Source organism: Equus przewalskii, chromosome 2, assembly GCF_037783145.1.
Source record: "Equus przewalskii isolate Varuska chromosome 2, EquPr2, whole genome shotgun sequence".
NCBI classification, from domain to species: Eukaryota; Metazoa; Chordata; class Mammalia; order Perissodactyla; family Equidae; genus Equus; species Equus przewalskii.
Genome location: NC_091832.1, coordinates 62,348,965 through 62,610,475, shown reverse-complemented (window position 1 = coordinate 62,610,475; position 261,511 = coordinate 62,348,965). Strand labels below are relative to the sequence as shown.

The window sequence follows — 261,511 nt, the reverse complement described above, 5'->3', positions numbered from 1 at the left end:
TTGTGCATGTACTAATGACACTATATTTAAAAATAAATTTTAAAAGTGCAATGTGTTAGTGATCTGTTTATTGCTGTTTGAATAATGTAGTATGATTTATTTTGTCAATTTGGATTTTTGCATGCTTTTATAGCACAATTGTAACTGACCTTATTTGAGAATAGGGTCATTGCAGATGTAATTAGTCAAAATGAGGTCATACTGGAGTTGAGTGCACCCCTAATCCAGTATAACTGGTATCCTTATAAAAAAAGGAAATTTGGACATAGGCATAGAGGTAAGATGATGAAAAGACAGGGAGAATCTGGCCATCTAGAAGCTAAGGAGAGAGGCCTGGAATAGCTCCTTCCCTTCCAGCCCTCAGAGGGAACCAAACCTGCCCACACCAATTTCCATTCTTTACTCCATTACAGCAGAGAACAGGAAAACATTTCTATATTTAATCTACTTTTACCGTGGATGCCAAGACTTCACTCTCATGCTGTACTTCCTGACCTAGAAGTAACATTGAGAAGCACAGTGAAGTGACAAATGAAATAAGGTTTAAGTGAGATCTAGACAATTACTGATTACAGAACCCTTTTTTTTTTTTTAAATAAAAACTATATATAGAATCTGGTTACACACACACACAAAATCTAGTCCCAAATGTAGTTCTGAAAAGATGGATTAAATACACAAGAGTCCTGGTTTACTATTATGAATTACTTGGCATACTATTATGACTTTATCAGAAAACTAAAATGTCCTAGAAAAAGGTAATACCAAAGGTCTTTTTCATTGTGTTTCTAATATTGTTATGGTTCTAAATGGGAAAATAAGATTGTATTTCTAAAACTCAACTTTAAAGCCATTTCTTTTCAGGAACACATCAATTTCATATTCTAAAAATAATTTCCCAAATTTATTTTTATTAGAATGAAGAGGAAGTGTTCATGTTTTTCATAAAAAATGTATAAATTAAAATCCAGCAAGGGCCAGTGACTTTGAACAGTACATTTTAACATTTCTAGGCTTTTGATTGACAAACTGTAAAATGAGGTTTGGGGGATAATCTCTAAGATACCATTCAGCTCTTAAATTGTATGATTCTGTAAGTCTGTGAATGTATGAAAATAATGTGGGAAAATAAATATTTTAACTTTTGCAGTCATCAGGTAGTCAAGAGATTATAATTAAAATTTTAAAAGATAAATACCTTGGGTTCTAGGAAATCCCTTGGTTAGAAGAGTACCAATTAGTTGTGAGCCCAGTTACTTCAGAACAGTATGTGATAAAGTTAAGAGTTTATAGCTGTCCAAATGTAATAAACTAGATAGACCAAACTTTCGATTACACAATATTGCTCAGTCGTCTTAGTCTTCTAGTAAAATGATTTACCAGGGTTTTTTCCCCCATAGATGATACCAATATATACTTTATTTACCCACCTTTACCTGAGTTTAGCATCTCACAAATTCTAACAACATAAATATTTAGCAATAAACTAATTATGAGTTAGGATTGAAACTGTTTCCAAAGCAGGTCCACTATCCTATATGTATAAATAGCTATTCTGTAGATAAATTAGAATTTCTCTACAGCAGTGTCAATCTGGCAGGATTGTGTAGAAATGATCTGGGTTGTGCTAGGTATTGAAATTCCTATCATTTATTCATCCAGTTTTCCTAAAAATTTGGACTTTTCATAATCTGATCATCAAACCAGACTGGAAAATCCTGATAAAAGATACTATTATATACATTTTTTTGTAAACCACCCTCACACACAAAGCAGTAAATAATAAATTCTCAATAATTATTTTTTATTATTTATTAATTGTGTAGTTAACCAAAATTAAGTATACTTCACATAAGGTTGGTTGCATATAAAATAATTCTTGTTCTCTCAAGTTGCATAGTTAATGAAGAAAACTAAAAACCGTTACTCTGCACACACATTTGTTTCTCAAAGATGAATCTTATATTGAAGTTTAATATTTTTAAGTTATTTTAAAGGCAGTGACGGGGGAAGGATAAGCATACTGAAGTACTGTCAACCAGGCATATCTACTTGTGGGGAGGTCACTGGTTCTGGGGCCTAACTGTATACTCACTCACTCCAGAGTCAATTTAGTGATGTAGTTTAACAACATATTTTTCGAAAAGTAAAAATGCAGGTCAAGAAAAAACAAAAATCTTTCATTCTATTCTACTGCTAGCATTTTCAATGAAAACTGATAAGAAAACAAAGTTATTTTTTCTTCAAAAAAAAAAAAAAACCATTGGCTATTTTTGTCAATCAGTATGAACTAAATGTCCACCAAAAAGTTATTTACTTCCTAAAAGCCTCCACTGCCACAATTAGGGGGAAGAAAAAAAGGACAAATTGAAAACATCATGTTTTTATTTTTTTTTAACTTTTTTTTTCGAGGTTTAAAAATTTTTTTTTTTTAATTTTTATTTTTTCGGATGTACATCATATTTCAAATTCTGGATACATTACATCATATTCACCACCCGAACACTAATTATAGTGCATCTCCTCACATGTGACCCTAATCACCCCTTTTGCCCTCCCCCCTCCCCCCTTCCCCAATGGTAACCACCAGTCCAATCTCCAATGCTGTGTTGTTGTTTTTTTTTTGTCGTTTTTATCTTCTACTTATGAGTGAGATCATATGGTATTTGACTTTCTCCCTCTGACTTATTTCACTCAGCATAATCCCCTCAAGGTCCATCCATGTTGTCACAAATGGCCAGATTTCAGCATTTCTTATGGCTGAGTAGTAGTCCATCATGTATAAATACCAGATCTTCTTTATCCATTCGTCCCTTGATGGGCACCTAGGTTGCTTCCAAGTCTTGGCTATTGTGTATAATGCCGCAATGAACATAGGGTGCAAGTATCTTTATGCCTTTGTGTTTTCAAGTTCTTTGGATAGAACCCAGCAGTGGAATAGCTGGATCATATGGTAGATCTATCCTTAATTTTCTGAGGATACTCCAAACTGCTTTCCATAGTGGCTGCACCATTTTGCACTGCCACCAGCAGTGAACAAGGGTTCCCTTCTCTCCACACCCTCTCCAACATTTGTTGTTTCCTGTCTTGTTAATTATAGCCATTCTGACCGGAGTGAGGTGATACCTCATTGTAGTTTTCATTTGCATTTCCCTGATAGCTAATGATGTTGAGCATCTTTTCATATGCCTGTTGGCCATCTGTATTTCTTCTTTGGAGAAATCTCTGTTCAGATCTTTTGCCCATTTTCTAATTGGATTGTTGGTTTTTTTGTTGTTGAGCTGTATGAGTTCTTTATATATTTTGGATATTAACCCCTTATCTGATATGTGGTTTGCAAATATCTTCTCCCAATTGTTAGGTTGTCTTTTCGTTTTGTTGATGGTTTCCTTTGCTGTGCAGAAACTTTTTAGTTTGATGTAGTCCCATTTGTTCATTTTTTCTTTTGTTTCCCTTGCCCGGTCAGACATGGGACTTGCAAACATCATGTTTTTAAATACACTGTAGATCTGTTGAAGCAATCGAAAAATAATTCAAACTAAAATTCTAGTCAGGGAAGAGTTCTTCCTAGGTGCGCTGATGATTTTTGAGAACAGTTTATAGATTTTAGGCATGGAACTGAGGATCAATCTGACTTGGTCCAGGTAGAAGGACTTTTACTATAGGAAAGAGAATAGAACAAGCTTTGGGCAGTTGTGTGGGGTTACCACAATTAGCTGGAAACTAGAGGGCCTGTAAATATATAATGATCTGTTTTCTACACACACAGGCTGAATTCTGGGTGGTATGGGTAAAGAATTGTGCCAGAAGCTTCTAAAAGACAACGTGAAACCTCCCAGAGTTTCATGGTACTTAGTGGACAAAAGTCTGGCTGGAGGGAGAGAGTTTGCCGCAAACACAAGACTGGTCTCTTCCTGAAGACATGTGCTGTATTTTGAAGCTGTACAGGCAGGAATGTAGAGAGACCAGCTCAAAACCCTCAAAGAGCAAAAATGAATCTTCCATAGTCTGTCAGGGCTAAGGAGACAGAGATCCCCAAGCCCTCAATCAAAAGCCATGTGACAGAAAGGAGCCAGAGGTGAACTGGGTCTTATTAAAACTTTTCAACCCAGCCTGGATACATACAGCTGAATCCCTCATTGGATTGAGACAACCACCCTTTCTCCTTCTAGCTATTAGAGGGGTTGATTCTGCCTAACAGAGGAAAGGTCAAACCTCTCCAGTAGAAGATACCATCTAGAGCACATCATAATAAAAAATTTGAAAACTAAAGACAGAGAAAACCTTAAAAGGAACCTGAGGAAAAAGACAGTAAATTTTAAAAGCCATTAAGTCTGAGTGCTGACTCTTCAACAGAACTATGAAATCCAGAAGACATAGAATGACATCTTTAAATTGCTAAAGAAAAAGAAAACAACTGTTAACCACAAGTTCTATATCCAGGGAAAAAGCTTTCAAGTGTTAAGGCAAAATAAAGATGTTTTCAGACAAACAAAAGCTGAGAGAATTCATTGACAGCAGTCCTGCTTAAGGAAAATAATCCAAAATCCTCAGGAGGAGAAAAAGAACACAGGCAAGGGTAGTTTATGTAAATTTTAAAAGCCTGTTACGTGTTTAAAACAGCAATAATAATAATGCCTTGTGGGTTTTTATAATGTGGAAGTAGAATATACAACAATAGCACAAATGGTTAAGAGAGATAAGTAGAGTTAAATTGTTGTAAGAGTCTTGCATTGCTCAGAAAGTGATAAAAGTAATAATTTGTATTAAATTGTAATATACCTAGCATGCTATACTTTGATTGGGGTGCTACTACATAGGTATGTGTGTATATACATATACATACATACATACATGTATGTAGATACATACATATATGTGTGCAAAAATTTATCCTCCTCTACATAGGCTACAAGGTCTTAAGTGAGTCTATGCTAAAAAAGCCAATGCCTAATGGCTACTAAGCATATGAAAATATATTTAACATTAATCATTAGGGAATTGCAAATTAAAATCACAATAAGATACCACTTTGCACCCACTAGGACGGCTGTAATCAAAAAGACACAAAATAAATGTTGGTGAAGATGTGGAAAAACTGGAACACTGGTGGGAAAGTAAAACAGTAGTCACTAAAGAAAACAATTTGGCAGTTTCTCAAAATTTACACATATATTTACCCAGCAAGTCTACTCTTAGGCATCTACTCAAGAGAAGTGAAAACCTATGTCCACAAAAGTCTTGTATGTGAATGTTCCCAGCAGCTTTACAGTCATGTGCCACATAAGGACGTTTCAGTCAACGATGAGTCACATATACCACAGCGGTCCCATAAGATTAGTACCCTATACCCAGGTGTATAGTAAGCTATACCATCTAGATTTGTGTAAGTACACTCTATGATGTTCACACAATGACAAAATCGCCTAACAAGGCATTTCTCAGAATGTATCCCTGCCATTAAGCAACAAGACTGTATTTGTAATTGTTAAAAACTAGAAATAACCAAATGTCCACTAACTGGTGAATGAATAAACAAAAACATGTTATATTCATACCCTGGAATACTATTCATCAATAAAAGGGAATGGAGGAGAAAAAACGAACCAACACTGATAGAAGCTAGAACATGGATGAACCCTTAAAAACATGCTAAGTGAAAGAAGCCAGACACGAAAGACAACATATTGTATGATTCCATCTATATGAAATTTCTAGAAAAGGCAAATACATGTATAGACACAGAGGAAGAGTGTTGCCCTATGGCTGGAGGTGGGAACAGGGACTGTTGGCACAGAGGTATGACAGAACTTTTTCAGGTGATGGAAATGTTCTAAAACAGTTATGGTGATGGTTGCACAACTGTATAAATTCACTAAAAATCACTGAACTGTACCCTTAGAATGGGTGAAATTTATGATCTGTAAATTATACCTCAATAAAGCTGTTTTTTTTTTTAAAGGCCAATGAGTTATTTTTCCACTTGCAGAGCATTGCATTCAAAATAGTCAAGAACAATTTAGACTTTAAGCAATGAGAACTTCAGAATACAGTATGAAAACATAGGGATCGTTTGAGAGGAAGTGAATACTACTCTTCTATTTTAGGAAATAGTAGTTAAGAGTGTCAACAGCTCTTCAATTGTAGTAACATTGTTAGTTTGGCCCATATTTAGCTGAATAGCTATTGCTTTCATGCAATAGGAAAGTAATTCTTCTGTCAAGTTTTTTGAAAATAATTTTTTATCTACTTTTTTGTAGGTGTTTCGAGTTAAAGTAAATTTGTGATATATTAATACTATGCTTATCTTATATCTACACAATGATAGTTTTGAATTTAGTAATGACTAAAAATTTCAAATAAAGGTGACAGATTTACAACTTTGTTCTCTAAATAATTTTGTTACTATTCTTAGTAGTTTGATTATATTTAAAAATATATTTACGAGCAATATGAGATTTTACAGTGTACTTTTAAAAATACCGATCTAAGGGGCTGGCCCCGTGGCTGAGAGGTTAAGTTCGCGCTCCGCTGCAGGCGGCCCAGTGTTTCGTCGGTTCGAATCCTGGGCGCGGACATGGCACTGCTCATCAAGCCATGCTGAGGCAGCGTCCCACATGCCACAACTGGAAGGACCCACAACTAAGAATATGCAACTATGTACCGGGGGGCTTTGGGGAGAAAAAGGAAAAAAAATAAAATCTTAAAAAAAAAAAAAAAATACCGATCTAAATTTAAAGCCTAGAATTCTAATTAGACTAAAAAATGCACTTATGTATAGCTGAAGATTGGACTAATAATAATGAAAAAAAGAAATATTTACTGTGTCTAATAGGACAAGCTGAAAGTTTAAAGGACAGTAAAAAATTGAAGTGATCTTACTTCAACAGTCATTCTAGGAATTTCTGTAACCAATTCTCTGGGCAATGATCCAACCCTTTCACAGTCACAGAAGTATTCTGTCTGTTCAGTAACCTCTAAGCCTATCTCATTCCCACATTTTTTTGGTTTTGGGGGTGGTCTGGTCTCAAGGATCTTGGGAACAGAGTAAATATAACGCTAGAATCTGAGTCTGCTCTCCCTGTTGAGTATGAAATCAAAAACAAGTCTATCTCAAAATCCCAAAACAGAAGTCAATGAAATAACTCCGAACAAATGTAAAATAAAATAGTCTTAATGTGGACAAGATTTAACCAAAAGAATCTGTATTTCTCAAGCCTTTCTCCTACACGAGGTCCCTGGTATCCCACTCAGAAGGTTCTGGATTCATCTTCAGGTTCTAACGCCAGTCTTCCACTGCCAGTGCTGCTTCCCACCCTGCACACCTGTCTCACTATGGGAACATCCTACAATACAATAACTTCATAAAAACGTTTAAACCTATGAGCCTCCAAAATATCTCTATTACGTCTAAAGCGAGTGAGAGAAAAAGACACTGAAAAACATACATGCTGATTTATGACAGGTGCGATGAGCAAAGGAGAAGTTAGAGGCAGAGGAGGACACAGGTAGGGAAGTGATAGTGATAAGCAGTAATGACAAAGGAGGATCATGGGGCAGGTTGCACAAAGTGACAGATGTATGGAAAGGGACATTTGATTTTATAAAGTGTATGGCTAATACTGCATGTTTTTAATAATAGAATATGATATACAGTACCATTTATTTAACAGACAGTGTCTGCTTTGTGTCGGGCACTGTTCTAAGTACTCTAAAAATATTAATTCATTTAATACTTCTAATAATGCCAATGAGATAGGTATACTCTTATTATCTTCATTTTATAGAGGAAGTCACAGAGGCAAAGAGAGTAAGTTACTTGCCCAAGGTCACAGTATCAATCAGTATCCAGTCAGGAAAAGAAAAACCACTTTGGATATTTCAAAAGGAATGTTATTACCTCCATTATTGAGAGAATCCTTACAGAAGGACTGGAGGAACAAAGGGGGGAAAGCATTGTCATCCAGTGGATACTGCATGAAGACCCAGCACCTTAGCACTGGGGGAACAAAAGAGAAAGTAATGTTATCCAAAACTCACAAATGCTGTGCTTCTGAGGTTTTTGGAACTTAACTGTTGCACTATTAGAACCATCTCTGCTAGCTGCTTTGCAGGAAGCCACCAGCCTTCAGGAGGCCTCTGACTCCTGGAGCTAGAGTAGAGGAATACAGTGCTGCTGAGGGCTGCTGGAACCCAAAGAAAGGAAAAAATGTCTTCCATCCTCCTCTTGCCTTTTAATCTCCCATTAGCAGAACCAAACTGGAGACCAACTGGCAAGGGAGTCTGGGAAATGTTTTTTAGGATTCCAGTACCGTTGCCATCCAGAAGAGAGTAAAAGAAGGAGAAAGGAGCTGAGAGACAACAGACGAATAACCAGCACAAACAACTGGCAAGTGGCAGAGCTTAAATCTCAAGCAGTATGGCTTCTCAGTCCATGCTCCTTACTATGACATGACACTGATATACTATAACGAGTATTTCATACATTTTTAAATAATGTCTGATCATAAATATGGGTTGGCAGCAAAGAAATTGTAAGAGTTTTATTCTTTAAATGTTCTACAAATATTTAGCAAGTTCCTACTTTGTGCCAGACACTGTTCTACTGGAAATACAATGATGGAGAGGAAAAAGAAAAACAAAAAAGAGGGGAGAGAGCTCCTTTCTCCCTATTTCAGATTGAACAAAATTCCCTGGGAAGGAGTCCAACTGGCTTAGCATGAATCATATGCCCACCCACTGAACCATGTACTTTAGCTGAGGGGTGGGTATAGGGGGAATAACCTACTGGAAATGCCCACTATAATCCTGAGACAAGGATTTGAGTGCAGGTCGTTTATCTAGAGGATTCAGGAAACACCAGTAGGAGGTGGGGAAGTGAGACAAAGAAGGGAAGGCCGTAAATAAAGGGTGCCTTATCAAGCCAGCTACCACTGGTAATGACTGGAGCATAATCCCACGGGAAAACTGGGAAAGGGTATGAAACACATGCCTTAGAGTTATCCCACCTGAGGGGCAAGAGAGCTGCGGTATCTCTGTGACAAATCCTGTCAGTCACTGGGCCAGAGCTGCTGAGATGGGTGGTGGATAATTGCCAGGTACATCCAAATTGCCAACTACACAGGGACAGGGCTGCCTTTCACCCTTGGGAGGCAGCCCTCAGGCAAAGAGATGCAGAGGCTGGCAGCTGGATATCAGCCTGAGAACACTGAAGTGGTAAAGGCCAGGGAGGGAAGGGCAGGGATCTACCGGGTCTACTACTCTGAATTCCTTCATCATATAAAAATTTCCTCTGCAGAGTTATTATGATTTCAAAAGAAATAATGCCTGTGAAAGACTTTTATAAAGTAGAAGGTAGAATACAAACAATTATTGTTTAGAAGTTTCTTGAAGGCAGGGAATATATATCATGTTTTGTGTCTCTCATAGGACCTAACACAGTACAATACATATGCCATGAGTTAAAATAGTTACCAAGTGATTTTGTCTTTTTAATTGATACCTGAACATATTATTTTCCAGGTTTACAAAAGATGCAATTTTTTTTCTTTTTTTTGGTGAGGAAGATTGGGCCTGAGCTAACATCTGTTGCCAATCTTCCTCTTTTTGCTTTAGGAAGATTGGCACTGAGCTAACATCTGTGCCAGTCTTCCTCTATTTTATGTGGGATACTGCCTCAGCGTGGCTTGACGAGCAGTGCTAATTCTGGACTTGGGACCTGAACCTGTGAACCCCAGGCCACCAAAGCAGAACACATGAACTTAACCACTATGCTACAGGGCTGGCCCTAGTGGAATTATTTTTGAAGTGTCATTAAGATCAATAACTCATTATTGTTAACTTCTGAAAGAATTTTTTATGTTTCAAGAATTTTAAGTAGCATGGTCTTGTTCTATTCCTTCTTCTATCATTCTTCTTCTTTTTTTTTTTTTGCAGGAGAAGATTTGTCCTAAGCTAACACCTGTTGCCAATCTTCCTCCTCTTCCCCCTCCTAAAGCCCCAGTACATAGTTGGACAGTTGTGAGTTCTTCTGGTTCTTCCATGTGAGCCGCCACCACAGCATGGCTAATGACAGACGAGTGGTGTAGTTTGTGCCCAGGAGCCGAACCTGGCCCACCAAAGTGGAGCGTGCTGAACTTTAACTGCTAGACCATCAGGACTGGCTCTATCATTATTCTTAAACCTAGGCCATTTAGATAAATCTATTAATTGCCTACCCAATAACGATTCTCTCTTTCCTTCTTACTTTAAAAAAATACCTTGATTAAAAATAGGGTATTGATAGATTATTGCTGGTTCAAATCAATCATGAGAATGCTACTCTGAGTAGCATGAAGGAAAGGCAAGAAAATCATAGGTGCCAACCCTGACATTGTTGAACTACTGAAGTAATACCAATAGCTTTCTTCCCTCAGCCTTCTTATGCCAGAAAAATAAACTTCTAATAATACTGTTAAATAGGTATTCTGTTATATGCAGTCAGTGATCCATAACTTTTTAAGTAGCATTTTTTTGCTCCTTTTGCATAGCAACCCATACAAGTCATTTTATTTCTAGAGTAAATTATTTAAGATAGTAACTCGTCAGAGAACAGATAAGCAGTGAGTGCTTAGCCACTTTAGTTTTAATCCTTTTGGATTCCCCTGTGACTGAGGAAGGATCACAGTATTCCCCACAGCTCTCTCCCTGTGCTCTCCCTTTCAATACTCAGTTTGATATTTTAAAACTTGCATTTAAAGATGCTCAGTAGGGCTCTATCACTGAGAAAGTTGTAATGAGATGGTGATCTTTTGGATGCAAGTTAATTTAGCATAACCAGTCACGCATCATTTCCGCCTACACAGCCACTTTGCTTGGCTCAGCCATATTCAAAAAACATTCTCTTTTCTCCCTTCAGAATATATTTTAATTCTCTCCACTTATTTCCATCTCTGCTATCATCACACAAGTTCAAGCCATAATAATTCTTACCCAGAATAGAGCAAGAGACTGAAGTGGTCTCCCTAATTCTAGGAAGTCTTGGCCTTAACAATCCATCCTTCACAGAATAGTGTAAATGATCTTCTCAAAACATAAATCAGATCAGTCACTTCCCAGCATAAAACCTATCAATGACCTACCATTTTACATGAAATAAAATCCAACACTTTATCATTGCATACAATGCCCTGCATAAGCTTCCCTCTTCCCATCTCCTTTAACTTCATCCCCTACCACTCTCCCTCTCACTCACTATGCTATAGCTATACAGACTATCTTTTCAGTTTCTCAAACACACCAAAATCTTTTTTTTGCCTCAAGGCCTTTGTACAAGCTATCCTTTCTGTCTAGAATGCTCTTACCTTCTTTCTCATCATGGCTGGCTCCTTCACTTCAGGTTTAAGCTTAAATATGAAGTCACTGCCCAACTTTATCTCATAACACTTATAACGTTTATCACTATCTATAATAATATATGTACTTGTTTGCTTATTAGTTTAGTATATATATCCTCAACTAGACCCTAGACCCTCAACTAGAAAAGAGACATGTTTCTTTTCTTCTCCTTTAACAGAATGTTTGGCACATAATTGCTTGTAAATTTGAATTAAATGACTAAATCGATTAATTAATAGCAGTGATTTTAGTTGAAAGCAATCCCCAGATTCCAAACTGGATTTTTTTTGTCCTTTCATGTAAAAGAGGGATGTGTGATTGCAGCTTTCAACATTATAATAAACTAGATGCTTGAGTATTTTTATGTTCCTCCAAAAATTCGTTCTTGAGTAAATTATTCTCTTTAATGCATTACCAGAATGGCAAAAAACAAAGGAAATACCTAAGGAAGTCCCTCCTGCCACCAAAATAAGGGCCAAGGGGAGACCATGACCATGAGCTAAACTCAGAAGTGGTAGCTTTGAGTGATAAGTAAACCTGAGGGCCAAATTAGCTGTGAGAACAAATGCCCAAAGCAGCAGTTTAATTTGTGATCTTACCTATAGGCCAACAACAAGGAAGGGAAAGTGAACTGGAGACAAAATTAAGTTAGGCACTTTAAAGAAACTAAAATGGCAGCACTTTGGTAGCACAACTTGTTTCTTGGCAGAAACATATGAAAATGCTCACTTGGGAAACCATCATAATTTAATGTTACAGAAAAATCACAGATTGATGAAATAAATATAAGTACAAAATCAAAGATGACCAAATACATAAAGAAGCAAGCCACCAGTGAACACCCACGAAATTCAGATATTGCAATCATTAGATTCAGAATATAAAAATCTTTAATAGGAAAAAGGGTGAAATTACAAAGATGAGGAAGTAACAGATGTCTATCAGGAATGACAAGAAAGATCTGAAAAATAACCAAATGGATCTCCCAGACATAAAAAACATAATTATTGAAATCTGAATGAATGAGCTAAACAGATTAGATCAGGCTGAAAACAAAATCAACAAACTGGAAGATATTACTGAAGAAATTACCTAGAATGAAGCATAGATGAGATAAAAGATATAAAAAGTGAAGCTGAGAAACACTGAAAATAGAACAATGTTTGTCAACATGCCAATATGTTTAATTAGTCCTAGAAAAAAAGAACAGAGAAAAGCAAGGAGTGGTACTATTTTAATATTGTGACTGAATTTTTTCATAAGAAATGATATGAATTCAAAGTTAGGAAGCATAAGATAGCCCAAATAGTTTAATAATAATAAGTCCACAAGAGATACTTCAAGTTGAACTTGCAGAATATCAAAGACAAATGATTTTAAAAGAAGCAAGAGAGAAAAGACAGTTCATCTACAAAGGAAAACAATTAGACTGACAGCAGACTACTCAATAGCAACCATGGAAGCCCAAAGACAGTGAAATACCTGTCAAGTGCTGAGAGAAAATGATTGTCAGCCTAGAACTGTGTGTACCCAGCTAAACTATCTTTCAAGATTAGGGCAAATAAAAATATTTTAAGATTAAGGAAAATTGCAAGACTCAATAGACTAGCCCTAAAGGGACTTTTAAAGTATATGCTATAAGTAGAAGGAAATAATCCTAGAAAGACAGTATGAATACAAAAAAGAATAGCATTTAGGAAAAAAAAGGTAAACAGAGTTGCCTGTATGAGAAAAGGAAGACAGGTAAGTAGAAAATAACCAGTCAGAACACAGAGAGAAACAAGGAAAAAATGTAAAATACAGAAAAGAGCATCAGAGATAAACGTGACGAAGTGAAAAGGCTAGCTTCATGTACCTCAAGTCCCAGAAGGTAAAGAGAGAAAATGGGGAACAGTATATTTGAAGACATAATAGCCAAGAATTTTCCACAACTGATAAAAGACACCACCGGTTTAAAAAAAAAACCTCAACCTAAGTCTCACACCTCACACAAAAATTAACTCAAAATGGATAATGGACTTTGATGTAAAACTATAAAACTTTTAGGAAAAAAGTAGGACAAAATCTTTGGGATCTAGGGCTAAGGAAAGAGTTCTTAGACTTAACACCAAAAGCACAATCCACAAAAGGAAAAACTGATAAATCAGACCTCAGCAAAACTAAAAGATTTTGCTCTGTGAAAAACCTTTAGAGAGGATGAAAGACACGTTACAGCCTGGGAGAAAATATTTGCAAACCACATACTTGATGAAGGACTAATATCTATATTATATAAAGAACTCTAAAAACTCAACAATAAAAAAAATCTAATTATAAAATGAACAAAAGAGATGAAGAGACATCAATACAGGTATATGGATGGTAAATAAGCAAATGAAGAGATGTTCAACATGATTAGCCATTAGGGAAATGCAAACTAAAACCACGATGACATATCACCACACACCTCAGAATAGCTAAAATAAAAATAGCAACAACACCAAATGCTGACGAGAATACAGAGAAGCTGGATCACTCATCCATTGCTGGTGACAATGCAAAATGGTACAGCCACTCTGGAAAACAGTCTGCAGTTCTTAAAAACCTAAACATGAAACTACATACAGCCCAGCAACTGCACACCTGGGAATTTATCCCAGAAACATGAAGACTTATGTTCACATAAAAACCTGAACACGAATGTTTATAGTAGTTTTATGCGTAATAGCCCCAAACTGGAAACAACCAACATATCCTTCATTGGGTAAATGGTTAAACAGACTGTTCTGCATCCATCCAATTGTACTCGGCCATAAAAAGGAACAAATTACTGATGCATGCAGCAACCTGGATGAATCTCCAGAGTCTTGTGTTGAGTAAAAAAACAATTCCAAAAGGTTACATACTGTATAATTCCATGTATTTTTGTACATTTTGTGTTGAAATGACAAAATTATAGAAATGGAGAACAGCTTAGTGGTTGCCAGGAGTTAAGGAGGGGTTGGGGACAGGAGGGAAGTGGGTGTGACTATAAAAAGGCAACATGAAGGATCTCTGTGGTGATGGAAATGTTCTGAATCTTGACTGTATCAATGTCAATTCTGGATTGTGATACTGTACTATAGTTTTGCAAGAGGAAACTGGGTAAAGGGTACACAAGATCTCTCTGTAATACATCTTACAACTGTATGACAACCTACAGTTACCTCAAAATTAAACATTTCATTTACAAAACTATAATAAGCTAATGGAGGGGGAAATGGAATGATAAAAAATATTTAATTGTTTACAAAAAGGCAAGAAAGAACATAAACATAGATGGGGCAAATGCAAAACAACTGGTAAGATGGTACTTTTAAATTCAAATATATTTAGTAAATATACTAAATAATACAGTTAAAAAACAAAGGGGCCGGCCCAGTGGTACAGCGGTTAAGTGCACACATTCCACTTTGGCAGCCCAGGGTTTGCTGGTTCGGATCCCAGGTACGGACATGGCACCACTTGGCAAGCAATGCTGTGGTGGGCATCCCACATAGAAAGTAGAGGAAGATGGGCATGGATGTTAGCTCAGAGCCAGTCTTCCTTAGCAAAAAGAGGAGGATTGGCAACAGATGTTAGCTCAGGGCTAATCTTCCTCAAAAAAAACAAAGATTGTCAGACTGATTACAAAAGCGAAACCCAATCATATGCTGCTTAACCAAGATAGGCCATAAATATGGCACAGAAAAAGTGAAAGTAAAAGGATGGAAAAAAAAATATCATAAAAACAGTAACCAAAAAAATCTAGTATAGGTACTCTAATATCAGACAAAGTCAAATTGGTGTCAACAATATTACTAGAGATAAAAAGACCATAAAAGAATCAACATATCAAGAGAATATAACTAAAGATTCTACACATTAAAAGATAAGAAATATCATGGTCAATCAACTTGAAAATTTGGATGAAATCGACAAATTCCTTGAAAACACATCTTAAATAAAACTGACAGGTGAAGAAATAGAGTATCTGAATGGTCCTTTATGTATTAACAAACAGTCTGTACTTAACCTTCCCATGAAGAAAACTCCAGGCATATATTGTTTTACCAGTAAAGTCCATCAAGCATTTAGGAAGTTCACAAACTCTTCCAGAGAATACAAAAAGAGGAAACATTTTTGAACTTGCGTTATGAAGTAAACAAAACCTTGGTACTAGGGTTGCCCACTTAAATTTGAACTTCAGATAAACAAAGAATGATTTTTTAGTACAAAATATTGCACCAGATACACTTATACTAAAAAGTTATTGTTTATTTGAAATTCAAATTTAACTGGGTGTCCCATACTTTTATTTGCTAAATCTGGCAACTTTATTGGACAATATCTGATAAGGACTTTACAAGACAAGTAAATTACAGGCCAGTGTCTTATGAACAGACAGACAGAAGTCCTGAACAAATATTGATAAATTAAATCCAGCAAAATTGGGGCCAGCCCGGTGGTGCAGCAGTTAAGTTTGCACGTTGTACTTCGGCGGCCTGGGGTTTGCCAGTTCAGATCCAGGTGTGGACGTGGCACTGCTTGTCAAGCCATGCTGTGGTAGGCATCCTGCATATAAAGTAGAGGAAGATGGGCACGGATGTTAGCTCAGGGCCAGTCTTCCTCAGCAAAAAGAGAAGGATTGGCGGCAGATGTTAGCTCAGGGCTAGTTTTCCTCAAAAAAAAGAAAAAAAAATCCAGCAAAATAGAAAAAGGATAAGATCATGGCCAATTTGACATTCTTCCAGAAATGCAAGATTAGTTTAACATTCAACATCAATCATTGTGATTGCTAAATTAATGGAATGAAAAGAAAAAAATCATACAATCATCTCCAGATGCAGAAAAAGCTTTTGATAAAATTCAACACCCATTTATGATTTTTAAAACTTTTAGCAAAGTAATAATACAAGAGAACATCCTTAATCTGATAAAAGATATATCCAAAGACCCTACAGAAAACATTACATTTAATGTTAAATGTTGAATTAAGTTTTCCCCTTAGATTGGGAATGAGACAAGGAGATCCACTATCACACTTCTAATCAACCTTGTATTGGAGGTCCCAGCCAGTGTAATAAAGCACTCCCCCTCCCCCGGAAAACTAAAAGAACTGGAAAGAAAGAAACAAATGTAATATGTAAAGTAATGTGTATATATAATATAAAGTAAAATAAAAAATATTGTTTAAAAGTCCAAATTGACTTGTAGATTCAATATAGTCACAATATAATTCCCAGCAGGTTTTTAAGGAATTTGAGAAGCTGATTCTAAAATTTATGTAGGAATGCATCAGGCCAAGAAAAGCTGATAAAGTTAAAGTAGAAAAAAGTTGGAAGATTTGCACTAACAGATATCAAGATTATTATAAAGTGGCAATAGTTAAGCAGTGTGGGGTTGGTGAAAAGACAAACATATAGTTCAATGGAACAGAAAAGACCTACGTATATAAAGTCACCTGATTTATGACAAAAGTATCGCTGCAGTGCAGTGGGGAGAGGATGACATTTTTTAATAAACTGTGCTAGATTAATTGAGTATCCACAGAGAAAAAATTAAATTGGACTACTATCTCACATTATACACAAATATCAAGTCTAGATGGACTGTAGTCCTAAATGTAAAAGGCAAAACACTGTCGCTTCTAGAAAATAACAGAGGAGAATATCTTCATGACCTTTCAGTAGGCAAATTTTTTTAAACAAGATACAAAAAGCACTAATCATATAGAAAACCACTGATAAATTAAGTTTTATTAAAGTTAAGAACTTCTGTTCATCAAAAGACACAATTATGAGTGTGAAACGGCAAGCCCCAGAGAGAGAGAAGATATTTGCAGTACTTATAATCCAACAAAGATCTCGTATCCAGAAAATATGAGGAACTTCTACAAATCAGTAAGAAAAAGACATCATTTTCTTTTAATAGTCAAAAAGACAAGCAAGTATTGCACAAAAATGGCCAATAAGCATATAAAAATATGCTCAACATCAATAATCAGAGAAATGTACATTAAAACCATAATGAGGGGCCAGCTCCGTGGCCGAGTGGTTAAGTTTGTGGGCTCAGCTTTGGTGGCCCAGAGTTTCGCTGGTTCACATCCTGGGCGCGGACATGGCACTGCTCATCAAGCCATGCTGAGGCGGCGTCCCACATGCTACAACCAGAGGGACCTACAACTATGTACTGGGGGGCTTCAGGGAGAAGAAGAAAAAAAGAAAAAAAGACTGGCAACAGATGTTAGCTCAGGTGCTGATCTTTAAAAAAAAAACCATAATGAAATATCTCTATATACCACCATGAGAGATAAAATGTTAAACACTGATCATATCACAGTGTTGACAAGGATGTTGAGCATCTAACTTTCATACACTTCTGGTGGGAGACTGGATTGTCGGAACCACTTTGGAAAATCATTTCACTGCATCCACGAAAGCTGATAGCAGGCATACTTCTGTCCCAGAAATTCTACTCCTAGGGCTATACCCTCGGAAATGCTTATGTATGTGTAAACATAGTCCCGTAAACATATGCTGGAATGCTCATAGCAGCATGTTTTGTAATAGCTAAAAAACTCACAAGGGAGATGGGGTGAATTATCTAAGTGGTGAGTTTAGAAAAAGAAATTGGGTATCGGTAGCCTAGCCATTTCTTTTCCCTTTTCTCTCAGGAGTAAACTGCTTTCAGGAATCATACATTCTGCTCTCTTCATCCATGCCTTATTTTCCAAAGTCCAGTGTGGGTATGGCTTTTGGTTGAAAGGTTAACTCTCTAATTCTGTGGTGAAATATTAGGAAATTCACTTGCCTGCTGTACAAATCAATTCCCTATATTTCACCAGAAATAGAGGAGATATTTAGTCTCCATATGTGATGTCTTTGGTCTTCTTTCCCAGTTGCTTCAGTTATTTAATGGACCCCTTTAAGGTTCCAAAATCTGGTGCATTGACCAAAATCATCAAGAAATAAGACAAGGTGGGTGGGAGATTACACATGCAGAGGGATTGAGACTTCTGGAGTGAGCTGGGTAAGTAGCTTTTAAGTTTTCATAGTGCTTTAGTAAGCACAAATCATATGAATTCTTGACCTTGGTGGCTTATACTCTGCAATGTGGTAGATTTTTACACTTATACAGCTTAACTGCTGTGATCTCTGAGGGTGTCTTTCAAGCTTAGGTCATGTAGGTCATTCACTTTGGTGGACTACTGAAATTTATAGTAATAGGCAAATAGCTGTTTTCGTAGGGCCCTAACAGATATAATTTGAGGTAGGAAATAGAATAGAGAGTGAATTTTCAGCCTTGGCCACAGAATTGACCTTGGAATTGATTCAATTAATGTCTCAGCAATGAGAACACCTCTAAAAAGCAAATAAGCTCCAGCAGCTACAAGTGAGCCTTGCTGGCTGGCCTAAGCAAGCAAAGCCCCAGCTTCACAAGTCAAGCTAGGCTCAGCAAACCTACAAGGCCTTCAGAGACCTCAGCGACGGAAAGGCCAGAAGTCTCAGAGAGCAGACAGCAGCACCTTGGTCCTCTTGTGGGTGTGTAGCCCCCACAAAACCAGCTGATTTCTACAGGTTGTGGAAGCCCTAATAAACAAAGATGATCATAGGGAAAAGAGAGTCTTTCCCTGTACAGACCCATCAGACATGAGAGACACAGCAATTATTCGCTGCTTATACTGTACCTTTCAGCTAGATCTGCAATGGAGGACTTACCCTGCACCCAAGTTTCCTGTGTGTTATAAAGCTCTGATGTTTGACCTTCCAGCTTTAAATTGTTATTGCCAAGCCTAGTAGATAGGCAAATCTAAATCTTATCCATTTGTATATTATTTTTGTCTACCTACAGGGCCAAAAGAGGAAACCATTAGGTATAGTACTAACCTCTTGGATTCACGTAGCTTGTCCACAGGCTCTTGAGATTCACTAACTATCAGGTCAATTTTGATTCATTAATTCCATATGTTCTGACCATGGCTTTATCTATCATGCTACAATCAAACCGTAGCTTCATTAACAGAAAGGGAGAGTATTTTTATTAATAAATAATGGGAGTGTTTATTATAAAGACTATGCCATCTTTTTGGGTTGGAGTAGAGAAACAACACAAAGTATTACAAACCCAAAGGCTAAGAAGACAAAAGACTGCGCTTGGAATATTGTTTTTAGGAATTGGGTGTGCTCAGGAAATCAAGGAGTAGCTAGGGCGGCTTGAAAATTACACTTCAGTCTTATTTTCAGAACAACAGTAATGGAATAAAAACAAAATAAAGGAGGATAGGCTGATGGTACTGGCGAAAGAAGTAGGTTTCCTTAGAAGAATATCTGACCTCTTGGAGAGAGAGCTTTTGGAGGAACTGACTAGAAAGATGTGAAATGGAAAAATGAGATTTTGAATTCCAGGATAAACAGGTATAAAAGAGAAATGGTGATGCACTTGGATCTAAATGTCCTTAAAGCTTTAGAAAATGGGAAAATGTTTTCCTTGTTATTAGATCAGAAAAATGATTGAGGCCCAAAGAAATCTAACAGAAGAAAGACGAGATGAGGGCAGACTAGAATGACTCCCCAAAAGGAATCAGGATCTAGGGAACTACTGAGATGTAGTCTCTAAGGACACAGACAGACTTTGTAAGGGCAATTAGGGAAGAACTTAAAGACTGAGGCTTAACTTGCAGGGAATTTAATTTTTCCTTGGGAATTTGATAATAGGAGGTGGTTTATATTCAAATGTGACATATCTGTGTATTGTTGGTATTTTATTAGTGAAATGATTGCATTTTATTATCAAAGTTTATCTTTATTTTTTGTTTGAAGTCAATAAAGAATCTCTGCTCGGTGCACAATTGTGGTACACAATGTGCCTAGATACAATTTGAGGTAGGAAATAGCGTAGAGTGTGAATTTTAAGTCTTAGGCACAGAATTGACCTTGGAATAGATTCAATTAATGTCCTGTTTTGATCCACTTCAGGGCCTTCTGAGGGAACAGATCTACATCACACACTTTGTGATCTAGGAGATTCACAAAGGAGTGGTGATTAGGATTGGGAGAGGGACAGACTTCTGAAAGTGGGCACAAAATTATCCTGATTGCTGATAAGCTCTTCCCAAAGAGGATAACCACATCTTGGGACGACTCTATGTTTAATGTCTAAGCTCAGTGGACTAATCAAAGAAAACTTACAGAATGGTGAGTAGGGGTGGGGACATGATTCTTCACCTCACTCAGTTCCCTCACTCACTCCTGCCCTGAGAAGGTGGGATGACTTATCTGGTGAATTTGGAAAAGAACTGGGCATTCCTCTTCCAGTCCCCTCCTCCCTCCTCCTTCTTGGGAGTCAGCCTGCCTCAGACAGGACACGTTCTGCTCTGTTCTCTGCCATGTGGCAAAAGAAAGGCAGCCTGTGGTTTTCCACCTCTCCCGTGATTAGATGGATAAGTCTACCTATTTCCAGAGTTTATTACTGCCTAAAGAGGGGAGCTGCATTCCCCAATATTAGCTTTATCTGTAATAAAGAGATCCTATGGTCCTCTACCAGCCCTACTTTTTGGTCTTATTTATAAATTGGTTCAAAACTCAGATGAGAAGTTCTAGTACCATTTACTTGACTCCTTCAAATTTCTAAGAAGATGGTTTCAGAGATAAGGTGATTCCAGATTAGGGCTTGAAGGATGAATAGAGTGGATAGTATAAGAGAAAGGGATGACAATTACCAAAGAAGGGAATAGCATGTGTAAAAGCACAGGCGCTTTAAACAGTATGGTGTGTTCTGGGTGGCTCAGTAATGCAGAAGTATAGAGTGCAAGGTGAGAAGTGGTGGCAAGGAGGCTACTGAGCTAGGCAGGGGTTAATTTATAAAGGGCTTAGATTTTATCCTGTGGGTGACGAGAAACCATGGGGGTGGGAGAGGATGAAAGAAGAGTTTTAAGCATAGGATGTAATGGGAGGTAAAGAACTGGAGATAATAAGTGTACACTACCCTTTCAAGGAGCTTGACTACTATGGGAATCAGAGAGGTTATATAAATATCTAGAGCCTCTTAGAGTTAAGGGAGGATACTGGCTTGTATAAGGTGTTTGTTTTAACATGTGAGAAACTTGAGCAACCTGTAGGCTGTAAGAAGAGACTGAGATATAGGAGGGAGGGGAAGATAATTAATGGAACGAAAAACTTAGGGAGATGAGAAGTAATGAAATCTAGAATACAAATAAAGGATTCTTCCCTCTTCCACCAAAGGGGCCAAGATTTGTGAGAATGCAGATCATTTTATTGGTAGGCAACAAGATGACAAGATTATTAGCATCAATTTTCTTTGTTAAATAGCATGTTAGTCTTTGGGTGAAAATGAGGAGATGGATGGTGCAGTGGGCGGTCAGAGAAGGTACTGACAATTCAATTCTAGCCAGGGATGGGCAGAAGGACTGCAGTGAAGCACTATGGAAGAAGAGGCCGTCAACTAAGATTGGATCAAACCAGAGTTGAGTTTTGCCAAGCAGATAAGAAGGAAGGTTTTCAAGGGAACAGAAAATATTGAAGTAGCGAAAGTGACAGAACATAGGATACAAATAGAAAAGTAATTGAAGAATGTTAATTCTCATTATATCCATACCCTAAAGGCACTGCTGCTGGGTACAGGAGTGACACTTTCTCTAGTTGGACTGAATTGTGACTCTCAGGTACCAATGGGAAAAAAACCCACATAATTAGTCTTTTTGCTTATCAGAATAGTGTCTTTTTTTCTAAAACAGGGCTTTTTATGAACCAAATATACCATCCACATTAAAGATAACACAACATTAAAATAAGTGTAGCAAGAATTATTGGTATTGCAAGCAAAAATTCTCAGAAACACATAATAGTCCACACATCCTCTCATAGGGGTCTGTTGTAAACAAACACAAAATATACCCTATCAGGAGGCATGACTTACAAAATTTGATTATATGCTTGGTGGCAAAATTTCAAAAAATTTCCTGCAAAGGGAAGCAGTCCTTTGCAGGGACTTCCTTAGGGAAGCAGTCCATAAGAGACCACTCTCACTTCTGACACCAACTTCAGAGTTCAGGGTTCCCAGGACCACTCTTAGGATTGACAATTTACTTGAAGGATGCAGAGAACTCACTGAAAGCTGTTATACTCATAATTATGGTTTATTACAGCAAAAAGATCACGATTAAAATCAGCCAAGGGAATTGGTGCACAAGGCAGAGTCCAGGAAAGTCCCCAATGTGGAGCTTTCAGTTGTCCTGTGCCAAGGGATTCAGGGAGTGGTACTTTTCCCGAAGTGACGTGCAACAATACGCACAGAATATTGCCATCTAGGGAAGCTTATCTGGGCCTTGGTTTCCAGAGCTTTTTGGGGGGCTCAATTATGTAAACTTGTGGCTGATTTTTAGTCTCCAGCCCCTCTGAAGGTAGAGAGGATACAAAGCAGCCCAAAGTCCCCAGGTAAACAAAGCCATTATTCCTAGAGATCCCCTCCCAGGACATGAGGACCAAGACCAGACCTCTCTGTGGCTAAGGTTAATTCTTTACTATGCATTCCCAAAACATCAAGTAATCCATTTTCTGATTAGATTCTTATAAATAGTAGACATTAATAACCTACTCTCTGGCTCCCTGCTTGCTGAGTCTTATACTTATTACTTCTTTGTGATTTTACTTCATAGTTGATTGTTTCATTAAGTTTTTCATATTCATGTTGGAATGCTGAGTCATACATTTCATGTGTATTACGGTAACAATTTTCTGGTAAATTTTCAGCTTCTGTGGGACAATTGTGGTACTCTATTTCACAATTTTCTTGTATTTTTGAGTAGATGTTGTGCATATGACTTTCATAATCCTCATATTTGAATAAGTTGAATTTTCCTGGACTATTATCAGGAGGTAGAAAGAAGGGCCAGGATAGCTTCCTGTGGGCTCTTTCCTCAGTTGCTGGAGCAAAAGAGTGTTTCTTTAAACTATGGCAACTCTGGGAAGCCACATTTCCTCTGCCTCTCAGTACTACCATGCCTCTGAAGGGCTTCTCTACACGGTTCTCCACTTCCTGATTTATTCACAGGACTCAGGGACCCCAGCTTTGCCTTCCAAGATGATATTACTACTTCTAGAAAGTTATTTTACTGACGCTTTCTAAGATCTGCTGTCTCTGATTAGGCGCTTCTGTACTCTCTCCCTCTTCACTGTTTGGGCCCTATTCAATCTCACTTCTTTCCCAAAATGTTCTCTTGATTTCCTGGTCTCAGCTGCCCACTGTAGCACTCATGTAATTTTGAAGGTTTAGGGTTTTTTCAGTCAGGTGTCTACCGAAAATTCAGTTTCTGTGAATTTATTTTCATTCTCCTTGTTGCTCTGGATAGGTTTCAGGAGAAGGAATGAAAAGTTTCAGAACTAAGCACACCCCATGTTCTTACAGACTGGTAATACAATTTTTCTCCCATGTCTTCAAAAGATATGAAGAAATTCTCTGAAAGTACTATGCTTATTGCCTTTAGATAATGAACAAGAATGTTATAATGATCAATAGTCTAATTAGAGATAATTATATAGCTGTTCACACCTGCTATGACATTAAGGCTATGTCTAAAGTAGTTTTAATGGAAAATCATTTGAGGCATATAGTGTAGATAAAAATTTTAAATGGAAGATGCTCAGAAGCAGCATTTTATGCTGATATGCTAAAAAGAGAATTGTTAGTAAAATGTTTCTTTTGAACCCAGGCAACTAGAATATTGTGCAGGAATGTTGGAGGAGATTTTATTGGATTGGATCTTATCATTATCCAGTTGGATTATGGATGAGGGATATCTTAAGAATTCTTGTTTTGATCCTGGGGATTTAAAGCTATGTTCAATTTCTTTTTGAAGATTAATACCATTCCATCGTGGTAGTTAGCCACAAATAGTTTCATATTTGTGGAGCAAGCTCCAGCATTACCTAGGAACTACATCTGCTTTTTGTATGCCTCACACTCTCATGAGAAGAAAATCACTGTGGAAGCAACAGAGATATGCTGAGCAAAATGTTAGACTCTAAACAGTATTAGAATGCCAATGTTGTTTTAACATAAACAGTACTAGTTATAACCAGGCAACTTAAGAAATGAGATGAGAGGAAAAGCTGAGCATTTGGCAGTCACTTGGGTCTAGGGTTGAAATCCAGTAAGCATTAAGGGTGGTAACCCTAGTGAAACATCCCCCTCTCTGTGATAGGACCCAAAAAGCATAACCCAAAAGTGGGAATATGGACTAGAATCATTTGTTTGGATCAGAAATCCTCAAGCATTGGTTCCGGACTATTGCACCCTTCAGGACCTGAGAGAAGGAAATGTAACTCCTCTCTGGAGGACATAATATCATCCAATCCTTTAAATTATTTCCGTAATTTTTCAAATAAAATGAATAGCAAACAATCAAAGATAATGGGATGCAAGAAGAGTCGAGCATGAGCTAGCACCAGCAGAAACAGCAGCCAAAAGAAACAGACGTAATAACAAACATAGTCTAAAAACCACTATGCTTGCTATGTTCATGGAAAAAAGTCAGGCTTACAAATTTTGTCAAGGAACTGGAAACCATAAAAAGTGACATTTAAGATTTGAAAAATAACCAAATAGGAATTATAAAACTAGAAAACAGAATAATTAAAAGTACAAAACTATGAATGAATGTTAGAGCAGATTAGGCACACCTAAAGAGAGAATGAGTGACTGGAAGATAGATTAAAAGAAACAACCCAGAGCCAGCCCTGATGGCCTAGTGGTTAAAGTTCTGCGCTCTCATCACTTTAACGGCCCAGTTTGTTTCCCGGTCATGGATCCACACCACTCGTCTGTCAGTTGCCATGCTGTGGCAGTAGCTCACACAGAAGAACTAGAAGGACTTACAATGAGGATATACAACCATGAACTGGAGCTTTGGGGAGGAAGATTGGCCACAGATATTAGCTCAGGGCAAATCTTTCCCTGCAAAAACAAAAGAAAAGAAAAGAACCAACCCAACCTGAGAGAAAGAGATGCAAAATAAAAAATATCGAAGATAGAGCAAGAAGCATGGAGGATAAAGTGGGATGGCCTAATATATATTGAATTGGAGTCCCAGAAATGGAAAAGAGAGGATAAGGGCAGAAAAAATATGTGAAGAGATAATGACTGAGAATTTCTGAGAAATGATTAAAAATATTAATCTCTAATTTAAGAAGCCCAATGAAGTACAAGCAGGATTTTAAAAAACAAAAGGCATATTACTTGAAGTAAAACCATAGAAAATCAAAGACAACAAGAAAAACTTAAAAGAAGCCAGGAAAAAAAAAAGATTACTTTCAGAGGAACCTTGCATTTTCTGGGAAAAGGGCAAAGTAAAGATTAATATTAGATTAAAAAAAAGTAAACAACACATGTTGTAAGTTTTATGGACAAAGAACAGAAAAAGAATGTATAATTTCCAAACTAATTGGGTAGGAAATGGAACTACAAAAAAAAAATCCAACATAAAGCACAAAAAGAGACTAAAAAGAACACAGAGTTGGCACAACAAATATAAAGCACAAAAGATGAAGGATTAATATATTTGGGCTTAAATATATTTTGGTATATTTAGTATATATAGTATATTTATAAGAAAATATATTTTAGTATATGTAAGCCCAAATATATTAGTAATTACATGACCATAGACTGTCTTAATTAAAACACAAAAGATTATCAGATGACATTTTAAAAAAAACATGGAAAACCATGTGCTCTAGAAACATATCTAAGACATCAGGACACAGAAAAGCCAAAAGTAAAAGGACAAAAAAATATATCATGTAAACACTAAGTAAAAGGCAAGTGGTCTAACTATATTGATACCAAGAGACAAAACAGAATTTAAGGCTAAAACCATTACAGAGATTAAAAAGGTCACTTCAGAATGTTAAAATGTTCAGTTCAGGTTCAAATAAATTCTAAATTTGTGTAAACTACATAATATAGTCTTAATATATGTAAAGCATATGTTGACAGAACTAAAATTGATAGAACTAAAAATAAACAAATCTACTAGCTAAGTGGGATATTTTAATTTAGTAATTAATAAAACAAGCAGACAAAAAAGTCTGTAAGGATACATAAGGGTGAATAACCCAAATAAGAGGACACAGTGGACATAAATAAAACACTGACCTATTAGTAGAATATAAATTGTTTTTAAGCACATATAGACTATTTTTAAAAATCAACCATATTCTTGGTTAAAAAGCAAATCTCAATAAATTTTAAAGCATTAAAATCATACAGAGTTCTATACTGATAATGCAAATGTATTAGAATCAATAAGAAAAGGATAACCAGACCTGCATGTTTTAGAAATTAAGAAATCTACATCTAAATAATCTATACATCAAAATAATCATGAGGGAATTTAGATAATATTTTGACTTGTGGGATGTAGGCTAAACAGTATTCATAGGGAAATGTATATAAGCATATATTTGTAAAGGAGTCAGTAAAAAAACAGCAAAATAGAAAGAAAGAAGAGGAAATAATAAAAGAGAAGAACTGAAATAGAAAAAAATACACTAGAAAATATGAACGAAACTAAAATTGGTATTTTGAAAGGTCTAATGAAATTGATAAAACACTGAGGAGACTAATGAAAAAAAGAAAGAAGGCACAAATAATTGATATCAAGAATGAAAAGAGAGATACCAATACAGATCTTGCATACATTAAATATATAAGAGGATATTATGAGCGAATAAATACATAAAAATTTGGATGAAAGATAAAAACTCTGTATCAAACATAATATACAGTGGTGAAACATTAAGTCTTTCTTTTGAGACTGGGAACAACACAAAGATGACCGCTAACCACTTCTTTTCAATATTGTTCGGAGTCCTAGCCATGTAGTAGAGCAAGAAGGAAAAGTATTTGACTTAAAAATGAAGGAAGAAAACTCAATATTTGCAAATGGTATGTTTGGACGCATACCACCGTGAAATTGTGAAAGACGACATGAGTAGAGTTGTATTAAAACAGAGCCAGAGCAGAAATTTCAGAGGAATTGCCTTGCACGGCTTATTTTCTTTATCTTCCAAACTGGACCAAACTGCCAACATTCCAAAAAGTCAATAAGGACAAGATAATCCTCTTTGTAAGAACTGGTAAAACTGGACTTTGCTGACGACCAAATCACTAACCAATCGATGACTGAATCTATGAATTACAGACCTAGCGTGACCTAGCCCAAACCTAGCCTCACCTACCCCCAATGAACTCTTCTTTAATACAACTCCCCCATCCTCTCTTTTTCTCATAAAAACTCTAAGGCCCTCTCCTGTAATCAGAACACGATTTGGGTTTCTACTTGAATTTGTGTCTCCTGAATTGCAATTCTGATTGCTCAAATAAATATCTGCTGTTTAAATTGTAGCGATTTTTCCTCAGCTGACACAATCCAAACAAATATACAGATAAATTATTATGAATAGGAAAGATTGCTGGATTTAAAAATTATTTTGGAAAAATCAGCTTAATTTCTATACACTGGCAACAAAGAAAAAAATGAAATATTAAAAAGACCACTTACAATACATCAGAAATAAAAAGTACATATAAATAAATCTAATAAAAGATATGCAAAATGACAAATAAAATTCTATTGAGAGACATTGTAGAAGATCTAAATGAACTGAAAACATGCCATGTTCATAGATTATAAGGCTCAATATTGTAAAGATATCTATTCTCTACCAGGTTAATGTGTGGATTCAATGAAATGTCAACCAAAAATGCCAAAAAGCTTTGTTGTTGTATTGTTTGTTTTGTTTTCTTTTTTCTGGAACTTAAGCTGACTCTAAAATTTATAAAGAAACGTAAAAGGGCCGAGAATAACCAACACTGTCTTAAAGAGACAAAAATAAGGTGGAAGATATATACTTCTAGGTTATCAAACTTTTATAACCTTTCTAAGTAAGACATCGGGGAATTGGCTCAAGGATAGACAAAAACAACAACGGAAAGAATGGAGATCAGAAACAGATCATATATAAAAACTTGATCTATGACAAGGTGTGATACTGTAGAATGGGATATGGACAGATTTCCCAGTGAATGGTGCTTGGTCAAACGGGTAGCATATAAAAAAAAATGAAATTGGACCTCTACCTCCCAAAATAATACAGAAGAATATCTTCATGATTTTGAAAATACTTATATAACTAAGGAAATATTACTTAAGTCACAAAGATCCCAGCCATAAAAGAAAACATTGCTATATTTTTTCCACATTAAAAGACTAACCGAAAGTCACCAACACAGTCAAATGGCAAGCTATAGAGTAGGAAAAGATATTTGCAAAACACAACATTGAGAAATGGTACTTATTCAGAATAAAGAACTACAAATCAATAGAAAAAGACAAAAACCCAAAAGAGAAACAGACAAAAGACCTAAATAGGAACTTCAAAAGAGGAAAGCCAAAAGACCAATTAACATGTAACCTTATTAGTAGTCAGGAATATTCAAAGTAAAACCACAATGAGATACTGTACATACCCACTGGATCATTAAAAAAAAAAAAGAGGCATAAAAATATCAAATGGCAGGCAAAGAAACGGAACTCTCACACACTGCATGTGGAAGTGTAAAAGCTTGGACTGTCTAGTAAAGTTGCAGCTATGCATACCCCATGACTCAGCAGTTCTGCTCATAAATACGTATCCTGCGGAACTGCAAGCACCTATGTATCACGGTACATGGACAAGAATGATCATGGCAACATTGCTTTTAAACTGAAAACAACCCATATGTCCATCAACAATAGAATGGTTAAATAAATTGTATTTTATTTAAACCATAATGTAAAGAACTAGTTAAGCGAGTACCAGTAGATCTTAAAAACAGAGTGAATGAAGCCAGAGAAAACAAAGCACGTGATTCCACATATATAAAGTTCAAACACAGGCAAAACTAAAAAGTATTTTTAGAGTTAATAATTATGTGGTAAAATTCTAATGAAAAGTGAGGTAGCGCGTACCGTAAGTCAGGATAGCTGCGGCCGCTAGCCAGAAGCGGGGGATTATGATGGAGGAGGAGCACGTGGGATGGCAAGTTGTCAGTCAGGGCCGGCTACTTAATTTGTGGGGCCCAATGCAAAAATCTTTTTCCTTTCTTCCGGGCTCTCTCTCCCTCTCGACCTGCCACGGGGTTTTCTAATTTGCTATTTAATGTCACCCTCCCTTGGGCACGCGATTCTTAATTGGTAGAAGGCAGACCCTCACAGGGACCCGGGCGACCCCGACTCAGCGTGGTGCCGGGGGGGAAGGGCCTGCGCACCGAAGCGGACAATCCCTGTGCCAGAGCTCAGACCCGGGCCAGAGGAGAGTGGGAAAGGGCGAGGGAGCTGCTGGAACGTATGCTGAGGAGGAAGGGGCTGACCAGAGGCCCACCATTGTCCCATCCATACTTACAAAACAAATTCAGGGACCAACCTCGTGGCCCAGTGGTTAAGTTTGCGCGTCCGGCTTCCGCTGCCCAGCGTTTCGTGGGTTCAGATCCTGGGCACGGACATGGCACCGCTCATCAAGCCATGCTGAGGTGGCATCCCACGTGCCACAGCTAGAAGGACCCACAACTAAAAATATACAACTATGTGTGTGTGGGGGGGGTGCTTTGGGGAGAAAAAGGAAAAATAAAATCTTTAGAACAAATTCAGAGATAAAGTCGTTAAGAATTTCATGATGGTGATCCAGGGCATTAAACTACAAGCAGGGTGAACAGCTTGTGGGTTGGAGGGGTTGGAGGAGGTGGGCTTCTGAGCCTGGGGCCCGGTGCCACTACACTCGTTGCACACCTATGAAGTTGGCCCTGTTGGCAATGTTCTATTTCTTGACCTGGGTAGCAGTTATATAGATGCGTATTTTACCAAAACTGCTTAAACTGGGCATTTACATTTTATGCACTTTTTTGGCATGGTATAATACACGGTGATCCTTAGCTGTGAAAAAATAGCGCTGTATATACTGGTATATGCATATAATTTTTTTCTAGAAGAAAACAAGAAATTAACATTGCTTGCTTGTAGGGACAGAGATTTGAGGAGAGGAAAGGAAATAGGCTTTTGTTTTTCATATTGAACCTTTTTGTATTATTTGAACCTATAATCGTGTTCCTATTAGGATTACGGGCCAATTTGTATATTTTGTAAATTAAATAAAATTTACAATTAATTATTTTAAAATAAAATCAGAAAAATTCAATCATGTTAAAAGCCTGTAGTTACAGAGAAGAAAGGTAGGGAAAAATACTTTTTAAAGAATCATATTTGAAACTTTTTCAGAAAGCAAAGAATATTTTCATGATATCAACAACCCTCCTATAACTTAGGTTTCATAAATCTATATTTCCATATTGTCTACTCTGAGGTAGATTTACCATGAAGCTAGTGGATGTAAGGTTCAGAGTGCCTCACTTGGACAGGACCTTTTAAAGGCCTGTACCTAATTTTGCATTCTTAATTTTATATACTTTTTCTTAAAGAAGACCCCTCAAATTATATAAGCCTGAAGCTCAACAAAACCTGATTCCAACCTTGACTGTGAATTATACTTAAAGGGATTCTTACCTGCCCTGTATATATGAAGAGTTGTAGAAATAAACAATGAACTGCGGTTGTTATGAAAATTTCTTTGAAGGATAATAGATTCACAGAAGAGATACTTTAAATCCAGCGTGGAGAATTTACATGTCATCTACTCCGGGAATGCTTTCTACTTGCCAGAAATGAATCATTTCCTCCTGTGTGCTAAAGTCTGTACTTTTCCTCTAATTTTATTGAGGAATGTGTCTTAGTCTGTTTGGGCTGCTATAAAAAAAATACCATAGACTGGGTGGCTTATAAATGAAAAAACTTTATTTCTCGAGGGTTCTCGAGGGTTCTCAAGGCTGGAAAGTCCAAGATCCAGGTGCTGACAGATTTGTGGCTGGTGAGAGTTGGCTTTCTGGTTCACAGACTGCCAGTTCACAGTCTTCTCACTGTGTCCTCATATGGTAGAAGGGGTGAGGTCCTCCTCCCTGGAGCCTCTTTTCTGAGGCCACTAATCCTCTTCATAAGGGTTCCACCCTCAGGGCCTATTCACCTCCCAAAGATCCTACCTCCGAATATCATCAGTTGAGGATTAGGTTTCAACATACGAATTGTGGGGAGACACAAACATTCAGTATATAGCAACATGTATCATGTGCTTGTTGAACTACCTGTCTCTCCTACTAGACAGTGAGCTCCAAAATGGCTAGGACCCTCTCCCACTTATTTTTGTATTCCCAAGGCCTAGAAAAGATCCTAGTATACAACAAATGAGTGTTTAATTGGATCTTTTAAAAAACACTGTATTGTATGTAAAGGAAGCATAACCACAATCCATCACTTCAGTAAAATTCATATGAAACGGATACATAAATAAACCATACATACTGTATATACGTGAACTGATTTGGTCACATTTTGCAGAAGGTAAGATTATAAACTTTTAAGGGCAAGAACCAAACAATAATTATGAATTATTTTTAAAATACATAAAAGTGCAAGGCCAAGTATGAAACTCCAACATCTCAATATCATGTTTGTTTCAGATTCTTTTTTATAAATAAAAACTTACAAATACTCTAGACACCACCTTTAAGCAACTCCCAGATACTATCCCTTGGCCTCTCTCCTCAGAGATGACCACACCCTGAAATTGAAGTGTATCCATCCCTTCCACATGTTCTCATTTTTACCACTTAAGAAAATATATTAATAAGCAATAAACAATATTATCCTGTGTTTTAATACTTTAAGCCAGCATTATGTATTACAAATATAATGTGAGCTACAAGTGTAATTTTCCATGGTCTAGTAGCCACATTTAAAAAAGTAGAAACAGGTAAACTTTATTTTAATGTTATATTTCATTCAACCCAGTATATCCAAAATATTACCATTTCAATATGAAATCAATATAAACATTATTAGGCTATTCAATATTTTTTTAAAAAAAAATCCAGTACTCAGTCTTTGAAATCCCCCTGGTAATTTACACTTACAGCACCTTTCAATTTGGAAGGTGAATTTAGATTTCATAAAATTTAAGTTGAAAAAATAGATTCATATATCCAGGTTGTTCCAAATATACTTAAAAGTTTTTCCAATAACTGAAATCAGTTTTTAAAATTTAAATTAATTAAAATCAACAATGCAGTTTTTCAGTCACAACTACATTTCAGCTGCTCAATATCCACAGATGGCTAGAGGACACCCTATTGGGCAGTGCACTTAAAAAGTTAACACAAACTACTTACCATTCAGCGTCTTTCTTTTGCTCACTCAATTTACATAATATTTTAATTTTTTTTCCTTTGCCATATCCTAGAACCGAAGTGCACAGATGGATTGGATGGCTTTGAATTTCAGGGCAGATGACATTTTACATTTTTTTAAAAAATCATTTATCACTAAATTTACTTAGTAAGTCTAAAAGAACTTTCCAAAAAAACTACTGGTTTGTATTTTTGTTTAAACAATGCGATTGTTAAACAGGATACATCTACTGATGAATAACGACGCCGTGTAACCAGCAAAGCTGCAGCATTCAGACTAGCCGCTCCCATCCCTCCACCCCGCCCTCCACCAGCACGCGTCCACATGCACGCACGCAGACACGCAAACGCGCACACATACACGTACATACACAGAGACGCGCGCACACATACACATGCACACACACGCACGCACGCGCGTGCAGACCACCCAGGAAATGCGGTTTCTTTCTCCCTTCTCGCTAGATAGAGCGAACGCTGGGAAGTTTCTGAGAAGTACTCAAGCTAACTCGATATTGGCGGGGTTCCACGTCCCCTTTCAAGTGATAATAGACTCCGCCTTCCTCCAGGTTCATTCGAGGAGAAAGGAAAAGGTTGGGGTGGAGGCGAAAAGAAGCCCTGTTATGGTCAACTAGCCATTAGCTCCGCCTCAGGAAACAGCAGACTTTGTGCGCCAGAGCATAAAACATATTTCTTGCAGGAACGTGCAAAGATTTAGAAATGGCCTTCAGTGGAGTCACTTGTGCGGGCGAGAGGTCGGGACGGGCGTTTTCCCCTAAGCAGGCGCCCAGCGCAATTGGGGGCGTTGGTGACTGGAGCTATTATCCAGCCGCGCTGTTAGCTGCCGGACCTCCAGGACTCGAAGAGCACCAGACCTGAGTTCTCTGGTTTGAGTTTCCCACAAAAATGCGGTCAGACCAAAAACTCTTGTTCTACAGATACGAAAACAGCCCCGAAACTTTTTTTCTCCCACACGCTCACTCTCCTCTCCTCCTCCCTCCGCATTTTGTGCTTTGCTTCACGAGTGACATATTCGATTAGAATGCCAACTCTGCAAAATCCCAGGACCTAAAGACAACTGAAGTCCTCAGGAGACAGAAGACGAAAACATCGCAACCTCTACTGCACGTCCCTATTTTCCCCAAGCTTTAAAAAAAAACAAAAAAAAAACCCTGCCGTCGCCGCGCGATGCATGCTAGGATGAGTAGTTCCCCCAACCAGCGAAGCGCACGGTCACAGCGGAGCTCCGCTTGAGTCCCCTGCAGAGAACTACAATCCCCGTGGTGCCCTGCGGCAGAGTGGACGGGACCGGACGGGAGAGGGCGCTTCGCGCTTGCGCAGGTCGAGGACTTGGAGAGAGGCGGAGGCGCAGTGGTCCAACTACTGAAGAGTCTCCATGTGACAGTGAGCGGGGTCCCAGCTGCAGGCGCCGCCCGGCTCTAGCTCCCGACCCCAAGCCCTGTCCACTGACCCGGCGCCTGCAGACACCAGCAGGCCGGGGACAGTTGGTGTTGGGCCGTGCCTTCGGAGGACTTGAGGTGCAGAGGGAACTGCCGCCGCCGGGCAGGTGCCTGAGGGACCCGCCGAGAGCCCGGCGTCTGCGGGGAGAGACGGAGCGGACTTTCTGTCGGCGCCGGCGCCCCTGAGCGCCCAGGCATGAACGGCTTCACGCCGGAGGAGATGAGCCGCGGTGGGGACGCGGCCGCCGCAGTAGCCGCCGTGGTCGCTGCTGCCGCCGCCGCCGCCGCCCGCCGCCGCTTCGGCGGCGGGGAACGGGGCCGGGGCGGGGGCCGGGGCTGAGGTACCCGGCGCCGGGGCGGTCTCCGCGGCCGGGGCCCCGGGAGCGGCCGGGCCGGGCCCGGGACAGCTGTGCTGTCTGCGGGAGGACGGTGAGCGGTGCGGCCGGGCAGCGGGCAACGCCAGCTTCAGCAAGAGGATCCAGAAGAGCATCTCCCAGAAGAAGGTGAAGATCGAGCTGGATAAGAGCGTAAGTGACGACGGCGCTGCCCTGCCCGCCCCCTTGGGTCTTCGGGAGCGGCGCAGACGGAGGTCGTTGGGCGGGGGTTTCAGGCGTCCGTCCCCCCGGACCTGGTGGCAGTGCGAACCCGTTGTGGGGTCTCTAGTAGGACGCAAACAACAAAGTCGCTGCAACTCCGACCGCCACCCCCGATACACAGTTGCACTCTGCGGTCCCGCTGGCCCCATCCCCCACCCGGCTCCCTGCTTCTCTCCCGCTCTCGGTCTTCCCCCTTCCTCCCCCGCCGAGGTCGGGAAACGAAACAAAGGGGACCGCCGCCCGGAGGGCCGGGAGTAGTGTTCTTGCAGCCCGGCAGCGCCTTCTGGAATGGAGGCGCCTTCTTTGTTTTGCTGCCCAAGCTTGCGTTTGGCCCCAGGGAGTAGCTCCCCTCGTCTAGGGAAAGTGGCGTCCTGCAAGGACCTGACCTCGCAGTTGCGAAGGATCCCGCTCCTCATTCCTCCGAGCGCGAAGGAAGCTGGAAGCCGAGCTCCCCCGCGCCTCGCGGGGGCCTGGGGCTGCGCTGTGCCGGCGGTGTCGGCATCCAGGCAGCTGCTCCGAACGTGGGCAGCTCGCAGCCTCTGCGGTCTTGCCGTCCGTTGGCAGCCATCAGGATTTCTTTTTCCGTCCTTTTGCACGTCTGTTCTTCTGACCATCCCAGGTTTTTAGAAACAACCATTGCCACTTTTCAGAGCTCTGGATGGCAGTAAATGAATAACAAGATGTCACAACCTAGCTCACGCCCGGCATGTTTTTAACTTGCACTTAGAAGTTAATTTAAAAGCCTATTAGCTCGGTCTTTAATTGTTTGGTTTTTTAAGGAGTAACTGTTAAGATGTAAAGCTCAATATTTGAGATGTTAGTATACAGCTCTCAAGACTGTATGTAATTAAAGTTTTTGAAAAGTTTATTTGTGATACTTTTTCGGTTGTGTTCATGAGAAACTTTTCAGGTAAATCTGAATGATTTCATAATGCTTTGGTTGGAAAAACGTATTACAGATTAACATTTAATACTCAGAAGGAAAAGTTTACAATTCAGATTTAAATGTAGTTGGGATATGAAACCAACAGCTCATTTGTAAAAATGGATAGTTTTGTATCTGGATTCTAATTGAAATATCAAAATAGAAGGATTAGGAAGCGTGCATTATGCTACTAAAATATACTCTTTAAGTAGAAAAAATACTATCAAATAGCAAAATTGTGGGCAACATCATCTTTCCCCTTGTTAAAAAAAACAGCATGACCTAACTAATGTAGTTCACCCTCACTGCAATTTGATGACAAAATCCAGAGGGTTGGAATCTCGTTCTCCTCTGCCTGCCCTTAACTCCACCCCCCAATCCTCTTAACACTGTCGTCAGACTTGGTATGTTTTAACTGGGCGCAGGATTTAAGAATAGAAAGAAACATGCCATTCTCTTAATGGCCTGTTTTGACTGTTGTTTTTATTTTTGATAATTCACTGTGGCCTATGTGTTTTACTAATACATAGACACATTTTACTGTAATCATAAGTAGTTTGTGAAACTTTTCTGTTTCAGGCAAGGCATCTTTACATTTGTGATTATCATAAAAACTTAATTCAGAGTGTTCGAAACAGAAGAAAGAGAAAAGGGAGTGATGATGATGGAGGAGATTCACCTGTTCAAGATATTGATACTCCAGAGGTAGAGGAAAGTTTTTGTATTTTAAATGTAAATCCTAACTAGTCCATTCTGAAACTTTTACAAAAAGATATGAACAAATTTCTGAATACTCAAAGCATTTGCAAAATCTGAAAATGAAAGCAAAATTAGATGTAGCCAGTTAATATGCAGTTGCACAACTTGACTTGTTATACTTGCAGTTGACAACTCTTATCGCTCTGTTTTATAACTTTTTTGCCCCTAGTTTTTAATATTTATCCTCAAAAAATTAAAGTATTTAATACATTTGTTGTTTTGATTATATAAAAGACTTCTTTAATAATGGAATTAGGTTTTTATTGTGCTGAAATTAAACTGTTATTATACCTATTAAAGAGAAGTTTTTAACAGATTCCATGAACTAATTCATATGTGTTAATTTTTTCTAGGTTGATTTATACCAATTACAAGTAAATACACTTAGGAGATACAAAAGACACTTCAAACTACCAACCAGACCAGGACTCAATAAAGCACAGCTTGTTGAGGTATATATGAGTTTTCAACTATTTGAACTTTGAGTGAGCCTGTTCGTACAAAAACAGTCATTAAATGCTAATGAAATTGTTAATGTAGTGTATATAGCAACGTGTTTTAGTTAGAAGGATCAAAGTTAATAAAAAATCTATTGTGGAGGAATCTAGTTGCCTAGAAATGTTGGCCACTTAGGAAATTCCTTTACATAGTGACTGTTCAATGGATTGTATGTAGTTTTCTAAGCACCTTCTAATGCTGGCTTTCAGAAATGTTGAGTGAGAGTTTTTTCATTCTCATTCTAGAAATTTGTTCATTTTAAAATTCCATTTTCTCAGTAAACTTTACTGAACACCTAATTGAGGCATAATAAAATAAATTAATAAGTTCTGATGTCTTTATTAGAATTTATTTTTTGAAGTTTCTGATGAAATAGGTCTACAGATAAGCCCCTAAACAATATTTCCATAATTTGCTGATTTAACCATTTCAGAATTTGTCCTTGTTGATGTTAGTTTATTTGAGGCATCCATGTCGTCTTCACATCTAGAAGACACAAAGACTTGTATCCAACATTTTACTTACAGTTTGCTTTGAGATAGGGCTTCTAGTCTTTAGTGAATTTTGAAAACTTGAGTGCGTATTCTCGGGAAATAATAGAACCAAGAAATCCGGCAACGTATTAAGGTATTTATAGATTTATGTACTTATACTTCAATCATATATAAAATAAAAATACTTAATCTACTAGACAGAATAGAAACATAAATATATAAATCAGTTTTCTCATAGTCTTCAGCTTGAATTTCATAATCTAACATTTTCTAAAATGTGCATATTAAATAAAAGATGAAATAGAAGGTACAGTTCTTTGGCAGAGTGCTTTTTAACACTGTTAAGATACAATATATTAACATTTTAGCCAGAATTTCTTTTTTCCTTCTTGCCTAGGCAACAAAAATCCAATTTTTGTTTAAATTTGATCTAAAAGATCTAGTCCTTTTTGGATTGTATACTACATTAATATAACATAAATGTGGATATTGCCTACCGTGATGAAACTATATTGATGTGTACAAATACTAATCACGTAAAGTTACCTTTGTTTTGGGACAAATGAGAACCAAAGAATTGATCATTTTAAATTTTACATTTAAATGTATGTATTTTTAAAATGCATACATCAAGTATGAAGTTTTTGATAATCTGATCTTCTTAAAAAAAGATATATTATTTTCAGAGCTCTTTTCTTTTTTAGAAATAGGAAATAGCGATAATCCATATATCCATGAGTATTATAGATAGTCAGAAATGCAGGTATTTATAAATGATTCCAGAGTTAGATGACTGTCCTCTTTAAGTCTCTTAATTATTGTGTGGATAACTTTTTCTTTAACAGTTTTATCTTCCAGAATCTAGATATGCGTATCAGCACCCCAGTTTAGTCTGTTATACTTCTATTGATAGTTGCAGTGCACATGTTAGATTAGCACGATGAAAAGGCAAAAAAGCAAATAAACATTCTTCAGTGTACGACCCTCTTTCCCCTCTCATTTTGTATCCATAATTTTTATTCAGAAAAATTTTCAAGGAACCTTAACAATAAATAGTGCTAATGAATGAGTGAATACAAGCTGTAGCAAACATATTTGTAAGATACTTCGTGGTTTGTTTCTATAGTACCAAAACTTTTTCAGCTTTGTATTTATCCTTTTTCTGTGAGTAGGTTCTGTTTTATTTCATTAATATTTAAAGTTTAAAAGTAAAAGTACCTCCTAATCTAGATTCTAGTTATAAAATTTAAAATAAAAGGAAATACACATTCTAATTAATGTATAATTAATTGAGTGGGCTAAAGGGTCTTTTGAAATCACACTGTCTCTTGTTCATAACATCTTATTTTTATATGCTTATGTCATCCTGTTGGTATTTTGTTAAATACAATTTATTTAAAAAATAAATAGCTCTATTACCATCACATGGCACTTTTTCTTTTGATGAAAGTGTTTTTACCTAGTTTATGAAATCTGTTCATATCTATAATTTAATTTCCTCAATTTTTTTTTCTTTATAGATAGTTGGTTGCCACTTTAGGTCTATTCCAGTGAATGAAAAAGACACCTTAACATATTTCATCTACTCAGTGAAGAATGACAAGAACAAATCAGATCTCAAGGTTGATAGTGGTGTTCACTAGGAGAGATGGAAGTGAGACTAAGACTTGAATGTTAGATGTTAAGACTGTTTACTGTTTTTTCACATGTAGAAATGTTCCTTGTGTATTTTTTCTACAGAGGATTTTCTTTGGTTTTATTTTCCTTGTTTCTGACTCTAATAATTAGTTGGAAACTCACGCAAAACGAGCTTTCCTAGATTAAAAAATATTTTAAATAAAGGTTGTTACTATTATAGTTGCTTCAGTGTATTTATTTTGTGAAACTTGATTTTTATTATAAACTGACTTTTAGGGACCAGTGTTAATTGAGATTTTAATGTAAAGATCATTTATTACCTTTTTTAAATTTATTTATTTTTAATTCCAAGAAACTAACAAGTTAAGGAAAAGTAACAAATGTAGCATATTTGCTTTCTGTGGGACAATCTGATTTCTAATTCAGGATATCATATTAAATAGCATTATTTTCAAAGTGCTTTTTAGTGCTAACAGATTTGAAAAATACACTTCCATTGAGGTGCAACTTTTTTGTTTCCTTTTATTGTTATTATTACTTGAAGAAGTACCAGGAAGAACAAATAGTTTAAGTTATATTCTTACGTCCTTCCAAAGAAGACTTAATGTGCCAGCAAAGGTAAACACATTGCTGAAAGTTGAAGTAAGAACATAGAATTCAAGTTTTAATTGTTTCTTTAAATTTTCTCTTAGAGAAAAGGTATTTATATAGCATGAATATAGAAAGAACCTCTGCAATACCCCTTAACTTTGAGTCATGTCCTATGCTATTTACATTGCAAATTAAAACTAATAAATTGGAGAGATCTAGAAATCTAACAAGATCTTTAAATTTTGGTCATACGTAGCTCTGATTTGTTTTATTTCCTTTTTATATTTCATTCTCTGTCAGTTTTAAATATTTTTAACCTCTGCTTTTCCTGAGAATTGTGTTGCTTCACCAAGTTCCTATGATTACAAATCAAATTCATAGCTTGTGACACCAAAACAAAACAGTTTCAGTGAAGTGTTAGGAGGTTGTGGGGCAGATTTTAGGCTGGAAACGGGTGAGATCATTAATGTAGCTCTGGGTTTCTCAAAGCTGACATTTGGGCCTGATGATTCTTCATTGTGGGAGGCCGTCCTTTGTCTTGTAGCTTTAGCAGCATCGCTGGAGTCTACACACTAGTGCCTGTAGCACTCCAAAGGTGACAACCAGAAATATCTCTAGACATTGTCAGACATTCCCCGGGGGGCAAAATCACCCCTGACTGAGAACCACTGATGTAGCTAAACCTAAAGTCCTGGGTCAGTAGAAGGTGAATCTGTATTTTTAAGTGTTCTGAATGTTGTATTGACAGCTAAAATATATGGTGAACAATAAAGCAACTGGTCTTTGTTTTTGCGATGACCATTTAAAGATTTACTTGCTACTTTATTGATGAGTAGAGGCTGTAATAACTGGTATGAAAACCTCTCATTCCTGGTATTCCAGAAATCTCTGTGAGAACTGAAATGATGTATGAAAATGAACCACAAAGCTACAAGATGTGGTGATTTATTTGAAGAAAATCTTACTTCTACATTTTATATTTTTCCTAAATCCCTAAAGACTTAATTTTATAATAAAAACTTGACTGTAGGCTTAGTTTTTCTGTAAAAATACTCCATTCTTGTGAAAAAAGCTTGAAATTATTTGCTTACATTAAAGTATCTGTTTATGAATAGATAACCTTTGACTAACAATGTTAGTTTCGTATAATTATTTGCATAAACTGTATAAAAAGTGAAAGAGCAAGAGTTCTGAGTGTTGATTATCCATTGAAATTAAGCCCTTGTTGGAGCAATTTAAAACATGAAAAGTTGAGAACTGAAGAACCTCAGCAAAGCTGAGGAACTCAAGAAACTGCAATGTAAAAGTCAGCTTTATATAAAGATTTTAATTCTTTGCTTTTGGGTTTTAAAAATGATGAATTCACTAGAAATGTTTTTACTTGTCTATGTCTGAGCAGAAAAAGTAAATGGGAACTCATATCTCTATGATGGTACAGCTTACCTTTAGGTTAGAGTATCAGGAGAAGAATCCAAATGTGACTGCCATTGGGGTAGAAGGAAGAAAATATACTAAATGTGTAGCATGAGCTCAAGAAATGTCAGTTGTTTGGTAATTACCTTTTACTGAATAATTTAGGAAAAGGCTAAAAAATTAATGTCGGAGATACATTTCTTTAAGAAGAAAAGCTGTATGTTATTTCTGCATAAGGCTTTTTTTTTAAATAGAGGTGAAATTTACTTAATATACAATTAACCACTGTAAAGTGTACAATTTGTTGGTATTTAGTGTATTCACAATGTTGTGCAACCACTAGCTCTAATTTAAAAACTTTTTCATCACCTCTTAAAAACACCCATAACTAATCACTCCCAATTCCTCCCTCCTATCCCTGGTATCTGCTTTCTGTCTCTGTAGATTTGCCTATTATATCATATAAAGGGAACCAGACAATATATAGCCTTTTGTGTCTGGGTTTTGTCCCTTAGTGTAATGTTTTCAAAGGTCATTCAGATTGTAGCATGTATCAGTACTCTGTTCCTTTTTAAGGCTGAATAATGTGTATACATATATAGGTATGTGTATGTATATATATATTTATATATTTTTTACATTTCCTTTAACGTATACGTAATGTAGATATCAAGTCAGTTTTGTACCCATAATACCCAACAGACTTATATTTTACTTCTAAACCTCTGGAAATATAGATCATTAGATCTTGTATATTATTTTTTGTTGAAAATTTTCTATAGGTTTTTATTTGTAAAATTCTTAGAATGTTTTGGCTACGTTTATGCCACACATTTCTCTTTAGATATGCTACTATACAAAGATGAGCACGTTATGGTGATAACCATTCTATAGAAGTAAATTGAATAGGCTAATTCTGTGTCAATTTACTATAATTTTATCAGTTTCTCTTCAGTTCTTTGAGAGAAAAGTTTAGTTTTAGGCTGTTAATGCAAGATGATTTAGAAATAATATGAATTTGATTATTTTTTCCTTTGGGGAAAATTATTTTAAAGCCTGTAGTACTTTATTGATAGGATTATTTACATTTTAAAGTCACCTGCCATAATATTTTGCAAAAACGATTTATTCTGGAAGAACTCATGTGTACCTGTTGGCACTTGTGAGGAAGTTAAAGTTACGAAATGATCTGTAAATGTTTTTATCTGTCCTTGCCTTCCTCCAATAGTTGTTGCTCGTTGTCTTGGTTCTCCATGTTGCTTCCAGTTCCCTAATAATCCTAGGATTAGTACCTAATTGCAGCAAACAAGATATTCAGGGAGACTCTATGGATTATGATGAGGAAAAGGAAATTTTTATCAAGAAGCGATGAGGTATTAGTAAGTATTACTGTTAACTTTGTGCTCAGTACCATGGAATTCATAGTAAGAACAAAGAGATAGAAAGTCAAAGATAAAAATACAGAAGTTGTTATTTGGTAAGCATTTAGCATATATAAGCCAACTGAAATATACAATTGCATGTCTCATACAAGCAAAGATTTGCTTTCCTAAAAAGGAATTGGATTAGATGATGTTATTAAATAACATAGCAGTTAAGAATTTAGATGCCAGAAGAAGACTGGCCATATCCAAAACCTGGCTCTACTGCTCTGATAATGTACAGTTAGGCAAGCTGCTTCTCTCTAAATTTGGCATCTTTGCCCATAGAACAGAGATCATGATAGTACTTATCTCACTCAGTTGTAAGACAGTATTTGGAACAATAATACATTTTTAATAAAAGCTTGGTTGTATTTTCTTGTAGCTAAAAACTATTGAAAAAATAAAGGATCTATTCATTAATATGATTGAATGAAATGTTTGCTTTTAAAAACATACTAACCAAGTTAGAAAAAGTTATATAAGGCAAGTTGTGTGAGCATTCATGCTTTTTACATTTATTTGGTAATATAAAGAAGAATATGTGCTTCTATAATGCATTCATTTCTAAAAGAATGTAATATAATTTCATATTACAAAGTTATTTCCAGAAAGGAGAGAATTTGATGAAAAATAATAATTATAAAATTTCATTTATTGTTTAGTTTTTTTCAAATACTATTTTCCTCATCAGATTTTTTTTTCCAACTGTTGCCAATCTTTTTTTATTTTTCTGCTTTTTCTCCCCAAATCCCCCCAGTACATAGTTGTATATTTTAGTTGTGGGTCCTTCTAGTTGTGGCACGTGGGATGCCTTCTCAGCATGGCTTGATGAGCGGTGCCATGCCGGTGCCCAGGATCCGAACTGGCGAAACCCTGGGCCACATGAACTTAACCACTCGGCCACGGGGCCGGCCCCTCAACAGATTTTGATTGTAGTAATAAGGGAACACTTAATTAAAAAGCCATTGTTGCCTCACATATGCCCTCATGCTGATCTGTTATTTATAAATAGAGATACTGAATCTTTAGTGCTTTTTTTTCTCCCTCAAAGAGAATCTATACCAAGTAGAAAATGAAACAGGTTCACTAATGATTTTCTTTATTTACCTATTCCATGCACTGTTCCAGAAAGGATAGAAGACTTCCATTATTGAGTTAGTTTGATTTTAATACCAGTCAATTCAGTGACGAAAAAAAGCCCAATCAGATCAAATGCTATGTGGATAAAACAACAAATTTGTTTTTGTTTTTTTTACAATTCCACTTCTTCATGAATTTTTGTAGAGGTCATACTATTTGAAAACATGTTCTGACGTGTTTGTGCAGATTTTAGGAGGAACTGAATTATGACTATCTCAAAATGGTTTGGTCCAGCCCTGTAACACTTACTGAACACTGAATAGATATCAGATACTGTTCTGGGTGTGGTCTTCAGAAGCAGATCAGGGACCTCCAAGGTTATATTTCAATGAAATAATGTCACTTTTATTCCAAAATGATGTCTCCTGGATTTGCTACATGGTGTGGTGCTTCTCAAACTTTTCTCCTCAGCAATACTTTGTATAGCATCCTACGCTTATCCTCTGTAGCAGGCTTCACATTTATAAATAATTATTTATTTGTAATTATTACCCCTTTGTTAGAATACAAGTTCCAAGAAGACAAGTCCATCTTATTCATTACTACATCCCTAAATCTTAGTAATAGCTGGCACTTCGAAAGCATTTAATAAATTTTTATAGCATAAGGACTTTCTGAAATTACCTCTGATGGCCTAGTCAATGCATACCTCCTAAGATATGAGGGCATAGTCCACAGCTGCCTCTAACAGTCAGAAAATGTCTCTGAAGGCATCTGTTTTGTTTACCCTTAAAATTCATGTGACTGTTTAATTCTCATCCATTACATGTTTGTTTTAATATGTGTTTTGTTATTCTCAGGAAAAATTGATATATCAGGAATATGTATCATAGTTTTAAGGATACAGCTATGTGTGTGAGTGTGTGTAGTGTATGGGGTTTGGAATTAGAACTTGTTCAAATTCTGCCTTTATTTTTAGTAAATATCTTAAACTTGAGTTGGTATCTGAAAAACAGGTTTAAGAATACTTATTTCACAAGTTTTTGTTGTTTTTTAAGAGAATAAATCACAAATGTACCTAAAGTACTTGACATACATAATGTACACTCAAATATTGGCTCCCTTTCCCCCTCTTTCTAGAAAACTTCTAATTTCCCTTCCAAGAACCTCAATTTTTATCTGGTTCTTTCCATTAAGTATACCTGGTCAATAACTGTCAACTAAGAACTGAAAGTATTCTCAATCTTTGAGCCAGGATTATAGCTATTCATCTGGAGACAGAATTCTTTTACTGGGCATAGTGAATACCTTGTAGATGAAAATTTTCTAGCAAAAATTTTTAAACTGGTACCAACAGTGACCACAGAGAAAAATTAAATTGAATTAATTTTTATTACTACTTATTTAACACAAGTTTACTTGTCCTAGACAAGTAAGAATTTATAGAATCTGCTTTATTGCACTGCATAGAAACTAGAAATGCAGTTACACTTATACAGTGCAGTTTTTGGGAAATGAGGGATGGTGTTCTCCGGAATACATGAAGATTCTCAGTGATTGTTGCAAGGAATCACAAAAGAGATCTTTGGTCCAAAGAAGACATCTCTGAAAGAAAATATAACATGAGTTAAGTTCAGCTGAAAGTTAAGATATATGTTAGTCTCTTCTGGCTTAAAAATGGACAGTGATTTCTAGGATTTCAGATATGGCTATTCTTTTTAGGTGAATAAAGTACAAAGAATGAGTGGGAGGACTTGCCCACAGGAGCAACAAAGACTAAGAAGGTAATCAGTTCTACTTTCCTCCCATTTGCCATTGATATTATGCTATCATTTATCTATAAAGAAAAGGAAAGACTGAGTGATTTCAAAACCTTATAGTCATGCAAAAAGATTAATTTCTCTGACATGGGTGAGGATAGATCATGAAGTTTAAATCTACAGGTAAGAAAAAGAAGGTTAAAAATTTCTTAAAAAGTCAATAAATAAATTTCTAGGTTTTGTAGGGAAAGGAGAAATGTTAAGCTATTCAGCTCTTCTTGTTTGAAAGATCATATAAGGTAATGTATAAAAATGCATGGAATAATATAAAATTGTGTATATGTGCAAGGTAGTATTATGATTATGGCTGATTAGCATCTAATGTACAACATGATGACTACAGTTAACACTGTTGTATGGTATATTCGAAAGTTTCTAAGAGTAGATCCTAACAGTTCTCATCACAGGAAAAAAAATTGTTTTGGTTAATATATGAGGTGATGGATGTTAACTAAACTTAGGGTAATCACTTCACAATATATGTATGTCAAATCATTATGCTGTATACCTTAAACTTATACAGTGCTATATGTCAATTAAATCTCAATAAAATAGAAAAAGATAGGATGGCAAATTAAGATTTATGTTTATAGACAGAAAAAAAAGGAATATGCTTAGCAAGTTAAGTCTGTTGCTACTGGGAAAATGATAACCCCAAATCAGATAGAAATTACTTTTTTTGAAAGTATACAAAAATCTTGTATACTTCTTCTATACAAGAAGTATAGAAGTCCATACTTCTATTCTCATCGATTAACACAGATAATCACAAAATTATGTCATAAAATAAATACAAGTACATCTCAGTAAATTGGTTCCAAGTCTTACAATTAAAAAACACAAACGTGGTATTTTAATAGTAGATGTCATTTCATTTATGTAGTCTGGGAAAAATTAAGTCATTTTATGCAATCAGTTAACTCAAGTTCTTGTTATCATGGTTTAACATAACGATTCTCAAACTACCATGCATCAGAATCACCTAGAGGGTTTAAGCCATAATTGTTATACCTCACCTCCATTGTTTCTGATTCAGCTGGTCTGGTCTGGGGCCCAAGAATGGATGTGCACTTTTAACAAGAACTCAGGTGATATTGAAGCTTTTGTTCTGGGAACCATACTTTAAGAACCAACTGGCTTGATAGAAAAAGTATCTAGTCCAAATCAGAAGACCTGGGTTCTAGTCTCAGTGCTGATATTAACTAGTTACGTGGGATGGTGCTAGTCATTTTACCTCTCTATACCTTTCCTTGATAAGATGGTTATATCTGCCCTTTCTACCTCACAGATTTCTTAGAAAAATGAAACTATGATGACATATGTTGAAAGTAATTTGAAAAAGTTATTTTCAGTATGAATAGCCAAGGTCATAGTATTCGAAAGATTCCTCAATAACCAAAGGAAAATAATTTTAAAATCAAGTGCTAAAAATATTTATTGATTTATCTACCATTGTTTTATACTTAAATACATCTACTTTCCAGGTCAGTGGATAATGTCTATTTAGTTAATTTCTGGTTAACTCAGACATAGAGCTAGAAAATTTTTCCTTGACCCTTATCAAAGTTTTTTGTGCAGCTAATTACTTGATCCTGTTACTGAAATCTTTTATCTAAAGCCTTTTATTAGTTTTCAAATTGGTTTAAGATGTCAACCTTGAAGGTGACTTCAGCTACCAACAGATTTTTTTGTGTGGTTAAAAATCAGATAGGAAATTTAGAATTTAATAGATTGGAGTGTTATTGATTTTCTGGATTTAATTTGTTTTACTAAAATCTGCCAAACTCTGTTTCTTAAATGAAAATATTCAGTTCTATACACAATGGTGATGATTCTAGAAAATAGCTGAGATTTGAACAGGATTTTACTAAAAATGGTGATTAATTTCAGCAAACTCATTATGAGGGTGTCCTTAAAAAAGAGTTGTTATGCATACATTTCATAGCAACGTATTTTGTGATTGCATTTCCTTACTTTGGACAGCAGAGCAATTCACTGAAGTTGCAGTAACAGATCATCTCACATCCCTTCCCATCCCAGAAATGATCCTGGACGTTTACATCCATCTTTGTCAGGTCAGCTACTCCTTCCGGAAGGTTGTGACAGTTGCGATCTTTCAGTATCTTTTTGTAGCAAGACAGGCGATTTGCAGGCATGGCTTGAACTCCTAGCAGCAAAGTTAGCGCAACGGTGACAGCAAGTACTGTAAATTTCATTTTGGCTTTTGGCCCTGGGATAGAAGAAAAACCAAAATGTGTCAGTGTTTTTGGTTTTTTTAAGATGGAATTCATCTGAACATAAAGTTCCGTGGCATTCTCATAAACTTTGGATAGACAGAATGGGAGGTGATCTTTCCTACTCTCCTCTTTGAATGTGTTTCTCAAAGTGTAGTTTTATGACCATCTACAATAAAAATCACTTAGAATATTTGTTAAAAATCAAATGCCTGGGCTCCACAAAGAAATAGTGAATGAGAAATGCTGGGAAGGGCGGAGGGGGACAGGTAGTGGTAAGAGCCACAATCTGCATTTTTAAGTACCAAAAGTCTTTTTGGGTTTTTTTTTTGTACATTCAGTAGAGAAAAACTGCTTTTTAAGGTGGTAAAACTCAGGTAAATTACTAGAACAAGTATCTTCATCGAGTACAGTGTTCTTGACTTTGCATATCTTAACAAGATTGTCAAAGAACCTGGCTCCCACCCTGACAAAATCAAAAAGCTCCTTTATCCTGATATTGACAGATGATATTGTATACATATGTTTATAGTTCAGTTAAGTTTTTAAAAACTTTGGAATTATTTTTGGGGTCCATTTTTGTTGCAAATTTTTAGTAATGTTGTGAACTTTTATCCCACATGGATTACTTCATCTTAGCCTCAGTTGAAAGCACAAGCTTGAATTCTCCCTAATAAATCTCTAGCCTGTTCTTAACTACCTACCATGATGAAGAACTCATTATTGGCTAAGTCAACATATTCCATGGACATAGTTCTAACGTCTCCCTTATTGTAAAATATTTTTCTGTAGCTTCCAACCACCAGTCCTAGTCTGAACTCTTGGGGTCGTACCAAACAAGTCTAATTCCTCTTCCAGGAGATAAGTCTTCAAGTACAGTATTTGCATACAACTATGGAATATTCACCATCTATTAAATCAGGCTTCTCTGGCTTCCATATTAAATGTGTAAACAATGGAGGCTATTGTAGTAAAGGAAAACTAGCAAAAGAGTGGAGGAACCAAAATCAGAATCCACGGCCATTCAGATTTCATCTTGTTGACAGGCACCAAAGTATCTGTACTACTATGGAATATTGTAAAGAGGGGAAGACAGATACGTATATTGTACTTCGAAAGTAAACAATATTGTTGAAATTTTAGTATGAAGTTTTCAGTGATTAGATACATCTCAAAAGTGAATTATTTTAGGTAAGATAAAGACTTTTTTAAAAAGACTTGGTTCTTTTAGAGCAGTTTTTGGTTTACAATAAAATTGAGAGGAAGGTACTGATTTCCCATATAACCTCTGCCCTCAGGGGTCAGCCTGGTGGCACAGAGGTGAAGTTTGCATGTTCTGCTTCAGCAGCCTGGGGTTCCCTGGTCTGGATCCCTGGTGCGGACCTACACACCACATATCAAGCCATGCTGTGGCAGGCATCCCACATATAAAATAGAGGAAGATGGGCACGGATTTTAGCTCAGGGCCAATCTTCCTCAGCAAAAAGAGGAGGATTGGCAGCAGATGTTAGCTCAGAGCTAATCTTCCTCAAAAAGAAACAATAACAAAAATAAATAAATAAATAAAACACCCCTGCTCTCACACATGCATAGCCTCTCCCATGATCAATGGTACACTTTTTACCAAGGATGTACCTACATTGACATATCATAATCACCCAAAGTCTATAGTTTACCTTAGGGTTCCCACTTTGTGTTGTACATTCTATGGGTTGGACAAATGTATAATGACATATATCCATCATTATAATATCAAACAGTATTTTCACTGCCTTAAAAATCCTCTGTGCCCTGCCTATATAACTTCCCCCCTGCTCCCTGCTCTGTAACCACTGATCCTTTTTATTGTCTTTATAGTTTGGCTTTTCCAGAATGTCCTATAGTTGGAATCATACAATATGTAGGCTTTTCAGATGGGCTTCTTTAACTTAGTAATATGCATTTAAGCTTCCTCCATGTCTTTTCATGTCTTGATAGAGCGATCTTTCTTTTTTAGCACTGAATAATATTGCATTGTCTGGATGTACTGCAGTTTATTTATCCATTCACCTACATCTTGGTTGCTTCCCAATTTTGGCAGTCATGCATAAAGCTACTATAAACATCCTTGTGCAGGTTTTTATGTGGACATGTTTTCAACTCCTGTGAGTAAATACCAAGGAGCATGATTGCTGGATTATATTGTAAGAGTATGCTTAGTTTTGTAAGAAACCACCACAGTCTTTCAAAGTAGCTGTACTACTTTGCATTCCCACCAGCAAGGTGTGCGTTCCTGTTGAGCCACATTCTCACTAGCATTTGTTGTTGTCAGTGTTCTGGATTTTGGTCATTTTGATTGATATATAGTAGTCTCTCATTTTAATTTACATTTTCCTGATGACTTATTATGTGGAGCATCTCTTCATATGCTTGTTCACCATCTGTCTATCTTCTTTGGTGACGTGCCTGTTAAGGTTGGCCCATTCTTTTAATCAGGTTCTTTGTTTTTTTATTGTTGAGTTTTAATAGTTCTTTGTATATTTTGGATAGCACTCCTTTAGCAGATAGGTCTTTTGCAAATGTTTTCTCCCAGTCTGTAGCTTGTCTTCTAATTCTCTTGATATTTTCTTTCACAGAACAAAAGGTTTTAATTTTAATGAAGTTTAACTTATCAATGATTTCTTTTATGGATCATGACTTTGGTGTTATATCTAAAAAGGCATCACCATACCCAAGGTCATCTAGGTTTTCTTCTATGTTGTATTCTAGGAGTTTTTGAGTTTTGCACTTTATTTTTAGGCCTATGATCCATTTTGACTTAATTTTTTGTAAAGGGTGTAAAGTCTTTGTTTAGATTCATTTTGCCGCATGTGGATGTCTAGCTGTTCCAGCACCATTTGTTGAAAAGACCGTCTTTGTCCATTGTGTTGCTTTTGCTCCCTTGTCAAAGATTAGTTGACTATATTTGTGGGATTCTATCTGAGCTCTCTATTCTGTCTCCATTGATCTTTTTGTCTCTTCTTTCACCAATACCACACTGTCTTGGTTGCTGTAGATTTATAGTAAATCTTAAAGTCAGGTAGCATCAGTCCTCCAGCTTTGTTCTTCTCTTTCAGTATTGTGTTGGCTATTCTGGGTCTTTTGCCTCTCCGTGTAAACTTTAGAATCAGTTTGTCAATCTCCACAAAATAATTTGCTGGGATTTTCATTGGGATTGCATTAATCTATAGATCAAGTTGGGAATAACTGACATCTTACAATATTGAGTCTTCCTATCCATGAGCATGGAATATCTCTCTATTTTTTTAGTTCTTCTTTGATTTCATTCAACAGAGTTTTGTAGTTTTTCTCATATAGATCTTCTCGTGTATATTTTATTAGATTTATACATAAATATTTCATTTTGGGGGTGCTAATGTAAATGGTATTTTATTTTTAATTTCAAATTCCACTTATTCATTGTTGGTATATAGGAAAGCAATTGACTTTTATCTATTAACCTTGTATCCTGCATCTTCACTATAATCACTTATTCGTTCCATGTGTTTTTTGTTGATTCTTTCAGATTTTCTACATAGATAATATGCCAACAAAGACAGTTTTATGTCTTCCTTCCCAATCTGCATACATTTTCTTTTCTTTTCTTTTCTTGCCTTACTGCATTAGCAAGGACTTCCAGTATGATACTGAAAAGGAGTCATGAGAGGGGACATCCTTACCTTGTACCTGATCTTAGTGGGAAAGCTTCAAGTTTCTCACTGTTAAGTAGGATGTTAGCTGCAGGATTTTTTAGATAGTCTTTATCAAATTGAGAAAGTTCTCCTCTATTTCTAGTTTACTGAGAGTTTTATCATGCGTAAGTGTTGGTTTTTTGTCAGATGCTTTTTCAGCATCTAATGATATGATCATGTGATTTTTTTTTTTAGTTTGTTGACGTGATGGATTACATTAATTGATTTTCAAATGTTGGACCAGCCTTGCATACCTGGGATAAATTCCCCTTGATCATGATGTATCATACTTTTTCTACTTGTTTGGATTCAATTTGCTAATATTTTGTTGAGGATTTTTGCATCTATGTTCATGAGAGGTATTGACCTGTAGTTTTCTTTTCTTGTTATGTCTTTGTCCGGTTTCGATATTAGGGTAATGCTAGCCTCATAGAATGAGTTAGAAAGTAGTCCTTATGTTTCTATCCTTTGAAAGAGATTGTAGAAATTGGTATACTTTCTTGCTTAAATGTTTGGGAGAATTCACTAGGGAACCCATCTGGGCCTGATGCTTTCTGTTTTGGAAGGTTATTAATTATTGATTCAATTTCTTTAGTAGATATAGACCTATTCAGATCATCTATTTCTTCTTGTGTGAATTGTGGCAGATTCTACCTTTCAAGGAATTGGTCCATTTCACCTAGGTTATCAAATTTGTAGGCATAGAGTTGTTCATAATATTTCTTTTTTTTTAATTTCCATGGCATCTATAGTGATGTGCCTCTTTCATTTCTGATATTAGTAATTTTGTATCCTCTCTTTTTTTTTCTTAATTAGCTTGGCTAGCGTTTTATCACTTTTATAGATCTTTTCAAGGAACCAGCTTTTGCTTTCTTTGATTTTCTCTATTGATTTCTTGTTTTCAGTTTCATTGATTTCTGCTCTAATTCTTATTATTTCTTTTCTTCTACTTACTTTGGAGCAAATTTGATTTGCTCTTCTTCTAGTTTCCCAAGGTGGAAACTTAGATGATTGATTTTAGATCTTTTTTCTTTTCTAATATATGCATTCAAAGCATCCATAAATTTCCATCTAAGCACTGCTTTCACTGGATCCCATAAATTTTGATGTTTTATTTTCATTTTCATTAAGTTCAAAATATTTTTAAATTTCTGTTGAGATTTCTTCTTTAACCCATGTGTTATTGAGAAGTGTGTTGTTTAGTCTCAATGTATTTGGGGATTTTCCAGTTATCTTTCTGTTATTAATTTCTACTTTAATTCCTTTGTGATCTGAGAACAGACATTTTATGATTTCTATTCTTTTAAAGCCATTAAGGTGTGGTTTATGCCCCAGAATGTGGTCCATCCTGGTGAATGTTGCATGTGAGTTGAGAAAAATGTGTATATTCTACTGTAGTTGGGTGAAGTAGTCTATAGATGTCAGTTATATCCAGCTGATTGATGATATTGTTGAGTTCAACCATGTCCTTTCTAATTTTCTGTCTGCTGGATCTGTCCGTCTCTGAGGGATGTTGAAGTCTCCAACCATGATAGTGGATTCATCTACTTTTCCTTGCAGTTCTGTCAGTTTTTTCCTTATGTAATTTGGCAGTCTGTTGTTAGGCAAGTACCCATTAAGAATTGTTATGTCTTCTTGAATAATTGACCCCTTTATCATTATGAAAAGCCCTTCTATATTCCTGATAACTTTTCTTACTTTAATGTCTGCTCTGTCTGAAATTAATATAGTGACTCCTGCTTTCTTTGGTTAGTGTGAACATGGTATATTTTTCTACATCCATTTACTTTTGATCTATATGTGTATTTATATTTAAAGTGGGTTTCTTGTAGACAACATATATTTGGGTCATATTTTTGAACACTCTAACAATCTCTGTCATTTAATTGGTGTATTTAGACCATGAGCATTCAAAGTGATTGATATAGTTGGATTAATATCTACTATATTCATTATTGTTTTCTATTTGTTACCCTTGTTCTTTGTTCCTGTTTTTCTCTTCCACTCTTTTCTTGGTTTTAATTTAGCATTTTTTATGATTCCATTTTCTCTCCTTTATTAACATATCTGTTATACTTTTTGTTTGTTTGTTTGCTTTTTTTTTTTTTAGTGAGGAAGACTGTCCCTGAGCTAACATCTGTTGCCAATCTTCCTCAGTTTTATATGTGGGATGCCACCACAGCATTGCTTGATGAGCAGCATGTAGGTCCCCACCCAGGTCTGAACCCCGGAACCCCAGGCTGCTGAAGTGGAGCGTGCAAACTTAAACACGACACCACTGGGCCAGCCCCTTGTTTGTTTTTTTCAGTAGTTGCCCTAGAGTTTGCAATATACATTATAACTGATCCAAGTCCACTTTCAAATAATATTTTACCATTTCACAGGTAATGTGAGTACCTTATAATAACAAAATAAACCTAATTCCATGCTCCCATTCTTTGTATCATTGCAGTCATTCATAAGCATATATATCTATACATCTATATCTGTCTGTATACATACATAAGCAGACAATTGAATACATTGTTGCTATTATTATTTTGAACTGTTGCCTGTTAGATCAATTAAGACTAAGAAAAGTTAAAGTCTTTATTTTACCTTCACTTATTCCTTCCTCAGTGCTCTTTATTTCTTTATGTAGATCCAGGTTTCTGACCTCTGTTATTTTCCTTCTCTTGAAAACACTTTTAACGTTTCTTGCAAAGCCAGTTTACTGAGAACAAATTCCTTCAATTTTTGTTTGTCTGAGAAAGTCTTTATTTCTCCTTTACTTTTGAAGAATAATTTTGCAGAGTACAGAATTCTAGGCTGGTAATTGTTTTTCTCTTAAGATTTTAAATATTTCACTCTGCTCACTTTTTGCTTGCATGGTTTCTGAGGGGAATTCAGATATAATTCTTATCTTTGTTCCTCTATAGGTGTTTTTTTTCCCCTTCTGTCTTCTTTCAGGACTTTATCTTTGATTTTCTGTAATTTAGAAATTATATGCCTATGTGTGCATTTTTTCAGCATATATTCTGCTTGATATTCTCTGAACTTGCTGGATCTGTGATCTGGTGTCTGACATTAGTTTGGGTAAGTTCTCAGTCATTATTGTTTCAAATATTTCTTTTCCTTTCTCTCTTTCTTCTCCTTCTGGTATTCCCGTAATGTGTGTGTTACACCTTTCGTAGTTGTCCCACAGTAGTTGGATATTCCGTTCTGTTTTTTTCAGTCTTTGTTCTCTTTGATTTTCCGTTTTCGAGGATTCTATTGATATATCCTGTAGCTCAAAGATTCTTTTCTCAGCTGTGTCCATTTACTAACAGGCCCATCAAAGGCATTCTTCATTTCTGTTACAGTGCTGTTTTTATCTCTAGCATTTCTTTTTGGTTCTTTCTTAGGATTTCCATCTCTCTGCTTACATTGCTCATCTGTTCTTGCCTGCTGACTACTTTATCTATTAGAGTCCTTAGGATATTAATCATAGTTGTTTTAAATTCCTGGCCTGATAATTCCAACATCCCTGCCATGTCTGGTTCTGATGCTTGCTTTATCTCTTTGTCTTTTGGTATGCCTTGTAAATCTTTCTTAATAGCCCATATGATGTACCAGGTAAAAGGAACTGCTGTAAATAGGCCTTTAGTCATGTGGTGGTGAGATGTGAGGGGAGGGGAAGCATTTTATAGTTCTATAATTAGGTCTTAGTCTTTTAGTGAGCCTGTGCTTCTGGGCCGTGACCTTCACAAGTGTTACTCAGTTTTTTTCTCTCCCTTTAGGTGGGATAGGATGGCTAGAGTGGGCTTGAGTATTTCCCTTCCCCCAGATCAGTTAGGCTCTGATAATACCCTAGCAGCTTCGGCTCTAGTTAACTAGTTTCTCCTGAGGGCAGACTTTGTTAAGAAGAACAGAGTGCTGGGGCCGGCCCCTGGCCGAGTGGTTAAGTTCGTAAGCTCTGCTTCAGCGGCCCAAGGTTTCCTGGGTTGGGATCCTGGGCACGGACATGGCACTGCTCCTCAGGCCATGCTGAGGCGGTATCCGGCATGCCACGACTAGAAGGACCCACAACTAAAAATATATGGCTATGTACTGGGGGGCTTTGGGGAGAAAAAGGAAAAATAAAATCTTTAAAAAAACAAAAAAAAACAAGAAAATAACAGAGTGCTCAGGCATATTTCAAAATGCTTCCTTTTTTCCTCCCTCTCCCAGAAACTTGAGGGGATTTTTCTCTGATATTCACTATGTCTTCCTTGTCAAACTACTGAGGTAGGTCTCACAAGATTTTGAGGGCCCTCCTGTAATTGGGTCCCCTTGAAGTTTTTAACTTTCAGAGTTGTCCACACTAAACCTACAACAATTGGTGAATTATAGTTCAGGTTTTTCTACCTGGATTCTGGTTCCTGTGGTGGTTTCTACTAGTGAGTCTCTGCTCTGGTAAGACTCAACTCCTTGTATTTGCCCATCTGTCTCTCAAATCTTGAGGGCAGTGGTTTGCTCTGTGTCCTTCGCTCTCTTACAGATCCAAGAAGAGTTGTCGATTTTTCAATCTGTTCAGCTTTTTTCTTGTTGTTAAAATGAGTTGTGACTTCCAAGCTCCTTACATGCAAAACCAGAAGTCCAATAATGGATTTTTGAATAAGCACACTCACTGCTTTCTGTCAGTTGAGAAATTAAACATATTCCTTTATACTCTGAAGGAGTTTCAGGTTTTCTTTATTTTATATTCTAATTTGAATGTCATTTTTGGCTTTGCTTATATATTTTCTTAAAATTACAAATACAGATCTTCCTTGACTTATAATGGGGTTAGGTCCTGATAAATCCACTGAAAGTTGAAAATATTGTAAGTCAAAAATGCGTTTAATACACCTAACCTACCAAGCATCAGAGCTTAGCCTAGCCTACCTTAAACATGCCGAGAACAATTATATTAGCCTACAGTTGGACAAAATCATCTAATACAAGGCCTATTTTATAATAAAGAACATCTCATGTAATTTGTTGGGTATTGTACTGAAAGTGAAAAACAGAGTGGTTGTCTGGGTACCAAATGGTTATAAGTGTATCAGTTGTTTACCCTCATGAACTTGTGGCTGACTGGGAGCTTCAGCTCGCTGCTGCTGCCCAGCATCATGAGAGAGTATTGTACCATATATTGCTAGCCCGGGAAAAGATCAAAATTCAAAGTACAGTCTCTACTGAATGCATATTGCTTTTACACCATTGTAAAGTCAATCATATGTTGAACCATAAATCAAGGACCATCTGTATTTCAGTTAATTTCTACCTCCAAATATCAGTGAAAGAAAAGACAAAAATGAGATCTATTTCACTTTATATTTTTTCAGATTTGATGGAGCAAGACATTACAGTGTTGTATTACATCACAATCTAGTATATATAGAATAATATCTTCCAAAAGGTATTTTGCCGATCACAGCTTAAGTTTTGTATTTTTAAAAATATAATTCTCTGAGGTGCTCTAGTTCTCAGTTACTTCTAATTAGGGCCTTGTTTATACCCATAAGATAAGTAATGTTAAAAAAAAAAAAGTGCTACATTTCCTGACATTTTTTTCAGGTTAATCTTCAAAGAAGGGTAATTAAAGCTCCTTTTCATTGACCATTTACTATATAGCAAGAATACCCACAACAATTAAGCTTTAAAAACATATTGAGGTATAGGAAAGAACTCCACTATACAGGCAAAATTCTTAAAAACTGCTTTATTGAGGTAAAAATTGCATTTAATAAAGTGCAAATATTTAAAGTATACAGTTTGACAAGCTTTGGCATATGTATATTCCCATGAAGCCATCACTGCAATCAAGATAGTGAACACATCTGTCATCCCTGAGTTTCCCCATTCCCTTTTATAATCCATCCCTCTTACTTCTCCCTGCCCCGCCGACTGCCATCCAGACAACCACTGATCTGCTTTCTGTCACTAGAGATTAATTTGCATTTTCTAGAGCTTCATATAAATGAAATCATAAAATATGTACTCTTTTTATCTGCCTTTTTTACTCAGCATACTTATTTTGAGATTTATCCATGTCTATTGCACGTATCAGTAGCTGATTTCTTTTTATTGCTCAGAAGTATTACATTATATATGCTATAAAATTGTTTATCCTTCCACCTGTTGATGATATTCGAGTAGTTTTTAGTTTCAGGCTATTGCAAATAAAGCTGTTATGAACACTTCTGTACAAGTCTTTGTAAGATCATAGCTTTTATTACTCTTGAGCAAATACCTAGATGTGGAATAGCTGGGTCTAACAATAGGTATATACCTTACTTTTTAAGAAATTGGCAAATTGTTTTTCCAAAGTGGTTGTACCATTTAAAATTCTGACCAGCAGTGCATGACAGTTCCGGTTTGTCCACATCCTCTCCAAAACTTGGTATGGTCAGTCTTTTTAATTTTTGGCCATTCTAATAGGTGTCTCATTGTGGTTTTATATTGCATTTCCTTAATGATTAATGGTTTTGAGCCTCTTTCATGTGCTTATTTGTCATCTGTGTATCTTCTTTGGTGAACTGTATGTTCAAATATTTTGCCCATTTAAAACAATTGGGCTTGTTTTCTTGAGTTTTGAAAATTCTTTATATATTCTGAATACAAGTTCTTTATCAGATATATGCTTCCCAAACATTTACTCTTCATCTATGGCTTTTTTTTTTACTTTCTCAACAGTGTTTTTAAAAGTGCAAAAGTTCTTGAAATTGATGAAGTGCAACATATCAATTTTTTTATGGAATGTGCTTTTGGTGTCATATCTAATAGATCATTGTCTTACCCAAGGTCACGAGGTTTTTCCTCCTATGTCTTCTTCTACAAGTTTTGTAGTTTTAGGTTCATGTTTGTCAAATATCAGTTTTCAATATAAGAGTGGGCCTATTTTGGACTCTGTTCTTTCCCATTGATCTAATTGTTTATCCAATACTACAGTTTTCATTCTCATTGCTTTGCAATAATTTTTGGAATCAGGTAGAATTAACCCTGAAATTTTGTTCTTGTTGTTTTTGCAATTCTAGGTCTTCTGCATTTCTGTATGAATTTTATTATAAGCTTGTCAATTTCTACGGAAAATTCTGCTGGAATTTTGATTGAGATCGCATTGAATCCATAGATAAATTTGGGAGTATTGGCACCTTAATATTGGATCTTCTGACCCCTGAACATATTTTTCCATACTTTTATTTTTACTTATTTGTGGCTTTATACTTCAAATGTGTTTCTTATAGGCAGTCTATAGGTTGGTTTTATTTTTTATTCAAACTGACAAATCTCTGCCTTTTAAGTGGACTGTTTGGACCATTTACATTTAATGTGATTATGGACATGGTTAGGTTTAAATCTATCATCTTGCAATTTGTTTGCTATTTGGTCCATCTGTTCTTGGTTCCTTTCTCCCTCTTTTTATGTGCTTTTTAGATTAACTGAAGCTGATAATTTTAGTTCACATTCTTTATTGGCTCATAAGCTGTAATTCTTCATTTTCTTATATTAGTGATTGCTTTAGGGTTTATGTTGTGTATCTTTAACTTATTTATTGTCTCCCTTAAAATGATATTATATCACTTTACAATAGTGTACTTCCATTTCCTTCCTCCCATTCTTTATGCTATTGTTGTTATCATTTTATTGATGTATATGCTATAAACCCCAAAATATATTATTTTTATTTAAATAGTAAATTATATTTCAAGGATTTAAGTAACAAGAAAAAACTTATACATTAAACCATGCAGTTTCCATTTCCAGTGCTCTTCATTCATCTGTGTAAATCCATATTTCAATCTGGTATCATTTTCCCTGTGCCTGAAGGATGTCCTTTAACAATGTTATAGTGTAAGTTTGTTGGTCATGAATCCTTTAAGCTTTTTTATGTCTGAAAATGTCTTTATATCACCTTTGTTTTTGAACAAAGGTTATAGTATAATAGGTTATAGTATGATAGATTATACTATGATAAGGTGGCAGTTTTTTCTTTCAGCACCTTATGGATGTATGCTTATGGATACACCTTATGGACTTAATGTCCTTTACTAATTCTAACATTTGTATCAGTTCTTGGTTGGTTTCAATTGATTGATTATTCTAGTTAAGAGTCATATTTTCTTGCTTCTTTGCGTGCCTGATAATCTTTGTTTGGATGACAGACATTTTAAATTTTGCCTTCTTGGGGGCTGGATATTTTTCTATTATAAATATTCCTGTGCTTTGTTCTGGGATGCAACTAAGTTATTTGGAAACAGTTTGACCCTTTCAGGTCTTACTTTTATTATTTGTTAGGTAGTTCTAGAGCAGTACTCAGTCTGGGGCTAATTATTCCTCACTACTGAGGCCGTTTCTTCCTGAGTATTCTACCCAGTGCCTTATGACTTATGAGTTTTTTCACATGTGTCTATGAGTATTCCTGGCCTTTTGTGAGTCCCAGGCACTCTGTTCTCTAATCCTTTCAGATATTTCCCCCCTGACCTTGGATAGTTTCCTCATTTGCATTCACTAATTGGTTTTCTGCTGAACACTTGAATGGGGCCCTCTTCAGACCTCCAGAGTTCTCTCTCCCTCTATCTCTCTTCTCTATAGTACTCTGTTCTGTGAACTCTAGCTGCCTTGGTATCTCCGACTCTCAGCTCCATTTCCTCACCTTGGGGAGTCTGGACTCCATCTGGGTTCCCTCTCCTTGTTTTGCAGCCAAGAAACTTTCTCAAGAAAGTAGACTGGGGGAAATTGTAGGGCTCACCTCACTTGTTTCCCATCTCTCAGGTATCAGTGTCCTTCTTTGCTTGAAATCCAGTGTTTTGACAAAGGTTGTTTCCTATATGTTGTCTGGTTTTTTGTTGTTGTTTCAAGAGAGTGGGTAAATCTGGTTCTTGTTACTCCATCTTGGACAGAAGCAAAACTTTCTATATTACTGTTACTACTTGTAGCTATTTTTGGAGGAATATGAAGGACAGAAACCCAAATCTTACAGATTCTAAAAATAAGCTGTGTGGTACTCTGGTAATTTTAATACTTAAGTCAAATTCTCAGAACTGTTTCTCCTGTTTTTCTATTCTTCCTTTCCCAAATTGAACTATGGTTCCTTTGACATGCATCTCTTGGATAGGGTGATAATTATTGGCCTCCAAAACACAAAAATGAGACCCATTATGGTTTGCCTAAGAAGCCATTTATTCAGGCTGCCTTTCCTACTTCTGAAATGATGATTTTGTTCTAGGTGAAACAGGCTGCTGAAATATAGCCTAGAATCATTCTTTTCTCTTCAGGCCAAAATCTTCGTATACTTCCTCGGGTGACTTAGAATCCCTCTGCCCATACCAAGACCAAACCAGCAAGGATATTCAGGAGAAGAGCAGCCAATACTGGGATAGTGAGGAAGTCAGAGAATAGCACTGATGTGGGACTCACTGATAAGGTAAAGTAACTATGTGAGAGAGAGGAAAACAGTAGCAAGCTAGTTTAATTTGGTTCAACTTATCAAACATTTATTAGTGTTTCCTTTATGCCAGGCACTGTCCCCAGTACGAGGAATACCAAAGGAATTAAGGAAAATATCAATAACTAAACCTATCCTCTCCCAATAGCTTCAATGTCTTTGAGTAAAAGCTAAAGTCACTGCAATGATGGCCTCATATGGCCTCCATATGCAATCTGGCTCCCCATTACCCCTCTGAAATCATCTACTCTTCCCCTTGTTCATTCTGTTCCAACTATTCCTCAAGAATACCAGATGCATTCTTGCCCTAGGGCCTTTTCACTGGTTATTTCCTCTGCTCTTCCACCAGATATCTATCTGTATGTCTAACTCCCTCACCCTCTGCAAGTTTTTGCTCACTTTGCTCCTCAATAAGACCTACCCCACTGTCCTATTTAAAATCATTATCTCTCCTCACATATGCTCAATCTGCCTTACTTGTTCTACTTCTCCATGGCATTTATAAACCTCTAAGTTATTATAAAATATTCTTATTATGTTTCCCTAAACTCAAATGTAAGCTCCAGGAAGGCAGGATTTTGTCTGATGTATATCTCAAGCACCTGAAATGGTGCCTGGCATGTTAGTGAAAGAATAAATGATATATCCTAATCTCCAGATACTCAGTTAGAGAAGGAGGCATTTCTCAGATTGCTAAACTCAGTATCTAGTTGCAGAGAACTACTGTATTTATTACTGGAAGAGGTTAGTAAGCTGTCAGATCGTTAAATTTGCAGGTCATCAGGTACTATTGTTTTAATTTAATTGTATTTAGTTTTTTCTAATTAGTGTGACTTTAAAACGTACTTCCTAATTTGTTTTGTTTTCCCTTTTTTGTCAAAAATAGCATTTTTTTCTGATCAACTAGCTCATACTTGACTTAAAAATATATATTTGTATGTGTGTGTACATTTACCAGAAGATTCAATAACAACAAACACCACCTGCCTTTTCTCTAACCTCTCTCACCAGATTCTTCTTTATTAAAAGATTGGGAGTAGGGGGAGGCATGGGGGGACAGTTTTAAACCCTTTTTAATTTTTTTTCCTAACGTGTTTGAAGAATTTTTTTTATTATTTTAGGTCTTTGGCATTTTTCATATCTTTTACAGCTTTGATCTTCCTAATTTTTTACTGTCCAATCATGTTGTTCTTATTTTTGGTAATCTAGCTTAATTTTGTCTAATGTTTGTGGCTGTTGGATAAAGTCATACATTCAGCCAACTTGGGTTCTTATTGCCCTTCTTATATTTCCTGCATATGGGTGTAGTTTGTTCCTGAGCTCATTTTATGACTATTAACTGTGTAAGCGTTCTTTCCATTAGATGGCTGTAATTAGGGCAGTAAACCTGACTGGATATTATTTTAAGAAAAATACGTTTTCTCAAAAAAAAGTAAAAATACTTAGCGAAAAACGTAAAATACAGAAAAGCATAGACAGAGTAAGATTCAACTAGAGTTTCAATGTAGAGAGAACCGTTGTTAACATTCAGGTGTGTTTGTTTTGGGGAGGCATAGGTGAGGCTGCTAAGAAGGGGAAATTAGCTGGCCAGTGACAGAACACTGGGAAACTTTAACATTTATGTACTGGGTGGAAGATAAGTCAGAGAAAGAGATTATAGACCAGTGACAGAGATTGAGAAGGAGTACAGGGTTGTAAAGTAATGAGCAAAGGGGGAAAGAATGAGTGAGTGGAAGGCTGAGGCATGTTTGACAAACTCATGTCAAAGACTGGTATTAACTAGATTTATTCTTTAGAGCGTCTCCACTACACTCTGCTACATAAAAGTAGATAAATTCAAAATCTGTACACCACTCCCTGGCCTCTTTTACACGCCTTGTGTCTCTGATTATATACATGATATCGTTGCTCAGACAATGATATTTAATATTGTTAAAGTATAAGGTTGCCAGATAAACATGAGATACGTAGTTAAATTTGAATTTCAGGTAAATAATGAATATTTTTTAGTATAAATATGTCGCAAATATTACATAGTTTCTACCTCTTGAGTTAATTTTGATAATTTATATTTTGTTAGAAAATAGCCCATATCACCCATTAAAAAATGCATTGCAATAAAGATGTATAGAATATTTCCTTATAATTAAAAAGAAATCTTTCTCCCTCCATTAGAGTCTTTCTCTATGCTGCCCTCTCTGCCAGAAATCCTCTTTATTTGGCTGGTTTCTTCTCAACTTTCAGGTCTCAGTTTCAATGTCATTTCTTCAAAGGCCTTCCCTGACCATCTAATCTAAAGTAGTTTCAACCTGACTCTTTGAAAGAGTCCTCTTCTTTGCCCTAGCAATATTTGTCACAATTTAAATTATATATTTGTGAGTTTACTCATTTTATGCCTATTGTTACCATTAGATGGAAAGCTCCATGAGGATAGTCTGTTTTCTTCACCACCACATACCCAGTGGCCAATAAAATACTTGGTCCTGATTTGTAGAATTAAATGAGTGATTCTCTGAAAAGACTTTTTTAAATCCTGAGTAAGAGCCTACAGAGGTGTCGTGTTATCTAAAAGAATGTGAACTTCTTAAGGGTAATCCTAAGGCCTTCCTTCTACTTCCCCTCTACACCTATCATTTACCATTGCTGAGCTAGCCAGGCAGTCAGACCAGTCATGTCTTCAATCCTAAATATGTGCTTTGCCTTGTTGTTCCCTCTCACCTTTACCCTTTGTATTATTTCTGACCACCCATTAAGGACAAACCTCAAACTCATCTCCTCTAAGAATCCTTCCCTGATCCAGCCATTCCACACTAACAATTCCCTTGCTCTATGTTCCTATAGCACTTATGTATATTCTGTACTACAAGAACTAGGAATTTAACTAAATAATGTCTTGTCATTGTGAGCATTTTTCATAAGCCAGTTGGCCACAGAGAATATGACTACAGTTGGAAGTGGAAAATTCACTGTAAGCCATGCAGCCATTTTGTGAACTGGTCATTCTGTGAATTTACGTAGAACCAGGAAGTAAGATATAGAAATATCATAAAAGGCTTTTAGGTCATGATAAGGAGTTTAGATTTTATTGGGTGTATTGGGAAACTACTGGAAGATTTTGATAGGATAGCAACGTGATCTAATTTATGTCTTTTTTTTTTTAATGGTTGAGTTTTTATTTATTTATTTTTTTGGTGAGGAAGATTAGCCCTGAACTAACATCCATTGCCAATCATCTTCTTGTTTGAAGAAGATTGTCCCTGAGCTAACATCTGTGCCAATCTTCCTCCATTTTGCACATGGGATGCCATCACAGTATGGCCTGAGGAGTGATGTATAGGTCTGCACCAGGGATCTGAACCCGCGAACCCCGGGCCACAGAAGCAGAGCACGCAAACTCAACCACTATGCCACCAGGCGACCCTACTTTATGTCTTACAAGAAAATCCTTGGCTGCTCTATGAAGATGTGTTGTGGTGAGTCAAGATTGGAAGTAGTTGAAAAGAGGCTATTGGTGAAAGCTGATGGAAGATATGAGGCAAGAGAGAAAGAATCAAGGGTGGCTCTTAGGTTTTTTTATCTGAATGGTATTGACATTTATTGAGCTGAAGAGGAATTGGAAGGAGTCAATTTTGGAGAAATTCTGGAGCACATTTTTGGACAAGTTAAGTTTGAGATGCCTATTAGCCATCCAAATGAAGACATTGAGTAGGTAGTTGAATATGAGTCTGGAGCTCAAGGCTGGAAATACAAATTTGAGAATCATCAGGATATTTATTGACTGTATTTATAGCTCTGGGACTGGCAAGGTAGTGAGTGTAGATTGAGAAGAGAAGAGGCAAAGAACTGAGGCCTGAGGCAAGCCAATATTCAGAGGACTGAAAGGAGAGATGCCAGCCATGAGGCCAAGGACTGTAACTTCTGCTTCTTTCGCATCTCTCAGAATGCCTGCTTCAATACTGGGCTCACAGTTAAGTATTCAAAAACATTCACTGAGGGAATGAACAAATAAATTGCTGGAAGAGTAAGTGGGTATGTTGCCATACCCTGCACCTCTTCTATGTCCATGCCAGAGCATAAAATAGTGTTTCTGTCACAGTCTCAGTCACATACTACGATGGAAAGTTCCACACCTGGCAAGCACTTACTGGTCATTTTTTTTTAACACTTTATAAATTACACGTTTGAACTGAAATCTTCTCTTCTTCCTTTACCTAAGTGCAGATAAATAACTTAACTATTATTTAGTAAGTGGAAAAATGTCTGAACAGTATGTTCCTGTGATACCTTGGTTTGTTTTTTCATTAAAAGACACCAATCTTAATCCTTGGCAATCCATCAAGGCCATATATTTTCAAGTGCCAAGAAGAGTGAAATGACTGGCCAATATTGAAGGAAATTGCTCTATTTCTGTTTCTCTTTCAGTTGAAGCACAGGCACTTAAAATTCTTCCTGAAGTACATCCAAATTACAAAAGAAAACAAAGCTAAAAGCTGAAGATCTGAAGGAATAAGTAAGGATCCTTAGAAAGTTATCCACTGGTTTTTTTGGGTTCAATTTTATGTAATTCACATTATACCTAATGTTGTCTGATACCATTCATATCCCAATAGTGGCACAATTTTTAACAGATCAATGTAGAGGATACAGAATTATGAGTAAGACGTTTCCAGTTAAGCAATAGATTATTGCTACTATCATATAGGTAGGGAATTGCAAATTTTGCTTGTGTGCGAGTATTTGGCACAAGCAAGATTTGAATGGTTGGAGTTAAGTAGAGACTTAAAAAGAAAAATTATCCCATTTAATGGCTAAAACTAACATGGCTATGTAGTTTAAATGTTCAGACGTTTATGGTGCAATGCTCATACAGGCAGCTGATGTCAGTTCTGGGAACTGGTATTAAGAGCAGAGGAATGAAATAGACTTGAGGAATTAGAAAGGGCGGTTCATTTTCAGATTTCTTTCATAACTCAGCAAGAGAGAAGCAAAGGCTATAAAAGCAAATGAAAATTCCAGCCCAGTTCTTGACATTTCAAATATCAAAATTATAGTTGAAAGAGATTAGAATTGCTGTCCAGCCTGTGATGTTGCCCATTCATCTTTCTTGGAGGGTGAAAATCACTGTTATTTTTTCAATTCTCTGTTCTTCTAACCGTGTTAGAATAGGTTTGTGTTAGAATGACTGAATCCTGAAGAGAAACTTCTCGAAGTGTATGTTTAAAGGAACAGAAGTGTATTAAAAAGTGGATAAGCCTTTTAAACATCATTAAAACAGACACGATCAGCCCAAATACCCAAGTGACCTTCCTTGGTAGAAAAACCAAGTCCACGTCCTCCCTCAAGTGATCTGCCTTCAGGCCTCTCAGAAATATAGAAGATGGTATTAACATTCAGTCTTGCATCATTCTAATTATTTTCCTGGCCACAATAAATCATCATAACTGGAGAAAAATACCAGCATTTGAGAGAGCTTTTCATAGCCTGTGTAACTAAGTTAAAGAATTTTAAAGGGAATTTTTATAAGCCCCAAAGGGAAAAAGTGTTCCCTTTATCTTAGCAGTACAGACACTGTGTTGTGTTCCATGGTGGGGACACCAAAGATGAATTCCCTCTTTGTATCACACATTTATACCAGTTCCTTTTTAGGAATCAGGATTTTTAAAAGCAAAAAACATTTTCTTTCTTAGACATTGCAGTTAACTTTATGTAGAGTAGGTAATATAGAGATAAAGCTACTGCATTTAAGAAAACTTATATACTTCATCATCATCATCTAGTTCTGAGAGGTGGAATAATAAGGTCCTGTTGTATGGAACCAGATTCAGAGTTGACGCGGGCATTAATAAGGAGTAACAGTGAGGAAGCTGCCTCTTTTTAAACCTACGATTGTGACTTTCCCAGTTAAGAAATGCACATTTTTCTGTTCTTTTTTAATCTGATTCTTTTTCTTTATCCTAGGAAACATCATCTTTTTCAAAGTACATCCATCATCTCTTTAGAGAATCCCTCTCTGCCTCTCTGTCTTTCTTTTCTAACTCAAAACATAAATACATTTCTGCTCTAATCTATAGCAGTCGTTTGGAGTAGCACAAATGACATAAAATTATTTTTAAGAAAAAAAAATACATACCCCTTTTCTTCTTTCCTTTTGGTCTTCTTGGCAGAGGAATCTTCTTAAATGCTCCAATTCACTGGGTGAGTTTGGGCAAAAGGAGAAGAGAGGAGGTGCTGGAAGGAGGTTCTTTACAAGTGGACCTTTGTCCACCTTGTCTCTCGCCTGAGATTGACAGACTAGCTGCTCCAGCCAGGACTCGGGGAGGAGGGGAGTGGAAGAGAGACAGGGCTGCAAGAACTGCCTCCCTTGGATCCTTCCAAACCAGGCAAGGACAAACTAAACAGTTTCCTTACAGAGGGAAATAACTGGTCTATGCAAGAAACTCAGAGAGGCAGACTCTTGGAGCAGTAAAATATAAAATCTGAGGGATTTAAAAAGAGCACAGAGAGAGTGATTTTTACCTTAAGAGAGATGTGTGTGTGAGAGAGAGACAGAGACAGACAGAGAGAGACTGAGACAGAGAGATAGGGACAGAGAGACAGAGGGTGTGGGAAAGAAGGAGGGAGGGAGAAACGGAGGAGGAGGAGGAGAAATGGCTAATATGATTTACAAAAATAGCTGAGCACCTCTTCCTCTTTTATAGTCTCTTTGTGTTTTTTCAGCAAGTTTTACTCACTGTCTAGATCTCTTCTTATAACATTTTGGTTGATGATATATTCCAGCTCTCCAACTCCTCACCAATCATTATCAGTCAATAGGAAGCAAAAAACAAAATGACTTTAAAGAAAAATCTATTCTGTGTCTCAGAAATAAAGGCACAGAGGGAATTTCACTCTGTTTTGAGCAAACTGTACTGGAATTGTAACATCTGTTAACTACCTCAGTTGTTAGTTTGTTCCTTTTTTAAAATTCAATTTGGAGTACTGTTGCAGGACTTGGAAATAGAATAGAATAGGGATTATCTAGACATAGAATGGAGGGAAGCACATTCTAGGCTGTATTAATAAAGGCATGAAGGTGAAGGAAAGGGTAGCAACTTTGGGGTTTATAGATAGTTTCATGTGGCTGGAACTAGGTATGGTAGGAGATAAAATCAGGGGGATAGAAAGAGACAAGTTGATGAAGTACCTCATATGCTATGCTGAAAATTTTGGATTTTATCCTCAAGGTAAATGGAAAGATGATGAAAAATATTAAAAAGGATGAACCTCCCTGACTGCAGTGTGAAAGAAGGATGATGTGGGAGGAAAGAGACTAGAAACAGGGAGAAGGAGAAGGACGCTTGCTGTAATCCAGAAGAGAAGATAGTTAGGAGGCAAAACTAAAAAGATTTGGTGACCAATTAGGTTTTTAGTTGAGGTAGTTGAGAGAAGGGGTGGAGAGTATTAACTTTCAAAGGCTTGGACCCTTGGACGGATGATGCTGTTATTCATTTCAGAAAAAGAATACCAAAAAAAGAGCAGTTTTGGCTGGAGCAGGGGTAGGGAGATAGAAATGAGTTAGTCTGTGAATGTTGAATTTAAGGAGCCCTAGATGTAATTGAAAATGTTTGTAGGCAGTTGGTTAAATGGCCTTAGAACTCAGAAAGAAGTATGGGCTAGAGAATTAGAGTTTATCAACTAACAACTAAATAACTAATTGAGTTATTTTACTAAATGATCAATGAACCCATGGCTATACCACATAAAAGTTACTGAGCACTTTCTGTGTGCTGGGCACTTCACATGTCTGAACTCATTTACTCCACCTTATGACTCTATGAAGTAGATACTATTATCAGCCCAATTTTATAAAAGAGGAAACATCAGAGATGTCAGGTAACCTGCCCAAGATGTCACACACAGACAGCCAGAAAGTGGCAAGACCCTGGCAGCGTGGTTGTAGAGTCTATGCTCTTATCATTGTGCCTCTCAGGATGGTTGTAGAAAAGAGAATAGGGCTAAGATCAGAATCTTAGGGACCACTGGCATTTAAGAGATTTGTGGAGAACAAGATGTAGTGGAAAAATTAGGAAAAGTCATGGAAGTCAAAGGAAGAGCATTTCAAGAAGAATGGAGGTAAGCGGAAGGGCCCTGGTGACAGCCATTTTAGGGAAGCCATACATGTGTACCCCAATATGGAGATATGTAGAGCAAAGTGAAGACTAACAAAATCAGAAGGCGTTTCTAGCCCCAAGAGAGGTGGAATCTCTGATCTCCATTTTATTGAAGTTGGAGCAAGTGGCATGGGATTCAAGAAAAGAAATGAGAGGCATGTATGCAATTGACTGCACACTTCCTTTACATATTTAAAAATAAGTTTCCTGTGATTCTTACTAAATAAAGATTATCCCACAGATAGGATAAATTTATTTATATGACTTAAATGTGTAGAAATATGTCAGCATAAAAAGGAAAAAGGGAACTCTTCAGCCTTCACTCCATCTCAAGATCTAACCATCTTATTTACCCCATGTCCATCTAGACCAGAAGTATGGTGCCAACACAAATTGGTTTTTCTGTAGATGAATTCTCTTTTCCTCTTTTTTCAACTCTTACTTCCCTGTATGTCTAATTCTTTTTTATTTCATTTATTGCATTCCTCATTTTGTTTCCTTGTATGGAAACCATAGGTGTTCAAAATAGTTGATTCATTTTTATACTCAGCAATATTCAAATCTATACAATATGCCTGGAATTATGTTTCTTGCATGCCTGCTTCAAGTGGTGCACGGCCACTCTTTGGTAACTGTCTAATGCCTCTGGATCGTGTTCCTAGTCACTCAGGAAAGATTTCCCTTAAAAAGCACATTAGAATCTTGGCTTCCTTGTCCTTATTTTATCTCAAATATTTACTTGTTACTAGCTGGAGTGCTCATCATTTCTAGGGAGAATTATTGAACATTGTTTAATTTAAAAATGTCTGCTGCTATTCACCCTGATGTCCATTACACAGAGTTGCCCATTTGAGAAGCAGTTGAATTGCAAACCAAAGCCTGCCACTGGAGAGGCTGCCCTTGTAATTTTTGATTTGGGGCTCAAATCTGAAACCGCTATTTGTTTTCTTGTATATGGAGACTTACGGCGTTTTGCTTTGCTTTGTTTTCTCTCCTGATGGCCTGATACTCAGACCTCTTGTCGAACCGTGGTTTATATTGCTCCAGAGACCATCTGTCTCTTTGAGGCGGCTTCTGGAGCCTCCCAAAGTAAAACTTTTATATGTGGTAAGTAAGGCCATTCAAATATACTGTCCAGATTTCTGGAAAATACGTCCTGCTATATTTATGTGATACTTACTATATATATGTGTGTATGTGTGTGTTATTTATATAGGTGTATGTTATCACTCTTATGTCTAATCAAGTTTGTTACAAATAGAAAATCCCCACGAATTAGGGACAGAGACAATTTATGAGTAGAGAAAATTTGATAAACAAGCAATTATGTTAAAAGTATTGGTATTAAATTTAAAAAGAGAGCTGATTAGTATTTCTTAACAAACAAATGAACAAACAATAACAACAACAAAATCCTTCTAGTCAGATGGTCTCATGAGATGTCTTAGATATAAATAATTTTAGACATTGGACATCTTAAGCCTGTGGAAAAAAAAATGGGAACACATGTAAGCTCCTCCTTTGATTTCCACCTGGGAGCTCAGGCGTATGCCCTGATTTAGAATCTGCTGCTCCTCTGTTCCATAATTGACCCCTTTCTCTCATTTCCCTCAGGCTTCAATCCTTCTGGAGTCACTGAGGGTGGTTGTGTGGGGAGAAGAGGAGCTGGTTTCAAACTTCACAGGTCCCTCCCAGGAGAGAGGTAGGACTGTTTTGTGTGAGTATCCTTGGCAAAAAGAGTTGCAAAATAATTATGCTAACTGAAAACTAAGTCACAGCATGTTTGCTGAAATCATAGTAATGAGCTACAGACAAAATTACCTTTTAAAATTCCTTTAAAATCTTTCATCAGTTAAAAAGAAACAATTAACCTGTTTTATTAACTTAATTATTTTTGAACTCAGTAAAAGAGTATTCTTTTTCATTAAAACTATTTAAAGTATCCCTTAAGATTTCCTCCGAACTTGGAACATTTGTGTTTAGAATAGTTTTTGCAATTGGGTTGAACAAGATAACTCTATTACTGAAACTTAGCTTTCTGCCACTGAAGTGAAACTTATGAAAGCAGACTCTACTGTGGAGTCTCCAGTGAGGCCCTTGAGGAGACAGCAGAATTATCAAGGAGCTATTGTGTAAGCTGTTGAGCAGATGCTGCTACAACTACAGGGAGAGAACTGCGTCTGAGAGGCATTCGTCCTGGAATGCAGTTCCAAAGGTATGGTGCACTTGGGAACTCCTAGGATTCCCAGACAGGCAGCCATGGCTATGATGGGGATCGTAGAGGCAGTCTTCTTGCTCAGAAACTTTTAGTCAGAATGGCAAATGCAAGACCTCTTTTGCCTCGGCATAGAGAGTAAGGCACCCATGGGCAGTGCTGGACTTTTTCACAGCATTTATACATAGAGGTTGTAAGTACCCTGAATAACATGATCTTTAAATATGACAGAAATAAAGTCAGAAAAATGAACATCAGGAGAGAAGCATGTCAAGGGAAATTATCTAGTTTTAGGAGCCCATGGAATATTTAGATTAAATGATAATGTTAACATGAAAATAAACTTTGTCAGAAAAAATTGGACAAGAAGGAACTTGAAACTAACCACATTAGTTTCCTGGCAGTCTAAAAGAGGCATTGGACTGACAGCAAATAGAATCGTGGCCCAGATCCCAACAATAATTTTGTGGTTTATTGGAAACAACCCACTTATCTAACCTAGAAAGATCAAGAGATTGATTAAGTGTGCCTGTGTGTGTTCTTTTGTAGATCCTGAGGTATTGCCCTTAGTTTCCCAAGGTTGTTTCACAGGAAAAAGCATCTGATTGGTTTGTAATGATAACAGTAATAGCAATGATACAAGTAATAATAATGACATTGCCAAGTGTGCTAAACACTTTAGAAATGTTGGCTCATTTAATCCAAGCAACACTCTTTTATGAGGTAATTTTTCAGATGGGGGAACTGAGGCTCAAAAAGATTAGGCAACTTGGCCAAGATCACACAGCTGGTAAGTAGTAGAGGGGAAACTGGAAAGCAAGACAAAACTGTGCTCTTAGCCGATTACCTGAATAAATAGTAAAAGGAGTAGAATGAAGGATTGGAGAATCCAAAATAACAATACTATTCAAAATGTTCGTAGCCCATAATTTGAGTGTAAATGAACCGTACATACTCTCTGTGACTCGGAGAGCAATCACTCTCTTAATGTGCCTCCTCAATCTATTTTAATTGTTAATACTCGGCTTGAAAAATTCTTCCTTGGGCATGTAAATTTAAATTAGCTAAATAGAGTCTCCTACAAAGTCAGATATGGAAAACTGCCAAAATGTCAGTCCTTTGGATAGAGTTTCTTTTTCTTTTATCTATCTATCTATCTATCTATCTATCTAACTATCTATCTATCTATCTATTTTTACTCTCCTTTTTGGCTGAGGAAGATTCCCCCTGAGCTAACATATGTTGCCAATCCTCCTCTTCTTTTGCTTGAGGAATATTGGCCCTGAGCTAACATCTGTGCCAGTCTTCCTCTATTTTGTATGTGGGTCACTGCCGCAGCATGGCTGACAAGTGGTGTAGGACTGTGCCCAGGATCTGAACCCACAAACCTGGGCAGCCAAGGCAGAGTGTGTCAAACTTAACCACTACACCACGGGCCTGGCCCCTGGATAGAGTTTCTAAATGATTCTAATTCTAGGAGTAAAATTGTAGTGCCAGACACTCAGTAAATATTTGTTAAATGAGTGAATGAGTTAATGAGTAAATGAGTGAATGGATGAAATACATGGGTAGAGAGTAGGTTCTTGGGAATTAATCACCATTCAATAATTATTTATCGAGTATCTACTGTGTACTATGATTGATGCTGTAGTGTCACTGAGGACGAAGTTCGGCAGTTGTTTTCTCAAGCCCCTCTCCAAAGTTCAGGCTACTTGCCAGGCTAGACTGCTAAATCTTACTATAATTCCTCAGTTTTATCCCTTGTAAAATAAGGGGTTTAATTGATGATTTTTATTGTCCCTTTCATTTCCCACTTTCTCTGAGTATATGATTCTCAATATCCCTTTTAAATAAATTTTTTATTTTAGAATAGTTTTAGATTTATAGAAAAAATTGCTAACTTAGTACAGAGACTTCCTATATACCCTACACCCAGTTTCCTCTATTATTCAACACCTTACATTAGTGTGGTACAATTAATAAATCAATATCGATACATTATTATCAAATAAAGTTCATACTTTATTCATTTTACCTTAGTTTTTTCCTAATGTTCTTTTTCTGTTCCAGGATCCCCTCCAGAACACCACATTACGTTTAGTTGTCGTGTCACCTTAGGCTTCTCTTGGCTGTGACAAGTTCTTAGACTTTCACTGTTTTTGATGACCTTGACAAGTTTTGAGGAGTACTGGTTAGGTATTTTGTAGAATGTCCCTCAACTGAGATTTGACTAATGTTTATGATTAAACTTGAGTTATGTGTTTTTGAGAAGACTACAGAGTTAAAGTACCATTTTCATCACATCATATCACGGGTACAGGCTGAGTGTGACTTATCACTGATAATATTAACCGTCGTCACCTGGCTGAGGTAGTGTTTGTCAGGTTTCTCCACTGTAAAGTTACTCTTCTTCTCCTCCTTTCCACTACTGTAACTCTCTGGAAGGAAGTCACTATGTGCAGCCCACATTTAAGGAGTGGGGAGTTATGCTCCACCTCCTAAAGGGCAGAGTATCTATGTACATTTTTTGGAATTCTGTGAGATTTGCCTATTCTCCCTCATTTATTTACTCATGTCAGTATGAACTCATGGATATTTATTTTATACTTTGGATTACAATCCAATATGACTTAGAACGTTTTTTGTTGCTCAAATTCTTCCAGCTTTGGCCATTGGGAGCTTTTCCAGTTGTCCCCTGTGTTGTTTTGATCTACCCTCATCAGGTGTTTGGAGTTTTTTCCCAACACTTCCTTACTGTCTGGCACTACAAGATGCTCCAGGCTCATCTTGTATATTTCCTGTCCCAGGCCTAGAATCAACCATTGCTCCAAGGAGCCCTGGTTTCTTTAACTGGAGAATAAACTAGAAACCAAGATCCAGGCACTAGGTGGGCTGATTGCTACTGATGTGTCATAGCTTCTAGGCCCTCTCAGCTGACAGAGCAAGGAAATGCATAAGTATATACTAATCTGTATATATAAATATATCTATAAATATTTCTATATGTAACCATTTGTATCTATATCGCACTAAACATGAGTTTGTACTAATGTCTCCAACTTTAATCCATTGCTACGTGATATGTTCGAGCCTCCGCCCCTTGCTTATCTGTAACCTCCCACTCCAACAGTGAGCAGCTTGTCCCCCTGAAGCTGCCATTTATTTACTTGTTCAATTCCATATATGTGTATAGCAGTATCAGAACTGTAAACCCATATCCTACAATAAGTAATTTTGTCAACTAGGGTACAGTGCTTATGTATAGTGTTTTTGCTTTCAGTTTTATAGACTCCATTTCCAAAGTTACTTAAGTCATGACTTTTCCCTCCACCACACCTTGAGTGAGGTTGTTTCATGTATTTATAATACAGTTAGATTGTTTTGTCACAATCTGTATTTCATCCTGCAACACCTCAACCTCTTAAGTATACATTTTTTTTTCGTGAGGAAGATTCACGCTGAGCTAACATCTGCACCAATCTTCCCCTACTTCCTATGTGGGATGCCTCCACAGCATGGCTGATGAGTGGAGTAGGTCTGTGCCAAGGACCCAAACTTGTGAACCCAGCCGCCAAAGTAGAGTGTATGGAACTTTAGCCACTTGGCCATGGGGCTGGCCTCTTAAGTATTTTTTTATTTTAATTTGCATGCATAGAGGTTCAGTCTTTGTGCTGTAAAGGTCTCTGGGTTTTGACAAACGCATAGTGTCATGTATCACCCCCATTACATTGTGATACAGAATAGTCTCACCACCCTAAAATATCTCCTGTTCTTCACCTATTCAGCCTTTTCTCCCGGGACTCCTGAGAACCATTGATCTTTTTACCATCTCTATAGTTTTACCTTTTCCAGACTATCGTATAATTAGAATCACATAGTATGTGTCCCTTACATCTCTGGCTTCTTTCACCTAGCAATATGCATTTAAGAGTCATCCACATATTTTCATGGCTTGATAGTTTATTTTTATCACTGAGTAATATTCCATTATATATATATATACTACATGTGTTTATCCTTTCACCTGTTAAAGGACATCTTGGTTGCTTATAATTTTTGCAATTATGAATAAAGGTGCTATAATCACTTGTGTGCAGTTTTGTGTGGACACAAGTTTTCAAATAAGTTGGTCAATATCTTTTTGACATTTATTTTTCAGGTTAATTGTAATTCTTGCTTTGTAATTATCTAGCCTTTGTATGGCTTCTCAGATATAGCTATTTAAAAAACAATAAACACTTTCACATAATAAATCTGTTCAGAATCAGGCACCATTTTTTTATACAAGTATAAATAATGAACCCATAAATATTTTATGAAATAAGAGAATTTTAAATATAGGGCTGTTTAGAAGTATTTGCATTTAATATTCTTTGAAATATGAACAGACCTGGTCTGCTGAGGCTATTTCTTTTAAATCACAAACAAGAAAGTTTATAGGTGTTAAATTAGCTGCAAAATTGTTCCTTTATTGCTCCCTCACTAATAAAATACATTAAAAATTATGTGTTTGGAAATCTAAATAAAAGCATATGCAAGTTGAAGTAATAAATACAATACAGTGTTAGATAACCAAATGTGTATACATATCAGATAGGACACATGAAATGACAAGAAATAGTAAGCAATGGAAATATTTTCCCTGGATATTTCATCTCTAAACACATGATATGTTTTACATACCATATAATCCTATTAAAACATAATTTTTATTATGTAGGATATGGGTATGCATTAGAGTGGGAGTCGAATATGTCCACTTAAAGTCTAAAACATAATAACAATTCTACAAAAATAAAAAAAAGAAGCCTTTCTAGGACACTGTCTTCTATCAAATGGCAAGTTTGTCTTTGCCTTTACTACTAGGATTCCAAAGAGGGCTCATTCTTTGGGGATGAATTAACAAAAATTGTCCCCAAGATTGTTACCACCTAACAGAATTTTCACTGTATTTTCCCACAAGTATTCAAATGACTTGTGTTGATTTGGTCCAGTAAGGCTTAAATATAAAATCCCCTAGCATCAGAAAGCTTTAACAGTGTATGCTATGTTTTAAGTTACTTGATATAAAATATTTGAGAAAATGGAGAAGGCCAAGTACCAGTGAGAATGAGGGGCATAGAGATAGCATACTAGTTCAATGTATTTCTCCTCTCCATAAAAATTATGACCTTTTTCGTGTCAGAAAATGAATGAGTCTAAAGCCGTGTTGGCAGATGCTGAGATCTTCTTCCCTGACCTAAATGGTTCTGAGATTTCTCCATAGGAGCCTGCCTCACTGAGAGGTGAGGACTGGTGTGTCAGGAGGCCTCGAGGGCTTTAGGGCTTTAGTTCAGTGGAAGAAATTCAGGAGAGAATTCTTGGGAGTTTGATTCTCTCTGAAGCAGAACAGATCTTAAAATGCGTTGGATGGGGACTTCTGTAGTTAGCCCATCCCCCCTTTTAAAATTGACATATAATTGACATATAACATTATATTAGTTTCAGGTGTACAATATAATGACTAAATGTTTGTATATATTGTGAAACAGTCATCACAGGGAGGTGTTAACATCCGTCACCATACATAATTACGAAATGTTTTTCTTGTGATGAGAACTCTTAAGATCTACTCTCCTGGCGACTTTCAAATATGCAATACAGTATTAATAACTATAGTCACCATACTGTACATTACAGCCCCATGACATTTTATTTTATAACTAGAAGTTTGTACCTTCTGATCCCCCCTTCACCCATTTCACCCACCCCCCACATCCCACCTCTGGCAACTACCAATGTGTTCTCTGTATCTATGAGCTCATTTAAAAAATTTTTTTGTTTGCATTTTTTTTGTTTTTAGATTCCACATATAAGTGAGATAATACAGTATTTGTCTTTCTCTGACTTATTTCACTTAGCATATCACCCTCAAGCTCCATCTATGTTGTTGCAAATGGCAAGATTTCCTTCTTTTTCATGGCTGAATAATATTCCATTGAATATATATACACCACATTTTCCTTACTCATTCATCCATTGATGGACACTTAGGCTGTTTCTATATCTTGGCTTTTTAAAATAATGCTGTAATAAACATGGAAGTGCATATCTCTTCTCAAGTTAGTGTTTTCATTTTCTTTAGGTAAATACTCAGAAGTGGAATTGCTGGATCAGACCATGCCCCTTTTAATATATGAAATTATGACAGGGAAAAATCTTCCTTCTATCTCTTTTTCACTGCCCCTTCCCCCATGTGACAGAGGGCCCTTCAGATGCTTAGTTGCCTCTAATACCCTGGAATCTCTTTCTGTCCTTTGATCCCATGAAACTTTATAAGTGCTATGCCCTATATCCTTCCAGATTTTAACTACCCATAAATTAGGAAGAAATCTGATAAACCACTTGGGCCAAACTATTTATAACCAGCATTTTTAAGTGTTCCAACTTCCCAGAAACATTTGTAGTGATTTGAAACTTTATATATATTTAGCTGGAGAAGCTGCAAGACGCAACAAGACATTGAGCCCAGATCCTCTTTGATAGTTCCCCGAATACTCTTAATTATGCCAATATAAAGTGAGTAGATATACATGTCTCTGGGGAAAGAGCGTTAGTGGCCTTACAAAGATTGTTCTTGCCAGTATCACCCCAGTATGCCAAATTAAACTTACCTAGGGCCAAGAAACCTTCAAGGGAAAGGGATAAAGACCCTATCCTTTTCTTTGTTGAGATTCAACTTAATTAGAACTTTCTGAAGGGCAGAGATAGCCCTGATATAGGTCCCCTGATAACAAAAAGCATTAATGTTCCCCCAAGAAAAATGAGGGAGTCTAACTAAGTGACTTAGGCTCAACACCAGGGTCTAGAGGTTTGTGGGGGACAGCGTGTTCTAGATACAGTGTGTAGCTGTGGTTAGAAACCCAATTATACCCAGCCACCTTGGCAAAGCTTTCATGTTTGGGGAACAGGGGCTGATTGTGTGAGTGTAAATCCAATAAACTGTGTGCTGCCTGCACAGGGTTCTGCAGCAGCAAGGGCGTTCTTACAGCAGCACCAGGCTCACTGGAGCTTGTTGGAACCACTTTTCAACAGTGACACTGTAGAAGTAATGATTAAAACCAGAACCTGTTGATGGACTGATCAGTTCTCTCCAGATATAAATTAGAAACAAGTCTGCTCCCTTTGGAGTGAGTGAGTTCCCAGGGTTCCTGGACATTTTAGGGTATGGGGAGTCCTTAAGAGAGAGAGACTGAATTACGTAAAATATGGAGGAATGAAGGCTTGAGCAAGTAACTGGAAAAATAAAGAAACATGCACCAGTTTTTAATCCTAAACTGATGGAGGTCATACAGATTATATTGAATATGCCAGTTCATTGTGAATCTCCAAGAGCTGAAGGATTTGCCAAACTTGTTTGACCACTGAATTTTTTTTTTTTTTAATTTAAACTAAGCATCTTGAAGGACTAGATTCCAAAGGATACTTTTTGGAAAATGCTTCTCAGATGATAGAATTATTAGATACAAGGTCAGGACTAAGGAGCAGTAAATTTGGGGCAGGCACCCTTTCCTGGCACCCGCATGTATGATTGCTTAATTATCTCCACAGTGCTGTGGTGTTAATCACAATGTTCTAGTAGCTCTGACCCAAGGAGGGCAGAGTATGCAGGGAGAGGGTGCTGAAATGAGATCACGACTTTCTCCTTGGCTGCATCTATCCCTTGCCTTTGAATGATGACCACCACCTGCAATCAGTTGTTGGCTCCAGGAGTAGGGATTTTCATCTGTTTTACTCTGTTATGTATCCTCAATGCCTAGAACTGTGCCCACCACAGTTTTTGTGCTCAGCAAACTATTTGTTGAATGAATGAGCTTCTGGCAATCACTGTCCTGGGAAAGTTACTAAAAGCCTAACATAGCCATTTCTTTTGCACAGTTTGTACCTTGTGGCTGCAGAGCAGGTCCTTCTGAAGATTGAGGAAGCATGAGAACAGTCATGACTGGCAAAACTTGACTAGGTTTGGTAGGCCAGCTCCTCAGCAACAGATAGTAAATAACATTTCATTTGTAAATCAAAGGAAACTCATATTTGCCCAAGTCAGACCAACCTGGGATGTGGGACAGGGGTACAATGAAGCCATTTCAAACCCCACCAACGGAATCACTGTCCCTTGTCCCTGCAGTTCCACTTTGCTCAATCTAAGGATGATGTGTAACATATTTAACAACCTATCTAGCAATGTAAGCCAGCCCTGGTGGTCTAGTGGTTAAGATTCGGCATTATCACCACTGTAGCCCAGGTTCGTACCCTGGTCAGGGAACCACACCACCCATCTGTTGTTTGTCATACTGTGGTGGCTGCATGTTGCTGTGTTGCTGAAAGCTATGTCACCAGTATTTCTAATACCAGCAGGGTCACCTATGGTGGACAGGTTTCAGCAGAGCTTCCAGACTAAGACAGACTAGGAAGAAGGACTTGGCCACCCACTTCCAAAAAATTGGCCATGAAAATCCCATGAATAGTCACAGAGCATTGTCTGATACAGTGCCAGAAGGTGAGAGGATGGCACAAAAAGACTGGGCAGGGCTCAGCTCAGCTGTACACAGAGTCGCTGGGAGTCGGAATTGACTTGATGATGGCACTAACAACTAGCAATGTAAATTTTAGAAATAAATATAATATATTTCTACAAATCAGTATACAAATAAAAATTTAAAATGTTTCCCTTCTCTTCTCTAACTAAACTATATATCATGAAACTACTTATCCTGTGATACAACTTGCAAGGCAAAATGTTCAACGAATCATTCTAATAATTTCTAAATCATTACTGATTTTTAGAAATTACTGGTGTGGTATCAGGTTTGATAAGTTCACACAAAACTAAATGCTGCCTGTCTCTAAGCTACAGTTTTACCATGGAAACTGCACCAAACTCTCCCAATGGCTTTCCCATTAAATCGATGGTCATTAGATCTGGGACCAGGGACTTGTTGCAGTGGGAGAGTAACTGGGTGGGCCATCCCTCATGGCCTGAATTCTAGTGCTTCTCACATAGCCTGTACATGGAAGGCTTTTACTTCCACCCCCACCTACATCACTGCCACCAGCCTGGCCTGTCCCACCACTCCTGCCAACTCCGGGCCCCTCCTGAGCAGCAGTCAGGCACTGCATTCCCCTCAGCTACCTCCTTGATCTGCTCAACTCATGCCCCAATGTCCAGATGTACCAGTCCCAGGTCCCATTACTGCCTATGCTGTAGTCATCGGATGATGTCCTTTGGTGACATATGGTCTTACTTAAGCTATTTACCAACCATCAGAGGAGTATTTCTATATTTTATTGTGCAGTAACACTATGCCAGTGTGTATTGGCTGAATATCAGCCATGCCCCACTCCCTTCTGAATCGTTCAGAAAGTGTCAAAGTCTTCTCTCACATAAGTCACAATAAGGCCATGAATGCTTTTCTTCCATCTCACAATATCTGCCATTTCTTCTTCTGTCTCTCACCTCCATAAAATGGCTCCCATATTTATGCAATGATTCCTAGAAGCAGCTACTGATTATTCTTTATCTCTTAAAGTCCCTCAAGTGGTGTAGCCCTTGCTGATGCTCCATCTCTGAGCTAAAGCAGGAGAAAATCCTCTCCATTGGCCTGAGGGGCCCATAGTTTCCCAGCCAAAGCTGCCTTATTCTCTTCCTGACTTAGCGCTTACTACAATCCTGAATGGCTGGATAACCATATCAGAAAACAACCTGAGCATCACACCACCCTCAGTTTACTGTCACCTCCCATAGTTCACCATCTTGTGGATTGAGACTGTACATTTCAAAACTCTTTCTGCCCCAGAAATTGTTCTCAACATGCCTGGGCATCAAAAGCAGCCCGTTGAGTAGGACCAAATCATGAAGACTGAAAACTCTGTAGGTGAATTTGATCTGCTTCCAGGGTTGAAAACTCTTAGGTTAGGGGTTTGTTTTGGGTCCCAAAGCAAGTACTCAATCTTCCCCTCTATTTGTCAGTCCCGCTGCTCTATCTACTCAATGCTCAATGGAGTTAATCCTTAGGAAAGTCATATACAGCTTAGGTCTTTACTCTGGTTGTTACTCTTGCCACTCTGTGAACCACTCCTATGAACAGTGATGCACAATTTCCCTTAGGTTAATTCCGTAAGTTGCATTTCAAAAAAAAAAAGAGACCTGACATTACAAGGAAACCACTTTTAGTTGCTCCATTTCCTGGAGCGTACAGCTGGCAAAATGCCTGGGACAAGATGTATTCAATTCAAGTCAAAGCAGAGCTGTGTTAGGAGAAACAGATGGCCCATCTAAGGTGAAAAAATTACTTTCTTAGGGGGAAAGTCAGGGTGGTTTATTCACCTCTTCCTCTAGGAAGGTGGGAATATGTGGAGGTAAAATAAATAAAACACGTTACACATGCATTCCACAGATGAACTGAATAATTGGTGCTGAACGAGGCTATTGGAAACATTCTCCCGCCTCCAAGCAGGCTAGGGGAACTTGTCACACAAGTATTAAAGTGCCCCTAGACCTTGGAAATCACTCTATCAGAAGAAGTAACAAAAACTAACACAAAATTAGAAAGGCCAACCATCAGTAACCCTCTCTGAGAGCTGGTAATGAGGGGCTGAGAAGACCGGAAATAGTTAAGATGAGCCTGGTAGAGGTTCAAGGAAATAGCTGAATATAAAACAAAGCAGTGAGAATTGTATGGTGCTCTATCTGAAGAAAAATGGGAGTAACATGGGTGGAGGTGTGGTAGATAGGTATCTGTCTTTGTTTAGAGAAGGGGAGACCAGGTGGGGAGAATTTGTTGCTGATTATCTGACACTTTCCAGAGGAGAGAGACACTTTCCCTGGGGGTTATTAGTGTTCAGATCACCTAGAAAGTACCTTCCACTCAGAAGGCTTTTCCAATACCCAGATGAAACATCCCTGAGGGTATCCATTTCTTTTGTTCTGAATCCTTGTTCAACAAGTAACATTCTGATTACGAATTTGGTCTCCCAGCTACCTTGACAATGGGTAGGACTGAGGAAACAAGTTTGAAGGTCAACGGAAAGGTTTGTTATATACCTGTTACAAGTAAATCAATTTGTGTTTTGTAGATATGTCCATCTCTTGAGAGTTTGGTTAGCATAGGCCCAGAGATACAGACAAAATCCTGGGCAACCTAATTGCGCAGCAGTACAGACAAAATCCACTGTTTGGACCTGCACAGCTGAGTGCCAGACCCCAGAATACTGTGACCACTCCTCTCCTTTGCTATCCCATGAGGTCCCACCCAAGCAGCCCTCGGTCTTCTTCCCTGACATCTGTGCCTCTCTTTAAATTCAACACAAACCATCCCAGAATATCATCTCCCTGCTTGCTTCTTCAGAACCAACAGAGGATCATTCTAAATTATCTTCCCTGTAATGCGTTCTAGTGTCTCATAGCCCTGAATCTTAGGAAACAAGTTGCATTATCTCTAATCACACTGTGACCATATAGTTTCACCAAGTAGCAAACTTACACCTTCATTTGGTCCTTGCCGTCCTCTTCATCTTGAGAGGGCAAGCCATGGTGAGGCCACATGATGATGTACCGAGGGTCCTTCAGCAAGGGGCCGGAAAGGAAGGATGTTACGTTACCAAACACAGTTCCTACCCAGACCCCCTTGTGCCTCTTTATCAAGTAACTTGAAAGGGAGAGTAGTTTGGGTTAAAGGAAGACAGGATATAGTGTTCTCAACCACAAGAGCAGAACTAGAATGGTACTTCTGTCTGTCAGCTGCATGCGCAGCAGCCATGGGAGAGTGTAGAAATTTGTCCATTTCCGCCCCTCAGAGAGAACGTATGCTTCTATGACTTTCCCTGGCATTCTCATCCCTGACTCGTCTACCGGTGGAGCACCACCACTTTGAGTACTCTCACTGAGTTGTCTCCCTCTCAGGAAGTAAACAGGAGACACTGTGTACCCCTCACTGGATATCGCACACTTGTTTGCTGTAGTGCATTTGTCCATTGGTCTTTGCTGGCCAGTAGTTTTTCCCCATCTTCAGAATGAGATGGAAGCAGCAATGACCCCACTCTGGAAATTGTCTACTAGCCTTACATCCCAGAAATTGCCTTGTATCCCTTGAAAAGAGCAAACTATCTTCTCTTTGAAGGCAAAATAGAAATATTAATATCACACATTAATTTCTTCTTCCCCCAATTTGGAGAGTTGAAAGAAGGACTAACAATGATGGCTATTGTGAAAATTCTCTCAAAATAGTCATTTCATAAGTAAAATGAGATACATTCACTGCAACCGAGATTTATAAAGGTTCTGTGAGCTGGCAAAATGGGGTTGGCAATTCAGGATGTTGGTTGCTCTCAGGGACTGTGGCTAATCTCTTGTGAAGCAAGGTTTCAGTTGAGTAGAGATTGAGTAATTAGAAAAGAGATGTGTGTAACTCCTTCTTCCTCTTTATTTATTGGGGATCAGTGAATATCCTAAGTCTCAGGCTATAGGCCAGCTTAATAGATTTAATTTTTTAATATCTCGCATCATGAGAGCTCAGAATTTCTTGCATGAAGTGGCCATAGATAACCAAGGCCAATATATCTGTCTCTGTGTTGATGTCAAATTTGCCTGACAGATTCACATAAGGGCATCCTAATAGCCATTTCTTTAAAGGAAAAGAGAATTGACATTTTTGATTACTTACTCTGTAGCCACACTACCGTTATTTTTCATGGCAAATCTATGAGATTGATATTATTTCCCCTATGTTATGGATGAGATTGAGACTCAGAGAGATTAAGTAGTTTGCTCGAGGTAATAGAGTACTTTAGAAAATAAAACAAACATGCTGTCTTCCGGTCAGTTTTATGCAGAAGTGAGGTGATAATACTGTCGAGCTGGGTTCTAGGATTTAATCTGAGGCCTGTCTGACTCCAAAGCCACTTCTCCTTTTATTGTACCATGTTGCCACATTAACATACAAGAGGCTAGAGAAATACCACAGGATTTTTTCCTTTTTCTTTTCGTTTTTTGTTTTGCTGCTCTCTATTCTTTTTCAAATTATTTTTTATTGTGGTAAAATACACATAACATACAATTTACCACCTTAACCATTTTTATGGGTGTGCTAGCCAAACCCTCAAGAAATCAACATAGCAAACAAAATACAAATTTATTTGTAACAGGTATATAATAAACCTTTCCCGTGGTATTAAATACATTCATAATGTTCTGCAACCATTACCACCATCTATCACCATAACTTTTTTAATCTTGTAAAACTGGAACTCTATTCCCGTTAAAACAATAACTGCTCATTCCTCCCTCCCCCCCAGCCCCTGGCAACCACCATTCTACTTTCCCTCTCTATGAATCTGACTACTCTAAGTACCTCATATAATGGAATCATACAGTATTTGTCTTTTTGTAACTGCCTTATTTTAGCATAATGTCCTCAAAGTTCATGCATGTTGTGGTGTATTGTAGAATTTCCTTCATTTTTAAGGCTAATTTCCCATGTATATATGTACTACACTTGGCTTATCCATTCATTTGTTGAGGGACACTTGGGTTGCTTCCACGTTTTATGGTGAATAATGCTGCTGTGAACATGGGTGCACAAATATCTCTTTGAGACCTTGCTTTCAATTCTTTTGGGTATGTACCCCCAAGTAGAATCCCTGGATCATATGATAATTCTATTTTTAATTTTTTTAGGGAATGCCATACTGTTTTCCACAGTAGCTGTACCATTTTTCATTCCCACCAACAATGCACAAGGGTTCCAATTTCTCAACATCCTCACCAACACTTGTTGCTTTGTTTCTTTGATAGTAGCTACCTTAATGGGTGTGAGGTATTACCTCATTGTAATTTTGATTTGCATTTTGCTAATGACTAGTGCTGTTGAGTATCTTTTCATGTGCTTACTTGCCATTTGTATACCCTCTTTGGAGAAATGTCTGTTCAAGTCACTTGCCCCTTTTTTGTTGTTATTGTTGAGGAAGATTGGCCCTGTGCTAAGATCTGCTGTCAATCCTCCCCTTTTCGCTTGAGGAAGACTGGCCCTAAGCTAACATCCATGCCAATCTTCCTCTATTTTGTATGTGGGATAAAGCCACAGTATGGCTTGATGAGCTGTGTATAGGTTTGTGCCCAGGATCCAAACCCGTGAACCCCAGTCCGCTGAAGCAGAGCATGCAAACTTAAGCGCTATGCCACCAGGCTGGCTTCACTTGATTATTCCTGATCAGGTTGTTTTTTGTGTTGTTAAGTCTTAGGAGTTCTCTAAATATTCTGGTTATTAATCCAGATATTAGTCAGATATAAGATTTGCAAATATTTTCTCCCATTGTGTGATAATAGAATCTTTTTACTCTGTTAATAGTGTCTTTTGATGCACAAAATTTTTTAATTTTCATGAAGTTCAGTACGGTGTCACATCCAAGAAAACATTGCCAAATCTAATGTTGTAGAGCCTTTGACTTATGTTTTCTCCTAAGAGTTTTATTGTTTTAGGTCTTTGATCCATTTTGAGTTAATTTTTATATATAGTGTTAGGTAAGGGTCCAACTTTATTCTTTTGCATGTAGATATCCAGTTTTCCTAGCACCATTTGTTGAAAAGACTGTCCTTTCCCCTATTGAATAGTCTTGGCACCTTTGTCTAAAATCAGTTGACCATGTATGCAAGGGTTTATTTCTAGGCTCTCTATCCTATTCCCTTGGTATATATGTCTGTCTTTATGCTAGTACCATGCTGTTTTGATTTCTGTAGCTTGTAGTAAGCTTCGAAATCAGGAAGTGTGAGTTCTCCAGTTTTGTTCTTTTTCAAGATTGTTTTGGCTATTCAAGGTCCCTTGTGATCCTGTATAAATTTTAGGATGGATTTTTCTATTTCTGCAAAAATGTCACTGGGATTTTGATAGTGATTAAATTTAATCTGTAGATCACTTTGGGTAGTATTGACATTTTAACAATGTTAGGTCTTTCAATCCATGAATATGGGATATGTTTCCATTTATTTATGTCTTTAATTTCTTTCAGCAGTGTTTTATAATTTTTATTGTACAAATCTTTCACCTCCTTGGTTAAGTTAATTCCTAAGTACTTTATTCTTTTTCATGTTATTTGTAAATGGAGTTGTTCTTGTAATTTCCTTTTCAGATTATTCATTGTTAGCGTATAAGAAATGCAATAATTTTTGTGAGTTGACTTCGTATCCTGCTACTTTGCTGAATTCATTTATTAGTTCTAATGGTTATGTGTGTGTGTGTGTTTGTGTGTGATCTTTAGTGTTTTCTACATATAAGATCATGAGATCTACAAACAGATAATTTCACTTCTTCTTTTCTAATTTGGATGCATTTTATTTCTTTTTCTTGTCTAATTGCTCTGGCTAGAACTTCCAGTACTATGTAGAGTAGAAGTGGTAAAAGTGGGCATCCTCACCTTGTTCCTGATATTAGAGGAAAAGCTTTCAGTCTTTCACCATTGAGTAGGATGTTTGCTGTGGGGTTTTCATATATGGCTTTTATTGTGTCAATGTAATTTTCCTCTATTCCTTCTAATTTTTGAGTGTTTTTACTATGAAAGGGTGTTAAATTTTGTCAAATGCTTTTTCTGCATCAGTTGAAATGATCATGTTTTCCCCCCCTTCATTCTGTTAATGTGGTGTATTACATTGGTTGACTTTTGTATGTTGAATCACCCTTGCATTCCAGGAACAAATCCCACTTCGTCATGGCACATAATCCTTTCAATATGTTGTTTAATTTGATTTGCTAGCATTTTGTTGAGGATTTTTGTATCAATGTTTATAAAGGATATTGGTCTGTAGTTTTATTTTCTTTTAGTGTCTTTGTCTGGCTTTGATATGAGGGTAAGGATGGCCTCATAGAATGAATTAAGAAGTGTTCCTCCTCTTCTACTTTTTGGAAAAGTCCAAGAAGGATTGATATTATTTCTTCTTTAAATGTTTGCTAGAATTCTTCAGTGAAGCAATCAGATCCAGGGCTTTCTTTGTCAGGAGATTTTTTATTACTGATTCACGCTATTTTAGTTATAGGTCTAGTTATAGGTCTATTAATTAGAGGTATTTAGATTTTCTATTTCTTTGTGATTTAGTCTTTATAGGTTTTGTGTTTCTAGGAATTTGTCCATTTCATCTAGGTTCTCCAATATGTTGGCATACAATTCTTCATAGTAGTCTTACATCCTTTTTATTTCTGTAGAATCAATAGTAACATCCCTACTTTCATTTTTTATTTTAGTGATTTGATTCTTCTCTCTTTTTTTCTTAGTCTGCGTAGCTAAAGTTTTGTCAATTTTGTTGATCTTTTCTAAAGCCACTTTGGTTTCATTGATTTTCTCTGTTGTTTTTCTATTCTCTATTTTGTTTATCTCTGCTCTAGTCTTTATTATTTCCTTCCTTCTGCTAGCTTTGGGTTTAGTTTGTTCTTTAATTTCTAGCTCCTCAAGTTATAAATTTAGGTTGTTTCTTTGAGATCTTTTTTGTTTTTAACATAAATGTTTACAGCTACAAATTTTCCCATTAGCACTTCTTTTTCTGTGTCCCATAAGTTTTGGCACGTCATATTTTTGCTTTCATTAGTCTCTAAGTATTTTCCAATTTCCCCTGTGATTTCTTCTTTGATCCATTGGTTGTTTAAAAATGCATTGTTTAATTTCCACAGATTTGTGAATTTTCCAGTTTTCCTTCTGTTATTGATGTCTAACTTCTACCCATTGTGGTTGGACAAGATACTTTGTATGATATCTATCTTTTTAAATCTACTGAGACTTAATTTATGGCCTAACATATGGTCTATCCTGGGAAATATCCCATGTGCGCTTGATAAGAATGTGTATGCTGTTGTCGTTGGTTAGAGTGTTCTGTATATGTCTTTTAGATCTACTTGGTCTATTGTGTTAAGTATCTATTTCCTTACTTATCTTCTGTCTGGTTGTTCTTTCCATTATGATGATAATGGATATTGAAGTCTCCAACTACTATTGTAGAGCTGTCTTTCTTCCTTCAATTCTGTCAGTTTTTACTTTGTATCATTTGGCAGTCTGTCATTAGGTGCACAAATGTTTATAATTGTTATATCTTCTTGCTGTCTTGAAACTTTTATTAATATATAATGTCCTTCTAGATTCATAGAAACTTTTTTGATTTAAAGTCTATTTTGACTGATATTAATATATCCACCTGTGCTCTCTTTTGATGGCTATTTGCGTGGAATATCTTTTTCCACTCTTTTGCTTTCGATCTATTTGTGTCTTTGGATCTAAAGTGAGATTCTTGTAGACAACATATAACTGGGTTATGTGTTTTCATCCATTCTGCCAATCTCTTTCTTTTTATTGGAGAGTTTAATCCATTTACATTTAAAGTGATTACTGATAAGGAGAGATTTATTTCTGTCATTTTGCTATTTGTTTTCTAAATGCCTTATAGCTTTTTTATCTCCTATTTCCTGCATTACTGTTTTCATTTGTATTTAGTTGATTTTTTGTAGTGAAATGTTAAAATTTCTTTCTCATTTCCTTTGTGTATATTTATAGCTATTTTTTTGTGTGATTACCATGCGTATTACATTTAACATCCTAAAGTTATAGCAGTATAATTTGAATTTATACCAGCCTAACTTCAATAGCGTATACAAATTCTGCTCCTTTACAGGTCTGTCTGCACTCCTTTTGGCTGTTGATATCATAAAATTACATCTTTGTACATTGTGTGCCCAAAAACATAAACTCATAGTTCTTTTGAATGTATTAGTATCTTAAATAACGTGGGAAGCAAGATTTGGAGTTACAAACCAAAGTTACAATAATACTATATTTTAGACTAATAATTGTTTTTTCCCTTTAAATGTATTAGTCTCTGAAATCATGTAGAAAACAAAAAGTGCAATTACAAACCATTGTTACAATAATTCTAATTTTTTTTAATTATCTATATATTTACCTTTATTGAGATCTTTATTTCTCCATACAGCTTTGAGTTACTGTTGAGGCTTTGAGTGCCCTTTCATTTCACCCTGCAGGACTCCCTTGAGCATTTCTTTCAGGGCAGATCTGATGGTAACAAACTCCCTCAGCTTTTGTTTGTCTTAATTTTTCCCTCACTTTTTACTAGATATAGGATTCTTGGTTGGCAGGTTATTTTCCTTTAGTGCTTTGACTATATCAGCCCACTGCCTTCTGACCTCCAAAGTTTCTGATGAAAAATCTGATGATAATCTTATTGAGGATCACTTGTAGGTGACTATTTGCTTTTCTCTTGCTGCTTTCAAGATTATCTCTTTGATTTTGGCTTTTGAAAGTTTGATTATAATGTATCTTTTTGTGAGTCTCTTTGAGTTTGTCTTACTTGGAGTTTGTTGAGCTTGTTAGATGTTTGTATTCAGTCTTTAGTCAAGTTTGGGAAGTTTTCAGCCATTATTTCTTAAAATATTCTCTCTGCCCTTTTGTATTTTGTGTACGTTGACCTGCTTGATGGTGTCCCACAGATGCCTTAGCTCTGTTCACTTTTCTTCAATCTCTTTTCTTTCTGTCCCTCAGACTCAATAATTTCTATTGTTGTTTCTTCAAGTTTGCTGATTCTTTCTTCTGCCAGCTCAAATCTGTCTTTGAATCCCTCTAGTGAATTTTTTATTTTAGTTATTGTACTTTTCAGCTCCAGATTTCTTTTTGGTTTCTTTTTAGGTTTTCTATCTCTTTACTGCTACTTCTATTTTTTCATACATTGTTTTCTTGACTTTCTCCACATCTTCCTTTAATTCTTTGAGCATCTTTAAGACAGCTATTTTAAAGTCTTAGTCTACTATTTCTGCTATCAAATCTTTTTCAGGAACAGTTTCTGTTGGTCTGTTTTTTTTTCCCTTGAATGGGCCATACTTTCCTGTTTCTTTGTATGCCTTGTGATTTGTTGTTGTTGTTGAAAACTGAATGTTTGAATATAATAATGTGGTAACTCTGGAAATCAGATTCTCCCCCTTTCCCAGGATTTGCTATATTTTGTTATCACGTTTGTTTATTGTTTTTGTTTTTTTGATTGTGTGGGCTGTCTGTGAGCTGAGGGTTAGGCTGAGGTGTAAAATTAAGGTCTTCTTAGGTCTTTTCTGAGCCCTTCCCTGGGCATGCCCAGTCACCTTCTAATTTTCCCCATATATATAGTTGTTTTTTAATGTCTGGCTACCAAAAAGGGAAAAAGAAAAATGAGAGGGGTGAAGGAAAACATTCTGGGTCTTTAAATCTCCTAGATGTCACTTCAGCCAGATGAGGAGGGCTGTGCATTAATGGGGGGAGGTGCAACAATGGTAGCTGCCTGCCTCTTTGCACCTCTGTGATCAGAAGCAGCCATCAGTAATCAGAAGACAGACCTCTGATATTGGAGGACAGGGTCCTTTTTGCTTACCCTGGCTCCTGTATGCAGAGTGCTCCAGGAAGATGTGCACAGCTGCTCACCTCATGACTGGGGGTGGGAAATGGGTAGCTCCTAAACTGTGCTGAGACCAGAAATTGACCAAAATTAGCTGTCCAAGTCTTCCCCCAGACATTGCAAGCCTCCAATAAATGTCCAGAATTCCAAAGTAATTACATCAGACAGATTCTGCCAGTGCAATTGTCTAGTGGGGGAGACAGATTCTTAGTGTTCCCTACTTCACCATCTTCCCAGAATCCTCCAGAATTTTACAAAATAGATTTCATTTTTTTACGAGCAGTTTTAGATTCACAGCGAAATTGAGTGAAAGATACAGAGATTTCCCATATACTCCCTGCCTGCACACATGCATGTCCCCCTCATTAACAACAGAGAAATGCCTCAGGCTTTTAAGCACCATCAGTAAAATCATGCGTAAGAAAACTTTTTTTTGAGGACAGGCTGATTTTCATATTAGAGTACTTCAATGCTCTCCACAGCATGCAAGTCTGGCTCTTTTAGGACTAGCGTTTGTGTACCTCAGGGTGGTCTCAGTAGCTAACAGGGAAGAAACATGCATGATCTCTTCTCAGAATTTATAAGAAGTGCAGGAATCACAGCAATACTGCCACCCCAAAGTCATTTTGCCACTTTCTGTCAATGGCCCTAACATTTTCCTAGTTATCCAGGGAGCCATCTTTCATAATGACTTATCCTACTGAAGCCTCTTTATTTAAATAGCTTCCAAGTTGTAGAAATTATGTTGCTGCAACATCTTCCCCATTTCTATGCTCGCTCCCAGTACTCTATTTCAGACTCTTGTATGTGGATTCTGGTCTGTTCTGAGTCTCCTACATAATTCTACCCCTTGCCAGACATTCCTTGTTCCCATCACATAGTTATTATCTATTATCCTATTATCTCATACTTCTGCTCAAAAAGAGAGAAGCTCCCAGATTCCAAAGTCAAACCCTAGAAATTGTCTGGGGCAGTCACCTAGGCTCCTAGGGTCCCCTTTCCATGCGTGAGATCCTAAGACTAGAGTACTCATTTTATGTTTTTGGATGCATTCCCTCAAACTGGTACTTTCTAAGGAACTATCAGATGCAAAAGTTCTTTATAACAATCTATAAGGAGAAAAAAATAATCTAGAACTCGTCTTCACCACAAAAAGGCCTTTGTCCTTTTCCTTTAAATGGTCGTCTAACGCCACCTGGTGTTAAAACTAAACAGTGGCTCTAGGAAAAAAGCAAGAACCTACTGTAAATGTTTTATCTCAAGTTGAGGATCTTTAGCACTGAAAGGAACCTTAAAGATCATTTAGACAGCTGCCTCATTTTATAGATTAGTAATTTATCCAGGATTTAGAGAAAGAACTGGATCCATATGTCTTGAATCTTGGGGTTTTCAATTTTCCAACACGTCCCCATAGGCTCTTAAGTCTCCAAAGGAATTGGTCCAGAGTGATGCTATTTTTGGAAGAAGGCAAAAAAGAATGCTAACATTTATTGATCCCTTATTACAAACCAGTTATTGTGCTAAATGCATTTAGAAACGTGACCTCACATATTCTTCATAGGTAGTCTGTTCTTATTTCTGTTTCACAAATGGACAAAGCAGGATTCAGAAAGGTTGAGCAACTTACTACAGTTACATTGTATTATTTGTTCACAATTATTAATACCCTCCTTGCCCTTGCCATACTTCTGTGTATGGGCCAGATATATGTATTTCCCTGCCCCCACTGACTTTGGGTTTGTCCAATTTGACTTTCTTTGGTCAATGGAATGTGAATGGACTTGATATGTGCCACATGTGAGCAGAAGCCTTAAATTTTGTGGTTTGATTGAGTGCACTTCAGTCCCGACGTTCTCTGTGAGAACAAATGCCTTAGACAGTGACTGTTCCTTCAACCCTGGCTCTTGGAATGAGACAACACGGAGCTGAGCTAAAGCCAGCTGAGCTGAACCCGTCAGAGCCACAGCTGACCCACAGTTAACCTGCAGCCCTCATGAAATGTGAGCAAGAAATAAACATTTCTTTTCAAGCTGCTGAGATTTTGGAGTTGTTTGTTGCTGCAGCAAAAGCTGACCAATACAGGGTTTGAAAGCAAGTGACTGACTTCACAATTTCTCTGGAAACTTTCTGTGAAAAAGCACGCTGCTTCCAGGATGATGTCTAATTTAACTAATTTGAGAACCTTTGTGTTATGTCTTAAGTTGCTGAGGTTCTCACCATCTTCAAGTCTTTGCTTAAACCTACTCTCACTGACACTTATCCCAAGCAACCACATCAATTCTTCAGCCTCCTTCTCTGGCTCTCCCTCCTTGGTACTTTTGATTCCCTTTGCCTTGATCTGCTTTTCCTCTTATTAAAGGCACTCAATACCTCCTAAAGTCTCTATACTTAACTTATTTATCATGCTTGTAGTTTAAAGGTCTTCCTAGCTGAATTTTAAGAGAGAAGGTTTTTGTCTGTTTTGTTTACTGTCATCCCTTAAACAGTGCATGGCACATAGTAGGTCCTAAAAAAATTTGTTAAATGAATGAATGAAAATATGAAAACACTTCTGAAAGAATGGTAGCTGTTGTATTTTAAAAACATGACCAGCAGAGGTCATAGATGAGTTCTTTAAGTATTTTGAACCTGCAACTATTATGTCTGTGTTTGTACAAGATCTGTTCTCTGTGGATGTCTCAGTGATTAGTATGGATTGCCAGATGATCAACTTGGTGGTGGCAGTTAGTATAGATCATGAACACTACTGAAAGGTAAAAATTAATAATGCCTCATATTGGTTTCCCCTGCATATATGACTTAGTCTTGGAGCCAAGCAGAAAAAAAAAAGCAAATGGAAAATAGGACCCAAGATGGGGCAGAAAGTTTTGGCTTTAAGACTGTGTCTATTTATATAAACTGCTTGTAAGTAAAAGTTAAATTCAGTCAAACAACCAGAGAAGATAGTAAATGTTTATTTTCAACTCCCAAACTATTTGCCTAGATTAACAACACAACCTCCCAAAAGTGTGTGTGTGTGTGTATACAAACAGCCTATCAATACCAGGACACTTGATGGACTTTTTGCTCTTCTCTTTTACATAAAAAAAGTGGCAAGCCAAGAATCACAAGCCGTGATCCTGCCTGAGTGTGGCTTATTCTCCCTGGCTCCATAGCTCATGCCTCAATGTCACAGTATGTAACTACATAGAGGGAGAATACAAAGGGATAATGACACTGGATTGGAAGCAAATTGTTTTCTTTAGATTGCATATTGGTTTTGATTGATTGATTAGTTCAAGGATAAACAATTGAGAAGGAAGGAAATTTGGTTTTATTAATTGCCTCCCACATCAGGCACTGTGGTAAGTACTTTCACATATTATCTCACTCACTCCCTGAAGTGAACAATGTCAAAGATAGCACCTAAACTTAGCAGAAGCACAATAATGACTGAATAAATGAAAGAGTGATAAAGTGACTGTTAGGGAAAAGAACTGTTTCTTTGCTTTGTGTTGGTTTGTTTGAGGGAGTTGATTTGTTTTATTTCCTTGATAGAACTAAATCCAATTTAAACCCAGAATGTGGGTACCAGAACGAATAAAGAATCAGTGCTCTTTATTCATTACGTGTCCTTTTATTGGACACTGAAAAGTATGGATAGAATGTGGTTCCTGTCGTGAGACATAAAAGACAGGCATGGATGGAGAGCTAAGATGAATAGATGTTAATTCTGGTCCTGCTGTGAAATTGGCCTTTCCTTTAGATACTGTACCACAAAAATAATCATTACATAATTTCTACCTTTTCTATTGTACAACATGTCATGAGATAAATATGAGATGCCATATTTGAAAGGTTTTGGGTGGTTAAATGGGAAAGCTAGTCAATAAATGGAGATTTAATAAAATTTTTTTTATGATGCCCCTTGGGGAGGAAGTATGACTAACTCACACACTCCATCCAGTAACACATGTTGCTCTGTCTTTGTCTAAATGAGTGGATGAACAAAACAGAACAATAATCTCAATACCATATACTACCTACACCCATTCTGCATTTATGGGTAGAGTGGATTTCCAGATTGAAGAAATCCATTGCATTGGAATATTAGAGATGATGGTTTTCTTGAATTTTGTGTTGGGAAGTAGCGGGATAATATAGTTTTATTCTATCATGAGGCTTGTAGCCATATAAATGCAAGGGCAGATTCTCTTAAGTGATGATTTAAAAGAGAATGTGCAAACTAGTCAAAAATATTTTTAGTGGGGGGCAGGTTGGGCAGGAGGATGGGGAAGAGTGGCCATTGGAAGAGTTCCCTCTAAGAGTTTATGGAAGTTCATTATCACTCCAATAGAAGTAAAACAGGGCTTCTTTCTTCTTCTAGTCCCTTTTCTTCCTCTACTGTGCTTAGAGCTTTAGTTAACTATTAGGCATGTAATATATTCATTGAAAGCATAATCACCACACAGAATGTAAAGATGCCAAGCGTGCATGAACAAATTAGAAGTTCTTAGTCAAATCCAAACAAATATATACCTGATAATGGCTTTGGCTGAAATATATTTTTATATTTTATAGCATGTTCACATTTGCCAGTGGTTAACAAAGAGTAAGCTTGCCAAACTTTAATGTGGTACAAATGCCATATTCAAGGCAAAATAAGTGGACTGTTACAGGAATTGGCAAATCAAAGCATTATCAACAGCTGTGGTTTTCAAATGCTTTGTGAGACTGGAATAATAAAGCACATGTGTCTTTAGAGTGGGCATTAATTTTTTAAGTATAACTTAGAATTGTTGGTAGTTTCATATGGTTTTATAGTTACAATCAACTTCTGATTAGATGTGATAATGGCCAAAAGTCAAAAATTGATCGTCTCTAATTAATTAATCAATTAAGGATTTAATTGAGAGACTGCTTTGTTCAATGTCATATACTTGGTGTCAATTGTAACCAATCACTTCACACCCGTCCCCATCCATACTTTTTCCAGAATAGCCATGAATATGTGTTAATTTGACTTTTACCTCTTTCCATTCATCATCATGAGAGGCCATATCTTTAGAAATGAAAAGGTCAAAAGGAAGGAGAATTGTCATAGAGATAATGAAGAAAAACAGTGATTCTAAATTGTTAAACAATTGACCTCTATATAATAGGATTCTATATTATGGTTCCAACTATGTGATGTCACAAACCATTTGAAAAGTGACACAAGATTGACATTTTGCTTTATCTAGTCACTTGAACGGATAAGTTTCATCATAAATATGACCATATATGACACAGATCATTATTTATCAATATCATGAGTTTTAATACTTTAAAAGGCAAATCGACTTACCATAATTACAACTCTGCACCATCAATTAAAAATTGCCTGTCAGAGATTATCTAAAGTCCAGCTTATCTATGCAGGGACAGAATTGCCTCTGTTTTATAAGGAGCAGGCTTAGAGGATCACATTTTGCCTTTGGTGCTGGTGCTGGTTTCAGCTACCTTCAAGAAGACCTGAGTGATCCTGGTTTACTTCAGGAAAAGATTGAGGAGAAACTGTCACAAACCTCAGGATATTAGATTGATTGGAAAGAAAAAAATAATCTGAATTATTAAAGTACTAATTGTGCACTTTAAAAAAAGTGATTTCACTAATTCAAATATTCTTAATAACATACTTGATAGTTACATAGTTGATTTAATCACCAACATTGTTGCCCAGTAAAAGTCCTTTGAAGATGCTTTCAATGCAAAGACAAGACTTGATTCAAGATTTGCAAATCTAAGTTTCTATGTGGTCTAGATGTCCAAGTCGTCATTGTTCTCCTGAGGTCAATAATCTAATTGGACCCATAAATACTTTTTTAATTGAAATGAAACAATGTTTCCAAGAAGAGTCACTGAACCTTTTCAATACCTTAATCAGTCTTCCCTAATCAGTTTAGCACATTAATTTATGTAGTTGATGAAGAAAATGTTTGCTAAAAAAGCTAAATTTTAGGCAATCTGGGGAAATTATTTAAAATTTTAAATTTAGTTCAAATTATTAACAAGAAAATCTTATATTTATATTTTCCTTTAATGTGAATAAACATTTTCACATAATATAATTCTTTTTATTTCTCTTTTGGTAAGATTTTTCTTATAATACTTTGCTGTGAATATAATACCTAAAATGGAAAGTTAACACACAATTAGTTCATATTGGGGGAGACTCTTAGGGAAAATCTTGAGCAGACCACAAAAACTTTAGATATCTGAGGTCAACATAAATGGCTTATTTAGCTGTGCCATGTGGCGTTTCATACTCTTAGTGTTTAGTTATTTGGTTTTATATCTCATTTCTTTTCTTTTCTTTCCTTCTTTTTTTTTTTTTTTTTTGCTGAGTAAGATTTGCCCTGAGCTAACATCTGTTACCAATCCTCCTCTCTTTTGCTTGAGGAAGATTTTACCTGAGCTAACATCTGTTGCCAATCCTCCTCATTTTCGCTTGAGGAAGATTCGCCCTGAGCTAACATCTGTTGCCAATCCTCCTCATTTTCGCTTGAGGAAGATTCGCCCTGAGCTAACATCTGTGCCAATCTTCTTGTATTTTTTTTTTTTTTTGTATGTGGGCTGCCACCTCAGCATGGCCACCAATGAGTTGTGTAGGTCTGCGCCCAGGAATCAAACTCAGGCCCCTGAAGTGGAATGCTCCAAACTTAACCACTAGGCCATGGGGCTGGCCCCTATATCTCATCTCTTAACAAAATAAAAATTGTATCCTTTTCTCAAAGAGGCAAAACAGTGATGTAGTTTACAGGGTAACAATTCACTCTGCTACAAATAGATATCTCCATTTTGTCACTAAATAGTTTTAACATGTCACTAAAAAATTTAAAAAATATTATTAGCTGCTTCTTCCACTGACCCACAGTAGCTTCATTAAAGCAAATAATATGAACTTTGGATGTCAAGTTAGGATGCATCTGATTGGCACCAGGCATTGCTCTAAAGAGCAACTGATATAGAGCTAACCTACTGGACTATCAGTTTGCAAAGCCATTTTCTATACACACTGAGCCTAAGAAATGTGTGAAGCTCATTACATTGAGTGATTTTACAAACCAAAGCAGACAACATGATATGTAGAATTTGTCAGTCATCATCTATTTCTATTAGTTTTCCTAGTTCCTATGCCAATCATCAGAAAACAATTACATATACACTTTATGACTTCTTAGCTGACAAGACTTTGCTGCTGTGGGAATACTTGCATGGTTCTGTAACATCATTTAAAAAATTTAAGACTGAGTAAACCCATAAGTAAAAGTATATTTTCAAAGAAAAATACAAAAGAGTTATCAGTAAGTTGCCAATTTCAGGACCACCATTTTGACTTTTTAATTTGGTCTTAGGACATTCTTTTCATTTTCCAAAAGATTTCTCATTACTAATTGGGAGAGTTTGGTCATAAACTCAGAAGGCAACATTGTTAAAAAAAGATCACTGTATGCTTTCTTTGAGTTTTGTTCAACAGCAAAGAATTTTCTGGCTGTTTTAATTGGTAGCTGGCTTTCCAATGCAATGATGCTATTTCACTCCACTTAATATAAAAGACATCCGTTTCCATGTCTCTCACGCATCTACTGGATTTCTTCTTGTTTCTCCTAAGGGGGAAGTATGGTAGGCTACTGTATTTCCAAGCCTAGAATCCTTTGTGCTGTTAGAGCTCTGTACTCTTTTATCCCATTGGCTCGAGGCCCAATGAGACTCGCAAGAGGACTGCATTCAGAACATTCATTCCTTAGAGCAGCATGCCTCACCCATCTTTTATCTTATATAAGCCTTGCCAGTGCCAATCCACCCCTGGAATAATCAGATTAACCCCATTTCTTCTCCTCTTGCCTGCTGCATCCCCCTCCTCTATCCTTGCATCTTCTCCAATATTTATTGAACGTTCGCAATAGACCAGATAAACCCAGAATTTTACATGTGAAGCGAGAATGCTCCTTTAGGCCTAGCTAGCAAGACTCTTGGTGCCACTTTTATGCCATCATTCCCATGCACTGGGGGCTGGGACCCTAAGCTAAAAGTTCTCCTGGGGTAAGCTTACCAGATTAAGCAAATAAAAATACAGGAAGCCCAGTTAAATTTGAATTTAAGATAAACTATAGAAAAAAAAGTTAGTGTAAATATGTCCCAAATATTGCATAGGAGGTACTTACGTTAGAATATTATTGGTTGTTTATCTGAAATTCAATCTGGGTGGCTTAAACAATGTAAATGTATTGCCTCCCAGTTCTGGGGGCTGTAAGTTTGAAATCAAGGTGTCAGCAGAATTGATTCTTTCTGAGGGCTGTGAGGGAAGAATTTACTTCAGACCTCTCTCCTTGGCTTGTAGACGGCTGCCTTCATATTCACATGGTGTTCTCACTGTATATGTGTGTCTGCGTCCAAATTTTCCCTTTTTATAAGTAAACCAGTCATATTGGACTAGGGCCCACCCTAATGCCCTCACTTTAACTTAATTACTTCTGTAAGGACCCTATCTCCAAATAAGATTACACTTTGCGGTCAGTACTGGGAGTTGGGACTCTAAAATATCTTTTTTGGGGAGACACAATTCAACTCATAATAGGTTGCTTAAGGACTTAAATATGGGAACTGAGATGAAGCACCTAACAGAAATCCTGGGCTATAGGAAATACTTAATAAATAGCAGCTGTCATAGTTATTATTAATGATTTTGTCTTCTGTTTTTTTTGGAATGATCTTATGAATACATGCTTGCTATCTGTGATTAATGGTCATATATAGAGAGGGTCTATGTGGGAAAAATGTGTAAATATCCAGAAAATGTCAGACATAAGAATCAATTATTGATAATAATAGACTTTATGATTAGATATGTCTTTGGGGTGGAGAGGAGGGAAAGAGCATGGATATAGGATAGATAGTGACTAGAGGTGATAGAATTTAATTGTCCAGACTGACTGATTTTGAATTGATTAACACTCCATTTTAATTCACTTTGAAAACAGAGTCAAAGAAAGGGACAGAATCAAAGTTTATCCTTGAGCAATAAAATTTGTGCCAGAAACAGTCAGAATCATTGTGGTTTTAGAACAAAAAAGGTCATTAGAGGATCAGCCACTTGACTCTGCTGACATAAAAATTCAGACTGTAATTATTCTACAAACATAATTACTTGGAAAATGTTTACTAGGGTAACATTTTCAAGCTTCTGAGGGATTTAAAAATGAAAAATTTTCTGTGGCACTTTTGGTTTCAGTGTGTAATTTGAAGAGAAATTCTCACTGTTAATAAAACTAGAAAGGAGAAAATCATATTTGTTAGTTCATGGAGAGAGACATCTGGTTTGATCTTGAACTTTTCCCTTCAGGACATCCTCCATGGCAGATGGGTAACCAAGACAGTGCGATGGAATGCCTGGTTGAGAGGGTGAGTCTTTAAGATGAAGGGTTATTGTGTGAGAATCTGGTCTCCATTAAGAATAGAACAAGGGGAAATATGTTGATATGTAGAAGGAAGAATTTAGGCTAGATCCAAATACTCTCTGTATTGGTAATCAGTAAAAATAAATCTCTAAGAGAGGCTAAGTAATAGTATTCCTAAGAAGATGTGTAAAATTATGATAGAAATTACGTTGTTAATAGTTTTCAAAACCATAAGGCCTTCTGAATATTCTATTCAGCATATGAGATTTGCATTACCTTACCCAGTTTTCCAATATCACTGTCTTTTCTAAATAATCCTTCTGATTATTATTACTCAATTCAATAAAATAATATATTTTTAAAGAATGGATGGTTGGGTTTGATTAAATTGATCAAGTTGAAAGTTAATTTTGGTGTTGTAAAGGCATAGTCATATAATTTTCCCACTCAAAGATTTCCATTAAAGTCAGGCCAAAGAAAAATTGAAAATGGAGAGAGTTTTAAATATTAAATTTAAGGCCTGAATCCTGATTTTCCCAGGGAGAGCCTAGATTTCTTTGAGGATGGGGCTGGTTCTTTCTTTTTTTTTCAAACCTGATTCCAAAGAATCTTTCTCATAAGGAAACATTCATACCCTCTGTTTTGCTTTGTAGAGTACCAGTAAACTTTGAACTACGTTTGTGAGAGGTGAACAGAAGGGGTGCTGCAATCTCCATCTTGATTGTTTCTGTTGATTGAAGCTGGCAGATAATTGCATAAATCTTCTTTTCACTTTGCCTAAGAAGATATGTTGAATGCAAATCTCTAAGGGATCAAAAGTGGTTACCAAGCAAGTCCATTTTCAGAATTGACTCCATATACAAAGGAATCTCGACAGATGACAAGAACAGAAAGGTTAAAATATAAATACATGAAAAATAACAACATGGGACTTTCATTTCTAGCAATATTTCTGACTAGATAATCTGAAAACTCTCTTACTAAAAATCACGTAGATATATTGGATAAAAATATGAAATGTATGCTTTTAAGTGCTAATAAGAAAGTAAAGTAAATACGTTAGAACCTTATCTTTTGACTGTTCTGGATTTACTTTTTTGCCAGTCTGGTTAACAGTGGGTTTGGGTTTTAGTGGCTATCAAAGTACAGGAGACAAATTTTTTGGTCCATGAAGGGCAGAAATTTGGAACCAAGGCCCTCAAATAAATAACCCTTGAATGACTATACATCTGTGAAAGGAGAGAACTGAAAATGTTTATCCCCTCCCAAAGGGAGGCTTAAAGGAAACTCTTTTGTTTAGCCTAATCTATTGGGGAAGAGGGAAAGGAAGGAAAACCCTGAGAGTCTGAAAACCTCAGGCTGCCCTCACTCAAGTTTAGGATTTGAAGGGCCTAGATTCTCCAACAAAATAGTATAAAAGGCAGTCTCAGGAGGACTGACGTCAGCAGCATGGCAGCATGAGATGCTCCCTTTGTCTCTCCCCTTCAATCTACCACTGGTCAAACACCCATAACTCAACACAGGTTCCTCTGCCCAACACACCAGGATACCAGAGAGGTCCACACATCTGTATATCTGAAGGTGGGTGGATTGGAACACACAGAGGCAGAACCAGGGGAAAAGTAGAGACAGTGTCCATGATCCTGGCCCCTGGCCGTGGCAGCTGAGCTTGCAGCCCGAGGGAACCCAGTAGCAGCAGCAGAGGTGGCACATATAACTCTGTCCTCCTGGCCACAGTGGCACTCATGGCCATAGCCCTATACACAAGGCAGCAGTGGCAGTGGTGCCCATAACCCTAGTCCCTCCAGCCACAGCAGTGCTTGCAACTCTGGCCCCCCCATATACAGTAGCAGTGCCTGTGAACCCAACAATCCTGGATGTGGTGGGGTACCTGAAAATCTTATCCACCCTACCCTCCTCTCCCTCAGCCACAGCAGCAGTGCCTGCAACCCAGGTGACCCCACCACAGAGGAGGCACCTGCCATCCTGGTGCCCCCATGGTGGTGCCAATGGTTGTAGCAACACCAGCAGCTGCAAGGCACCAGCAACCCTAGAGGCACAAGCAGTGATGGGAGGGCATCAGCAACAGTTCTGACAGAGGTGGTGTAGGGTGGAAAGTGCCAATTCTCAAATATACCTAGAGGCAGCTCAGGTAAGAGAAACCAAAAACTTGTGCCATAGTGCCACCTACTGAAAAAAAAAAAAGGGCTTCTAATTACCAACCTGTTGAATTGTTAGAATCAAAGTAAAGCTTTACCTAAGTAAGAAAAATATTCACTACTTCAAACGTGCCAGCAGGGGAACAACTCTTCAAACAAGAGTAACACAGAATCACAAAAAGAAAATGACAATTCTCCAGAAACCAAGCTTAAAGTCACAGAAGATTATGATCTAACTGATAGAAAATTCAAAATAGCTGCCATGAAGAAATTCAACAAGCTACATGAAAACTCAGAGAGGCAGTTCATTGAGCTCAGGAATAAAATTAACGAACAGAAGGAATACTTTACCAAAGAGATAGAAACTCTAAAAAATAACCAAAATCAGAAATTCCAGAGCTGAAGAGCTCAATAAATGAGACGAAGAATGCATTAGAAAGCATTGGAAATAGAGCATATCATATGAAAAAGAGAACTAGTGAGCTTAAAGATAGAAATCTAGAAGTGATTCAGGTAGAAGAGAGATAACTAAGATTTTTAAAAGATGAAGAAACTCTATGAGAACTATTCAATTCCATTAGAAAAGGCAACATAAGGATAATGGATATTCCAGAAGGAGAAGAGAGGAAGAAGGGAGCAGAGAGCTTATTTACAGAGATAATACCTGAGACCTCCCAAACGTGGGGAAGGAAATAGATATACAAGTTCACGAAGCTAACAGAACACCTAACTATCTCAGTGCAAAAAGACCTTCTCCAAAACACATTATATTAAAATTGTCAAAAGTCAATGATAAAGAAAGAATTGTAAAGGCAGCCAGGGGAAAAAGAGAGTAACCTACAAAGGAACCATTAGGCTATGGCAAATTTCTCAGCAGAAACTCTACAGGCCAGGAGAGAGTGGAATGACATACTCAAAATATTGAGAGATAAAAACTGTCAGCCAAGAATATCTGATCTAGCAAAGTTATCCTTCAGATATGAAGGAGAAATAAAGGCTTTCCCAGATAAATGAAAGCTGAGGGAATTCATCACCACTAGACCTGCCTTGCAAGAAATGCTGAAAGGGGTTCTTCTACCTGAAATGTAATGGCAAAAGTACACAAAACTTTGAGTATGATGATAAATAGACAAAATCAGAAAATTGCAACGCTATATCAGAATAAGTTGTTAACACTTAATTATAGCATAAAGGTTAAAGGAGAAAAAACCATTAAAAATAACTATAGCCACTTCAATTTGGTAATGAACTCAGAACACAAAAAGAGATAATTTATGAAAACTAAAATATAAAAGGGAAAGAAGAAAAAGATGCAAACTTTAGAGGCAAATGAAGATAAGATGCTATCCATAGAAAAAGGACTATCTTACCTATGAGACATTTTAAACAAACCTCATGGCAACCACAAAACAAAAATATAGGGCAGAGACATGAGACATAAAAATGAAGAAACTGAGACAAACACTGTAGAAAATCACCAAACTAAAATGGCAGACAGAAACCTAAGGACAAAGAAACAATAGAGATATAGAACAACCAGAAAACAAAAGATAAAATGGCAGTATTAAGTTATCATATATCAATAATCACCCTAAAGGTAAACAGATTGAATTCACCAATCAAAAGACACAGAGTGGCTGGATGGATTAAAAAATAAGACCCAACAATATTCTGCCTCCAGGAACCTCATATTAGCTCTAAAGACAAACGTAGGCTCAAAGTGAAGGAATGAAAGATAATACTCCAAGCAAATGGCAGCCCAAAGAAACAAAACAACAAAAAAATGAGGGTAACCATACTCATATCAGACAGAATAGACTTCAAGCCAAAAAAGGTAACAAAGATGGACATTATATAATGATAAAGGGGGATAATCCATCAAGAAGATATAACGTTTATTAGTATATATACATCTACAAAGGAGCACCAAAATATATAAATAAATTATTAATGACCTAAAGCAAGAAATTGATGCCACTATAATAATAGTAAGGGACTTTAACACCCCAATTATATCAATAAATAGACCAGACAGAAAGTCAACAAGGAAACATCAGCCTTAAATAAAACATTAGACCAGACGGACTTAACAGATATATATAGCACATTCCAACCAAAAGCAGCAGAATACACATTTTTCTCAAGTCTACATGGAACATTCTCAAGGATAGACCATATGTTGCAATACAAAACAAGACAATAAATTTAAGAAGACTGAAATCATATCAAGCATCTTTTCCAACCACAAAGACATGAAACTAGAAATCAACTATAAGAAGAAAGCTGAAGGGGCTGGCCCCATAGTTGAGTGGTTAAGTTCACATGCTCCACTTCGGTGGCCTGGGGTTTCACTGGTTTGGATCCTGGGCACAGACATGGCACCACTCATCAGGCCATGCTGAGGTGGCATCCCACATAGTACAACTGGAGGGACCTATAGCTAGAATATACAACTATGTACTGGTTGGGGGGGCTTTGGGGAGAAGAAGAAGAAGTGAAAAAAGAAAAAAGAAGATTGGCAACAGATGTTAGCTCAGGTGCCAATCTTTAAAGAAGAAAAAAAGAAGAAGAAAGCTGAAAAAATCACACATATGTGGAGATTAAACAACATCCTACTGAACAACTATTGGGTCAATGAAGAAATCAAAGAAGAAATTAAAAAGTACTTGAAGAAAAATGAAAGTGAAAATAAGACATATCAAAATCTATGTGATACAACAAAAGTAGTACTAAGAGAGACATTTATAGCAAGACAGGCCTACCTCAAGAAACAAGAAAAATCTCAAATAAACAATCTAACCTTACATGTAAAGGAACTAGAAAAAGCCCAAACAAACAAACAGAGCAAACAAAGCCCAAAGACAGTAGAAGGAAGGAAATAAAAATTAGAGAAGCAATAAATGAAAAAGAGAATAAAAAGAACTCGAGTAGAAAAGATCAATGAAGCTAAGATATGATTCTTTGAAAAGATAAAAAAAATTGACAAATCTTTAGGTAGACTCACCAAGAAAAAAGAGAGAAGGCTCAAATAAATAAAATCAGAAACAAACGAGGAGAAGTTACAATGGATACCACAGAAATACCAAGGATTATAAGAGGCTACTATGATGGCTATATGCCAACAAATTGGACAACCTAGAAGAAATAGATAAATTCCAAGAGTCATAAAACCTTCCAAGACTGAATCATGAAGAAATAGAAAATCTGAATAGACTGATCACTAGTTAGGAAATTGAAACAGTAATCAAAAAACAAAGTACAGGACAAGACAACTTCACTGGTGAATTCTATCAAATATTCAAAGAAAATTTAACATCTATCTTTCTCAAACTCTTCCAAAAAATTAAAGAGGAGGGAACACTTCCCAACTCTTTAATGAGGTCAAAATTACCCAGATGCCAAAACCAGACAAGGACAACACACAAAAAAGAAAATTACAGGCCATTATCTCTGATGAACATAGATGCAAAAATCCTCAACAAATATTAGCAAACGGAGTACAACAGTACATTAAAAGAATCATACACCACAATCAAGTGGGATTCATTCCAGGGATGCAGGGATGGTTCAACATCTGCAAATCAATCAACATGATATACCACATTAACAAAATGAAGGATAAAAATCATACAATCATCTCAATAGATGCAGAAAAGGCATTTGACAAGATTCAACATCCATTTATGATAAAACTCTCAATAAAATGTATATAGAAGGAATGTACCTCAACATAATAAAGCCCATATATGACAAACCCACAGCTAACATCATACTCAACAGTGAAAAACTGAAAGCTATCCCTCTAAGAATAGGAACAAGATAAAGATGCCCACTTTCACCACTCTTATTCAACATAGTATTGGAAGTCCTAGCTGGAGCAATTAGGCAAAGAAAAGAAATAAAAGGCATCCAAACTGAAAAGGAGGAAGTAAAACTGTCACAATATGTGGATGAAATGATTTTACACATATAAAATCTTAAAGATTCCACCAAAAAACTTTTAGAAGTAATAAACAGATACAGTAAAGTTTCAGGGTACAAAATCAATACCCAAAAAATCTGTCACATTTCTATACACTAACAGCAGGATAGCAGAAGGAGAAATTAAGAAAAGAATCCTGAGGCCAGCTCAGTGGCGCAGTGGTTAAGTTCACACGTTCCGCTTCTGTTGCCGGGGGTTTGCCGGTTTGGATCCTGGGTGCGGACATGGCACCACTTGGCAAGCCATGCTGTGGTAGGCATCCCACATATAAAGTAGAGGAAGATGGGCATGGATGTTAGCTCAGGGCCAGTCTTCCTCAGCAAAAAGAGGAGGATTTGCAGCAGATGTTGGCTCAGGGCTAATCTTCCTCAAAAAAAAGAAAAGAAAAGAAAAGAAAAGAAAAGGAAGTCCCATTTATAATTAGAACAAAAAGAATAAAATACCTAGGAATAAATTTAACCAAGGAGGTGAAAGACCCGTACATTGAAAACTATAAGACATTGTTGAAAGAAATTGAAGAAGAAACAGAAATGGAAAGATATCCTGTGCTCACGGATTGAAAGAATAAACATTGTTAAAATATCAATATTACCTAAAGTAATCTACATACTCAATTCAGTCCCTATCAAAATGTCAAAGACATTTTTCACAGAAATAAAACAAAAAATCCTCAAATTTGTATGGAACCACGAAAGACCCCAAATAGCTAAAGCAATCCTGAGAAAAAAAGAACAAAGCTGGAGGAATCACTCTCCCAGATTACAAATTATGCTACGAAGCTATAGTAATCAAAAAGGTATGATATTGGCAGAAAAACAGACACATAGATCAATGGGATGGAATTGAGAGCCCAGAAATAAACCCACACATATATGGACAACTAATTTATAATAAAGGAGCCAAGAACATACAATGGAGAAAGGAAAGTCTCTTCAATAAATGGTATTGGGAAAACTGGACAGCCACATGCAAAAGTATGAAACTAGACCACTACCTTATACCATACACAAAAGTTAACTCAAAATGGATTAAATATTTGAATGAAAGACTTGAAACCATAAAACTCCCAGAAGAAAACATAGGCAGTATGCTTTTTGACATTGGTCTTAACAGTATCTTTTTGAATAGCATGTCTCCTCAGGCAAGAGAAACAAAAGAAAAAATAAACAAATCGGACTACATCAAACTAAAAAGCTTCTGCACAGCAAAGGAAACCATCAACAAAACAAAAAGACAACCTAACAATTGGGAGAAGATATTTTAAAATCATATATCTGATAAGGGGTTAATATCCAAAATATACAAAGAACTCATACAACTCAACAACAAAAAACCCAAACAACCCAATTAAAAAACGGGCAGAGGATCTGAATAGACATTTTTCCAAAGAAGACATACAGATGGCCAACAGGCACATGAAAAGATGTTCAACATCACTAATTACTAGGGAAATGCAAATCAAAACCACAGTGAAATATCACCTCATTCCCATTAGAATGGCTATTATCAAAAAGACAAGAAATAACAAGTGTTGGAGAAGATGCGGAGAAAAGGGAACCCTCGTACACTGTTGGAGAGAATGTAAATTGGTGCGGCACTATGGAAAATAGTATAGAGATTCCTCAAAAATTAAGAATAGATCTACCATATGATCTGGCTATTTCTCTTCTGAATATTTATTTGAAGAATATGAAAACACTAATTCTAAAAGATATGTTCACCCCTATGTTCATTGCAGCATTATTTACAATAACCAACATACAGAAATAACCTAAGCACCCCTCAATGGCTGAATGGATAAAGAAAATGTGGTGTTATATATATATATTTTATATATATATATATATATATATACAATGGAATACTACTCAGCCATTAAAAAAAGATGAAATCTTGCCATTTGCAACAACATGGATGGACCTTAAAGCTGTTATGCTAAGTGAAATAAGTCAGAGATGGAGAAGGACAAATACCATATGATTTCACTCATATGTAGAATATAAAAAAAATAAATGAACAAACAAAACAAAACCACATAGATTCAGAGAACAGATTAGTGGTTATCAGAGGGAAAGGGGGTGAGGGGGCATGAAATGGATATGGAGGTCAATTGTATGGTGATAGATGGAAACTAGATTTGGGTGGTGAGCACACTGTAGTGTATACAGAAGTCAAATTATAATGTACACATGCAACTTATATAATGTTATAAACCAGTGTTAGCTCAATGAAAAAAAAAGCAGTCTCAGGCTGGTAATAATACTGGTGCCCTTAATAAAAGTAATTAAAAGCTTCATTTAGAAAGACAAATTTTCAACCCTGCACAGGATTCCTATAAAGTCCCACCAGGGATGGCCCCATGGCATAGTGGTTAAGTTCAGCATGCTTTGCTTTGGCAGCCTGGGTTCCCAGGTTTGGATCCCAGGTGTGGACCTACACCACTTGTCAGCTGTGCTGTGACAGCAACCCACATAGAAAATAGAGGCAGATTGGCACAAATGTTAACTCAGGGCTAATCTTCTTCAAGCGAAAAAAGAGGAAGATTGGCAATAAATCTTAGCTCTAGGTGAATCTTCCTTACTAAAAAAAAGAAAATCCCACCAAACATGAACTCATAATTCTAAATTACAAAATACATGAAGAAACAATTCAGAATCATTGGCAATAACAATCAATATAATTAGACCCTAAACTTCAGAAATAGATTACAAAATAAGTATATTTAAAATTGTTAAAGAGGAAAAGCAAACACTGCTGAAATACTTACTAGGAGTAACTTTTCAGGCCTACAAAGGGATTAATTTGCACACTCTCTCGTATGTCATTTTAATTAAGAAATAACTCATGGTTGGACTTCTGCTTATGGGCAGGAAGGTACACCATGTTATTTTCAGACCAACCCTCCTGTATATGCTGGAGTTCATTAAGCAAAACTAAGCATGGGAATAGGCACAGTTGCTGGCCTTTAACTGGAGGCCATTGAGCAAAGGGAAGTTTGAATCTGTATTCCAGCTGAAGCCAAGTTTGGAAAGCAGACTGACTAATTCCAGAAGGGTGGAAAGAGTGAGAACCAAATGAAAGAGAAGCAAGCCAAAGCCAGTGAATTTAGGAGGTGGAGAATGTGATGTTCCTTAAGGCAAAAGAATACAAATGGAAGCAACCATTTATAGGTCACCTTCAAAGGAGGCTGTGGTTGGGAGCTGGCTTGCACAATATTCAGAAGTGTTGTTTTGACTGAAGTGAAGCCAGATCCAGTGAAAGAAATCTAATTTCAGAAAGAAACTGTCTGCTAGTGTGTTAATAGGAGATTTTAATCCCTGGAACTATATGTATTTAACTGAGCTTGGTTTCGCCGGTCTCCACCCCAGGAACTTCTGTCCTTTGTTATGTGGGTATTGGAGACAAAACTACCAGAGTCTTCTGTCTTGACTGATGAGCTTCCAGATGAATAGGAACGAACAAGTTTAAAACTAGAATCAGGCCTTAATATCTTGTCCTAATGTGAATTTAGCATCATGTCAGGTCTGTAGGAAGCCATCATGATGAAAGGACGTATGTTGAAGTCATGTGACGGTTTCTTTCATCCACATTCAGTTGTTTGGAAGTTTTTGGTACCTGTTTTTAGGATAAGGAATGGAATAGACAATTAAATAAATAAAGCCAATTCAAACTGCTTTTGCTTAAGAAATTTCCGGATTTCCAGACAGGAAACAGCTGTCTTTATAAACAGAATCCAACTCAAAGGTAAAAGCCAGATTAGCATACTTAATGGGAACACATATTAGTTGGCCATTATGGTGTTATAAAATGAAACACTCTAGTTAAATAAGGATAATTTAGAGCCAAGGGACCTGGAAACTCAGGCAATTATGTTTTCTTCCTCCCTCCCTCCATTCCTCTCTCCCTCTCTCCTTCTTTCCCTTCTCCTCCTTTTCCTCCTCCCTCTCTCTTCTCTTCTGCTTGTTCCTTTTCTCTCTAGCTGTCTTTGCAGGCAACCTTTTTGATCTGCCCATCTGCATCTGCCACATGGTGGCCTCAGACCTGCTCCCAAAGTTTGACTGTGCTGCACTCTGTGTTTTCATTTCAGTCTGTGTCAGGTGTTGCAATCAGATGCCTCTTTCAGCCTGAGGCAGGCATGGAGATGGTAGAAATAATCATAGTTCTAAAAGTAATAGAAAGATAGAGAGTGGAGTTTCTTTTTATCTCCTTGAATAAAAATAGAGCCAGTCTTCACTCCATGGGATAACAGGGCACTTGAGATGATTCATACAGTTTCATGTGGCTCTTCTCTGCTTCTCTCAGATATTGTTGAAGCTGGTGGAACTGGTATTTTTTGGAAAACCTCGTGTGATCAAGGGATTCTGATGATCAACAGGTTTAGGATATGTTATTATATAAAATAAAAACTTTGTTCTTTTCTTTTTTTAGAACTTAGATTCAGAATTCAGTGTTTTGGTTTTTTTTTCCATTCAAAGTCTGATCTAGGAGCATCAAGGTGTTGACAGTCTCTATCCTGATAGGGCCAGTGGGGAACAGTAGGGTAGAAGAGACAAAAGGCAATGAGCTTCCCTTAGAGGCTGATTTTGCAGGCTTTTGTTCATCTCCACCCAGTGTCAAGGCCAATCATGGGTCCTCAGAGCCAAGGCAGCTCTGGCAGCTTCCTTTTCCACATCGGGACACCTTCTCTGTCTGGGTACTGGGGCTCTGAGGGATCATCTGCTGTCGGGATGCTGGGAGTCCACATCCTAAATGATCAGTGCAGAGCTCTTTCCAGGTTGTTTCCTTTGTAGGATTTCAAGATATAGTCACCAGGCATCTGACTTCTTAAAGAAACAGCCACATATGTCCACAGAAACTGCCAGGAGCTTATGGAGTAAATGGAAAACAAAATAAATAAAAGAACATAGCCAAGGTCAGCAGCAACAAGGAGTCTCATTTAACTTTAGCCAGGGTCAAGTTTCTTGCTTTGTGACTTTGAAATGAAACACAGAGCAGAGAGCCTCAGCATTTTTTCAGACTCTTGTGAAAAAGGTGAAAGAAGGTGTCTTTCAGGCAGCACGGATCCTCACCCCCTCCCTGCGCGCCTCCTCCTCGGGGCTCGAAAAATTAAGGGAATCAAGAACTTTCCGCTCAAAGTCAGGCAAAAGGAGGCCAAATCTGTCAAGATCATGAAAAATAAGGATAACGTGAAGTTTAAAGTTCGGTGCAGCAGATACCTTTACACCTCGGCCGTCACGGACAAGGGAAGGCAGAAAAATGGAGGCAGTCCTTGCCCCTGGGTTTCCCAGAGAAGGAGCTGAAATGAACAGACACACTGATTTAACTGTATTAAAATTTAAAAAATTCAAACACACAAATAAAGTTTTTTAAAAGGCTGCTTGTTTTCTAATTGCGCCAATTGGCCAATCTCGTATGGGGTCCAGTTCGGGTAATATTGTTGCATTACTTAGCGTGGAATAGTGATCAGGAAATTCACTAGGCATGTGGTTTTTCAATAGTGGAATCTGTTGACACGAAAAATCCTCAGCACATTGGGTGATTCAAATGCACTTTCATAATTTGCTCTCAATTTACCCCCTTTGTTATTTCCACATTTCACGAGAATCCGTCACTTCTCTCTGAATTATGTGCTGCTCAGGACTGATGCTATACCACCCACTCAGGGAGGGCAACCTCAGCTTCTTGAACTCATAGAACCTATTGTTCTGTCCCTTTCTTACCCAGTGCTGTCACTGCAGCCCTACACTCCAGCTGGGAGGGCAGGGAAATGACTCCCCAGGGAGCCATTCATCAGGGTCATAAATGTTCTGTGTTTTACTAAGTTCCATCAAAGTTCACCCCCACACGAAGCAAAACAATCGTTCTCTATGCATTCTTTTTTCTGTATCAACATATACATTACCCGTAAAAGTGCATAGGTAAACTATTAGTGTACGTGTGATGGGTAAACCTGAAGCTGTGTGCATATCTGTACACAAGCTGAGTGCTGGCGTGTTTGTCAGTAAATTCAAGCATCTGGCGGTGCTTCAAAGACACCTTGGTGCCTAGCTGAACCACCGTCTTCCCAGGCTTCAAGTGCATACTACGACTGCTTATGTGCTTGGATTTTCATTAATTACTCTTCTCCAGTTTTCTTCCCAGCCTCCCAGGTGTACTGATTTTAATTACTTCTCTCATCTAAGCATCTCCAAAGACTGTAAGAGACTACTTAGCAGGCCGAGCCTGCTGCCAGCTTTTCCCTCTCCGCCTTTTTTGCCCACACACCCAAATTAACCAGAAACATTCATTGCTCAGTAATGAGGTTGAGATTCCTCTGTGGAGTCCTGGAAGACATAAAAGGCAGGCTGTCTTTATGTTAACATCAACTCTCGCTTTCATCGTCTTATTTCTACTATACTCTCTCTGCGACTTACTTTAGAAATAAAGCAAACATTACCCCGGCATCCCAGAGCACGCAGTCCTGTTATTGAGCAGTCTTAGGACAATTTACTGTGTAAGACACCCAAAGCAAAACAAGACACACACACACAGTATGCCAAAACAAAATCTTTTGGGCATCTTTTCCTTGTTTTTAAACCTCATTTACTCAGTGTCACATTTAATAAAGCATATACCAACTTATTTTGCCTAGCAGTATTTAATACAATAACTTACACATACAGAAAGACCTAAACATTTAGCCACAGATGTCTTCAAATAAGGGAAGGTTTGCGATAATGGCCTGTAATTTAATGTTTAGATTTTAAGAGATGTCTGGTTAAAGCAAAAGGGCTTATTGACTTATTTGCCGTCCTTATTAACTCTATGTTCGAATTGACTGAGCAAACACCCAATTAGAGTGGTAATTGTTAGTGTCACACATTAGCTGAAAAGAACAGAGGAAAAAGAAAAGCTGTAGCAGAAGCTAGAATTACCAAAGGCTTATCTTGTATGAGATAGGATCTAATATCTTTTAAGTAGGCTGATGACAATCTATCCCTTTACGTATTAAAGATAAACAATTTAGACATAGTCCCTGACGGGCTGCCTTGATCTTAATTGCAGGAAAAGACAATGTGAAATACAGAAGATTAAACAAACAAACGAACGAAACATAGGCTGCGCCTACATGCATGAGGAAAGAACCGTTCCAAATATTGTGCTGAACTTAACTTTCCTTCAAGCGATCCATGAAGCCTGCTTATACCACATCGCTCCAGGAAACACCAAGTCTTTCTGGGGTTTTGGTATGGATGCTATCAGAAAGTTCAACTGGTTTGATCAAAATCGAGGTTGTGTAGATCTAGCCATTCTCAGGGCAAAAACTGGTAACCAGAGTTTCACAATTAAGCTTTTTGTAAGGGAATTTGCAGTTTACAACCAAATCCCACATTAAAATAGCTGTCATCTGTTTATTTACATTATTTTAAATTCTAAACTTTGGAGATAAGGAGATTTTTTTGATAAAATAATGGAATCTGAGAAATATATTGATTAATCAATGACTAACATTAATCACAAGCTTCTTAATAGTAAAACATCGAGAAGAAAAGTTAGAACAGCATCATCCAGTTGTTTGACCAATTCTGAATATCCACAGACCCTGTTTACATTAGACTTCACATTTTTCAATAAATCTTTTATGTTCTATCCAATTTTTTTCTTTCAATTATTGCTGTTGGGACTTAACAGATTTACCTAGCTCTTTCAAGACTTGATTATGACATTTTACTTCTTTTGATTTAAGACTTCTTATAATTTTTGAGACGTTGTCGTGGACAATAATCATAGTAAGACAGAGACTGTGCACCAAACCAGATTCCTCTTCTTCCTGGGCACCCACATGGTTTCCAAGGCCCCACTGCAATTAGAGGCAGCCTTGAGACTGACTCCTGAGCCAATGGGATTTGTACAGAGTGATGTGGACACTTCTGGGCCTTTCCCCTTCAGAGCCTCCCAAGAGTGCTTCTCCATGCTTTCTCTTTCCTCTTCTGCCAGATTAAATGGAAGGAAGTACAGGGTCCTTAGAAATCATATATTGAAAATGGCAGTCACAAGATAGAAGGAACCTGGGTCTCAAAAATTACTGCTTGACAGAATACTTCCCCACTCCTCAGGACTACCCATTTATGTGAGCAAGGTATAGATTTTTTTTGTGTTAAAGATTTTTGGATATATATATCACTACAAAATATAGGAAGTTCTTCAGCATATAAAAGCCTTCTTATTTGGGGCAAAGAAATATGTGGATACAGGTCTTCACCTCCTGTCACTATAGCTAAAGATAGATAAATAATTCTTGTCCCTTCTCCTGGTAGGAAGAGCATGAGCATGTGGCCCTCATCCAACCAATCAAATGTTCCTTCCAGGGCCTTCAACGTAGAGTAACATGCGTAATCATTCTTGTTTCTTTGCTTTGAACAAGGATACGTGACACTGTCTCCACAGAATTGATTTTCCTCTTAGGTTCTAATATGACTTCTTCTAAATTTTAACGTCTTTTATGGCTCTTAATCTAACTAATAAACATGTGAACATCTCTAGGTGAAGTTTCAGAGAGGTACTCCTGAGACGTTAGCTGTATTTTTGCAAAAATATTGAGATATTTCTGTCAAAATTAGGAGGTTTAGCTTTTAAGGTGTGTCTAAGCAAACTTCTTACTTTCTCCCTATTTTTGCTGCCTGGCCATTGGTAAACCCTACCGATTTTGGTTTTTGTTTCATTTATTAATACTCCATGGCTTGGGCTGGTGGCTTCCAGCATGTTTACCATAAAGAATTTCTTTTCTAACTTTTGTCCTCTACAGAATTTGTGTAGATTGGAAGATTTTTCAACCCACTAAAGGCTCTTATTAAATGGCAATAAATTTTCCTTTCTATATTTTCTTACTGTCTCCTAGTCCTCATGCTGGAATAAGTGGCATAGTGGGCTGGGGCCATTTCTAGGGCATGGCTTTGACATGGGTTAGTGGAGTCTGGAATTTTGGCAAGCATGGGACATTTAAATTTTGGTGGACATTTAGAATTGTCAATTGTGCCCCAATCAGTTTACTTTAATAATATTTATTTTGTCAGATATTGTATGATGTGCTAAGGACACAAAAATGAGTAAGACATTCTTTTATCTCTAAGAAACCATAATCTGGAAGGAGAGACATATACACAAAAAGATATATCCACAATGGTGTGGCAGTGTCGTATGTCAGTGGATATAAAAGTAAAAGGGCTCTATGTGAGTCTCCTAGGGCTGCTGTAATGAATTACCACAAACTGAGGGGCTTAAAACAACAGAAATTTATTCTCTCACAGTTCTGGAGACTAGAAATCTAAAATCAAGGTGTTGGCAGGGCCATATTCCCTCTGAAGCCTCTCAGGTAGAATCCTTTGTTGCTTCTTCTAGCTTCTGGTGGTTGCTGATAATACTTGGCATCCTTTAGCTTGTAGATGCATCACCCCAATCTCTGCTTCCCTATTCACATGGCCTTCTCCCCTATGTCTGGATCCAAATTTCCTTCTCCTTAGAAGGACACCAATCATATTGGATTGAAAGCCTACCCTAATCCAGTATGATCTCATCTTAACTTGATTGTGTCTGAAAGACTTTACTTCCAAATAAGGTCACCTTCCCAGGTTCCAGGTGGACAGGAATTTTGAGGGAACACTATTCAACCCAGAATAGGTTTCTAACCAAGATGACGGCAAGTCAGAAAGATGATCCAATGATGTTTCCTACAGGAGGAGATGATAGCTGAGCTGCATCTTGAGGGGTGAAGGGAAGTTAAAATAGAAACAAGATGGTTAACCATCTAAACATGTGTGATACCATATAAAGTACATTAAAGAATACCTTCTGCACAGAACTTTTATTGTGCTATTTTAATTAAGATGAAGTTCAGTCTCCAACAGTTCCTTTGTCTTTCTCCTATAGCAATGTCTCCTTCACCGCTCTAATCCAGGCAATTCTACTTTATTCTCAGCTGTGAAATATTTAGAGGCCATGTGCTAAATATATCACATTAACACTTCCTAGTGCAAGAATCTCTCCGTAATCCCAGCCCCTTTGGCCTTATTCCAACTGTGAACATGGAACACCTGTAGCCCTCTCTTTTCCTCTGATTTTGGATCTAGGGCTCTCCTCACTCAGAAAGAAGTATAAAAGATGACTGCCTTAGGATCAGAACTAACTTCATTCATTCACTCATTCCATCATTCATTCCACAAATGTTTTTGAGTATTAACTGTGTGCAAACCACAGTGCTAGGCATGGAGAAGATTAAAAAGATAAATACAATATATGTCCTGTCCTGAAATAGTCTATAGTCTAATAGGGAGAAAGCAAATATAAATAATATGTACAATTTCTGGCACACAATAATTACTCAAGAAACATTTGCCGAATTGAACAAAAAGGCTTAAACATTTTGGAGCAAAAGGAATTATTTCCTATCTTAAACTCCCTGGGCCCTTGCCTGCCTGGATCTTTAAAATGTACTTACGTCCTCAAGCCTTTGTCATTGCCAGCTTTGAGATTCAGTACTTAACCCTCCTGGGATCCGTGCCACCTTGCCTTATTTCTGGTGTGACTCACCCTATTTTAGGCTTTGCGTGAAGATATGCAACTTCCTAGGGGCAACCATTTCTCAGATGTGGCTCCTGGAGCTTCCTGCTAATGGCTCGGGAGTCACTGCTGGGGCACATGCATCCTTGACTACTTGGTGGGACAGATGAGGCAGATCTTTCTCTTTTCTTCAAACTGCTATGACTGGTTCCCATCTAGTTTTCAACTCATGAAACTTTTGAGAAATCTGAAGTCACCACCTCAACTTCCACCTCAGTGTTCTGAGGAGTCCTGTAGGACAGATGGAGTAGGAATTTGAAGGATATTTCTCCATATTCTTATATCCTTTCAATGTTTATCTTTTAGCACAATGCTCGGCACATAATAGTGCACATTTGAAGTATCAGGTTAGGAAAGTACCCAAAAGTGGTAGTTTTGAGGATAACGAGAAGTAGTCATGGATTCCTTTCTGGTTTAGCTCAAGGATTTCCTAATCTCATTCAGGGTAAATCCTCTTGACTGGAGTGAGGCTTCTAGTTTTACCTCTTACCATGAGTGCTTTCCCTTGTAAGACATTCTAATAGGTGAGAACAAGAGAGAAGTGTCACAGAATAGGAGGGAAATGATACAAGACTTGTATCCACAAAGTTGGACAAGGATGATAAAATTCCACCTTTTTATCTAGAATCAATCCTAGTATTATGTAATGATTACAGCTCAGGAAGACCTAGGGAAATCCAGGGGAAGATCCTTTACAGGGCCTGTAATACCAGTGTCCATGAGTGGAAAATGCTAGACCAGACATTCACATGCTGCTCGCCTGTCCTTCAAGAGTGAACACCAAAACACAAGGAAGCTGAGCAGAACAGTGCTGCCCAGACCAGCATTCTGTCCCGGTGTCTCCTGAGACATTGTAGGGGAGAATTCACGTACATTGAAAATATTTTTGCCTTGCCTCTATTGATCACTTTCTCCTCTGAATTCTTATAGCACTTGTAAACTTTGATACATAATTTATATATTTGGCACTCTGCAATGTACTCCATTGGCTTTATCTCCACATTTCGAGAGCAGAGAGCTTGTTTTTTAGAGCCACCCTATCTTGCAGTAGTCATTGCAGTTGACTTGTCATCATTTCTTCTGCTATGAATAATTCTCTACCCCAGGGTCAGTAAACGTTTTCTGTAAAGGGCCAGTGCTATGGTTTGAATATTTGTGGCCTCCCCAAAATTCATATGTGGAAATGTAATGCCCTATGTGATGATATTTGGAGGTGGGGCCTTTGGGAAGTGATTAGGTCATGAGGGCAGAGCCTTATGAATGGGATCAGTGCCTTACAAAAGGGACACCAGACAGCTCCCTCATCCCTTCAGCCATGATAAGATGACAATGCAGTGATAAGATGGCCATCTAGGAACCGGGAAACAGGTCCTCATCAGACACTGAATCTGCCAGCACCTTGATCTTGGCCTTCCCAGCCTCCAGAACTGAGAGAAATAAATTTCCATTGTTTATAAGCCTCCCAGTTTATGGCATTTTGTTATAGCAGCTCAAACTAAGACAGCTAGATAGTAAATATTTTAGGCTTTGTGAGCCACATGGTCTCTGTTGTAACAGCTCTACTCAACTGTTACATGAGAAAGCAGCCATAGACAATTTATAAAGGAATAAGTATGGCTGTGTTACAATAAAATTTTATTTACAAAAACAGGCTGTGGGCCAGCTTTAGCCCTTGGCTATAGTTTGCTGATTTCTGGTCCAAATAAATGCTGGTCATACCATTTTTCTTGATAGTGACTGGATCAGGAATGAAATGTTAAAGAGATATTAAAATAATGAGTCTGGCTTCATGAGAAATGGCATGTGCGTGTGACCTAACCCTGGTCAGGAAACAGGAGGGGAAATCTGGTGGGGACCTGGGGGAAAGGCTTCCTTGATTTTAAGGAGGCACAGTAAAGGCCTGTCCCTTGTTTTCCTGTGGACCTTGTTGAATTGGGAACAGGCATCATACCACCTGCCAGAAGATGACCCAACAGTGGCAAGAGGACAAGGCTGAGAGAATCAGAGAAAGAAGGAGAGAGACCCTGACATATCTCACCTGGAGCCCACTCTGCTCTGGTCTCCAAACTACGCAAATTAATCAATGTCTTTCTTGTGTAAGCCAGTTAGTCTTTTTCCTTGCAAGAAAGCATACTAATTGATATAGTTACACATCTGAAATGTTAAAGAGATATTAAAATGATGAGTCTGGCTTCATGAGGAAAAATGATATATTTCATATTACATTTCTGATAAAGAATACGGTGTCTAACTTTTTATAGAAATGATAAAATGCCATGTTGAATCAACTATAAATGATATAGTTGTATAAAGTTTTTTACATTGCATATAAACTGGTGATTAGGGCAGGATAGAGTCGGTTACTTCAAATTAACATGAATATGTATTATATGAAGTTCTTATGAAGCTCCCCCCACTTTTTCAGTGGAGACACTAGGCCCACTTATTTTCTTCATTTTATAAACTCCAAGTCATACTGGATCATTTTTTTTAATTCAGACAATACAGAAGTAAAAGCAATGGTTTCCCTCTTATGCTGCTGAGGATACTAATATTTATTTTCTCCTTTATGATTACCCTGTAGCCAATATATGCATTATATTTCAGGGAGTCTGTGAGGTCAAAAGCATTTTCATGATAATACTAAAAAATGATTTGCCTTTTTCACCACGTTGATGTTTCCACTGATGGTGCAAAAGCAAGGGTAGGCAAAACTGCTGGTGTCTTAGCATGAGTCAAGGCCATGGCTTCCGACCGCACTAGTAGTCACTGTGTTCTTCAACACCATGAACTCATATGAACAAAAAAATGCTGGTATTAATTAAGAATGTTCTTGAAGGATCAGTAAAAACGATAACTTTTATCAAATCTCAACCCTAAGTATACATGTTTTTAATATTCCATGAAGCAAAAATGCATACTTCAGATGGAAGTACTTCTGCATACCAAAGTACAACCATTGTCTGGAAGAGGAGCACTTGTGTCATTCTTTGTGTGGTGAGCTTACCTAGCCTCTTTTCTTTTAATTTTTTTTTAAAGATTGGCATCTGAGATAACAACTTTTGCCAATCTTTTTTTTCTTCCCCCAAAGCCCCCCAGTACATAGGTGTATACTCTAGTTGTGAGTACCTCTGGTTGTGCTATGTGGGATGCCACCTCAGCGTGGCTTGATGAGCAGTGCCATGTCCGTGCCCAGGATCCGAACCAGTGAAACCCTGCACCACCGAACCTCTTTTTTAATAGAATACCATTTTTACTTGAAAGAGTGATAGACAGACTACGGTTATTCAGATTGAGTTTTGGCAGATATTTTTGCTAACGTGAATCAAGTGAGGCAGTCACTTCAGGGAATATTGCCAATGATAAAATTTGAACTTCCAAGTGAAAACTTGAATTTTGGAGAATTTGTATCTGCCACCATGAGATTGATAGCTTCTCAATACTTAGACATATTTCTGATGAGATCAAGTGGTGTTATTAATTAACGTGATTTTTTAAATACTGTATCATGAAATGTGTCAACATTTAGAAGATCTTTATAACTCAATTAGCCACTATTTTCCAAATGATCTATGCCTTATGTTATGAAATCATGCATGGGTAAGAGATCCATTCAAAGTACAAGATGGACCAATGGAATTTAATGAAACAGGAACACAAAGTTCACTGGTATAGTTTCAGACCTCACGATGTAAGCAACCTTTAAGAAACTACCACTTGTCCAGTTGTGGTGTAGTGTCAAAGAAGAATAGCTATAATTATCTGAAAAGGCTATTAAAATGCTCCTCCCTCTTCCAACTACACATCTGTTTGAGGGTGGATTTCCTTTATATATCTCAGCCCAAACAACATATCATAAAGGACTGATCACAGACGAAGATAGGAAAATCCAGCTGTCTTCTGTTAAATTAGACATTAAGGAAATTTGAAAAAGTGCTAAAACAATGCCATTCTTCTTGATTTTTTTGACAACACTGTTATTTTTCATAACGAATATTATTAACAGAAAATTAATAGTCAAAATACATTTTAAATTTCTCCGTTTTAATTTCTAATATGATTAACATCAATAGATATAACTAACATAAACGAAACCTCTTTGGGGTACTCAATAATTTTTAAGACTGTAAATGGGTCCAGAACCAAACATTGATTTAGAAGAATACTTAATGACACATGAAAATACTGGAAATACACTATCAAGGGGTAAAAAGCACAATTTTGAAATGGACATACCGTGATTCCAATTACACAAAAAACACATGTGCACAGAAAAGGAATAGGATGAAACACTGTAAAATATTAATAATTTAGGTAATTCAAGTTTTCTTTTATTTTCATGGATTTTTCCAAGTTTTCTCTAATGAAAACTTTTTTAATTAAAAAATAAAAATATGTATGTCTTACAAGAAAAGTTTTGCCATTATAATCAGGAAGAATAAAATTTCAATTCCCAACACAAATCATAAATTTGCCTATAATAGTGGCATCCATCAAAAGAACGTTATGGTTTCCTTTTATTAGTCATGTGTAAGAATTTAATATGTTTGACTATAAGACAATAAGGTTTTTAAATAAAGAAACTTTCCAAAATCAAATGAATGTATTTTTTCCTAATAGTTCCCTCAGGAGGCTATATGCTTGTTCAAACGATGTTTTTTGGGACCTTTATTGAAGGATTGTCTGTAGACAGTTGGCCACAGAAGAAATTAATCTTATATCTTTATAAAGATGTAGCATTTTCTCTCCCTCCCTCCTCTGCCTGCTTAAGCTAACAGTTTGTGTGATTATTGATATTGACCTTGAGAGCTGTTGGGAAGAACCGTGAGGCCACATGCAGGAAGGAGCCCAGAAGAGCCCCCACGTCTCCAAGTAAAAGGAAGTCTACCTGTGGACTGCAAGATCCTTTAGTAGCTAATAGAGGTTTCCTTGGCTGTATTCTATAAGTTAAAAGAAAGTGAGGAATTAATTGCACTTTCCTTTTTATCCCTAATCTATACATAGCACAATGCTGAGCACCAAGCAAAGACTCAATTAATTGACATTAATTGGGCATCTACAACATTCTACATAGTGCTGGTTGGGGTTGGATTGCTAATATTAATTTATCATTCAGCTAAAGAGAAGCTGAGAATTATCAGCTTCTTTAGACTAATGAATAGTTCAGATTTCCTAAACAGCCTAAAACTTGGTCTTCTACTAGGGTGACCAACTCGTCCCCGTTTGCCCAGGACTTTTCTGTTTTTAGCACTAAACTCAGGCATCCCAAGAACCTCCTAAGACCCAGACGCACTGGGATGGTTGGTCACTGTGTCCTTCAGTGACCTGACTTTAGAATAATGCAACGTCTCTTCCATTTAGTTTGACCTGGCTCCTCTAGCCAAGTCTGTATACCCAAGGCCAACCAAAGCCGGATGGAGGCATCTGTTGGCTGAGCCATCTGACTGCTGCTGTATGTCCTTGTCCTTCAGATGAACAAGCCAGACAAAGGGACTAACTGCACAGAGACAGGGCCCCAAACCTAGAAGATGGTTAGCTTTCCCAGGAAAGCCTGGGGATCCTGGCTTACTCATCCACTCCTTTTAAAGAACAACTGTTTTTTGGTTTGAGTCATCACTCCTATTTTGCCCTACTATTTACAGAAAGACAAACGGACAAGCCTGAAATGACCCTCCTAAGAACAAGATTTTATGCCAGGATTTGACATGCCAGAAAACTTGTGTCCCCAGAAAAGACACTCCAGCCTTAGCATTAGTAAAATGAAGACTTTTTTTTATTTATTCTTGCATTCAGAGAGGAATGACGATGTCATCCGTGTCTTAGACACATCTTAATTTGTGGATTTTTTCTAATTTAACTCTCTTAATTGGATGAAAGTATGCTGCTGCTGATTTATGGATCTCCAGTTGTGCCAGGCATCATTTTAAATGTGCACAGCTGCTCTGCAGTAGTTTAACTTGGCAGATAGTATCAAACCATTGAATTGTGTCATTTATTTGTATATGCATACAATAGCCTCCTTGTGCAGGTTCGTCAAAAATCCTTGCAGGCATGGTTTGGACCAAGCATTTAAAGAGTCTTGTAGAGTGATTTATTCTTTTGGAAGGTTTTCAAAGTTTCCAGAAAGAAGAATAGGATATCATTTTGTGCCATTGATAAGTTCCCAAGAGAATCACAGAGACAGGCGGATGGAGAGGTTAACAGAGTGAGAGGTCTCAGGCTTACGTCTGGGAACTTCAATTTCAGAGGTCTTCAGACAATGTAGGACATGTTACTGCTGACAACACTCTCACTTTCATTGTGACATATCACAGGGAAGCAGCTAAAAGAGGGGGGTGATCTAATACAAGTTGCAGCATAAATAACTTGAGAAGCTCTGTTGACAATAGAAAATCTGGCATTCACGGTGCTTAACAATGCTATCTTCAAATTCAAAGGGCCCTGAGATTTGTCACTGTTGCCCTTTGTAGTCAAGGATGATACTGTTGACACTGTGGTTATCCCTGTATGCAAGTGTGACTGGAAATACTCAAGGGTGACAGAAGATAAGGCCTTTCTGCAGAGTATACATGGAGAGCCTTCTTTTGGTTTGTGTCCTTTGGCCTCCCAGCACATAACTTGCCTTGTCACAGTCATCGTGTCTCTGCAGCCGACCCAGCTGCTCTGGTCAGGACCTCTTGGCTCCAGTCTTCCACAAATGTCTCCATTGCTTGAACGTCTTTCCCCTGGGCTCTTGTGCCAATTACGCTTCCTACCTGATCTGCCTACTACCTCTCATGCAAAGCCAACCAAGCAGGCTCAGCCGGCCTCCTTCCTACACTGCAGCTTGTGAGAAAATCACTTTGAGGTGGGATGTGTTGCTGGATAGCTTTGTTTATTGATGATTTTATTTTGCCATTTGAAATGAGTGTTTTCAACTAGAAAGACCTTAGGGGCTGAAATAATTTTTTCCCTTCTCAGTATTGCCTGTTTTAAAAAAAAGCAGAGGAAATGCTTTTAGCAAAGGCATGCCTTTCCTGTAGGTGGACTAGGTAGACACTTTTACAGTTGGTTGCTTTAAAAAAGTGTTCCTCATCATCCTATACTTAAAAATTGTTTTAAGACCAGAAATTTCCAAAGGGTCATCTCTGAAGCCTAATAATGGGTGTTCACAAGCCACTGTGAACATCTCAGAAAGCATTCCTATGCTGGCCGCTCAGGTGACTTGCTTTAGGCAACAATTAGATCAGGTCAAGATGCAACACTGGTGACCTCACGCTGATAGCAAGCACTGTTGGGCAGCTCATTACTTTGCCTCTTTGGCAAATAAAAATCTTTTTACACGTGGGTTCAGGATGGGGGTTAGGAAGGGTGGTAACAGAGCTTCTTGATGGTGCCTTAGCTTTAAAATCTCCTACAGAGGAACGGCAGATTGCCTTGGATAGGGAAACCCCAAAAATCTTATCAGTTATTTAACCTCTGAGTGAATTGCCTTATAAGATCTTTACGAAGGATCTGAACTGAGGATAACTTCATTCATAAGAAAATTCTGATGAGGATAGCTGAGAGAGAAGGGAGATGAGAGCTCAGATTCAGCCTAGGTCTTTGGGCTTCCCCAGAGGGGAAAGACTTCACCTAGAGCTTCCATGACCAGCACTGGGACACCCCGTGTCCAAGAAAGGACATCTTATCAGGCAAGAGAGAGGGCTGGAATTAGAAGGTGGAGGAACTGAAAACATACTTTGCTTACTTGACAGTTTTGCCTCTCTTTGATTTGAGGTCATCCAACAATATAGTTCAATCTGACCCAATTTTTGAAGTTGTTTCTCCAAGGAATGTCTTTGGATTAGCTTTAAGCTCTTCTCAGTCCTCCAAAGATGTTAGAAGTGAGGCACAGATACCCCAAGACTCTAGTACGTGTGGCAGCAGTCTCTAATCTTCTACTTATTCTATTTTTTTTTAAGAGGAACTAAGAAGAATGGGATTGAGAATAAGCAAGCATCTAGTATGAGGGATGTTTTGTTATTCCTATTTTATAAATGAGAAAACTGAAGTTCAGTTATGGACCAGGATCATGTAAGGGCTAAGTAGCAAAGCTGGGATCTAAACTGAGATGCATCCGCCAGGGGTGAGCAGGTCCACAAATGAGCTCAATTCAGGAGCTCCCTGAATTTTACTTCTCCAATTCTGTCTCAGAACTGTGGGGTTCTTCTCTAAAATTCTGACCAAGAACCTCACAAAGAGGAGAGCAAGTTCTCCTCATGAAGTTTGAGAAATCACCAATGGAAGAATGAGCCTCAACTGTATCCTTGATTGCCTGTTAAAATAGTAAGTAGTAGCATTGTTATAATGGTGAACATTAAAATGCCACCATTTATCCCTTGGTCATTTTGAAGGTACCATGCAAAATCTGCTGTTCTAAGACCAATATCTAAATTATTTTAATTAATAAACCTTATTTGGTTGGGTGAGTTAAAGTAATGCCGTTAACTTCCACTATGCATGTTAGATAAGGGGCCAGAAAGAAATAGTTACTCTCAGATAACTTTTTCAAGATGATCCTAATTAAGGTTTGGGTTGATAAGACATCCAAGGAGTTATTGATTATAAGGACTGACATGCTCTAAAATTAATGTATGCCTGATAGGTTTATCCCATATATTGTCCTTCTTTTTCCATTGGCTTTCTAAGTGTCAGGAATCCCCATTTTCATGACCTGTTACATGATAGGGCCCCTTCTAGTTTACAAAGCTCTTCCTCATGCATTATTTCATGAAACCTCAGGGATCCCAGGGAGAGAGTCAAAGCCTCTGTTATTCCTTTTCTATCAGGTGAGGACACTGAGACAAAAACACCCATGCATTCCTGAAGGTACTGGAACTACTAAACGAGGGAGCCAGGACTGGGATCTTCAACCATTGCCCCACCTTGCTCCCTTCTCCATATTGCACACAAGTGTTTATTAAGGATCACACTATTGCATAAAGCAGTCTGATGAGCAGCAATGGTCATCTGAAGCCAAGATTCCAGACTGTGGAGCAGATGAGGCTTGAGCATCTCTTGCCTTAGCTTAGGATTGGCCCTAAGGATTTCAATCATGGCTGGACACACGATTAGAGTACATAAGGAAGAAGGCTAAGGATGGAAGGTAAGCCCAGTCTGACTTTTGGCAGTGCTGGTGGCACTCAATGTTAAGAAGCATTTTCAAAGTATCTATGAAATACTTTTAAGGTGATATAATCTTTACATTCAATTTGTCAGAAAATATTTGAAGCAAGCCATTCTTAATTATGTTGATGCAAATGGTCCTAAGACACACTACACACACATGAGTTAGACCAAATTCTTCATAAAACAGAATTGAATTCAATTATTTAAAATGGGTTTCTTTTGGACTACATGGTCACATATATGTGGTTTGATCATAGCCCTTACTTTTCAAAGTTTTGAGTGTCAAAAAGACATAGGATGGCATTTTTCTCAGCAAACGTGATTTATAATATACTCCACACTCAATGAAAATTGGGTTTGTGTTTTAGTTAGGATTAAGTTCACTTATGTGACAGAAAGCCCAAAATAACAGTGGTTTAAAGAAAATAGTTTATTTTTCTCTCACATTAAGAGATCAGGAGAGGGGCCGGCCCTCTGGCCGACTGGTTAAGTTCGTGCGCTCTGCTTTGGCGACCCAGGGTTTCACGCGTTCGGATCCTGGGCGTGGACCCAGCACCACTCATGAAGCCGTGCTGAGGCAGAGTCCCACAAAGCAGAACTACAGGGACCTACAACTAGAATATACAACTACGTACTGGGGGGCTTTCAGGAGAAGAAAAAAAAAAGATTAGCAATGGATGTCATCTCAGGGCCATTCTAGAAATAAAAAGAGATCGGGGGTAGTCTGTTCAAGGATGCTATGGTGGCCTCATGGTGTTGGAGGCTTTTGCTCCTCCTATGTTGTTGCTCCACCATTCATGGATTATAGTCCCTAATTTACCTCATGGTTCAACATGGCTGCTAGAGCTCCAACAATTATATCTGCAATCCAGGCATTTGGAAGGAAAAGGGGACAAGAAGAAGTGAATGCTCTCCCTTTCACTTCCGCTTATATCTCATTGGCTAGAACCCAGTGATATGGTCACATGTAGTTCCAAGGCAGGCTGAGAAACGTATAATTTTAGCTAACCATAATGTTCTCAGCTGAACAAAACTAGTATTATTTTTACAAAGGAAAAAAGGGACAATTAATATTTAGGCAATTAGGAGTTTCTGCTACAGCTTGGTTCTCAAACCTATTCCCTTCATCTTGTTTCCTATGCTCCCACCTCTCCTTCCCTACCCCCTCTTGCATATATGCATTTTGAAAAAAGACCCTACTGCTTGGAAGCCAGGGCCATACAGAGCAGAAAAAACAAATATGGGTTGGAACTGAGTCAAAGTAGAGAGTGTGTTACTATCATTATTTTACCTTATTAACAATATCATTTATATCATCATCAATAAAACCTATTGTGTACTCAGAATGTACAGGGGAAACTATCAGAGGCGTTAGGAAATATAATACAGGATTCTTGTGTCTAATCTTGACTTTCTCATTTAGGGGAGATAAGATTCCCATAGAAAGATACTGTCAAGAACTGTGAAAGGTCTGAGATTTTACCCTACTCATAAGGAACAAGCTAGCCCAACACAGTGTCATGGATGCGGGTAGGAGACACAAGACTCCTGGGTCAGAGTTAAAGGATTTGATTATAGCAACAGTCAGAGCATCAACATTTCCTGTGCCAGTTCCCCAGGTCCCAATTCCCACAGGGTGATGCAGATGGCCACATGACAACTGCACATGCAGTAGGTTGCATTACAGAAAAGGAACTCTGAGTTTAAGGAACCCAAGTCTCTTATAATGGGTTGTAAGCATGCCTGCCCTTTTCTCCAGAGGGGAAACACTATCTCTGTCTAGATTTCAAGGCTATTCACTGTATAAACATCCTTACAAAGATAGTCCAGAACAAAGGTAGTCAGAATCTCTGCTTGCGAGATGTTCAGCAATAAGAAAGACCTGTGGAGAATTGTCTCCCCAAAGATATGAGGCAGTGCATGCCAAGTGCTACACAAGTACCAGAAACGCTAAATATCACAGCATTCTCCTTAGGAGTGAGAAGTGAACCGGAGGCTCAGCAGTCTGGGAAAGAAGCTGGACTTTGAAGGGAGGGGGGAACCTGGACCAGGAAAGAGGAGAGAGCTTCTACTTAGACACGCACGTGTGGAGACAGGAATGTGAGGATGCATTTGCAGAACTCCAAAGACCAGTTTGGTTGAAGGGAAAGTTTATTTAGGAAGGCTGTGGGAGGTTGGACTGGTCTCCAGAGGGCCTGGAATGCCTAAGAAACTTTCTTACAGTAATGAGGAGGGACAGTAACGATGCTAACTGGCAACACAGCATAGGATGGGCCAGAGTGGAGGCAATTAGAGGCAAGGCGAAGAGACCGCTAGAAGTTTATTGCAATGGTCTGGGCATGAAGTACTGAATACTTGAATTTTTTCCACATGGCAGGAAAACATATTTGTATTTATTCAATTTAGTTTCCTTTACTAACGAGTACCAAGGCAAACTTTCTAGGTAACTCTGTATGTGTAAGGATCGATTTATAGCATCATTAATAAATCTGTTAGCTTAAGTGGCACTTTTATAGACTTTATCATTCAAGAGAATCTCATCCAAATGTGTTCAGTGCTGGATTCTCTCATGCATTTAGGGATTAGGCACCCCAAAGGTGTCAGGGGTCAAGTCTAAAGGACCTCAGGGGATCCTTCTTGGCTAAGATAAGGGAGGGTTTTGATGTGGGGGCAGATTGATGGAAGAGACACCTGTTGTACATGGGTGACCAGTTACCATTTTAGCTCTCAAAGTGAGAAAACTAATGTAAGAGACATGTCCTCAAGGAAACCCAGGGTACAACAAGCAAATGATTTGAACAGGGGGAGCCTGTTGATAAAGTAAGTATTAAACATCCACGTCTTTAACCCTGAGACTAGAGATTGAAATGACCTGTAGTGGTTTCCTATTATTCTTATGTAATAGTCTTGGCTCCTTGATCTTGTTGTAAGAAACATGAGTAAGTCTCACACCTGCCTCTCCATAAATGAATGAAGTGCCACCTTACATGTCCCCAGGCTCCCATCATCCTCTGGGGCCTCCTACAATCCTAGGTCCTCAGCAGTTCCGTAGTGAGGCCACTAGATCATCACTGAAGGCTTTGGCAGACCACCGTGTAAGCAAACTCCTAAATATTTTTAACAGAGCCCATGGCTGACGGGTGTCAAACTTTATATATTAAGGGAGTATTAAAAATACAGCTATTTCTAATAATTTATTATGCACACGCTCATAAACACATTACACTTGTCACGGAACATATACCTGTAGTAGGCCTTCCAGAAGGGAATAAATAACACTTACCTAATGAGAGGCTGATGTTGTTTTCAGATGTCAATCACAGCAAGGTTCCAGCATTAAGGCAGAGTCACGGCTGGTAATCTTTTAGTGGGCAGTCTCCTGACCACTGGCTACCTGTAGTGTGTGGGCCACCAGTTGGGAACCACTGCTCTTGGCAAAGGAGCAATGATCCCTATAGCCTTACTCAGACCCATCATTAAACTGTTCCCTGAAAGTGAACTTGGAAGTTTTCACAGCCAGTGACGAACGTAAACCTTCAAAGGAGAAGTGGAGTGAATGTCAAGGGCTCACATGGAGAAAAGCAATCTGTCATAAGTGAAGAAAAGCCAAATTATTAATGGAAAATCACCACACCCAGTGCACTGTGCCTGACTGCGGACACCACACTTCAGGAGACATATAAACCAAAAAATGTGATACATTCAGAGGAGACAACATTCAACCAGGTTGGTGAGGGGACGCAAAACCATGCCACACTGGGAACAGTCAAGAAACAGGACACAAGTGGACAGCAGAAGACTTGGGAGGACACAATAGCCGTCCTCAAATACTCTGAAGGTTGTTAAGACGAAGGTTTTCTCAGGGGCCGGGGAGGCGGAAACCAGCGATAAAGGGTGGAGACCACAAAAACAGCTTTAGGCTGAAAAAAGGGGGATGAAGAGGGAACACTTTCTGGTAAAGCTCTTAAAAAAGCAGTTTTTTAAGGACTAGGCAGTTTGGGAGATGTTGAATTCTCTGTCATTTGAGCCAGTCAAGCCTTGACTGGGCAAGCATAATGGAAGAATAGTGCAGAAGGACTCCAACACCGGGCAGTAAACGAAGTGACCTGAAGTCATTTCAGCCCCAGGATTCTGTGATTCTAAGTAGAGGGAAGTTGAATCTGAAGTAGAGTATCCTCGTGCAACCCTCACAACTTCGACTCACCACAAACACTGAAGCAAAAGCTGTACGGCAATGAAACGCATGTGAGTGAAGAGGACGCATCCCAAGAATATTTTTACGCTCAGTTGTTGATAATGATGTGAGCTCGTTTGGTCTCAGTGAATCTGAAGGTCAGATTTGGTCCCCAAAGAATCGTCCCGCGCTCCTAGCTTTCTCCTGGGAAGTTAGCTTTTCCAGCGGTGGCATTTCATTTGGTTGTCTGCTATCACCTAGAATATGCACGTGGATATACACATGTGCATAGACATATAAATATTGCCATAACTAACAGTTTTGAGATGCTCTATTATATTAAAAAAAACCAAACTTTTTGTTATATAATAATGTCCACTCATTTGCAAACTTCTCTTATTGAAAATCATAGAGGTTGCAAGTGGCAACACTGTATTTCCAGCATTGGCAAGGCAATAGGCATGAACAGCTAAGAATATGTACAAAATTGGGAAGGAATTAGAGAAAATAATTGTAAGGGTTTAGGGAAAAGTAGAAAGAGTATGAGAGGTTGTACTGCTCCAGAGAGAATGGAAAGAAAGTGTTGTTGTTTCCTGTCCTTGAGGATAACTTTCTTGTGCCTCCTCAGGGTGGAGGTGAGGGGTAGGGCAGGGGTCAGGTCCCCACCTCCCAGGGGTCTCAGCCTAGATTTGGTCTGGCTTGCTTTCCGGGCAACACTTGACCCTGAACAGCAGAGGAGCTGTGAAAGGGGCTCGGAAGGCCCTTTTCTCCATGTCTACATCAGAGGCCAGGGAGGCAAAGAGGAGAGTTAGAAGCCAATGCATTTGTCTCCTTTTTACCAAAACTAGAGACTAACTATGCTGAAGGCCAAGAGAGCCTGCACTCTGCTATTACCCACGTTGCTTAGAAAAGTCTCCTACAGGGAGAGGGTACCAGGGTGGAGAGGGCCCTCCACTAAGCCAAGCCCATGGCCTGTGCAAGTACTGAGGAGTGAAGAAGCATTTAGAACTTGTAGAAAAATGCAGCAAATTCTTAAGACAGAAAGACACCCCCAAAAAATGATGCTATGTTAGGATGCTGATAATGCTGATGATGACACAGCAAAGAAAAAGGAGGGTTTTCTCACATTTCAGAAGACTGGGGAGTGGAGCCAATGCCTTGTGTTTCTTTTTGCTATGAAAAGAAAAAAAATTCTTTTCTTTTGGCTTTTGTCTTGAGTTTGTCTCTGTTTTCCACAGAGAGTCAAAACATTGGGTAACCATCCTTCCTCACTAAAAGAATAATTAGTCCTTGGGGACTGGCCTGCAGACAGTCTCCCACCCACTTCCTGGTGAGGTGTCTGTGCTCCCAGATGTGGGCTAGGAAGGCTCGCTCAGGACTGCGAGGTCGCCCGGAAGCCTGTAACTCAATAGTCTCCTGTTACTCTACTTTTAACTCTGGTTTTATCTATAAGACTTTGCTGGTTGTAGTATTTTAGGCATATGTGCATGCTAAAAAAGTCATCAGTCTTGTAGTAGCTAAGGAGTGCGTGAAAGGTATACTGACACTACCTGGACAGTTGGATTCCTAGGTTTTGCTCATTCTGTATTTGTGTCCCATTGTCACTCTTCTCCCACTACCCCTGACCTCAACCCCCACCCCCCCGCCACCCTACATCTTGTTCTCTGTCTCCCTGAAGGAGAGTGTTTCCTGAGTGACAGTATTTCATTAGTATAGGGTCTGTCCATGTCTCTAAATCCAGGGGGACCATGGCTTGCCCTGGATTCTAGAGTTACCTGGCAGGGAGTGTGGACACTCTCAGGACAGGCCTTTGCCAGGCTGTGAATGAAACGCCCTCTGAAATGCCTAAATAGGAATGGGCATGGGGGTCTCAAGATCCCTAATTGCCCTCCTAATGGCCACTACTGACTGAGATGATCTCAACTCAGGAGTTGAATGTGCGCCTAATCAGACCACTAGGGGCCTGGGGTGTATCCGGGGAGGCCAGCCATCCTGACACTGTCAGAGGGGAATTTAAGAGTATAAAAATTAATCCAGTCAGTGAAAGAAAAATCAGATCAGTAATGACCAATTGTTTAGACCTGCACTTGTCCTGTAGAAATATAAATGTAATCACATACGTAATTTTAAATGATTTAGTAGCCATATGAAAAATATTGAAAAGAAACAGGTGAGATTAATTTTAATATTACATTTTATTTAATATCTAAATATATCAATATATTATATATTTATCTAAAATACATACCCAATATATCTAAAATATTATTTTAATATATAGCCAAAATAAAAGTATTCATAAAATATTTTACATTATTTTTATACTAAGTCTTCAGAATGTAATGTGTATTTTACACGGACAGCCCATCTCAATTCAGATTAGCCACATTTCAAGGGCTTACTAACCATCTGACGCTAGTGGTTATCAGGTTAGACAGCAAAGGCCTAGTCAATGACTCAATCTGTCAATTCTCTGGCCTTATCTCCTCAATAAAGTTGTTATTAATGATCTAGTAACCTGTTGCCCTGGCGTCTGTACGTATCCTCTGCATGATTTTTCATTCGACCACACTGTTTCAGATACGGCATCCCTCACCTTCATGAACAAGGTCCCTACTCTCCAGTCTCTGACATGGGTAAACAAACAAGGATATACAATAATTGCTGCTAGTAAGAAGCAATATGAAGAAAATAAGACAGCATATTGAATAAACTTTTTCTGTCAAGGTGTCTGAATTCTTGGCGAGGCTGAACTTGCCCTTTGCCTTGAGTCTACACTCTGCCCTGAGGAAGGCACATGAATGAGCCCTGGGGTAAGCAATGGGGGTGAAGACCCTCCCTGGATCCTGAGAGTTACCACAAACTTGCATTTCTAGAACATTGTCTCTTAATGGCTCTGTCTGGTCTCAGTAATCAGAACGATCTCCTGCCAATGAACAGAGACACCTTGGAGGGAAGGCACCTGGATTGAGAATCAGTAGACATGAATGCTCATCCTAGATTTGTCTCTCACTAGCTCTGAACAAGCCTCAATTAACTCAATAAACCATATAGGCCTCAATTTCCTCTGTGCTCCCTAAGTTCTAATATTGTGATTCTGTGTTCATGCTAATGGAGCTTTTATGACTCATAAACCTCAGGAAAGACCAATGACAATGAACACTGAGAATTCCAGAAGACTGGGAGGAGGAGTTGAGTGGGCAGGGCATATTACAGAATAATGAGGAGCATGAAGTTGGCATTTAGCCAGCAGTTAAAAAAAAATCAAAACAAACAAAAGAACCGAGCTGGTGGTCTAACAGACAGCTGAGCCAGAATTAAATGGGCAGAGGGGGGAAAAATGCTGACTTAAGCAACATTTATGACCAGATTTTAAAATTGTTGAAAGAGCTTGTGGTCAAATGAACTGAGTACTTTTTAGAATCTTCTTTTTCAGTTGGGAGGGGGTGGGGGTAGGGTTGTTGGGGAATGGAGCTTCCAAGTGATTTTTGTAAGAATCTCAAACTATTTTCACTTGGACTGGATCTAGACACACATCTAAAGTAAAGTAGAAAATTGCAATTACCTAGATAATTAAATAAAAATCACTTTCATCTTGAACCGTCTAGATAGTTTATGGAAAATATCTAAAGATGTCCCAATTCAGTTTTTGTCATTACTTGCTAATCACAAGGAGTAAAATGACCTTTAATGAACAGACAGAATTGCAGGTCATGGCTACACATAAAACAGGACTAGAAAGTGTTTATTTAGTTCAGACTTTTCATAAAGTTTGGCTGATGGATTCAGTTGGAAACAATTAATTGTACTTTCTTGAAGAACAAAATAGTCACCAAATTAACCAAAAAATGTGGTTATAAAGAAACACCACCAGACTAGTATCTTTCTTTTGTCAAAATATCATTTTCAAAATGTTAAAAATATACAGGAGAGAATAGACATCTTAGAATGATTCTTATCAAAGAAATGGGGGGGGGGGCAGCCTGGTGGCACAGTGGTTAAGTTCACATGCTCTGCTTCAGTGGCCCAGGGTTCATGGGTTTGGATCCTGGGTGCAGAGCTATGCACTGCTCATCAAGCCATGTGTTGGAGGCATCCCACATACAAAATAGAGGAAGACTGGCACAGACATTAGCTCAGTGCCAGTCTTCCTCAAGGATAAAGAGGAAGATTGGCAACAAACGTTAGCTTGGGGCCAATGTTCCTCACCAAAACACACAAACTAACAAAGGAAAATAATAAGTGTTGGTGAGATGTGGAGAAACCTCGTGCATTGTTGGTAGGAATGTAAAATGGGGCAGCTGCTGTGGAAAGCAGTTTGGCGGTGTCTCAAAAATTTAAACATAGAATTACCATATGATCCAGCAATTCCACTCAGGTGTATACCCGAAAGAACTGAAAACAGGGACTCAAACAGATACTTGCAGACCCACGTTGACAGCAGCAGAATTCACAACAGTCAAAAGAGCGAAACTATCCAAGTGTCTATCAACAGAGGAATGGCTTAACAAAATGTATATATATACAATGGATATTTATTGTTCAGTCTTAAAAAGAAATAAAATTCAGATACATGCTACAACATGGATGAACCTTGAAAACATTACGCTAAGTGAAATATGCCAGACACAAAGGACAAATATTGTATGATTCCATTTATATGAGGTACCTAAAATAGTCAAATTCATAGAAACAGAAAGTAGAACGGTGGTTCCCAGAGGCTACAAGGAGAGAGGAATGGGGAGTTGTGTTTAACGGGTACAGAGTTTCAGTTTGGGGAGGTGAAAAGTTCTGGAAATGGATGGTGGTGATGGTTGCACAACAATGTGAATGTACTTACTACCACTGAAGTGTGCACTAAAAAACAGTGAAAATGGCAAATGTTATGTTTATTTTACCACAATTTTTGTGTTTTTGTGTGGACATGCATAGACAGTACCCGCAATGTCCCAACGTTACTTTTTTGTGCACGGGGCAAGTGGTCTGTCTTCCCAGGTGTGAAAGGAATGTCATTTTCTTTTCCTTAAGCCTTCCTTTGAAGAGAGAGGAAAATTAGCGATAGGAGAGACTTGGTGCTGGCTTAAAGCCAGGCCCACTTCTCCTTGGTTTAAAGAATATTTATGGATAAAATGGCCAATCTGAAGTGAAAAGGAAAAAAAGCAGGAGGGAGACAGGTTAAAAAAAGAAGAGGAAGAAGAATGAAGAAGAGGAAAAGGAAAAAAAGAAGGAGAAGCAGGAGGCGGGGCAGGCCGGGGGGGGGGAGGAGGAGGAAAATCTTGAGAAACTTCAGAGGGCTTATACTTGTGGTCATGAAACAAGGTTTTGCTTTTTTTTTTTTTTTTTTTGGTACATAAACTTGTCCCAAGCAATGCACTCAAAGGGAAAATTCCCAAGCAGCGAAGCTGGGTCTGGAGTCATTTGTCAAGTTAATCATGATATATTTCCTTGACTTGAAATAGCGTCAGCTGGAATATGTTACATTCCATCCTAAGAAGGGAATCCAAGTGAACAATTCCCAACAAAAAATTGTTCAGTCTACAGAGAGTGAAAACCTCCAAGTCCTTTCATTACCGCCCACAACATTTTTCCATGGTCTTCCAGTTGAGGAGACATAGTCAAATTGGAAAATGAGGACTGGAACTTCACACAGAGTTTTGGAGCCAACACAGTGTTGGTGTTAGGGGAGACCAAGATTCCAATCAGAAGCTAATGCTGGGTTTGGTACAAGATATTCACTTAGGGAGAGTGGAAAAAATAATGTCAGGCCTGATAAATATTTGACACAAACTTAAAGAAAGAGTCCAATGCTTAACTCAGCCTCTTTCTCAAGTACCTGAAATAAATGATCTAATAATGAAATTTTAGCATTCAGCCATGTAATATTTGACAAAGCAATGAAATTAATATCCCAAACTGCAAAAATGCAGTGAATTGTAAAACTGAATAGCAATTTGAAGACTACAATAGATTTAGAATGTAAAATGTTATAATTCTGAAATGTTATGTTCATTTACTTCATTTGAAGTAAAATATGCCAATATTCTATTTGATTTACAAACTTGATATAGCCACCTTACCTAGACATGTCCACAGGGAAAAAATAAACTTGGCTATAAACTAGTTTCTCTAGTTTCTGAATGTTGTCAGCTATGAGTTCTTCTCCCCCTCTTCTGAATTTGGGCCTAATATTAGTATGACAGGGGACATATGCATCTATACATGAAAAGTAGGAAGCTGGGAATTTTCTTGATCATTTGGATTAAAAAATTCTTTTTCATGGAATATGTAACCAATTAAAGGAATGTTTTTAAAGAAAATGCATTTTTCTTAATTATAATTTATTAAGTTAATTTTCTCTTTCTTCCCTGGTTTGGAGTGAGTAAATAGTCTACTGATGAAAGGCATTTTCCTGTTGTACTAAAGAATCACATTGTCCAGGTTTTTGGCATTGGTCTAGGATCTAGACATCTTTTATATTATGCAAACAGAATCACTAGATTTACCTTAAGTGACTACTCAATGCACTAGATTAAAAGTGAATGAGTCCACCCAGGAGACAAGCAAGCACAGGCATAGAGTAACTGATCCATGACATGCCAACTGTTGCCTTTTGGGTTCCTGCGAATGTGGGGAGGGTGGAAAAGACTGAATTTATTGACAAAAATTGCTAGTCACCCAAGACCAGACTTTTTCTCTTGGATTGTTTTGGGAGAATTTTGCCAACAATTTTAGGAAAGACGGTATCTTGGACACTTGCCTATAATTCTTATAACCTCTCCCAGGTGGAGCTAACTGTTAGCACTAAAACTCTCATGTTCAAATGGTCCTCTGAGGTTTAGTATCTCTAGGCTGACTGGATCTGCTCTCAATTCCATTTCACCTGAATTCTAAAAGCTACGTCTGTTCTTATATTCCAATAATGTTGAGTCACATTGAGTCAGCTAAGCCGGCAGCCTTTGGGGCTTACTGGAGGAGGACATTTTGAAATAATCTAAAAAGAACATGCTTTTTAATTGAAAGAGGGCAGGGAGTAAGGAGATGTCTCCTCAAGTAATTGGACCCAAATGCAAATAAGGCTTTGCAAAAATGGAATAATTGAAAAATATCAGTAGAATGATGTCTAGATGTTCAAGCCAAACAGTGGCTTCCTACATATTTTAGCCCAAATAGGCCCACAAAATCCACCCATTTATCCATTTACTGATGAGAATATTTGCTGAAGGTTTACCATGTGCCAAGTGTATGTTTGGGTATTAGATAGCACTGGATGTGTAAGGGAAATGAGGAAAGAGCCCTCTGGCCCCGCTAGGAGTGTCACTCTCAGAGATGGTCCCAACCAGACATGGACAACTTCGTCTCCCATCTAGTCTCTCTACCACTGACATTTTCTCACAACCCAAAAGGAGGAGACGGTGATTCAGAATGTCCTTTGAAGTACTTCACTGATTGAACTACTTCAATTGTTTGCAATTGACAGGCATCAGAAAGAAATCTTGACAACGGATAGTCAGGCACACTAACGACACAACTCATGGCTTGTAAGTGAACTCAACCCTATTTTGAAAGCCACTGATAAACACAAGCTTTTTGCCTTTAGAGACACACTGACATCACAGTTCAAGAACCTATTCCAACAAGGACCATCAAATGGGGGACTAAGCCTGAACCACTTTTGGATTTTCGGCACCATGTTTTGCTCAGTGTAGGTGCTCAAAAACTTGTTTGAACTAACGTGAATGACGTAGAAGCCTTCTGCACGGGGCAGACACAGCAGGGGCTTGGAAGCCTCCCCACTGCAGTGATCCCTGTAACTTAAAGTGAACTTTGCCACCGTATATAAGCAAAGACTGCCCAAGGTATTTTTATTTCATTTGGTTTGGAAGTCACTCAAGGCAGAAATTGGATACTATCTTGGATGTTGGTGATGGGCCATGAAAAATAAATTAAGTCCTTTAAATAGTAAGCATAAAAAAACCTCAGGAATTATCCAGAGAAAAAAACGGCAAAGTAAAGTTTTAAATACATTTTTTTGTAATCAATTGACTTTTTAGAATTCAGACAATATAACAGATTCAGAACTTTATCATAAAAACAAAACTGCCAAAATAATAATATAAAGTAAATGTAGAATACTTCATTTTTATGAGTTTTTTCCAAAAGAAAATAGAAATTATGCCAATTTATTCCTCAATAACCTTCCCACTGTATAAAGCATTAAAATAATATACGCTATTTTAAAATTATTAGGAACCCATTAAATTTGCAAGATTTCAGATTTCATGCATTCAGGAGTTTGCTTTGGTGGGAAGCAAATTCTATAAACTGTATAAAATATGCATGGAATTAGATATTTCTGGATGTGAGCAGCAGTTTTCTTCTAACTAGAGGGAAAATGTTGTATAAGTAAGTGTAAATAATAAATTTTTAATCTGCTGAATTCTTCTCTTAGCATAAGACACCAAGGAAACAACCTGAGGACGGAAGGAGAAACCATGCTCCTGCTCATGGGTTCTCCCCTTCACGGATTAGATACACAGAGGGGAAGAATTCTTCTCCAGCTCCTTCAGAGTCTATGGCTGTGTCAGGGGAGGCTTGTTACTGCTGGCTTTATTGTCTACACAAGGCCGCTGATTCCACTATTAGAGGCACATATTGTCCCATATCACTGCTTCATAGCTACCCAGGCTCCGTGGGTGTGTGTGCATCTTTCCAGTAAAAGAACGATAACCTTTCTTGGGTGGGGGGGGGTCTTACCTTCTGCTGGGAGGCCGAGCAGCTGACCCAGCCCAGGGAGAGAACCCAGACAGAGCTGAGAGCAAGGAGTGTGCTCACAATACATTAGTGATCTGCCCGCTTCCTATCTCTTTTTTCCCTCTTCTCTGTTTTTTTTCCCACATATCATTGGTAAGCACCTCAATATGTGTTTACCAGGTGGTCTAAGCTACTAAAAGAACAGAAGGAAACTAGACTTTGAACTGGTGCAGAATCCTATGTTGGGCATCTCTTATATGCAATCCACCATCCAAGTCGTAAGGAAGATGCAAGAAGAATGAGACATAATCCCTCCTTTTTGGAGTTTACAGTCTAAACGACTGAGGTCGGCTCAGAGGGGATCAGGTGTTTCACATTGATTTGTCAAGCAGTCTCTGGGTGCTGAGCAAGTGGTCATAAAGACTGAAACAAACAAATCACCTCCCACCAAAGCAAATTAAATAACAAAGACTCAAATTGGATCATTTGCCATTTTCTCTTTTAAATGTACTTCATATGAACATTTACTTACTCAGATGAATTTTTGTTTTATACAACATTAAAGAAAGGACATTACCCTTTTATTTCTTTTTAATACAGTTTAATGAAATTATCTGGTTTCAGCACCTTGGTTTGTTATTTTTTAGCATTGTAGGGATTTTTAGAAACACTATTATCCTAACTAATAACAATGGAATATAAGTTTTATTTAACAGTTTTTAAAAGTTATATATGTTTATAGTTTAGTACCAAATGGTGACTAAAATGAACAAATTTCATGAAATATCAATGGACTCTAGGAAACAAGACATTTAAAAAAAATCCTCTATGAGCAACAGACTTTAAACACATTTTTCCCCCAAAGAACAAAGGGTATGAATTTAGACCAAATAAGAAAAGTCTACTAATTTTTAATCTTTAAATATTATGTATTTATGCGAAATAAAAACTGAAAATATTATTTTTTTTGAAAGATTGGCACCTGAGCTAACAACTGTTACCAATCTTTTTTTTTTTCCTGCTTTTTTCTTCCCAAATCCCCCCAGTACGTGGTTGTATATTTTAGTTGTGGGTCCTTCTAGTTGTGGCATGTGGAACGCCGCCTCAATGTGGCCTGATGAGGGGTGCCATGTCCGTGCCCAGGATCCGAACCAGCGAAACCCTGTGCTGCCGGAGCACGGGAACTTAACCACTTGGCCATGGGGCTGGCCCCTATTACGTATTTTTTGAAAATTAGAAAAACATCACAGCTTGGCTCATGTGATGAAATAATGCTGACTGCACACAAAGAGTTTTTAAAGCCAATTATTCCTGGATACTGAGATTAGAAATGCAATATAGACTGAGTCTGAAGAAAGAAACCATCTGATTGATTTATGAGAATAAATTTTAAGACCTTCAAAGAATTAAAACCACCTTGTATAACAGCAAGTACCTAGTAGGTTCTTAGTAAATACAGGGTGCAACTGGGAGAAAACAATGTATTTTTAGACTGGAGGATTAAAAAGTCTTCTAAAATGGCTTCTCGATTGTGGTTAAGCCTCCACAGTGCCCCATACATGATCCGGATTCTGAATAAGAATCGCCCCATCCCCAGGAGGCAGCTCACTATAGACATTGGAACAGTCTCCTCTTAAGCTTCTGCCAACCTTTCCCCCTACATACACACACAATTTTATACTCAAATGAGTATTTAATTCAATAAAGCCAAAAAATGTTTAAATGGCCATTCCAGAGTTTTAAAAAAATCAGGCAAACCAGTTTTTGGATTGAATTGCCTGGTCACTACAGTGAAACGGTCACTCTGGTAGCCTCGTGCAGCCCCAGCCCAGGAGAGGGTACTAACTCCTGACAGGGGAGAGGTGGGAAATGAGTTTTGAAAGCAAGAATCATACTGACTTCTTACCACCTCTGCTTCTTCCTTTTCTTACCCTGTTTCTCCCTTAACTTCTCCACAAAGCTTTCAGTTGTTATTTGGTGAATTTATCGTGGAAGAATTTTCTTTTAAAAATTAAAATGAAGAAAAATAAAAATCCAATGTCCAACACATGGCCACGGAATACACTAATAATATGCAAGATGTGTTCACATAAAATTTACCTTCATTGTAAGTGATTTCCTTTATCCAATTGCATCTCCACAATATTAACTTTTTAGAAGAATTATTTTTATGCGAAGCTTTGAGATACTTCATGGCTGAAATTAACAAAATTAGATTTCCTTTGGTTGTGTATATCAGTCAGGGTTCTCCACAGGAACAGAACCAATAGGATGTAAATCTATAAAGAGATTCATTATGAAGTGTTGGCTCACACAATTCTGGAGGCTGAGAAGTCAAAGATCTGTAGTCATCAAGCTGGGGACCCAGGAGTACTGACGGTGTCGTTCCAGTCTGAATGTGAAGGCCTGAGAACCAGGAGAGCTGAGGTGTAGTTCTAGTCTGAAAGCCAGCAGCCTTGAGACCCAAGAAGAGCTGATGTTTCAGTTTGAGCCTGAAGGCAGGAAAAACACTGATGTCCCAGTTGGAAGGCAGTCAGGCAGGAAGAATTCCCTCTTACTCTTGGGAGGGTCAGCCTTTTAGTTCTATTCAGTCCTTCAATTGATTGGGTGAGGCTCACCCATATTAGGGAGGGCAATTTGCTTAATTCAGTCTACCAATTCAAACGTCAATCTCATCCACAAACACCCTCACAGACAAACCCAGAGTAATGTTCGACTAAATGTCTGGGCACCTTGTGGCCCAGTCAAGTTGACACATAAAATTAACCATATGAGATTCGATTAAATGACTGCTGATAGTTTTATGTGCAAAGAATTATGCTTATATCAAAAGTTCAAGGACTTGGCCACAGAACATTTGAAAATATGATTAGCTAAAAGTGTCCTAATTTGGGAAATAGATTATTTAGCTATCCAGCTATAAGGGATGTGGGAGACGTTTCTGTAAGATACAGTAGGGATGCCCATGAGGGAGAGGCTGAGTTATCTGTTGGAGAGTTGGGGAAGGAGAGCCCTCAATGGACCCCGTGATTGATCCCGAAAAATGAGGATAGGTGTTTATCAGGCAGAGGGAGAAGGGGGAAGGGAGCACCATGCGTAAGGGCCAAGTGGCAGGCATGAGTAGTGGGTATGGGACAACTGTAAATATTTGGATGTATCTGGGGCAGTAGACGCCAGGTGGCTGGGGGGAGGCAGAAGGCTGATACTGGCCTGAAGCAAGGTTGACATGAGGGAAGCCATGTTGTATCCTAGAATAACCTCTGACTAACTCAGCCAAGTTGTATATGTTTTGCCTTTCATGTGGCCCAGGAGATAAATAGCTACCCTCTGGGAAATAATCCTGGCTGACATATGTAACTCCCCATAGTGACCGATGATAACTTTGTTCTTTTGAGTTTCTTAGAACATGGTAACCTCCTCAGAGAAGAACATATATGCTGGCATCCATCATCAATGACAACTGAAAGATCTGGTGTGGTGGCTCCAGTCACCAATGCCAGATGGTCAACGTTCCTGAGCCCCTCCGTCATAGCCCACCAGTCCCCATATAACTGCCTCAAGATTATGTGCTTGCTTAAGAGGGTCTTTGGAACATGAGTCTGCCATCTTCTGATTTTTCTGGCTAATCGAATAAATCCCTTTCTCAACTACTGACTCATTTGCAATTGATTGGTTTTAGGGTTGCGACAAGCAGAATGAGCCCTTGCTCGGTTACAAGGCTGCAGGGGTTCACAGTAGCTGAGTCCTGAAGGCCTCTGGGTTGTGCTAAGGAGTTTGAAAACATGCCGTTGGTGATGATTACCCATTGGCAGGGGCCACAGCAGATAATGGTTTAGGTTAGATTTGTGATTTAGAAAATTGAACATGTCTGATAAAACTCAGCTTTCTGAAGATTTACTAATTTGAACCAACTTTTAAAAAATTAGGTAAATATTAGAATTATTGGTCTTATTATCTTCACCATCATAATTAGAGCTTTTTATCAAATGATGATTAAGTTCTAGGCATTAGGCTAAGCAGGTTACATACACTGCCTCAATTAATCCTCACAACCCAGCCTTCTAGGTAAGGATTATCTCTGACTTCCCATGCATGTGAGTTTTTGGTGGAGGAGAAGTCATGAAGAAATGTTCACCCTTTAAAAATAGATAAGCAGTAATTTCAGGTTAGTACATTTAATAATATTTGCAGAAACGTTCTGATTTTCTCATTGGTCATTCAGAAGCGCTGCCAGAAGCCAGAGGAACTAGGAGCAGGACTTCTCTCAGCTTCCTGCCAGGCCTTTCTCAGACAGCTGCCACCATCTGTTGTCACCAAGGGTATTCTGATACTCTGAGAGTAAGCTCTGTGAATTCACGTGCTTCTTCAGGTACTATTCATTTTTTAATTTTAGATGAAACCATTAGTAGGAAATGTCATTTAATAACTCAGGATCCGGGGGCCGGCCCCGTGGCCGAGTGGTTAAGTTCTCTCGCTCCGCTGCAGGCGGCCCAGTGTTTCGTTGGTTCGAATCCTGGGCGCGGACATGCTACCACTCATCAAGCCACGCTGAGGCGGCATCCCACATGCCACAACTAGAAGGACCCACAACTAAGAATATACAACTATGTACCGGGGGGCTTTGGGGAGAAAAAGGAAAAAAAATAAAATCTTTAAAATAACTCAGGATCCCACAGATAAAGAAGTGAACATTTAGCCAAAGAATAAAGGAGCCAAATGGAAGTTCAAGTGGAAAAAGACACCTGCTGGATATTTGCTCAGCTCCTCTCTAGGTGACTGTTGCGAACAGCACAGCACAAGGCCCCCCCAAATTAAAGAACATCTTGGTCCATAACATCAAAGTATGTGGCATAACTTTGTATGCAAGGACTCCTATAAGGAAGTTTCAGAATAACGGAGCAAGGCTGATTTCTCATGGGACTCCACAGGGCATTGTTAGTGACTTTTTAATTTTTATTTTATAAATTAAAAAAAATTATTTTATAAATCCAACTCTTGCATATTTTCTCTTAGACTGCTGACTAACTGTTCATGTTCATGCAGTACACCAAGGCAGGAAGGCATAGCTGACATTCCTTCCAATCAGCTGGAATACATCTTTTGCTTTATCTTTTCTTCTTACGAGAAATTTTAATTTAAGCATTATTTAATTAGTCACCACTTTTTAGGAATTAAACCACCATGTAAATGCAGAGATTTTTGGATGGGGGAGGCCAACTCTTAGAGATTAAATCACTGGGTTAGAAAGTAGCCAGGTCTCAGACTTCGGAGCCCTCAACCACCTAGGGAAGCAGATCATTTGAACATCAGAAAGTTATGAAAATAAAGCTCTAAAAGGTAAGTCAAGTTTAAATAAAGTGGAAAAAGAGTCAAAAATTCTTCACACTTTCAGAACATTTAGCTCCTCCCAATTGTGATATGTGTATTCTTATGATCACTTACTGGTCACTATCTATAATTACACTGTTTTTAAGAGACGATACTGAATGATCATTTAATTGAACCCCCTTGCTTTCCCATTGGAGTTACCTGTGGTCATGAGAAGTCAAGAGACTTGACAGGTTACAGCTGTCTCTAGTTCACTTGTCTGTAGATCACTGGTTTGTAGTTAGCCACAGACAAGTCACCAGACTAGTATCAGGTCCCAGGAAAGGGACAGTATGATATTGTGATTTATAATAAAAAATACATATTTGGTCTTCCTCTACTGTTCCCGGCGCATAGCTCCTAAAACCCTTGTAGTTTCCTATATAAGAACCACGGGGGCATCTTTTCTTATAATATTTGGTCTTCTGTCATCAGTTCCTGAAATAGCTTGAGTCATAAAGGTGAAAGGAGTGTCTTATTATTCATAACAAGCCCCTTCCAACCACACCTGAGTTTATGTTAATGAGCTGACTTTTGGAATGCCCCTAAAGATGGAGCTGGTTGCCAAGGGAACCAATCATTTGATTAGAAGGTTGGAACTTTTAGTCTCACCTCTCGATCTGCAGGGAGGGGAAAGGGGCTGGAGGTTGAATCACTCATGCCTATGTAGTGGAGCTTCCATAAAAACCCAAAAGGAGGGGGTTCAGAGAGCTTCTGGGTTGGTGGACACGTGGAGGTGCTGGGAGAGCGTCTTGCTTGGAGAGAGCATGGAAGTTCTCTGCCCTTTCTTTATGCTTTACCCTACGCATTCCTTCCATCTGGCTGTTCCTGAGTTATATCCTTTTATACTAAACTGGTAATCTAGTAAGTAAACTGTTTTCCTGAGTTCTATGAGTTGCTCTAGCAAATTAATCAAACCCAAGGAGGGGTTCATGGGCACCTCTGATTTATAGCTGCTTGGTCAGAAGCACAGATGACCACCTGGACTTTCGACTGGCCCCTGAAGTGGGGGGAGGGGGCAGTCTTAGAGGACTGAGCCCTTAACTTGTGGGATCTGACGCTATCTTCAGGTAGACAGTATCAAAGTTGAGTTAAATTGTAGGACACCCAGCTGGTGTTGAAGAATTGCCTGACGTGTGGAAAACCCACCCATTTAGCGTCAGAAATGAAGTAGTGTAGTAGATGTACTGGGAGAGTAAAGGACAGACACACAGGAGCGTGTTCCTCCTGTAGAGATGGGAATGACATTTGGCACTGCATTCACGTCATTAATGTAATTCTTATGCTTTTTATTTTTTTTACATTTTAATTCTCCCACCCCCCACTCTCCACCTCTGGCAACCACCAATCTATTCTCTGTATCTATGAGCTTGTATTTTTTTTTAGATTTCACATATAAGAAAGATCATATGGTATTTGTCTTTCTCTGACTTATTCCACTTAAGCACAATGCCTTTGAGGTCCATCCATGGAGTCACTAGTGGCAAAATTTAATTCTTTTTTATGGTTGAATAATATTCCATTGTGTATATATAATACCACAATGTCTTTATTCATTCATCCATCAGTGGACACTTAGGTTGTTTCTATATCTTAGCTATTATAAATGATGCTGCAATGAGCATGGGGGTGTATATATTTTTTGAGTTAGTGTTTTCATTTTCTTTAGATAAATACCCAGAAGTGGAATTGCTGGATCATATGGTAATTCTATTTTTAAGTTTTTGAGGCATCTCCATACTGTTTTCCATAGTGGCTGCATCAATTTACATGCCCACCAACAGTGTACAAGGGTTCCCTTTTCTCCACATCTTTGCCAACACTTGCTATTTCTTGTCTTTTTTGATAATAACCATTCTGCCAGGTGTGAAGTGACACCTCATTGTGGTTTTAATTTGCATTTCCCTGATAATTAATGATGTTTAGCATCTTTTCATGTACCTGTGGGCCATCTGAATATCTTCTTTGGGAACATGTCTATTCACATTTTCTGCCTATTTTTTAATTGGATTGTTTGATTTTTTGTTATTGAGTTGTATGAGTTTTTTATATTTTTTGAATATTAGTCCCTTACCAGATATATGATTTGCAAATATTTTCTCTCATTCAGTAGGTTGTCTTTTCATTTTGTTGATGGTTTCCTTTGCTGGGAAGAAGCTTTTTACTCTGATGTAGTCCCATTTATTTGTTTTCGATTTTGTTGCTTTTCCTTTTGGTGTCAGCTTCAAAAAATCAATGCCAAGACTTATGTCAAGATGTTTACTGCCTATGTTTTCTTCTAGGAGTTTTATGGTTTATGTTGTATGGTGTCAGGTCTTACATTCAAGTCTTTAACGCATTTTGAGTGGACTGTATATGGTATAAGATAGTGGTTGAGTTTAATTCTTTTGTGTGTGGCTGTCCAGTTTTCCCAATCAAGAGACTGTCCTTTCCCCATTGAATATTCTTGTCTCCTTTGTTGTAAATTGACCATGTATGCGTGGATTTATTTCTGGGCTCTACATTCTGTTCCACTGATCTATGTGACTGTTTTTATCCCAATACCATACTGTTTTAATTACTCTAGCTTTGTAATATAGTTTGAAAGCAGGAAGTGTGATGCCTCCAGCTTTATTCTTTTTTCTCAAGATTGCATTGCCTATGTAGATGTTTTTGTGGTTCTACACAAATGTTAGCGTTATTTGTTCTATTCTTTGAAAAACGTCATTGGAATTTTGATAGGGTTTACACTGAATCTTGAGATTGCTGTAGGGAGTATGGACATTTAACAATATTGATTCTTCCAATCCACGAGCATGGACTATCTTTCTATTTATTTGTGTTTTCTTCAATTTCTTTCATTAATGTCTTGTAGTTTTCAATCCACAGGTCTTTCACCTCCTTGGTTAAATTTATTCCTAGGTATTTCATTCTTTTTGCTGCAATTGTACATGGGATTATTTTATTTATTTCTCTTTCTGATAGTTCATTATTGATGTATAGAAACACATCCGATTTTTATATACTGATTTTGTATCCTGCTACTTTACTGAATTCATTAATTAGTGTTAATAGTTTTCTGGTGAGTTGTTAGGGTTTTCTCTATATAGAATCACGCCATCCACAAGTAGTGACAGTTTTACTTCTTCCTTTCCAATTTGGATGCCTTTTACTTGTTTTTTAGGCCTAATTGCTCTGGCTAAGACTTCCAATACTATGTTGAATAAAAGTGGCGAGAGTGGCATCCTTGTCTTGTTACTTATCTTAGAGGAAACATTTTTAGCTTTTTGCTGTTGAGTATGATGTTAGCCGTGGACTTGTCATATATGGCCTTCATCATGCTGAGCTATGTTCCCTCTATACCCACTTTTTGAAAGTTTTTCTCATAAATGGATGTAGAATTTTGTCAAATGCCTTTTCTGTATATATTGAGACAATGATATGATTCTCATCCTTCATTTTATTAATGTGGTGTATCACATTGGTTGATTTGCAGATGTTGAACCATCCCTGCATCCCTGGAATGAATCTCATTTGATCATGGTGTATGACCTTTTTTAATGTATTGTTGAATTTGGTTTGTGAACATTTTTTTGAGGATTTTTCCATCTATGTTCATCAGGGATATAGGCCTGTAATTTTCTTTTTTTCTGTTCATATGTTTTGAAGGACATGTTGTATGCAAGTCTAAGGCCTTTTTAAAAACCTAAATTTGTCTGACAAGAAAATAAAGATCACAAACATTCATATTTACTCAAAAGAAGAAAGTAAACAAGATGAGAAATCCTTGTATGGTAGTTAATATTTTGAAATATAATCTCCCCCCCCCCCCCACCTTGTCCCCTGCAGTCAATTAAATTAGGCCATTCTCTACTTATTGACTCAAGGAAGGATGTGACAGCAAGACAGAGAAAAAAGAACCTCGCCCAGGATTTTGAGTTTCCAGAGACAAGGTCTTAAGGCATCAGAAAAGAGTCAGATAACAGAATTATTCATGATAGCCCAAAGATGGAAACAACCAAAATGATCATCGACAGATGAACAGATAAACAAAATGTGGCATATACATACAATGAAATATTAATCACCCTTAAAAAGGAAGTAAATTATGACATATGCTACAACAAAAATGAGGCTTAAAGACATGTTAAGTGAAGTAAACCGATCACAAAAGGGCAAATCTTGTACAATTCCATTTATATGAGGCACCTAGAGCAGTCAAATCCATATGGAAAGCAGAATGGTGGCGCCAGGGGCCGAGGGGAGTGAGGAATGAGGAGCTGTTGTTTAATGGGGACAGAGGTTCAGTTTCAGAAGGTGAAAAAGTCCTGAAGATGGATGGTGGTGATGGTCAAACAACAATGAGAACGTACTTAATGCTACTGAAAAATGGTTAAAATGGTAAATTTTATGCTAAGTATATTTTACCACAATTAAAAAAAAAACAAAAACAAACTCACTCAGTGGCAGAGGAGGTCTGACATTGAAAGCAAGTCTTCTCTGCCCTTAGTACCAAAAAAGGATTCCTCAGGCTGGGAGAAGCAGTAAAAGAGGCAAGCCTGAGAGGCAGACCGGATGGGTTCCTGAGACAGGGCCCTGCACCCTGTTCTCGGGAAGTGGCCAGATCTTCACAGATGTAACACAGGAAGAATTTGCACCTCACTTCCTGGGTAAAGCCCTGAGGATGGCAAGAATTCTGAAGATGGAAACTACGGCTCTGTGTTATATCTTGGCCATCCAGGTCTTAGCCTCACAAAATCCCCAGGTCCCAGTGGGTCCGAGAAGGGCAGAATAATTGGTGTGTGCCCAAGAGTGGTAGGGAAGAGGCATGGGAACTGAAGGGCTGGCAGATGGAGCTGAAGGGACTGAATTTATGACCAGTGACAACCCAGGCTGATGTGCAACACAGTGTCCTCTGAGTGGACAGACAACATCCAAGAACCAGGTGAGCCTCTCCAATGTCTTGGCTCTGTGTAAACCATCCCAGAATTCGTTTGTTGACACCAGGGACAGAAAAGGTCCTGAATGACAGCTTGAAATAGAATTGTAGTTGCATCATAAAGTTACATTTCTTGTACACTGACTCTCCAGTCTGATATAAAAAGCCATCCTTACATTCCCTTCAGCTGTCTAAAGGCTATTCAGTCCCTTGGAGTATTCGTAATAACATTCTATCCTAATTTTTCACTTGTATGAGAATTTCCATCATTCAATTCCATTCAATTAGCATCTCAAGTGATGCCTTATCTGTTCATTCTTTATTTTACCTGGGACAGAAGGAAGAAATTGGCTGCCCAATCTATAAGAATTTGAAGTTGAAAATGGCACCAGTCCATGTAATTTTATTCAAATGAACCAGCAGATAAAAGGTGGAAGCTTCAGACACTGCTTCCTTTGGTCCTTCCAGCCAAGGTCTCTTCCGCAAGAGAAATGAAAAATGTAGTTCAGTGCCTGTAACTGTCTTATCCTATGCCTATACTTACTGTAGCTTCCAGAGTGAGGCCACCCTGCTGCAACGAGCTGCTGAGTAAATGATGGCCTGAAGCATGTGTGGTCTGCAAGTTGAATTCTTTACAAAGGTGCGACTCGGAGCTTTCTTAGAAAAAGGGGGAAAACATTCACTGCACCAGGAACAGGAAAGTGTCATTTCTATCTTCTCTTCCCTGTTAGGTAAATGCTTTTCTTCTGTCATTCACAAAATGCTCCCGCTCAGCGTCAGAGAGGAGGGGCATCAGCAGAGCACACACCTACAGGAAGCTGGGACACTCTCCCCTTCCAAGGCTGCACAGCCCACGCAGAAGCAGTTCCCAGTTGTAAGTGACTATTTTTCTATTTGAACATGGAGGAAAGAAGCTGAGCTGAATGAATATGATTGAGCTTCTGGCCTGAGATATTCAGCACATGGTCTTGTTTTTGTTTTTCTTCCAAGGAATGACGCTAAGCCCAAGTAACTGGGTTTGGCTCCCCCAGACACCTGGATTTTAGTATCTGAAAATTTAAGCTAATTAGAAAAAACATAATTCCTACTTCATATAGCTTTCATCTGCTGATATCAATTTAATATGATTACTCCCAGTGTTAATTTCAAGTTCTAAATACAGTCTCACGTAATAGGCAGCTCACAGAGTCCCATCTCTTCATTTCACTAATTCTACTGGAGAAAAGTGTTCCCTGGGCTATTCAGGCAAATCCTTGTAATCCTGGGAATGTGGTCCTTAAGTAACTAACCTCTTGTTGGAAAAAAAAAACCAGTCCTGGTCTTCATCACATTTCTATACTCTACTGAGCCCAGCTTTGGGCAGTTTCCAGTTTTCTCGTGTCTAGAGACTTCAGCTGCCTGTACAACTTCTGAATTTTCTTGTTTTTCTCACACGTCTGTTGTGGAGCGTCTCAGTTTTAGTTCTCCCTCTGTCTTGCTGTTGCTCTCTCTTTCCCCTCTCATCCTGGGAATTCAAGGTATGTGCTCCGCAGTCTCAGTAATGCTGGCTTTTAAGTGAGACCACAGTACAAAATAACAAATGAGATTTTAAACAATGTTTGAAGTGGGTGCGAACCATGTTGTTCGTTTCAAGACTGATATTCTTGCAGAAGCCATTGTGGAAGATGACGAAAGGCAAATGAATTGCAGATGAGGGTGAAACAAAAACAAATGAAATAAAGAAAATGAACAGACACAGATTTTAGAAATGATTTTCTATTTTTGATTAGGCTTGATCCTACCATGTTTGGTTACTGGTGTGTTTTCCCTCACATCTTTTGACCTTCTTGAAAAAGAAGCAAAGTCACTTCAAGGGACCCATATTTCAGTTGCAATGTGTAGCACAAATAGTTCACAGTAAGAGTTTGGCAGCACTCATACCTGCTGCAACACCTGGCTTCTGGTACGCTTGGGTGATGCCCAGATCTCACTTCATTACTAATGACGATATAATATTCACTTCCACAGAGTTCTATGCTGCTCCAGTCCCAAACTTGGCATGTAACGATCATAAAATAAAATAAGTGGATAAGGGAACTACAATACACAGCTCTGGGACCTCACTAATGCCCAATTTACTAGCCCAGGTATGCATGACTGCTGTAAACCAGAATGGTACCCAAAATGACAAAGACATGGGCACAGAATGAATAGTTATCTGACAGCTTAATGCAGACATTGGTTTGTTCCATAATTTTAGGTTGAATATGTCCAGCTTGACGAAGGCTTTGAAAAATTGAGTATAACTTTTTATGAAAAGCAAAAGCACAATGAGTGATGTTTTTTAAAAAAATCTAACTTTAGGGAATTAGACATTTTTGTGGCGCCAAATTATTGCCCCACCGATGCCTTGCTAATTGACAAAGGGAAGATGCCTTATTAGTGAAGAGAGCTGTGGCTGCCATCACTTTAACTCAGCGATCAAACTTGGCATCACCAATAGCGGGACAACCAGGCTTAATGTGCTGCTGATGTCACATAATATGAAATAGATAGTCTCACTTCTGGAGTATTCTTCAAAATGTATAACCTGAATCTCATCAAGACTTCAGATCTAAAGGATATCCCGAAGATGGAGGAACAAGCTAAAGCACAACGAAAAAAGAATCAAAAAGTCCAGAACTGGAGCATTCTACAAGACAATGGCCTGGCCTCTTCAAAAAGTCAGTAGTATGAGAAACAGGTGTGTGCGTGCTATTCTAGATTAAAAGAGACTCAACGATTGTAACATGTGCTCCTTGAGCGGATTCTAAATTGGAAAAAAACATTTACAAAACCAAGGTTACAATTTTTAATATGGACTGGTGTTACATGATACTAGGGAATAAACATTAATTTATTAAGTGAGATATATTGGAATTTGTTTATATAAGAGGATGTCTTCATTTTTTGGAGCTGTACACTGAAGTGCTTGGGGGGGGGGTCACTGACCTTTATCAACAAAATGCACATAGATAGATGAAGCAAAGATGGCAAAATGATAATAACTATTGACTAAGTGTATTGGGTTATGTGTATATATAGTATGATTTTTTTCTCTATTTCTCTGCATGTTTGAACAATTTTATGAAAAAAAGAAACAAAAATATCCTTACCTTTATTAGCTGATAATTTCTGAAAATTGATGTTTTGAAGCTAATTAGTTTCTCTCCATCCATTTGGATGAGATCAACCTGCCAAATTCACCAAAAAATAAACAAATAAATAAATAAAATAAAATATTAATAATTAAAAAAAATTTAGAGTAGAAGCTGCAGCCCTCACATGAAAAGTCCTCCACTGGCAACAACAACAAAGGAAAGGCAATACTTTAAACTAAACCACATCAATTTCCCTTTAATAATCTTTATCTTACGAGGAAAAACCAAAAACTTGAAGTGGTAATGGTGCCTGGTTTTCACATAAGTTAAAATCCGTATAATTGATGTTTGCTGTTATCGATGAGTGATTTCTAAGTAGATGGTTAAAAGTGAAAACAATCTTGCTAACTGTAGATTATCTGCTGTAATTGACTTTTCAGTGTGAGTTAGTTCAATAGAGAGCACCTGTCTGAAAAAGTGGGCTAGACTTAGGGAACTGCCCATAATCTGTGAATAACTGGGCCAGTTTGCAAATTAATAAAATAACTTACTCCTCATGTCTATTTTAACTAGCTTAATTTCCTAACTGGATGTCTGTGTAGAATACGCTAATTAAATAAAATATTCATATTTTACGGCATACATTTGACTTAAATTGTTGTCCTGATTTGGTGCTCAAACATCGATTTACAAAACTGCTGAAATTCATTTGCTGTAACAATACAGTGATCACTTGGGCATAACGAAAATGGCACAGGACTGGGAGTTATGAAACCTACATGATAGGCCATGCTTATAGGCTTGAATACTAAATATGTTTGACTTTGGGTAAATCTTTAGTCTCCTTGGGCTTTAATTTCTTTATTTAAATATGCCAATGGTTAGAATAAAGGCTCTTAATTTGGGTTAAAAGGATCCTTGAATCCCCTGAAATTAAAATAGTTTGCGTGTGTTAGTGGAGAAGCATTTTTTTGAGGAGAGCTGTGGTAGATCAGACATGGGGGTTGCAGCAACTCCCATCTAAAGGTATTGACTATTTCCCCATCCCTCGATCTGGGCTGGTCTTGTGACTTGCTCTGACCAATAGAATGAGGGAGAACTGAAGTTGTGTGACTTCTGAGCCTTGGGCTTGAAGCTTCTGCTCTTATTCTCTTGGGATGCTGCCCACACCAGGTAAATTAGCCCTGGCTCTCCTGCTGGAGACATGTGGCTCAGCTGACAGCCAGTGACAACCACCAAAGCTGTGACTGAGGCTCTCTTGGACCAGCTGGCCTCAGTTAAGCTATCAGATGACTGAAGTTGCCTGAGTGACCCCAGACCAAGCTGGCAGAAGAACCGTCCAGCTGGGCCTAGCAAAAATTGCAGAATTGTGAGCAAATTAATGGTAGCTGTTTTAAACCACTAAGTTTTAGGATGGTGTGTTATACTGTAATATCTAACTACTTCAAGAAGGTTTTTTTAGCTTTTATCTGATTCTCAAAGGTTACTGAATTTGAATTAGATTATTTAAAATTTTATGATTCCTTGTCTCTAATCTCTTCATAAGCTATGTCATAGGTATGATTTAACTTGGCAAGTCTTGCATTCAAACTGCATTTTAAAGTATCTTCTAGAATTTTTGAAAGGAAGAATTAGCAGGTCTTCAAGTCTGTAGTTCAAAGACTTTTTCCACTTCTTGAAAAAAAAGTAGACAGTGTTCATGCACCTCTTTCATTCTCCATATTTTTTTAAAGATTAAAGCAATTATATCTGAAAATTCTATTAATATTCTGGCTTGTTATAAGTTGTTTGAACTTATTTAGGACAGGTGGCATTTCCTCCTAAGTGATCTTCCTCCTCAATTCCTTCTTGCTAAATTTTATCCCACCCTTTCTAGTCTAAGAAGTAGAACAGGGTATGAGGGTGCGGCCACCTCGTATGTTCACCATTCACAGGACACCGACAAAATGCCATCCCAGTCCTGCATGGACTCTGCACTAACCTTTGTTTCCAACAGCCCTCCTCCTCATCTAGAATGTCAGCCTCCAGGATTTAGTCTTTCTAACTCTTTTCTCACATATTCTTGACAGATTTTTTGTATTCATACGTGTTTTTCTAAATCATCTTCCACATTTTACATACACCATTTAAAAATATATCTGATCTCAGTACACAGCTCCCTGCATGAAGATACTAAATCTTTTTGGCTACCTCCTTCCTTTTTCTTTCTTCTTTTTTCTCCCCTGTTTTGGTCCATTTACAATAATAGCATCAGAATTTTATTTTGAGGACTCTCCTCTGCTTATTTTTGGAATCTCAGACTAGGGGGTTAAAGTCAGGCTTTTATAATTTCCTAAGATATTTTAAAACTCAAACTAACCGAGTGTGTGTCTGGCAGTGACCACATCCCTCTGGAATTTTCTGATGGCCAGGTGGCCCTCTTCCAGAATTCCTGTCACTTCTGATTTTCCATTCAGGGCCTCCAAGTTGGCCAGAATTAGAAGCAGAGTGTTAATCCTCTTCATCACTTCCTCTCCCCTCTGAAAGATGAAATTATCACACGGGTTAGTGATTCTCAGCCTGGCTGCACATTCGAATCACTTGGGGGCACTTAAAAACAAAGATCTGAGGCTCTAACTTGAGATTCTGCTTTAATTAGAATGGGTGGAGCCACCTTATCAAGTTTTTTTTTTTTCTAATTCTAGGATTATTCTAATGTGCAGCCAGGGCTGAGAACACTAATTGAGGATTTATCAGATGTTCTTAGTTTAGAAAATAAGACATCTGGCAGATGCCTGGATAGCTGAAGCTGCCACCATTAAGACTTTGAACACTTCTCTTCTCCAGTCCATTAAGTTTTAACACAGGCAATCTAGTCCTAGCACATCTAAACAGGATAATGACAACCAGAACCACAATACTACTTTCTGATTGTTGATATTCAGCTCGACACAGCTCTCACATCTTTAAACAAGATGAAGCTAGACAGCAAAAAGTCCATTGAAAAGTTCAGAACAGAGTTTGCGACATTAGCTTTTCTGAAATTCCAAGTAAAGAAGAATTACATTGTTTTTGATGGTTTCCTTATAAGTACAGAGAGTAATTTGACAAAAGAAGTATATTTAAAATGAGAAAATGAAGCATTTTTTTCTCTTTGGTCAATTTTCAGGATGTTAATGTCTGTGTTAATCAAACGGCAACTGAGATGTCAAATACATTAGAGTTTTGAAAAATTCTCTCTCACCACACATCGCAGACACCACACATTTGGGCTTTTTAAAATTTTAAATTCTAAATAACTGTTAATTATTTTCATCAAGTATGCAAATACAATTTTTCCATGAGGCTATTGTTCTCCTTTGGAGATTGAAATGGCCTTGTTTCTGGTTAGTGGCAGAACTGATTTTGGTGTCATTCTCAGAGGTAGGCTGAGTGTCAGCCAAACTAGGACTTTAAGAGTGGGTGGCAAATCACCCTTGAAGATACAGGACTCGGATCTACTGAGGGCACGGCTGCATCTTGGCAATTATGGCACGGGCCGAGAATGGACGGGTGTGGCTGTGCAATTTGACAGGCATTGTTAGACAGTACAGGCATGCAGGGGGGACTGAGCCTCCTGCGAATTAGAGATGACCCTGGGAGAAGACGAGGATGTGATGTTCCTGAATGCTTACTCAAGGAATAAAAGGCATAGAAAGTTCTAAAACTCTAGCTCTCATCTATTCTCAGTTCGCTGTGTAGTAACTGCTGTCTGGGGACAGTAGAAGTCCAGAGGGCTCTGTAGGAATCTAGAAACAGACAACAGAAAGGGTAAGCAACGTTCTCATGTTGAAATACTGCAACTGCTTTCAATCACGCAGGCACTTTTGGAATCACATGCGTTTTGTCAATGATTCAGTTTTGCAAATGTTTTGGAATATGGTTTCATCTGACAAACTCTCAAAATGTATTTCTTCACTTTCTAAAGAAAGCACATGTAGAAAATGGTGTCAAATAACATTAAAGGGTGTGTTTTGAAACTGTGGACACTACAGAAATTAGTGTTGGTTCTCTCTCCAACTCTAACTCATGCCATCTTGAGCTAGGATTACAGGAGTCTGAAACAATGCATGAGAGGATGGTGGAATGAAAAAGAATGCCTGACAAAACAAGACAGAGCTAACAGCAGAGTGAAGACAACTGATACTGGGTTTCCTAAAATTGTAGATTTAACTCAGACTGAGAGTTATTTCAATGTCTCTTTCATTTTAAATAGATAGACATACCTAAATACACACAAATATTTCACTATCCACTGCCAAATATCAACACTGAAAACAATGCATCCTGTTGTTCTGTAACAAAAAAGGGCAAAAATCACAAATTCATGCATAAATGTTTACAGAAGTTTTAAAAAATAATTAAGTTACATTTCTGCTCTTACCAAAATTATGTAGTCTTTCTAAACAATTCTGTTGACTTTCCTGGAGAAAAGAGAAGATTCCTACTGCTTCAAATTAAGGTCCTCATATTAGCAGAGCAATTATTGGTTATGACTGATTGAAAACAGATTGGGTGTTCCTTCAATTAGAAATAAGCACATTAATTTTAGAAATGATTTGCTGCAGGAAAGCAAGCATGTTCAGATCTTAGGAGTACATCATGGATTGCTTTTTCCACCTCTTTCCTCAGTAGTGCCGGAAAAACCATATTTAGTACCCCTAATGTTTGGTTTTGAAGCAATCTAATGAATCTCCTGTTTTCCTTCTAAACCAGTAGGCGTTCTTACTTTGGTACAGTTCAACCAGGACTGCACAAATGACTGGGATCAAAAGAAGACATTCTACCTCTTCACTTGAACTGAACCAGTGTGAATTAATTTAAAACGTCAAACTCGATTTCCAGAAAACAGGCTTGAAGAACAATACTGTTTGGTTAAGAAAGAGGTTAATGAGGAAAATGTAATCCTCATTCGAATGCCATTGGAATGCAAAGCCGCATTTATTTGCATGTGTGGTATCTGTAAAAGGTCCAAGGAATTTGTTTTTGGTGTTTTGAATTGTTTATAATGTATTTGCTTTTTATTCCCTCTACTAACAATTCCCAGAAATGATGGAAAGCAAAAGATGGAAAAATATAAATGCATTTGGGTTCTAAGAAAATTACCAGTTGCAACATCAGCTCTAGCCACGGTTCATAAAGCAGGTGATTATGGAGACAACAAAGAAAAATGTTATTAAGTCAGTAAAAATCCCTTGAATATGGTCAATTCTGCAATAGCGCCTAAAAGTCTGACACTCCAAAACACTCCATGCCATATTTTGCAACAAAATCTCACTAATAATGATGCTCATTTGCAAGCATATCATTTAGATATTCCAGGCTGCAGGACACGGAACACGCAGGATAATTTCTTTGACATTGCTAAGTTTTATTAAGTCATTTACCAAAATGTCAAATAAAACAAATCTATTATTTTAAAATCAACCCTGGAAAGGTCACTGACTTTTCAATAGACCAGTTTTTCACCACACTTTTAGGTTATTTTCTTGGACATTTCAGGGTCAGGATCTGATTCATTAAGAACACTGGGTTTCAAAACAACCCTGTTTCCCTCAAGCCCAGCAGCCAGAGCAGAGCACTGTGCTGGGAGCCAGAGGCCATCGATTAACAAGGAGCCAGGCCTTCGGGGCAAGGGGTGTCTTGGCAGAAAGTCAGTCATATTAACGTTCAGGCCACAAGTTCCCATTTACTATGGAGTTGTTGCCCTATTATAGCAACGTGCTGATAAGTTACCTTTATTCAGTGATAACGCTTAGGAGTACCAGGTTTCAACTTTTATTTCAATACCATGGTTTGTCACTTGAATGAGGGTTTCAAACAGGCGAGAATAAAAATGAGACAAAAATTAACGTTTTTATGGCCTCTCCTAATATTTCTCTTTCTGGCAAATTCTTTTTGCTACGTAGAGAGAGATAATTTTACAGTAACAAAATCCTTTCGGAAATCTCTATTTCTCTCTCCTAAAGTTTTCAAGGGGCAGAACCTCTTCCCGCCTCTGGCAGGGAGGAGGAGCAACTGACCTGATTGGTGCGTTTGGAAGAAGGACCTGAGCATCCCCCTCCAGCCCTCTTGGACCAAACTCTGGCCAGGATGAGAGGTGTAATTTATTAGCCCTCTCGGATCTCAACCACTTCACAGAAGTAAATTAACTAATACAGAATTAATAGTTTTAAAAAAGTTTTAGCAAGGGGCTGGCCCCGTGGCCGAGTGGTTAAGTTCGCGCGCTCCGCTGCAGGCGGCCCAGTGTTTCGTCGGTTCGAATCCTGGGCGCGGACATGGCACTGCTCGTCAGACCACGCTGAGGCAGCGTCCCACATGCCACAACTAGAGGAACCCACAATGAAGAATACACGACTATGTACCGGGGGACTTTGGGGAGAAAAAGGAAAAAATAAAATCTTTAAAAAAAAAAAAAAAGTTTTAGCAACATGTCCATCCTGGATTCCTGCTGGCCTGCTCCACATCATCTTCACCCTGGGGCCCAGGCTGGGGAGCTGCCTCTGTCTGCATCATTGCTGACCTATGTTTATAGGGACTAAAGACCAAGCACAGTCATTTCCACTCACACATCGTTGGCCAGAGCCAGTCACCTGGTCACAACCAAGAGCCACAGAGTGGGGACATGTACTCCCGCAGAGAGAGGTACCATACATTTGAGAACAATGACAGAGTTACCAGAGCAATCAATTCCTTCTGCACAAAAATTAGTGCCATATATTAAATCTTGTCTCTGCTCAAGAAGAATTGATGAGCCAAAGAATCAGCTCCTAAATAATATCTGCAGGTTCAGGCATTAGCTGGCCAGAGGAGATGCCCTGTGATCTGCCGTGGCAGAGGAGATCCGTGATGTCCATCCAGCTCTCGGTTCACACTAAGCGAAGCCGACTTGCCCAAGCAACTTGTTCACCCTGAGGCTGGAAACTGAAAACTCATTACCTTCCCTTATCTTTCCTGCTCATTAAAATGGGTAGAACAGACAGTCAGTGAGCCCTAGCAAAAAGTTTTGCTTGACTTCTGCAAAGAATGGCTGCTTTTCCTGATTTGCTGCAAAAATCAGGAAGAAAAGCCAGTGGAAGTGAAGCTTTGTGGAGAGAGAAGCAGAATGAGATGAGAGCAACCCATCGGTCATCCCTTCAACCTCATGATTTCTGGATAGTAGGCAAGCTCTCCTAGATGGGGCTCACCACCCCCAAATTGCCCCCAGCTGGGGACAGTCACCTCACTGCCTTCAGGTCTCTACCACTCCGTGCCCACGATAATCCAGACCTCAGGTATGAAGCACTCAGACAGCCTTGTTCCCTGTATCAGTCAGGGTTCCATACAGGAAAGAGGAAACACTCTCGACCTTTCAAGCTCACAAGGATTTAACACAAGTTATCAAGTGGCAGGGCTGGAGGAATGGAGTCGGGGCAGCCATCAGGGCCCCCTACACCCACGAGGCTGGTGACCAGACAGTGGACCATGGCATGCGGCCACTGCCCATACTCATGCTTCCAGAGCCCTCTTCTACACCTACACAGCTGAAGAAAAAGTGTGTCTTCCTCTTTTCTGCCTTTCAAATCCTACATGACTGCATTTCATTATCAGAACTTGAACTGCATCCTGAATCTTGCTGCAAAGGTGACTGGGAATATAGTTCTTACACTTCCAGGCCCTGCAATAGAAGGTGGTGGGGGAACTTCGGAATGCCAAGGGGTAGACAGTAATCAGCGCAGCTCTTCTACAGGGACTCTGCAGTGAATCCCATCCCTTAGTGGTCTGTCCAAGAATAAGGTGTTCTGGAACCCATCCTCTCCTGAGTCCCCCTCCAGATGGAGAGTCCCCAAACTAACCACTGAGAGCTGGTGTTAGTGACGGAGTCACCCTACTCCAGATCTGAGCCCCTGGCAGCCTAGAATGTTAGGGGACTGCCTTGGGGTGGAAGGCAGGGTTCATGGAATTAAGATGGTAATAAGGCCAAGAACTCAGGAGTGCTGTCATTTTGCCCTGTCAGTCACCTTCCCACTCCACACTCCTCTGGAGATTTTATAGAGCAATGGTTCTCAAAGTCTGGTCCTGGGCCAGAAGCATCAGCATCACTTGGGAACTTATTAGAAATGCAAATTCTCAAGGCCCACTACAAACCTCATGAATCAGAAACCAGGGGTAGAGCCCAGCAATCCGTGGTTTAACGAGCCCTCCAGGTGATTCTGACCCACGCTAAAGTTTGACAACAACTGCTGCAGGGAATTACACATTTCTGAAACTAACAGAAAATGGGAAACAATGGCCACTTATTATGAGGCATAAAACAGCCTATGCCTCAGTACAGAGCTCTAGTCAAGCTAAGATGGAGCATGTGGCTAGGTCCATCTCCCCCAAAGTCCAAATCTACAGCTCTTTTCCCTCTGGCTGACCACATGGCGCAGGAACCCAAAGCCGTGACCAGCATGTTTTCAGGTGAATAGAGAGAAGGAAGGCCACACCCAAGCTGGGTCTGGGCTCAGCTAACCAATCCTAGTATCTGGAGTGGAGAAAAGAGGGAGTGGGCTGACAATCTTTAGAGCAGGCTTTAGCAGGTCCACTTACCAGGAAATAAGAGAAAGAGCCAAGGGAGCACTCACCTTTTAACACAAAATGACCCGTCCTCTAGTAATTATGGTTTAATCAGTGTCCTGAAACTTGAACAATAAAAGTAGTATCTGCTCTTCCTAGACACCGGGACAGAGAGAAAGAGGGATAGAAGCATTCCTCACCCCAACATCAGTCATTGAGCTCCTAAATTGCTTCTCATGCTTCCAGACTCTTCTACCAGTTAAGATAATGAATCCCCTTTCCAAAATTTCTGACTCAAGCTACCCCTCCCATACCTAGTCTGAATAAGCAGGTTTCTGCTTTGGTCTATGCTCCAGGGTCCTATTCTCATCCTCCTATTGCTACCAGTCCTACCACAGGTCTGGGGCTCCATGTCATTCTTTCTTCCCAGTCCTCTCCCTGGGGCCTGAAGCCCGACATGATGTCTCATCCAGTATTACTTTCATAACCAGCAAAGAATCCACTGTGTTGAGATTTTAAAAACTGAATACCCACCTCACAATCTCCTTTCACTGATGGTCATTCTCAGTGTCAAGGCTGCAAGGGGGCACATACCCACTGTAGCTCGGTGTAGAGCACCAGGGGGCAGCAGGGGCCTCAGCCTTGCGCCCCAAACCAGAGGAGCCTAACACTGATGGGAACTTTGTTAGAGAAAATGGAGTTATCTAAAACCATAGCTTTCAACCTTTTTAATGTAATCCATGGTAAGAAATACATTTTACACTGTGACCCAGTACACATGTATCTATACGGGAAAAAAGATTTGTGAAAGAATATTTATCCTTACCATCCTTCCGATATCTTCTCTTCTTTTCTATTTCATTTCAAAAACGCTAGTCAAATCCCACATAATTGATTTCACAACTTACTAACGGTTGGCAGTCTGCAGTATGAAAAACACTGCTCTAAGTGCACACTATAATAAACACACCAGGGTGGCATATAAAAAGCAGCATTAATAGCACACTGTCATCATCACTAACATTGCTGAGTGCTCTCTGTGTTTGTATGTGTGTTACTGTCATTTCAATTAAAATCTTCAAATTGCTATAGGCCATAATACCAACTCTATTCTCTTAGTTTTCCAGTGAATATAAAAAGAATTACTTTTATTGAATTCATCTTAACTTGAAATTTGGTGATGATTTGCAAGAGCGGTACATGTGGATGGCTAAATTTTAATTTCCAGATTAGTAGCTGTTTTCTAAATTTCAACCAACAGTTTTGTTCAACGAAGTTTGGTTTAAATCACGTAAATCGATATAATCGTAAAATGGAGTTTCTCCCTGTTAAATAACAGTAGTTCAAAGACTGGAAATATTTCAAGGATTAAAAAATGGGATTTTTAAAAACCCGTGTGCTTTCCATAAGAGATTCAGGTCCTCAGCTGTCATGTAAGGAAATCTCAAAGCCCTCCTTTCACAGCTGGGAGGACTTCTGCCTCTTTAGAACCATGCACTTTCTCTCTCACTTACGAATAGATAGGCCACTACACACGACACCCGGAGACCTGACCCTGCACCCACAGCTATGCGCACACCGAGGCGCGCGTGCCCTCCCGGCCCCGCACTCATCTGCCGCACAGACAGATACAGGATGCTGGCAGATTGGAACCGGTCTTCACTTCTCGCTCTCCTTCCCCAAATCAAAACCCACCGTAAACACTGCGAAGAGCCAGGAAACCTCATGGCTTTAATTATTTCCGTTCCCCAAGCTCCATGTGGCACACAGGACACCTCGTTTCCCTTTAGGCTTGCCGTCCTCCTGCGAGGGGTGCGGAAGAAGAAAAAAGCAAAGCTCCAATTCCAAAGGGCGGAGGGCGCAGAGAGAAAGCGGCTGCCCAGGACAGTGCTCTTCCTTCCACCTCCTCTCTCTACTGTGAGCAAGCAGGGAGATCCTCCAGCTGTTGCAGGGGTTGAGAGTTGGCGCCACCTGGCTTCTTTAAGAAGAACGAGAGGCAGGAGACAGGCGAGGTTGAAGGAGAGCCCTCGCCCTCCTCTCCACCGCGGGCACCAGCCGACGGGAAGAAAGCCCTGGGGCGCCTTCCACTTCAAAGCCCTCGGGGCAGCCTGGCAGCTGGCAACTGCGCGCTGCGGAAGGAGAGGCAATTACCCTCCGGGGAATCGAAAAAAAACAGGAACTTCCCTCGCTACTGATGTTAGAACAGCAGATTCCACATTTAAGGCAAGTTCAAAGTGCAGAAACAACTGTGGCAACTGAAAGCGTTATAAATAGCACCGGTCAATTTCGCACTGATCAGCTCTGGCTCGTTAGTTTCAATCATCTATTCTGCCCAAACTTTCCACACTGGCCTGTGGGCAAAGAAAGGAGAAAGGGCATCCTAGGGTTCTGACCTTTACTGGGCTGCAACGCTGGCAAGGAGGCAGGTTGTTAAAATGAGTCCCCTGTGCCTCGGTTTGTACACATGCAAAATAGAGAAAACAGTGCATTCAATAATTGGTGCAAGTGACTGAAGTGAAAATAAACCGAAAGACTGGCGGGAAACTGCTTTTCAACGTTACCGTTTTTAGCAGGAAGGTACAATAATAGTCGTAGTAAAAATGGTAATGGACTATTATTACCCTTCAGTGCTCTATAAATTTGTACTAATTTTGTATTTGTGTGTATGGATGAATTCACAGAATGACTGCTAGTTAGAGGACACTGCTACAACCTGCTTTATAAAGAACCTGGACTAGTTATCAAAAGTAGTTATTTAGCCACCCATTTCAGCATGTCTTTTACAGGGTTGAACCCAAAGAAAGGTATGTTTGGAAACTGCTTTTCCATGTAACCATGCAGGTGCACAAACAGACACATGGACACATATAATATGTAGACATTAAGTGCATGTGTGAAAACGTGTACCTGCACGGGAAATGTGGGTTTGCATTTATTGGCATAATGACTCATGTACAGTGTTACGGTTTACACAAGAGTTTTGCATCGACTTTTTATTTAATCCTCACAATATGAGGGGGCGTTGTCAGTCTCCATTTTACAGATGAGAAAACAGGCTCAGAAAATAACTTTACCAAAATTTTGATGATAGAAGCTATAGAACCAAAGGCTTTTATTCTAAATCTGGGCCATTCTCATATTCAGCAAACATGTAATGGACACCTACTGTTTTGCCAGGCACTTAAGCACTGTGGCCACAAAGATTAAAGACTTTTTCTGCTGTCCTCGAGAAACTCACACCTAGTGAGGAAGAGAGAGATCACAATTATGTAGGATATAAACACCATAATCAGCCTGGGGCTTAGTGAAGGCTTTCCAGAAGAGGGGACAGACACCTGGGCTGAATCTTGAAGGACAAGTACAATGCTGTTTAATGGAGGAGTGAGGTGTTTACCAGGCAGAAAGACATGTGCCAAAACATGAAGGCGAAAGCAACTAGGGTGTTCAACATAGTTTAGCAGAGCCAGGGCTTGGCATGTGTGTAGGCAGAGTGGTGAGAAGGGAGACTATAAAGAATATTATACGCTCTGCATTTGGATTTTCCTCAAGTCTATGGGGAGTGAATGAAAGGTCTAAAGTAGGGAAATGACATGATCAAGTTGCCTGATATAAAGATCACTCTGGCCACCCTTGGCACAGACTGGAGATATGCTGGCAGTAGGAGAAATGATGGAATGATGCAGTCAAAGGTCAATATCTGTCGTTACTAAGGCAGGAGGTCAGAAGTGGGGCAGGAGAGGGTGGATTTGAAGGATCTGAAAGATATTTAGGACCTGGTGACAGCAGCCAGGTTACTGGCCTAAGCTCCTGATGCCATTCATGGAGACGAAGAGAACAGACTATGAGTGTGCAACAGGGACTAGAAATAAATTCTGTTTTGAGCATGATGAGTTTTAGAAATCTAAGCACATCTACATGGAAGTGTCCTCCAGCAGGGAGTTGGATATTCAGGTCCAGAGTTCCAAGAAGAGGTCTGAATTGTAGACAAATGTGTCACCAACATCAACTGAAACCACAGAATGGTTAATAATAATATTTGCTAACATGCATCGAGTACTTAACTATGTATCTGTCACTGTGCAAAGCACTTTTAGTAGATTGTCTCATTTAGTCCTCACAACGACCTCAGGAAGTGTTATGATTAAGTATTGCCCAGGGAGAGATTATCATATAAAAGAAAAGGTCCAAAACAAGACTCTGATGATTACACTTAAGAATGGCAGGATGGTCAAGAGGAGTGCAGTTGGTTGGGTGGTAGAAAGAGGTATCCTAAAGACTTGATCCTTGCTCACCTAAACCTGTCACAGAGACTGGTGGACCCCATCTTTGCAATAACTTTCCTGGAGGAGTATGGCACTGAGCAGGAAGCCACCCTGGGCTCTCCAGCTGCGTGACCTGGGGAAGTCAGCTCTCTGGGCTCATGTGCTCATCTGTAAGAAGGGGCGGAAGCATCTCTAAAGCACTTTGCAAGTTTAACATTCTCTGAGTACTTAATACAAGAATAAGCAGAGTTCTAGTGTTGGTTCTGTTACTCCTCCATCTCGTATGGGTAAGGAGCTCATTGCATGTTGATACATATGATAGCATCAGAGAATACGAGAACAGAAATTAGATTTATGGACCAACAGATCACCTGCAAAAATTAATAATATACATGTGTATAGATACAGATATAGAGAGAAGAGCAAGAGTGAGGGAGAGAGGAGCAGATCCAGAGAAATTAACTGGTCAAGATATACAGTGAGTTGATGGCAAAGCCAGGTTTAAGTCCCAACTACTTGTCAGGTAATTTGCTCACTGGTCTCTGTGTATGTCATGTAAGTGACACTTATAAGAACACTGGAAGATTTGATAAGATTTGTGTTTAATCAGCTCCATGTGTGGTGTGCTTCCTTGCCCCACCACCATCAATACTGCATCAGAAAAAGCTGCATGTTCTGGAGACAGCATGGATCTTCTTTTAAATGGGAGCCCCAAGAATTTACCCCTGCCTTTAATACTAACTCTACATGTCAATCTGCTGAAGGAGAATATTCTGAGATCATTTTTCAGAGGTGATGAAAGGAATCCATTTATTGGAAGAAGCTAGAAGAGAGGAAATTATCCAGCTTGTCTTTCCACTTAGGGCAATTACCGGGTAGTGAGCCCAGCAGGGAAAGACGGCACGTCCCCAGCTCCATCCCAGCTGTGTGCCCTTGGCAAGTAACTTGAACATTTTGGGTCTCAGTTTATCTTCAGGGAGAAGTTGCACTAGATCACTTTAAAGATCCCTAATATTCTGAGGTTTCATCTTGAGAAATTCCTAAAGAAAACTGCCTGCATTTTTAGGCAACTGTCCCCTGCCTCTCTCTGCTAGGTAATTTTAAAAACTGGGTCAGTGATTTAGATAATAATAGTAATAATGATAATAGCAGTTAATGAGGAAGGGGAGCTTTGCAACAGAATCTTGTTTAGACTGAAGTAAAAAAGTGGTTTGCAGGGTATTGCCTTCACTTAGTTCCTTCAATATTCACTCAGTTAAAGATCTAAGTGCCCCTCACATACCGAGCAAGATGCTAAGGCCGGGCATACAGCCAGTGTATCTTGACCACATTATGGAAGCACCTACCGACAGGAAAATGTGCTTTTGCAGGTATAATGCCCAAAGCGACCTAGAGTGTTCAAATCTGATAATGCCTCAACTCTGCCACAGCCGGCTCTGGGGTCCCCGGCAAGTCACGTTCTCTCTGGCCTGGCTCCTGCAGCCGGCCCATCTTCAAAGTCCCTTCCCGGGCTAGATTCAGTTCCTGAAAGGCCTCATTGATGGCCTCGGCACAGCAGCCAACTGCCTCACGTGAACGCAAGACGCCCTAGGTAACCTGACCCTGCGGCTCCCTCCCATTTGGGGAGAAAAAAAGAGACGGGGTGGGGGTAGGGGGGCAGGGATCGGAAAAAAAGGAAAGGAGATAAATACTGAGAAACATGTTTTGGCAGGCAAGGCCTTCGGAGACTACCATATGTGCTCCACATTGAGCAGCCCCGGGTCTTTGATGTTTTTTCTGAAAGAAAAGACATTATTCTTTCTCAAACAGCGCCTAAGTACTGCAGACATTAAAACAATGAGGCCAGGACGCGCGCACCGGCTCTAAGTGTTTAATTCGTCCTTCACCCACGTGCTTGCCACCAGCGAGCTCCCCCGTGTGCACCCTGGCAGCTGGCAGGGCTGCCAGCCTCTCCCGGCCCCATCCCCCTTTCAGGCCCGGTTTGTCTGGATCCTAGAACACCCCAGCGCCAAGTTCGGAAGTAAGTACTTTCCCAAACGCCGGACGAAAAGCCCCCAGATGTTTCCTGCATCACGGAAAAGAGCCCAAGTTGGATCTGAAGCATTCTTACGACGGCGGGTCACGGGTTCCGCCCGGCGCGCGCGAGTCCCGCTCCCCGCGAGCTGCGGGATGCGCCCCGGGGCCCCCCGCAGTCCCCAGGTTCGCGCCCACTCCAGCTCGCAGGGGAGAGGCCAGCACAGCGGGAAATAAAGGGGGGATTTATTACGTGTGGAATTATGAATCGCAACCGAAGATCCCTAGTAAATTTACACTCTAATCTTTGGGGAGTTTATGAAATAGTCACTCACGGGCCGATTGTAAATTCCTCCTTCCCTTCGCCTCCCTCTACCCACCGCTAGTCAGAACGGCGATCTTAACGAGGGACCTAAATCCACTCGGGGTCCCTCTAGGGGACAGGGAGGCCCCAGCCAGTCGCAAGCGAGGCCCCCAAAAGCGGGAAATTCCCTACCCCGGGGCGGGAGGGTGGCGTATACGCCCGGCAGCTGTGGTGCCCTGCGGGGCTTCGCAGACCCTGGCCGCTCAAAAATGGGTGGGGCGGGAGGGCTCTCCCCCCGAGAGCGGCGGTGTCCGAGCCCCCGCTGCTTCCGGGTCCCCGCAAGCGCTTCCGGGGTGCGCGCTACGCGCCTGGTTTCTGCGCCTATGGATGGTCTCGAACAGCAAACGGGACGATGAGCGCCAGGAGAGCACAGTCACTAGTGTGACCGATAATATCGGGGGGGGGGGGGGGGGGCGACATCAAGGGCCCTTTAGTTAGTCATGGTCAAGCCCTACTGCTCAAGCTCGTCAAGGTCTTCTCTGTTCTGGCCCTGAGAAGGGGCTCGGGATGCACCGGGGATCCGCGAAGCGCGTGGCCAGAGCGTCGCCTCAGCCTCCCGGCCCCACCCGTGGTCGTGGGCACTCGGGCACCGCCCGGGCGCCCCTTTATCCGGAGTAAATTCACTGGGCGCACGAGGTACGGCCTTCCTGTGCTCTGGCCTCCGGGAAGGTCTCTGCTCCTGGTGTCCGGAGTGAGTCTGGACTCCGCAGAGTGGGCACAGCTCACCCTGACCCCCGAAGGTCAGAATAGGAGCACTGTCGGGCAGAGGTCACAGTGATGCCCTGACTGTCTTAAATGGGTCAGCTGCAGCGGGCTTCCTCAACCCCACGGTGCGGGTTATTCAGGAGGAATCGGCCTAAGTTTGGGCTCTGGGTTGAAGGTGGGAGCAGGTCCTCCAAGGTGATGTCACATGTGAGGCTGAAATTAACTGAACAGGAACAGGCACACACGCGCGCCTTCACTTAAAATCGCTGTCAAGTAATGGTCCCTTATCCTTCGGAGCATCCGTTCTGTCAACCAGGATTTATTTTCTCAGCACCTACTGTGTGCTCATATCTTTACCAGGCCCTTTGGGGGACACAAGGTCACAGCAGGTCAGTTTCCCGCTCGTGAACCTGGCTCACTTCTGGGAATTAGTGCGTTAGTGGAAGAAAGAGAGGGCGCCCATTAAAATTTCTTCTTGTGCTACACTTTTTTTCTGGAATGAATCAAAGGCACCCAGAGAAGAATATAATATTGCACGCCTGGACTTCGGGCTCGGCTTCCTTTTTCTGACCCTCCCTTAACCCGGCTTTCCCTCCTCAGGAGATTTGGAATTCCCTTTACGGAGGCTGGGCGGGGAAACAGCCAGCCCAGGTAAGTATGGGAGCCACATGGTCTCGCAAAAGGAAAAAAGGAAATCATCTCCAAATGCAGCCAGCCAGGTGGGGGTAGATCGAAGCTGAAAGGGAATAGGGAATCTGGATAACCCCCAAGCAGCAGACTCGGTATCCGGTGGGGAGGTGTGAGAAACAGTCAACATTTGGAGCACTGGAGTCAGAAGATTTTTGGCAGCCATTAGATAACTTCCTGATCTGCAATAAAGTTCACGTGACCGGGAGGATGTTTCTGCGATTCTGTTGCCTGGCTACCTTCCTCTCCTCTCTCTCGAAGTCTTCAAGTTTAAGAGATTTTTCTGGGTCCCAGCTGAGTGATGGTGCTGGCCAAATGTGGGCCCTGGAAGGAGTCCTGGCGGCCCAGGACCGCTGGGGTCCGACAGGGGCAGTCCCGACCTTACTGACCTGTTGCCTCCCCAGTTCTCACCTGCAAGATGGCATAGAGGCCCCCGTTTTCTGAGTGGGAAATCCAGGCACCCCCCCTTTTGACCCACCAATCCGTCTGTTCTTCACCCTCCCCAAACGGTCCAAACTAAACATTTTTTTCTATCTATGTAAAGTGACTTCCGCGGCCCTGACGCCCTCCTGCGGCCACAGCCGCGTTTCTGGACGCGGTTTTCCGTAATTAGGGCCTGACCACTATGGAAATATATGCAAGATGTTTTCTTTCCTCAGTGAAAAAAATTAAAAGGGAGCTTGGCGCGCACTGCAGGGCTCCCTGGGAAGCAGCGCGCATTAAGAGGGGCCCAGCACCAGCCACACTTCTCCAGCTTGGCGAGGGCTGGGGGAGGGGCGGTGGAGCCCAGGCCCACGCGGTTCCCCCTACAACCGGAATCTCTGGGTTCGTCCTGGCCAGGGATCCTGCACAGCCAATACAGGTGTTGGCTCTTGGTCTCCGTGGCCAGCTGGCCCTCGCCTCGTTCCCACTCCCCGGACCCCTTATGCAAGTGCAGACTGGCCGGCCCTGCAGGTGGGTGGGAGCCGGCCGTGCTCCATTGGCATCACCGATCAGGGTTTTGCGCCGGTTCGGGCCCGCTTTGAGGGACCATCCTCCCTGGCGGTCGAACGTGGGCTTCCCCGAAGTGGAGTGGGAGGGTAATAGAACTGTCTGAGAGCAATCAATCGCGAGAATGCGAGATCAGACCTCACCGGCCAGGGTCGGGGGAACGCAAACGTGAGCAAGCTCAAGAATGCGCTTGTGAGATCCGAGGAAAGGACTTGGAGTCCAAAGTCTACGCACCGCTTGTCAAGCCATGCTGTGGCAGGCGTCACTCACTGTAAAGTAGAGGAAGATGAGCACGGATGTTAGCTCAGAGCCAGTCTTCCTCAGCAAAAAGAGGAGGATTGGCAGCAGATGTTAGCTCAGGGCTAATCTTCCTGGTGTGGGAAAAAACCTAGGGTCGTTGCAGGGGTGGAGGGAGGTGATTGGCCTAGGAAGCCACACCTCCCGGTGAGAAAGGGAGATGGCAGTTCCATCACGTTTCCCTCATTTCTAGGAAGAAAATACAAGGATTTCTCCAAAGACAAATAAACACACAGAGACGAGGATCACCAGGACTAGGCGCGGCAAACCCCTTATTGGGCAATTGTTCCCGGTTTGCAAATGCAAGAACAAACTCAGAGAGGCCGAGATGCTAGTTCAAGGTCACAAAGTCAGCAAGTCCAGAAGCCAGGCCCATGGTGGGCTCCGAAATGCATTAACCACTTGCCACTTAGTCTCTGACAAGCAGCTCAAGCGGAATCTCCACGATGTTCCTAATTCTACAGGAGTCCCTGATCTGTCCAAGCTCCTGACGCCGTTTGAGAGGGTGTGTCATCCTTAGCAAAGGAGAGACCTACCTTAAACCTGCTGCTGGGGAGGACGGGGGGGGGGGGGGGGTGGGGGGTGGTAAGTCTGAAGTAGCCAAGAGTGTCTTGTAGTTTCCACTGGCTATAAGCATGGTGTAGTCTAATTGCTGCACAGAACTGCCTTCCAGCCCCACACAACTGCAAATTCCAGAGCTCAGAGCACACCCGCGCGCTCTGCTTTGCCCAGCACTGAGTGGATGCTGAAGAAGCAGCTGTGGACATTGTCAACCTGTGCAATCTCCCGCTTGCAGCCACCACGCAGAGTCCAAGCTGCTCTGGTTTTCTCATTTGGATCCATTTCTTTTTTATCTTAGCTTGAGAAATTGTTGTAGTCATTAATAAGTGTAATAAGATCACTCTAGCTCAAGTCACCCAGAATGGCCAAGAGCCCAGAGGCTCCCCTGGGGCAGCTGGCCGGAACTGTGTAGAGGAGGACCTCCACCCCCCTGCCTGCACCTCCCAGGGCTTTTCCCATCTTCACTCCCTGCGCTGCCTCCAGCTTTCGCTACCCTCTACCAGTGGGTAGAGCCCTCTCAGAGACTAGACCCACTTGTTTGTGAATGTGTTGTTCCCATGCAAAGAACCCCAGAGGTACTAAACAAGGGAATTTGGCTCTAGAAACCAAGCGGCAAAACCCACTGAAGTGGAGACAGATGCTCTTTATCTTCGGTTGTTGGAAACTCAGGAAGAATTCTGAACGCCTTTAAATTTGGTGCAAAATTATTTTCCTTTTTCTTTTCCTCTCTTCCTATAGTTTCTTGTTCTTTTAATTTCCCTCTTGAATTTCTTGATTTTTATAGTTTACAGACCTCCAGAGTACCTGAGAGGAGAGGAGATGTCATTCCAGGGTCATGGCCACCTTGGTCAGAGGAAGACCAAGTAGAATTCAAATTGGCAACCTGATGCCAGTCCCACAGCCTCACCGGTCTCTTGTGGTGAGCCTCTTCCACTTGGTGTTCCTAAAGTCCAGTGTGGTGCCACCATCCACAAGTAGCAGCAGAAACCACGGCAGAGTAAGATGGAGGAGAAATACACAAACGCAGTGCCGCTTTCCTAACTTGGTTTTCACTTGTTTGTCTGTCTTGTTTGTCACTGAATTTGAGAATAAATGTTTATAAAATAAAATTTGCGGGAGCATAGGGGCTTACTGGTTGGCATTTAGGAAATCACCATAGTCCCTCCCTCTCTCACCACAATGACTGTAAAATGAGTAAATTTACCTTGGCAGGGTTAAAAAATCCTATTAAATGACCACTCATTTAGCTGCCTCCAGGTTTGCAATAGTGCTCCAGGGGAATTAGGGTCCAGAAGTTCAAGAAATGCATCTGATATTCCCAGAACTTCTCCTCCATGCCTGAAGCGAAGAGAGAGCTCAACAAGGATGAGTATGGCTTCAGGACTCTTTCAAACAATGTGTCCTTAATGCCCACCTGGGGTCGGTGCCCTGTGCAGCTGACTGCCCAGAAGAGAAGGATGTGGGGTCCTGCTCCCTAATTCTTCTTCTTGCTCAGGCTTAGCAGCAGGAGAGTAAAGAAAAGGGAAGGGGGAAAGTAAATAGACAATGGAGAGGATCTGGGCAGGACCTGCGTCTTCATAGGAGAGGAAACAGAAAAAAACTTTCCCTAAGCAACTCCCAAACCGCAATTGCCTCCCCCACACAGGCCTGCACACTTGCCTTCCTTGCTTTCTGGTTTTGCCTGTTCTGTCTCACCCCTCCTACCTCCTGCAAAAGTTCAAATACAAAATCTAAAGCCTTTTCTCAAGAGGATAAGCAAGCAGTCACCAGACAGCCTCTCTGTGGATGCGAAGGAAGTCATGACACCAGGGAGCAACTACCGAAGGGCTGGGAGCTGGATATGCAAATCACAGTGTTTGGGAGGTGGAGCTCCTGTGGTTTGCTTCCAAAAGTTGACACGTGGGTTTCCAGAGCCCCACACTCAGTCCTCCTCCACCTTAGGGTGGCTGGTCCCTGTTGCTCACCTGACAAACTCTAACCTCAATGAGTAGAGAAATGACTGAGGAGGCACTTGGAAGTTAAGAACCAAGTTAATCCCTTCCTAGGCCTCCCTCCCCAGGACTCTAAGCCCCAGGCTGGAGGGGGAGCTTTGGGGTCAGTTTAGATATTAGTGGTATAAGCAGAAACTCAAGTCCAGTGAATCTGAGTTTAAATCCTCTCAACCTTGGTATGGAGGGGCAAGAAGAGTAACACTGAAGGACATGTGTGGTAGACTCGGGGCTCCTCTGGTTGAGTAAGAGAGTCCTGGTAGCTTTGTCTCATGGATATTTTGGAGGCACAGGTATAAGGGCACAACAGGTTAAAATGGTGCCCAAAGCTCCAAGTCCTCAAACCAGATTTCCCAGCACGTAAATCACCCTGTGGGAGTGTATGTTAGAGGCTCAAGGAAGGCAGCAGCTCAACTTCTCTCTCTTCAAGGTCACCAGGAGACCTGGACCAGGCTGCAGGACCCCTCAGTGCGTCATCAACTCCTAGGACAGTTGCTAGACATGTAGAGTGGTAGGAGGCCTGGATTGTGTCTGGATGCACAGATCTGCGGCTCTGGCCAGGCTCCTCCTCTCTGCACCTCAGTTGCCTTGCAAGTACACGGGTGTGGAAATGCCCTCCTTACAGTTGCTGAAGATTAAACCACATGCAGCCCGTAAAATGCTTGACCTGTAATAGGCTCTCTGTAAAAGGGAGTTCCTTTCCCCATGTCCTGGATGGGGGACAGGCAGATTTCATTACTCCTCTTTTCCTGATGGAAGAACTGAGGGGACGTCCTGGAGGAGCAGCAGAGGACCACCCTTAGATTGAAGTCCCAGGGCTGCTGGCCTCAGTCCTGCTAAGGTGGCAGACTCGAAGCCCCCTTCCCACCCCTGTGGCACCATCTAGGAGTCCAGGCACATGCCTAGGTGAGGACCGGCATGGTGGTGTCTAGTGCCCCGGTCAGGGCCCAGTCCACTGTAACTGGAGTCGGAGAATCCGGCTGCCTTAGGTTCCACCTGCCGTAGGTCCAGAGAGAGTGACTCGAGTCCACTCTACAGCCAAAGAGCAAGTGACTCTTGGTGCAAGGAGCAGTGGCTTCCTTGGTGCCTGGCTCTAACTCGACCCATCCACCCTAGGTTTACCAAGGAGCTCCTGATTCTCAGAGCTGCTGTGTGACAGCCAGATGAGGCGGTGGGGGGCATTGGGCTCTGTCGCCTCAGAGCCCCCTGGTGCCCAAATGCTACCTGTTGGGCCTGCAGCTCCTGAGGGACAGGCCAGGAGGTGGTGCTTATTATGCAGCCAGGCCCCTCCTTGCTCAAGGCCTTGTTCTCTAAAAAATTGCCAGTCTAACCTCACACATCACTAAAAGCCAGAAGCGTCCCCAAGTCCTTCACATTCTTGAGGGACCAGGGCTAAGAGCTCCTCCACACCTGAGTGCCCCCCTGCACTACCTTACTAGGGTCTGGAGGTAGATCCCAGGAGAGGAGAAGAAAGAAGCCAACAAGCTGGCCAAATGAGAAAGCAAGCCTCCTACTATCACCAGGGGAAAGCAGAGGATCCCGCCGATCACAGGAGGGCTGGCTGGGTGCATGGAAGTATTTAGCAGCTTCACTGCTGTTATTGCCTAACAGGGTGTGAAAAGTAATATGAATGTGAAACACTGTGGGAAAATGGAGAATTTCTAAAGCAGACAGGGAGGCCCCTCTGCTGCCTGGCCTGGAAGGCTCAGAGTCCCTGCTACCCGCCCCCCCCCCCCCATGCGGCCTGGAAGCTGCTACTGGTTTGGAACGTGGGGGGAGGGATTAGGGACCAGGGTGGGAGGGGACAGTACCACAGAGAGGATGAGAGGGGCAGGTGGGAGCCAAGCTGGCAGTATAGTATATGGGAGAAACCTCAGTAAAGCCCTGTGGGCTCCCCACTCCCGGCTGCCGAGTTTGACACCAGGCAGCTTCCTAGAACGCCCCCTGAACTGTACAAAGAAAGAGTCAAAAAATAGATAAGGATCAAGTTGTAAGTTAGGTTAAAAACAGGATTTTACCAATCTTATGAAACAACCTTTCAATCCACTGGGTAAAGATGACAGGAGGTAGGCGGGTGCTTTCTGCAAGACTTGGAAGTGGAGATGAAGTGGCGAGGTCCTAGTTGATGGAACTTTCTCTAATCGATTCTAGATGGAGAGCGCACCAACCCGACAAGCATTCCCACACAGTGCTCTGCAGACAAAGGCCCCTCCTCCCGGTCTGACAACAATCCCCCACCCCCTACGCACACAGGGTTCGGCCTTTTCCACCTCCTGGGTCTCAGCAACCCCTAACTGCAGGACGCCCAAACCAGAGGCCGGCAACAGGGGGAGCCAGACCACAGGCCGCGTCCTTAACGCTAGGCTGGTGCCCAAGCGACTTCTCTCCAGCAAGGGCAGGGCCCTCCAGAATAGCACTAGAGGCCTGGGGCCGGAGTTTCCCCTTTACAGCGTAGACCATCCCCAACCGCCATCCCACCCAGCCCGGAGCCGGGTTCTGCACCGTCGCCAGCTCTCTTCCAGATACGAACGAGCTCTGCGACGGCCAAGCGACGACCCCGCCCGCAGGGCCAGTCCGGCTGGAGCAGCACTCGCGGAGGCAGCCGTGCGAATGCCTCCCTTTGGGATAGGTGCCACCGCGTTTGTAGGCGCGTTGTCCGTTGGGAAACGCTGGTACCGCACTCTCACATTTTCTGCTTTCATGGCCCGGTGCCAGGTGAGACAGCTGGCCTCCCTCTTTAGAACATTTCCCTAGACCCGACTGTATCGGAGCGGCCGGGTGATGGTGCAGCTGGTAGCAGATGGTACCAGGTTTGGAAACAGACCCCGCAGCGTATTATTGTAATTCACAAGTACTAAGAAGTATTCAATAATTGGCGGCCGTGGTCACCGTTGTTTCCTCATGCAAATAATTCAACATTCGAATCGTAAATCAAGGCTCCAGGACCTGCTTTTGCAAGGGGCGCTGACGACGGAGAAAGGGAGGCGGTGTGTGTGTGTGTGTGTGTGTGGTGCACGCGCGCGCAGGAGGGGCAGAAGCAGACGCTCACGCGGCGGGAGGGTGGGCAAGCACCAGGACGTGGGGGCCGCGTCAGCCTGAATCAAGCCCTCGCGAATCTCGAGCCTCCAGCTTCGGTGCTGAAGGCCTGAATCCCGCGAGTCGCGCCCGGCGCTCCTCCTCCCGGGGAGCGCGAGGCACAGGATGTGCGCCTCGGGACGGAGCGGGCGCCCGCCGCCCGGCCCTTGCAGAGCCCTCCCGGCCACTCCCCCGGGCTCGGCGCGCCCCCGGGCCGTGGCCTCGCCTTTCTTTCCTGCCTCCCCAGTGAGCTCACTTCCTCCCCGCGCCGCTCCCCTGCGTCAGCGGAACCCGCTCCCCGCCGACCAACACGGCGGCGCGCGGGACTCGGGGCCCTGCGCCTTCTCCGCGCCCGGGACTCTCTGGGGGGCGACTTCTGCGAGCTGAAACTCCACTCGGAGGACAAGGGAAGTCGAAACCGCTGAAAAGAGGAAATGGCTTCATTGGTGACCAAACTCAGAACGCGGGCCGGGCGGTTCCTCCTGGGCGCCCCTGAGGCGGGCTCAGCAGCCGGCGTCTCTCTCCTGCCTTCTTTTTTCTTTCTCCCCCGCCCGTTGTCCCCTTGTTTCTTCTTTAGTTTTCACATGTGTTTTAAAAATTCATATGTGGGCACGTTTAAAAAGCAATTTCGCATTGTAAAGTCGGCAGCAGCAGAGGAAGAATTACAAATAGGATTGGATTTAATTAGCTGGTAATGCTCCTCTCATGCCCCCATAATTAAACAGAGATTCTAGTGGTGCTTCAGGGCCCACAAGTGATTATTACAAGCATATTTTACATTTACATTAAAATGCTGTCCCCGGGGTGTAATCCAAGATCTGGCTCCATTTTTTCGGATTTCGAACCTGAGCGCTGAGGCCTGAGCACTGCTCCCCAGCTATGGAAGGATGGCTAGTGGGGGCTGTTGCTCGGTTTCCTTGGCTGATTTCTCATTTTATCCTGTTCTGTTTCTGAGGCTTCAGTAAAGACAGCGCGATGACTCCCCAGGACCCCCTGTATCCGGCCGGGGTGCCTTCAGCCTCAGACCCTACTGAGACCCACGCCAAAGAATTAAAAAGATTTTTTTTAGCATGAATTTGTGCAAAACCCAGAGCCACCTTGGTGGTTCCCCGCTCCACACAGAGAGGCACATGCAGCCCAAGCAGTATCTTCAGCCGCGACAGCAGCCCGCTTCTGGCTGTCCTGCGGGTGGACTGTTCCCCTGTAGAGATCCAGAAGACCGGTTCATGACTACGCAGTCTCATTCCTCCCGCCCCCTCTTTTTCCTAATTTCATCCTTCTCTATCGCAGTCATCTACCAGCCTCCTCTGAGATTCCCCGTGAATCGACGCCAGTCTCCCAGCCGGGCCACCGCCTCCCTCCGGGCCCGAGGATGCGGCCCACCTGGAACCCAGTACCCGGCGCTCACCCTGGGACCCCGCAGTCCTAGCTGTCCCTCATCCCGCCTACGCCGCCTGACGATTTCCAGGCTCTAAGCGAAGCGCGTGTCCGTGTTGTCACCAGAGGCAGGAGCGCTTTTGATGAGAGTTGCTTCCCTTTTGGAAACACCATTCCCTCTCCCCAAGAGAGAAGAATCTATTCTCCTCGCTTGCTTACATACAGACACACACACACACACACACACACACACACACAGACACACACTCACACACGACAAAGTTTTTGTCGTGTGAAAACGTCAGCCTCTAATAGCTGTCTTGGAGTTGAGTAAAGACTTTCAGGAAATGGTGGAGATAGGCCTGCTCAAGTAACCGACCTCGGGATTGTCATTTCTCTGGCTACCTTTTCTCCCGCCTGGCCCTCTACATCATTTTTTCTTCAAAACCCTTCCTACTGCAACCTCCTCCATGTTTACGGCTTTATCTTTCTTAAACAGGAGATCCCTGGCAATAACTACCTAAGGAGAGGAAGGGAACCTACTCCCCAGTTTCACTGACTAGTGGCACGTGCTGGCCAGGTACCAGGAGCATCTTTGAGCCTGAGCCTTCTCATCTGCAAAGAAATGGTTAGAACAGGTGAACTCCAAAGGCTTATTTCCATCTTAAATTCAATACTTTCAAGACAAGGCCTTTCTATTTCTGAATGACTGAAGATTATGTACATATATAAATGCATACGCATTTCAGTAACATCCTGTGCCAAGGCGCAGAGGAGGAGGACATTTAAACTTCTGATGGTGCCCTCCTTGACTGGTTCCTCCCAGACCAGTCATCCTCTCTGGGCACAGAAAGAGATCCTCAGTGTGGAGAACCCCAGGGGTAGGTCTCCTGAACACAGCTACCATCCAAGTCCACTTAAGATCACATGATTCATTAGGACCCTTAATCCTCATCTGACCCTGCCGATTCAAGCACTTCAGTGAAACCCCATAAAACCAGCCAAGAGCCTGGCCAACATATGCACACGTTAATTAGAGTTATGTGGGCCTTTGGCTTCCAGTCTGATGAACAGCTTAGGGCTGCAGGGGGCAGAGCGTTTGGGATCTTTTTCACCTACCATTGCCCTTTGGTCCTACCATGGCATCATTTGAACACAGTGGGTGATCTGAAATCTAGTCCCTTTCAGAGGGAGGCTAAACCACAGTAACTAAGGCTAAAACCTGGCAGTGGGTCCCTAAGAGGGCCAGCAGGGATCTTATCTGTTCAAAGGAGAAAAAGAGAATCAACAGTGAGCTTCTGTTGTTATTGCTTCTTCTAGTAGGGAAGGCAGAGAGAAGCCCAAAGTGAAAGGAGAGAAATTTTTGCCGTTAATAGAAGGCATGAAAACTTAGCAACCCTCTCCCCCAACACACACACACACACACACACACTGTATGGCTATAGTCTATCAAGAAGCTGAAAATGCTTCCAACTTCATTTATAAGGATAACGGAAGGCACAGTGAGGAGGAGTGCGTGGGCTTGAGCCAATTTAGCAACCACAATTCTGGCCAGGTACCGGGAAGTCAAAAAACACCCCAGAGAGCAGAACTGGCCCCCTCTCTGGCAGAGGGCCCTGTGCATGGCACTTTTCCTACAAGGTGTGTCGTCTTCTTCACCCACATCTGAATCCTAGATAGAGGATGCTGAGGGTCAGTCACTCTCTGGCAGCAAGACCCCTTAGCCTCTCCGAGGGCTGCAGTGATGTAACTGAAGGTGCCACCTGCCCTGTATAGGGAACAATCAACTCTAGCTTTATCTTCAGCCTCTTGTTGAATTGCAAAGGACAAAATGCCTGAGGTCTATCAAGGCTACATATACTCACTTATTACACTGCAGAATTATCTTAGTTGTTTTATAATATATGTGCATTTCCCAATCACTCCCCCACTCCATTTATAACCTATACAAAATATCTACAGGCCAGACATGACAAAACCTTTCTTACCATAGGAGGAAATTTATTTGTTACTTATTCAATGCATAACAATTTAGTCATTTCTAATTTGAGTTGGGGAGAGCACACCAAAAAATGAGAAGCCAGATTCACATAATTCTAGAATTTGAAAACTTCATTCTTTCTGCTTGCTTTTCTTCCTTCCCTTCTTCCATTTTTCCTTATTCTTTGCACTCAGCCACAGAGAAAAGACAATCCAGCCTGAAGACTTAGGGATGGTCTGTTGCGCATGTGCCCCGTCTTCTCTTTGCTAGATATCTTAAATTACAATCAGGAGGCATCTCACACCCTGACCAGATTGTATTTGGTGTGACCCTCTTTAAGTTCTTCAAAGCTTCCAGGGATCTCCCCCACTGCCCCAGGCCCACCTGATCAGGACAACAGATACAAATGGAGTAACTTGTATCATTCTAGATCTATAGAAATTATATTCCTATTTGCTTTCCTTTGCATTAGGAAGTTCTGGAAGGATGTTCAAGAAATGAATAACAATGGGAGAAGCAACTGGACAGATATTGAAAGAGAGACTATTCACATGTACATTTGGTATATTTTTGAACCTTGAAAATGTACTGCCTATTCATTATAAGTTAATCTGATCAGGATATATATGCATATAAGAGATGCTAAATGATAAGTATGTATAGACATTACATTGAGGAGGAGGATCTAGAAGACATCTACCAAGAATATAAGATTGAAAAACATGTAATAAACTTTCTGTTTTGCTCAATGGATCAAACGTTGGAAATCTGTCCAGAAAATAATATTTTTATGCAGAAGTATGAAACTTTAGGTGAGGAAAAGTGTCCACTACTCCCTTCCTCAAAGACCCCTCTCCTATTTGCAGATGCAGATGTTTGCCAGTTTAAAGCCATTTGCTCCGCCATTTAAGTGAGGTCACTGGGAACACAGACTTGAGGACTGGTGGAGCCCCCAGTCCTAAATGGAAAGGTTAAGCTAGAACACAACTGAAAAAGAAGGATTGATGTTTCCTAATAGAAGTTTGAAAATGGGCAATTTCTCACAGAAGGAGGACAAGACTCTTCTCTAGAAATGGCTGCCTCTCAGCCCACTCCCCATCCATCCTCACATCCTTTTATCCCTCTCAGGGTGGGCTTGCCCTAGGGTGTCTGCCCCTTTCCCTAGGCTTTAACTAGGTGTAAAAATTCTTGTTAGGCAAACCCCACTCAGAAATTTAATGTTTTAAGCCTGAATCAAAAAAAGGAGAGTAAAAATTCCCTTCAGGATGTTAACGCAGAAACAGAAAGGATCAACTAAGCAGTGAGTTGAAGAATCAACCTACTCCACTCTCCACTCTCAGGTCATTAAATGGCCCCCGAATGTCAAGAAGACTTTGCGTTAGAACTTCTGTGCTCTCGAAAAACATGCAAATAAACAACTCCACCCCACCAGGGGACACAGCTCTTCACCTCACACTAGTGTTTACATCTCCTGCAGTTTTTCCTGTAGTATAGTCCCTGCCAGAAAAACAACTGAAATCGCTGTCTGGGCAAAGGTCAAACTGCAAAAATGCAAGAGATTTTGCAAAACTCTTCTTTAAAAGTATGGTATATAGAAAACCACAGGGGGAATAATCTCTACTCTACACTCTTGTGTTAATAAACAAATTCCCCCACCGAAACACAAAGTCAGGTCACCTTTTCCCATGAAAGCAGGTGGTTAACTATGTGATATCCAAGGAGGTACTGGGTTATACTGGAAACTGGGAGAAATTTCAGAAGAGGGACCAGGAGAAAAACAGGCCAATGTTTGTGAGATACAAAAAGGTGGAGTTTGGGGGAAAACAGTGAGACAGGAAGGAAAGGGAAGAGAGTAGAAAGAGCCCTTGGTCTCTCCAGCTGTTTGCAGAAGTCGGAACATATGGTGCCAGGGTTTTCCAAAGATGACAAGGGATAAAAAGTAAAATTATTTTTTCCCCAAGACATACCTTCCCCCAAATGAAGACATATTTTAAGGCTGGAGACTTTTTCTGCTTCCACAGGGAATGAGCAGAGGTCACTTAGAACCAATTCTCCTTGTTCAGCAAGACCAGCAGAGTGGTTATGGAAGCAGCAGGAGGAGTCAAGGTGTTCATGCTAAAGAACTTCAGGATAGGGCCTGGCCCGAAGTGGGAATATCCAAACGGGTTCTTCATATTGCACATTTTATAGACAGTCTTTCCCCTAAAGGATATACTTTCATTAGGTCATAAATGCTCCAACAGATGAGAGAGAGGGAAAGAGGGGTGTGTATGCGTGCGCTCGCGTGTATGCTGGTCGGCTGTGGTGGGAGGCGGAGTCCAGGCGCCGAGGTGTGTGCCATCCACCCCAGCGGGCAGAGGTCAAGGACGACGAGTTGAGGCCGCCCGCGGTGAGGTTCCCAGGGATTCTGCTAAGCTTTCTGAGTTGTTATGTTTGTCGTGGGTTCCCCCGAAGCTCCTAACTGTTCAAAGTTCAAGCCTTTTCTTGCCTAAAGGCCACAAGAAGTGGGTGTGTGGGGGAGGAGGGGAGAAGCGTGTTTTTTTAAGGAGAGTTTGTTAAAAATTTAACTGGGGGGAAGTTTACTAGTTGGGACGTGCGTACCTGACCCTAGGTGGGAGGGAAGCGGCTTGTCTGGCGACTTTCACTTCCCAGCTGGACTCAGATTCCCGGACGGCAGAGGTTTACCTCCCCCAACACCCAAGGAGTGCGACTTGCTGCCCTCAGGGGTGAATGCTCGCAGTGTCTGCGCTCCCTGTTCCAGGCAGGAGAGGACTTTGCAGACAGGGGATCGCCCCGTCTCTGCTAGCCCCCTTGGCTTCTTTCAACGCCTTTCTCAGAGTGGGTCGCTGTTACGCAGCCAGCATCAGCTAGCCTCCTGTGTCGAGTCCCCGAGTCCGGCAGGATGTTTAAATCCATAGCACTGATTTCACACGTACAAGTCGGTAGCACTTTTGAAATTATTGTAACGCGTCACCCGGGTGATATATTGTCTGTCTAGGCCAGATTGGCAAGACACGCGCGCATACTCTGTGTTTAAATCACACCCTGAAATGCGTAGAAAATGTTTCCATAGGGATCTACGCACGCCAGAGAAAAACTGGAGCAATAATTTCCCTCTTCTTTGATTTCCTGTTTCTAAAGAAAGCCTTGGTATCAAGGACGAGTAAGGTAATGTGAACGAAAAGGCAAGCAGGTCGCTGTCGTTAAAAACCTAATTACAGTTCGTAGTTCAAGGAAAACTACCTTTAATTGACACCGTGTATATTCCTCTGCTCCTCTCGGGCTGCCCTGGCAGGGACGCCCCAAGAGTATTTATTTCTAGGGCTGGAAACAAAACAACCAGCCCAGTCTGCTGCGTAAGAGAGCGCTCCAAGATGGACTGCCGGAGAAAGGCTTTTTGACCCCCGTGGAAATTAGTCATATTGACAGACGCCCAGGGAAGGTAAATTACCCCGCGCGCTGACGTTACGCAGAAGCGCGCCCGGTTGCGACTCCGCTGCGGCGCCTAGGGGGCCAGAGGCTTCCAGTTCGTTTCCCCAGATTCCGGCCAACAAAGCCCCACTTTGCTTCTCTGGGCCTGGGATTTCTACGTGAAGGCGACGGAGAGAGCGGTAAAAAGGTGTAGAGAGGAAAAGGGCAAGAGAAAACCAAAAAAGTGGAGGGAAAGAGAAATGCTGAGCGCTCTAGCGCGGGCAAGCTGGAGAATCTAGGAGAAACGAGCAAAGTCCGCGGGGGAGGGAGAAAGGGAGGAGGCAGGGAGGGAGAGGACCTTGCGGCTACGGCCTCCGAGGTCCGCCACTTGGGAGGTCCCGGCCCCAACGCAGGCCTGGCCAAATGTCCCCCCGGGAGGCTCGAGGCTCGGGCGGGGTCACAATTACACCTCGGCTCCAGGCGAGGACTTAAAAACCAAGTGGCAGGCGGCTGCAGTCTGGAAGCAAGGCCCTGCGGTCATCAGAGGGGGGCCGGGCCCGTGCACAGGAACCTTTTACAAGGCATGTGGGTACAAGAAAAAAAAAAATCAAAATAAACCACTTTCATCCAGCGTGGGCCGTGAAAATAGAAGCCGCTTTTTAGAGGGGGCGAGCGGGAGTTTTCAAATTCAGCGTGTTTTGCTTTTATATAAAGAGTTTTGTGATTTTACGTGATAACCTAGGGGGGAGTTGTAGGGAAAAGAACTGCTAGATTTTTTGGGGGGGAGAGGGCGGTAATAGGGGTTCACAGCTTTCTCCCAAATCAGCTAGTATCCTAGGACAGCAAGCAGCTGCAGATAGCCATATAGATCCTTATACAAACTGGGGGAGAATATTTGCATGGCCGGATTATTATTGGCAGAATATAGGATCTACTTAGCTATCCCACCTCTTTTCTTTCTATAACTGAGTCTTTAAAACAGTCTGCGGTGGGGGCAGAATGGAAAGCGTTAAAAATGTGGCATCTGATTTTACCAGAGGGTGGACCGGAAGGTTTCTCTAAGAGTAACGAGTGTGGCTACAGAAGACCCGGGTCAAGGAGCAAAGACGAGGCGAAATTCGCCCGGCGGCTGCAGTGTGAGGGCCCAGCTAAGCCCGGGCTCCGGCCCTTGGCTCAAAGGAAGGGACCCAACAACCAGCCCGGCCCTCGAGGTGGAGAAGGCGGCTGCCCCTCTCCAGGGCAGAGCCAGGGCTGGGGGAGGCGGCTAGCTCCTCCTGGACCTTGGGCCTCGCGTCTGAGATATTTTTAGCTCCTCTCTCAGTTCCCCAGAGGCTCTTTTGAAAGCCGAATGGAGGCTCTCCAAGCTACCCTCACGCCGGGGGGTGTGGGAGTAGGTGGAGGTGGCTGCGCGGGTATTTTGAAGGAAAAAAAAATGCTTATCTTTAAAACAAAACTCACTCTCTCTAGGTTTCTGTCCTTCCTTTTCCTTGTTTCGCCCCCGGCTCAGGCTCGTGGGAACACGCCAAGTTCCACGGTTAGGAGGACCGTGGGGGTAGGGATGGGTGGGGTCTGGAAACCCGAGCAGAGTCAGGATGCCGCGCGCCTTCCTTACCGCCTTTCGTCCCCTCTCTCCCGGCCACCGCTGTTCCCTGGGAGCCGGCCTAGGAACTCTCACGAGGGGACGGGAGGAGGGGAGGAAATCTCCGTGGCCTCGGAGGAGGCAGGGATACAGAGCATTTGTTTATTTTTTAACTAAAGGTTTAAAATAAGTCCAAATGTTTCTGCAACGGAATTTCCAACCCGATGTGTGTCCAGGAATGTGAACCTTGGCACTCAGACTGGCAACTCTCGAGTGGGCCCATGTTCATTCTGTAGAAAGCTGGGTCTCGCTGCGCCCCCTCTCACCTTGTAGATGCCCCTGTCCAGCTTTCCGGCTTGGGCTGCCGCTGAGACTTCCGCCGCCCCCCGTCTCCCCCAACCTGGATCACGCTGGGCCCCTGCTGGCTCCTATGGCCCGCCTTCACCCCCCTTTCTGATCCCAGCAGACAGCCCTTGCCCCGCTTCGTGGGTTCGGCGCTGCCCCTGGAGATTGCCGAGGCTGTCAGGACAGAGCTCGGCTGGGGAAAACGAGGAAGGGAAGCGAGAGCCAGGCCTGGGTACTCTTTCCTTCTGCCTTAGATTAATTCCTCCTCCTCCCACTCCCCGTCCAACTCTCCCCATTGGGAGTGTTCGCCCGTGAGGTCCACCCCACCTGCCTAGGGTGCTCTAAGTTGCCCCCACGTCCCGGACGCCGCACCCCTACCCACCGGATTGCCTTCAGGGCCCCTCGGTTCGGTGTCGAAGGCGCGGCGCTGTGGGCCAGGCGAACAGGAACCACCAGGCCCGTCAGGTCTGCGCTCTTAGCAGCCGGGCAGCCCTGCGGGTCGAAGATGCTCAGAGGAGGAGAAAGTGCAGAGAAAAAAGAGGAGGAAGAAAAAAAAAAACTAACACACACGCACGCAAAACCAACTTTAGGGTTGGACTTTTTCAGTTTCACACGAAGCGACCTGGAGTATCTGGAGAAGGTTTTTGAAGACGTTTAGGAGGGAGGGTGAGTTTTCTGCTGAGAAACTCAATCTGCCATACAGTAGCGGCCCCATCTGGGATCTGTCACTGCTGACAGCACCACAGGGCACAGCCGTGATCTTCTGCACAGCCTGCACTCCCCGAAATACCCTCCTTAATCAAAGGATGTCTGCGCGCCCGAGCTCAGCTGACCGCGCCAGGAGCAGAACTGCGGGCGAATTGCACCCCCGGCCCGCCCCCTCCCCACCGACACAGCCACGGGCCCCTCTCATCTTCCCAGCACGTTAATTAAAAGCGGAAAAGAGACAGAGGCTGATGTCATTGCTCTCAGATGATCATAAACGTGAAAGAGTCATCCTGTGAGAATCCCTGAAAATGACTTTAATGAATAATTTTAGAGACAGTTATGGCTTTGGGTGATTACTGAGCGAGAATATGAAAACCAGATTTGCAAAGCGAAGGCGATGGTCAGGCGGCCTGGCGGCCACTTTCTCCCATTCAAACCGACCAGCTTTCCTTCAAGCCAAGTTCTAGTTACAGACTTAGGTTACATTTTCTTCTTTAAAAATAAAAGCAACAAACATTTTTCTTTTCCTGCATTTTTGCCTTATCCTAAAGACAGAAACGTTAGCTCAAGGCAACAACAACCCACTTTAAATAGAAGGCAACCATGGACTGGCCTCAGTGGCTACTGGCTTCCATCTTTTTAGGAAGGAGGTATTTGCTGCTATCTTAATGTAGAATGATATCTCTTTTGGCCTCTTCTCTAGGGAATGCACTTAATGAAGTTTGAAAACTCTCTTCCCTAAGCACACTGTTTGTTCTAAATCCTTTCAGCTGGTGGAGCAGCCAACAAGGGGGTAGCAAATGACCCCACCTCTTACAGAAAAGTCTGAAGGTCCCCCTGACTCTTTAGTCTTTGTTCACCAAGGAATTGCAGGATGATTTGGTGCTACAACAAGCAATGATGTTTTGAAACACTCCCTCTGGTCACAGGGAAGCATCTGCTTGGGTCTGGTTGTTCATGATTACTTGTGCATTAAATACACTATTTGAGAAAGCCGGGTTGTTAATTGGGGAGGGGCCTTGTGAGTACCCTGTGATCCTTTGTATGAATGGGTTAGCTGTCTGCAAGCCTGTCTCCTTTGCTTGGAAATATAAATTGGGATTCTCTGGACCTGTGGCCCATGTTGATTCATTCCATCTAATTCAAGTAAAAGTTCATTTATGCTACGTGCAAGAAAGTATTAGAGGCAAAAGTGATGTGGGTTTTTGTTATTGTTCCTTTTGTTTGTTTTTGAGTGGTCTGAACGATTCAGATAACTGCCTATTTGTCTGAGTAGACTCCATCATTAGGGAAGAGCGTCGAGAAGCCACTTACCAGGCCTATGGGAAACTACTTTGGGCAGCCATTACGTGCCCCTCCCCCTCTAGAAGCACAGATAGGCCCCTCCCCCTCCAGTCCCTAAGCATTCAGTTGTCTAAAAGCCTCTTTCTCTATCCCGAGCCCATAACACCCTCCCCTCCACCACCAGCTCAGTATTTCCTTCCCCCTCTGCTGGGGACAGGGGTGGGTGGAAGGGGGAGCCAAGCTCTCCCAGGGTGACCTTTTCACTGACTTAGGAGGAAATGGCCCTCTTCCCTTCTAGATGACATGAAGACACTTTGGAGTTGGTGTATTGAGTTGCCTCAAAGAAGTGAGGAGGGATGAACATTTGGGAAATTTTATCTATTGGATTTTTGTTTATTTTTGATACCCTTGGTCCCCCAAATAGATCTTCTTGTTACTACACTCAAATCATGAGCTATGGCTTGTTTCCCCTCTAGCTAAATTCACTGTGGCCTCTGACTAGACACTAAGCTCGGGCTTTGCAGCCTGTACAGAAATAAATAGCATCTTCTGGGTTGCCTGGCTAAACTGAGGTGTAGGACTGATCCATGATATGGCCAATTCTCTCCCTGTAGAGACCTGAAGTAATGCAGGCCTTGCCTTCCCCCTCCACATCCTTCAGAAGGCCACGCCCATCCCCACTGTCCAGTGTTTCCCTTGACCGTTGAGAGAGTGCCAACGGTGAGAGACTGGCTGCAGTGGGTCTGTGTGGCCTCAGGCAGGGGTCCCAAATCCCCTGAGGGAGCTTTTGAAAATTGCAGAGTTCGAGTCTCATCCCTGACCTGCGGAATCAGAATTTTTGGTGAAGGTGGGATGAAATAGGGGCTGAATTTATAATTTTATCAAGTTCTTTGGGGATTTGGGATAACTAGCTAGGTATGGGAAGCTCCAACTTAGAGAGTTTGGGAGTTGGATTCATTCCAGGGACCGGGCCAGGGCCCCGGCTCCAGGTTCGGAGGTCTGGGGTGTCGTCCTCCTGTCCACGAGTGATACAAATTACCTGGCCTCTGTCCTGGGCACTGAGACATAGTTGGGGACAAAGCTGCCGCCAGTCATCCTTGCGCTCAGGACGTGTCAGTGTTTGCGCCAAGGACAACTCCCGCGGGGGAAGAAGGGGGAGACGGAAGAGGGTGTAGCGCCTCTGCTCCTTAGATCCATTAGGCTTTAATAGCAGGTGCAAAGACAGAGGCTTGGAGAGATGTCAGGTTCAATAATCAGGGTCTGCCTTGCCACCCCGCTGGGCAGAAACTCCCACTATTTTGGTCCGAGAGCTATAGGAGCCAACTAGGTGCCAGTGCGGGGAGGGGAGCCCTAAGAGCCGCCTGGACTCCTAAGATCCGCCCCACTCCCGGTCCCCGGCCTGCATGGGCACAGAGGCACGGGCTGCAGCTGTTGGTGTAGGAGAGCAGCACCTCGGTGCAGGGACAGCAGAGGAGCGCCCGCCGGTCAGGGCCGGACATAGGAGGCTTTTCCAGGCGGAATACACCAGACGCAGCGAGTTGGAAAATTTAAACGTTAACCGGCCCCACCTCACCTCAAACAGGAAAACAAAAACGTCTCCTGGGCTAAAAATACATATTTAGCAAGTCCCTGTGCGCAGGCGGGCGGCGCGTTCCAGCTGCTGGCCTGGCCCGCGGAGGACTTGGCCGCGCGGCCGCCGATTACACCCAGCTCGGCTGCGATGGCTCCGAGCCGTCTGCCCTGACGTCAGCGCGGCTCCGGCCTCGCCGCGGCGAGATAGGCAGCGCGGCCGGGCGCGGGCGCGGCGCTAATCACTCCCAGATGTCCCTAATAGCGGAGATAAAGACGGACGGAGCGGCCGGGAATAAATTTGTAATCAGGGCTCTACCATCTGATCATCAAAGCGGCCCAAATGCCGGGAGAATTTGAAGGGAATGTGTGTGTAGGGGGGTCGCGTTTAGGGGAGAGGCGGGAGGCGCGCTCCTCGCAGGGACCGACTGCGGCAGGGTGGAGCGAGACCAGGAGGGAAGTCTCACTTGTGTGCGCGTGTAAGGCAGATACCCAGGGCACTGTGACGTCCCTTAGCAGGACTGGACGAGGCCTCCGAGCTGCTCCAGGCCGGTCAGAAGCCGGCGGACAGCCGCGCAGCGGGCAAGGATGCTCTGTGCAGCGGCTGGAGGGTGAAGCGGCGCGCTACGAGCTGTCCGGCCCCCGGAAATGCGGGAGTCGTTTCCCCTCCCGGAGTTGCCCCCTTTCCCCTCCGCCCCTTTCCAAACAGTTAAAAAATACTTCGTCCCCCTTCCCTCCGTAGACATAAACCCTCCAGCACGGCTGATCTTCCTCAGGGATGGGGCTGTTGAGGCCTCGAGCCGGGGTCCTGGACCAGCCTGAAGGCGGCTCCAGGCTCTTCCTCTCCGAGAGAGCCCCGGGCTCCGACAGGCCAGGAGTCCTGTGCATCCTGGAGACTCGTTAGCGCGCTGCCTCGCGCAGGGATCTGGAGCGTAGCAGTTGTGCCGGGTGGAGGGAATGGGTTCTCTCGGGTCAACAGAGCCAGAAAAGACAGGCAGTGCCCCGGGTCCAGAGTCAGCCTCCACGGGCACACGCCACAAGCCTCCTTTCCGGATCATCTCCGCTTGGCATCCATCACCAGTCGCTGTTCCAAATCCAGGCGCGTGGGTAGGTCTCGCGGGCAGGGAGAACGCAAGGCAGCTGTGGAAGAGAACACTGCGAGCCGCAGGCGCAGCGTCAGACAGCGTTTCCTTAAAGCTACCGGAATAACCGAGAGGTTTCCCGCGCTCTGTGGACCCGCAGTGCAAATGCAGGCCCAGCTGTTGTGCTGTCCGTTGCCCAGTTTACTGTTCCCTGCGTACACTCCTCAGGCCTCGCAACTGGTTCAGGTTCGCCCTGCAAGGCTCAAGTCTCAGAAGCAGCTAGAAGGCCTCCTTCTGTTCCCTGTGACTTTGCATTTGAGCTCATCCTCGGCACTCCTTCCTGCGAAATCCGCGTGAACACAACGCACTCACCCTCCTGCTGCCTTAACAAGTGGGTGGGATACCAGCTCTACATCCTCGCCAGCCCCAGATGGCCGCCGGCAGAGGCGTCAGGGTGGGGGAAGGGATGGAGCCACTCTGCACCCCTGACTCATGCACGCTTGCTTTCCAGAGGCTTCCCTCTCTGGCGCTACTGCTACGCCCACCTCATCGCGGGGACAACCAGGCTGCCTGGTCCTGCCACACCTGAGGAGGGCAGACTGGGCCGTCCCTTCCTACGCGCCAGGCCCTATTGGCTAACTCAGACGCAGGCGGGAGCTTCCCACGGAGCGACCAGATGTTGGCCCCGGGATTTGGAAGGCAAGAAGAACCCCCAGTGAACTCGCTGTCATCTCGGCGTCTCGACCTGAAAAAGCTCTTAAAGCTGCCGTCGGTGTCCCGGCCGGGGGCGACAGTCCTGGCAAATTGCGACAGGGAGCAGGAAATGTGCTTAGGTCTCACTCTGTCGAGTTTTCCAAATTAGTTCCCAAGAAGTTGAGAATGGGTCTGTAGGAAAACACACACACACACACACACACACAGGCCGAGCCCTCGCCCCGCCGGTGCTCCAGGGTTATCATGCGCTCGGCCTGCGCGGCGGTCTGGGGCCTGGCCCTGACAGCCAGATCTACCATCAATTTACCTTCCGCCGCCCCAGCTTCCCATTTAGCTTTTAACGTCAAATCCTGCATTTTTGTCGGCTCCGGCCTGTCTAGAGAGCTTGTGATTTCGCTGCAGGAGTGATTGCTTTTAACAAAATGGCAGCAACCACATTATCCGAGCAATTAAAGCAGAAGCCTTTTAGGCGGTCCCGCAAGGCAAGAGCTTGGAAACTTTTTTTTTTAAAGCGAAGGCGAAAGGGAGTTAAAAAGAAAGAAATGCGTAGAAGAGAAAAGCATGGAAGCGCGGAAGAAACCCCTGCCAGCCCACCACTCACTTCCCTGGGACTTGACCACGCGGGGCAGAGATGTTGGGTGCCCGGGAGCATTGGGAAGGTTGGGATGTAGGGGCGGCTGGAGTGACAGGAAATCTGGTGTGTCTTGCCGGTTGAAGTGTCTGGCCAGTTGGGGTGTGCGTCCGTTAGGGTGTTTAGCCCCCTGGCGTGTCCGGTCTGCTGGCTATCTGGCCAGCTGGGGTTTCCAGCGGGTTGGGAAGTCGAGGTGGTTAGGCTGTCGGAGCCTGGTGCTGCGGGCCGAGCAGGCGGCGCGGCAGGCAGAGGAGGCCGGCGGCTCCCGGCTCAGGCCAGACAAAGAGGACGGGTTTCTGGAGCGCGAGCATAAAACCATGTGTAGCAGCGAGCTGCCCCGTAGCGAGGTGCCGCCAGGGTCTTCTGCTTCCCCTCTGCTGGTGTTTGAAAACCAGAAAAAGCGTTAAGCGAGCAGAAATGCTTTAAGGCCCAGGTGGCGAAGAGGAGCAACTACCCAAGGCAAGCATGGGCACACAGGCACGATGAAGATAAGCCTCTCCGGCTCCTGTTTCAAAAACCTCACCCCTCCACCATCATTCAGTCCTTTACTTCGGTAAACTCCTTTCTTCCACCCCTAGGAGCTGGCGTCTTTCTCTTGAAGGGATTAAAGCAAAGACGCAAAAGGCGGCTGGAGGCAGGAGAGGGAGGGAGCCACTGGGTCAAACAGACAGGGATCCCGAGAGTCATAGAAAATCAGGGCGCGCCTCCCTCCGCCCCCCAGTGCTATAAACAAAGGCAAGTGTCTGTAAACACAGCCCTGCGCCCACCACGTCGGCCCAGCGCTGGCTGACCCGAGGGGAGAAAGTTCAGATCGCTTTGGCCGAGTTGTTCTAACCCCTCGCCCTCGCGTTGTCAGCTGCCCGCAGGAGAAGCCCGCAGAACCGCTCGCTCGTCTCTCCCCGGGCACTTGCGAATTCGCCCGCTGCAGGCGGCGGGCTCAGAGTGGGCACCGGCGAGGCATGGGAACCTCTGGGACATCCAGGGAGGATCTGGAACCGAAGCCGAGGTGCGAACATCACCCGAGAAAGGGTTCCAGGATGGAAACCCTCTGGCAAGCCTTCCCAACACCAGATTTATATACGTGGCGTTTCATGAAACAAACCGCTTTTTAATACGTTTCACCTTTCTTCTCTCCCCTCCTCCCCACTCCCGAATCCCTCCCCTCCTTTCCCCCCTCTCTGGCCTGCAGGGTCCTTTATGGCACTTCAGTTTCTCTGGTTCCTAGAGCGGAGATTCCGGCTCTAGCCAAGCCCACGGGCAAAGGAGGCCTCAGGGACTTCCTTCCGGGATGTGCTGGGACTCAGGGAGACCGAACCTCCGACGAGGTGAAGTCCCGGGCGGCTGGTAGCCGGGGGAGGGAGACGCTTGCTCCGCTGGCCTGCGGCCGGGAAGACTTCAGACATAGCACAGTTAATATTGAGTTCCCTGTAGCTCCTTGTAAATCTGCCCCCACCCCCTTTAAATCCATGGTCTTGTTCGCGATTTCTTACTTGACGTAAAATTCCTTGTTACCTAATCTTGGACTTTTTTCGAAGGCCCTCCCTCTCCCCTCTCCTGTTCAGATGAGAATTCTCTTCCTCCCCCCAACTCCATAGAGACTACAAGCAAAAACCTCCTCTTTTCCCTCTTTCCTCTTCTTTTTTTTCTTGGATAAAAGCCGGATACTTTGCATTGAAAACTCTAGACTAGTTCCTGCGGCTGCAGTGACGCTTGGGGGGGGGGGCTCCTCACACCTCCACCACCGACAACGCGCTCCCCAAACAAAAACCGAAGCCCCCACCGAATGGCATCTGGTTGATTTCAGGAAAACAAGGACACCTTTCCACCTTATGGGCGAACGGCAGAGGCCTTTCCCTGGCCCAGACTGTCCTTCTAGAAACCACTCAGCGTTCTCCTGGGGGGTAGGGGGAGAGGGAAGGAGACAGGACTAGGATAGAGCCCAGGCCCTTTGGCAGGACCAAGGAACAATTCTCCAAGGACACCTCTTTTAAGGGACACTTCTCTTTAAGGGAGGGCCGGAGCTCAGGTTGATGACTGGTCGGAACACTGACTCTTTTAAACAAAGTTAGAGGCAATCATGATAATTTAGTTTACTTCTGAATACTTTAAATATTATGAAAACAAGTATAACAGTTTTGTTTTCAAAACTCTTTTGAGGTATCAATCATAAAAAGATTGTAAAAAAAACACACAGTGGTTTATTGAATACTTACAACGTTTACACCTTCAATATTAATTAAATTCCACTTAGTTTTAGAGGACGGAAGTGCACAAAACAAATAGCTGTTGGAAACATCTTCGAATAGGGAACGACCACAGATGAAAGGACAGCACTATATACCGACCCCAACGGAAATGTTAGTGGCCCCGTTTTCTGCTTTGAAATAAAACTTTATAATCCCCAGGAATATTTATATCCAAAGGCCAAGTATTAAAGATACACTTCACATATACACTATTGTCCGATGTCTTTATCTTGAAGGGGTTGGGTGGGTGGGGAGGGGGCAACGCTGGTGTCTACACAGCCAGGAGGAAACATTCACACACAGAGAATCTACGAGACGACGGGATCCCTTACCACGCGGGAGTGTCCTCTTCATATTAAAATATGGAATGCTTTTCTTCAAATATCCACTTTTTTTGGAAGGGGAGGTGGGGAGCGGATGCCTCAAAGGGGGGCAAAGAGAGGGGAGGCAAATTGCACATAAATAAACCAGATGATTCCAAATGCAAGAAGTCCTCAGAGCGGAGCGCGGAGAGCATGCCCGGAGTCCTGGGTCTGTATCCGGCTCCTGGGCCCCGGCTCACGCGCTCTCCTCCTCCTCCTCCTCGTCCTCACTGCTTGAGCTCCAGGGCCCAGACGTGCTGCGGCCAGCCCGTCCGGCCTTTGGTTTTCTTGTCGTTGCTGCTCACTGTGCTTTTCAAGATTTCGTTCTGGGCAGAGGGGAGGTGAGGGGGAGAAAAGTGGAAAGAGAAATTCAGAGAGGAGACCCGGTTCCACCCCCCCGCCCCAGCGCTTCCTGGGCCAGAAGAGACAGTGAGAGAGGGAGAAAGGGATGGGAAGTGGGATGGTTTCAAGTCCCAGTCCCTGCAGAAAAGCTACGAAGGTTTGCGCTGCCCTGGCTACCGCCCAGGCCTCCTCGCGCCTGAAACGCTCAACTACCGGATCCACAAGTTTATAAACAACCGCCCGTTTTCAAGTCGTTTATGGAGGAGCTGGGGGCCTTTTCTCTAACTCCAGATGTAGGGGCGCGAGCTGGGGTCGGCGCTAAATCTGGTTTCCCTGTTTTCAATCGCAATCCCAGATCTGCGCTCTGGAGAAGATGGGGAGAAGGTCCCTCCGCCCTGGCTTGGGCCTCTCCGCCCGCGCCCGCGGCTCTCCGCCTGGGGCTCTATAGTGCCTCTCCTCCAAGGTCTAAATTCCTGGCTATAGGGGAGGTCGCTCGGTTATGCAGCAACTAAAGCGCCACAGGCCCCAGAGAAGAAAAATTCGACAAATGGAATTCCTTTGCAGGCCCTTCATGGCAATAGCCCTGCTCTCAACACCACCACCCTATGGGCACTTGGGAGGAACTTGAGAATACTTTAATTTTCAGTTATAATTTCGTCGTACTATTAACGACAATAACAATGACCACAGTAATATTTACTTTTTTTGTGTCAAAATGTACAGGCTCATTCCAATAAAATAAGAAGTACCCCTGAAGTATACTCATCCAGGAAGTTACCTTTTAACCTCATTGCCAGACAGAAACTGGAGCTGCATTTTGAAGTTAAAAGTACTTATTGCATGTTGACCTTTACGTCTTCCACGCATAGTAATGAGAACAACCTTAAAACTCTCTTAGATCAGTGGCAGCCTGTTCTCAAGAGAGGGAAATGGGATCAGTAGCGAAATAACTGGAATCGAGCGCTTCTGGGCGACTTATTTTAGAAATATCTGAAAGCAAGATAGGACTGGAGGCCAAATGAAGGCTCTAACGGACACGGAATGACGGGTCCGGGCCAGTGCGATGGGAAGATCAATCCGGCCCCTTAGTCCGCGAGGCCCGCCCTAAATGCCTGGGGGAGCAGCAATATCCTGGAGGGAAGATCACCAGCGCGGAGCATCCCTCTTTACCTCCTCCTCAGGCTGACACCCTTCCCCATCTCCTCTGCTTCTGCGGGAAACCATCCTTACCACAACCTGGTACAAACAACCTTGGCTCAGGACGCAGCAAAGAATGCAGGATGCCACTGCTCTGCCCAATTGGAAGGAGACCGGGAACAGCGGTGCCCCGAACCCCGCACCCCCACAGCCCACTGCCCCCTGGTACTGACCAGCTCCTTCTTCCTCTTCTCTTCTTTCACATCTGTCTTCTTGATCTCCGCCTTGAAGGCCTCCGCCTCGCCGTTCTGGTCGTCCTTGGCCAGCAGGTCCATGAGGTAGGCGATGTAGCTGGTGGCCAGGCGCAGAGTCTTGATCTTGGAGAGTTTGGTGTCGGCGGGCACGTTGGGGATGCACTCGCGCAGTTCGGCGAAGGCGCTGTTGATGCTCTGAGTCCTGCGCCGCTCCTTGCGGTTGGCTGTGCCCCGACGCTTCACCGGGCGCGGCCCCCCCAGGCCCGGGGGCCCGGCGCCCGGCGGCACCCCCCCGTAATGGGAGTGGTCCAGGCCGGCGGCGCCGCTGGCGTACTCGGGGCTATAGGACAGGGCCATGCTGTAGTCGGGGGGCGACATCTCGGGGTGGCCGATGAGCCAGCCATGGAAGTAGGGGTTCTCCTCGTGGCTGCAGCGGCTGGCGGCGGCGGCGGCAGCAGCGGCGGCGGCGGCGGCGAACGGATAGCCTTCATGGTGCACCACCGGGTGGTGGGGGAAGCCCCCTACCAGACTCATCTCGCCCTCTGCGCCTCTCCACGCGCCCCAGCGTGCGCGTAGCCCCGCCGCGCCCTCGGCCCGGGCCCTTGCTTCGGCGCTCGGCGGCCTCCCCCACCCCCCACCCCCCAGCCCCCGGGCGCCCGGGCTGGCCCCGCAGCCACAGAGGGGGGTGCTGCAGCCCGGGCCCCGGCCCCCCGCCTGGCCCGCCGGGCCTGCCTTAGCAGCGCTGCGGTTGCCGGCTCCCCATGGGGCGCGGCGAGCTGGTCCCGGCACCGTGCGCCCCTGGCCGCCGCCGCCGCCGCCGGCGGCTCCCGCCTTGCTCCACGGCCCGCGCGCCGGCTCCTGCTTCCTGGGCTGCTGTGGGGAGGCAGAATCCTCTCGTGCTCATGCAAAGGTGCCCGGCTTCCGCGAGGCTGCTTTGAGGAGTCGCCGGGCTCCACGCCCGGGCCGCGCTCCTGGCACCGAAGCTAACTCGGAGTCCCGGGACGAGTCCGAGCCGCGGTTGGAGGAACCGGCCCGGCTCTGCAGGGAGGCTGCGGGGTCGACTGCTCACTGTGAAGCTACCTCCATGCGACCCTCCCCTTCCCGCCCCTTCCCCTCCCCCCACCAGCCCGATCTGGGTTCTTGGGCGCTTATTGTTTTAATGAATTTTTTGGTTGTTGTTGTTTTGGTCCTTGAATGTGATTTTAGCTGCGAGTAACGTGTCCTCGCTCCTCTCGGGCTCCCTCGGAGGGTTTTCAGAGAGGTCTCAGTGCATCCATTTTCTCAGATCCTCTCCTTCTTTCGGGGGAAGGATCTGGGGCCCTGGAGGCGCCTTGGAGCGCGAAGGCGGCGGCTCCGGCTCTCGGAGGGGTCTGCGCAGTGGCTGAGGGAGCTCCTGGGTGGCGGCGGCGGCGGTTCTCCGGGACTGGACGCCGTGAGGGGAGCAAGCGGATTTTCCCAGCAAGATCTCCATGTACAGCTACATCTTTAGGGCCGCTCGGGTTAATATATGTCGTCAGAGGCTCCTCACGCCAATCCCGGGGCGGCGGGGGCGGCGCCTCGCTCGCTCTGCAATAAAACTTTTTGATGTTCTCCTTGCTAATTGCCTAGGTCCTCTTCCAGGATTGGCTGCCCCTTCATAACCATAAGATAATTAAAACGGGGGGGGGGGGGCAGGGTTAAAAAAACTTTTTATCAGCCAGAGGTTAATGCAAGTGTTTAGCAGATGCTTCACAATTAAAATATTTTTTCCCTTCAAGTCTTAAATATTGAAGAATCTCAAACCAGGTACAGTATCGCTCTACTTTCTTTTCTGGTTAAAAAACCCCAACAACTCAGCTATTGCTTTTCTAACTGTTTTGTAGGTCATCGAGGTAAGGAAATAAGCAGGCAGCCTCGTGCAGTTTTGAGCAGGGGCCGAGATCAGAGGAGGCGGGCGGCGGGGGCCCCACAAAGGGGCGACTGGAAGCCGGAGCTGTCTCTCCGCCCGGTCGGGCACGGGGCGCGGCAGGCGAAGGCTGCTTCTTTGACCTGGGCGCAGGCTGGAAACCCCGGTCTTGCTGTCTCTTTTCTTATCTACCACGTTCCCCAGGCCAGGGCTGCCTGGGGTGGCTCCTGTTATTGTGGCCGCTTTTGGAGACGGTGGTTGAGACCCTCGGACGAACGGTCAAGCCGATTGTAAATGCTCTTATTTCCCTATTCTTCAGGGACACCAGCCCCAACGAAACACCTTGGGCGATTTCAAAGGCAGGCACCTCGATTCCCCGAATTTGTGGTGTGGCCGGTATCGGTGTTCCCTTGGTTTAACTAGCCTGTCTGGTAAGTAACTGAATATTTTTTACAGCGTGTTCAGAGCTTATTTTCTAGTTTTTATGAACAAACATATAAATATGTCTCTGCATTCCTGCCTCTCTCATAAAAGCGGGCATCTGTGGAAAGCAGGTTTAGTTATCGGAGGGGAACCATTAAACACCAGTTTAAGAGGCAAGCCGGGAGGACGGCTCGTGGATGTTTAGACTGCTGGCCTTGGTGATCTTGAACGCATTATAACGGAAAATGGATCTCCACTTGTAAGTTACCGGGCCGCAGGGCACAGGGGCCTCGGCGCCCGCGTGGCGTGAGCATCTTGAGAAGACTCGGAAGGGGCCGAGAGGTGGGGGCGGACAGTGGCAGGAGCTGAAATGATCCCCGGGGCTTGATGGGAGCCGCGAAGGGAGGCTGATGTGTAGATGCGGATTCCGCCTGATAGAGTTCCGTGTGGAAAAGGGTGTCAACAGGAGCCTGCGGGCCGTAAATTAGAGAGACCCGAAGGCGGGGTGTGTAGAAGCCGGCTCGGGCCAGGGTTGCCCAGGGGAGACCAACACCTCAGATATCTTCCTTTGGAGGCAGAGTCAGGCCCCAGGCCGCAAAGGAAACCCCAAGAACTCGGTGAAGGCAGTCCTTTCCTTGCCGCTGGGCGCTTGCCGCCCGGTACATGGTTCGGGGATGGAAGGCAAGATCAGAGCGAATGGAGGTCGGAGTTGGGGAACTCCCAACTCCCGTGCTGCCAGGCATTCGGGGCTGGGGCCCCGCCAGCCACCACCCTGGGGGCCCTGGGCAGCAGCATTGAGAAATAGATTTTAGATTTGCAGTGGGTGGATGGTAGGAGAGGAGAAAGGAGTCAGAGAAGGATGTAGAAATCCAGGCTGGGAGCCCATGCAGGGCCCATTTTATTTCCTCAGTGAGGGGTCAGTTTCCCCGGACCCCCCAGCAGAGCATCTTAAGGCAGAGCACAAGAGGTGGGGAGTAGCTGAAAACAGACTTGTTGGTAAGTGCCAGGGGCTTGCATTTGGGCTCGGAACAAAATAGTGACCTAGAGCTTCGAACTTCCAACTTGGGTGGGTCTGCAGCTATGAGCACAAGGAGAGTCTTTAAGACCTTGTTCTTCAAGGAAAGAATATAGGTAGTGTGCTTGGGGTTCTGTTTACATTTTCACCAGAGAGGCAACCCAGAATGTGTAAATACTGGTAGTTCAATCCTCTGACGTTTGATACATTGAAAAAAAAAGTCTGTTTATAAAAACACATCTAGGCCTTGGGAGCAGGTAGACAAAATAAGATGATCGCACTCCTGCTAGAAACAGATACAAATTCAGGGACAGGAGTTGGTAGGCTGCTTTCAGACCCAGAGGGAGTTTTGGGAATTGAAAGGAGGAATAAGAGACCAGGTAGAGGACTGGATTGGGGATTGAGATGCTGTGTCCACCAGAGGCAAGTGGCCTCAGTGGCAAAGCCTTCAGAACTTGCCACTTTCAGCCTTTCTCATGCTCTTTTAATCGAAACAAAAAATGGGCGAATCTCTTCATGGTCCCTGATAGCACGGCAAGTGATAAAAGAGATAGACAACATGGAACAGAAAAAAGTCGTAAAAGTTGCTAATCTGAACTTCATTCCTCACTGACAGTATCATTATCGGTTAACTAATGTGGTCCAAGGATCTAGGGCTTCTTGTATCTCAGAAAGCCAAACCCAGGGGCTACAGCCATAGGAAGGCGGCTTGGAGGCAGGGGACAAATGGATGAACTCTAGTGTCTTCAGCTGTAGTTGCTGACACAGGCCAGACTAGCTGAGCTCCACTCTTAATGCACAACCAAATGCATCCACTTTTTTTGTCTTAGTGTCCTTCTTGGCGCACATTTTGTTCCAGGTCTAGTGGGATGCTGCATTAGCCTGCTGCTTTGGAAAGCTGTGAGGCAAAGAAGCCATCTCAAGTTTGCCCTCAATTTAGGTGGCCTGTGCCTTCTGGTGGTGGTAGTGGTGGTGATGGAGGGGGAAAAGAAAGGGAGGATGGTGAAGTTCCCAGCTTAGATGTCAGCCCAGGGACCTCAACCTTGGGTTGTACTATCGTGGCCTCTGATGTGCTGTTCCCCAAAGGGCACATGTTTAGAGTACTCGAAAACATGAGCAGCTGAGATGTTGTGGGCTGGAGGCCACCCGCAGGAGGAATCCTGCAAGGGCGTACTAACCACCTCTCCTTTTCCAAGGCCCTGGGCTGAGCTGCAAAACATCTTACCCAGGGGCTGCTTCAGAGGAAAGCAGCCCCAGTTTGGGGGAATGTTTGTGATTGTGTGTCCATAGTCTTCACTGTAGCTGATGGTATGCCCACTGTGCTGTGCATTACATCTGCCTCCAGCTAAACAGACAGAACCGGGTTCAAATATACATTTTGAGCCCATGTCTCTTGTCTTTTTCCCTTCACCCCGCCCCTTCCCCTGGAAAAGATTCAAAGGGCACAGGAGAGGCTGAGCACTCGCTTGCAAACATTTTGATCTTGTGAGATATTACTTTTAAAATCAATCTGGTTTAAACTAAATATTTTTTTAAAAAAACTTCAGTCTGTTTTTAGGAAAATACAGATATTTTTGAGGTATTTATTATTTCAAAAGCAAGGGCAGTTTGTATCTTGTGTTTTGCTCATGAGAACTCAAAATAAACTGGACCTGAAAAGAACCAGGCCGGAGGGCCATAAACACACATTTTATGTTTACGGGAATTATGGCTCAATTCCCCTCATCGTTTTTCAAATCTCGTTTTACCTTATTTTCCCCAACGAATATAGTAGAAGTGACTGAGCATTCTCTGATAGATCTATAATGCTGTTATATAAAGTGAACCCCACAGCATGCTAAGAACCCCAGAAAGAACATCCAACCCAGAAGGTGGCAGAAGAAGCAATGTGTTCTTGAAGATGTAACCCCAGCCCCACCTGCTCCAAGGATGGTACTTCTTGCGACACTCTGATGGCTTTGCATTCCTGTTGGTGCTAGGGTAGGATTGAGTCCTTTTACATGTTAGCCACTTAGTTCCAGAGACTTTAGGACGTCTAAAACAAGGCATATTGTTGAGTGGGGCATATTGTTGAGTGTCTCCTTTTAACTGGAGTTTTTTAGTCCTTCCCTTTCTTGTTTTCCTTTTGGGAAATAGTTGTCTACAAACATAGCAAGTGACAGTGGCTTCAGAAATGTGTTGTGTACACCTACAAAACAGAATCAAGTTTGATTGGACTTTCATGTCTGTTTCAAAAATGAAGAGCAGGAAAAGCTGCCCTTGGCTCTTATGAGGTTTTGTTTCTTCTGAGCATTTTCTTTTTGGATTTTGGGATGGGGGCGGGGTATTTGGTGAACGAGCCCTCTTCCTTCCTTTTCCCCAACTAAAGCAGATCTGTGGAGATGGGGGTGGGGAGGGGCTGGTCCATCAGCAATGATGACCATGGAGGGGATGATTGCTTATGACTCCTTCAGCCCAGTTTTGCTTAGGAAACATTTAAGTCAGTGGAGAAAATGGAACTTGTTTGGTGCCTGTAAATTCACCCCCTCCCCATTTAACCCTTCGCTCTCTCTCTTTCTCTCTCCCAACCACTCTCTGTCTCTTTCTTTCTTTCCCTCTCTCCCTCCTATCTCCCTTCTCTCCTTCCCTCCCTTCTAATTTACCTTCCAGCAATGCTTGGATTTACAAGATTTTTTGTGTCATTGAATCTGAAACTGGTGAAAAAGAATAAGATACTGGTTCATCCTTACATCTTTTGAGGAAAATATTTTAAAAAATTGAGATATAACAGACATAGAACATTGTGTAAGTTTAAGGTGTACAGCATGTAAGAATAATCTTAACATCCAGGATTATAGGCAGTGGGTATTTCATTTTCTCCAACTAATCGTGACTAGAGCTCCATAGTCACTGGCAAATATGCTGCTGCTCTGGACAGATTTCATGATAAGGTAGAGCTAGATGTTTTGCCAGGCATCCAAGTCTGTCTATGAAGCTAAAATACTTATTCAGACTAAAGGGAACAAAAGATATTACATGTGAAAGGGCTTCACAAGAGCCAGTGTGTGTACATGGGAGGTGTTATTAATGTTATTATACTGGTCCTAAGAGGTACTGTAAATCTGATCTTTGCTATTTTGTAGTAAAATATAGCGTTGAGAGCAAAAGTGGCATAAGAAAATACATCCCACAGGATTTATGTTAGCTACTCATCCAAATTCTTGTTTCAAGCAAATTACATACACATTAGCAATATTTTCTTCTAAGCCAGGAGGAAAGCATTCAACATTTGGGTGAGGAAGTAGTTGTAATTTTGCATACGCGCTCTGCTCTATGGGAACAGTAAGTAACAGACTTCAACTAGCCTGCAATTAGGTCTGGGTTTCAGAATAAAATAAGAAAGCAAAGAGGGCAAATGGCAACTTAAAATGTGGGGCTTTGGACAAGCCGTTTCTGTGACTGAAGGGTTTGTTTGTGACTTGACGGCCTGTGCTTTCCCACTTCTGGCTGCAGTGTTGTCGCATTCCTGGGATGTCCAGTTCTGAAGCCTCCTTTGCAAATTCACAGAAATGGATTTCTTTAGCGCTGGCAGTTTCTCCCAAGCCTTTTCTATTTTCTTCTAGGGCCTTTCCTTCTAGACAAGGGACGTGAGCCAGGATGGTTAGGTTTCAGGTTAACAAAAAGAAACACTTTTATTGTCAATATTAATGGCAAATCTCGATTTTTACAAGGCTTGGGTTTAGCAGCACGAGCAGATCAAAAGCAGCTTGGCTTGGTTTCTCAATATTCTCTGGAGCTTAGACAATTAACTGCAATTTTGCTTCTAACGAAACAACACAGAAAAGTTAGTTACGGAATTGTTCAAGTTAGTCTTTCGGCAGAGATTTTTACCTGTGTACATGTCAGAATCTCACAAATTTGTCCACTGAACTGGAGTTGAGTTTTGAAGGAAATCTCCTTAAGAAAATGTGTGAGCAGAGTGTCTTCATTTGCAACACCACGAGCCTGTTCAGTGTGCGCATTCCATGCTTGCCTTTCTGGCCGGGTAAGGATCCGGCAGACTGAGGTCTCCCTGGTAATTTGGGTACACCGAGTCTCCAGTTAATGATAGATAATCAGCCTTTGGGTCATTCGGTCATTCTCTTATTACAAACCCCTCCTGCTCTCTCTGATCTCCTTTCAAACTAAATTTCACACAAACAAATAAAGCAAGACAGGGACAAGTTCTTAAAAAAAAAAAGAGAGAGAAATATTAGAAACTCCTGATACAGAACTCTAAACAAGGAAGGCAAGCTAAAAGAGGATAGGAAAGAACATCTTATCAAAATGAACATGTTGTGTACAAAACATTAAAAGAAAAGGCTCTGGTTTCTGTTAAAGTGACAGAAAATTAAAATAAAAATAATTGCAGGCAGAAAAGTTATAATATAAACAGAGAAGGCAGGATGCTTGCTGGAAATGCGCAGCACTAGGAGGCTCATTTGTTGTTACAGATTATATATCTGCCTCGTGAATGCTACTTTGTTCCATTTTCCAGAAGAGAATGGTTTTCTTTTTAATACTTGTGTGAGTGCCCACTTAAGTTAACACAGGCCAAAACCTCGAGGAACAAAAAATGGAATTGCATTCTGCTTGCAAAGCATCCAACTTCAAATGAAGAATTGGTTGCATACAAAAAAAAAGCAGAATTCCATACAGAATACATTTGAAGGCTCCACTAAATCGGTGTGACTGATGCTTTTTTATTTTGCTGACAGAAGGCGAAGATCATACTTGGGCAAGTACAACCGAAACCAGTCCTCCCCTGGCCCCTCCACCCCAAGGGTCTTCATTTTCCCAATCTACATCTGCCTGTGACTCCAGAAAGACAAGCTTCAGATTGGCCAAGGTACATCTCTGACCAGAGCCCTCCGGGAAATGTGCAGGAATGTGTGGCTTATGGTGAGGAGCTCTGGTGAGGGTGCCCCCAGTGCCATTTTCCTGCCCCTGCCCTTGACAGTCCTTTCTGGCCCAAGTCCGGAGCTCTGGAAGGTCAAAGTCTAGCTGCTGGTGTCATCTCCAAGCCCTTGGTTGTCAATCCTGAGACAGATTGGAATTTCCGCTCAAGGCTTGATCAACTCACAATTCTCCAAGTTGGAGGTGCATCCGGGAGATGGCAGCAGGTGGTGAAAGTGTGACCCCCACTTTGTCTCCAGGTATGGGTCTGGCACACTTTGACTTGTCGGCATAGCTGGCAAACAACCCATCTCTCTCCCACATTAAAGAATCCACACTTCTTTGTTTCTTCCAGGCCCAGCTTAAATTCCACCTCCTCCAGGAAGCCTTTCCAGGTATTGCTTCCCTTCTCTTTGCTCCCCCAAATGAAGTCTCTTTTCTTCTGAACTCTTTTCTAGTGCTCCTCCCCATATTCCCTCTGGTAGGTCTCTGGGCACCTATCTTTCACCTCCTGTGAGTGTGGGTTCCTTGAGAGCCCAATCAATGCATTGTACCCGGTAGATGCTTAAACAGCTTGTGTAAAAGGGATGACTTAGAGAACTCGGGTGAATTCCGCATATCCCAATTGCAATCGGATTGGTTTTCTTTATTTTGAAAGCGACTGGAGCTAGTAGAGGAGTTGGACGTCTTCCATTAGGCAACAGAACTTCATCTCCACGCCCTAGAGAGAAGCAGGGAAGGCTTCCTCCGGATGGATCGCGCTTGCAAGGGGTCTCCGTCAGCCGTCGTTGGATCCGAGCGTGGGACACCCAGCCCCAGCCTGGCCTTCCCGGGTCGCCCCTCTCCACGTCCTGAGCTCCCGAGTCAGAGCTGGGCAGGGCGGACTCTGGGCTTCCCACGGACTGGCTGCGCGACCTCGGACAAGCTCCTCGGTCTCTCTAAGCCTTAGTTTCCCCATCTGAACAGTGGGGAATGACACCGACCTCGAGAGTGTGCAGGGAAGGTTAAACGAGATGAAGGTGCACGAAAGATCGAGACGCCTGACGCACAGGCTGCGCTCAATAAATGTTTATGCATTTTCTCTTCCCGTCTCTTAGCTTTCTTGCCTTTCCTTCCAGCCGCCTGAAGACCCAGCCCCACCGCGATGGGCCGGGGAGCATCGGAGGGCACCACCTGGTCTTGGTGCCCACGCCGCGCAGAATCGCGCCGCCCTGGGGATCCAAGGGCCTCAGCCTTCGCAGGACGCTGGGCTCCGGAGAGTGAGAGGCCGGGCTGCAGCCAAGGCCCAAGGGTGTTGGGGGGCAAGGGGCGCGGCCAGAGCCGCCTCTCCGGATTTAGGCCATTGGCCTTGTAGCCCCTGCGTTGGCTGCTGGGCCGCCCCCTCCATCCTCGTTAAATTCTCGTTTTGATCCCCACCCCCCTCTCGGTTCCCGCCACTCAGGAGGCCGATTCTCTGTCGCGCAGGCCGAGGGAGGGCACCGCTCCCGGGTGGGATGGACCCCCAGCTTCCGCCGCTCGGCTCCGAGGACTTGCCGCTGGAGGCCGGCAGGAAGGGGTTAAGCGCGTCCCTCGCCCCCACCCCCGCGCCCTGTGCGCCGGGCGAAGGCCGCCGCTTCCCTCCTGAGGTCTCATTAGGGAAACCCTCACCGCTATTTTCAACATTTCCTCAATCAAGTGCCTTTAAATAGAGCTGCACAAACAAATTGGCGGCAAAAGCGTAGATCTTGTCACGATTGAGACCAATCCAATATTTCAGCCTTGTTTGCTTTGCAATTACGGGTTGGCTTGTGGCTGCGGTGCCACCGGGGCAAACCTGCAGCCGCCCGCCTTCTCCTCTGCACCCGCGGCGGGTGGAGGAAGCGACCCGCAGAGCCACTGTGGGGAGGAGAGAGGGTGGCGCGGGGGAGGGGACGCGAGGGGACACGGGCGGCGGAGCCTCTCCTAAAGCCGCGCGCAAAGCAGTGTGAAAGCAGACGAGCTTTTCAGGTCCCTGACTGAGCCACTGAGGTACCACGTACAATAAAAATAAAATGCGCAATATACATGTGTCAATCAGTGTCGTGTCCTCACCCAGCTTCCTTCCTCGCCTCTTCCCTTTCTTCTCTTCTATCCCCATTACATTTTTCTTCAGTATTTGTTAGCGGTTACTACTGGATTTCCCTTCTTTCTAGCTGTTAAACTGCTAGCATGATTTGTTATATTTTCCATAGCTCCTTATTCTTGTTTGACTTCTTGTACAAAGTCACTTTAAATCTGCTGCAGGAAAAAAAAAGCTGCAAGCCCTTTGGATGCGTTCCTGCAGGCGTGTGGCTGCCCCCAGCCCTCCTTGACTTCTTGCGGGATGGTTCTTCGGTGTAAATCAGCCGCCGGGTGCGTTCGGTCACACCGCAGGCCAGCCTAGTTTGTATCAGCAGAACAGTAGTTAACTCAAATCAGGTCCTAAGCCTTATATTTCACAGACAATTAAATCTTGGCTGCTGTTTAACAAAATTGTAATATTTACTCTGCTCTATGCTGAGGAGCACTTTCAAAGTCAAAAACAAATACTACATTTCAAAAAGAAAATATGATAATAAATCTCTTTTTATGGATTCTCTCTGCGTAAGTGGAAACAACATGATTTAAATCCTCGACACCCCACCTCCCTTTCAGGCGCAGCTGAAGCTGTACAGATACTGTCTTTTAACACACATTCTCCATATCTGGGGGGAGGCACCTGTATTTGTTACATTCAATTTCTTTCCAAGATTTCACACCCCACCTTGACCCATATAGCCAAATGCAGCAAGGATTATGAAATAATTGGGTCTGGGATGTGAAGTCTGTTTTCACATGCGTTCAAGAAAGATGAGCATGACTTCGGTAATTAATTTATAATTTTATGTTACTTTCTAAATGACTGCTCATTTTCCTCTCATGTCACCTTCTAAAGGAGGTAGCAAAGTTGAGGCAGAGAAATATTTTTATAAGACTCTGGGGTACATATGAAAATATGCTTCTATATTTTTAAAAATGCATGAGGTATGGACCTACATTTGTTTGCTCGTGATCATAAAATAAATTCATAGCCGTTCTGGCTAATTATCTATCTTTTATGCTTTAAAGTTTTTTGATTACTAAATCCCACCTGAATTGTTTCTTCATTCTTCTGGATCACCCTCCTTTTGTAATATTTTGATTCTCAATTTCATTTAAAGCAAAACTCAGAAAAGATGGTTTCATAAAATGATGCAATGACAAAGCCACAGAATCATATTTCAAGTCCGTAAGACATGCATACCCATGTATATCTCTCATTAAGTTTTCTAGCTGATTGCTTGAGTATTTCAAGAAATGGGAAGCAGTAGCCAGAAATGGTACCATTTCATAAGAATTCTCTATTCACCAAAAAAATTGGTCTGGCATATTATTCAATACGCAAATTATAATATTACTTTCATGTGTGTTAATCTGTTTAGTATTAAACTGCTACAGTGTCTTAACCATTCACATGTTTTAGCACACCACTTTCAAATGGCTGATCTCAGATAATTATGAAGATTTTGATATTAATCTCACATTAAGTGAACAACTATGAAAATAACCTTAAAGCATTATTATTCTTATATAAATGCCAACAAACAGAATTGTAGAGGGAACATGATTACTTTTTATCTGACAGTATCCTATAAGGATGTGGCTACATTCATTTATTTTAAAATCAGAACAGTTTCAATTACTTTTTAACAGAATTCTTTTCAACACAGCATTTTGTAATGTCTACAAACCACAACTTTGTGCTGACAGATATATATTTTTCCTACATTGTTATTCATTAGCCTCTTTGCAAACTCACTAAAATAGAATAATATACAAAAAATATCAAAATATAGAGAACAATTATTAGGGTCTACATATTTATTTAGGTTGGCCAATGTTATCAAAATTAAAAACATGTGCCTGGCATATAAATGTTTCTTTAAGAATTCTTTTTTGGATGCACAGTTATTATTTTTAAAACCAACTCAGATTTTCAAGTACTGATTTTTCCCTCTAAACAGGCATTGCATTGTTTAAAACAGTAGCTCTTGGAACAATACCCTTTAGTATTTTAGACTTCCAAATAACAATTGGAATTGGATAAGTGCCTTCAGCTGGGAGCACTTTCCTAATACCTTTGGAGGTAATAGGATTGCCTATTTCTGCTGGGTGACAAACAGACAGTGCACTGGACAGACTGCCTACCCTTTGCAGAATCCACCAGAAAATGGTTTGTTTCCTATGAAATTGCTTGTGGTCCATCTAAAAATAATTCTGTTAAAATCTGAAGGCAGAGAAAATGAATGAGAGCTTTTTCTACCTTCAGTTATGAAATGATGGCTTAAAGAGGGACGCACGATATAAGACAGGAGGAATGCAGAAACATAAAATCTGAGAAAGCCAGCTTTCATAGGCAAGATCTGGCTGTTTCTCTACAAACAGGAGAGGGATGAATTGGATCCAAATAACCAAATGATTGTTTTTTGTCTTCCTCCATTCAGTGATTTTTAAAATAAAGATTTCACTGGATGAAGAAGCCAAATCAAGGAAATATATATAAATTCTGGTATATAGGAAAATATTAACTATCTTAATTTTTAATATTGGGTTAAAATATAAGGACCTTTAATCCACTATAACACTGTTCTTTCTAAATGAATGCATGTTGTAACAACTGGTGTCAAAAAGCATTGAATATTTCAAACTGGTGTTAAACTGGAAAAATAAAGTGTATCCATGAGGTGATTTTCATAAACTCCAACTTGCTGAGAAAAAGGTGAAAACAACTTTTTTCAGGAAGAAACCGGGCAACTTTAACTGTTATTAGTCTGGGATAAATACAGTGAAAAACTGCCTCCTTACATTCCTAGTAATTCTTTCTACATTTCCAAACATTGTTAAGTTCTTTGCATCTTATACTATTTAAGTAAAGATGATGTCAGCAATAAAATTACAGAATCTAATCAAGTGACTGTTTTTGCTTTACTACAAAATATACATATTATATTGGGCTGACGATGTGCTTAGTTGTTTGAGTGCCGAATTTTTATTTTTTCAGATAGAGTGATATTTAATGAAGTATTTATAAAAATCAATACGATGGTTTATCAGAGATAAAACAGTCATGGAAACAAAGTGGCATTTGAGTCTGTGTGGTGTGGGCTGCACTTTGTAAATTACAGTGCTTTTAGAATCATGACCTAGGTGTCTGTAATGAGGACATCTGAGAAGAGAAGCTCAAGAGTTTTTAACCCAGGCAGGCAAGAACACATGATCATGTAGAACTTGCCCTTAGAAGCATTTCTCTATTGAAATTGCCATTTCTCCATTTCCTCCCACCTGTCCTTCTACTTGCTGTATTTTTCTAAAAAGTCACAGAATTACGAGTGGCTGCAACTCTCTGGACTTTTCTCTCCTTAAAGACCTTACTATTACATGGTATTAATATAGCTACACCAATGATTGAAAAGTTCACTCAGTTGTCCCTAGGGTCTTTTGTTCTCATTGTTAACTGTGTGAACATGTGGAAATAACTGGATCACACGTTGATTTTTCTCATTGTCTTGGATGCTAGGAGTTTTAACTTACAACCTCAGATTTGTTGTTGTTACATACCGTCAAGTTGGCTCTAACTCCTGGTGACCCTATGAATGAGGGATGTTCAAAGTGTCCTGTCCTCAGCAGCCCAATTCAGCTCCTGGAGACTCATGTCTGTGGCTTCCTTTATGGAGTCAATCCATCTCATATTTGGTCTTCCTCTTTTCCTGCTGCCTTCTGCTTTTGCCAGCATTTTTGTCTTTTCCAAAGAATCCTGTCTTCTCATGATGTGCCCCAAATAGGACAGCCTCAGTAAGTAAATATAAGCCATACATATTTTATTGTATTGTTATTCATGCCCTGCTTCATGTCAGAGAGGATTTAAAGCAGTTGTTTCAAAAATTGATAAGATCGGGGCCGGCCCCGTGGCTGAGTGGTTAAGTTCATGGGCTCCGCTGCAGGCGGTCCAGTGTTTTGTTGGTTCGAATCCTGGGCGCCGACATGGCACCGCTCATGGAGTCACGCTGAGGCGGTGTCCCACGTGCCACAACTAGAAGGACCCACAATGAAGAATATACAACTATGTACTGGGGGGCTTTGGGGAGAAAAAGGAAAAAAAAATAAAATCTTTAAAAAAAAAGCATTGATAAGATGAATTTTTCAAATACGTTCGTAACAATAATTCCTATAAATGTAATTTACTTTGATGCTTACTATAAGATCAACGGTGTATTCTGGTAAATATTTTGATCCCAAGATGAAGCAAAATGACGCTTGGAAGGCAACAATTTTTTTAAATTAATTTTGAGTATGTTTTAAAGAAATCTTAATAAAGACACAGAAACAAAACTACTATTATGCGTGTAAAGCAGCATAACAGAGTGATGAAGAGCAAAATCTCTGGAGATGGAGGCACAGTTTTGAGTCTTGACTACAATACTTATCAGCATGTGATCTTGGGAAAATTATTCAACCATTCTTTACTTCGGTTACCACATCTGTAAAAGGTAGATAATTGTAGATTCTGTCACAGTGTCATGATGCACATTTGGTGAGATGATTCACATAAGGTTCTTAGTAGAGAGTCTGGCATTGAGTAAATGCTTAATAAACATTAGCTCTTCTCTTGGCATAGCTCTACAATGTTAGGAGTGGCATGCCACAGTTACCTTCTGAGAGTCACTGAGTAAGTGTGGGGATGTTGACAACCCTGCAGACTTCTGGGAATTGTCTGTGGAGTCTGCAGTAGCTTCCAGCCCTCAAGGTTGACAGAGTGAAGGCAATGGCTTCTGGCTGTCTTCAGAGGCTCTAGAAAGGTATGTGGAAATGGTCCTAGTGATAGCAAGCTGCCAGACTGGCAGAGGACATCTAGCTTCATGCCATCTTTTCCATGTGTGGTGTGGTCTCTCGGTGTCTAACACAAAGGTCGAAACTGGGGAAACTGGCAATGTAAAGAAATGGAATACCCTAGGTCAATGGTCTCCCCATTTTTTTTCTTAACACCAAATGTCAGATGTGATTCATTCTTACCAAGAAGGTGGCTTATGTGGTCATGCCACCACCCGGGAGGTCAGGGAATTTTAATGCCCAAACTCCCCACAATGAAACAGCTTCAAATACCATAAACTTTTAGAGAAACGGCAAGCAATCCAGGACACAAAAAATATATGTATATTTTTTAATGCCAGCTGTCTTTGGTTTAAGCTTTACAACATAAAAGCTGTGTACTTTAGACAAATTACTTAACACTCTGAACCTCAATTTCTTTATATGTAAAACCTACCCCTCCAAGTAAAGAACTATATTAAAGGAATAATGTGTGTAAAGAGCATAGGATAAAATAAGTGCTCAATAAACGCTAACTCCTTTCCTCCACATCACTCCATTTGATCCTGTGTATTCTAGTGCAGGTGCTTCCTCCTAATCCATTCCCAGTGCCACCTAGAAACATTGCTTCTGTTCAGTTTTACAGCTCTGTCTCCCTTCATTTCAGATACCGAACCAAGGTTCAATGAATGGGGTCTCCCCATTATTTTAAATTCACACCCCAACAGTAAAACATGTTAAGTGTATTTATTTGCAAATTGTATATCTGTACTACTTTACTGATATATTACGTACCTTATAAACCCATGCAAAAAATGAACTTAAGAAGAGTAAGATAAAGAAGAATTAAACAGTAGGTTTAAATATTTTAAGGTGAGATTCAGCATCATCAGTAGTGGATGCAAATCCCCATTTCAAATAGTCTTGATTATTTACAAATGCTTTGGTTGATTTACTGTTCGCTTCGTGTTGTCAGTGTTTCTGCCTTGTTTTGTGGCTGATTGCAGTTCTTAACTAGGCGGGGAAGAAGTGTCAGTTCTGCCATTTTCCTTTTTTTTCACCTAAAGATTGGCACCTGAGCTAACAACTGTTGCCAATCTTTTTTTTTCTGCTTTTTTCTTCCCCAATTCCCCCAGTATATAGTTGCATATTTTACTTGTGGGTCCCTCTAGTTGTGGCATGTGGAACGTGCCCTCAACGTGGCCTGAGGAGCGGTGCCATGTCCGCGCCCAGGATCCAAACCAGTGAAACCCTGGGCCGAGGAAGCAGAACACAGGAACTTAACCACTCCTCCCCTGGCCAGCCCTCTGCCGTTTTCTTGTTGAAGGGGTTGTGCCTGTATTTGAATTATCTTCAATCTGAGGTTCTTTGCAGGAATCTTTTTAAGCCACTTGTTCATTTTGTGAAGGTTAGTTTAATTAAAACTGGATTGTATAATCTACTTCTGCCTACTGGGCCACACAAACCGTATCACATCTCAGTCCAGGTGAGCTTGTGAGGGGGCCACTGTCAACCCCTCTGTAGCTGAGATCTGCTCCCTTCCCTGAGGACACCGTTTGCCCAAGGCAACTGTTGACTATGACCAAGTGAGGGCATTGCTGAACTCATTTCTGATTGTTTATATAAAAAACAAATGTAAAGAGAATTTCTAATATGATCTTCTTGCACCCCATTTTTGGGGGCACCACTGTCCCAGACTCGGAAGTCATTGTGGTTCCTGCCATTTCTCTACCTTGACTTCCTGTGACAGAAAGAATGAGACCGTTAGGTGCGCTGAACTTTGTTTTTTATAACTTGCCTTACTCTATTTGCCTTGTGGTTCTATAGCTCTTCACTCTTTACTTTCCTACGTTTCTTTCATTTGAATCCAGCATCTCTGTAAGACAGGTCAAGTAGGCCAGATTCTGTCCATTCTAAAGATGGAAGAGATGAACCATCTGTGATGCTGACTAGAGATATGAAATAATTGCCCAAGTTCACATGATGGATAGGCAGCAAAGATGGGTTTGAACTTGCTTTCTGAAAGCAGTATTATGTTATTTCTCTTCCATCATCTTAAGATCTTTTTATATTCATATTTGTCTGAACTAAGGGCAGACAGAGCTATAAAACTGAACAGAAGAATGTTTCTAGGTGGCGCTGGGAATGGATTAGGAGGAAGCACCTGCACTAGAATACATAAGGATCAAACGGAGTGATGTGGAGGAAAGGAGTTAGCGTTTATTGAGCACTTATTTTATCCTATGCTCTTTACACACATTATTCCTTTAATGCAGTTCTTTACTTGGAGGGGTATGTTTTATATATAAAGAAATTGAGGTTCAGAGTGTTAAGTAATTAGTCTAAAGTACACAGCTTTTATGTAGTGAAGTTTAAAACAAAGAGAGCTGACATTAAAAAATACGTATATATTTATTTTCCAGGTAACGTTAAAACAAAAAAATTTATTGAATTTGAAAGCCTTGCTGTAAGCTTTGTCTCAAATTGGATCTCTGGCTTTGCCTAAAAATCAACCATGACGGGGCCGGCCCCATGGCCGAGTGGTCAAGTTCACGTGCTCCGCTTCTGCGGCCCAGGGTTTCGCCAGTCTGGATCCTGGGCGGGGACCTGGCACTGCTCATCAAGCCATATTGAGGTGGCATCCCACATAGCAGAGCCAGAAGGACCTACAACTAGAATATACAACTATAGTTGTTGTATATATTGGGGAGAAGAAGAAGCAAAAAAACAGAAAGAAAGATTGGCAACAGGTGGCAATCTTTAAAAAAAGAAAAATCAACCATGATTACAGCAAACACTGTCAAGGACCTGGAGCAACTGGATCACTCACACATTGCTGGTGGAAATTTAAAATGATACAGCCAGTCTGGAAGACAGTTTGACAGTTTCTTAAAAAGATAAACATGCAGATACCATATGACTCAGCAATCGTACTGCTGAGCATTTATCCCAGATAAATGAAGACCTGAGTTCACACAGAAACCTGTGCATGAATGCTTGTAGCAGCTTTATTCATAAGGTCTCCTAACTGGAAACAACTCAGATGTCCTTCCATGGGTAATCAAACTGTTAACCGTTGTGTTAACAGTTAAGCATGTGTCATTAATCAGAGTATGTCCATAGCCATGGAATACTACTCAGCAATAAAAAGGAATGAATTATGGATAAGTGTGACAACCTGAACGAATCTCTAGAGACTTATGCTGGGTCAAAAAGCCAACTCTAAATCATCATACATACTGTATGATTCCATTTATATACCATTCTTGAAATGATGAAATTATAGAAATGGAGAAAAGATTAGAGGTTAAGGAGAGGTAGCAATGGAAGGGAAGTGAGTGTGGCTGTCAAAGGGCTGAGGGATCCTTGTGAGAATGGAAATATTTTGAGTCTTAGCTATATCAGTGTCAATATCCTGGTGTGATATAGTTCCATAATTTTGCAAGATGTTACCATTGGGAGAAACTAGATAAACGGTACATGGAATCTCCATTCTTTCTTACAACTACATGAGAATCTACAATTACCTCAAAATAAAAAGCTGAATAAAGAAGTTGCCTGACCTTCAGTGACTTCCAGAACTGACCTGAAAATAGAGAAAGGAGGAGATTGAGAATAGGATTTGTTAACTTGAAGAATGATTTTCAGCACACTTCTCAAACTCTTCTGAATTTTTTCCTTCTGATTTTTATTATGGACTATAGTGCATTCTTAGGCTATTTTTTTTTTTTCCCCCCAAAGCCCCCCGGTACATAGTTGTGCATTCTTCGTTGTGGGTTCCTCTAGTTGTGGCATGTGGGACGCTGCCTCAGCGTGGTCTGACGAGCAGTGCCATGTCCGCGCCCAGGATTCGAACCGACGAAACACTGGGCCGCCTGCAGCGGAGCGCGCGAACTTAACCACTCGGCCACGGGGCCAGCCCCATTAGGCTATTTTTTTGGGGATAAAAGTCACCTCTCCATCATAGGACTTCTGCTTTGCAAACCATAGTAATTTTAAAATCTATCAGCTGACTGAGATTCCACAGGATCGGATTGTCGCAATCTATTTTTTTTTTTTTTTGGAGGAAGATCAGCCCTGAGCTAACATCTGCCATCAATCCTCCTCTTTTTGCTGAGGAAGACTGGCCCTGAGCTAACATCTGTGTCCGTCTTCCTCTACTTTATATCTGGGACACCTACTACCTCATGGCCTGTCGAGCGGTGCCATGTCCTCCCCTGGGATCTGAACCGGTGAGCCCCGGGCCGCTGAAGCAGAACGTGCGCACTTAACTGCTATTCCACGGGGCGGCACCTGTCACAATCTATTTTTAAAGTCAGAGAGGAGTTTTTATTATCCTTCTTTTCTCTTTTTCCTTCTTTTTTCCCTTATTCTATTTGAACCAATATTGTCCCATATTGTACTGTGAATTGAAAAAACAGTGTGTGCATACTGTAGATGCAATTAGAAATGTCTTCTTAAAGTGAGAAACAGTCTATTGATTCTCTACACAGTGTCATACTCTTGCAGTGTGCTTGGATGTTCTCATTTTTGGAGGGGAATAGTAAAGATTGTAAGCATAATTAAAAAAAATCTATTGATGATTTATTGAGAAGATAAAGAAACAGCAACATTAAGAGGGTTGGTCTTGCTTTTCCAGGCCACCAGCACAGCCACAGGGCCTCTGCAAACAGCTGACAGTGCGGAGAGTGCTGTAGTCATTGCAGAGGAGCTGCCGTCATGACAAACACAGGTTAAATTGTGAGAATTTCAGGACATATTTTGGGGAAGGATTCAATAAATCAGGAGACTTGCTGACAGCAAATTGTATCTTTGAGTGGCTGATTTGAAACACAGAATCAGAGAACTGAGACAAATCCCAGGTGGTCTTTGGGAGCTGGAAAAAGTCCCAATGAGTTGGCGGACAAGTCTAGGGTTCATTTCAGCGTCATTAAATAGCCTTTAAGTGGTGATTTATTAATTATCACCTTAAGAAAAGATTATATTAAACACAACAGTGGAATTGAGGTATGTTAATCTGGGGAGCATTATTTATAGCTCATTTAAGTGATTTCTCTCATAGGAGGCTTAGAAGGTGCTAGACCCGCTTCTTTAGAATCTTTCCAATTCTATCACAGTTTGTGTTACTACTACAACACATCTTTTTCAAGGAACTTGAAGTGCATTAAATTCTTTTTTTCATTCTAACAATGCATTTAAGCTTTCATTCTCTTGAAATAGTGAATAACAAAGTTTATTGAAGGACGCCATTTTTGGGCGTTGACATGAAGCCTTTTAGCTCAACTAGCTCGCAGTGGAATGAGAGATGTCAGGACGGGCAGTTGGTACCACACAGCCTGAAAAAAATGTGCAGCCCAAGTGGGCATTTCCAGCTGCTTGCTGGGAGGAAGTGCCACAGGGGGCAGGAGCTGTGCAACAGGTGAACACTGGGGAAAAAAATTCCTAGTTCCATGACCATTTAGGAGAATTTAGCATGGCTAGTTCACCTCGCTGTATAGTTTTCCCAGCCCAAATAGACAAAGAGAAAACAAAATCCAAAAACAATCAAAATCCTGAAACCAACAACAATACACTGAAAACTTTAATATGAACCAAAACAAAAATTGGGCTTTTATGAGGTTGACTTGAGGTCAGGAAAAGGATGATAAACTTTTGAGAGGAAGAAGGAAATCATCAAAGCCGGGAGAAGCTCAAAGTGCGGTTTAATAGCAGCTATCGTATTGCGCCCAAGCCTTGACCATTTCTGATGCAGCTGTTTCGTTTTAAGATGTTCCTGTTCCTCTTCCACCCACACGGCCCTCCACAGTGACCCGAGTGCACGCACTGAGGCCCTCGGCCATTCTAGAGAACCATAAACCCCTCAGAGAATTACTGCAGGGGCAGTGTAAATGGAAATGATGAAATCCAATATAGCATTTAGCTGAATCATCGTTTGAGGTTAAGTCCATGAACAAGTAGCAATATCGAGAGTTTCCTTGTACCTGCCGAAATTGCGCTGATGGCATTTTGTGTAAATTATGCATGTATGGGGAAGTTATTTTTTGTGTTTAATATCAATGGATCTTAAGCACTACCTCGGGCATAACTTTTTGTTTTAATACTTAAGGACAAGAGTGGTGATAAGCTTCTTGCCCTGGAGGATCTTTTTAAACATTGCAAGACATTAGGCCTTTTGGAGAATTCATTTTATTGGGTGGTGACCTTTGTCTTCTCATTGACTAAAGGAGGGTGGTTTATTATAGAGGTGAACATTCTCTCAGGGTGATGATCACCTCTAGGATAGCATGAAGTCCTAGAAGTTGGTCAAGGCCCTGCTCAACCCTACACTAGGAATTAGAGCTTAGAATAATAATAATAATAATGATGATAACAGTAATAATAAGAATAATACAGGCACTTACTATGTGCCAGGCCCTGATCTAAGTACGTTTCTTATATTAACTCATTTATTTTTCAAAATTACCGACTAAGATATGGTTATTATCCCTATTTATAGATAAGAAACTGAGGCACAAAGAAGTTACCAGCGTCACACAGCTAGCGAGTAACATGCAGGAATGCAACCCATGCAGACCGGCTCCTGAGTGTGTTCTCTTGCCATATATTTATTGAGCATCTAGTATATGACAGGCATTGGCTTTATGCAGGCAATAATTTAGTGAATCCAGATAGATGTCTTGGCTTTCTTTGAGCTCACGGCCTCTAGGGCATAAAAGCTACTGACTTACCGTGTAAAGAACTTGATGCTGTGAGAGGGTATTAGTCAATATTTGCTTGATACATTGATTTTGATGTAAGCTCCTTAATAAAAATAAGTAGCCTGACTTCCTCCCACACAACCTTGGGTGTCTTCTTCCTTCTGCTCCCCATCTAAGAGGGTGGGAAGGTCGACTCACTTAAATGTGAACCCTCAATGTAGGCTCCTTTGCTACTCTGATGTGTGTCTCAGGTCATAGGTGAGGTGGGCAGGTTCCCCACCTGGATACGACTGTGCCAGTAACAGTGGCAGTAGGGGTGGGGATTGGAGGCAGAGTGATCTTAGAATGCATTGGTGTTAACTCATTTTTGCATTGTTTTGATGTGCAGCCATACAACTCTGAAATGTGACTCCAGGTTCACCAACTCAGGAATGGCCTCCAGAGGGGACTTAGGAGAGAGCCTCAGGGGCTCTATTCTTTTATACAAGGGAAGATACGAGCTAGTTCTTCTAAAGATATAGTCGCATCTACTATCTTTAGCCTCTGCTTAACCAGTTCTGTCTGGATTTTTTGGAAACCTTAAGACTATTTCCTCCTGGGATTCAAACTCAGAATTAAATGGAAGCAACTACATGAGGTAGAGCTGAGCCTAGTTTTTGAGACTTTTATCTTGAATTCCATCTGGGATCTCCTCTAGGGTATACCCCTTTGTGATTATGGAGGAAGTTCCCAAGTTCAGGTGATTGGGATTCATTCATTCATTCCTCAATAAATATTTATTGATTGCCTACTGTATGTAAGACCCAGAATAAATCAAACTTGAGAACTTAGAGTTCATTGATTTTCTTTAAAATTCTAAAAACAAAAATGTTAACTTTCAATTCATATGAGCATTTAGGATAAAAAGGAAATAAATAAATCACACATTGTTCAGGAAAGAATGATTTATTCTACTCTGGAGGAAAATATTCAATTCTAAAGCATACTGATATGTATAAACACATTTGGTAATGACACAATATAATTTTTATGAGAACATATCTAACCACAAACACTGAGATACAGCCTTTCCCAAATGTGAAAAATAAGTCAGAATTTTATTCATACTAATGATAATGAGAGTGACATATGTGCATAGAGTGAGTCCGTGGTCGAAGGCTCAGCTGATTAAAAGCTGTGTTCTGTGGTTTTTGCCACTTGTGTGTGACTAAATCCTACAGAATAGAGTCTGTCCCCATGTATTTGCCTTATGAAGATAACTAGTAACATGATATTGAATTAATGATCCAGTTTCTCAAAATGGGAGACTACTGGCCCAACACCTTCCTAAGTTGTAGCTGTCAACATGTTTACTTTGGTTTTAAGGGGAGCTAGGCTGGAAAAAGGAAAAATTTTGTAGGAAAGGTTATGTGATATTAATAAGAACCACATTCTGTTTGATGTTCTCTCAAATTATATGTGTTTATCTTACTAAAAAATTGAACCATTCAAAAATAATAAATCCTCCTTTTCTATGGCCCACAAATGATCAACATTTTGGGTGATCAAAAAATCTTTGTCTTAAAGATATCCCCACTTCTAGCTCAGCTTTATTTGCTGGTGATGATTTATAGCTGAAAGCACCACTTCATATTTTTTCCAAGCATCAAAGTCATAATGTGTTTTACAAATACTCAAAAGTGCTTAAAATCCATGAACCTCTGTGTTTCTATTTTTTTTATTATTCTATAAGAATGTATTCAAATTGGTTAAACAGATGGCTTTCTGTTTTTGAAAAAAACTGCGAAGAATATTCACATCAAGATGGAGAACTCATAGGGTAAATTTCATTCTGGAGTGCACTTTTACAACCAAGTAATTAACCTTTGAAAATGAGGGCATTTGAAGGAAGCAAGGAAAATCTTAATAAGGTGATCTCACTAACACTGGTATGGTAGATTTCTCAGAAGCAGATGCTCCAGAAGGTTAATAATTAAAGACTTTAAAATATTTTACAAAGATAGTTTAATTTTTCAAGTTTTCCTGTTTTCTCTCTTTTTACAATAACCTTAGGAGACGAATTCTTCAGGGAGTATTGCTTCATAACAATGGGAATTGGCACAAAAATTCTCGGTGGGAGAATGGAAGTGTAAACATTAGTTAGTCATTTTTAGTCAGATTTGTTGGGTGTTTACCATGCTTGCGAAGGGATACAATAAACTATAACATGCAGAATGTGCCCTTTGAACTTCCAATTTAATTAGGCTGAGAAGGAATGGATTAATGAAAAGTTAAAAAGAAAAATAGAATGGAATAATAATAGATGGAGTATTAAGGTAGTCCGTGGTTGTTATCTGAGACATTGCATTAATAACACTAAGTTAAGAGAATGAGAGACCACTATGGGATGGAGTGGACGGGAAAGAGTTCCTCTCCTTACAGCTTATGCTAAACCTTGAAAGACAGATCAATTTTGGAAAGGCAGAATTTGGGTATATGAATGCAGAAAAACACCCTAGAAGGGAGAAGAGTTTCATTTTAGAGCCAGACGGATCTGGGTTCAAATCTTGGTTCCATTGTTCTCTATTTGTGTAACCTTGGGAAGTTACTCAGCTTTTCTGAGCATCTTGTGGAAAATAGATGTAATGGGGACTACTTCTTTTTAGGATTAAATGAGATAACTTATATAAAGTGATGCACAATAAGCACTCAGTCAATACTAATACCTTAGTTGGAGAAAACCTCCTGAAAAAGCACAGGATAAGGAGAGAGCCGGATATGTTCATGAGGCAATGAGAAGGCTATTATGAGTCTTGGAGGAAATGATTATGGAAGAGAAGTGGAATGAGACAATGTGGAAAGATAAATTAGGATCAGAGTCAGCCATTCACGTTTTTCCTCATTCAGTAATTTTTTGAGTTCCTTTTACATGGGAAGCCCTCTGCTAGGCATGGGGGTGCAAAGAAAAAGAAGACTTAGACTTGAATTTCTGTTGGATGTCAAGGTAAGGAACTGGAACTTTATGCTGAGGTGAATTACATTTTTCAAGAGAGGCAGAGCTAGAAAATGGTATTTTGGGATGGTAACTGGAATATATTTCTTGTGACCCAAGAAATGAGTTCACTTGTTGTCTCCTAGTGGTTGGGGGTTAATGTTGTGCCTGGGGTCCTGTTGTAGCTCATTCCCATGATGGAGAGTCCACTCAAAGGAATAAGGAGGAACGGCTTACGGGTAGAACTTCATCTCATCCTTTGAAACAAAACCATGGCACTGAAACTGCTCATATTGCACTTGTGGTTAAACTTCTTATCTAATCTGGGATTTTCCACACTCAGTGAGTATTGCATTGGGCCTACAGTCATGGTGGCCCTTTAGAAGTTGGCACCAGAATAACTGTCTATTCAGGGCTGAGGAGAAACATAAGATTTCAGACTTTAGACTTTCTTCACTAAATGGTCTCTGAGTGGAAGTCCCCTCCATGTTAGCAGGTCTCTGTATCAGACATTCTGTGACACACAAAGCACATGGATATTCAACCAAAAGTTGTATATTGACTGAACACAGGTGTTTTTTCATGAAGCTTTGCCTGGATAAGCAGTTGCTATATCTTCTAGTCACAAATTCTTGGTTGGTTCTTGTTCTTAACCTCCACCTCTATCAACTACTATTCTTATTTCTATTTCCTCTTTTACTCCAAAACTCAGTAGAATACAGATCAAATAAGATGTGGAATTTATTGCTGGGGTCTCCTAATGCATTCGGGTTAACTACTAATTTCAATGGCCAATTTTTTTATTTCAGAGTTGGTGTCATATGGAATTGTGATATAGAACTGAAATAAAATTCCTTTTAAGGTGATCATTTTTGGTTCTCAGCTTGGAAAATGCCTCTGGGGTATGGGATACAAGATATATAACTTATAACACCCTCCTTTAATACCTAAGCACCAGCTTTATGCCCATTGTTACATACTATTTTATACCTGACTTTTGACACTCACACACAGACATCTATCTACACAGCATTCAACCTACACTTTTTTTTTTTGTGGCTGTTTAGCTCAGGTGGTTAGGGCATTGAGCTAATGAGAACAAGGTCACAGGTTCAATCTTTGTGTGGGCCAGTAAGGTTTGCTTTGTTCAGTGGCCACAGACCTGGTCCAGCCAGCTGTCTAGCACATGTCTGCCCCAGGTCATAAGAGGACATGGCAGGAGTGTGTGGATGGACAAGAGCAAATCCATCACCACCATTAGGGAAATCCAAGCCAAGCACGTGTCCTACTAATGGGGGTCAATAATGTCTCATTTAAATGAGGTTGACATTTTAATACCTCTTGCTGAGAGGGCCTTTTGAACACCAAATTTAAACTTTGTTGCTTTTGTGTGAATTCATTTCTAATAAATGGAAAGCTGTACAAGACCTAAGATGACTACAGATATCCAAATATAGATTAATGACTAAACATTTAAAAAATTGGTTTAGTATTAAAAAAGAAATTTCAGTATGCTCTTCAGTTCCTATTCCTTTTTCTTAAAATCTGTTTAAGCTAGTGAAATAAACATTAATGAGTTCTTCACAGAGTGATTGGTAATCATTGCCTTCATTTAAGAATGAAAACGTTTTTATTAAACTTTCTGATAATTAGAACCTTAAAATGTTAGCAAGAAGCAGGTACAATTAATTCTGTCTTATTCAACTTTTTGGCCATTACCCAGCCCAGACATTCCATCTTTCATTTCTAGGCAAACATGTTCCCCAAATTACTTCATTATTTAGCATCATGTCTTAGATTTCAATTTGGATCAAAATCAACTCCATTCCAAAGTACTCTGCCTCAGCTCTTTCTCTCAGCCAGGTCTTTGTGAGGGTTGAAAAGGCATTTATTTGATATAGAAGAGGGGAGGGCAGAATACAGAAGGGAAATGTGGCAGGAAAGGGATGGAGAACGATATATTGGCGATTCTTTTAAAATCCATTTATTAAATAACCATCAGAGTAATGGCAATGGAAATATATATAAAAATTTTTTTGAATAGGTAATACATTCACAAGGTTAAAAACAAAAAATATAAAATGTTATCTTGTGAAAAGGTTTGCTCTCTCCCCTCTCCCTCATGTACTCAATTCCACCTCCTTTGAATAGCCATTTTTACTAATTTCTTGTGTACTCTTTTGGAATTTCTTTATGCAAATATATCTTAAACCCTCCTCTCATTTAATGCAAAATTTAACAGACTAGAAACACTGTTTTTAATCTTGATTTTTTTCACTTAATATATTCTACAGGTCTTTCCATATATGCAGAATAGCCTCATTTTTTTCAAAGTTGTGTACTATTCCACTGAATGGATGTACTACAATTTATTTATCTAGTCATCCATTAATGGACCTTGATAGGGTTTCTAATATTTTCTATTATAGACAAGGAAGAATTACATTGAAATACATTATGTAAAAAGCATTCTCATCCTTTTGTTAACATTTGCATATCATTCCATCGAGTGGATCTATCATAATTTATTTATTTAGTCCCCTACAGGTAGACATTGAGTTTCTAATCTTTCATTTTTATAGACAATGTTGTAATGAGTAACCTTATACATGTATTATCTTATATACATGCAAATAAATATGTAGAATTAATACCTAGAAGTCAGATTTTTAGTAAAAATGGAAATTTTAATGAATGAAAGTCATAAAAAATTTATCACCACATTATACAATTAAATATTTGCATTTCCCATTTTCCTCTATGCCTAAGTCATTTTTGCCTAGATGTAGATTATGAATTACTTTGCTTTTTCATTTGACATTGTAATATAGACGATTGAAGGATATGGATTCTTAAGCTATAGCAAGAATTAAAAATTTGAGAGAAATCCAACAAAGAAACTTTCCTGGAGTGTGACAGGAGGGTATTATGTCCTCAGGCAGTGTCAGAGCCGTACAACAAATTTAAAATTAGAAAAGTCTATGTAGCCTAGTTAAAGTTCTAGAAAATAACTTACATAAGAAGTGTGGCCCAATAATAACTGCATGAGTGAAATGTTAGGTTATGAATAATATTTTTCAAGTTATTGCTAATTTTCAGATGCTATTAGCTCTGAGAAAATTGGGGAAAAACCCTGCTGTCACTGAGGTTAAAATTTTTTGAGAAAGTAAGTTAGTGCTAAGTAATGATTAATATTGGCACGTACAATTTTAAAAAATTATTACGTCCAGGTAATTTTATTTGATATGCAATTAAGTATGACTTGAAGAACTCTAATGATTATTTTAAATAGAGAAACAATAAGTAGAAAAGAAGATAGAATTTAGTGAATGTGGCCAAAGAGCACTTTAGTTGTCGCTAGAAGGACAACTATGATATTTAAGATATCACTCTAGACTAGATCTGTCCAATTAAACTTTTGGTAGTAATGGAAATGTTCCATATCTGTACTGTCTAATACAGTAGCCACTAGCCACTTGTAGCTATTGGGCACTTGAATGAGGCTAGTGCAAATTAAGAACTGACTTTTTTATTGTGTTTAATTTTAGTTAATTTAAATGGCCACATACGAACTAGTGGCTACTGAATTGGACAGTGAAGCTCTAAACAATTCTTGGAGATTCTGAATATGTAGAATCATAGCATTTAAGAGCCAGAACAGCCTTTAAAGGTTACCTAGTCTGGTGGTTTGATTTTACAAATGGGGAAACTGAAGGAAGGTGAAACACCTTGTCCAAGGGCACATGGGTAATGATGAGCAGTGTTGGCACCTGGCCTTCTGATGCCCTGACTCCCAGTTTGGTGGACTTTTGACCTCACTGTGCTGCCTCCTCAGTTATGACAGCAGGGCTGTGGCCACATCCAGTTAAAGATGGTTGATTGGTAGATTGAAAAGGTGAAGTCAAACCCAGCAATTTGTTGCCTGCAGGAAACACATCTCAGCTTCAATGACAAGCACAGGCTCAGAGTGAAGGGATGGAAGACGATGCTCCAAGCCAATGGCAAACAAAAGAAAGCACGTGTCGCAATGCTTATATCAGACAAAGTAGACGTCAAGATAAGACAAGTAAAGAGAGACAAAGAGGGGCAGTATATAATGATCAACGGGACACTCCATCAAGAAGAAATAACGCTTATAAATATCTTTGCACCTAACCCAGGAGCACCAAAGTTCATAAAGTAACTATTAACAAACCTAAAAGAAGATATTAATAATAACACAATAATAGTAGGGGACCTCAACACTCCACTCACATCAATGGATAGATCATCCAGACAGAAAATCAACAAAGAAACGGTGGAATTAAATGAAAAGCTAAACCAGTTGGACTTAATAGGCATATATAGAACACTCCACCCAAAAACAACAGAATACACATTCTGCTCAAATAAGCATGGAACATTCTCAAGGATAGACCATATGTTGAGAAACAAGGCAAGCCTCAAAATATTTAAGAAAATTGAGATAATAACAAGCATCTTTTCCTATCATAATGCTATAAAGTTTGAAATTACAAGAAAAAGTGAAGTCAAGCTTAGTCCTTCAATCAAGAGATATGTGCATGACATGGTGCCAGGTACCGAGATCAAGAGGGAGCTGCAAATGACACAGAGAACCCACAATCGATTTGGGGAAACAGGAAATTTGTCACTGGTGCAAGGTACAAGTGTATACGGGCTACATGAGCAAAACCCCAGCAAAGCTGTGGCCATTTAAGGAGACCACCACGGGTGAGTGATCAGGGAGAGCTTCAGGGACAAGACTCGACCTATATTAAAGTCTCTAACACTGGAGGTAAAAGATGATATTAACATCATTCACACTTAACAGTGGTTGATATGAAGCAACCTTCTGATCCATAGTTAAAGCTGTGTTGTTAGATCACGGAAATGTAATTAGTCATAGAAGGCTGTATATTTAAATCAGGAGAAAAGTATTGGCTATTATTATCCTGTAGGCATAGCTGGGAAATCAAATCCTCGCTTGGCTCACTAAAGTCTTAACCTAGTACTGCACGACAACATTTCCAGAGATTTTTTTTCCATTGGTAGGCAAAACAAATGAGACCCAAGCGCTCATACAACATTCCAAAGAGTCAACAGAGAGAAATGGAAAGTATTAGAAACATGATTGTGTTTGGAAAAGGAGACATAAATACAAGTAAAATGGGGAATGAAAAATCATCTATTATCTGAGGTCGAAGTCCACATTGAGGATGTTTCTTAAAATTTTTTGTTTTTCTGATTTTGTCAAGGTAATATGTGCTTAATGTATTCAGCTAGAAAAATAAAAAGATGAAAAAGCAACTAAAAATCACTCAATCTCATTCAGAGATAGCCATTGTTAATCTCTTTTCTTTCTTTGCAAACACCTAATTTTAAATGTTTAGACAGTTAATATTGTAGAGAACTTTGTGTCATAATATTTCACTTGACCTTAATTGAGTTTTGAATGGAAAAGTTTTTTGAGTGAAGAACTTTTGCTAGAGAAGCCTATGCAAGATGGAATAGCAATGCAGTGCTTTCTGCCTCTGCAGGTGCTTAAGGACGTTAATAAATTATGTCTTGTAATCAGTTGTTAATGACTTCCAAAAGTTTTCTTTGTTGGCGTGCTTTTGTGAGGGGGTAAAATAATCTGGCTTGGTAACTTATTCATTGACTAGCTATTGATATGAACCATCCATCAATCTGCTCCAAGTGATTCTTGTGCCTATACTTGAGTCACCAGAGGCTGCCAATTCAGAAAACATTGAATGTCATCAGTTGGCAGGAGCCAGAAATTCCCAACTGTCTCCTTTGCTTATAGAGATCTAATTTGGTCTATGTAGCTTCTGGAATGGACTTCAAAGTCATCTTCTCTTACCAATGAAACACATTTAAGTAATGGTGTATGTTTATTATATGGACCTTCTCTATGCCGTGTAAATGACTGAAAATAACTTCACATGCTGTTTTGTTCAGTCCCCAGAAGGAATGCCTGATTTAGCAATTTGGTAATTTTTTAGCGTTTGTTCTTGCTGCAAATGATCTATTAGAAACATTGCTAAAAATGTTTGATCCAACTTGGATAATCTAAAATGATCCCCGGTACTTACTAATCTTGAACTTTATAAATCATTTTCTCATCCTCAGAGGAATTTTTTTTTAAGATGTTGTTTCCTGCACAATTATTGCCTCCTTTGATCTCACACTACATTTGGTCTTTCAGATAAGGGAGACCAATAATTCCTCAGCTATAACTTCAGCAACACAGATAACTATCATGCATTGTGTGACATGCAATTCATTACTCAGTTGTGAATAACCGCCGTGGTCCTATATTAAATGCTTTACAGTTCATCTCTTCATGGTTCATTGAGTTAATATAATACTTATGACTCTTTTTGTGCCCAGGAGAGATAAAACAACTCTTTATAAAATGGCATATAATATTTAAATTAATACATTTTAAGACATCTTAGAAGAAGAAAATACTATAGTGAAATAAATCTCCATATGTAGCTTAGTTATTTTATTTTATCCTATCCAATAAAGGGTCCTCCTTTCTTTGATGTATCTAGTAATTCTCATCATTGTCTTCTGGATAAACTAGATGAATATGCAGAAGCAAAATTCCATCTTCAGAACTCTCATGATGAGCATTTAGGGGTGTTCCATCATTCTTCTTGATCTATTTTATAATGTACCGTTGAGTTATTTGCCCAGCATAAAGACCTCTTTGGAACGTAATGGAAAACAAAAGATTGGTTCAAGATCTGATCACATACTTAAGGACAATCTTCCTACAGTGTTCAGTTCACCAAATAAAGAGCTGGCAGTCTGGAGATGGCTGGAAGAGCAGTTTCCTAATTTTGAGTCTTTGGCAAGCTGGAATTCCACCTGCTCAAATTTAACAGTGTGGAGATTGTTATCCAGTGGGTACATTTGCAACTTTCTGTTTGGTGCTCAATAAAGCAGACTGTATTACTGTGCTGGAAAAATTTAACTTGCTGTTCATTTGAGTATTAATCTATCAAAATATTTCCTGGACTTATTTTATAAACTAACAAAAGACCTATTATACGTTTACCATCAGAAAGTTCTTAGTTCATATTGATATTTTTAATTCCCTAATTGAATGGTTTTACTTCCTAGCTTAATGTAGACATTATTTTCGGATTATTAGTGAACTAAGAAAAGGTTAATTTGTAAGTTGAATTGGATTTTTGTTACAAACTGAAAAGCCTTTTTGTAGCCCAAGAACATTTTTTTCCTGGACTCTGATTCTCCCTACCACCACTCCCCCTGCACCCCCCTGACCTCAAACGAGGCTCCCCGACTCCTTAATTTCTACTTCTCTTCAGTAAAGTGGCTACTCTGTCAGATAGTAGACGCTCACTCTTTAGGATCAATTGGTTCCCAAACATTTCAAGAGGGATGCAGATGTTAAATATGACATCAAAAAAGAGAAAAAGTGATGAGAGCATAAAGTTTTCTGGAATAGATACCAGGATAAAAGTCTGGTCACTTTACAACACAAATTTGAACTCCAGCTCAAAAAGAATTTTATTTTTTCTGAAAAGTTATTTGAGATGATAATATATAGTAGGTTCTTTTCTAATTAGCATAAAATTCCAAAGCAAAAGCTTAAACAATTTCTCTCCAATCATGTCTGGGGCCCATTTTTCCTCTCTTTGTGTAAAATTTTTAACAGAGGAGGTTCAAAGTGTATTTAAACTTGGAAACTAATTTTTTCAAAAAGGTAGACAGAAAAAAACCCCTAGTATGGACTAATTCCTACCTTACAAAAACAAAATAGGAGTTGTTTTGAATTCTGCTCTCCTTTTTCGCTCTTAGTCAAACTAATTTGTCAATATGTGTGTGTGTATGTGGGGGAATGCATGAACTATTAAAAACAAGAGACTTTAATGGAAGGAATGACCACAGTGAATAAGACCTTGTCTACACGAGAAAAATAAAGGGTCATTTAATTAATTACCAGGTGAATTTGGACTAAATAGAATGACATGATGGTTGATTGGTCTTGATACCGAATTCTAATTCCTTCAGTAATAATTTTAAAAATCTGAAGACAAATCTTTACTTCATCTATGTAAATCTAACTTAAAGTGTCTAGACTCTGTGTACTACTCATATTAGCAATCTGAAGCTACCTAGGCAAGATTTTGTCAGAATAAAAATCTATAGTTAATAATGACGTTTTCATAAGCCCCTCCTTTGTATCTGCCCACAGGGACTGTTTGCTTTCCTGAGCTGTGAGCATAGTGAAATGAAAAGAACAAGAGTTTTAGACTCGGAAGACCCAGTTCGGAGTCTTATAGTTGTGGGACTTTGGAAAAGGCACTTAGCTTCCCTGAGACACGATTGTTTCTTCTATAAAAGGGGTTGATAATATCATCTACCTTACAGGGCTGTTGTGCGGAAAAATATTAAAAATGTGAAATTGCCTAATAATTCCTGACATATGGTAGGTACTCGATACATTTTGTGTTCACAGAATACAGAAAATTAGTTATTACTGATTAAATAGCCATTTTTTGTAATATGGCATCAATTGATAGTATCTTGGGGTTATCTCGTTGATAGTCAATGTAGCCCCACAACAGGTATCTATATTATTGTTTATTTGTGTCGTCTGATCATATGCAAATGAGGAAAGGAATAATAGACAGTACACTTCTTTTAAGACTTAGTGGAGAGGGACCTGGCTGCCCTTAGCACTTGCTTTCTGGAGATCTTCATGTGTGTCTAATTCCTTGCCTTGCAGTGGCTATTTGCTCAAATATTTTTGTTGTGGACCCTCTGGGGCCTCATGCAGCCTTCCCATACCACCACACACCCACAGTCCTCAGCACAACCAGAAATTCATTTCTTTTCCAAAATTATAGTAAATACCAAGGGCCTGGGAGATGGAAAGGGCTGGAGTAGAGAAATGTTCCTCTTGTACACCTGGCCTGCCATTTTCTGCCATTTCCCCCAGAAAGCTTCAGGAGGACAACAGTATGGTCTCCATGACCCCCTCTGACATACCCTGTGTGTCCTCTTTCTAGTAGGAAAGGGTTCCTCTTCTACTTGAAAACCACTCCTGTGGCACACCACAGCTCTGAAGAGGAGAGGACTCTGGCAAGGACAGACACTGTTCTCATTTGAAGGTTGTTCAGTGTCTTGAATGGCATATCCCTCCCAGTCTGGGTGTCCTAGTGGAGGCTGAGGCCTCAAGTGCTACAGCCCCATGAGCTATATAACTCCCCATTCACAGTGGGCAATACTTGAGGGATAAAGCTTTGTGGCTTTTTGCCTTTTCTCTCTCTGCAAAGCCACTTCATTTATATAATTGTTAAGAAGGAGTTACCTGGAATCAGATAACCCTTGTCATGCTGTGTGACGTTTAGTCTTATCTTTGTTGTTTAAAGTAGGCATAATAATCATACCTACCTCACATCACTCTGTGAGCATTAAGTGAGATGGGATGCTGTGTCTATTACACTTGGCACATAGTAGCTGCTCAAATGCATGTGTTTTATTACTACTAATAACAAAGATTAGTTCTAATAAGGATTAGGAGAGCTTCAGAATCATGTACCTTCTCGTAGTTGAGCAAAGACAAATGATGCTGATGGAGACCGGGATGAGCTCCTCCATCCTGGTTCTGCTGTTCTCTGTCTTTGGCATGGTGGGTCCTACGCTTGTTCCACGGGTTTGAGCCACTGCTGGTTCCAACAACTGCAAGGGAACCCTGGCCTTGGGGAGGTGGCTGAGAGTGGCAGGATTGTCTTCATTGGTTTCTCAATGAGCCATAACTCTTTCAGATTCACTGCTCACATATGGCCTCTGAGCTGATCTGGCAGTTTCCATCCATGATGCAGGCTGGGAAAGGTAGGGTCTGGAAAACTCATAAAAGCAGACTGAATGGTAAAGGAAAATCAATCTTCTCCTCCTTTGGACCAAGTTGATGAGAATCATTCTCCCTGATTCTCTGTAAATTGGAACAAGGCTTAGGACACTAATCCTACTGTAATACCATTTGAAGACGAACACTGACATTTGTGACATTTAAATAACAGTTCAGGTCTGCTATTAAACCAGGGCCTCCAACTGTTTAACCTTTGCCCTTGTGTACTATTACCCTTGGTCCAGTGCATGCAAATGTATTTATTAATGTACGTCAGTTTTCAGATGACGCATGCTTATTTAGTTTTGGTGGATACATTGTTTCACGTGAACTGAGCTGCACCAAACACAAAATTTATTTTAGAACTTTTAAATGTGATCCATTCTAAGGCTCTCTCTTAGATTGTTTTTAGACAGTCAAGGCTAAATAAAGAGTTGAGGAAATTATCCAGAAATCTTCCTGTGGGTGGAGGAAAGTGCATTTCTTGAACTAAAATTATCTAGAGAAAGCCAAATCCAATTCATTCAACAAAATTTCTTAAGTGCTTATGTATCACATACAGTGTCAGATCTAAAATAAGGAAGATGTGGCCCCTGTCCTTAAAGAACTGTAGCTATGTGATTTTATGCTCCTGTTCTCTTAGTTTTGCACCTTAATCTACATGCACCTTACCTTAGTCTTTGCTTAATTGCATGGATAAAATCTTTACTGATTTCAAAGGAGCAGATTCTCATTTAGTTACAGTCATGTTAACTAGTGAATTAGAGACCCAGGGATATGGATCTTTTCCACTCAGATATGATATTTTAAAAAAGATAGTGTTGGTATTAAAGTCAGGAATAACCTTCTCCATCTCTTGGAAATTTTCTAAACAGGAGAAAATACTTCCTGCTATATTCTTCATCATCTGCTACTATTTCCTGAGCATCAACAAATCTGCTTCACATCTGATAGAGAGTTGAGTAGGGTCACTTTACTATCATGGTCACTTCGAGACCTGAGATTCTAGTTTGGGTTTGTGTTAAGTTAGTCCCAGCCTGGTTGGTACCTGATAGACCCAAGCTTAATGACTGGTTACACCAGTTTCCAGATGTGTGACATTCAGCAAGATGCTTAATGTCACAAGTCTCAGTTTTCTTATCCACAAAATGGGATAATAGTACTTACCTTGTAAAGGTGTTGAGAGGATCAGAGAAAATAATTCTGGGAAGATAGCCAACATAGAGTCTGGCACACTGCAGCCCCTGTTCTGGTCCCCATGCTTTAGAGAGATCCCCACCCCATTCTGGCCCCCTTCTAGTTCTGCCACTTGTCACAGCACAAGACTTCCTTTCTAGGTTAATAGTTCTAAACTGGGAGCAATTTTGTCCCCAAGGAGACATTTGGCAATGTCAGGAGACTGTTTTGGTTGTCATAACTTTGCGGGGAAATGTTATCAGCAACTAGTAGGTATAGGCCAGAGATGCTGTTAAACATCCTATAATGCACAGGAAAGCCTCCTCCTTCCCCCCCACAACAAAGAATTATCCAGCACAAAGTGTCAATAGTCTGAGGTTGAGAAACCCTACTCTAGGTCCCTCTGGAAATTTTCTCCCCAAATAGCCCATTTCCAGGATCTGTGCTTCTTATCACCTGGACACAGGGGGTGGCTATTTGAGAGGAATAGCAGAACTTGGATGTGTGGGCTGGGATGTCTACATGCTTATGTAAGGCTCCTCTTAAATGCCTGGGGTGGAAGAGAAGGGGAGTAGCTCTTGGGTTAACTCTCTCCTACCACCATGTTCCAATGTGGAACTCCAAGGAGTCTGAGAATTGAACCCGGCCTTCCAAGTTGTTATGAAGGTATATTTGTCAAGGACAGAGGATCAAACATATTTTATTTAACAATTTGTAAGCTTGATTTAAAACTTTAAATATGTAGACATATAATATGTGGGCCTTTGTTTACATTCTTGCTCTGGGCCCCACAAATGTTAGGGAAGGGCATGCCAACTGGATTTCCAAAATTCTGCGTCCTTTCTTCTCCATGGTTGGGATTACTTGGTCTCCATCTTTCGGGCTCAGTTCTAAGAATTCACCTATACCTAAGGCAAATGATGCATGAGTGGCTCTATTGCCACATGCCCCATGTGCTGAGAGACCTGGAAAGATCTCCGGGTTCCATGAGACACCTCAGTTCCTTCCAAGAAATTCTCTTGCATGCTTAAGCTGGAATGAGTTGGTTTCTCTTATGTGTAATCACAAGAACCTTGACTAAGACTTTCAATTCCTCTTTTGGTAACTTTTCTAAAATCTCGGTGCCCTACTTGCATCAAGTCTGGCCTTGTTCTCACCAGTGCCGTGACTGGCAGTATGGTGGATGGAGCCCCACTGCCGGATATCACACTTTGCCTGTCAGCAGGACCCTTCCCTTATCATTTGCAGGTGGGGATTGACTCCTAGGAGCTGTCCAACCTCAGTGAGTAGGTTTGGTTATGGATCCTATCACCTTCTAGTTGCAAGAAACAGCACCGTTCAGGCCATGTCCTTCAATGTGATGTGCTCTATTCTCTAGAAATTTGCAGTTTAAAGCTGTGTCTACATGCTTGAAACATCCAAATAAAACTCCCCAAATAAGTGGATAATTGTATTTAGGAAATTTGTGAATAATAGATGAGGAAACAAATTTTTCCCTGAACATGTGCAGTTATTACACATAATCTTGAATACGTATCGTTGCAGAAGACCTAGGAGGAGAATATACAAATGAATGTTAAGATGCTGGTACAAGGGCTTAGCTCAGAGGACGTGAATAGTGAGTGTGTGAACCTGCTAGACCTTTATATGTGTTTTCTCATTTAATCCTCACTATAACCACATGTAGTGGGTTTTATTGGGAATGACTATTTTTTTATCGGTTTGTCTTATGCAAAAAAACACAGGTTCTAAGAAATCACTTGGAAATTCTGTTATGTTACTCAACAATTGTGGCCTACAGACTCATCTGAAACACTTCTTTCTTTTTTTTCTCTGTTTGTTTATCTGAGGATTTAAACCAGCTTCCATAAGAGCCTGTTGATTCATTAATATAGCCAAATTTTTGTTAAGGACAAAAAGGTAAAAATGGCGTTTAGGTGTAGTTCAGTTAAGACTATGAGGTTGCTCACTCTTCCTTCTGTCCTTGCTGATATATATTTTTTTATTAGTTTCCTCCCTGTGGTTTATCCATCTTTTTCTTCTCATTTTGTCTAGGCTCCTCCGTCAATGTCAACTAATTTACTTGGATGGGTTTGTCTGAAGTTTTCTTGTGTATTGATTCAGGATGGTTGTCTGGCTAATCTGATCATCTATGCTAATATTACTCTTAAGATGACTTAAAAAAAAAGCAAACAAATTCCAAAAGTCAATTCCCTGACCTCCTAAACATTCTATTTATGTTTCCAGGCTTAGCCTGGCCATAACGTTAAATTCAAGAACTGAACCTAATTATAGATCTATGTATGAAAAAGATGTTTAGAATAAGTTTGTCATGATACAGAGAATTCTAAGCCAACAGTTTAATAACTTAAATGGGCATATCCAGGATTACATCAAATAAGGAAGTCTTACCATGGTGATCGAGTAATTAGATATTTTTTCCAAATTACTTTACCATGTGTTTTAATCAGTAACTAGAAACATTTAAAGTCTTACAAATTCTACCAGTTATAGGAGAAAAGTAAAGGATTAATTAAAGATCCATGTCCACAGTAGAAAAAAATGATGAATCTTTTCATCACTCAGCAGCGTGGGGATGCTCCAAATAGACGGTGTTTTTTTCCCCCTTTGGAGTTATTTATTGGCCAGAGGGGAGGGTGGACAGAACTTCTTTTGAAGTTAAACATCTTGCTTGGATGAGCAGATACGTTGCATCAAATCAAAGTAATAAAAAGACAAAATGCTTTATTAAATCTTCTTTATCACTATATGGTGCTCCAATAGGATGATCTAATTAAAGACACAGTTGAGCCTCTTTTCATCTGAAGAGGAGTTCAGAGGCTTCCTTATTAAAAGGTTTGTGCAGAAACAAATACACTGCTGTACTGCTTCCAAGTTTCTCAGGGATGCCTCCTTCCTGTTTGGCTCTCATTGTTATGGATGTCTTGGCTGCCACTTCATGGCTTGATACTAATTAGTCCTTTTCATCTTCAAAGTACCTGTAAGGCACTAACATGATTAATATTCATAATACCACTCTGAGGGAGGCAGTGGAAGTGCCATATTCTTTTTGCAGATATGGAAACAAAAGAAAAGAATTTAAAGTTGTATTTATTTGAAAGCTGATGATGAACACTTTGCTTTCTGGTTCTGGGCTTCCAAGTGTCTAAGCTGGTGCTCTACTTCTGTGTCTTTCCTGACACATCCCGTCAGATGCTGCCAATTCGTTCTGTCTAACATGAGACTTCTTCAAGTAACCAAATTAATCATTGCCATCATCGTCAGAAAAATGTATACAGATTAGGAAGAACTCCCTCACTGGGATTCTTTTCTAGGTCCTCTTGGTTTAACAAGCATTCTCAAGGTACTGAATCATGTTCCAATTTAGTTCCTGGATAATATCATTCTTGCATAGAACTTCGTTCAATTTGGACTAAATTAAGGATCAAAAACTAGCATCTGCATCTAGATGTTAATTGGCTAGCCAAATCGTTTCATCATTTTCTTTGTTGAATCTGCAATTCTTGTGGTGAGCTTTGTGACTCTAGATCATCATAGGCCCTGCCATCATCCATTGCTTTACGCAGAGTTGATTCTGCGTAATTTATGTTACCTGCCTAACTGCTGAAGCCATTTGAGTTTACGGATAAAATAGAGAGAGGAAGGATTATCTTATTTCCCAAGATAAACCAAAGCAAATTTGGTAAACCAAGGCAAATTTGGTAAATTGGCAGAAGTGGTAAATTGTTGAATTTCTTTGACATCGTGTCACCCCTGCCGCAAAATGATCTCTCCCCTTTCCCTGTTTCGTTTAACATTCTCAGAGGGAAGTAATCTAAGAAAAGAATCTGCGCCAAGTTGTAAATAACTGACACCAGCTTAATGTTTTACTTCTCTAGAGCTACTGGGAGTGTAAAAGAGAATGGTACCCACACCTTCATTTCTGGTATCTATCAAGACAATGGAATTTTTCTCTTTTTTTGGCATTGCTCAAGTCACATTACACAGTTGTGATTATTGGCTTTTTACACTGTGTGCGTATAAGGCAAGTCCTACTCAAAAGCCTGTTTTTCCTATATTCAGATTTCTACATCAGAATCTAAAAAATTGAAAGAAGCCAACAAGTAAATGTTAAAAAGTAAGTCTAAAACATTGCTTATTTGCTTAGGTTCTCTCTGTATTAAAGAGAAAACAGGAAGAGAATGTTCTGGGGTAGCAGCACAAAGAAAGCTAGGCAGACCCTCTTAGGTTTTTATTTCCATTCTGAATTTGATGCTGACCCCCCTGGCCCTGGGAGTTTCAGACACAGATAGAACGGAGCTTTCCAGCCATGATGAACGATCTTGGACAGAGGAGGTGGTTGGGTAACAGCAACTATTAGGCAGAAAGGTGAAACCTTCCAGTTGTGACCTAGTCCAGAATGGACCTACAGGTCTGAGAGGTGAAAGCCTGGAGTACAGCCTCCCTGTGTCACTCTCCCTTGTCCTCTGTAGCTTCACTTTCCACTTTAACTCAACCTAAGTCCTCAAAGGCCCATGCAGTGCAAAAACAAGTCACTTTATGGAACATGTGAATCTCAGTTAATTCCTTGGGCCTTCCATTTTTAATTTTTACAGGTTTTCAGCTTTAGCTTAACAATAATTTGTGATCAAGGTTAAATTAAAGTTTATTTTATTTTTGGTGACATTTTCACAACTAATTTGAACTTAGGTCTCTTGTTGGAGAAATATTTACAAAGAAATAACATCAAATTGCACGGTATAAATGCCATGCCATTCAACTATGTAAATAGCAGCCGAGATGTTTAATTGAACATAAAACACTGGTAAAATGTAAACATCATTTTTGTTTCAGTTGCTCTGAGTGTAGGCTTCAACGGCACAAATGAACACGGTAACTGATGGTGGAAGTTAGATTTTGTAACAGGGGCCAGTAACTCCAGTGTGTCTGGAAACCTTTTTAGTAATTGCTCTATTCTTCAATGCTGTTCGGTCCACTTCTCCAAACACACTCATTTGTTGTCCTAAAGATTGGCTGTTTGAGACCCTCTACACTGCCATTTTAATGTACAATTTAATCTACCATCAAGGATTTGGTTCTTTCACTCAGTCAGATCTTCTGCGGCTGTATACTAGATATCTCTCCAGATTTCTTTATTCTCCCAGGCCATGAGGAATACACCTGGCACTCCAAAGCATCAAGTGAATACTGTTTTGAATTTCCTTATCTATTTATGTAGCTGTAACTCTGTGTGGTACAGCGCAACCTCTGCACCCCAAGCAAAACGCTCACAGGTCATATCTTGACAAGCATAATACTGGAGGAAACATACACAGTTGGTTATGGGATAAGAGGTGTACAATTTCCTGGGAGACAGTTGTCTGAATATATCTACTTTTTGGAGAGGCGTCCTCTACTCCAGATTCACAGGCTCTAATATGTGAAGATGAAATTGTAACACCTTTTGATACAAAATTTGGTGGAAGTGAAAGATTATTTGAATGATTCCAACTGATTGCATGTTTTATCTTTAAATTATATTAATGGAAGAACTTCCATTGCCTTTCTTGAAAAATTGTATCCAGAAAAACTCACGGGACTTTGTTCTTAAATACAATTATAACAACTATTAAGAGCATAGACTCTGGAGCCAGATCTATTGGATTAGCTATGAAACCTTGGGCAAGTTTCTTCACTGGCCTACCCTTCGGCTTTCTCATCAGTAAAATGGGTATAAAAATAATAACTAGTTTGTGGAGCTGTTGTAAGGATTAAATGTAGTAACATATGTAAAGTAATTAGAACAGTATCTGGCTATATATATGTGCTATATAAATGTGGCTATTATTCACTTAATTAGTAAATATTTATTAAAAGCTTTTATTATTTAGCATTTAATACACATCAACTTTCTATATTATTACCATTATTATCTTTTAGGGGAAATAATTCTTTAATTCTACAAATTTATTTTATTTATTTCCAGTCTTATTGAAGTATGATTGACAAACAAAATGGTATATATTTAGGTTGTATAATGTGATTTTTAAAAGTGTGTACAATCTGATGATTTAATATGCATAAATATTGTGAAATGATTACCACAATCAAGTTAATTAACCCATCCATTTCCTCATATAGTTACCTTTTTTTGTGATGAGGAAATTTAAGATCTATCCTCTTAGCAAATCTCAAGTACCCCATACAGTATTATTAACTATAATCTGTTAATTATAGATGAACAGATCCTGTGTACATTAAATCCCCAAACTTACTCTTCCAATAGCTGGAAGTTTGCACCCTTTCATCAATATCTCCCCATTTTCCCCACTTTCCAGGGGAACAATTCTTTAAGGAAGTAAACCCGATTACATATTCTCACTGCTTCATTCCCCACAGTGAGGGGCAGGTTTTGAAGAGTCAAAATCTGGTGAAAATGTGCTCCTATCTGCAAAATTCTTAGTATGAACACTTTTTTTCACTCAAAGGGCAGCATCTGGACTTTAGTAAGCAAATATGCAATAAAATATTATTTTGACCTTTTAAAAAGTTGATCTTCATTTTATTCAAATGGTAAAAATATTCCAAAGAATAAAGTTCCTGTTGAAATGCATTTTTGCCATAATTTAGTGAAATGTTCATGTGCAAATAATGCTTTTACATATCATATTTTGTAAAAAGAAAATTACTATAAGCTGACAGGAAACACCTAAAATAAAAAATGAGAAAAATCTGACTTAAGCTCACCAAACATTGGACTCCAACTTGAAAATATTCTTTTTATTTCGAGAAATGTCTGAATCTTGTTTTCTAGCATATGGGTCAAAGATTTCATGGTAGATTACTTTGCTTTCTTTTACAGCTACGTCCCTCTTTATGATCGAAGTCAGGCAAAACCCAGAAACCATTTCATAACCTTACTTGCTGCAGCAAAGACATTGGTGTGAGGCACGTCTATTTTGTTTCCCATCCAAGGCATTTAATTTCTAAAGCTCAAAGTGGCCTTTGTCAGAAATAGAAAATTATTTCCAAAATCCAAAGGCTTTTTAGAAACAAATGAAACCAGAACATTTATAGTAGACCTTTGTCATTTGTGTGTGTGTGAGATTCCATTATCCAACTTCCCTTTCACTGGTCCCTGGTCCCCTTTCGGTGAAGCCTCACTGTGTGGAGTCCTAGGGAGCCACACAACTGAGTAAAGGGGCCAGACTCTCCCTCTCTTTTCCCCGAAGTAGCCATGTGATTTAGATTTGGACAATCAGACATTGTGCTCTGGGACTTTGAATCTTGAGCAAATGAGTAAGAAGGCAAGAGACAGATGGAGGGCACGTTCCGGCGGTGACAGCTGCAGTGGGATTGGAGCAGCCTGGTCAGCCTGCCCGCTGCTCTGGTTCTGGCTGCCCAGCTCTGTCGGACTTCTGGGTTCCTGACAGTTTTCCCAGCCTGGTCCTCCAGCCTCCTACCAGTTCTGCAACTCTCTATATACTTCCGTTCAATCCCCTTCCCTACCTTTTTTTTCTTTATGATAGTTGGAGTAGGTTTCTATTTCTTGCCAAAAAAAAACCAAAAAAAAAAAAAAACCAAAAAAACTTTCACTGATGCAACAACTTTCAAAGTCTGGGTAGAAATTAAATGCCAACATTTTACACTGAATTATCAATGCAACCAACGGTAACCAGTCTGAGGGTGACTAACCTTTAAGTGTTTTATTTGAAGCTATTAGCTACTGTGAAACTGTATCAATTATATGCTTCTATAGGATTGCACAAATAATATTTTGCCCAAATGTGTTTGGTTTGGCAATCATCTCTACTCTCCCAGTGATAGCAGACATCATAAGTTGGTTCTGTATTTCAGCATTTTTGCTGCTATTTTGGAATTAAAATTTTGACATTATTGGAATGAGCTATACTAGTATCTTGGGGAGCTAGGGAAAGGTATATCAACAGACACCTAATTGGTTTCAATACCGTGCTTTCCAAAAGTGAAATGTCTGCCATGGTGTTATGAGCTGAGATACTGTAGATAGTTTTACATGTCAGGAACAATTAACACGTGTCCTATGGGTCTGATTACCAGCATTAAGGAAGTTCTGCTCTGCATAAACCCCAAAGCAAAGCCTCCAGGAAAGTTAAAGGTCCCTGTTCTACCATTAAAATGGGAAAGTAATGTGCCTTTTTTGGATTGACTGTAAACTTTGACTCATGGGACTTTGTTCTTAAAGGTGAAAACAAACGTGAGTAGGAGACAAGTTGTTTTCCTTAAGCATTCTTACACCTTTAGTTGAAATCATTTACCAAAAATTTTTTTAAAGTAAAACTAAATCAATATTGTGTTATGGTGATCCTAGGAAAAAGCAAGTTAAAAAGCCAAAGTGGACATTTTCCTTAGAATACAGCACAAAAGAAATTTTAAATGTTTAGGTCTTTGCCCAGAAGAGTGATTAATTTGATATTTGATACGTGAAACTGTTGTAGGAATAGCATAAAGAGTTGTATTTATAAAAGATTTTAGGAGTGATTAAATGATTAAAAGTGAGTTTATGAGACATCCTGATTATTACATATCCTAGATCCTTGAAAAGTAATTAGATGAGATTCACATGCACACAGTAACTTAAAGGTATTTCTAGGAAAGTTCAGTAATCTGCATATTCTCCATTATATGTGAGGAGCGAGATGGTGGCGTTGAGTCATAAACCCAGCATTCTGCTCCTGGCTTCTTCACCAACCAAGTAACTAACCTGAGGCCAAGTTACCCCAAGTGTAAAGTGAAGACCATGACTACAAGAGTCCAAGCTCCTTATCAGCTCTGAAATTCCATGGTCCTAAAATTGTAAGTTTATTTATTTAGGTTTTTAGTTGTTGGATTGTTTCTCTTCTCTCAGGATGAAAGAGAAGAAAAATAGAAAGGAATGTGAAGTCAAAATGGACGGTATAATCCAAAATGCCTGGCCTCTGAGTGAATTTGGGAATGCAGAATCTCTCTACTTTATACCTTTCCAGTCCAAAAAAGAGACATGAGGCAGGCATTGCTCCCCTCGAGACTGTCATCCAAGACAAAGACTAAGTCTCTTCATACCACAGGGAAATCCTGGTGTCATAATGGAAAGTGCTGGACTGAAGAGGCGGTTTCTGCCTCTGTCACAAACACTCTGTGGCTTTGGACAAATTATGTAGCCTCTGTGGGCCTCTTACCTTCAAAAGATGGTGAGCTATAACAGACCTTCCACATTCTTTCCAGCTCTTATGTTCTTTGATTCAAAGAAAGCAATGTTCTGGATGTCAAGGAAGGATCTGATTTGACTACTAATTTGAGGTTATGTTTTCTTTAGTTTGCCTAAAATATTATCATTCCAAGCTGCAAAGTAGAGATAGCTCCAAAATTGAGACCAACTTTGCCATTTTAAATCACAAAAGGTGAATTTTGGGCTTTTCCTTGAATAAAGGAAATAAAAGAGCTAGGCACTCTGTCAGGAAAACTGTAAAGTTGTGGGAAGATAGAGAGATTAGACATTTTTTTATCAAAGGCAAGAAAGTTGTAAAAGGAAAGTGAAAGAGAGAGAGAGAGGGATCACAAGGGAAGAAATGGGGGAGGAAGAAGGGACTAGAATAAGAGCAGCCCCTCTCAGGCCGTGGCTCTTTGAAGTGACGCCAGAACTGCAGCAAAGGATTGTGGGATAGAAGGTCAAGAGAAAAAGTAGATGGAGACCCTTTGTTCAGAGGTTAATAGTTATGTGTCAGAAGTGCTTTATCAGAGTAAAATGCCCTATGCATTTTTAGATACTTTTAGGGGAGTAAACCAATTCTGTGGAAGTTTCCCAAGGTCCTTATGAAAGAAGAGTTCTATGGTTTAAAACCTTAAAAAAGATACTCTGCAATCAGAGGCTCTGTTTCAATGAGAAATAACAACAAACTACGGAAAAGGCGTGGTGTTTCATATTTAAAATTATTCAAAACAAACTGGTTTTATTTTTATTTTGGGACGAAAGGGGTGGGTGAGTGAAGCAGCTGATAGTGATCTCGAGAGCCTTTTAATTACTCACCAGAATTTGCACTGTTTCTACAAGTTCAGTGCCGTGTAGCCCTGTAAATTATGAATGAGAAAAAGGATCTCCGCTCTTCTTAGGCATTCTGAGTCCTAAGCGATTCCAGCCAAAGGTCAAAACTGAGGTAAATTCAAGTTTGCTTTGGCAAAACCTGCTTTGTTATTCAGATAGCTGAGCTGATGATTGTGTAAAATTAGCAAAGGTTACCATGGAAGCATTAGGAAAGTTTACTGAGTGTAGGAGACAGTAGCACAAGAGGTGGTATTTCCTTGAATGAGTTATGCAAAGTGCTTCAAATCAGTTATATATAACTAAGAGTTATATATATATATAAAAATAAGAAATATATATATTTAAATATATATAACAAATATATATATATTTAAATAAGAAACCAAACATTTTTCTTTACATTTGGCAGGTTTCTTTGTGTGAAAGCGACGTGGTCAAGCTTTTATTTGTATAGCTCTCCTCCAACGTGCAGTCGTGCAGCCTCTCAAATGATTAAGAGGGCTCACAGGAAACCTCCACCTCTGACTGTTTAACTTACCAGCACTTTTAAAAGCCAGGCTGATAAAATTCATAAATTTATCACATCTCTACCGGTTGATGACACTCATCAAGTCCGTTTCTAAACCTCTTTGGTTCTGCGCTTTTGTGAAACCAGGTCACTGATGACAAATCTAAGGCAGAACGATCAAGTCATAACTAAACTTTAAGTGTTTCCTTGAAGGTTAAGACCAGAGGATCTGAATAAAAAGTAGCAGGATCCTCTCTCTGATCTTTTTCTGACATTTCCCAAATCCGCAAGGCAGAGGGCATGGTGCAGATTGGAGCGTAAACTGTTCGGTACTCTTAGCCGTCGCTGAGCAGCGCGGCAAGCTGGTTTCCACAGGCAGGGAAAGGAATAAATGCACACATTATGTGACTGATATTTGAGTTGACTGTGGGCTTCTTTTTAATAAGCTTATCAAAAACGCTTATCTGCAAAGGAGACTTCAAAGCACAGATGTAATAAATTAGCAGATAATCACAAAATGCTGAGATGCAAATTTTCTTTTGTTTGATGTATTTTTTTAATTCTCTCCTCTTTTAAGGCTCTTGCAGTACACTTGTTATAAAACAACTGATTTAACACCATCTCAGGATTATAAATTTGTTTAATCCGTAAAAAAGGATTTTACTTCTTTGTCTTAATTGTTGGTCAAAATTTCAAATAGAATGCAATATTTTTTATATATGATGACAAGCAAACTGTGTTTCTTATAGGATGGATGGTTAGTTGTCCTTGTATGACCAAATATTATTCTCCAAAAAAGCAGGTCAAGTAAAGCTAGACTTAGTAATAGCTGTGGGTACCTTGAGCACGTCTCAAATCAATAATGACAGAGGTAGCCTGATAGCAATTTATGAACCACAGTCCTCTTGGGAAACATATTTCAAACCATAACTTCATCTAAACTGTTTATCGGCTAAGCTTGCTCAAATGTATGAAGTGTCAAAAAGTTTCTTTGACATTAGGCTTGTTATTGTCCTCTGATTTATGTACCCAAGCAAAACGTAGTAAATAAAAAGATTGTTTGGTGGTTTGGTATTTAAAGGAAATGATTAGAAACATTTGCCAATGCTATTCATTTTATATGTTTTTTTCTTTCCAAATAAAAAAAAGTGTTTCCGTCCAGTGAATGACTTCACAGTAACAGAACCTTAAATGATCATTATAGTAAGCGGAAATGCCGATGAAGTTGCTATGAAATATTCAGAAAACTCTGAACTAAATGTGTAACGTTCTTGTAAAGCATTTTCCCCTCTCCTTGAATTTTGCATGCCAGACAGTTCACAAAACGTCCTATTTGAGATATATTTATGGTGGCAAATCTGACTTATTAAAAACATGGCCATCATGTCTTAGGTGATTTTTGTGGAAACTTCCACATGGAAAATACAAAGAACTATTCTCTTGAAAAGCATCCTTAAAGAAAATTCTTGGGTATACGCAAGCATTTTTATTTGCTTAGGAATAGAAAGATTGACTTTTTAGATTTTTGATGATGGAATATTAGAGATATAAAATGCATCAAAAGGCAAACTTTCAGACAAATCCTTTGAACAGTACTTCATTTAAACTTTTTAGGACAAGATTTTACATTTTATTTCAAACTGAGAGTTTCTATTCTTATAATTGCTTCACCAGATTTTCATATTAGGCAACAGTATGGGCAGAATGGATATAAAAATCTAAATATAAGATTATAAAAGTTGGCCAAGAATTCCGAAGTGTTGCATTACGAGTTTTTAAAAGATTAATTTTTTTTTAAACTGGTATACATGGAATTCACTCACACATTGAAGGGAAACAAGAAACCTAATGCAGATGGACACATTTTAATGCAGGGTTGCTTAAATGAGGACTCTTTCTGTTTCCAATATATCTTTTTCTGAGAGGTTAACTACTAAGTTGATGGGCACGGTAAAAAAAAGTCACAGACATAAAAGGACAAATAAGTACCGAGATATCTATACCAGCATTGTTAACTTGGTAGCCAATCTGTTTCCTTGAAAACAGGATACAGTGAATCTGTGTGTATTTAATGGAAAGTGGCTGCATTTACTGGAGAATTAGGAGAAAACACTCCCCGATGGAGTCAGAAGTTCTGATCTGCTATCCTTCAAAGAAAGACTGTTTCCTAGGCTGGCCAATATTCCTAGGGAGCAACCTATGCTTATTGATAAGTTATCGAATTCCTCTCCGGAATCAGCTGGTCAGGAAGGATACAGAGGGGAGGGAGGGGTGGGAGAGGGAACTGTGATAGTGGCTTTGTCTGATCGCCAAGGTAGGAAGGGGGTGGAGAATTGAGAAAGGAAGAATAAGAGAGGTAAAAGATAGGAAAGAGAGCAGCAAAAGAAGGGAAAGAAATCACACAGAAACAAAGCAAAACAAAGCAGGGAGATGAGAGCTAGATAGAAAAAAGGCATCTTTGTAAATGGAACTTCATCCTAGACCTCCAGGCACTTTAGAATGGGGGTTCCTAAGCTGGATTTTAGGAACTTCCCCAAGTCTCTGAATCCACTGAAATTGTACACATATTTTGTGAGCACGTGTATGGGCATTTTTTTCGGAGGAAAGTGTCCTTTTCTTTGATCTCATTCTCCAAGGATTTCCAAGACTCAATAAAACTTAAGAACTACTACTTTAGCGGGATCTTACACACACTGCAAAGACATTTGTCTTTTAAAGAGTCTCTGAATTGACTGTAGATAGTCATAGAACGTTGCTTTCTAGTATTAAGTTTGTAGTTTGAGAAGATTATTCATTATTTCAGACCTCTAGAATGCTAGCTATTCAGTCGAATACCATTGATTGACTATTTGCATTAAATTAAGTCAGCAGTTGTCAAATTGGATGTCCCGGGAGAGTGAAGAAACAGTGCAGAGAGAAAGGGTATTAATTTGGAGTCAGATATTTCTGGGACACAGATACTGTTTGGAATGCTAATGAAACCAGACAGGTAACATTTCCTCCTTAACTCTGCATCCTCCCCAGTAAATGAAGATGATGATGATGACTTGAAAAGGGCTGTTGTAGAGACGAACAGAGATGCAATACTGGCTTACATTTATTGGGTGTCTCCTATCTTCCATGCACTATGATAAACATTTTATATACTTTATGCAATTTAATCTTTCCAACGATTTTATGAGACTGCTATTATGTTTATTTTTATTTTACAGATGGCGAAATTGAGGCATAGAAGTCAAGAAATTTGCTCAAGGTCGTGAAAGTAATAAATGGCGGAGCCAGTATGTGAACACAGGCCATGTAATTCCAGAGCCATCTCTTGAACCATTAGACAGACTGAAGCAATGCACCTAGGGCGGGGCATGGAGGTGGTTGGGGGTGGGTGGTGTAGTTGTTTAGCTGCTGCAGTCAATGAGGGAAGAGGATCCTGTTCCTTCTGTGGAGTGGGTACCAGGGCACACTCCTTGCACTGAAGCTGCTCCTATTTCTGAATTACATGTTGTTATCTTACTTCACTCCATGTTGAACGTTATACTTTTCTGTTCCGACTTGTTCTCTTCTCCCCTTCAGATGGCTTCCTGGGTTCTTGTGTTTCTCTAATTCTAGTAGAGAAAGGATGACAAGAATCTCGATGTGAGTTTCAGAAGAAAACCAATTCTCCATCACCTACACCAAGAGGTTTCCTAGAAGCTCCAGGAGAAATTGGGTCTCCCTGGATGCCCAGTTTTCTATCAAAATGAGATCTAATGCTTTGGAAGCATTATCTCAGCGAGATAGACCCCACCTACTCTACACACTGTTAAAAGAAAACCCTGGAGACATAACACCTTTCTTTTTTAGCTAGCCAGCTTCCCGTGGACATTATATAATGTGAGTAGGCATTATTTTATTTGGTACTTTTCATTCAAAGAAAGTTCAGAACACTTTCTTTTTTGGAATGTTTTCCTTTTTTCCTGAGGGATCTGGGTATTCATTGACGTGTTTAGTGTACTTAAATCCTAGAAAAGCACACATATAAAAATATAAGTTTCTTTTTCTTATAATCAAACTTCCTCTCTTTTTTTCTTTTTAGTGCTGTTAATCAACAGAATGGCCAATGTTAGTCTTAAAAGAATCTTGTTATCCAAATTTTTGGGGAGATTTGGAAAGGTATGAGCCTGTTGAAATAGAGCCTTTTTTTCCTTCTAGGAGAGAATGGTTTTCCAGAAGAGCAAGGACACATATGGAAGGCCTTAGCTTATCTTTAGTGCCTCATACACCCGTTCTGGACCCCATGGAAAGGCCAGTGAATGGGATTAGGCCCCAGAGATAGCATGTCAGTCATCATGAGGGATGAGCTAGAGCATCCTTTAGTTTTTTTCTTTGGGTTACATGTAAAAACAATTTACCAGCATTGATGAGTGTTATTAACAATGAGATAGGATATGGTCTCTCCCCTCCCCCTATGGATATGCTTAAAAATAGAACAGCCATCTTTTCTCTTGAATGATTTAAATAATGGTCTGGGAGGAAAAGGTGGTTGGCAGAGATGTTTAAAGGAGTTTTCTATTTCTGTGCTCAATTCTGAGGCTTAATTCCTCAACTCCCTGTATTGCCCTAGTTCAATCAAACAGTGATCTGAGAAATTTTATTTTTACTAAAGTTCAGATCAAGGTGCCAGTTACATTGACTGTTTAAAAAAATCAAATAAATCTTTGTTTTCCACTGAGTGGTTAATTTGATGTATTATTTCGGCTCCATACTCTCACAGCCTAAGTACCTAATAGACATCCTTGGGATTTTTAAATAAAGCCCCTGTTGCCTGTTTCTTTTTCCAAATGTAATTTTCTTCCTTTCCAAAGCTCACCTTTTAAATCCAAGGAAATAATGGTGCCTCACTACCTTCCAAAGCTTTTCGGTCTTCGAGTTGGAAAATAAATTATTTTTAGGAAAGGAGTCTCAACATCACTTTACTTACAGATGAGCTCTCTATTTGTCAGGGGCAATTTTTTCGTTGTAGATTTTCCCAGTCTGAAACGCAGCATGAATAATTCTTCTCTGAGGCTCTGGGAGGGCCGGGAGTGAGGTTTCCTGAGCTGTTACTCCCTCAACATCTTCTCTCACCCTCCTCCCTCTTTCTCAGAAACAGTGTGCAGCAATGGGCTACAAGACTAGTTTTTACTGGTGCCTGGTGGAACCTTAATTCCTTCCTGTCAGCACATCCCTAGGCCACTCTCATAGTCAGGATAAGGACTGGATAAGCGGTTGAACTTCTGGGTAGTTTTCCAAATGAAATTCAACCTCTAGACCTTTTGGGGTTTACCCAGTCTTCCTCACTACCCTAAGATGAGTTTGGAATGAATTTTTACTTAATGGATTCTATTTGTGGGTGGGAGAGGTAACGATGGCATTGCTCAGAGCCATGAGCATAGCTTCAAATAAGGGAAAAGAGCCAGCAGGAATGTGAGAATAGATGTGATCCGGAGGAAAGTGTGCCTGAGGAGGTGCTGGGAGATTGGGATCGGCTGTTGAATGGAGATACTCTATCGCACACGACAGAAGTCACCTTCTGACATTAGAGCTGTGTTTGAGTGGTGATTTAAAAAATAATAGAGCTGATGAAGAAATATGAAAGGCATCGCTTTGAGATATAGTGAAATGAATATGCAACATTCAGGATGAATTACTGTATACTGCTAAGCTGGGAGAAAGGGAACAAAACATTAAAAATAAAATTTATAGGAATATCACCCTAAATAAGTGGGACTATGCCTCCTGCTGGTTTGTTGCAGGGAATTATCTTTTGGAAAATCCTATTGAATTATGTGTCTTGTGAACTGGGTTCTAGGACAGTAAGTGTTATAAGAATTGAAAGAGAACTCTTTTAAAATACCAAGATATCTTTAAAAAAATCTCGTTTTTAGCACAGCTACTTTCCATTAAAATAAATTATTACATTTCTATTTGTCCTGGTTGCTGCTTTCATACCACAGCTAGAACTAAGGTGAGGTGAGTGTGGTGCATGAGGCACGGCCCTATTTCTTACCCCATGCTTTATTTACTAAGAGGCTAGGCCTCAGATACATGTGCAAATATGCTGTGACTCCATAGATTTATTTTGGTAACATTGTAAATAATGGAGAGAATATATTAAAACTTGACAATAATATTCTTTGAACTAAGTCTATTCTTCTTTGAAGATGAAACTTGTTTCCCATAACAGAAAAATGTTATTGTCAATACCTCCTTTAACAACCAATAATCATGCAGGAACATCTCTTATACAATCAGTGAAGTTACCAAGAGGTCTAAGAGTTAACCTTATCCTCAGGAAGGTTATGGTCTAGTCAGAATACAGGACAGGGAGATGGTACGATTGCTTGTTATGTTTGGTAACATAAACTAAGTGTCGAATGTGTGATGCTGATGAGCAGTGCTCCAGGAAGACCAAGTGGCGTTTAAGGTAGACAGGTGGATAAGCCATGTGACTTGAACCAAGTCTTAAACAGAGGGTGGACCTATTAGTAGAAGAGTCAGGTAGATGATTCAGGTAGTGGGGTAGATTTTGTTTTTGTTGGCAATTACCCACTTCTTTTCTTCCCTGTAATAGGATTATACACTCCTGCTAGTTGCAATGTGATTTGTAATGTCTACTTGCAGAAGAAGTATATTTCCTTGGCCATTAATGGTGGGCTTATGTGACATGATTTGGCCAATGAAATATGAGTGAATCCTGACTTATGCCCCATCAGAGCAGAAGCTTTTTTTTGTGTGTGAGGAGATTGGCTCTGAGCTAACATCTGTTGCCAATCTTCCTCTTTTTTTACCCCCTCCCCAAAGCCCCAGTGCATAGTTGTATATCCTAGTTGTAGGTCATTCTAGTTCCTCTCTATGGGATGTCACCACACCATGGCTGGATGAGCGTTGCGTAAGTCTGTGCTCAGGATCAGAACCAGTGAACTCCGGGCCACTGAAGGTTAGCATGTGAACCTACCCACTTGGCAATGGGCCCAGCCCCAGAGCAGAAGCATTTAAATGCGACTACATGTTTTGCTTCTGCTCTGCGCTGGGACTGCAGTATGTCTCAGAGAGTGGCAGCTTCTTGGTCATGGGTCCCAGAATGAAGCGACACATAGAGCAGAGTTGAAGCCTGGCACAGGGCTGAAGCTTACTAAAAATCTACACATAATGTGAATGAGAAATGCAAATTTGTTGTTGTAATTCCTTGAGATTTGGGGGGTTGTTTGTTACTGCGGCATAGCTGACCAATACAGGGATAAAACACAACTTGAACAAATGTGTGGACACAGAGAGCTACATATGAGAGGGGCAGTAGAAAAATCTAATTTTCTCCATTCAGGGGATTTGTGTAGGAGAGAAATTAAAAAAAGAAGCTGAGAGGCTGGCCCCATGGCCGAGTGGTTAAGTCTGCGTGCTCTGTTTCGGCAGCCCAGGGTTTCGCTGGTTCGGATCCCGGATGCAGATGTGGCACCGCTTGTCAGGCCATGCTGAGGTGGCATCCCACATACCACAACTAGAAGGACCCACAACTAAAAATATATACAACTATGTACTGGGGGACTTTGGGGAAAGAAGGAAAAATAAAATCTTTAAAAAAAAAAAAAGGTGGACCATATTATGGAAGTCTTGAGTGGTAGACTGGGAACACTGACCTTATTCTATAGGCAGTGGAAAAGCACTGAAGATTTTCAGCATAGGTGCAAAGCAACAAAGGGAAAATCTTAGGGATATTTGTCCAAGAACAGTAATAGGATGAAGTGGAAAGTGGGAAAGAAACCAGTTAGAAGCATCATGTTCTTAAACATGTGCTTTAAAAATGTTTCTGTGATTATTTTGTTGGAAGAAGGTGGTGGTCATATTTCCACATATAAAAAGGCAAAGAAAAAAATCTAATGGGCAAAACGACTTTAAGGTAAAAAAAATTATATGCCCATGATAACACAAATGTTTCCCTACACCGGGGAAGCAGTACAACCTGCCGTGACTGGTTGACATCCTTCTCAAGGTGGCATGTCATATAACTACATTAGCCACCGGAAGCCGAAGCCTTGAAGGCCTTCATAATTCAAGTGTGTCCCTTCTGTCTGTACATATATTCTGACTTACATGCAATGTTTTCCTTTGTCCGCAGGTCCATTATCAATGTTCAGCTCATTGTGGTGTGGATCCTGTGAAATCATGAAGTGCAAGAGAAGTATTTGAGGCACAGCAAACTTGTGGACTTGTTAGTCTGTAATCCTTATGTTCAGAATCTGTAAAACTTCAGCACAAGTGACCTTTACCACACACGTAAAGAGGGATGGAAGTTGACATTAAGGGGGGCTATCTGGTATTCCCCAATAATATGAAGTTGTCCTGCTTTTTATTTAGCTCAATGCTTCACCTGTTTTGGGTTCATCCATGAGTATCTTTCATATCTAAGCAGGACAATTTTTTACATGGATGTGATGATCTCTCCTGCATTTTCCTAGATGACATGTCATTTGATAAATTGGCTTATTGAGCACAGATAGCAGACTCGTGCAAACACCAACAGCGAGCCAAGAGAGTCATCTGAATGTTACAATCCTCACCTGTGTCCAGATGTGAATTTGTTCCTTTTCTAAATCCTCAATAGAGTTTTCTTGGTTGCAGAGATATTTTTACTCACCCTGATCACAGTGTTTGCCTCAAATCTCATAAAGCCGGACATGTTACTGGTGCTCTGAAAGTCTCCTGCTTTGTGAACAAGGTTTAATGAATTGGGAGTATCCGTGCACATTGCTTTCACTCAAAAAGAGAAAATCCTTTTAAACAGCTATAGCTACAGAAATTCAATTTCGTTTATTTAGGAGGAAATGAGAAACTTGAATTGTAGGTGTGGAGTCTTGCAATCTTTTAGACTGATAAAAGTATGTTTGGGGGGATGGTTGGAACAGCACCGAATTGCTTCAGCCAAAATTATTTTTGTGAGCACATTTCCAAACTCACGATCATGTTTTGATAAGAAAAACCCCTTTCTCCACAAATTCTCAGGTCCCACTCATTGGCCCCTCACCTCCAGTTCTAAAACCTATGTCAGACTGTTACATGGCTCAGTTCTTGGTGATATGTTTTCAATTTGAGTCAACTTGATGAGAGAAAAATTACTAAAAAGTGGGAATGAGCTGTGAGGTGAATAGGGCTTTCCTATCAAAGTGGAGGTATTTTTAAAAGCATTTATTATTTCAAACTAAAACATTTATAGAAAGCCATGAGTGTGAAGTGTATGGTTACCAGTTGTGGCTTGCCGTATTGAAAAATTCAAGTTCAGAGGAAATATTTACTGAGACTCTGGCTAGCAAGTAGTTTGTTCATGGGAATAATTTGGTCCAGAAGGCATGTCAGCTTAAAACAATAGTTTACTAATATAGTAGTAACAGGCAATTAAGACTCATAAATGTTACCATGATTGAGACATAATTTGATGTAAATACTTCTGTTATTAACAGAACTTAAATGCTGTATGTCTATGTCTTACACATGACATGAATGTCAGAAGTGAGAAAATGACTCCTCCATTTGCAATACTTTATGGGCTCTGATATAATATGGTTATTTCTTTCTGTGTTGAAGATGATGAACATCGTTTTTGGCACATTTGTTCCATGGTAAAAAAGTATTTAGCTTACAAGTGAAAAAAAGTCTGGCTTTTTTATTTTTTATTTTTTTTAAAGATTTTATTTTTTTTTCCTTTTTCTCCCCAAAGCCCCCCGGTACATAATTGTATATTCTTCGTTGTGGGTTCTTCTAGCTGTGGCATGTGGGACGCTGCCTCAGCGTGGCCTGATGAGCAGCGCCATGTCTGCGCCCAGGATTCGAACCAGCAAAACACTGGGCCGCCTGCAGCGGAGCGCGCGAACCCAACCACTCGGCCACGGGGCCAGCCCCAAGTCTGGCTTTTTTAGCTGTGGATTCAAGAGATGCTGTATAGCTGAGTTTACTTTCTGAGGAAAGGCCAGTTTTGTGTGGCAGTCTCTGGAAATTTGTTTGGAACATATAAAATTCTCTTGTCATGTGAATTCTGGAGATCTGTGGGAAATACATTTAATCACATTGGGTGAGAATATTCCTTTTTGTGTGAGTTCTTCGTGAATTGACAGTGCTTTTTCTCACTCAATGATAATTCGTGGAGTTCATTCCACAAAAATGCCTATGGTGTATTGTCGAATAAAGAGGAGGCTGCAAACAGTATTTATGGTATATAATCTTATGTACACATGAAATTTTATGTATGTGTGTGTGTGCATATGTATAAAAAAGAAAGAAATCTTGAAGGCTGTTAATAGTTAACTCTGGGTGGTGAGTTTTGGGAGCTTATTTTCTTTGCATAGTTTTTTAGATTGCTTTATTTTTTTTGATATTATGAAATGTGTCATACATTTAAAGGAGGACATATGACAGTTTAAAGAATAATAATATAATGACTACCCACTGCCTAGCTAAAATAATAGAATATTACTTTGTTTTGGAAGCCAAGCCTTCCTTCCTCCTCTGCCTCTTTCATGGAGGTAATTACCTGCCTGAATTTTGTACCAATAGTTTATTTGCTTTTCTATATGGTTTAGCCATCTATGAATGTATTCATAAGCTACATATGGTTTTATTTTGATTGTTTTGAACTTTAAATTAACAGAGTAATACTGGATATATTCTTCTGTGACATACTTGTGTTTTACTCGTTATATTTTTGAGATTCATCCATGTTGATGTGTACAGTTGATTTTTTTCTTTGTAAGTGGATAATATAATTTCATCACAAAAAAATCAATGAAGTCATAGTTATTTTGAGAAGGAAAACCTCATATTTACATTTAAGAAATATATGTGCTGGAGGGTTGCTGAAATAACCATACTTTTGTGAATTGAAAACATTTTTTGTGGTTGTTATTTGTCCACAAGTAGATGGTATCCATAGCTGCCTGCAGAATGTGATTTTCAGGGTTGCCAGCTGTACGCAAAACAGAGCAACACCTCCTTCCTGCCCCTGTTGAGAAGCCACTGCATTTGAAATTCAATCATTAGCTATTCTTTCCTTAGGACTTTAGGCACTGTCTTACAAAAGGAAAATTGTGTCATCTACCTTCCAATATGAATTGCTTTAGCCAGTGATTAGCTTTAGCACTTGGAAAGCAATGAGCAGGTCTTGAGGGGCAGAGGAAAGGGATAGTTCTAGGCCTTGACATGTTTGGAAGACGGGCTTTGGTGGGCTATTTAAATGAAGAGCTCCGGGCATTGCAAAGGCAGCTGAGGACAGAGTGAGGAGGCAATACCAGGTGTGTGAGCTACAGAGATAGGAAGTAGGCAGGGAAAAATTTACCTCTTTTGTAACTTAGCCCATATGTAGCGACAAGCACTTTTTAAGTACCTAGTGTATCAGGCTCTGTGCTAGGCATTCTTAATTCAAAAACATAACTAAGACCCTGTCTCCAGTTTTAAAGAACCCTCAGACTAATGGAAGAACCAGATACACCAACAATCTTTGTACCATGTCCCAGGTGGCTCCTGCAGGAGCACAAAGGAAAAATTGACTGACTGCCTGGGGGGCTTCAATGAAGAGGCCATGCTGGTGCTGAGACTTGAAAGGAGGATGAGTCTAGTGGACAAGGAGGAGACCATTTCTGTTACAGGAAAGGACCATTTACAGAGGCATAGAGAATGGGAGCACAGAGTCCAGGGAAATGCTAATACGTATGTCTGGAGTCTGGGTCCATTCTATACCACCATAGTGATGGTTCTAAAATCTGACCATGTCACCCACCTAGTGCTTCTCTGGCACTAAACTCTGCATGGCACATAATATTATTTGCGCTTGGCCTCAGTCCACGTCTCCGACCACACTTTTCACGTTATTTTCCTTCACTGACTCTCTGCATTACTCTTCCCCCTCTCCAAATAGAGAACTACATTGGGTCACCTAAACTCAGCTCAGCTTTTTTCCACGGAAAGCCTGACAGCCACCATCAACAGCCGGCCACTGGCGAATGAGTATTTCATCTTAGAAAGAGATTTCTCTTCATTACTGCAGTTGAATTATAGTTCCAGAAACATCCAGGTTCCTGTGAATGTGGATGACCTATCCATGAAGGTTCAAATGTATGAATCTATGAGAACACCAATTAATCACTTGTCAAATATTTGAGCCCCTACTGTGAGCAAGGCACTATATGACCATTATGCCATGTTATTAATCTATTGGAAAATAATTTGACCTTGTTTGTATAGTACATCTATAACACATACTTCTGTTTATATTTACCTTAAATTTTATAACTCTAAGTGTTTGCAAACCAACTATATATAAGGGCCATTTACAAGGCTTGGTTTTACTGTACTTTACTGCTTTTTCTTTTGTTTTTATAAAGCACAAATATAGTACAAGAATCATATCTTACCAAAGCAAACAAATATATCATAGTTTTAAAAAATGTCAAATTTGGGAACCATCAACCATGAGCAAGAAAGCATCAAAATTGTAAGAAGGAAATAGATCTATTATCTAGAAATAAATAGAATTTGCTGTGCAACTCAATTAAATACAATTTAGCAAATAATTACTGGCACCTATATTAGGTTCTGTGGAGGACGTCACACTTTCCATGAAACAACCCCTTTGCCCTCAGCAGCTTTGAGTGTAGATCACTCTGTGTGCTCTGCCAAAGAATCAGAGAAAGGAGAATTTCCCATCCCTCCCCTCAGCCTCAATTTCCAAAAGCAACCTTCCTATAATCTGACTCTGCTGCATGGGAAATCCATACAACGCTCATCAGCCCTGTAATTAACCCAGAGCAGGAGGTGAAGACGTAGAGCAGTGATGAGCAGAGGCAGCCCGAACTACAGATGTGGGAGTCTCACTTCACTCCAGAACCTGAGAGTGAACCTAACAGACCTTCTCCTCTGCTACTTTTTTCCTTTCATGCCCAGGCTTAATGTTATCAATCGAGAATGTCCGATACTCCAGAGAAAAACCCTGTGAGATATTGCCTATGACTCTCAGATCCCATTCCCCTTGCCATCCCTAACTTCTCTAGGATCTCTCTTTAAGGGAAGGCTGCTAAATTGCAGCAAGATCATGTTTAAAATATCTCCCTGTTTCTTTCTGGATCTCCTCTGGGATGTGTTCATTCTGGGGAATAAATAGGAAAATCTCTACTGCTACCATCTTGGTCCAAGCCATCACATATTGGTTATTGTAATATTTCCCTAACTGCTTTCTCCACTTTTGTTCTTGACTCTCCTTTAGTCTATTCTCAGCACTGCAGCTGAAACGAGGTATTAAAATGTCATTCCTCTGTTAAAATCCTATAAGCCAGTCTGCCTACTTCTTCCTTCACCCCACGCCATCGTCTCTCTCACCCTCTCCCTGCCTTCCTTGCTCACTGTACTTTCGCCATACTGGCCTCCTTGCTCTTTCTCCAATGTGTCAGGCGCCCTCTCACCTTGGGGGCATGTGCACTTGCTGTTCCCTCTGCCTAGACCGCTCTTCCCCTCATTCATTCATTCCCCTCAATGAGAGATCTGGCTCATTCCCTCACTGCCTCCAGGTCTATACTCAAGTATGACATTCTCAGAGAGGCTTTCCCTGGCTGGGCTGCTTTATATGAAATTGTAACTCCCAGACTCTGTATTGCCTACTCTCCTTCCCTTCTTTATTTTTCTCTATAGTACTTGTTGTCATCTAATACACTATATATTTTACATTTTTACTTTGCCTATTCTCTGTCTCTGCCCACTAGAATGTAGGGTCTGTGGGCTTTCTGTCTGTTTTCACAGTACAGATGTGCGAGGCTTACGACAGGGGTATGTTCTGAGCAATGTGCCATTTGGCGATTTCGTTGTTGTGCGAGCATCACAGAGAGTGTACTTACACAAACCTAGACGGTACAGCCTACTGCACACCCAGGCTATAAAGTATACAAATTTTATAAGACCACGGTCATATATGTGGTCTGTCGTTGATTGAAATGTAGTTAGCGGAGCATGACTGTGCTGTGTTCCCAGAGTCTGAATGGTACTAGCATGCAGTAGGTACTCAGTATACATATATACATATGTTGAAAGAATAAAAGAATGAGTGTGTAAAAACAAAGGTTTACTCCTACATTATAGTACTTTTCCTAGAATACTTTAGTTCCCATTCAAAATTTAGTTAGAACAACACTTAGTTTTCACTAAGTGAAAACATTTGTACATGATGTTTTCTTTTTATATATCACAATATGCAGTGTTTGAACTTTGTTTTTTCCAAGCTGAAGAGAGTAACATATTGGGTGCAAGTTTAGCAATTTCTGACTGTTTCCACATTTTGGAAAAGAGTCACTGGTGCTAGAAAGTGAAAAATCTTCAAGCTTTCCAGAAATATTCTCTTAGAGGAAACATCACAAAAGTAGCTTTTAAATAAATCTTTGTGTGATCTACACATTCAAAGAAAAAAGAAATCTTTGAGCAGCAAGACTTCTCGATAGGCTAGGGAAACTGCTACAATTGAGGTGGGTCATCACGTTTCACTCAATTCTTCATCTTGATCTTCAGATATTTGAGAGAACATTTGGATCAGGTGGTCAACAAATGCATGTATGTCTTTTTTCTTCTTTGACTTAAATCAGATGATAAGAAGAGAATTTTCTCTACAGAATGAAGATGGGGGGGGTCAACAAATCCTTCCCCCCAATTTGTTTTCATCAAGTTTTATTGGAACACAGCCACACTCATTTGGTTATGTTTTGTCTGTGGATATTTTCTGTGCCTGCTTTCCTGCTACAACAGCAGAATCGAGTAGTTGCAAATATTTACTATCTTGCTGTGTACAGAGATTGTTCGTGGACCCCTGACATTAGACTGCAACTGGTTCAAGTGGTAGAGGCCAGCCAAAAGGCAGCTGGCCATATGAGGAGGATGAAACAAAGGTGTTCGATGATCCACAGAAAGACAACTCAGTTTTAAGTAATTACTAGGTAATCACATATTTTCTCAATTTGTACAATTGCTTGGTCCTGTTACATTATTTGTAAATATGAAATTTCTAAAAAAAGCCATTTATCCTCGTTGACATATTAACATTCAGAACTGTTTCATTTTAATTTTGGATTGGTTTTCAAGTGACAGTGATTTCTGCCACAATTTGCAGTTCCTTTGCATCTTTTTAGGTGAAGTGCTATTCTATAAGAACTCTGCATTTTATAACAAATTACACTCTAATTTACCTGTTTTATATGTGTGTCTTTTAACATATAATTGAAACTTGTTACAAGTGAGCCCTATGGCAGTGATTAGTTTTGATGAAATCATTCTATCTCTTGAAACATGACTACTTCACAATGGAAAAATAGGCAGCCTTAGCCCTGTGCTTAATTTGGTCACCCAGACAGGTTTTATGAAAAACAACTTGCCTCCTGGATTTTCTTAAAACGCAGACAGCACCTATAGGTTTAATGTTGGGTTTTATTTCCGGAACATCGAGATAGACTATATTGAAATGCCCATTGAAATATGTGATAAACAATCAAAATTAAGTACTGTGTTTAACATTTGAGAAGCTTTCAGAATGTGTTATCTGCCTTTGGGAATCCCCAGGAAGGCTCTGCTTAGATTTGTCTCTGTTTAAATTAATGAGGTAGGTGTAATAGAGACTTAAGTATCAAACCAAGCCTTACAATATTTATTGGGAAATACAAGTACATTTGACAAATACAAGTGACATTTTTTAGTATTAACTGCAACTCTAGTGGTCTGAAAAAGTTAGGCATTTTTGTAAACATATTATAATCAGATTTACTTAGGCTCTGTGGAAAACGGAGTAGACTTCTGCCTATAATACAGGTTAAAACATACAGCCATTAAATCACAGATAGAGAATGCATCGGGCACTGCAATGTTCCAATAAATTCTATCATTAAGTCAAAATGTAGTAATAAAAAAATTTTACCACTTATGGAGTCTCACGTGTGCCAGGCATTGTTCTAAGTACTTCTGGGGCATTACGTCATTTGGTCTTCACAGCAACATTCCTATCTCTGTTTTGCTGATGAGGAAACTGAGGCTTAGAGAGTTTACGTGACTCACAGGAACACAGAGAGGAAGTGATGCAGCCAGGCTTTGACAAGTCCGGATAATCTGTCCCATTCCTAAATCCAGCTCTTAACCACTGCAGTGTATTACCACTCTAGATAGGTGCAATCTTAGCTTATCCTTTATGGGAAAAGACTTCAGTGGATCCTCTTGTCTTTATGTCTTGTACAATCTAGTTAAAAACAGTGTTCTTTCCTTACCTCTGTTATGTCCTGCACCCTTCCGCCCTGCATCCCTTACATTTGCATATTTAATTTTAGACAGGATCCTTACAAGTAAGATTAAAACCATTTTTTTGAAGCTTTACAGTCATCTTATTTATCCTTTCCCTAGATTCTTAAATATGATGTTGTAATCTCACCTATCTTCCCTGTCTCAAAAGGTGCTTTCTCATGAAAAAAAAAGGAAAAACACAGAAATTCCAGTGTGTTCCAGACAGCTGTATTATGGTGAGATTACTTAGGTCTGGAAGGTGTTCATTCAACTGGACATTTCTGGAAACAAATAGTTTAGCTTGATATATGGTGCTGAAATAATTATTGTTATTTTACGGAGTCCACATACTTCCACTGGAAGAACAACATTTGGAAAGCTTCTTCTAATTGTCCAGGCACCATTCCCTGCCCTACATTATTTCAATTTAATTAAACCTTGTAGTACTTTGTGTTAACAAATTTAAGATAATGCTTGTAAATGGACTTGAAGGTGAAAAGTACCATCTAGCAGGACATGTTACTGACATGATGCCATCAGCCTGGATGTATAAGTAATCTACAGACACATTCTTTGTATTTTTTTCACTTTTTTTGTGTGTGTGTATGAGGAAGATTGGCCCTGAGCTAACATATGTTGTCAATCTTCCTCTTTTTGCTTGAGGAAGGTCGTCACTGAGCTAACATCTGTGCCAGGCTCTCTCTATTTTGCATGTGGATGCCTCCACAGCGTGGCTTGATGAGTGGTGCTAGGTCTGTGCCTGGGATCCAAACCTGTGAATCGCAGGCCACCAAAGTGGAGCTAGTGAACTTAACCGCTATGCCACTGGCCAGCGCTCTTTGTACTTTTATGTTGAGCCCATCATTATGGTATCAGGACATAATCTGGATGGCAACCTCTCTCTCCATGATCGCCTGAAACTTTGGGGCATTTTGGGAAGAATCAAGTTGCTTTGCACTGACCTTCTTTCTCCCTCTCCCAGCTCCTGGATATATCTGCTGGATGAGCAGGGAGTTATTACTCAGCATCTAGAAATTGAAGAGTGTAGTCACATTGTTTGCTCAATGCACATCTGACTGGAATGTCCACTTCTGCCTTTGGAAGGATATTGAGGAAAGGAAGTTAAATTTTGGGCAAGCAGTTGGTAAATTCAGTAAGGCTTACTAATGGTTTCAATAACCAATAAATTGCTGTTGACTAATTAATAGTCTACCTCATTCCAGAGAAGATTTGAGGTGATACACATTCAGTTCAGCTTAGTGACAAGTTTCTGTAATTCTAATATTCGTTTTTGTATTTTTAAAAACTGAGCACAATGAAATACTTTTTTGAATCCCTTTTCTTCTTGATTATAAAAATGTAGGGGAAGAGTACTGTGAGGAATTCAATACAATAAACAAACATATATGTAAAAAAATGTAAATCATGTATAAAATAAGATTAAAAGTTGCATGAATAGAAAGCATGCATGAATGCAAGACCAGAGGATATATAACCTGAAGGGCAAAGCTGGGGAGAATCAGAACAGAACGTTCAGACCAATGTGAGTGAAGGCGAGTTCAACTTGTCTCTGTGCTTCCTGTGACTAACATGGAAAGGGAAACATAATTGGTAAAGTCTAAATTTAATTCATTGAAAAGAAACTATGCAAACATTTCAGTGTTTTTTCTCCATTATTTTGAGCAGTAAAAGTCAGAGTGTGTCAGAACTTTTGTAAGCCCCACCTTGATGTGTTAGTCATTTTTAGGGAAGTGAATTGATTCTTTCCTCCCATAGATAACATAACTGAACGTATTATTCCACTACCTTAAATGGCACCTGGAAAAAAATTCCTCTCACAATGTGGTCAATTGAAATCTAGGCTATAATTAACTCACTTAATCTGGCTGGTTCATCCTTAGTTCAGTTATGAGGACCTACCACAGTGATGTTTTTTAGAACTACGTGGAGATACTCATATCTATTTCTGCATTTCCCCTTGCATATTCAAGTTCCTAGGCCTATGTTCAGTCTGTGACCCCTGTCTCAAACCTGCCTGTTAGGAACTGTGAAGGGTCTGATATTTCAGCCTACTCACAAGCTAACAAGATAGCCTGCCAGAGCTTCATGACTCACAGCAATCCCAGTAGCCAGAGTTTTAGCATTTGTGTCAGTATCCCAGGCTCCATTTCCTACAGGACCACATAAGAGGGCTAAGTGATACCTGCACAGTTGGTGGGTTGCATTACAGGAGAGGAACCTTGAGCTTAAGGAACCCAAATATTTTCTAATGGGCAGTAAGCATGCCTGCTCCTTGGCCCCGGAGAAAGATGTTATCTCTATCTTCCACTATGGTTAGCTATACAAACATCTTTGAAAAGAGAGTTTGGAACAATGGCAGTTAGTGTCTCTGCTTGCAAGAAATGCAGAAATATGACAGACCCATGGAGAACTATCTCCCAACTATACCCCTATTCCATCATGTCCATGTAAATACCATTCCTTCCCGGAAATGAAATTTTTTAAAAGCTGCCTTCTTTCAGCTTTCTTGGTACTTACATTTTAGAGAAGTGTTCTCTCTCTCCAAACTTTCATTGTAATTATAATTTCATTGTAATTCTAATATATATATAATATATACCAAGATTTTGTTATTAATCTTCTAGCATATTCTTCCCTGTTTATAATGGTTTCATATGAGTCACTGTTTTCTTCTCAAGGAGAGTATAATGTCTTTGAGGGCAGAAACAATTTTTGGAACTTATTTTGTATCCAACCTGGTGCTCATTACTGCAGCTAGTATTAGAGAATATATACATGAGTATGAGAAAAGGCTGCAGTTGGAAAGGTTGTCCATGGTAACAAAATGATAAATAATTGTCCACAGTTTCCAATTCGTCATTCTATAGTGACCAAAGAAGCAGAATTCCTAACTAGGAATCTCAAAAAGTTTTTATGATTTCATAGCTGTAGCATGCCAGGATTCTACAGCCAACTCTTGGCTTGACTTTCTGGGAGATTAATCTTAGTGTGTTAGTGAGTTGTGTTGATTTGTCTCTGATTAAACATAAGGGATGGAAGGAACTCTCATAAGACAAGTCTGGCTCTGTTTTTATCTAGAAGCTTCTTGGATAAATAGGGCCATCCAATGTGCAGAAGACAGGTGGTAGCAAGGTGGAAAGCAAAATTCTGAGATAGCGTAATCCATGTAGATACTAATTAACCAAGCAACAAGTCCTTATTTATTGAAAACAACTAGTTATCTGCACTGTGCAAGTCTTACCAGCCTGGCTCCTGGTACAGAAGCAGAGAATGAGACCAGCATGTGTATTTGAAATAATTTGGCAATCTAAGTAAATATTTTTCCTTTTTTTCTGCATATCTCTAAAAAAACACCCAAATATGTTTTAAGGTGGAAATAGAAGGCTCCCCTACAGAACATTATTTTATAGATGGCTGGGAGATATCAGAGCCTAGTGGAAAGCATAGGCTTTGGGGCTGGGTTAAAATCTGTTCTGTACCACTTAGTCCCTGAGTCAGGTTAAATACGTAAGTTTGCTGAGTTATCTTCTCAGTAAATGTGTAAAATACAACCCACTTCCTGGGATATTTGAGAATTAGATGGCATAATGTATGTCAAGCACCCAGTGCAAGGTGTGGCACATATAGTCGGGCCCCAAAATGGTAATTATTATTATTATTAAACAGTTGACTCCTAAAGATGATTCAAGGCTGGAAAAGTGGGGAGGTGACTGAAGAAGAATTAAAAAGATCAGGATTGGGAGTAAGGCTGAATAGGAGGAGCACAGAGGATTTTTAGGGCAAAGAAACTATTCTGTATGGTACTATTTTGGTGGACACATGTAATTACACATTTATCCAAACCCATAAAATGTATAACGCCAAGAGTGAACCCTAATCTACACTATGGGCTCCGGGTGATTATGATGCATCAGTGTAGGTTCATCAGCTCTAACAAATGTAGTGCTCTGGGGGGGTGGATGCTGATAATGGGAGAGGCTGGCTATGCATGTGCTGGGGGAGGGGGT

At 40.3% G+C, this 261,511-nt stretch overlaps 3 protein-coding genes, 6 long non-coding RNA genes and 1 pseudogene across 13 annotated transcripts; 6 read left to right on the top strand and 4 right to left on the bottom strand.

The window, feature by feature from the left end:
- Positions 1-2,379: 2,379 nt before the first annotated feature.
- Positions 2,380-29,072, bottom strand: LOC139081634 (uncharacterized). The gene is made up of 2 exons (XR_011536788.1): positions 28,924-29,072; positions 2,380-3,509 (listed from the first exon to the last, which is right to left on the bottom strand). It is a non-coding gene; the product is annotated as an uncharacterized lncRNA (long non-coding RNA).
- Positions 29,073-31,264: 2,192 nt separating this feature from the next.
- SAP30 (Sin3A associated protein 30) lies at positions 31,265-39,311 on the top strand. Its single transcript, XM_070607880.1, is given in 5 exon segments — positions 31,265-34,485; positions 34,487-34,711; positions 36,285-36,410; positions 36,818-36,916; positions 38,977-39,311. Coding segments are annotated over 5 exon segments (678 nt in total). The 5' UTR covers positions 31,265-34,380; the 3' UTR covers positions 39,100-39,311.
- Positions 39,312-44,975: 5,664 nt separating this feature from the next.
- Positions 44,976-184,941, bottom strand: SCRG1 (stimulator of chondrogenesis 1). 4 transcript variants are annotated; one of them, XM_070607919.1, is made up of 5 exons: positions 162,492-162,882; positions 154,600-154,759; positions 152,256-152,333; positions 47,397-47,652; positions 44,976-45,207 (listed from the first exon to the last, which is right to left on the bottom strand). In XM_070607919.1, the coding sequence occupies exons 4-5, from the start codon at positions 47,636-47,638 to the stop codon at positions 45,153-45,155; spliced, it is 297 nt and encodes a 98-aa protein (XP_070464020.1). In that variant the 5' UTR covers positions 47,639-47,652; positions 152,256-152,333; positions 154,600-154,759; positions 162,492-162,882; the 3' UTR covers positions 44,976-45,152. The 4 variants fall into 4 exon arrangements, with proteins under 4 accessions (XP_070464020.1, XP_070464025.1, XP_070464022.1 ...); XM_070607924.1 differs by lacking the exons at positions 154,600-154,759; positions 162,492-162,882 and adding an exon at positions 184,814-184,941; XM_070607921.1 differs by lacking the exon at positions 154,600-154,759 and having other exon boundaries at positions 162,492-162,941.
- Positions 60,658-71,046, top strand: LOC139081630 (uncharacterized). Its single transcript, XR_011536782.1, has 3 exons — positions 60,658-60,775; positions 70,561-70,648; positions 70,997-71,046. It is a non-coding gene; the product is annotated as an uncharacterized lncRNA (long non-coding RNA).
- On the top strand, positions 94,783-101,094 carry LOC103547357 (uncharacterized). The gene is made up of 2 exons (XR_543932.2): positions 94,783-100,028; positions 100,678-101,094. It is a non-coding gene; the product is annotated as an uncharacterized lncRNA (long non-coding RNA).
- Positions 111,026-111,577, top strand: LOC139081615 (large ribosomal subunit protein eL38 pseudogene; annotated as a pseudogene).
- Positions 184,942-192,598: 7,657 nt separating the features above from the next.
- HAND2 (heart and neural crest derivatives expressed 2) lies at positions 192,599-195,656 on the bottom strand. Its single transcript, XM_070607891.1, has 2 exons — positions 194,740-195,656; positions 192,599-193,353 (listed from the first exon to the last, which is right to left on the bottom strand). The coding sequence occupies exons 1-2, from the start codon at positions 195,292-195,294 to the stop codon at positions 193,255-193,257; spliced, it is 654 nt and encodes a 217-aa protein (XP_070463992.1). The 5' UTR covers positions 195,295-195,656; the 3' UTR covers positions 192,599-193,254.
- Positions 195,657-196,328: 672 nt separating this feature from the next.
- Positions 196,329-204,078, top strand: LOC103547356 (uncharacterized). 2 transcript variants are annotated; one of them, XR_543931.2, is made up of 6 exons: positions 196,329-196,545; positions 196,965-197,076; positions 202,820-202,950; positions 203,062-203,257; positions 203,353-203,392; positions 203,656-204,078. It is a non-coding gene; the product is annotated as an uncharacterized lncRNA (long non-coding RNA). The 2 variants fall into 2 exon arrangements; XR_011536779.1 differs by lacking the exon at positions 196,329-196,545 and adding an exon at positions 196,548-196,631.
- LOC139081629 (uncharacterized) lies at positions 201,258-202,272 on the bottom strand. The gene is made up of 2 exons (XR_011536781.1): positions 201,954-202,272; positions 201,258-201,696 (listed from the first exon to the last, which is right to left on the bottom strand). It is a non-coding gene; the product is annotated as an uncharacterized lncRNA (long non-coding RNA).
- A 40,464-nt stretch (positions 204,079-244,542) lies between the features above and the next one.
- On the top strand, positions 244,543-252,074 carry LOC139081628 (uncharacterized). Its single transcript, XR_011536780.1, has 2 exons — positions 244,543-245,054; positions 249,316-252,074. It is a non-coding gene; the product is annotated as an uncharacterized lncRNA (long non-coding RNA).
- Positions 252,075-261,511: the final 9,437 nt, after the last annotated feature.

What these genes read in the sequence shown, in the direction of transcription:
- SCRG1 (XM_070607924.1), bottom strand. Translation starts at nt 47,638, where the DNA reads ATGAAATTTACAGTACTTGCTGTCACCGTTGCGCTAACTTTGCTGCTA. An exon ending in GAATTGCTCTGCTGTCCAAA is followed by an intron (nt 45,208 to 47,396) that starts GTAAGGAAATGC and finishes ATTTTCTTTCAG; the next exon opens with AGATGTCTTCTTTGGACCAA.
- HAND2 (XM_070607891.1), bottom strand. Translation starts at nt 195,294, where the DNA reads ATGAGTCTGGTAGGGGGCTTCCCCCACCACCCGGTGGTGCACCATGAA. An exon ending in AGAAGAGGAAGAAGGAGCTG is followed by an intron (nt 193,354 to 194,739) that starts GTCAGTACCAGG and finishes CCCTCTGCCCAG; the next exon opens with AACGAAATCTTGAAAAGCAC.